The 288,358-nt window shown below is 45.1% G+C and overlaps 5 protein-coding genes, 1 long non-coding RNA gene and 1 pseudogene across 9 annotated transcripts; 5 read left to right on the forward strand and 2 right to left on the reverse strand.

Annotated features, from left to right (window-relative positions):
• The first annotated feature begins 7,388 nt into the window (after nucleotides 1-7,388).
• LOC121144580 (lipocalin Can f 6.0101-like) lies at nucleotides 7,389-10,483 on the forward strand. The gene is made up of 6 exons (XM_040962866.1): nucleotides 7,389-7,508; nucleotides 8,116-8,252; nucleotides 9,000-9,073; nucleotides 9,724-9,834; nucleotides 10,171-10,272; nucleotides 10,452-10,483. The coding sequence occupies exons 1-6, from the start codon at nucleotides 7,434-7,436 to the stop codon at nucleotides 10,481-10,483; spliced, it is 531 nt and encodes a 176-aa protein (XP_040818800.1). The 5' UTR covers nucleotides 7,389-7,433.
• On the forward strand, nucleotides 10,463-11,848 carry LOC121144808. Its single transcript, XR_005881912.1, has 2 exons — nucleotides 10,463-10,497; nucleotides 11,595-11,848. It is a non-coding gene; the product is annotated as an uncharacterized LOC121144808 (long non-coding RNA).
• A 23,567-nt stretch (nucleotides 11,849-35,415) lies between these two features.
• Nucleotides 35,416-45,396, forward strand: SLC46A2 (solute carrier family 46 member 2). The gene is made up of 4 exons (XM_040962923.1): nucleotides 35,416-36,908; nucleotides 38,760-38,843; nucleotides 39,205-39,361; nucleotides 44,495-45,396. The coding sequence occupies exons 1-4, from the start codon at nucleotides 35,792-35,794 to the stop codon at nucleotides 44,550-44,552; spliced, it is 1,416 nt and encodes a 471-aa protein (XP_040818857.1). The 5' UTR covers nucleotides 35,416-35,791; the 3' UTR covers nucleotides 44,553-45,396.
• A 2,956-nt stretch (nucleotides 45,397-48,352) lies between these two features.
• On the reverse strand, nucleotides 48,353-152,009 carry SNX30 (sorting nexin family member 30). 3 transcript variants are annotated; one of them, XM_040963485.1, is made up of 9 exons: nucleotides 151,806-152,009; nucleotides 110,083-110,274; nucleotides 101,212-101,322; nucleotides 87,664-87,822; nucleotides 82,537-82,732; nucleotides 79,946-80,145; nucleotides 67,917-68,003; nucleotides 55,839-55,991; nucleotides 48,353-54,369 (listed from the first exon to the last, which is right to left on the reverse strand). In XM_040963485.1, exons 1-9 carry the CDS (start codon nucleotides 151,959-151,961, stop codon nucleotides 54,310-54,312), a joined length of 1,314 nt encoding a protein of 437 aa, XP_040819419.1. In that variant the 5' UTR covers nucleotides 151,962-152,009; the 3' UTR covers nucleotides 48,353-54,309. The 3 variants fall into 3 exon arrangements, with proteins under 3 accessions (XP_040819419.1, XP_040819420.1, XP_040819421.1); XM_040963486.1 differs by lacking the exon at nucleotides 151,806-152,009 and adding an exon at nucleotides 141,025-141,479; XM_040963487.1 differs by lacking the exon at nucleotides 151,806-152,009 and adding an exon at nucleotides 124,988-125,547.
• On the forward strand, nucleotides 85,248-85,560 carry LOC121172514 (annotated as a pseudogene).
• A 17,578-nt stretch (nucleotides 152,010-169,587) lies between the features above and the next one.
• LOC121144753 (INTS3 and NABP interacting protein) lies at nucleotides 169,588-184,453 on the forward strand. Its single transcript, XM_040963242.1, has 5 exons — nucleotides 169,588-169,682; nucleotides 170,911-170,992; nucleotides 180,555-180,657; nucleotides 183,017-183,107; nucleotides 183,447-184,453. Exons 2-5 carry the CDS (start codon nucleotides 170,968-170,970, stop codon nucleotides 183,540-183,542), a joined length of 315 nt encoding a protein of 104 aa, XP_040819176.1. The 5' UTR covers nucleotides 169,588-169,682; nucleotides 170,911-170,967; the 3' UTR covers nucleotides 183,543-184,453.
• A 20,717-nt stretch (nucleotides 184,454-205,170) lies between these two features.
• Nucleotides 205,171-277,130, reverse strand: KIAA1958 (KIAA1958 ortholog). Of its 2 annotated transcripts, XM_040963100.1 has the most exons (4): nucleotides 275,940-277,130; nucleotides 237,270-237,353; nucleotides 218,159-218,331; nucleotides 205,171-206,478 (listed from the first exon to the last, which is right to left on the reverse strand). In XM_040963100.1, the coding sequence occupies exons 1-4, from the start codon at nucleotides 277,108-277,110 to the stop codon at nucleotides 205,672-205,674; spliced, it is 2,235 nt and encodes a 744-aa protein (XP_040819034.1). In that variant the 5' UTR covers nucleotides 277,111-277,130; the 3' UTR covers nucleotides 205,171-205,671. The 2 variants fall into 2 exon arrangements, with proteins under 2 accessions (XP_040819034.1, XP_040819035.1); XM_040963101.1 differs by lacking the exon at nucleotides 237,270-237,353.
• Nucleotides 277,131-288,358: the final 11,228 nt, after the last annotated feature.

Genomic DNA, 288,358 nt, shown 5'->3' on the forward strand with positions numbered 1-288,358 from the left:
ACGATGCACCTTGCAGTGTTGTGCATTGTCTCTGTGGCCATGAGACGTGGGGCTCATGGAGGTGAATGACTGACTCCCTTGGCCATGCATCCTCTGCCACCTCCCAGGATTCTCCCTTCCCCAGTCCCCATTCATCCACACTCTCAGATCTCTGGGAGTGTGTCTTGATCTGTGATTTGCCCCATTTCTTGTGGCCTCATAAGCTCTGGGTTCATACATACCCCAAGATTATAGGACATGGTTGTGTGAAATCTGCCTCTGGTTTCATTGCCCTCTTTTAGCTCTTTTGTGGTGAATTTCTGTCTAGGGCACCCCATTGGACAGTGGTTTGTGACCTTCCTGCTCTACCTCCAATATAGCACTCTGTTAATGCACCTGTGAGTGTATAGACCATGGTCAAGTATTTCGTGGCCTTACATCCATGTGGTAGAGCTGGAGGAAATCCAGTGCGGCCTAGGCCTCCTATTTTGGTCCTTGGCCCATCCACATGTTACGTGCCAAGTTGTGAACCCTGGAGACAGGGATTGTGGGGGTGAATTGAGAGGTGCCTTGGTCACCTAGCCCAGACCCTTGGTTAGACCTGCAAGAACTGATCCTCCTCAATGGAATAGGAGCAGTGGATGGCATGCCCTGATGCACATTCCATTGGGACCTGCAGAGAATTTTTAAATCTTTTTTTGTTTGTTTGTTTTTGTTTTTTTTCAGTGGCAGTGAGGACAGGGGAGAAAGAGACAGAGAGAGAAAAGAATCTTCCATATCCTCCATAATTTCTCCCCAAATGCCTGCAATAGCAGGACTGGGCCAGGATGAAGCCAAGATCCCAGAACCAACCTTGAGGGCCCATGTAACTGGCAGTGACCCATGCCACTGGACCATCACCACTGCATCCCAGGGAGCGCATTAGCAGGAAGCAGGAACACAACACACAGCCAGGACTCAAACACAGGCCCTCTCCTAGGTGACACACGAGTCAAGCCGCGGCATGACCTCTGACTTATGCCTGTCCCAGGCAGCCCTTTACTCCCAATTCTATTTACTGTGATTATTTGTTCTGTGTTTCTCCCAAATAACCATATTCGTCACACTAAACCCCTGAGAATGCCCTGAAGATGGGCATTCAGTCATATGACTGTGTGAGGCCCAAGTTACTTTTAAGCAGTCAGGTTACTGTTCTTTAAATATCCTGAGTGATTTAAGCCTTGGTGCAAGAAAGATAAATGTCAAATAAACTCCCAGAGGAAATATTAAACCGGGACATCCCAAAGCACTCTCCTTGGCTTAGAGGGTTTGCCATTTGATGTTCTGATCCAGAAGAAACTTCATTGGAAAAAATCTCTCTGTGCCTGGAAATGGACCACAGGGAACCAGCTGTTGTGCTTACAAGTTAACATTTCAGAAACTTTGTCCCATTAGTTTCTAAAAGCTCATGAGTTCTGAGAAGCATAGACAAACCTTGGTTGATCACCTGGAGGACAGTAACATGCAGGTCCCCGGGAATGGCCAGAGATCAGACAGACACAGCAGCTCCCGGCTGACGGGTTCCACACTTCGAATGTCACTCGAACTTCACTCACATATGTTCCTCTTACCTCTGAGTTAGTCATGCACACAGCTTTCCTCCTTTCTCTATGGATAAGCCTGTCTCTGGGCCCTTCTCCTTGCTGCTCCCTTTGGCTCAAAAATTTGTCTCTCAACAGCACAGGGCTCACACAGCCTGAGTGTCACCTTGCAGAGCCCTGAGTCTACACTGGTGCACTCTCTCTCTCCCTGCCCTTTCTATCTGTTCCTGATTGAAGCCTGACCCCTAACCAGTGAAAGCACCATGAAGCCAAGGGCATCAGTGGTCGCCAGAGAGATGGAAGGTGGAAGCTCAGGAGGCAGCCATGCGTAACCCAAACTAATTCCTGTTTACATAGGCTCCCTCAGGAGGCAGGCCTGCGGCTCACTTCAAACAATCATATATTACGGCTGCCATGACACAGGCACAACCACCGTCTCACTTCCCCATGCCAAGAGCTCCACCCACTAGCTCCCTCCCAACAAGGCCAAGAGAAGGCAGGCTCCAGAGGCCTGGCCCAGAGCCTTCTCTGGGATTTTCAACTAAGCCCGTATGCAAGAACCTTGCAGTGACTTGCGTGTCTCCTGGTTACATGTCTTTGATATGCATTTATTGATTTGAAAGCTGGACAGGAAGATACACACAACAGAGAGTGCCCACACTCCACATACCCACTACAGCCCAAGTGTGCCAGGATGCAGCTGGGACACAAGAACCCAACCTGGGCCTCCCACCTACGTGGCAGCAACCCAAGGGCTTGAATCATCCCCTGTTGCCTCTGAGGGTACATGGCAGCAAAAACCTGGAATTGCCCATGAAGCCATGACTCAAAGCCCTCCTAGCCAGTATGGGCACCCCAGGCAGTGTAGCCTAACCACTGTGGCAAATCCCCAAGGACCCACGTATTCCCTCCTTACGTGGAGAAAATCTGTCAGGGAGTGAGGGTTTGATGAAGGAATCCCAGTCTATACAAAATTGTACCACAAAATTGAATGATTCAAAATAAAAATGGCACAAATAAATACCTTAATCACAGATTGTAGTGAAGATTAAATTTGTTGATAATAATTAAGACATTAGCTGTGTCTGACACCTTTTTCTATGCATTCTTTGCCATTATTCTTGCAACATGCCTCTTGATTCCATTAGCTGATAATCAAATTCAGTTTTGACATCTGCCTTTCGACTTTAATTTGGTTCACTAAAGCATATTTGCCTGCGTAATCCTTGGCATATTTTTGTGTGAGGGTAGTGCTGACCTCATGAAATACACAGGGATGCTTTCTACCTGAAAAGTCTTGAATGAGCTCTTCTTTTAAGACTGCAACTCCAATGACAATTTACCCACAAACCATTTCACTCCTTGGTGTCTCCTGGAGGACAGCTCAGCCGAGTTCAGAACTCCAGAAGAGTGTGTGGAGTAGGCGTAAAGAGAAAAGGAACAGACCACTACAATTTCAGGAGCATAATGGATAATGCATGAACGCTGTCCCCTTAATTATACAGAAGCAGTCACAAACTCTGGCACAAACTTTTTATGTCATGGACAAGTGGGTGTTTCCAAGGATACTTCTGCTGTTTGTTGCACCACAAGGCAGATCGTTATCCATCCAGACCCTGCGATCACGAAGTTCTTCAATAGACAGCATATATCAATCAGAAACACATTCCTACTACCACCCTGATTCTACAATTTAACCTTATATCAGTTAAGGGAGGATAGCAATCAAAGTAGAGATCTAAAGATCAAGGAAAGAAAACCCTAAACATAGATTCCCACTCCACCCAGGGACTAAACACCCTAGATTAGCATGTTTTCCAACGTTAGTGTAAACATTCTTGAGCTCTTGGAGCCATATGGTCAATGGGGGCGGCTAATTCAGTATGAATTGTTCTAAGGCCCCAGTTACCAAGAGGTTATCAACTTCCAAGCTCACATTGGTTGTAAAAATCAACTCACAGAATACAGAATTCTCAGCAGGGTAGTCCAGTTTCCATGCAAAGGGGAGGGAGGTGGAGCTATAGCAGCAGAAAGCTCCTGGTGCCTTGCCTACAGCGGAGCTGCTCTCCTCACACCTTCCTGTTCTCTGCACACATTGCACAGATCCCAACAATACCCTGGAGTCCTACCTCTCCAGCGCTGGGATTTCTGTGTTGTGTTGTGTTGCATTGTCTACCAAACAATGATTGCACAAGTTGGACTTGCTGTTGGACTTTAGGTTTCCAACACTCCAAGTGGGAGATTCCCACAACCTTCACCTGGCTCCAAGCTGTAATGCACTGGGTTGAGGTTAGGGAAGTGGGCAGTGGCTGGCATCTCCACCCAGGAATCTAGAACTATAAGCCCAAGCTATGGGTCCAGACAGGGCTTTGGGTCACTTAGGAGGGCATGTTCATTATTTCCCACATCTCTGCTTCTCCCCTTCTTTGCTTCCTTTCTCCAAATTTCCTCTCTTTCATCCTACTTTACTCATTTCCTTCCTCCCTCTTCTTATCCTCTATTTCTGTTTCTTTTCAAACTGCTCTCTTCTGATCACTTCATCCCTTGCAGAGACCGAGGAAGCAGCTGAATCCCTATCAGGGCAGCCTAGGCATGCTGGCTCCTGCAAGGGGTGGCAGTTTCCAGGATGCAGGGAAAAATGTCCAACTCAAAGGCTGCCTCCCCCAAGTGCTACCCCTTGCTTCCACAGAAGTAAGCCTTACTCCCTGGAGAACCCACTTCCCTTTCTACTAGGTCACAAGAAGTACAGAGGCCTTTGGAGCTTGTTTCTGTCCTGATCCCACTTCATAAATTTGCACTACTTAGGTTAAACTCTGCTCTTCCAGGAGGAAAGCTTCCTGCAATCAAGTGGTAGTCAAATTATACTTCTTTCTTCTTCTTTTTTTTAATTCCTATTCTACACTGAGACTGTCTCCTCTGCTTTTCAACACATTCTTTGGTTCATTTTTGTCTTATTTCAAACCCAATCCTACATTGCCCAGAGAATGTGGAGGCCACAGTCACCATATGATTTGTTCTATAACACACCAAGTACCAACTACAGACAACACGTGGGCAAGCTTATCACAATGATAGCTAAACTTGGTCAAATCATTATTCTTTTTAAGTCCAGTAGCACCAACTCCTAAAGCAAATTTCTGTACCACAGACTAACTTACTCCACAATCAATTGTTGTCCGTTTCTACCTCTCTCACAATGTACATTAAGTTTATTCCTTGTAGATATTGGCTAAGTGGACATTCATGAACTGAATCTTTGTTCCACGTACACATGATGTTAATGTCAAGCTTTGTTTAATCCTCCATCTCCCATCTGTCTACCTCTTCCACACCTCTCAAAACAAAACACAATATTTCACCTGACGGTAATCTTTTTCACTCTTCTATAAATTATGACAGTGGTTTCAGATTACTCACCCATAGTTCCATCCACAAATACATAAATATAATCCTGGAATAATGTTCAAAGGAATTCTATTATAAATCAAAGCATCAATCCTGATTGACAGATTATTAGTTCAGCTTTGGTTTCATACTGGTTTCTTTCATCAAGCCCCTGGGTATATTGAGTCATGCCTCTTGTATATTTTGGAGGCCTTGACTGGCTATCCCATTGTTGACAGACATCAGCAAATGGTTAAGCCAATTACCAAAATGTACTCGATTAGAAATGAACATGAATATCCAGAATGAGGAACAGTCAGCTCAATTCATAGTAGAGAGCATCATCTAAACTCGGGCTTCTGGTCAGAGACTTCAGGCCTATGCTGTCCCTTTACTTCCATGACCTAACAATAGATATTAGACATGCCTCTCCAAAGAGAGCAGACCTATTCCTACAAATATTTTCTGTAAAATTTCTTCTAACAATCCCTGCTAAAAGAGAACATGAAAACAGAAACAAAAAGTTTCAATATGGTGCCTGATGAACACAGAGTTAGTGTTGACAGTAGGATGTCATAAGTAGTAGCTGAGTCTCCCATCAGCATGACAACCTGGAAAGAGTGGGGTTCCCTGGGAGGTTCACAGGCTTCTACCTGTTCTGAGACAGGATCAGTGGAGAAAATAACTTCAAGGCGCCCAGCCTTCTGCACCAGATATCAAGCTCAGTTCTTCCATCTCAAAGCCAGCAAAACACACAGATGCCTCTGAGGGGAAAGTAATATGGGCTCCAAAATAACAGTGACTGGATCTCAGGTGAGCAGGAACTGGGGAGTGTCCACCAAAGGTGTGGCATGGCTGTGTAAGGGGGCCACAGTTCCTAGGCTTAGTGCCTTATGCACAACCCCTCCCATGACACCAGCTTCTTTCTGGCTTGGGGTGGGAGACACTAGGAGAAGGTGTTTAACACAAGGCAAGTGTTGACTGAAGTTTTGAACAGCCCTGCTGGAAACACCAGACCCTGACTCTCCACATGGCTCTCACTCAGAGGGCTCTTCACACACACACACTCCACACCTCTGCACCCTCCCTCACTCTCAAGGCCTTCCCAAGTCCTACCACATCCAGTAGCAGGCTGTGATCCCACCAGGTCCACATATGCCTGACACTTATGCTCATCAGTCCATTGAATCCCTACTGCAGCCTCCTCGGCAGACATAACTGTCTTCAGGAAGAGAAAATGGAGAGGAATCCTCTAGGAAGGTAAAATATGTTCTCAAAGATTCAAACTGATAGGAGCAGGAATGGAGCAGGCCTGCAGGACTCCAAAGCCTGTGCCCTTAAGCACATTCTACACAGTCATCATCTCTCATCACTCCCTTTACCATGGTCGGGGTTTAGCACCAGTAAGTTGGGCCATTGCATGTGCCTATCAACTTCAACTGTTACTGATATGTCACACATTTTGTGCCTAACAACTTCAACTGTCACTGAGTATATCACACATTTCTCCAAATTCACCACAGGTTGTAGGAAGGAAGAGTAGCATTGAAAATTTATTTATGTGACAGTCAGTTAAGTATTGGTTTGTGTATCTGCGATGAACACACATTAAGAGAGAGAAAAAGAAACTTCCATTCACTGATTCACTCCCACATTGCCACCTTGGCCTAGAGTTTCATCATTGTTTGCCATGCAGGTATAGAAGCCCTGGTTTTCCCAGACCATTGACAAAATGCTGGAGCAGAAGAGGAGCAGCCAGGGCTTGAAACACAGTCCCTACAGGATACCAGTGTCACAGGTAGTAACTGCTTTATCCACTGTGACAAACGCCAGACTCAGGGCTCATATCTTGCATTGATGGGCTCTTGTGTACCATGACAGAGAATTATGCTGTGTGATCAATACTTTCACATTCAAGTGGGGACAAAGAAGGCCATGGGGACTGAGTTCAGTGAGTAAGAAAAAGAGATGAAAATGTACTGAGCAGCTTTGTTCAACCCCTTTCAGTGCTTTGTGATGGTTACTTTGCCTTGAGTATTTGTTGGGTTGGGGACTTGGAAACCCTGGGTAGTTTGCCCAGCGCCACTCCCACAAATAGTTGGGGGAAGATTGGCATTGTCCACATGCACCATCCTCTCTTTCCATACATAATGAGCTTTGTTATCCCTGCAAGATCCATAGCTGAATGTGTTTCCCAATGGCAGTGCTGTTACCCTTCCACTGTTCTCCTTGAAAACATGTTTGAAGACTTGAAGGTCACTAACTACGTCTTAAGGAGTTGGGATGGCCAGGTCTCAAATGGGCAGGAAGAATCCCAGGCAACACACCAGAGCAGGAAAGGCCATTTCCTGGAGGGGAGGGGCGAAGATGAAGCCACATAGACAAATAACCCTGCCACAATGTATAAAAGCATGCAAACTGTAAAGCAAAGACAGTGTAGGAAGAGACTGTCCTGGCACGACAGAAGAAGCAATACTGATTCCTCCCAAGATGAAGATGCTGTGGCTGTGTGTGGCATTGGCTCTGATCGGTGCCCAAAAGGGAGCAGCTGCTGATGTATCCGAGGTAAGTGCAGCAATTTCTGACTGTGATGGGTGGTGTGGAGGATTCCCATTTTTATCTGTTTCCCGAAGGGACAGATGGACCCACAGGGAGCTCTACCTATTGGTTTACTCCTCCAATTGCCACATTGGCTCATGCCTGGAACCCAAATTCAATTTAGGACTTCCACATGGCTCACAGGGACATAACCATACAAGATATCAACCTGTTGCTTCCCAGTGTGCACAATAGCATGAAGTTAAAATTGGGAACTTTTCTGGGTCTTAATATAGGCTGTAGGCATCCCAGCCCATATCTCAACTGTAGTGCCAAACAGCCACTCCTGCACTGGAGGACGCTGAAGTCAGGTAGGTTCCACTGGAGGACCTGAGGGTCCTTAACATATGAAACAAAAAAGATGTGTAGCTATTGTACCACATTCAAAAACTGTGTTTGGTGATCTCCATTCCCATGGGTGAGACACACCACAGAGGTGGTGTCCATTGACCACAATTCTAATTCCATCAATACATCACCATTATGAGCCGTAGCCCAGGTTAAAGTGCAGAAATGTCCATGTGGCAAACCCTCTGCTGCTCTCTTACCTAATCCTTTTCCTTCTTCACTGTAGGTTTCTGGGAAATGGTATTCTGTTCTGATAGCCTCCGACCACAGGGAAATAATAGAAGAAAATGGAAGCATGAGGCTATTTGTGAATCTCATCGACGTCTTGAAAAATTCTTCTCTGTCCTTTGTATTTCATGCAATGTGAGTGAGGCCTTTTTGAATATGGAACGAGAGTGGAAACCTGGTATCACTGACGCATAAGCCAATGTGCACATGCTGCTATGTGTGAACACACACACTGAGTCTGCACCCAAAGTCTGAGGATTTGGCACTGATCCAGGACTTTGTGGCCTCAAGACTTTTCAAGTTTCAGAGGGCAGAGTTTGTGACAGAAATTAATGTACCAAAGTGGAAAGAGAAGGTGGCAGAGGGACATCAGTCATAAATAGTGTGATGATATTATATAGCATCATGATACGGCATCAGCAGCCTCACTGTTAATTCATCACCTACAGCTTGCATGACCAAAAAACATTCCTGTCTTTCTATATCCATTTTCCCTTGGGAAATGAGATGGGGTCAGGTCTTTATCTGAATTTTGTTTTTGTTTTCTGTATTTTGTTTTTGTGAGGACCTCACCTGGTAGCACTTGAAAAGCACTTATTTTAGAAAGGAGCATGTGGTGAACACTCAGTCTGCTCTCCTGACTACTAGGGATCTTACAATAGTAACAACAGTGGTGAGTGGTGATAATAGCAATGATGAACTGGTTGTGTGAGCTCTTCCCCAAGTATCAGATCAAAGGCAATCCTGTCAGTAAAAGCTCTTTGATCACTGTGCCAAAAATATTCACAAGTAGAATAAGAAACTGGAGTGGGAAGGAGGGCAGAAGGTGAGGGACTCAGTCTTGTTATTATCCCTTGGTCATCCATTTACACTCTTTTCCAGTGAAAACGGACAATGTGCTGAAGTAGTCCTTGTGTGTGATCCAACAGAGAAGGAAGGAGTATATTCTGTTGAGTGTAAGTATACCCCAAAAGGCTTCCTCAATTCTGCTTTTGACTACAAGGTGTGTCTTACCAAGTCCCTGATACTTCATAGCATTTGTCAATGATGATTTAGGTCCCATCATGGGAACATTTAAGAGTCAACATCCTAGTGTCTTCACTGTGGGAGAGAATTACAGGTCCAAGCAAATGCTTGGCACACAACACTGTCAGATGAGAAAGAAGGTGACATGATCTCATATGCTGCTTGCCATGCAAGTGAAGTCTCAGAATAACAGCAAAGGGGCAGGACAGCTCCTTTTTCCTATGCCTTTCTGAGTAGGGCTGGTGCTCACTACCGTGACAACCTTCTCAGGATGCGGCCCCAGTGTGTGATGTCAGTGAGAATTAGGAGGAGGTCAGAGGCACATCCTGGAGAGCTGCTGAGGGAGGTGGGCAGGTCTCAGAGAAGACCAGGGTGAGCGGCTGCTATGGCTGCTTGTTTGTACCACTGGAGGCCAACCTAGCAGCATCCCTTTCCATAGACACCACCTCTTGTAGTCCAGGGAGGTGCATTACTAACCGACTTCCTCCTTGATTTTGTGATGTATAAGAGACCAGGCAAAGGATGTCAATGGCCTCCTTCTTGGTCAAACAAGTTCTGAGTCTTGTTCTTCTGCCCACAGATGATGGACACAATGTCTTTCACATCATTGACATGGTCTCTGATGAGTATGTCATATTCCATCTCAAGAATGAAAACAACGGAGAAAGCACCCAAGTGATGGAACTCTATGGTAGGGTCTTTTCACACCAGCTCCCATCTTGGAGGGGGGAGGGCTGGCAGGGTGGAAGGAAGAAATCCTGCACTCAAGTTTATCTCATCCCCTGACATTCTCCTCACTGTGAACACCAATGCTCATCCTGGTTAACCTGCAGGTGGGGGAATTCTGAAGTCTGGCATTGAGCCCCAAACATGTCCTGCTGGTGTCATATACCTCCCACCACCTGACTTCAACCTGAGCCCCACATGGTGCCATTTCTTTTCCCCTCCATTGGGGGACCCTTCTCTCCTCATTCACTTCCACAACTCAGCATACAAGACCCAGCCATGACTCTCACTCTTCTTACAGGCCGAAGACCTGATGTGAGCTCAGAAATCAGGAAAAAGTTTGTGAGACTGTGTCAAAAACATGGAATCGTGAAGAAAAACATACTGGACCTAACCAAGACTGGTAAGTTCAGTCTTCTCTTTCTCTTACAAATGATCATGGAACAGAGGAGAAATCCACGGAAATGGAGTTAGTTCACCCATAGCCAGTCCCCTTGTTCCTAGGCTGGTGAGTCAGCTGCTTCCTTCCTGGCTCATGAACTGGGGTTTGGTGCCTTAACATGTTCTGTTCCTCCTCTGCAGATCGCTGCCTCCAAGCCCGAGACCAGGCATAGGCCTAAGCCCTCAGGTTGGTGAGCTCTGAGAGGAGCTGGAGAGAAGGGGTGGGTCAACACCTTGTGGGAAGATCTGGGCTTTGTCCTCAGATTATTGGGAAGGAAACGTGGGGTGTCAGGTGGGGAAATGGGAAATTGTGGGAAGAGGTTTATATTTGGAGTTAGAGATCCTGGGCTCAGAATCCCAGTTTCATATGGGTTAGGGGATGTGTTGGCCAGGCACATGAACCCATTTGTCCTGGCGCTGCCAAGACACACAATGGCGAGGCTTTGGAGTGCATCTCTCTAGCTAAAGCAGGCTCAGTTTTAAGCTGATCACTTACCATGGTCTGTGAGCTACATGAGAAACATCAGGATGGTCCTGGGCAGGAAACAGCTTCCCTGGCCCTAGCAGCAATGAAGAGGAGATAGTGATGCTGAAATTACAGACTCACTGTGTGGCAGCCTGGCAAGGGGACAGAGGCACAGGCCTGAGAACCTCTCAGAAATATGGTTTGGGATGGAAAGCCTAGTGGGGCGGAGGGTGGTGTGAGGATGAGATGCCTGTCTGTGTCAAGGGGCCATGTTCCCACCCAGGAGGTCAGCTCGACCTCCAAGCTCGGCTACAGTGGCTCTCACGCTGCTGCTCTCCAATCTGGGAACAGCCCTGTCTGACCTCCCCTTTGGCCTCCAACTTGGAAAACAGACTTCCGGTTTCCCCATCTGTTTCCTGCCTCAGGTCAGTCACAGGGCTTCATTCAGGTGAAATCGGTATTCCCCTGCAGGACTTGCATAAAGCTGTCACTTACCTAAGGTAGCCGGCCTGTGTTAAGCTCCTCAACTTCCCACAAACTTCTAGAACATATCTTTGGCTGGAGTTAACAGAACCCACTGTGGGATTTCTTTCTCTCTGGGGCTCTTTTTCTAAAAAAAAAAAAAAGTCAGTTTGGAAAATTTCAGAAGGCCTCAGTCAGGAGAGGGGAATCATTTACTCAGCACTCTTCAGCCCCCTATTTTCCTGAAAACAAGCTAAGTTAGAACATTCACAGGAGACACAGCTCTCCACCTTTCCACCCAGAAGACACTTATTAAATGTTTGTGTCCTCTTTCCCCTCTGTGTATTATGCACCAGGTAACTGCCTGCTCGCCTCAGCACCTGCCTCTCTGTATCCTGGCCATCACATCCCTCCAGGTCAAGTTCTAGGGCCTGATTCCTGTCCCTACTGCTGCATGTGAAGATGGTCTCCACACATCCTCAGGATTGTCCCTAATTGCCAGCACTCCCTCTGTAATCAAAAGTCCTTGGGGATTTCTGACTCTCTCTGTCATACCCTAAGGAATGTGAGCATGATCTCCCTCTACACTCACAATAAACGATGCACCTTGCAGTGTTGTGCGTTGTCTCTGTGGCCATGAGGCTGTGGGGCTCATGGAGGTGAATGACTGACTCCCTTGGCCATGCATCCTCTGCCACCTCCCAGGATTCTCCCTTCCCCAGTCCCCATTCATCCACACTCTCAGATCTCTGGGAGTGTGTCTTGATCTGTGATTTGCCCCATTTCTTGTGGCCTCATAAGCTCTGGGTTCATACATACCCCAAGATTATAGGACATGGTTGTGTGAAATCTGCCTCTGGTTTCATTGCCCTCTTTTAGCTCTTTTGTGGTGAATTTCTGTCTAGGGCACCCCATTGGACAGTGGTTTGTGACCTTCCTGCTCTACCTCCAATATAGCACTCTGTTAATGCACCTGTGAGTGTATAGACCATGGTCAAGTATTTCGTGGCCTTACATCCATGTGGTAGAGCTGGAGGAAATCCAGTGCGGCCTAGGCCTCCTATTTTGGTCCTTGGCCCATCCACATGTTACGTGCCAAGTTGTGAACCCTGGAGACAGGGATTGTGGGGGTGAATTGAGAGGTGCCTTGGTCACCTAGCCCAGACCCTTGGTTAGACCTGCAAGAACTGATCCTCCTCAATGGAATAGGAGCAGTGGATGGCATGCCCTGATGCACATTCCATTGGGACCTGCAGAGAATTTTTAAATCTTTTTTTGTTTGTTTGTTTTTGTTTTTTTTCAGTGGCAGTGAGGACAGGGGAGAAAGAGACAGAGAGAGAAAAGAATCTTCCATATCCTCCATAATTTCTCCCCAAATGCCTGCAATAGCAGGACTAGGCCAGGATGAAGCCAAGAGCCCAGAACCAACCTTGAGGGCCCATGTAACTGGCAGTGACCCATGCCACTGGACCATCACCACTGCATCCCAAGGAGCGCATTAGCAGGAAGCAGGAACACAACACACAGCCAGGACTCAAACACAGGCCCTCTCCTAGGTGACACACGAGTCAAGCCACGGCATGACCTCTGACTTATGCCTGTCCCAGGCAGCCCTTTACTCCCAATTCTATTTACTGTGATTACGTGGTCTGTGTTTCCCCCAAATAACCATATTCGTCACACTAAACCCCTGAGAATGCCCTGAAGATGGGCATTCAGTCATATGACTGTGTGAGGTCCAAGTTACTTTTAAGCAGTCAGGTTACTGTTCTTTAAATATCCTGAGTGATTTAAGCCTTGTTGCAAGAAAGATAAATGTCAAATAAACTCCCAGAGGAAATATTAAACCGGGACATCCCAAAGCACTCTCCTTGGCTTAGAGGGTTTGCCATTTGATGTTCTGATCCAGAGGAAACGTCACTGGAAAAAATCTCTCTGTGCCTGGAAATGGACCACAGGGAACCAGCTGTTGTGCTTACAAGTTAACATTTCAGAAACGTTGTTACACTGGTTTCTAAAAGCTCATGAGTTCTGAGAAGCATAGACAAACCTTGGTTGATCACCTGGAGGACAGTAACATGCAGGTCCCCGGGAATGGCCAGAGATCAGACAGACACAGCAGCTCCCGGCTGACGGGTTCCACACTTCGAATGTCACTCAATCTTCACTCCCATATGTTCCTCTTACCCCTGAGTTAGTCATGCACACAGCTTTCCTCCTTTCTCTATGGATAAGCCTGTCTCTGGGCCCTTCTCCTTGCTGCTCCCTTTGGCTCAAAAATTTGTCTCTCAACAGCACAGGGCTCACACAGCCTGAGTGTCACCTTGCAGAGCCCTGAGTCTACACTGGTGCACTCTCTCTCTCCCTGCCCTTTCTATCTGTTCCTGATTGAAGCCTGACCCCTAACCAGTGAAAGCACCATGAAGCCAAGGGCATCAGTGGTCGCCAGAGAGAAGGAAGGTGGAAGCTCAGGAGGCAGCCATGCGACCTGTCTCAAGCAGTTCCTGTCCACACACAGGGTCCCACAGCAGCTAAGCCTGGAGCTCCTGTTCACACTGATCCTACATTGCTGCCATGACACAATGCAGCTTCTGCTTCACTTGCTGCTACAACAGCTGTGGGAGATTTTCCCTGGATCTCTGCCTTCTTAGTCTATATGGGAGGTTACAGGCACATGGCACCCCGGGTCCTTGGGGCAACTCCATGACAATGGGCATGGCTAGTTACTGGTTACACAGGCATGCACAGTGGCCTCCCCCAAGTCTCTCTTCTCTGTCCTAGAACAAACAGTACTGGGACTTCCTTAATAAGCAACTCTGAGAAATTAAATGTGACTCACAGGCTACCTGCCAACCACAAGTGGTGAATGTGAACTGAGGCATAGCTTTATCAATGCTTGTTGTATATGACCTGTGACTTGATTGGACAGTCCAGAGAGATAGACATACCTTCTAGCCAATTACAGTGTCATTGTTGGGTGCGAGGACTGTCAGGAAACACCCTTCTGCCTTCTGCTTTCTTAGTCTAAGTGAGTTTGTGCTTGCATTACAATAAACAGACATGCTCGATTAGACTGTGTCAGTGGTTTTTGCAGCTTAAGAACACCATTGCTTGACCTCTTCTGTGGTTTGTGGAGTTTGCTCACAGGAAAAGCCCCAGAGACAAAGCTCTGGCAGCTGCCTCTCTTCCTGGAAAGGCCAGGCAAAAGCAGACTCCAGAGGCCTGGCCCAGAGCTCTCTCTGGGATTTGTTACCTCTGTCCTTATGCAAGAGCCTTGCAGTGACCAGGAATCTCCTTGGTTGCATGTTATTGTTGATTTAACTTTATTGATTTGAAAGCTGGACAGGAAGATACACACAACAGAGAGTGCCCACACTCCACATACCCACTACAGCCCGAGTGTGCCAGGATGCAGCTGGGACACAAGAACCCAACCTGGGCCTCCCACCCACGTGGCAGCAACCCAAGGGCTTGAATCATCCCCTGTTGCCTCTGAGGGTGCATGGCAGCAAACACCTGGAATTGCCCATGAAGCCGTGACTCAAAGCCCTGCTAGCCAGTATGGGCACCCCAGGCAGTGTAGCCTAACCTCTGTGGCAAATCCCCAAGGACCCACGTATTCCCTCCTTACGTGGAGAAAATCTGTCAGGGAGTGAGGGTTTGATGAAGGAATCCCAGTCTATACAAAATTGTACCACAAAATTGAATGATTCAAAATAAAAATGTAACAAATAAATACCTTAATCACAGATTGTAGTGAAGATTAAATTTGTTGATAATAATTAAGACATTAGCTGTGTCTGACACCTTTTTCTATGCATTCTTTGCCATTATTCTTTCAACATGCCTCTTGATTCCATTAGCTGATAATCAAATTCAGTTTTGACATCTGCCTTTCGACTTTAATTTGGTTCACTAAAGCATATTTGCCTGCGTAATCCTTGGCATATTTTTGTGTGAGGGTAGTGCTGACCTCATGAAATACACAGGGATGCTTTCTACCTGAAAAGTCTTGAATGAGCTCTTCTTTCAAGACTGCAACTCCAATGACAGAGAATTTACCCACAAACCACTTCTCTCCTTGGTGTCTCCTGGTGTCCGACCTCTCCAGCACTGGGATTTCTGTGTTGTGTTGTCTACCAAACAATGGTTGCAGAAGTCGGAGTTGACCTTCAGATGTTAAGTTTTGAGACAGGTAGATTCTTAAAATCCCCACGTGGCTCCAAGCTGCAAGGCGCAGAAGTGAGGTTGGCGAGCAGGCGCTGACCGGCACCTCCATCCTGAACCTTAAGACTTCAACCGAGGCTCTGAGCCCCCCCAACCAGGCTTTGAGCCACTTGCAGGACATCTCTCTGACCCCATGCCTCTTCTCTTCCCTGCACTCTCCCCTCCCACTTTCCTCTTTCCTTCCTCCCTCTTCTTTTCCTCATTTTCCCGTTCTTTCCAGACTGGCCCCTTCAGATCCACCTTGGCCCAGTAGGGGAGACCCACGGGAACGCGACAGACTAAGCTTGCATGGTCCTGTAACCAGATGGCTATGTCCCTGGGGTGCATGGAGCCCTTTGCAGCTCTCCCAGGAGGCCGGAGGGGAATGTCTCCCTCTGGTGGCCAGCTGTGCACATTGCAGACTTCGCCTGTCGCCCGACTGGGCATTGGCCAAGAGCAGGGCGTCCGTTCTCCCAAGACTCTTGGAAAAGGCTTATGGCTCACGCTGGATGCTCTGCAGACCTGAGAGGCCTCTGCTGTGCAAGCGTGGAGAGGAAAGCAGCCTACAGGAACTGTCGGGGACGCTAGAGGATGAGGTTACATGCCACCCTGCTAACCCAGACCTCTCATTTGCACGGCCTGCAGGAGTTACTGTGAGTCATAATTTTATTCTTTAAAGTCTAATCTTACCATGATTATCTTAACTTCTATTTCTTGGGGCCAGCGTGGTGGAGCAGAGAATTGGGCAGCAGCTGGTAACACACATGTCTGAATGCTGGCTTGTTCTGCTCTCCATCCATCTCTCTGCTAACATGTCTGGAAAGGCAGCAGAAGATGGTCCAAGTCCTTGGGGCTGCTGAATTCACGTGGGAGACCTGGAAGTAGCTTCTGGCTCCACCAGCCCAGCTCTGCCCATTGCAGCCGTTTGGGGAGTACATAGCAAATGGAGGATCTCTCTCTTTCTGTCTCTCTCTCTCTGTGTCTCTCTGTTATTCTGCCTTTCAAATAATCCTTATTCTGCCTTTCAAATAATCCTTTTTGAAAAAAATGTAAAAGTCTGAAAGTATGACTTCTTAAATTTAAAGTTTTGAATTTTCCACATTTGACAAAGTCTTAGAAAGTTTCAAAACATTACACGTAAGGCATGAAATTGACACTCTCCCAAACATTAAATTTAAGTTCTTATCACATCTAAGGGCAATCAGTGTGCAGCAGATTTGAAAAGGAGAAAAAAAGTGTAGAGATGTGCTAGGGAGTTCATCAAAATTTTTTCTGAAATTTAGAAAGATTTATTCACTTGAAAGACAGAGATGCTGATGGGGGGGGGAGCGGGGGAGAAGAAGAGGCACAGAAAGAAAGAGAAATCTTCCATCAGCTGATTCACTTCCCAAATGGATGAAATAGCCACGCTGGTCCAGGTTGAAGCCAGAAAGCTGGAGCTTCAGCTGGGTCTTCCCTGTGGCAGCCCAAGCACTGAGCCGTCTTCTACTACTTTCCCAGGCACATTTAGCCGGGAGCCGGATCAGAAGTGGAGCAGCTGGGACTCAAACCATGCCCACCCGGGGTGCCAGTTGAGAAAGTGGCTTACCACACTATGCTACAATAATGCCAACCCGCAAGACTAGCTATCATTGTGGAGAAGCAGCGTGGTAGAGCAGTTCGGTGTGTGGACTCAGGAGCCAGGCTGCTTGGCCTAAACGCTGCTTCACCTGCTGCCCCACGAGGCCAGCCTGTGTTTCTGAGCTCTGCGATGTTGAAATCGTATTCTCATGCTGTGGTATTTCTAAGTCATTGTGTACCAATGTGCTCGTTCTTAGTGAGCACTCCTTTTTGTGTGATTTTGTGGGGGTGATTTTGTCTTTTGGTAAGGAGGTCTCTAACGTTGTAACAGCTTCAGGCCAAAGAAGGCTTGGACCTGAACGTGATGTTGGAGCAGCGGCTCAGCTCCCTGCGCCTCTTGTGTGCAGGGATCTGTGGGGTGCAACAGCCATGAAGCCGCAAAACCCAGCGGAGGCTCACGCACCCAAGTACTGAATGATGAGGGGCGTGAGAGCCGCCTGCCTGCAGAAGTGGTGACGGCTCGAGGCACTGGCTCCTGCCACGCACAGGGGAGAGGACGGCGTTCTTCTCTGAAGTCAGCCTTGACCCCAGCTGTGGTGGACATCTGGGGAGTGAGCCAGCCGATGGACCCTTTCGCTCTCTCTCCCTCCCTCTCCATCTGTCTCTCCTGCTCTTACTCTCACTCTGCATTTCAAATACACTACACTTTTAAGGTATACTAATTGCTTTAAGAGGAGTTCTCACTATATAATTATATTATGCATTAATTCATTTTAACAGCTAAATTCATATGTCCCTGGCCGTCATTTGCCAAGTACAAGAATCCCTCAGCCTGGTGCTATAGCCCAATGGCTAAAGTCCTCGCCTTGCACGTGCCAGGATCCCTTGTGGGAGCCGGTTCATATCCCAACTGCTCTACTTCCCTTCCAGCTCCCTGCCTGTGGCCTGGGAAAGCAGTTGAGGATGGCCCAAAGCCTTGGGACCCTGCACCCACGTGGGAGACCCCGAAGAGGCTCCTGGCTCCTGGCTTTGGCTTTGGATCGGCTCAGCTCTGACCATTGCTGCCACTTTGGGAGTGAATCAACAGATGGAAGATCTTTCTGTCTCTCTCTCTCTCTCTGTAAATCTACATTTCCAATTAAAATAAATAAAAATCTAAAAAACAAAAAAGAATCCCTAGAGGTCTGGATTGGGCATCAGTAAATGAGAATGATGAGCAACTTTGGGATAGAAATGCTGAGTTGGGGCAGCTGTTCTCTTGCTCTTCATGTGTTAAAAGCAAAAGCCCTTCAACTGAATGTATCTGTTACGATCTAAAGCAAAAAGTAGTTCTCTTCAAATATGTGCTTGTAACATAAGTCCTGCTATTTAACAGAATTCATGATGAATAATACATTGGGTGAGGCTGAGATTTTGCCCGTTTTGTTTATGGACAACCACCAGACCCATCAAAATGCTGAGAGGTGTGTACGCCAGGCCCTATGGTAAGCATATACAAAGGTTAACACACGCTGACATTCTGCCTTGAAGAACATTCAAGTGAATCTGAATGAAGTGAATTCTCTTTGGGCACTGTCCACGTTGGAAATAGACGAGACTCGGGGGTTACTTCCGGCTGTTCATTCTGAGCTCACAGGCCAGCTGGTCTGAGACCTCAGAGGCCCCGGGGGTGGCTGCTGGCCAAGGGCGAGGGGGTCAAAATGCCGTACAAGGAGGAAGAAGGCAGTAAATCTGACCCCCTCCTTTGTCCGCATGTCCTGTCCCCATCAAGAGCCCGTTCTCTCCCAAAACACAGCAGGGCGTACTCTCTGTCCCAGCACAGTCCGGATTCTGACATTAGGACACGCGATTTAGACCATTAGTCAATAGTTATTGGACTGTTGATCCTTGCAAAAATTACAACTTCTCCTCGGGTAAGGTCATCATGGGCAAACCATCCCTCTCTCTAGAAGAAATCCCTGCAAGCAGTTTCTGGCCTTGCTCGGCAGTGAGTGGAGGTAAACAGAGCATGGAGGAAGGAAAACATTCATACTTGGCCCATGATGCCAACAGACAAGCTTGTGATTGCAATGCTGGGGAGATGTGGGGCCCCTGGAAGTTTCTTCCCACTGACATTTCCATGCTGGCAGCTGTGTTCCATCCTGCCTGTCCCCAGCCAACATCTTCCTGAGCCACATCCCAGAAGCTGCCTTGGCAGGCGACCCTCTGAGGCGCGATCCCTGTTCGCCCAGAGCCTTGCCTTGGCTGAGTGTGCCTGTTTTCCGGATGCAGACTCTGTCCCATGACTACTTTGGTTCCACTGGTTAGGAACCAATGCCAGTCCCTCTGGGTGCCCCTCAGAGAGAAGGCGTGTTCAGAGCTGTCAGATGGACGCCCTCTGCTCGCTAGGTGGCGCTAAGGCTTTTTTGTTTTTTCAAATTCACCATGGTTGGGCAGCTGGCCACAGCCTTTCAGTAAGCACATTGCCGTCTCAGCCCAGTAAGCCTTTATTACAAAGCCCCTAGAGTTAGAGACTGGAACCCTGAAGGTGAGGCTTTGAGCCTGCATTGCCCCCACTTAAAACACCTTCAGTGGAAGAAGTACAAGTCTCATGTGAACAGCTCCTCCAGCTGTGCAGTTATTTGTTCCTGCTTTCATCCAAGGAACAATGACTGAACATTCAGTGTCTGGCTCTGTGCTCCACACCGAGGATTCGGATGAAAAATCAAAGCGAAAGACATGATCTCCGTAGCCAGGGACCTCCCGGGCACTCATTAAAGCTTCCTACACATGCCATTCACTTCTAACAGTGGAAAAGCAGAGGCACGTCCTGTTCTGAGAACATCTATAAGACCTTGAACAGGAAGTTCAAGCGTGCCTTCCCTCGGAATGAGATGGCTGGGTTCACAGCTGAGCACAGGCGCACACTAGGAAAAATGGAAGCGCAGGATCGTGAGCACACACACGACATGTGCTGAGACCCTCAGAGGAGTTCCCGGACACAAATGGTGGAGACTGGTTTGCTAAGCATGGTGAATCAAGGGCAACATTGTATAAGCCTGGACAGTAGACCTGAAGCTTAATATAAATTCTGGTCTTTATTCTCAGAATAATTGGAAGTCATCAAAAGATTATAAAAGAAAGATGACAGAAACCTATCAGTGCTTTGAGAAGATGCCTTTAGTGGCAGAGAGGCCAATGCCTTTGAGATATGAGAAACAAGTTGGGAGATGGCTATAGTAGAAGCAGAGAGATAAGTAGTTCTGGCCCACAAGAAAAGTCTGTTTCAACAAGACAGGTCTCCAAGTGACCTGCAGCCTGCCCCCAGCTCTTAGGCCCCTCCTCTTCCACCTGTAAAACGGGAGCCTTTCAGCAGGTCCTCAGACAGCCTTGGCATCGATTCCCCTCCGTGACTCTTCATATCCTCTGTTCTTCAACCCCTGGAAACCGACATTCTACTCTCATTTCATTTTTTGTGAAAGTGGAAGCAGCAGAGAGGGAGGAAGAAAGAGAGAGAGAGAGAGAGAGAGAGAGAGAGAGAGAGAGAGAGAGAGAGAGATCTTCTTGGCAATCGGTTTGTTGGTCAAGTGCACACAATAGCAGGGGCACCAGCCAGGTCAAAACCAGGATCCCAGACCTCCACTGGGGTCTCCCACATGGATGGCAGGGACTCAAGCACCGAAGATTTCCTGTGCTGCCTCTCAAGTTCACTAACAGAAAGCTGGATGGGAGGGTGGGGGTTGGACTGCACCTCAAGCACTTTGATGTGGGGCGCAGGCCTCCCAAGTGGCAGCCAAACTCATTGTACCACAACATCCACCCACCATTCTAGTCTTTAGTTCCGTGAACTCAATTATTTCCCTCACTTCCATATTAATGTCTTTTTTCATTGACCAGGAAGTGGCAAGTGGCTTCAGAAAACATTTTATAAGTCTAGCTAGGTATACATTAATTTCTTCACAAATACATATTGAATACCTCTATATGCCACAAGGCTAGGTACTAGAGACTCAAAGGTAAGTCACACATACAGGGTCCTGCCTTCATGGAAATTTCTGGTGAGGAAGATCATTGGTGATGTAACCATCACACAAATGGGGACATAATTATAAACCCTAGCATGAGTTATTATTACAAAGAAACTGCTTCCAGAGCCATTCTAATGTTTTAATGACAAACAAAAACTAAAATGATTCTTCCATCACAGATTGTTAGTGAAAGGCGTGCGACCTTGCAGGTGGAATTGCTTAGAAGAGCTGCTGGTTCCGAAGGGAGCTAGGTTCAAGCTTTGGGGAATCCTCAGCGTGTTTCCCACAGTGTCCGCACAGGGTCACCTTCCCCCAGCAGCGTCCACACACCATTTGGGATTGTCTTTCTTTCAGCTCCAGCCTCCGTAGGTGTGTGAGAGTGGATTTATGAGTTGACTTGTGTTTCTCTGGTGGCTAATGGTGTTGGGAAGCTTTTCATGTGCAGATCGGTTGTTCTCTGAAGAAATGAAAGAACTTGTGTGCTCTGGATCCAAGACCCTGATCAGACATTGCACACTGGTTCTTCATTTCCAACTTCTTGTTCATATCCTTTGTAACACAAAGCATTCCGATGAAGTCAAAAGGGATTGGTGAATTTTTTCTCTTTCAGATTTTTTTTAATTTGAAAGTTACAGAGACAAAGGAAGAGACAGAGAAAAAGTGAGAGATCCTCCACCTGCTACTTCACGCCTCAGATGGCCATAATGTTCAGGGTTGGGCCAAGCCAAAGCCAGGAGCCAGGAGCCAGAAGCTTCTTCTGGGTCTCCCATATGGGTGGTAGGGGCCCAAACCCTTAGACCATCCTTCGCTGCTTTTCCTTGGCTGCCAGGAGGGAGCTGGATCAGAAGTGGAGCAAGTAGAACTCAAACCAGTACCCACGAGGGATACCAGCATCACACGCAGCAGCTTCACTGGCTATACTACAGCACCAGTCCCTCTACCAGTCAGTTCTGAGCAGAAGTGCTAGACTTACCACATTCTGGGCTAAGCATTTAACCTCCAGTGTGGAAATATCCTGTGCTTTCTTTAAATGGTGACCAGAATACTTGAAATGGTGGTGATCCCATCAGCTTAGGTCCCCAAGTGATTATCGAAGGCCGAGCACTTCCTGACAATCCACAGTACAAACACAGCTGAGAGCAAAATACTCTTGGTTATCTTAAGTGACCGAGATTTGAGGGTCAGGCATAATCTGGCATATCTTGATAGCACATCTGTTCTCTGTTGCTTGTCAAATATTACGAAATAAAAAGTAAAACACATGAAGAAATGAATCAAAATTTGAGTGCAAGTTTAAAAGTCTGTCTTCGGAGGACAGCATTGTGGTACTCTTAGGCCATTGTGAATGACAACATCCCTGGGCACCTGTTGGAGTCCAAGCTGCTCCACTTCGGATTCAGCTCCCTGCCAATGTGCCTGGGAAGGCGGCAAAAGATGGCAGCCCAAGTGCTCAGGATTGTGGGAGATCCTGGAAGTTCCAGGCATTTGGCCTCAGCCTGGCCTAGCCTTGGCCATTGTGTTCATTTGGGAAGTGAACTGGCAGATGTAAGATATCTTTCCTCTCTCTCTCTAATTCTTTCAAATAAAGTAATCAAATTAAAAATGAATTAATAGGGCCTGGCATGATAGCCTTGTGGCTAAAATCCTAGCCTTGAATGCGCCAGTTTGCCATTTGGTTTGTATCCCAGCTTCTCTACTTCCCATCCATCTCCCTGCTTCCGGCCTAGAAAAGCAATGAAGGATGACCCAAAACCTTGGAACCCTGCACCCACATGGAAGACTTCAAACAGTATCCTGGCTCCTGGCTTTGGATCAGCTCAGCTCTGGCTGTTGCGGCCACTTGGGGAGTGAATTAGTGGACTGAGAATCTTTTCCTCTGTCTCTCCTTCTTTCTGTACATATGACTTTGCAAGAAAAATAACTTTTAAAAAATGAATAAATAAAATTTTAGTTCTGAAGTGGGGGTTACTTAATATTTCTTCTGCATTCATTTGCAAATTTAAAATAGTCATTTCATGTTATGGATAAATGATTATGATGTATTTGATGGAAAAAAATTTAAGATTTATTTTTATATGAAAAGCAGAGTTACAGAGAGAAGAGAGACAGAGAGAGAGCTGGTCTACTCCCTAAATGGCCACAATGACCAAAACTAAGGCAGTCTGAAACCAGGAGCTTCTTTCAGGGGTCCCATGTGGGTGCAGGTGTCCAAGCACATGGGCCATTCTCTGCTGCTTTCCCAAGTACGTTAACAAGAAACTGGATAAGCAGTGAAACAGCAAGGACTCAAACTGGCACCCATATGAGATGCCAGCGCTGAAGGGAGTGGCTTAGCCACAGTACTGGCCCTGGACATGGCTCTTCATGTAAAAACCAAGTGATAAAATGTTTATAACTTACAGTTATTTCTCCTTATTGGAATGGATCTTTAAATTTTTTTTCTTCAGTGTTGATTTTTTACATTTGTTTTATAAAATATTTATTTTGTTTAAAAGATATTTCTACCTTAGAAATGGCACTTGTATGCTTATTATTAGAAAAACATCTAGCATGAACAATGTCTTCCATTCTTTTATCTTGCCATCCAGCCATTAGACATATCATGAAAAGAATCGTTACTCCAGGGAACGCATCAGTTAAAAGACTGCTTGGATGCCAGCATCCCATGTTAGGGCACCTGGTTTGAGTCCCAGTTCCTCAACTTCCAAGTCCAGTTGTTATTAATGTGCACCCCAGGAGGCAGCCAAGAACAGTTGTGAGTTCCTGTGGCATAGGAGAGACCTGAGACCCTGGATTCAACCGCCCAGTCCTTGTTGCAGGATTTACGGAGTGAATCAGCACATGTCAGATGTCTATTCTATGTGCCTTTCAGGTAAAATGACAATCAATACACTTCGTTTTTTTTTTTTTTCAAAATATTTATTACTGCAAATCAGTGAAATATATTTTATATTAATACATTTTTTAAGCAGTGAGACAAAATGAAAACAACATCAGATGCACTGAGTATCAACATAGTAGACTGCATTAATCTCATGCCTTTTAATTTTTGGATTTGGGAATTAAATGCAAATTTGTGCCCAGTGAATCACAATAAACATTCCCAACATAAGGTGGCTTCTGCTGGGCAAAAGCGTGCGCTGCCTCCCCTGCTTTCAAACTGGTGAATGCAGAGAAAATAAAAAGAAGTAAAAGCACTCATAAGAATAACCCCTGTGAGGGCTGCCACTGAGCTCTGTTTGCACCTGCAAGGGCAGCAGAAGCTGGTCCCAATCACTTGGACCTCTACCATCCAGGTAGGAGACCTAAGTGGAGTTCTGTGCGTCTAGCTTTGGCCTGGTCCAGCCCCAGCCATTGCAGCCATTTGGGGAATAAAATAGTAATGGAAGATGGGAGTGTGTGTGTTCTCCCTCTATTTATGTCACTCTACCTTTCAAATAAATAAATGAGTCTTTAACAACAAAAACAAGAAGAATAACCCCTTGGAATCCAAGGCAAACAGTTCAGACAGAATCATCAGTGAACCATGGAGCAGAGACATGCCACAACACACCGTGGTAGAAAAGGAGAACGGGACGTGATGTGGAATGAGTTTCAGCCCTGATAAATGTGACCTTGACCGCACTCTTCAGAAAAGTAACCTGATTCTCTGAAGGGAAAGTGGACGTGCGTGCTCCTTGGCCCTCGGGCGCTCCAGTGAGTTAGGCCATAGCCACATGTGGAGGATGGCGGGGGGCTGTTTCATCCCTCCTCACTCAGCTGAGCCTTTTCACACGGTGTGTGTCTCCTGGACATTCTCAGCCCATGAAAGAAGAAAAGTACCTTTGTATTTAACTTCAGCTAGCTCATCACAGAGACATTGTCAGCTCTATGCTGCCCACATCTCTCCAGAATCTTTCCCCCCCCCCCCTTGGATTCACAAAGCAAACTTTGACTAATGAAATGATAGTACTGACAAGCAGACTGAGTCAAGATGACGTGTCTAAAACTATTTTGAATATTAAGCCTTGGGAATTCTGCCTCTGCCTTTCTTCCTCCTCCCTTTTTGGCCTTTGTTGCTCTCTGAATTGCATAGTCCCATTTCTTTCTTTTTATAACAGGCTCCTTTTTTTTGTTTGTTTGTTTTCACTGTCATCTTTAATCAGAAAACCTTTTGAGGAAGTATTTTTGGGGAAACAAATTTATTTATCATAAATCAGTTTAATAAACAAGATATACAAGGTAACTTGATACCAAACGAATCCTGGCTTTCAAAGGATTTGATGCCAATGTATTTAACATCACAGATTTTTGGGGCTATTTCCTCTCTACACATAGTGTTTGTACTTTTCTCCCTTCAATGTATATTTTTATTGAGTGACCAACATGTTAGAAAATGCAAGTTCTTATCCACATCCTGTAACTACTTCCTTGACATCTCAATTTTAGTATATACGCAACCAGCTGCTATAAACCTTTTTTTTTTGCTTCCCAAGCTAACATGCTTTTTGAGTTTAACCTAAATCAGAATGGCACAGAACAGTGGAAGCATCAACATTGCCATCCATCATGTATATAACAGCTGAGTACAAACTTAACATCAAACTTTCTAGACTGTTGCATCTTGTTTGGCATTAACAGTCATAAATTGATAAAGTTTTCTGGGGGAAGGAAATTCAGCCACAATTTAAACTTTGCAGTATATAGTGATTAAGCATGGTTTTACAGAACTTTGCATTTTAACAATTGAAGTTTTAGGCAGGTGAGCAGGGAAATCCCCAACAACCCATTGAGTGAGGAGGAATTTAATTCTACATCCTACCTAGTAAAGTCCAGGAGAAGCAAATAGGGAGCCTGACCAGTAAGTACAGGCTGAGAGATTGTAGGCTAATTTGCCTTTTCCCTGGCGTTCCAGACTTTCTATATGGATATCTATGTCTCTTTCTATCTGAAGAGCCAAATGGGAAGCCTGATCAGTAAGGTACAAGCTGAGTGATTATCAACTAGCTGACCTTTATTAGTCTCTATCTATCTAACTAATTTTGGGGCTCACAAGCAACCCTGATGGTCGGTGTAAGAGAGGCCTGGGAACTAGATTAAGACCACAGAAAGCTCCTCTCCTGAGTCCAGAAGGAAACTTACAATCCTTTAATCTCTGAGTACCACCCGGGGCTCCTGGCTGTAGTTCCGATGTCACCAGACCCTATGAGAGGGTTTGGGGCTGCTACCATCCCGTGTGGGAAATCCAATAGGAAATGACTGACCTCAGAGTTCTCAGCCTTCAAGGGCATTCACATTCCCTGTGATCTAGATAGTCGGGATACGGTTCTCCGGTTCTCGGTGTCCAATACTGACAATCCTCGACAAAGTATCCATCGCTTCTGTGGCGAAAGTACTTGGGAGGCCTCCGGGGGTCTCCGGGACTAGGATAGAGAGCTCTTCCTATCCTCCTGTTCCACCCTGAGATCCCCTCCTGCTCTGTACACACAACCTCCTTTAAGAGGGTGTCAGGGTTGTTCTTGGATCCCATCACACATTTCTATGGCTTTTCTAATGTCTAAGGCCTTTAAGACTTTGTTATCTGTAAATAATAAGTTACACTTAAAGTCTTCTCAAACATTCTAAGAAGATGGAGAATTTCTCTGCACTCCTGGCCTATAGTGGAACAAGAGGAATATTAAACAAATTTAGTTTTTCAGTTCTTAGAGGCAGTTCCACTGGGGTTCCATCTTCTCCAGGGGCAGCGTTGTATTCAAGGGAGTTGCTGCACTTCCGAGGTTAGATGAACCATAGGGAAATATAACAGACTTTTTTAAAGATTAGATTTCATTTTGTAAAAAAACTGAGGGGATGGTGTAGAGATTTCCCATGTGCCCCACATACCCAAAAGGCTTCCCTCAGGCTCCCCCAAGCCCAGTAGAATGGAACACTGGCAGTCAAAGAACCTACATGACCACCTAGTCACACAATGCCCATATTTTAATTCAGGATTCACTCCTGATGTTGCCTATTATGTGAGTCTGGGCAAATTAATCATGGCCTGGTCATCAGCACAGGGCATGCCAAGTGGCTTTGCAACCCCGAGAGTCCTCAACGTTCCTATTACATGGTTGAGGGAAAGGACTCAAAGTGTTATTTTCACTTCTCTCTCTTTTTTTCTTCTAAACACAGCACAGAATTTCACTAATCACAAGTTGGGTAAGGAGGGTGGCTCAGAGCCTCACTCTCTAAATAAAGGAACTTGGGGTCTCGGTCAACTGCCACAAGGAGGGCATCTTAGGGAACCCCTCAGTGCAGTGGCAGCCAGTTTGGCTCTTCTGGAAATTCCCAGCTGATTGCTTCTCAAGGAGCTGTTATCTCCACTGCTTAGGAAAGTCGCCAATTTCTGCGGTCATATTCCCAAGTTTCAAAAGTTTTTGACTCACAGTCAAAACCATGAGATCATTCATATCTCCTTGAACGTCAGTACATACGTAAAAGAGAAAATGAAAGATATCAATGAAATGAAAAGCCATGATGGCAAGAACCTGACATCGGAGCCTGTGTTGTAGCATGGGTGGATAAAGCTGCCACCAACCACACCAGCATTCCACATAGGCATGGGTTTGAGTCCCACCTGCTCCACTTGTTATCTAGCTCTCTGCTATTGTGCCTGGGCAAAGAAGATGAGGATGATTCAAGTTCTTGAGCTCCTGCCCCAATGTGGGAGCTCCAGATGAAATTCCTGGCTCCTGGCTCCTGGCTCCTGGCTCCTGGCTTCCACCTAGCACAGCACCGACCCTTACAGCCACCTGGCTAATGAACCAGCAGCTGGAAGATCTCTCTTTGTCTGTCTCTCCCTCTTCATAACTCTTTCAAAATAAATCAGTTTTAAAAAATCTTACAATGGGCCCGGCGCGGTGGCACAGTGGTTAAAGGTCCTCGCCTTGCACGCCCGGGATCCCATATGGGCGCCGGTTCTAATCCCGGCAGCCCTGCTTCCCTTCCAGCTCCCTGCCTGTGGCCTGGGAAAGCAGTCGAGGACAGCCCAAAGCTTTGGGAACCTGCACCCGCGTGGGAGACCCGGAAGAGGCTCCTGGCTTCGGATCGGCATAGTATCGGCGCTCACTTGGGGAGTGAATCATCGGACGGAAGATCTTCCTCTCTGTCTCTCCTCTCTGTATATCCGCCTTTCCAATGAAAAAATAATAAAAATAAATCTTTAAAAAAAATTTAAAAAAAAAATAAAAAATCTTACAATGGCTGATATGTCAACTTATTTAAGCAATGTTAGAACAAGATGAGGTAGAAGTGAAGTTTCTACTTCAACCATGTGATAAGTCAATGTACTGATGACGTATCAAAAATGCCAAGGGTGACTTTGTGTAACTGACTGAGAAGCAGTAGTTTCTCTACCTGAACTTGATGAATCAAAAGCTTTCAGCAATAAATGTCATTAAAAGATTGATTCATGATGATAACATTCAGGAAGCAACTTTCTGCTTCAAACTGCTAAAGAAGTAAAAACAAAAATCTACTTAACATATCATTTGCCTATTTGGAAACAAAGGGTCAGTCTTAAGGGAACTGCATTGGCGGTTGTACTGAAGGAACAATGTCAGTGTTTGAGTCCATGACAGGCTCCACTGCTCTTGTACAAATCAGACAAAAAAAAAAAAAAATCCTGAAGCTGGCACATGTGCTTCCCTGCCTCCTCAATAGAGAAGCTGGTGTCAAAACTTTTGGAAATGAAAACTGGAGGAACCAGTGCTGTAGCGCATTGAGTTAAGGAACCACTCATGGTGCTGGCATGCCACATAAGCACCAGTTTGAGTCCCCCCTGCTGGAACCCACCTCCCTACTAATGTGCCTGGGAAGGCAACAGAGGATTGCCCAAGTGCTAGGACCCACACCATGTAAGAGATCCAGACGAAACTCCTGGTCCCTAGCTCTGGTCTAGCCCAGCCCTGATCATTTCAACCATTTTGAGAGTGAATGAGTAAACAGATCTCTCTCTCTCTCAGTCTCAGTCTCTCTCACACACACACACTCTCCTTTTCAAATAAATAGATTAAAAACTTCTGGAGATGAAAATGTTTAAGTTTTGAAAGATGCCATAAAATGTTAGTTAATCCTAACAATTCATTTGAAAATTTTTAAAACACTGAAATGAAAGCAAAGACTGCACAACTGAGATAAACAACAACAACAAAAAACTAGTCTTTTATGTATTGTAGATCGAACATCTTAGATAGTAGAAATTTTGGTAATAGAATTACATCTATTTGAATTACCCTTTTTTTTAAAAAAAGAAAGAAATTGGAAAACAAGAAAAATGAAAGTTTCCTCTACCTCATTACAGGTTTAATTAGGGTGATTTCCTCTGTGGGTTGGGGAACTACGCTAAAAAAGCTATTCCAAAACAGGGTGGAACAAGCAGTGCCACAAAAGGTATTCTCCACTCAAACTGTGTACTGACATTCTTACTAGATTCTAATATCTGTGCCTTACTAATAACTCCGAGGTAGCACAAGCTACACTGACTGTACTTTTTATGCAGGAAGTTATTTCAAAGTATCCCATAGAATCAAAAGATTGAGACATGCTGTATTGTCAGACATGAGAGGCTAGGCAAGGGCAGGGGAGTTTTAAAAGATGAAGAAAAGTTCTGAGCTAGTGAATTTTTGGCAAAGGAAGGAGAGAATATTGGAGACGCAGCGTAGGACTGCTATGTGTTTTTCAGGGCTCATTTGGGATGGGAGCTTATAAATGTGCAGCGGGTCGTCTGCCTTCCCGTGAGTCTTCCCACAGCACTCTGATGACTTCGATTTTAGCAGGTCAATGTGTTCGGCAATAGAGGCAGAGAGTAGGATTTGTGGGAAGGAATGCAATTAATATGATATGCCACGGGGTTAGGAAATAAACAAAGAAAGAACAAAGCTAGTGGTCTGGAAAATTCCTGGTAAAATCAAAGAATCACTTAAGAGAAGAAAAGCTTGAGTAAGCCACGTAGAAGAAGATTCTGCAGTCAGAAACGGGGGTGTATGGATTCATGACATCAGAGGCAGCACAGCCACCACTGATGGTCACATGTAGGACCCAGGCAAGTTTGTGGTGCAGGAAGACTGAAGAATGCTGGAGATGAGAAGCTCTGGGTTTCACCCCATCAGTCTCTTGCATTTGTGAATATTAAAATACTCAAATCAAGATGGCGTTGCACAAAACAAACAACGTAGCTTTTGTTATTAAAAAGTCAAGTGTTGGGGGCCGGCGCGATAGCATAGTGGTTAAAGTCATCCCATTTGGTCATCAGTTCTAATCCTGGTGGCCCTGCTTCCCATCCAGCTCCCTGCTTGTGGCCTGGGAAAGCAGTTGAGGACAGTCCAAAGCCTTGGGTTCCTGCACCCATGTGGGAGACCTGGAAGAAGTTCCTGGCTCCTGCCTTCGGATTGGCTCAGCTCTGGCCATTAAAGTCACTTGGGAAGTGAACCATTGGACAGAAGATCTTCCTCTGTCTCTCCTCCTCTCTGTATATCTGCCTTTCCAATAAAAATAAATAAATCTTTTTTAAAAATTCAGTTTGATCAAAGTGATGGCCCACGATGGTATATCCATCATTGAATCAGTCCCTTCAGGATCTGTCTTGCCCCAATAAGCTTCTCCTGTCTTTAAAAAAAAAAAAAAATCAAGTGTTACGGCCCTGCAAGGTAAGCAACTGCTTTTATCGCCAGCATCCCCTGTGGAAGTCCGTCTGAGTCGCTCACTTCCAAGTCAAATCCCTGCTAGTGATCCTAGAAAGGCAGTGGTGATGGTGCCAGTGCTTGGCTGATGCTCTGTGTGTGCATGTGGTTCTTGACTCCTGACTTTGGCCTAGTCCCGACCTGATTGCTGCAGCCGTCCATTTGGGAGAATGACCAAGAAGGTCGTTCTCGCTCTCTCTCTCTCTCTCTCTCTCTCTCTCGTTCTCTTAGTCTTCCTCATCCTTCTTTCTCCCCTCCTCCCCCCATTCCTCTTTCTCTAGGTGTCTCTCAAATGAATGTGTTGTTTTTTTTTAAGATGTATTTATTTTTATTGGAAAGGCAATACAGACAAAAGGAGAGACAGAAAGATCCTCCGTCTACTGGCTCACTCCCCAAGAAAGCGCAATGGTCAGAGCTATGCCGATCCTAAGCCAGGAGTCCGGAGTCTCCTCTAGATTCCCCACGTGGGTGCAGGGTCCCAAGGCTTTGGACCATCCTCAACTGCTTTCCCAGGCCACATGCAGGGAGCTGGATGGGAAATGGAGCAGACTAGAACCAGTGCCCACATGGGATTCCAGTGCATGCAAAGTGACAACCTCAGCCACTAGGCTACAGTGCCAGGCCCCATGAACATGCTTTTTAATTTAAGGGATAATTTAGCTCCCGGCACAGTTGGGTCCTTGAGTTTTTTTATTTATCAGGATTTGGACTCACCATTTTTCAGCTCTGCCATCCCCATGTTGGTTTCAATTTCAGGCAAGCTCTTTTTGAATGATAGAAAATGGTTGCTGGAGGGCCCAGTGCAATAGCTTAGAGGCTAAAGTCCTCACTTTGCATGTACCAGACTCCCATACGGGCACATGTTCATGCCCTGGCTGCTGCAGTCCCCTTTTGGCCTCAGAGGATGGTCTGAGGCCTCAGGACCCTGTAATCTCATGGGGGATTCAGAGGAGGCTCCTAACACCTGGCTTCAGATCAGTTCAGCTTTGGCCATTGTGGTCACTTGAGGGATGAGCCAGCTGATGGAGGATCTTTCTGTAGTTCTGGCTTTCCAATAAAAATAAATAGATAGATGATAGATGATAGATAGATAGATAGATAGATAGATAGATAGATAGATAGATAAAAATAGTTGTTGGCAATGCCTTTTATACTCATTGAGCTGACGTGCTGGGGTAAAAAAGTGTCTCTTGCCCTACTATATAAGCCAGAGAGTCCTGGGCCTCATTCTCACTGGTTCGCATTTCTACCTCTGGACCAGTCACTGCGGTCATGGGCATACCACACTGGGACTGGACAGATCTGAGCCTCACATCCACTTCGGTCATGTTTAAGGCTATGGTCAAAACCTTCTGGAAGCTGAACTGAGTGGAGCAGAAGGGCATCCTCCTTAGAGGTTCACCAGAGGGGAAAGGGAGTGTTATTATCAGAAGGATTAACAGCATAATTAGAGACGCCTTTATTCTTCCTCAGCTCTGAGCAGCTTGTTCAGGCTGAGAGCAGAGCCAGGGCCAGAGAGGAAGCCCACTAAGCAGGACTGCTGGAAGCGGAGTCCTCTCTGGCTTGGTGTCAGGGACTTCATGCGTGACCCAGAACTGGAAGTGACTTTGGAGAACTCTTCAGATCCTTAGAGACAAAGGGGTTTGCATGCCTCATGGGCTTGATACACAATAAATGTGTGTAATTGGAGGGAGGGAGGACCAGCCAATTGGTAGACAGACAAACTCACAAACAGGTGAATGGAGGTATAGATGAATGGATAGTGAATGGTAGACAAATGAAGCACAAAAACAAAGCAAAAAGCTTAGAATAAACTTACAGCACAAGATGAAAAACAGTCAACATCCAGAAACCTAAAAAAAATAAAGTGCCTCTTATACTCAACCACCTCAGAAATCACCACTATGAAAAACCGCTTAGATCCTAAAGTCACATGAATCTAAGCACATGGTTTCCAGTGATCTTAGACAAGGTATTTAGCCACACCCTGAGATAGGGCACCCCCCCGGGGGGAATGGGCAATGCAACAATTTCCCAAGATGTGACATGGGTGGTATTTTTTGGATGAATCTTAATGCGATGGTCCTCATTTCCACAGCACACAGAGATGGAAGCCATTTCCCAAACTCCACTTCCCGGACATACTCCTACTCACAGGAAGATAGATGGGCAAACAGGCAGATAGAACTACTGGATTTTACTCCTCACTCAACATTTCCCTTCTTCTAAAGTCCCTTCTCTAACCCCAAGGGTGGCTCTCTCGGCCCTTCCCATCGACTGTCCCCAGTCTCGCTTCCTCCCACACTTGTGTTCCTCTTCCTCTCTCCTCTCTCCTGTTGACTCATGCCCCAAGGTTCCTTCCTCCCTCTGGACCCTTCCACGGCGAAAGGCAGACCTGAAGGACATTCACCTTCCAGTATTATCTAAAGGTGTTTTCCACACCAGGTGTGCTCCTTTCCAAAAGTTAATTTAGAGTCCATCTCTCCAAAACCCAAAAGCATTCCTCACTTCACTGTGAGGTGGGAGGGATAGAATGTCAACAAGGAAGTCATCTACTCACCTTGTCCCTCTCCATTTTTGCAACACATGATTAATCAACAATAATTACATCATACCCTGTTGCCTCTGCTCCTCTCCATGTGCCTCGTGTGGGTTAGGAACACACAATCTCAGATAAAATTCCTGGCTAAGTGTATCTTCTGGAAAGCCGTAGACTTTGCAAGTCTGGCTGGATGCCAAATGCCAACTCCTCCTCCAGCACCATCACACACACACACAACATACTGATTGTGTGATCTTGCACAAATTATTTAACTCTTCTCTGGTCTCAGCTGCATACTCTCAAATGATGTGAAAGATCAGTTCAGAGATTTCTTGAGAAAATTCAACTAATTCACGTAAAGTGTTTAGGTCAAAAAAAAGGACTCTGTCGTTGCTAGCTGCTGCTGGTTTTCACTCCTCCCCCCTTTTTAAGTTCTTTCTCCTAGAATAATATGATTGTTTCAATTTGAAAGCAAGACATTTTAGCTTTTGTGCTCTAAAGAGATCGGTCTTGAATTAGAGATCAGATCCTGTATCACACTGACAGGGTCAAATTTCAACCTGCTAGGGCTATGGCCAGGATCACAGAGGATGGGCCGTCACTCAGTGGGGACCATCCTTCCGCCAAACAGAGGTGAGGTGAGTGTGGGTGAGGACACAGTGAGAACATAATCTAACCTGGAGTAGCCTAAACTGGGAAGAAACACTGACTCTGGGTCAAGTTCATTTCCAGATCAGAGGATTCTGAGACTCTGGAGAGTCACAAGGCTAATTAGCATCCCGATGTCTCTGTTTTCACTAGGTATGTCCTAGATCTGATGTGGATTTCTTAGGATTCCCTCAAATTTCACAAACGGACGGGAAGAAGTGACACAACACAACCCCTCCCAGGGTAGCCCTCAAGAGCAGAGACACCCTGAACGAGCAGTCGAAGGAGCCATCTGGTGCAAGTCGCTTTCTCAGTCACAGTTCCTAGTGAATGCCACCGTCCCCATCTCCACAACCCGCTCAATCCCCGGAGCCTCTGGCGCCTTGCAGGAAGAGACTGGCTGGACTGCTTGCAGCAACCTCTAGAAAAATAAGATGAGGAATGGAGTGGGAGCGCTAGGAAGGGGTTGAGTGAAACCAGTACCTCCCAAAGTGGCCAAGGGGAGGGGGAGGGAATCGAGCTGCAGGACCAGATCCGCAGGGCAAGTGACACTGAGGGAGAGCAGGGGCAAGTTTCTCTGCTGAAGGCTGTTGTCAGGTTGTCAGGTCCAGAGCCAAGTGGATAGAGAGTTTTTGGAGTGGCCTACTTCAAAGCTACCCAAAGGACAGTGTCTACACAAAGCCACATAGCATCCAGCCCCTGCTCCATCTGGGATTACGTGATCCACTTGGCTTTTCAATTGTCTGTGCCGACATGACTCTGCCTTTTGAGACTGTGGGTCCCTACTGGTCTATGCTGATGTGACTGTGTTGGGTGTTGAGGGTGCCAGGACAGGAAGAGAAGCTGTGTGGTTTGAGGCTCTTTCCTCAAGGGTGGATGATGAGTTTTGACCCCTGCCCTTGGGCCCCATGCTCCTGCTCCACTTTGCAGAAGTGTGTGCTTACAGGAGGAAGCAACCCCATCTGGGAGCAGAAGCCCAGGGGAGACTGTGAGATGGGTGAGGGGGGGAAGTGGGACAGCCACCTCAAAGAAGCAAAAAGGGTCCCGGGGACCTGTAAGAGTCCAATCTCAACCCCCAAGGGACAGCTAGAGCTAAGAGGACGGCCCCTCTTTCACTGGATCTTGGACATTGAGGCACGAGTCTCCGCAGGCTGGGGTTCACCAAAGCAGGTGCACCGAGCACAACTTTTTCCGTGAGGTCTTTAACTTCAAGCAGGGTCCTAGCCTTGCTGCTTGCGTTGACTCGTTTGTTTTGTTTTTGTTTGTTTACTTCTCTCAGTGTCTGCACCTCTCACCAGCTCCTGGTGTTCTGTGAGGTGTTGGAATCCCACAGATTCCACCCGCCCCCCCAACACACACACAGATTTCCCAACCCAGCACTCTCCAGGTGAATCCTGCTGGCATTCAGTGCCTAGTCCAGATCTGCCTCCCAGCTTCAGCGGAATTTTAAAACGTGGCCCGGGTCGTCCCAGACAAGCCCCAGCAACAGTGGGAAATTCGACCTTGGTCAAGCGGCCGCGATTGCCGGCACCCCGTAACGCGGCTGTCAGGGACGCAGAGCCAAGACGCCGCGGTGCGCTCCGGGGACTCAGCCGCCCCCAAAATCTCCAGCTAAACTCCGCTGGCCGGCGGGGGAGGAGCGGGGGCGGTGCAAGGTGCCGGCTTTTATGGCCTGAGGAGGAGTGGCCCGGGACTGGGAGGTCACTCGACAGCTGCACTGACTGTTAGCACAAGCGCTCCGAACCCGGGGCTCTGCTATCCAGCGCTCTGCGGCGGGCACCGGTCCCCGCGCACACTGGTGCTCCAGGCGTGAGTCCTGGCTAGTCGTGGCAGCGCCTGTCTCCTTGTCGGCTGAAGCCAGTAAGCCCTGCAACTCCCTTCAGGTAAGCCACATGCGTCCCGAGGTAACCTGCCCGTGCAGGGGCCTCCAGGCGAGGACCTGGATCGAGCCCGTGGTGGCCTCGACCCAGGTGGCCGCCTCCCTCTACGACGCGGGGCTCCTCCTTGTGGTGAAGACCTCCTTCGGGGGCGGCGGTGAGGCCAACCACAGCTCCGATGCGACGCCGCGGAGTGCCCAGGAGGACAGCCAGCAGACGGCCATCTCCAACTTCTTCATCATTTACAACCTGGTGGTGGGCCTGACGCCCCTGCTGTCCGCCTACGCCCTGGGCTGGCTCAGCGACCATCTACACCGCAAGATCTCCATCTGCGTGTCGCTGCTGGGCTTCCTGCTCTCCCGCCTCGGGCTGCTGCTCAAGGTGCTGCTGGACTGGCCCGTGGAGGTGCTGTATGGGGCAGCGGCACTCGGTGGACTGTGCGGCGGCTTCTCGGCCTTTTGGTCCGGGGTCATGGCTCTGGGCTCCCTGGGCTCATCCGAGGGCCGCCGCTCGTTGCGCCTCATCGTCATTGACTTGGTCCTGGGCCTGGCCGGGTTCGGTGGCAGCATGGCCTCAGGACATCTCTTCAAGCAGATAACTGGGCACACCGGCCAGGGCCTGGTGCTGACTGCCTGCAGTGTGAGCTGTGCCATGTTTGCCCTATTCTACAGCCTTTTCGTGCTCAAGGTCCCTGAGCCGGCGGCCAAGTCCAGCAAGCAGCTCTCCACCGTGGATACCGTGTGTGGGACGGTGGGCACCTACCGCACCCTCGACCCAAACCAGGTGGACAGGCAGAACGTGGCAGGGCAGCCTCCATCCCCCAAGAAAGCAAAGTCTCAGAAAACCATTATAGCCCTGCTGTTTGTGGGGGCCATCGTGTACGACCTGGCCGTGGCCGGAACTGTGGATGTGATACCCCTCTTCGTTTTGAGGGCTCCTCTGAGCTGGAACCAAGTGCAAGTGGGCTATGGCATGGCTGCGGGCTATACCATCTTCATCACCAGCTTCCTGGGCGTCCTGGTCTTCTCCCGCTGCTTCCGGGACACCACAATGATCATCATTGGGATGGTCTCCTTTGGGTCCGGAGCCCTCCTCTTGGCGTTTGTAAAACAGACTTACATGTTCTACATTGGTGAGTTTGGTGTTTCCTGCGTGAGGGGGAGGGGACGGGGATGAGGTGGTCCTCTGTGGCATGCTGTCAGCAGGGATGCTGTGGCCTGGGTGTTCCAGCTCAGTATCGCAGGATTGAACTTGCTACATGCAAAGGAGTCGGGAGTGTGCGCACTTGAGTGCAACTGCGTTGTACATGTGCATCCTCTGTTGCTGACTGAAAGCTTACCACGGTGGTGCTCATGGTTCAAGGGCACAGGGGTGGGTGGGGAACCTTTTTTCTGCTCAAGGCCATGAGGACATTTGGAACATCATCTGTAGTCCAAAGTTATTAGCTGATAAATCTGCCTGTTACAGATAGAATTTCCAGTAGCATGTGCAATTTGCCTTGGCTGCGCCAGACCAGCTGCCCTGCAGGCTTCACACGGCCAACCCTGCAGAGTTCAAGGAGGCATGTTCTGTGGAGCAAGGAGAGGATGTTTTAGGAAGGGCTTTAAGATTTGTTTGTTTGTTTATTTATTTATTTTATTGGAAAGTCAGACATACAGAGCGGAGGAAAGACAGAGAGGGAGATCTTCGATCCCCTGATTCATTCCCCAAGTGGCTACAAGGACTGGAGCTGAGCCAATCCGAAGCCAGGAGCCCAAATCCTCTTCCAGGTCTCCCACACAGGTGTAGGGTCCCAAGGCTTTGGGCCATCCTTGATTCTTTTTCTATGCCACAAGCAGAGAGTGGATAGGAAGTGGGGCCACCAGGATTAGAACTGGAGTCCATATGGGATCCCAGCGCGTGCAAGGCTAGGACCCAGCTGCTAGGCTACCATGCTAGGCCCTAGGAAGGGCTCTAATAGAGAAGGTGGGGGTTGAGAGATAAACATGAATAATCTAGCAAAAGATCTCCTAATGAAAATCAAGTGGATCCAAACAAGTGCTTTTTCAATGATGCATTAACAGTCTCCATAAATACCTTCCAGAACCCATGTAATAAACCATCCCCAAGAGGCAGGATGAAGCACCCACCTATGGATTCAGGTCACGCAACTGCCGGCAGAGTGCTCTAGATTCCTGCTGCAGAAGTTTCTCCAATGAGGGAGATTGTCTAGGTGGTCTAAATCCACTCTGACCAGCACGGGCACCGCTTGCCACCTATGTGGCTCTGAATCATGGAAATGCAGCCAGCTCGACGAAAGCACAGATTTTTTTTTTTTTTAATTTTACTTAACAGCCATACAAGATGATTGGCTAACATCAAAAACAACCTGAGGTGGTTAACAGAAACTATTTCTTGACCCAGTTCCATTAAGTATCTCGGAAACACCTATGAAAGTGGCAAGATAACCTCTGGTCAGTTCCCAAGCAACCGATGCAGATGCTATAGTGCCCCGTTCTCCTTCCCTTCCTATCTCTCTCTCTCTCTCTCTCTCTCTCTCTCTCTCTCTCTGTTTCTCAAATACACATACACACACACACACACAACCTGCATCTAGCTAGTCAATAGGGCTTGAGGGGTGTATGGCTGCTGCATTCATGAGAACCCTTCCAGAAGCAAATTGCCAAAGCTCTGGGACTCCCAGACAGAGCCATTCTCTCCAGTAAAGCATGTTATGTCACTCTACTGTCACCAGCTCCACATTCCTAAACTAACCCACTTAACTGTCAGTAAGAAACTCTTCACCTTCTGTCACCTTGCCAAGTGTGCCCTGCCACCTAGCAGGCTGGTGTGCACATGAGCATTCCATCAAAGCTGACAGCAGCGAATCAGAGAGAGGGAGAGCTGCAGAGGAGTTGCTGGCTCCTGGGATTGAGAGTTTGACATGTTCTCTTTGCTCAAGGCTGGGTTGCAGCGTGGTGGGTTCTCGTGTACTCTTTTACAGCTCGAGCCATCATGATGTTCGCACTCATCCCCATCACCACCATCCGTTCAGCCATGTCCAAACTCATAAAGGGCTCCTCTTACGGTGAGTGAAGACCATCTCGCTGGGTCCCCTTCCCTGGGCTGTTTCAGAGCTGCTCTATCCAAGACATGGAGCTGCAGAAGGCATTCCAGAAGGTTCCAGAAGCATCTCAAACACAGCAGAAACATGCTGGTTTCCAGACAAGGCAGAAGGAATTCAAAACAGGAGGGTGGGGAAGACTGAGAAAGTCCCTCAGTGGAAAGACACAGCTATGTGTAGACCCAAGAGAGGCAGGGTTCCTGGACTGAAAAAGAGTTCTCAGAGGAGCAGGGGGTTCCCCTGGGAGCGCCCCCAGAATCTGAAATGGTGGGGAACAAGGAAGGAAAAATAGCACGCCTCTTGGTAACCTGTGTCCCTTCCATAGGAAAGGTGTTCGTCATGCTGCAGCTGTCCCTGGCTCTGACCGGGGTGGTCACATCCACCATGTACAACAAGATCTACCAGCTCACCATGGACAAGTTCGTGGGCACCTGCTTCGCTCTCTCTTCCTTTCTGTCCTTCATGGCCATTGTCCCAATTGGGTAAGAATGGGGGCAGTGACTGCTGCTTACATGGGACCCCATGCTCAGGTCAAGGAACTGGGGACATCCCCAGCTCATTTGCATAGATAGATGCATTGGTGGCATTTGCGCAGTATGTGCTAAGGAGATTGTCTCTGAAAGAAAAAGTCCTTCTGTTTTTCCCCAAAGTAATCTTCTGGTAATCTGAAAATCTCTTCAAATCACAAGGAAGGAGTTGGAGAACCCCAACTAGCTGGCTCCCTTCCTGGCAGCTTTGTAATGACAATGTTATTCACAGAAACTTCACACACTTGCTTATCAGAGACTGCAATCAGAGCCTCTTCAGAACCGTTCTGCCCTTTTTTGTTGAGCTGCCTTCAGGGTAAGCGTATCTTGCCTCTTTTCCAATACCATCTCTCATTTATGGAAACTGAGCAGGGAACAGCTGTAACTTCAGCTAGCCCACCCAATAGCAATACTGTGCAGGGCACACATGCAAGCCATGCTTGTGATTTTGAATATTCTAGTAGCCACATTTTGAAAGGATAAATGTGACATGGGAATTAATTTTGACTACCTAGTTGATACCCACAATATACCATTTCAACATGGAAGCCACATACAATATTAGTGGAGGAGGCAAATTTATTTATATTTTAAGATGAAGCCTTTGGATTCTGCATGTACTGGAGCTTACATTGCCTCTTGGAATGGACTGGTCATATTTTAAGTGTCCAAGAGCCCACTGGCTCCAATGATTCCCATGTTGGAGAGTACAGCTTGACTCTGGTAAGAATCTTCCATCACTTCCCTAAAATGAGGTTCTGTAAGGGTATCCATGCACCTGTGCAAAATACATCCACAATGAAGTCCCAAACATTATAGATCTGCACTTTAAAGGAACCACTTGGGTGGCGAAGGAACATTGTAGATTTCAGTAATGGAAGTGGAATAGGCAGCAGGATGGACAATCATTGAAGGCAAGTTGGAAGGACACAGACCAACCCTTTCGGGATTCTCAAGTCACTTCGTGCTAACAGAGATTCCTGCCTGCAAAGAAGGCTGAGGCTCCCAGGATGGGAGCCATCCACCGCTAGGGTGCTTTGCTTTACTTCACAGTTGAGAAAAATAAGATAATGAGGATCAAACTGCCAAGAGGATTTGTACAGGCAGCTGGCATGACCGGCTTGCTTGTTCTCAGGGGAGGGCTGAACCAGGTCTGGGCAGCTCTTCGGTCTCTGCATGCCTTCCTGTTTCCACGTGAGTCATGGCTGAGTGGGTTGGACTTCCTTAGTCAGAGCTAGCATGTGATACAAACTTCTCCAGGGCTCCAGCTCTCTAGCCAATGGAGGCAAGAGTTCGCAGCTTTGCCCACTGGACGATCATCTGGCCTATTTTCTTAATAACTAGTTCCATAATCTCCAACCCTCTCAAAAAAAAAAAAAAAGCAGAAAAGAAAACAAGTCCTACTTGTTAATGTGTCACCAAGACAGACAATTTAAAGCAATGAGCAGACTCACTCATTAGTTCCTTTCTGCGGGAATATCTGCTTCATCTGTGTGTAAGAGGGACGCTTTGTTAACAGACAGGGACACATGAGGCAGGCAGACTGCTCTGGACATCATTGATGCAATGTGAACGTGCGTTTGAACTCAATCATGCATTCTGTGCGTGGAATCAGCCAAATGGAGTCTTCAAGGAAGAGAGGGTATCTTAAAACAAGCGAGCAAATAACTCATGGTGACGCTGTGCTTGTGTAGATGAGGCATTTGTGTAATTGCTAACTGTTTCCTTCTGTGCCAAACGTTTAGCAATGGGGAGACACATTCAAATGAAGCCTGCTTCTCTGTACACTGGGGACAAATTTTTAAATTTCTGCGGCAGGGACCCCACCCCACCCCCATACCGGAGAGTTGGGGGCAGGCATTTTTTAAACCTCTGCAGGTGATTTGAATGTCTGACCAAGACTGGCAATCTCTACATAAGAAAAAAAAGGGTGGTGTCTATTAGTTTTACTTTCTATCAAGTCATTACATAAATGAGAGCTTGATGATTTATTATGGCTAAAAGAGGCCCAGGCTGTACCCTGTGACAGGAGAGCTTTCTAACCACAGAAAGAAAAGCAACAGTCTAAGGTTGAAAAGAAACACGGAGGAAGGCAGTGTGCCTCAGAGGAGGACTGGGCATGCAGAGGATTGGGTTGGTCACAGTCTGCATTTTTCTCCTTGATGATAGAAGTTTCTTGGCTAGAGCTGCCAACAGCCTGGATGCAAACAGACATAAAAAACAGAAAGACATCTTTCTTCAGACACAGAGAGATCTCCCATCCACTGGTTGACTTCCTACACAGCTACAATAGCTGTGGAAAGGGCAGGCTGAAACTCTAGAGTCCAGAACTCAAATGGGGATCTCCTAGCTGGTGACAGAGACCCAAGTACTTGAACCACCACCTGATGCTTCTCAAGATGAAAATCAGTAGGAAACTGAAATTGGACATGGAGCTGGCACTCGAACCCAGACACTCCAATATGGGATGCAGGCATCCCATGTGGCATCGCTGTGCCAAAGGTCTGCCCTGTCATGTGATTTTCCTAACACAGCATTCTCCTGGTTTTTTCCTTGCTTCTCTCATTGCATCTTTCCCCCTAAGCCTCCAAGTGTATGAATTCTTTGAGGCTCTGTTCTGGGCTATCTCCTCATCTTACATTTTCTGTGCAATGTCAAGTACTCAAATTTTGGATGCCCTCCCTTAGTGATGCCACTCCAGTCTTTTCCTCCTCATCTAATGGCACCTTAGAGTCACCAAGGGCCCCCTCTTCCTCATCTCTCCTCATCTCTGATCCATCAGTTCACATTGACTCACCACCCTACCTGCCCCTGCCAAGCCTAAAATTCAGCCCCCTCCTTTTCTTTTTGAATTTCCACCATCACCAGTCTGACTCCCAAGGCCCTGAATCATGCATCAGGCCTCTGAACCATCCTCCCACTTCCTCTTTTATTCCCCTTTCATCTTTCTCCACCAAGTGACCACGGCAGTCCCCAAAAGTATAAATTAGATCATGTCGTCTGTGCTCTGGGCTTCCATAGCTCTGGGAGTAAAACCCAAATGACTTTACCATTGGTCATCAGATCCTGCACTGTGAGGCCTTGTCAACTTCTCCATTCTCTTATCTCTGCATGACCCTGGCCCCTTGGGCATCATCCATATGCTCCTCCTCTCCTGCTCTTCCCCTTCTTTATCTTCACCTCTTTTTTCAGTCCAGCTAGTTTGAATCCTAACTGAAACACCATTTTTCTCAGCATTTTCCTAACACGTCTCCACCCAAATTATCTTCCTCCCTTATGTGCTCCCAGAACCTCCTGCATGTTTCCTTACAGCTGGTGACTGGTGGTCATTCAGTACGGCCTGTTTAACATACCTGCCCACTAGGCTGGCTCCCTAAGTACAGAAGTCATGGGTCTTTGGCAAACTGCGTATCCAGCAAAGAGCCTAGTGCCTAAGTGGTCAAGATATATTTGCTTCATGAATGAATGCTCTGTCACTAGGGCGTGGTTCCTGCCAGCCTAGGCTGCTGGCCAGCCAGCCATCTCCCAAAGCTGAAGATGGGTACCTCGTCATGTGGCTGTACTGAGATGTCCATTATGAGAGTCAGCTATGCAGACAGGGCTACAAGATAATTTCCTGCAGGGTTTTCTCCAAGTCTTTCTTCTCTATTTGTCAGCCTTGTTAATACAGTGAATTTTTAAATTTTGCTTCTTTATTATTTTATGATACAGTTCCATAGGCCCTGGGCTATCCCTTATCACTTCTCCAAGTACCCTCCCTCTCCCCCATTATTACTATATCATTACTATAATATAGTTCCCCTATATTATTTCTATAGAATAGTTCTTCATAAACAATCATATGTCCATCATTGTGAGCATAAACAATGGCAGAGAGACCAGCATGCTATTGTCAAGATATATTTAACAGTTTCACTAGGAATCCATCTTTGATCTGGAAGTACAGATGCATACTGCACTGTATCCTCACATCTGGATATGATAGTCTCCATTACACAGTTAATACAATGAATTTTGTTTGAAGCTTATTTAGTGCTGCTCCCTGTAAGATCTTAGGGCTTATGGAAGCTGGTGAATAATTATATTGGAAAAATTCTATAAATCTTTCCTTTGGAAGGCTGGGAAGCACAGAGCATCCACCAATGCAGGTGTAGTGTGTCTATCCAGAAGAGCTGTGCTCTCACTCAGAACATGAGGATCCAGGAGCTGAAAGCAGAAAACTGAGGTTCGAAGTGGCTAGGAACACTCCAAAGGTCACACAAACCCAAGACAAATTCAGAGCTCCTAATTGCTATGCATCCATTTATCTGCCAATATTTTCTTTAAGATTTATTTTATTTTTTACCGGAAAGGCAGATTTACAGAGGGAAAAAGAGACAGAAAAAGATCTTCATTCTGCTGGTTCACTCCACAAGTGGCTGCAACAACCGGAGCTGAGCTGATCCAAAGCCAGGAGCCAGGAGCTTCTTCCGGGTCCCCTACACAGATGCAGGATCCCAAAGTTTTGGGCCATGCTCCACTGCTTTCCCAGGCAACAAGCAGGGAGCTATAGCAGCGGTGCAGCCAGGACATGAACCAGCGCCCAAATGGGATCCTGGTGTTTGCAAAGCAAGGATTTAGCCACTAAGCTATCATGCCAGGCCCTATCTGCCACTACTTTAAAACAATGTAATCATGGTTTGTGGGAGAACTAAAAGAACTATGGAAAAAGGGAAAGATGAGGCAGCTCATTCTAATTGGGATAAGCAAAAGTTATAATCTTGACCTTGAATACACAAGTAAAACCATCATCAGGCAGGAGTGAGATGGAGTGAGATTCTAGGAAAGAAAAAACACACTGATGCAAGGGGGTTATATATATTTCTTTTTCTTTTCTTTTCTTTTTCTTTTTTTGAAATGGGGTAGGGGGCAAGTTGATTATCCCGGGATTGGAACACACTTGCAAGGAGCAGCCACCCTAAAGATGACTCCTCAGTCATTAGAGGCAGGGTGGGCCAGAGGCAGCCTTGAAATCAGTGGGGGGGAGAAGGCATGCCCTTTACCCATCCCAGGTGTTCTCACATAACTCTTTCTTGTGTGTTCTTACAGCATCGTGGCCTATAAACAAACCCAGTGGTTACAATATGGAGACATCCAGGAGAAATGAACATGGTAACCCGTGGGAGCCAAAAACACCAGCAATGACTAGATCCCCTCAAAGGTGAAGGAAATGGGGAACTGGTGGCCAAAGCACCACTGTCCAAGAAACCCAAGTTCCAGCTGGAGTTTGCCTCAGAATCCAAGGTCCCTCCTTGGTGGGTGGGAAAAGCATTTTCCTGGTGACAGAACCTTCTCAGCTTTCAGATGTCTCTATTAGGCAAGAGGTTGGGTCCCACACACAGCAGAGTCAAAGTTTACCAGGGCAGTAGGCAGGCTGCACACACAGCCATCACTGGCACCATCAAACTTCTGCCTCCAGCTGCAGCCAACCAGCCCCTTCCTCTCCTTTCATGGGTTGTCCTGAGGGCTCCAAGGTGTGGCTAACAGGGATGGCTGCCTGGGTCCTGTGCCAGAAGTCCTGTGGGAGGTTTCAAACAAAAGCATGCATTCTCAACTGCCTAAGGGAGCAAAAGGAAGGAATGTTTTTGGAAGAGTTACCAACAGTTCTGTATGAACAACAGAATCTTAAAACCTTAGGGGAAATTTTAGCTTTCTATCCTGAGACCTGGTTGGTTACCTGTGTACACTCAGGAAAGTCATAGAGCTCACACCCTTGGCTTCTAGTTAAATGCTGCTGCTATGGTTGCTGTTAGGAAGAAAACAACTGGGGACTTTTTTTCACAGAATATTTAACTGAATACTTAGTAAGACTTGCTGTGGTCAGGGAGGGTGGGTATCAAGGGAGAGCAGATACACTAAGAGCCATTTGAATTTGCACTTACATTTAGGGTCTATTGAACTCAGATTGGTAAAAGCAGGCTCACTTCCCAATAAAACCAATATTCAATGTGTGTGTGTGTGTGTGCAGTTAAGATGTCTGTGTTGCATATCAGGGTTTCTGACTTCAAAATCCCAGCTCTGGCTCCGCACTTTAGCTTCCTGCTAATGCAGACCTTGGGAGGCAGTGGTGATGGTTTGAGTAATTGTGCCAGCTAAATGAGAGTCCTGGACTGAGTTCCTGGCTCTTAGGTTTGGCCTGACTCTCTCTCTCTCTCTCTAATAAATACTTCTTTACAAGCATGAGTGTGGCAATTGTCCTTTCCCAGGTCAGATTCTCTCTATAACTGTAGACATGGCGTTAGACATGGGTAAAACAGAAGTTGGAGAATGCATTTGAATCTTGGGCATCTGGGGTCCGAGAATTATCTGTAATCCTATATCAAGGAGTAAAGAAAACTTTATGGTACACCTCTAAGAGAACTTCAAAAAGCTCAGGGGGAAGTAGAGTTAAAAGATAAATTTTAGGGCTTGTTACAGTAGCCTAGTGGCTAAAGTTCTTGCCTTGCATGTCCTGGGATCCGATGTGGTCACCGGTTCATGTCCCAGCTGCTCTACTTCCCATCCAGCTCCCTGCTTGTGGCCTGGGAAAACAGTGGAGGATGGCCCAAAGCCTTGGGACCCTGCCCACATATGGGAGACACAGAGAAGCCCCTGGCTATGGATTGGCTCAGCTCCAGCCATTGCGGCCACTTGGGGAGTGAACCAACGGATGGAAGATCTTTCTGTCTCTCTTTATCTCTGTAAAATTTGACCTTCCAATAAATAAATAGATAAATCTTTTTAAAAAGTTAAATTTTAGTGCAATAAAAATTGTAATCTATGCATAACCTTCTCATAACATGCATTTCCCATGAACTATTTGGAGTAGATGCCAGCATTCCAATTCAACTCTGCTCCACTTCCTAGTCAGGCCCTGCTAATGTCCTAGGAAAAGCAGAAAGCAGTCCAAGTGTTTGGGCCCCAGATAATCACATGGGAGACCCATATGAAGCTCTTAGCTTCAGACTGGCCCAACCCTGGCTGTTGTGGCCATCTGGGAAATGAATCAGCAAATGGAAATCTCTTTCAAATACACACACACACATACACATATTTAAGCAAATGGATATGGGGAAAGATTTGGGAGCTAGCAATCAACAGGAATTGGTGGTGGGTGAAAAGAATGAGGCAAGATAACTCAGATCTGGAGTTCAGGAAAATGGAAGGAAGGAGCCCTTCACTGAGGAAGGCAGCATAAGCTGTGAGGGAATGCTGGGAAAGGCAGTTCTAGGCCAAACACCCACCAACACACTCATTCCCTTGGACTCCTGGCCTTCCACTTCAGTTCCCTTCCCATTTCACAATCTGAACGAAGTTAATCATTGCCTTTTCCACGTCTACTCTTGAAGAGCTTGTTCTTGACACATAAAGAAACTTCCTTCTTTCTTCCAAATTGGCCCTGCTTATGGTTGTAACCTGAGTAGGGTTCTCCAAGTCCTACTATTGGCTCCTTTTCAACTCTTCCAGTCATCAGAGGGGCAAGCCTTTTGTGCTGTTCCCAGGTAACCCAGTACTCCTTGAATGAGCAGCCAGGTAGGAATTTGTTAGAAATGCAACCTGCAGGGCCTGCCTAAATGAAATTCCGGAGTTGGAGCCCAACAGTTGGTGTTTACATAGGTCCTCAAGTTTAGGAACCACCATTCTATCCTATGGGGCCTGACTTGTTCTCCCTAAGAGCCTAAGTCCTCCTGAAACCCTGAGGCCCTTTTATTGGTTCTCCTTTCAAGGACTATGGTTGACATCCTGGACTCAGGCCTTTTCCAAAAGATCAATTGACATCCCCACTAGATGTCTACAAATAACGTGAACCAAACCCACCTGCTTCCACCTCATTGCTTGCAGCTATTATCACTCTTACCTTACTGTGCTAACGGGTTGGTTAATGACATCACCTCCAGCTCCAAGCTCAAATCTGCTCACCATTTCTAAGCCATTCCCCTCACCACAGAAATCTCAACTTCAGCACCCCAGGTCCATCTCCCTCTGTGCAGCACCTTTTTCCCATGGCTTCTGGAACCTATTCCTACCTACTTTACAGGTCTTCAGTCTGCCCACAATCCTCCAACATCCTACCCTATTCCCATCACATTCCTTAAAAGGAAACAGGGTGAAGTCAGCATATCCTGCTGACAATAAACAAAACACTTCCACTCAGATCACCCCTGAAGAATTGCTATCTTTAGTACGTAAGTTGACCATATTTCAACAATAGGAAAAGGCTTTTTTCCCCCCATCAGGACCGCCAGAAAGTACCTGCCAGACACACAGGTACTTCGTATCTACCACTGTTAGGGCCACTGCAATCCCAGTCACATGGCTAACAAGTAGAAATGCTGAGGTTTGGCCCTAAATTTTATTTAGGGCCATTTTGTTGCCTCATTTATAGTCTTGGATTAAATGTTTGCTCTCAGAAAGCCAAGCCCAGCTCTGTAGTAAGCCCATTTCCAATTAAATGCCATTAGTGGGTAAACTTAACTTAACCACATGGCCTTGCATTTTCCACACTCTGACACTCTAATGAACCACTAACATTTCTTCTCTGCTTCTAAATTCTTCAAAAGTGGCATTGCCACCAAAAAAAAAAAAAGTCAGGAAGTGATTTGTCTTGACCCAGAAATGGATGTATTTTACAATGTCTCTGATTTGATCACAGGGTGTCAGCCTGCCAGCCAATCATAATGGTTAAGTTGCTGGGAAGGAGTTTCTTCATCTCTTTCCCCATTGATGCCAAGCTGCAATACACAAGAGAGGTTAACTCAAAGACGGGTCTATAAACAGACAAGCTGAAACAGTCCAATATTAAATTTTCCTGTTGCTATAGATATCCTGACTCTTGCAGGCAAGCTGTTATCCATCCAGGGAACGTAGGAAAAAAGACACAGAGGCTGCACACGTTTGTCAAAGGACAAATGAGAACAGGAATCAAAGTAAAGAAAGCATCTTTGATAGGTTTATTGGTCCATAACTTTAAATTAATTGAGGTAAAGAAATGTTTTTAAGTTTACAGGCTAATAGTTTATCAAGCAATACAAATTTTTTTTGTTTACCTCCAAATGTAATACTAATCCTGCAGTAAACAAGAAACAGCATCTTTTACACACAGATATGTGAAATAAAAAAACTGGACCAAAACTTCTGCCAGCATCCACAATCCAAGAGAAACCACACTGTGTCTGTTTTACAAACTCTCGCATCCACAACTGCAATAGGGACATTCTTTTTAAAGTCCTGCTCGTTTCATGTAAAAACAAACAAACAAAAACTTCTAGAAAGAACTGGAGAGAAATTACTTTCTCATCAACACGCATTCTCTGAAGCACTTTTGTCTTTCACAGCTTTGTTTTGGCTTTCACGGCGGTGGGGAGAGGTCACACACACGGGACTTTCTCAATACCTTGGAAGGTGATTCCTTTGTAGTCTTTAAGTGAAAAGAATTTTTAAAATGGACACCATCCATAATGTGGACGGGTCCTAAGCGAAAGTCTTTTTAAATATCTTCTTAAACAGTTAAAATCCAAGTTAGAAAGGTTGCTGGCAGTTTATTTTGTGGGAACGTAACAGATGAACATTGTCTCTCAGTGCATTCCCAATTCAGAGATGCAGGGAGCAGGTGCACAGAAATACAAGGAATAGGGCTCTGTCAGATCTATAAGCCCAGAATCTCAGGGGTGTCTGGGTGAATGCTGCTAAATGCTAAGAGCTGCTGGTTTATTATCTGATGAAGGCCCAGGCAAGGCTTTTTTGGACCTCATTTCCTCTCTCTCCATTTCCATGGTGAGGAAGGAGCAATTTCCCTCTCCTCCTTACAGTATCATTTTTGAGAAGTTGCTCTGGACAGTGAGCAAGCCTGTCTAACAGGGCCATGGACAGGTGTTACCTGCTCCCAGCCAGCCCACAGATAACCCAGACTTACCTGGCTTTCAGGAGAGGTGCCTAAGCAATAGTCTTGAGCAGTGGTTTTAACAGTAGAAGCGCTTCTAAAATGGACTCAATTAGGCGAGTCAACATACTACATTTTTGGCATTTCAGCTGTGGAGAATGTCCATCCAAAACACGCTGCACTGAGGTCCCCACAGTACCTTCAAAAGCTGTTCTGTAGAATCAGAGTAAACCCCGGACACTTGTAATCTACAGAGACCTTGGGACCTGCATCATGTAGCAATGGCGAGATCATGCCCTCTACAATCAGAAATATGCCAAAAGGCACAAAATTAATCTTTCAGACAAGGTGTAAAAAAAGGTTTTATGGTCCCTGTGTTTCTGTATGTTATCAAAAGCATCATTTGGCAATAGCAGTGTTGAGTTTTCTCTTCCCAAAAGGCAACCCTCATCATTTCCGGGAGACTGAGGACCGAAGATATTTTTAAGCTAAATGACCTATGAGTTTTCTAAAACTCCTCCTACCCAGAATTTTAAAAACACAAGTTGAAGAATAAGGCATATTATTAGGTGTTGACAAATTCTCATCAAGAGTAGTTAGGCTTTTAACAGTCTGTGGAATTTCTTTTTGTTACAAAATTCTGGGTTTGTTTATTTTTCAAGTAAGTAATATACACCATGTTTCTATATGACACAAATATCTTACTGGTTTTGTTATTTTTTTTTCAAAGCAGTTATTTACAAACCATCTACAGAAGTTAAAAACTACCTGGGTAACATATGTTTTCTGCCACATAGAAAGAGTTAGACAGATATACCGATGATGCACTACAAAAATAAGAAACAACAGTCCACCCTGGTCATTGTTCCCTCCACTTTTCTCACTTTGACAGCCCCGCACATGCTCTAACATGTACAACTAGAGGGAAACCGGGCATCCTTAAAACAAAGCACTGACACCTGATGGGCTAGGTACATGAACAACTGGGATCCTGTGTTAAAAAAAAAAAAAAAGATGAGAACACAACAAGAGCAACACCCCCCCAGCCCAAGATCTAAGTCTGGCCCAGAACGGTGACCGTCCTTTACTGCAGTGTGTAAGTGCCACTGCTTCCGATGAGGGACATGAGAGGGTGTGTCCAGCCCACCCAATGCCATCTGGCTGACTGCTGAAGGCAAGAAGGCAATCCCCAATTCTCAACACATCCTTGTAAAACCGAAACAGTCACAACAATGCTACTCCAGCCATATGATTAGCTTGCTCAAGTCCTACAAGCCCTTAGAGGACGAGGCATTTGGAAGGCAGGGTGGGGCTGGCTGTGTCCCGAGTGCACAACAAGCAGTCCTTTTTCTTCAGGGGGAGATTCCCCTGTAGGGTGGCCGCCAAACCCCTAGCCAGAAAGAAGCCAGTTCCAACCCTGCCTGACATGGAAAGAGCCGAGGCCAACAGAGCCCCAGATATCATTCTGCACCTTGCTCTCCCTGCCTTGGCTGGCTCAGCACAGAACGCAGGGGAGTGCCTCTTCTGCCCTCCCTTGACTGGTGTTGAAACAGGACCGGGTGCTCATGCTTCCAGTTGTATCAATAGCAGGACCATGTTGCACATGCTCATGGACTTCTGGGGCCACTATCCTGAGAGAACCCCCACTGCAGACTGCCATGTGGCCCCATGCTTCCTTCTGGTTACTCCATCATGAAGGGCAGCCTCAAAGAAGTGAGCAGATGTGCATACATGAAGAAAACATCCTCCATACTGCCTCACTCTGGATGAGGCCAAAGGGCGGCACAAGAACATGTTTCATCTTATAGTCACCAGGGTCCCTGGCATCATGCTGGGTTTCTGTGATGTGAGCTGAGGGAAGGTGTCTAGAATTCAGCAAATGGCAAGGTAAAGTCACCTCGACCATCCCACTTTCCCCAGGAATCATTAATTCTTTATGAAGAGTGAAGCGCAACCTGCTGGATGCTGCTCTCGCCTCATTTCAGAGCAGCGGTTCCTTGCTTTGAGCAGAATAGCTCAGAATCTTTCAACAGGTCCACCATATTGACAAAGAAGAGTTATGCCTATACCTACTGCAAGCCACATGTGCTCTCCCCCACATCATATGTAAAACATCTGGTTTTCTTCTCTCCCTTCACCTGGAATTTTTAATCTTGGAGAACAACTTTCACTTTCCAGCCCTACCCCATCTCCACCCTCTGCTGTCCCTCATCGATGCTAGGAGACAGCTTTCCATGTCACTGCCGACAGGGGTTCAAGCCTCAGACCTGTCTATGTCAGCCTGGTGGGGTCCTTGAGAGAAGGTCACATGGGAAATAAATAAAAGAAGCTGGTGGCCTCAGGACTGTGACTATGTGGAGCCAAGAGGCACAGGTGAGGGAAACCTCTGCGAGGCAGTTTTTGGCTCAGAGGTCCATGAGTTCAGCTGCTCCTGAGAAATCTCCTGTGTGCTTGATCAAGACCAAGAGGCAAATGTTGGGGGTTTCTGGGATGGGAATGGTAGGAGGGCCCTGTTCTCTACCTACTGTTCCCGTTCTCCTGGAGCAGCCTCCTCACCTCATCAGACACCACGCTGACAACAGGCAAAGGAGTCCCTGTTGTGGATGGACCATGTCCACAAAGCAAGTCTACAATTCTGAGGGGTTTCCTGGTCCCACCACTAAGAGCATGCCTGCAGGACAAAACACTTGCCTTGTCCCACCTCTTTCTGGAGCCTCAAAGCACAGAAAGATCACCTGGCGACCAGACAGCAGCAGCAGCAAGACCAATTCCCAAGGAGGCTGACTGTTGAGAGCCAGTCTTCTGCCTCTCCTTATGGGAGGCAATGAATACATGTGTGTGACTCTCCCCAGCCATTCCCTTAGCCCAGGAAGGTCTGCCTCTGTCCCGACTAAGCAGCACACATGGTTGTTTCTGGGCTTCAGTGACTAGCAGGTGTCAGAATTTGAAATCCTTGACACTCTTTCTAAGCAGTCATGACACTGGACTAGCATCTTTAAAGCACATATTCTACAACGTAAAGCTTCACGTGTTCCACAGAAAAGCAGTCATTGCTGGGCCATTCTGGCATCTTCCACCAAGTACCAATAAAGGGCTGTCAACTCATTCCCCAGTACATACCCCAGTTCTATCAGCATGTGATCAGGCTGGACCTAGACAGCCAGACCCACACCAACACGATGGTTTAGAGGTAGAATGAGATGTTAAATCACCACTCAGGCGTGGAGGGATTGTTCTTCACCTTCCACTTCAGCAAATCATTTCTAATAGTACCAGACTGGAAATTCACATCAAAGGATTTTTAGCATGGCACGGGTGGGGTGTAATAGTACCGGCAAGTATCAATGGGTATAAAAATTATCACTGGAACGTTGACTTTGTCAAACATGGCAAACAGTTCCCTGCTGTCCAAGACGGGCCCTGACAACATCACAGCTGCAGCTGACGTAAGGTCAACTCTATAGCTGGAAGTGGGATGAAGCAATTTCACCATGCTGCGTTGATGGGTATCTGCAGGTTAACTTGTCTATGAAGTGGTGCCTTACCTCAGCTGTTTCATTAAAAACAACTAACCACTACCATTTGTTGGAGACTCAGGTTGATAGTTCTACAGGGATGAAACTCAGATGGAAGAACACAAATGGACACATGTAGCCTCATATCAGTAGAGGGGGAAAGACTGAGTTGGCAGATAGCTCTTGTTTGATGGTCTTGTGTTGATTCTGAAAAGAGTAAACTTGGCAATTGAGACGGAGACTTTCAACACAGCTAGCAGTCCTTGGGAATTCAGCTACAAACCACAGAGAGTTAAAAGCTTAGCTAGAAGCAAAAAGTTTACCAACATTTTTATCTGTGAGGCTCATCTAGACACTGATGTTCCCTCCTCAGTTGGAAATGTTAAGGGTTAAAGCACTTGACATAGGACATTCGCAGGGAGTTTACAGATTTCAACACTTGATGCGCCAACTCCCTCATCAAAAGGTTGCCTCAACACATTCAGTGGACATGGTAGGAAATAAGCCGGGCATTTCTGGTGAGGTAAAAGGCAAATTGCACAAAGCAGACATGGAGGTGAGGCTTGTTATCTTCCCACTGATGTCAACAGGGGAGGGGCTACTGTGACTTCATGACAACAGACGTTCCCTAACAGGTGCATTCCCTGTTCTGTTGACAACTGACAAACATAAGGAAAAACAAAACAAAAACGATGAAGACCTTCCTGGAGAAAATGCACCATTTTCTTTTTCACTTTATACACAATGAAGAGTTGCTCATCTATGGCATTGTGGTGTCAGAATCAAGCTACCACAGCATTCACCTGAGCTTCCCGAGGCACCACACAGGACAAGGACACTGGCTTGCTTGCTCAAGCATGGCTGCAGGTGGACACACTGATGCCGACAGTCCTGTGTCAAGCAGAAGGAACCAAACAGCTGGCACTGAGCACTCGGTACAGGCAGGCAGCAGATCACACTCAACAGCTACAGGCCACAGGATGTTTCAGGACTCGCCACAGAGGTGTCAACACCCGTTTCTATGCTGAGGCCAGTCGAGGTCAACTTCAGGGCCGCTACGTGTGAACAGAAAGCAACAGCTTCCTCATGTTCATGCCTCCGTCCAGTCCTGGAAAAGCAGGGCCCAGACTGTCCCCCTTAGTGGGCCACTCGGCTGTCCCCAAATGGGACATCGTCATGAGATATGGGACTCCCCGTCGCAGGCCATGGCGTCCCTCGGTTCCAGGTCTCTGTAGTGTTCTGTCTCCTTGGTTCCTTCACAGCATGGAGGTATGCTGCTTCTGCTGAGATGTGTGGTGGTCTTAGACCCCACCAGGGAATAAATACAAATTGAAAACAACTGTGGGGTTGGGGGGGGTGGGGAGAAGAACACAAGGGAGAGAGGTTTCTGTGGTTGCTTGCCGACGCCGCCTCTCTGGCACTGTGGGGACATTCCAGCCTGGGGTGCCGCGTCCTGTGTGGGTAGCTGAGTCTCTGTCCCCACAAGGTGCTCACTTGGCCTCCTGCTTCTCCTGCAGCAGTGGAATGATCGACTCCCACGCCATGAGGCACTGAAACAACAACATAAGCACACAGAATCAGCACTGTGTGCAAGGTCTCGGGGTCAAATGCCTGGCTCCTGCCTGCCATTTCCACTGTCAATCCTGTTTGCTCACTTGGACCAATAGCACCTGTGGGTCCCACCCCTGCTTATGGCTTGGGAAACCATGGAGGATGGTCCAAGTCCTTGGAACCCCGCACCCGCATGGGAGGCCTGGAGGAAGCTCCTGGTCCTGGCTTTGTATCGGCTCAGCTCTAACTGTTGCAGCATTTGGGGAGTGAATCAGAGGATGGAGGATCTTTTCCACTCTGTCTCCTTCTCTCTGTACATCTGCTTTTTCAATAAAAGTAAGTAAACCTTAAAAAAAAATTGTTCCAGGACACACTGCCATGAAGGGCCAAGACCTTGGAATCCTCTGGCACCATCCTTGTATGAGCACCAGCTTGGCAGAAATGATTCTCCTCAGAGCAACGAGAGGAGGGTGGGAGGCCTTGCTCAGAAAGAGCTGAGGTGGGGCAGGGGCAGGGGAACTTTGTGCAAGGCATTCTGGGAAGCATTCTAAGAAGCAGAAAGGGACAGCCAGGAAACAGGAGCCAGAACTGACATCCTAGCTGCTGTATCAAGCATCTGTCCCTAAAACTGTTTTTCATTCAACTGCTTTGCTTTATTTTAGGTATTTAAGACAGCATTATTATTACTTTTTTCCTTTGGTTTCTTTGTTCTTAATTTTTTTTTCTTTTCTTTCTTTTCCAGGACCAGCATTATTTTAAAGTCCATTTTACAAAGACAGTCTCTTTGATGAGGAGCCTATAGGCTTTACTGACTTAGCCCAGTGGAAGAGAAGAACCCACAACACGCAGAACCACAGCAGCATGAAGCAGCCTGAAAGCACTTGTGAGCTGGCCGCATCTGTGCCTTCCAGACTTCGCAGAAGCAAAGCAGCAGCCGTAGCTAGCACGGGTAGGGTGAGAAAGAAAATGCAGTGAGCACAGCGGGCCAGTCATATGTCCGGGAGCCGAGATGAAGCAGGCAAAGCAAGGAGCTGAGACCAGGATTCCTGTTTCTAGGTTCTGGTAAGCCCTTAATGAAGACTCTATTAGAAACAGCAGTCCTGGGGTCAGTGTTTGGCATGGCAGGTTAAGCCAATGCCTGCGATGCTGGCATCCCATATAGATGCTAGTTCAAGTCCTGGCTGCTCCACTTTCAACTACTTCCCTGCTACTGTATATGGAAAAACAGTGGAAGATGGCCCAAGTACTCGGGTTCCTACGCCCACCTGGGGGACCTGGATGGCCTCCCAGGTTTGTGGCTTTGGCCTGGGCCAGTTTGAGCCATTGGAGGTACTTGGGAAGTGAACCAGCAGATGGATGATCTCTGTTTATGTCTTTCTCTCTAACTCTGTCTTTCAAATAAATAGATCTTAAGAACAAACAAATTAAAAAAAAAAACAGCTGCACTCTTGCCAGGCATATTCATTACCTTCTCATAATATTGGATGTTCTTGTCAGCCATCCCCATGAGCAGCTGCCGGAAGTCCTGCCTCTTGTTGTTCTGCCACCTCTCCATGTCGGCCTTCAGGTCAGCATTGAAGCACTCCATCCGGTCCTGACACTTCTCCACATCAGCTGGTACCTGGAAGAGGGAGTCACATGGGAGCGCTGCATGCAGGTAACTAGAATCTCCTGCCTCCAGTGTCTCTGTTTGCAGGTTTTCCTGGGTCAGGTGGACCATCCTATCATGTGGATAGCCTGAAGAGCTTTCCTTTATAAATCAGACTTTAACTGCAGTGAGATTGGATCAGCTTTCTCCTCTGATCCCTACCTTACGAGTAAAACAGAGATGTGACTATGCTCCTCTAGGCAGCAGCTAACCAAAACGCACAGTTGGACAGGTCTGAGAAATAATGATGAAATGTATTTGTGTATCAAAAGAAATCTGGTGTATAAAGAAGAAAAATGCAGCAGGCTATTTCAGGTTTTTCTGAAAGAGGTCTGGAAGACATTCACTCAAAGGTGAAAACACTTCAATTTCACAGCTTGCACTTGGCTTCAGTGAGTCCTCCATCCTGCACAGCTAAGGAGGCTTTTTGTGGCCACAGGAATTCCCAATGCAGAAAGTCACTCAAGTGCTCCTCTTGGCCCCTGTCAGGGAGCAGAGGGGATCCACAAGGCCAAATCTGGGACAAACATCCTGGAGCCAAACACTTTGCAACAGCAGGCGAGACCTTGCATGTTCCTAGTGTGTGACCATGAACCCAAACGTCTCCAAGCAGCATGGGTCAATCCTTTGCAACCAGGGAAACTTGCACACTCTGGCCTTATGGCCAAGGCACTGACTAGAAGGACAGCAACGCAGTAAGGCCAGACCTGAGGCTCCCGAGCATCCTCAGGGCACCTATCTGCCACAGGAGACAGCAGAGCAACACATGAGAATGGGAAGTGGCTCAGCCTAGGCACCGGGGTACACATGTGCCTGACATGAAGCACTAAATTTGGGTAAGACAAGGTGAAGTTGGTGACAAAGACAGCCTCAGAGATCCTGAGCAACTAAGAGAACCTTTGAGATAAGCATCTGGTACCACAGTTAAGACATCCCTGGGATTTCTGCATCTCACCGGGGAGGGCCTGGGTTTCAAATCCCAGTGCTGTTTCTGATTCCTGCTAATGTGTACTCCAGAAGGCAGCAGATGATAATTCAACTAACTGGGTCCCTGCTATTCACATGGAAGACTCAGGCTCCCCACTGGCTGGTGTGGCCACTGGGAGACTGGACTGACAGATGCAACAGCTTTTTATGTACATCAAATAAAGTGAAAATAAATACATATATTGTAAATAAAATAAAGAAAAGGAGAAAAGGAGAGACCAAGAGACTGTCCATCCACTGTTTCACTCTTCTGATGGCCCAACAGCCTTTGCTGAGCTGATCTGAAGTCAGAATCAAGAGCTTGCTCTGAGCCTCCCATCTGGGGGCAGGGTCCCAAGAACTTGGGTCATTCTCCACTGCTTTCCCAGGCCAAAAGCAGGCAGCTGGATGAGAAGTGGAGCAGCCAGGACATGAACCAGTGCCCATATGGGATGCTAGTACTTGCAGATGGAGGTCTAGCTAGTTGGGTCACTCTGTTCCAACTAAGGGAACTTGTGAGAAGAGATGGGATGACTCCTCAAAGCAGTTAAGCTTCTGGGAGGAAAACCAAGCTAACCTCTCCCCTCGACGTGAGGCCTCGAACTACTTTTGCCTTTCACTGCTGATTCACCAACTGCTTTCCCCTCATTCCTTCTCTGGCCTCTGCTCATGTCAGCATCTGGGGGAAAGTGGCCAGCTAGCCACTTCCTGTTTGCATAACAAGGCCTCTGCTGCACACAGGAAAGCCAGGGTCTGGAAAAAAAACCTCACTGGTACAGGGAGGAGAGGCAGATGGTGTCTCTTATTCCAAGGATTCCTTATCAAGGAAGGAGTCTGGGGTTCCTCCTCTGGAGACAAGCCTTTCAGTTGACCCACAGAAACTCAGAGTCAAAACCACAGCTCTGAGCTACATGCCTGACTTCCTGAGCCCAAAACACAACAGATTCTGAGCCCGGCTCTGGGAGTTCTCAGATCTTGACAAGCAAATCTCATCTGCAGGTGCCCATGGTCCAATTGGGACCTGGATATGGAGTCGTAAGATGTCTTGGTGTTGTCCCTCCACCCTGAGGCCTGTGCTTCTCACACTGAGGAGTGGGCAAGGATAGCTGAGCCTGGGGAAGGACAGGATCCGGAGAAAAGAGTACAGAGACCACCATGATGGCAGCAGTATGACAGGTGACGGAAGAGAGGGCCCCCTACAGCCACAGCACATGATAACAACCTAAGGGAGAAGACGCTGGGTCCATGGGGGCAGCAGCTCACAGACCAGGGCACAGGTCCCCAGGGGCTATTCAGGACACTCCAGCTGGTGAAGACTGGGGCAGGAGTAGAGGATGAGAAGCCTAGAACTGTCCTGAAATCTAGGGTTTCTTTTTTTTTTTTTAAGATTTATTTTTTATTATTTTTTCATTGGAAAGGTGGATATACAGAGAGGAGAGACAGAGAGGAAGATCTTCCATCCGATGATTCACTCCCCAAGTGAGCGCAATGGTCAATGCTATGCCGATCCGAAGCCAGGAGCCTCTTCCGGGTCTCCCACGCGGGTGCAGGGTCCCAAAGCCTTGGGCCGTCCTCGACTGCTTTCCCGGGCCACAGGCAGGGAGCTGAAAGGGAAGTGGGGCTGCCAGGATAGAACCAGCGCCCATATGGGATCCCGGGCGTGCAAGGCAAGGACCTTAACCACTGCACCACTGCACTGGGCCCGAAATCTAGGGTTTCTAAACAACGTTTACTTCTTGCCCCTCCTTTATTTAAAAAAAAAAAAAAAACACGCCTTGTGCTGCCTCTAGCTGCAGCAGACACTGCAATATCACAAATCTGCAATGCTATGTACTCCACGTGTGACAGAGAGCCACTCCAGGCCTCAGCCGTTTCAGGATAACACTATTGTCCACACTGTAACACTGCTATCAGGTATAAGACACTTAGGGCCTGGCATATACACAAACACTTCAAAAAGTTCATAAAAATAAGAGCTTGGAAATTTGGTGAAGGGGTGGGAGTATGGCCCAGCAGGTGGGACGTCCATCAGAGCATCAGCTCTAGTCCCTGACCTGCTCCCCATTCCGGCTTCTGGCTAATGAGCACCTTGCAGGTGGAGCAGTAAGTGATGGCTCAAGCAGTTGAGTTCTGCCACCTATGCAGGCAGGTGACCTGAGTTTTGGGTTCTCGGCTTCCCTCTGGCCCCCCGACTATCACAGGCACTGGAGGAGGAAACCAGAATTTGGGAAGCTTCTGTTACTCTGTCTCTGCCTTTCAAATGTATTTTGAAAAGAAAAGTTAGGCACAAAACCTTCTAAAATTCAGGCAGACAAGGCAAATTTCATAGAAATGTATACTGTGAAGAAATTGCATGAATTTCAAGCTTTTAAAAACAAAACAAACCTATCATTTAATTTCATTGTCCACAATTTTTTTTTTGCTCAATGTTCATTAGCTCAGTATTGTAAATGGCTGTTCACGAAATAATCATCGATCATTTTTACAGCCTCTCAAGAATATTCTGTCGACCTATACCTCAACAACAATAGCAAAACTTTTCTTTTAAAGATATTAATTTGAAAGGCAGAATTGCAGAGAGAGGGGGAGAGATACAAAGAGAGAGAAAGCGAACATTTACTGGTCTACTCCTCAAATGGCTACACTGGCTAGGATAGAGCCCAGCCCAAACCAGGAGCCTCCAGGTCTCCCACATGGAGAACAGGGGCTCAAGCATTTAGGTCATCCTCAGTCATCTTCCCAGGTGCAACAATAGACTAGTACCAAAAGCACAGCACCCAAGACTTGAATTGGTATTCATATGGGATGCTGGCATTCCGGCAGCAGCTTAACCTACTGGACCATAGTATCAGCCTCTAAAAATGACTTTCAGTTTCAAAATATCAAGTATTATATGCATATCATTAAATACTTTCAAATTTTATGCCTCTTTGGCCCTTGCTACTCCACCTCAAGATCTTGCCAATTACACAAACTATGTGTTGGTATGAGATTGCACTGGGCACCCTAGGACCAGGAGGGTAGCCTTAACACCAGAAGGGAGAGGATAGAAAACCTGTAATGAGGACAGAACTGACATCTCTGGCGATCAACTCCCCATGAGAAAGAAGACACAGAAAGACAGGAAGCATGTTTCTAATGTGGCAGACGAGGGTAGCAACCAAACAACCAAGGGCTCCAAAGGCCAGGACCACAGACCCCGCAGAGCAGGTGGCCACAGCCGTGGAAACAGATGTTTCTCCAAAGCTGACTCACAAATGAGCAACAAGGACATGAAAAGATGCTCAGCCTCTCTGATCATTACGGAACTGCAGATCAACACAATGCTGAGATGCTCCCTCACACCCACTAAGATGGTCATTGGCAGAAAGCCAGGAGGTACACGTTGGAGAGAGTGGGAAAAATGGAGCCCTTGTGCACTGCTGGTGGAAATGAAGAATGGCACAGCTGCAGCAGACACTGCCGAGTGGTTAAGACATTGCTTGGGAAACTCGCATCCCACACCAGAATGCCTGGGTTTTAGTTCCGGCTCTTCCCTCAATCTCAGCTTCCTGCTAATGTGTACCCAGAGGAGCAGCAGATGGTGGTTTAAGTACTCAGGTCCCTGTCCCCTACATGGGAGACCCGATTCCAGCTGTTGTAGGGGACTGAACCAGCAGATAGGAGAGTTCTCCATCTCTGTCCCTTTTCAATATAATAAATAAATAATGGTACAGCTTCTGCAGAAAACAAAAATGCAGGTTCCTCCAGAACCTAAAAATGGAAACACCCTACCATCCTGCAGGATTTCATGTTCAAGGCAGCCTTATTCACAGCAGCCAAAAAAGGAAGAAATCTTAACACCTGCCTCTGGAAAAATGTACAAGCCATTCTGGGTTCTACACTCAGCCTGAAAAAGTAAGGCGGTTCTGACATGCACTACAGCCTGGAGGAGCCTTGAGGAAAGGAACCCGTTATAAAGGGGCAAGCCCACTTACACGACGTGCGTACAGTGGTCAGATTCACAGAAACAGAAAGCAGATGGGTGGCTGTGTGGGCGGGGGCAGGAGGGGCTGGGCAGTGCTTTTGGTAAGGACCAACTTTCGGTGGTACAAGATGTACAATGCCAGAGGCTGGCACAGCAAGTGCTCCGTTACACATACCTTCCCAGCATCTTTAAAGGCTCTAAGCTACAGGGGGACAACAAAGGAAGCTGGAAGGACAGGGCCTGAGGGTGGGACCAGTGGAGTAGCCTGCATGTACAGGGCTAATGAAGGACTCCACGACCTGGGAGTCACTAAGACAATGTATACAGGGGGAAGAGACGAATGATCTGAGACTACCATGCTCGGAGGGGTGTTCAAAGGGAGTGGGGCTTGAGGAGAAGAGGAAGAGCTGGGGTGAGCCAAGGAGGGCCAGGCTGGGTTGGGGAGGCCCCCTGGCAGTTGGCCCACCAGGCTGGTGTCTCCCTCTGCTGCTGCTGCTGCTGCGATAGCCTCTTTGTAACAATCTATTCACAGACCAGCAGGAACTTACATTCCTTCCCTTCTTGCTTTCCCTTCTGTGAATGAGACACTGTGAGAGTTGTGTTTCCGATGTCTGAAGGATGCCCAGTAGGCAGTGTCTGCTGCTAAATGAGTGCGTGCCCCTTAACACAAGGTACTAGCAAGAAAAAGCCAACAGGTCTGAGCTCCAAAGGTAGAAAAAAACAAACTTATAGCAGGGAACAAAACTGCACTTTTTTGTTTGGTTCTTCTGAGTACATTCTGCTCAGAAGACGAATGTCAGGGTGATGGGAAAGAGTCTGGTCGCTTTGGTTTGTGCACTTTTGTGTGCCGCAGAGCAGGTTGGTCACCTCCATTCATTTAATGTCCCTTTAACAACGTGCTACTGGGGCAGCATTGTGGTGCAGTTGGTTAGGCTGTCATCTAGGATCCCCACATCCCATTACAGAATGCCAGTCTGAGTCCAGTACCTCTACTTGTGATCCAGCTTCTCCCTGATGCATCCTGAGCAGCAGGTGACGGCTCGAGTGCTGCCACTCACAGAGGAGATGCAGATGGAGGTCCAGCAGCCTAGCTTTGGCCTGTCACCTGCCATGGCTGTTCTGAGAATCTGGGCAGCGAACGAGTGGAGCATACTCTCCTCTCTCTCTCTATCTCTCTCTCTCACTCTGCCTTTCAAGCTAATGAAAACAAATAAAACATAGAATTGTATCACTGAGCTCTTTCCAAGTGCCAGGCACTTCCAGGTCCTAGGATGCAGATTCTAAATTGGTTTCCTGGAGCTGGGTGAAGGAGTCACATTATCTGCTCCCATGATGGAGAGGCTGGTAAGAACCACCCCCCCCAAGACAACACCAGGCAGGCATATTCCTTAGACTTGGGGAGGGCTTCTTGACCAGCAATGTGGGGATAACAACAACATCACCCCACTCATCCCCAGGCCCTGGGGAAGCCAAAGCCCCCGGGCCTGGTCACCTGTGGCTTCAAGCTACCAGAGTGTCACACACACTAAAAGTACTCATGTGAGCTGTGAGGCTGAGAGAGTTTGCAAAAATACTGAGATGGGGAAAACTAAAAAAGAGGCCACTAGAGCTGCCAACCAAAACATCACTTTTACTACCCTAAAAGGATGCTTTTTAAAAATATATAAACAGGGACCAGAACAGTGGCTCAACAGACTAATCTTATACCTGCAAGCGCCAGTTTGTGTCCCAGCTGCTCTAATATCTGTCCAGCTATGTGCATGTGGCCTGGGAAAGCAGTGGAGGATGGCCCAAGTCCTTGGGACCCTGCACCCACATGGGGACTTAGAAGTACCTCCTGATTCCTGGTCTTAGATTAGCTCAGCTCCGGTTATTGCAGCTACTGGGGAAGTGAATCAATGGATGGAAGATCTCTCTATCTGTGTCTCTCCTTTTCTATAAATCAGCCTTTCCAATAAAAAATAAATTTTAAAGAAAATAAATAAACTTCTGAGAATGGCAGTGAGGAGGGTGGGAGAAGCGTGTCTGTTAGGTGAGTCTAGAGCAAGTGTACCGAGGACAGAAAAGCCATGAGCTCAAGCCCACAGGGGACTGGAGAGCCCAGGGCAGATGCACAGCTCTGAGTTCCTCACGACTTAGGTTAATGCACTGCTGCCAGCAGAGGGGCTCTCCCACAGGGGAGCAGACTACTGGGAGCCCATGGGGTTGGAGGGAACGGGCAGCTGGGCTTAGAAACTGTGCACTTCTCTGAGCCCTGGTTCCTCATCTGGAAAGTGGTAAGCACTGCATGGACAGACTCTATTGTAGGAATGAAAGAGGATGAAGGAGTGGCCATGGTTCTGCACTTCCTGCTCTGGGAGTGGCTGGCCTTGTGGCCGGGCGGAGAGACCCAGAAACACCAGGCGGCTGCCTACACTCACCATGAGCAGTGACCTGTTGAGAAATCTGTCTGCGGGGGCTCACAGTAACAAACCTCCAGACCTCCACTGTAGAGCCAGACTTCTTGCTAGCCAGCCCATCTTTCCCACTCCAGGATGCTCAACCATTCTGCCAGCTCTTGGCTCTGGGAGCTTTGCAAAGTCCCTACACCCTTTAAGAACATTGCTTTCTGTTTCCATTCACTTCCAGGCAATAGCCGAAGCCTCTACTCACTGGCCCGCCCTGCAGTATGCATGCTGCCCTCTCCATGATACAGCTCCCCTCCCCAGAAGACAGCTCCCTTCCACGTCCACATCACCCATTCATGCCCAGCACCACACCCAGGACAAGACTGCCTGTGAGTCAGGCCCCAAAATTAATCCCTTGCCTTTTTTTTTTTTAATTTTTTAAAACCTTCTTGAAGTTTTAAAATTCTGAGTTAATTCAGAATTTAAAAGGTGCTGTCTCCTAGCATCCTTTACTTCTTTTCTGAATGGGTGATCAAGGTATACAGAAAGGCAGGCCAGTTCCTTGCTCAGTGCTACAATCTGTCCAACCTCAGAACTAAAAATGGGAAATGGGGACGAGCCAAGAACCACAAACCACAGCTCTGAGAATAAACCACCCCTGTATCTGTGGCGCATTTGCAAGACTGAAACCCAAACGGAAGTACACATTCCAGAGCACCAGTGTCTCCCCCAAGCCTGGCAGGCCCCGTCACCACCCTCGTCCAGCATCAGGAGTCCTGTGGTTCACTTCTTTTTCCGAGGCCTTGTCCTTGTCCATACGATGGCCACCCTGATTTGTCAATTGCAGTTAGGGTCATGGACACCCTGCTACCTCCTTCCTCCTGTGAGATAGAAAGGACTAGATGCTTATACACCACAGCGTGTTTTACAGAAAACAACTTTCCTTCCTCACTTCTCCAGGACAATGTTCTTTTGTTTTTTTGTTGTTGTTTTTAAAAATTTCCCCTCAAAAACCAGGTAAGCTCGCAACTGTGCCAGGTCTGTTGACACGTAAAGGCCTGGAGCCCTCTCCTGCCCTACAATCCTGCCCAGACCTGTGGGACACCCCCATCCCCACGCCCTCGGCCCGTTGGCACCTGTGGAAAATTGGTAGGGCTTGGGGAGAGCTGGGCTCCACCCTACCCTACTTCCTGATACTCTGGCACCTGCCTCTCCACCTGCAGCTCGAGGACTGTGAACTCAAAGTTGTGTGGTACTGAGTACAGCAAGGCCACCTGCCAAGGACAGGTGTGTGGCACGGGTGGTGAGGGGGAGCACCAGGATGCAAGGAGACATGTCAAACAGTGCAGCCATAAGAAAAGCAAGAAACACATGAGGAGCAACAAACTCAGAAAATCAAAGTTCTCCACTGGTATTCCCATGGGGTTTTGCAGAATAAGCTAGTCTTGTGGGATGGCAGAGGCCCTGTCACTGCAACATCCAGCACTACTTCAGATGCAACACCTGGACACTTTGCAGTGTCACATGCAGGGGACACTGAGATGCACAGAGGTTCCTGAGGCAAACCAGCCTAAGCTGGGGGACAGAGCCAGTGCTGTCCACTTCGAAACTCGGTGCTCTTCCTCCCCACAAGCCCCCAATCCCTGCAAACCACCAGTCTACTCCTTCCTACCACCCTCCTCCTTCTCTCCCTCCTTCCATCCTTCCTTCCAGTTTCATTTATTTGAAAGGAAGAGTTACAAAGGAAGAGAAAGAGATACACACAGAGGCAAATCTTCTATCTACTGGTTCACTCCCCAGATGACTGCAATGGCTAGAGCTGGGTCAGTCTGAAGTCAGGAGTTTCTTCCATGCCTCCCACATGAGTGTATGGTTAGTACTTATGCCAGATTCCACTGCCTTTCCAGGCTAATCAGCAGGAAGCTGGATCAGAAGTGGAGCTGCTGGGACTTGAACCAATGCCCACATAGGATGCCGGCACCCCACTGTACTAGCCCTTCTATTTTTGTAAGCTCAGTCCACTATTGTCCACATATAAGTGAGAGTATACAGTGTTTGTAAAGTGAATTTTATCTTATCTTGGGGACTAAGATGCTAGAAGGAAAATGAAAAGATAAATAAAATGAAACTTTAAAAACCCAAAACATGGAACCAGCATTTGTGGCACAGTGAATAAAGCAACTGCCTGCAACACCAGCATCCCATATGGATGCCAGTTCCCATCCCAGCTGTTCCACTTCCAAAACAGCTCCTGCTAATGGTCAGAGAAAATCAGTGGGCCACTGCACACAATGCTGGATGAAACTCCTGGCTTTGGCTTGCTTCAGCTCCGGCTACTGCAGCCATCCAAGGGGTGAGCCATCAGACACATCTCTCTTTTCTCTCTCTCTCTCCAACTCTGACTTTCAAAATAAACTAAAGTAATGATGACACTGTATGTGTGTCATCCCTTTAAATGAGATGGAGAAAAGAAGTCAGCAGATGGCACACATTGCACAGTGTTGCAGGGCCACCTAAGAAACTGACCAACGGAACAGGCAGCCAGAAACCTAGGGAAGCTGTGCACAGAGCTGCACTGCTATCACAGCCCTGTCCTCGGCACACAGGATGGCCAAAGAGGCCACCAGGCTGAGGCCAGAAAACTCAGGGCAAGGTCACCACAGCACCGGCTGGGGCAGCATAAACAGCTCTGGTCCTTATCATCTGACTTTCCATCTTTCCATAGATGTGCAGCCCTCACATGCTGGTGCAGGTCTCTATGGCAACAAGTAGATCAACATAACACACAGATCTCACTAGACCTGCTATGTGGGGCACATCTGATGTGGATACATTTGGCATCAAAGCAGTCAGGCAATTTATGGAGCTGCTGGGAGCCTGATTTCTTGGGCTGTGACCCTGGGAAAGAACAAGGCCTTCCCTCTGGGCCACTAATGACCGCAGTGGCAAAGCACTTCGTAAAGTCAAGAGTGCCATTTCTCAGTCTTGGATTTCAAAGTCTCCCAGCTGGTTCCTTTCCAAGTAGAACTTCTCAGCAAGGTGGCAGTGGCAAGAATGAAGGCAGAGGACAAAACAGAACAAAAACAAAGAAGGGGTCTGGGGTCATGCAGTGATTCTTCAAAAAAAGTGTCCCCATTGCCACTTCATTTTTAAAGCCAAATACACTTCCCAATTGCAAACCCTCCCCTGCTCCTCCCTCCCCCCCAAAAAAGAAGCAGAGTAACATAAAAGTAAGGCACAAGATTCAAAAGTCAGGCTGCGGGGTGATCCCAGCTCCATGGCTGGCTGGCTGTGGGCTCCTGGGTTTTGTTTGCTCAGTTCCTAAATCACATGGCTGCTGTGCAAAGGGAATGAGATTATAAACACCCAGGAACACACACATGCAAGAATACTTAAAACAGTACACAGGAAAATGGAATAACAAGGTAAGTTTAGGGGCAAGTGCCTGGCCTATTAGTTGAAATGCTAATGAAGATGCCTGTGTCACCCCCGGAGTGTCTGGGTCTAATTCCTGTCACCGGCTCCTAACTCCAGCTTCCTGCCAGTGTAGGGTTCTTGTGACCCACCCCTGGAGGACCCAGACTGCATTTCTGGCTTCCATCCTCAATCAGACGGGCTCCATCTTGACTGTTGTAGACATCTGGGGAGTGAACTAACAGATGGCAGCTCTCTTTACATCTCTGCCTTTCAAATTTGAGAGAAAAAGACAGAAGGATTTGTTTGTACAAAATCTGAAATCTACGTACAGGCTCTCATAATCCATACCAGCCATGAACTTTTGGGCATACTCTCATGTCTCTGTATACAAATAGAGGACTTGGCACAAAGAAAGTACTTGGGCACTTGTACCCAGTATTCCTGTTCTAAACCTGACTGGAAGGGACAGAAAATGATAAATGGTGTGATCCAAACGACAGAGGTATTTTACAACTGTGGCCTTCCATCTAGACTCAGAACACTGGAGCCAGAAGGAACCCCTCTCTGCCCACAAGCCAGCTTGGTGCTCCTCACACTCTGGGGTCAAGGCTTACCTACTGTTGGTAAGCAACCCGCCCCCAGTCCAACCGAGCTGTGGTCCTACTGTGCATAGCCCATCTGCAGCATGGGCCTCGTGTCGCTCTCCAATCTAATGTGACAACATGTCATCCAGAGTGCTCAGCTAGGCATGCCAGACTGGTCCTGGGGTAATGTCAGGTTGCTCTGAAATTTCCAAAAGCTTTCTCTCGGCTTCTCTGCTTTGCTTATCACAGATGGGCAACAGTGCATGGACCAGTCCATGAACCATAGCTTGTGAGCACTGATCTGGACTGTGCTCCCTGCAACACCACTTTATGGAACAAAGAACTGCCAGAGAATGACAGAAAGCTGGAAGCTTCTTTTCTTAAAGTTCTCAGGAAACTCAACCCAGACTATACATTTGGGATTCTCAGAAAGCAGACACGGAAGGGAGAAAAATGCAGATGGTAACACCAACACAGACCAACCAGCACAGACCACTCTGAGCAGGAGGGATCTGGGAAGAGATTGGTGGGGCACCCACAGGGAGGTCATGCCCCCTCACTGAGCTGCTTCCCTGACCTTGGGACGGTCTTCCTTTCTCAGTGCCACAGCTTCCAATTTGGCTTCATATTCTGCTTGAACTTGGTCCCTTTTCTTCAGTACGCTCTGTGGAGACAGAGAGGAGAAGCATGTAAATTGGGGTCTTGGAAAGGTCCCTGCTCCCCCTCCCCAAGCTGTTCACATCTCTACACACACAAACACACACACACAGATGGACATGCCCCAGCCCCAGCCTCCAAGCAATCTGGGATTGAACTGCAGTGTGACATGTGACATTGGTTCTGGAAGAAGCAAGGGAGAGGAGAGGAGAGGAGAACCTTTCCTGTGCTTTCTGCCAAGGGTCAGTGGGGACACACTGGAGACTGGCAGTCCCAGTCTGGGGAAATCCCAGGCCTCAGCGTGGGCAGACAGCTGGGATCTATGGAAATGAGGAACTGGGCAGGTTCCAACACAGGACGTTCTCTGAACTCTCAGTGGGAAAATCTAAGTCATGAGAGTTTTTATTAGACACTTATTTTGATGGGCAAAAACAATATCTATATTATGCAAAAACACATTTTGAAACATGTATATGTTATGCAATTGCTAAAGTTAGCTAATGCCCATATGTACTATCTCACACATTGTTGTGTGTGGTGAAAACACTTAAAATCCATCCTCTCGGTGAGTTTCAAGAAACCCATACACAGCTACCAACCACGCTCAGCTCACAGTACAAGATTTATGAGAGAGTGCTTGACTCTTTAATTCACTGAGTTGATTCCCGGGGGACTCATTTTGCCAAAAGAGCAGCCTGTACAAGCCCTGAATTCCTAGAACCATGCAGGGAGACTGCCCCAGTGGGCAGGATATGGGTCCTAAGTCAGGATATGGGTCCTAAGAGAGTCAGTCCTGGACTGGAGACCACCATGAGGCAAGTCAGATGCACAGGGTGCAGAACTTAAGGAGCCACTGACTTTTAGGTCCTTGTAAGTAGAAGGCCAGACCCTGAGAGTGAGTGCTTCCTTAAATCTGTGCCCTGGGCTCACTTCTCTGGGTTTAGCTCTGCCACTAAGACCCCATCAAGCTCACAATAGACATTCTAGAAAAGCAGCACCTGTTTTGTCACAAAGGATTTCCTCTTTCTCTTTTAGTAGAACCACGAATGGCAAACCAAAAACAATACAGATTTTCTTGCCCCTAACTCTGAAGTTGCAAACTGCTATGAAAGTTTCTAATGATGAACTTTCCCAGAGGAACCTTCCAGCCAAGCACCAGGTGAGGGCTGGACGGAATCTCTCCCTGGTGAGGTGCGGGGCTTCCTGTGGCCTGGACAGGATGATAGGGGTCATGAGCAATGGAACAGTCGAGAGCCCAGAGGCCAGCCTTCTTACCAAATAGCCCCGGGAATTCCAAGTGTTTTACCCTGAACACCAAACCCAAAAGAGCTGGAGTTTTTCATTATGTGCCACTTACCCTTCTCCTAAGTGCTTTAAGGTTCCCCTGCCCACACTCATTGGTCTCTGGTGGGAACACTCGCAGTGCTGTTTCATGGGAGCTACTGCAAGAATGGGGACTTCCTGCAGTCTGCCCTAATCCGACAGTCAGCAGCCCCTGTGCCAACCGGGCACCTGAAAGTGGACTAGTGTGATTAAGGAGCGGGGTTTTCTTTTTTGTTTAATGCTACTGACTTGAATGTCAATAATCAATAGATGGCTTGGGGCTACCATACTAGACATAAATACATAAAGTAAAAAGATTTTAAAAATCAGGGATCCTTTCTGGATTCCACAAAGGCCAGAAAACAATCAACACCCACTGAGTTTGGCACCAGCAGAAGTCAAGGTCACAGTCTCCACCTAGTACAGACAGACATCAGGCTGCGCCAGGAGCCGGGGAAATTCATGTGTGGTATGTGGTCCTGTCTTCCCCCGCTGCCTTGTGGCTTCCTGGAAGAAACACACACACCCAGAGTAGTGCTTCCAGCAGAGAGAGTGAGCTGGAGACGATGATGTGTACTTGTGAGCACACATGGCAGAATCCCCTAACCAAAGCAAGAAGGGCTCTTAGGATGGCATCTTGTTGGAATACAACCAGCACACAGCAGTGCTTCCTGTCCCTGGCTCTGCTTGCCGCATCACTTTGTTGAGGTTGCCACAGCTCTTGGGGGTGGGGAGGAGACATCCACACCAACCCTACATAGCTCAAACCCCCTGCAGAAGGGAGTCCCCAGGATCTGGCTGGGTCCCCTCACTCCATTCAGCCCAAGCCAGGCCAGAAAGGCAGGACCACCTTCCTCAGCCACTGCCGTTCCAGTCTCACCTGGAGCAACCAGCACATGGCCCTCTGGTGGATGTGTGTGAGTGGACACTAGCCCTTCTGCATACTGGACAACACAAAAGGCTTGGGGCAACTGAGAAGAGGCAGAAGGGCACTGTCTTGTCATACAGGCACTGGGGAGCTGGCGGACACATCTGAGGGCACACTACTGGCTGACGGCACAGCTGTCACTCACTTGTTCCTTCCTGCTACTGTCACGTCACAGTTTCACAACCTGACCACAATCCCATCTTACCGAAGGCTGCACAGGTGTTGCAGCAGCTTGGCTTGGCATGGCATGGCTGCTAGCCTGACAGGAATGGTCACTAGCTTGGGACGGGCCAGGGGACCGGGTCAGCATCTGCAGACGGGCCCCTCCGCCACTGAGCAGCCAGAGAAGGCAGCCAGCATCTGGGCTCCTCTCAGAACTGCCCAGTGGCCTCTGATGCTAAGAGACAAGGCAAATCAGCGAGAACTGCGTGGAGGCCTGTCCTTCCTCTCAGCGTGTGCCCCCTCCACCCCTCTGTCTGGTCATCCTCACCCTGCTTCCTCCCTGCTGTGTCCCACCTTCACTCACCTACCCAGGTACGGGGGGATGATACAACAGAAAAGCCCCTTTCCCTATGGAGCCTCCATTCTTGAGGGAAAGCCAGCAATAAACAGGAACACACCACATGCAGGGTGACTCTAGGTTTAAAGGAGAGGCACAAAGCAAGGAGAATAGAAGCGCTGCATTTTGGTGGTGGGGGAGAGGGTATGATCGCAGTAAGGGTACCTAGGGAGAGTCTTATACTCAGAAAGTGACTTCAGAAAGATTGATTGGTGATTGATTATTTGAAAGGCAGAATGATAAAGAGAGGGAGACAGGGAGAATGAAAGCTTATATCTGAATGCTTGCTCCCCCACTCCCCAGCCCAAGTTGGGTCAGGCTGAAGTAAGGAGCCAGGGACTCTATCTGGGTCTCCAATGGGGGTGGCAGGGGCCCAAGCACTTGGGTCATCTTCCACTGCTTTTCTAGGTGCATTATCAGAGAGTTGGATCAGAAGTGGAACAACCAGGACTTGAACTGATGCTCATATAGGATGCCAGTGTCATAAATGGCAGCTTAACCCACTGTGCCACAATGCCAGCCCCGCGCCTATATATATATATATTTAAAGTAGAACATTTCCTCAAGACTTCAAATGATCCCAGTAATCTAGAAAGTCATTACACTTCTCTTCTAATGAATATAGGACAAATAATCCAGTTTCTTTTATTTTTAAAAAAGATTTATTTATTTTTATTGCAAAGTGAGAGATATACAGAGAGGAGTAGAGACAGACAGAAAGATCTTCCATCCGATGATTCACTCCCCAAGTGGCAGCAATGGCCGGTGTTGTGCTGATCCGAAGCCAGGAGCCAGGAACTTCTTTCAGGTCTCCCACGTGGGTGCAGAAACCCAAGGCTTTGGGCCGTCCTCGACTGCTTTCCCAGGCCACAAGCAGGAAACTGGACAAAAGTGGAGCTGCCGGGATTAAAACCAACGCCCATATGGGATGCTGGGTATTCAAGGCGAGGACTTTAGCCACTCTGCCACCGTGCTGGGCCCCAGTTTCTTTTATTTTTTAAAAAATATTTTTTTACTATAGTTCTAAAGATTTTTTTTTTTATCTGAAAGGCATAGTTATGAGAGAGATGGACAGATAGATGGAGATAGATCTTCTCCCTTCTGATTCACTCCCCAAACAGTTGCAACAGCCAGGCCTGGGCCAGGCCAAAGCCAGTTGCCTGGAACACCATCCGGGTTTCCCATGTTGGTGGCAGGAGCCCAAGCACTTGGGTCATCTTCCACTGCTTCCCCAGGCCATTAGCAGGGAGCTGTATGAGAAATGGACCCGCTGGGACTCAAATCAGCATTCATTTGGGATGCCAGTGTTGCGAGTAGGGGCTTGACTCACTGTACACATGCTAGCCCCTCAGTTTCTCTTTCTTTTTAAAAAAACATTATTTTTATTTTAAAGACAGAGTTACACAGAGATAAGGAGAAACAGAGATCTTCTATCTCTGGTTCCCTCCCCAAATGACCAAAATAACTAAAACTGGTTCAATCCAAAGTCAAGAGCTTTTTTCACTTCTTCTACATGAGTGCAGGGACTTGGACCATCCTCCACTGCACTCCTTCGCCACGAGCGGGGTGCTGGTTAGGAATGTAGCAATAATGACTTGAGTCGCCATCCATGTGGGATGCCAGCACAAGCAGAGGCTTAGCCTATTATGCCATGGAGTCAGCAGCATGTTTCTTTAATAAATAAACTGTGGTGAAAAACCAAATAATAGGAGAGATTTTAAAATATTAAGAAAATAAATAGGTGTTAGCACAGTGCTAATGATGCTGCTTGCTGTGCCTGTATCCTATAGCAAAGTACCAGGTGTGAGTCCTAGTTCCACTGCCGGCTACAATTTCCAACAAAGGCACACCATTGCAGACAGTCAATGATGACTCAGTACCAGGCTCCTGGCTTTAGCTTGCCCCAGAGCAGGCTGCTAGGAGCAGCTGGGATTGGATCAGATAATTTAAAATATAAATTAAAAAAGTAATAGGACCAGCACTGTAGCACAGTGGTCTAATCCCATACAGGTGCCAGTTCGAATACCAGCTGCTCCACTTCTGATACAGGTCCCTGTGAACAGGCCTGGGAAAGCAGTGGAAGATGGCCCAAGTGCTTGGGCTCCTACACCCCTATGGGAGTCCTGGGAGGTCTGCCCCAGTGCCAGCTGTGTCCCGAGTTAACTCTCTGTCTAGGACACAGGCATCCTACCTGAGCTCCAATTGGGAGTGCTGGCTGTGCCACTTCTGATCCAGCACCTTAATAATGCACGTGCAAAAGCAGCAAAAAAGGGCTCAAATACTTGGGCCCCTGCCTCCCATTTGGGAGAGCAGGATGAAGCCCCAGGCTCCCGGCTTTGGACAGGCCCAGCGCTGGCCACTGCAGCCATTTGGGAGGAATGACTCAATGGATGAAAGCTCTTTGTCTGTCTCTCTCTTTCTCTCTAAAAATGGTATTAACAAGCAGTTTCTAAGAAAATGTGAGAAGCAGCTAGCTGCATAAGACATTGTTTGGATTGTCTGTTTTTACAGATGTGATAATGTGGGGCAATTTTTCTCTTTTGAGGAAAGGTTGCATATTTGAGTGTTATATACTGAGTATTTTTGTATATTATTTGGGGTGGGATTGTCTTTAAAGTAACTCTTGGGGTGGAGTTTGGCAGCAGACAGCAGCAGAAACAGAATGAGAGAGTAAGAGAAAGAACAAGGGGACAGCTGCTGAAGTTGGCTGAAGTGCATGTGGGACGTGTTGGACTTTGAGTCTGACTTTCACTTTGTTTGAATTTTTCTATAATAAAATGGTTGAACAATAAGAATATAATACCTGTCATCCAAAATATTTATAACACACCGATAATAGCCACTAGGAGGTCTATAATTATATCACTCACGAAATATTTATTGCAAGCACTCTTTATCCTCCAGTGACAAAACCTTCCTGGAAACTAGGTCACAGATACAAGCTGTGGTTTGGCGTTCAACATCTCCACTGGATCGGTTCCCAAGAAAACATCCCGATGGTCAGCGTGTATAGAAAAGTTCCCTATCCTTATTGTACCAGCCAAGAGTGCACGCTCACATCCTCCCCTACAGGTTGTCCCCTCGCTCACTGTGTGCAGGGGATGAGGCAGTCCCAACTGGCCCAAAAGATCAGCAGCAACTGAAAAACCTCCTAAAATTCAGGAGATTTTTTCAGCTTAAAATTATTGTGTAAGAAAGATACTAGCTCACACCTGGGAAAAGATTTAAAGCAAGCACAGCACAGCCAAATGCAGAGATGAGCAGAACTGAAGGGTTCGCATGCCAGGGTGCCAGGGGATGACACACGGGAGACCCAGGAGGAGCCTGTGCACAGTGCTAGGTATTCAGGGACAAAGAAAGAAGCTCAAATGAGAATAAAAATAAGATACCCAACAGAGCCTGTGGGCCTTCCAGGAGGAGGGCACCTTCCTTCCAAAATGAGCAACTTGGTCTCAGGGTATCACAATTTCTGATCAAATGATTTTTCACTTCAGGTTGCCCCTTTCACCAGTCCCTTTCACACGCTCATGCTACTGGGAACAAAAGCATCCTGTGAGTTAAATGTGCAGGGTCCCAAGGCTTGGGGCCGTCCGCGACTGCCTTCCCAGGTCACAAGCAGGGAGCTGGATGGGAAGTGGAGCTGCCAGGATTAGAATCCACGCCCATATGAGATCCCAGCGTGGGCAAGGCAAGGACTTTAGCTGCTAGGCCACTGCACCAAGCCCCCTGTTTAGATTTCTAGAAAAAGGCTCTTCTAATTCTTGCATGGAAACAAGGCTGAGAGCGAAACAGCAAATGATGGTGACTTCTAGTCTCAAAACTCAATCATCTTTTACCGAACATGCACAACTTGGTCTAGAGACTGTTGCCTCTGTCCTCCCAGAGTGTAATAGGGTCAGTGACATGGACTGGCAGGAAAGAAAAGAAAGAGGAATCTTGGATTCCTAAACAGACTCCCGACCTGGCCTTCTTTCCAGGAGTGTCTCGCCCTCAGTCCCGTCATTTCTTGGCCTTTCCAGATAATTCTACCATGTAACCCAAGTGGCTTTTCGGTTTCCTTCTCCCACAACAATCACTTCAGACTTTTTTGAGTCATTAAAGTCACTTCTCACCTCTCGACCTGCTTTTCTAGTTCTGTGTGCTGCTATCAGCTCCCCACCTGTCGGTCTTCGTCTTAAGATAAATTCTTCCTGCCGCCATTTTGGTGAGGTTTCATGACAAAGGGGTAAAGTCCCACTCAGTTTTTTCCTTCAGTTTAATTTTTCTATTTTAAAAAATCTTTTTGAAAATGTTATTTTTTTAAAGATTTATTTTTATTATTATTATTTTTTTTTTTTAAAGATTTATTTTTCTTATTTTTACATTGGAAAGGCGGATATACAGAGAGGAGAGACAGAGAGGAAGATTTTCCGTCCGATGGTTCACTCCCCAAGTGAGCGCAACGGGCCGATACTATGCCAGTCCGAAGCCAGGAGCCTCTTCCGGGTCTCCCACGCAGGTGCAGGTTCCCAAAGCTTTGGGCTGTCCTCGACTGCTTTCCCAGGCCACAGGCAGGGAGCTGGAAGGGAAGCGGGGCTGCTGGGATTAGAACCGGCGCCCATATGGGATCCCGGGCGTGCAAGGCGAGGACCCTTAACCACTTGCGCCACCACGCCGGGCCCTATTTTTATTATTTTTTATTGGAAAGGCGGATATACAGAGAGGAGAGAGAGGAAGATCTTCCGTCCGATGATTCACTCCCCAAGCGAGCACAACGGGCCGATACTATGCCAGTCCGAAGCCAGGAGCCTCTTCCGGGTCTCCCACGCAGGTGCAGGTTCCCAAAGCCCTGGGCTGTCCTCGACTGCTTTCCCAGGCCACAGGCAGGGAGCTGGAAGGGAAGCGGGGCTGCCGGGATTAGAACAGGCACCCATATGGGATCCCGGGCGTGCAAGGCGAGGACCCTTAACCACTTGCGCCACCGCGCCGGGCCCTATTTTTATTATTTTTTATTGGAAAGGCGGATATACAGAGAGGAGAGACAGAGAGGAAGATCTTCCGTCCAATGATTCACTCCCCAAGTGAGCGCAACGGGCCGATACTATGCAGATCCGAAGCCAGGAGCCTCTTCCGGGTCTTCCACACGGGTGCAGGGTCCCAAAGCTTTGGGCTGTTCTCAACTGCTTTCCCGGGCCACAGGCAGGGAGCTGGAAGGGAAGCGGGGCTGCCGGGATAGAACCGGCGCCCATATGGGATCCCGGGTGTGCAAGGTGAGGACCTTAACCACTGCGTCACCGCGCCGGGCCCGAAAATGTTATTTTTATTTTAAAGGCAGAATTTACAGAGAAAGAGAGAAAGAGAAAGCCTTCTATCATCTGGTTCAGACCCCAAATGGCCGCAACAGCCAAAGCTGAACTGATCCAAAGCCAGGAGTCAGGAGCTTCTTCCATGTCTCCCATGTGGGCAAAGGGCCCCAAAGTAGTAGCCGTGCTGTAAGTACGGAGCTTGATCAGAAGTGGAGCATCTGGGACATGAGTTGGTATCCATTTGGGATGACAGTGCCCCTGGGTGGGAGATGAGTCTGATGTGCCACTGTGCTGGTCCTACATTTTTCTAACTTTTTAAAACATTTGAGATCATCACATTACAGTTCACATTTTTACCTTCATTGCAAGAAACTAATTCATTAAGGCTACAATTCGAGAGCAGGACGATCCCTTCCGATGACATTCATTTCTAATGACTCAATCTTTCAGGGGGAAAAAAAAAAATCTCTCTTTTTTTTTTTTTTAGTTTTCAAAAAAGGTTCAGGAATAAGCCTGGAGTTGGTCGCCAACAACCAGGAGTCTGACTCATTGGCTCCACCTTCTGGTCTCTGGCAGGAAAAGGCAGGCCAGGTGAGGAAGCCACCTGTGGTTTGGCTGGCTGTGTGAGATGAGTCTCCAGGAATGCTGTGAAGCTATCTCCAACTGGCAGACAAACTTCGGAGCCAAAATTTCTGCACCCGCTTCTCACACCGCTAGTTGTGAGCACTAGGGACCTCCGTGCATGATCAAATCCACTGTTTATCATGCCTTTCTCCTTATAGCTTTTCCTGCAGCTTCTACACCACACCCACCGCCTCCTTCTCGGGCTCCAGGGCCTCAGAGGAGGTAGAGAGGGAGAAGTGCCCACTGTCTGTTTCCTAGACCCCCATTTCACACTCCTCTGTCTGCACACACTGAATGTGCTACCTGCGCAAAATCAGTAGTATTTGTTCAAGTCTTGAGGAAGTTACCCTTTGTGTTTCTTTCCAAACATATGGGAAATGGGTCATGGTCTCAGGAGCCCAATGTCTACAACAATAAGCCCTGCAACTTCCTCTCCCCCACTCCACAAACTGGTAGAATTTCCAAGGTTTGCCACCAAGTCACTCTTGCCTTACTTGGGAGACGTTTGCAAGCTAGGAAGAGCCAGAGCTACTGCCTCATTTCTAATGAGATGTTTGCAAGCTGGGTTGGCCTTGGGGTAGGCTCGAATGCCAGAAACAGCTGTGCAATACTTCCCTGTGCCCTGCCCCAGCCTCCATGGGGACAATCCCATCCTCCTCCCCCGAGCCTGATTAACCCAACGGATTTTTTTTCAGTCTCAGTAAACAAGAAACCCAATACATATACCTCACATGTGGGTGTGAAAACGGAAAACAAGAGCTTCTTTGATGCATCACTTCAATTACTCCCGCAAGTCATGTCTCAAGGTTTTAATAAACAGGCTACAAAAATTCTCCATAAATGATAACTGAAAATTCTGCTTTGAGTACAAATACGTGGTAAGTACTAACACACGTGCTATGTGCAAGAACAAAGCTATCTGCACTAATATATTCTAGATTATACATTGGAGTGTTAAGTCTAGCAAGGTACAGGAGCATCCGATAGAGTGTGTGTCTATAGAAGATACAAATTGAGGGCCACCCCCAGGGTTGCCCCAACTTGTTTCTATTCGCAAAAACAGATACCATTAACTCCCCTAGGAATGTAGAATATTCTGTGTCACATTAAGAAAGTCAGGATGCCTCTACAGCTGGTTCAACCACGGGATTAAACATGTGATGTGCATGGCTTAAGTCTTTAAAAGGACAATTCTGCATAGAAGAATGAGCTGCAAATTTAAAGCCAGGTTTGGTTTTTGGTGTTTGTTCCAGTAAGTAACAACATAAAAGTTGCTCCAGGTGATGATTTTGAATCTCAGCTCTGGCCTGTCATCGTCGCCATCACCAACAGCACCTTCTCTTTACAGAGGAGGAAGTCCAAACCGTTTCCCTGGTCCCTTTGAAAGTCTGCCTTTGAAAGTGCTTTATTAACAGCTCTGTAAAGAATGCAGGACACCGTGACTCATCCCACCAGGAATGGGCTCTGTTTTTCTGTTTTTACTTGGATCAAAACTCTAAAACAATCATACCAAAACTCTAAAATCACAGAGCAAGAAGAAACAGGACAGGCACATAGTAATCTCTGTGTCTTTGTGCATGCTTGAAATTTCTGACAGTGAGGTCTGTTTTAAGTTTTGAAGGGATTGGTTTGTTTTGCTGAGATTCAGACAGTTACACATATATACAGGGAGCTCCCATTTTGTGTTCATTCCCAAAATACCCACAACAGCCTAGCGAGGGTTGGCACTGCAGCCTGGATCCCAGAATGCAATCCAGGTCCCCGCTGTGTTGCCAGGAGTCCACTTCCTTTGGCCCTTCACTGCCTCCCAGAATCTGCAGGAAATTGGAGTCAAGAGACTGAGTCAGGAATCAAATCCAGGTACCCTGCTGAGGGATGCAGGCACCTCAACCACCAGCTTAAATGCCGACCCTCTTTTAAAAATTTTATTACAACTACTCTATTTGTTATTATTTTTAATCCCCTGTTTAAGCTGCACAGTATTTTTACAATTCTCCACTTTTTCTGGCTTTCCATTGTTACAAGCCAATGTTGACTACTAAGTTTCTCTCTAAAGAGCTAAGATCAGTTTCTTCTATGTCCTTCCTAAATGGGAGGAGCCCAGGACTGCCCCAAAGACAGACTGACAGATGACACACAGGTCTCTTTTGGCAAACAGGAAAGAGGCTATTTGGTGGTGGGATGTTTACCAGTGAGCCTCGTCTCTCTTTGCCGGCCAGAAAGACAGACATGTCTCCCCCTAACCAGAGCCAGTCTCCCAGGGGGAGTTGCCCGAGTCTGAGTCCTCCATCCAGTAACCCTAAGGGAGCTGGGGAGGTCTCATGGGGCTACTGAGGCAGATCACCCTGCACCTCACCCTAATTCAGCACATGGAAGTTAAGACCTTTCACCCTCACGGTTCCCCTGTCGCTTCTCACCCATTACTGCTGGACCAAAGCTGTTCTGATGCATCTCCCTTTATATGCCATCACCTCCCTCTTTCTCTAAATGCCTTCACAATCTTAGTACTTTCGCTATAAAATTTAATAGCACTCTGGGTGGGTTCTCTCTCCATTGCTTTCTGCTGGACAGCTAGCACATTTTTCGTCATTTGAAGATGGTGTCTACAGCCTTGGGAGATTTTCTTCCATTTTCCCTGAAATTTTCTCTCCTGTTCTCTCAGTTTCCCCTGCTCCTTCGGGCCGAGGTTCTTCCCAATCACAGGTGGGACTCCTCTGCTGTGTCTCTCATGTTCAATGCTTTTGATTTTTAATTCTACTCTCCAACTACTACTTCTGAGTGTTCCACTTCCCAAGATTTCTCCAATCTCATCTTCCAGTTTAACTCATACTTGAGTAATCATACTTTTACTTCCAATAACTCTAATTACCTTACGCTTCTTTTTTCCATAGCAGCCTGAATTCTCAGAGACCAATGCCAAGAATTTCCTCCACATTACATGGTACTTTAATACATTTATACAGTTTTTGTCTGTTAATGAGAAATTAAAAAAAAAAAAAAAAGAATTTCAAGTTAGGGGAAAATGTTCTTCTTCTAAACTACTTAATTTTTGTTCACATTTTTGGTCCAGCATGTTTTTTTTATATGTGTTCACCTAAGTCCATATGTCTGATTCCATACAACCAAGAAAGAGGGTCACCCCCCGTGCAAATAGGAATTCGTGCATTCCTTTCTGACAACGCCTAGTACATGGAAAACAGCGAGGCGTGCGCTGGGAGGAGCCAGCTTACCTTCATGGAGTCAGAGTACAAGATGTATTCCCTGAGCACGGGCAGGAAGTCCTCAGTCATGTCATCTGTCAGCTCCTCCAAGGCGGTAGAGCAGTTTCCAATGCAGGCCGACACACCCTCCAAGGGCTCGGCCAGCTCACCCTCCAGCACGCTCCACGTGGAGTACACAGGTCCGTATTCCCTCAGCTCCACAAGGTACTCTGAAATGGGGAAGAGAAAACCAGTCAAGATCCGGCCGGGCTGAACGCACGGGGTTTGCTCACTCAGCATCGTCAGCGCAGCCAAGAGCTCCCTGCGCCGAGGCAGGTTTCCACGGCTCTTCATTCACCTGAGCACATTCTCCTTCAACAATTCTTTCTTTTCCTTAATCAGCAAACATTTTTATATATATATATATACAATTTGGTTGGCACTGTGCTCTCCCCTCCCCTTCCCCAAGTTCCCTGCCCTCCTCTCTGTTCTCTCCTCTAGGTCCATAATGTGTGTCTTTCGTGAATTTTTCCAAGTCCATCATGCTTCCACTGGAATGTCTCACAACCATGTGGGAGACCGATATTTCTCTGTGGGTTCATTTTTGTATACTGGGGCCCTAATGTAGGTACAGTGAGGATTAGATCTTCATTATTTAAGGGGCAGTACCAATAACAGTGATAAAGGGGACACTGACCATCTCAGGTGATTATAAACACTCAGCCTCTTATGGATGGAACATGTTCTGTTTCTTATGTACTTTTTAAAGCCTGACTGTGAACACCATAACATTCATCTATCCCAGCCCATGATGGGAACGCCAGGCCATGCGTAGCAGGGACCACAAGACCTTATGGGGAAATGCAAGAGTTCCACCCACTAAACACCTGTAAAAACAACTGCCGGGGGCAGGTGCTATGGTGCAATGAATAAAGCTGCTGAGTGCACCACGAGCATATCATACGGGTACCAGTTTGAGTACTGGCTGCTCCACTTCTGATTCATCTCCATCCTAAAGCACCTGGGAAAGCACCACAATATGCCTCAAGTGCCTGGGCCCCTGCACCCATGAGGGAGACCTGGAAGAACCTCTGGCTCCTGGCTTCCAACAAGCCTAGTTCAGGCTCTTGCTCCCATTTGGGGAGTGAACCAGCAGATGAAAGTACTTTATCTCTCTCTCTTTCTCTCCCTCTCTGTAACTCTGCCTTTAAAAAAAATAAACAAACAACAATAACAATAAAAACGACCACTTGTCTATCTGTACTCTGAAGTAGTACTTTAACAGGCATTGAGGGCTGAGTTTCACATAAATATAGGGGGATAATTTTAAAGTGGGGGAAAAAGGGCCCAGCATAGTAACCTAGCGGCTGAAGTCCTTGCCTTGCATGTGCCAGGATCCCCTATTGGCACCAGTTCTAATCCTGGCAGCCCCACTCCTCATCTTGTTCCCTGTCTGTGGCCTGGGAGGGCAGTGAAGGACGCCCCAGAGCCTTAGGATCTTGTCCTTGCATGAGAGACCCAAGGTGGGCTCCTGGATCCTGCCTTTGGATTGGCTCAGCTCCAGCCAGATGGAAGATTTTCCTCTCTGTCTCTCCTCCTCTCTGTGTGTCTGACTTTCCAGTAAAAAAAAAATAATAATAATAAATGGATCTTTAAAAAAATAATAATAAAGTGGGGAAAAATCAGTCACAATTCAAAAAGACTGGCATTTTAGGAACGTTTTTTTCTATGGAGATGAGTCATAGAATCAGTCCCTCACTCAGTAGCCGTCCCAACTCCATGTGATGGTTAGTGCAGTCAGCACCACAGCTGTCTTTGCAGGTCCCACACTGCTAAAGGTGAGGAAATATACACAGGGGGCAAAAAAAAAAAGTTGGCCTATCATTTATCACCAGAACTCTTGTCATTCCTAAAAAATGTGACTACCATTTATTAACCAATGAATAGCCAGCTACTGTGCCGGCATGATCAATGCCACCGTCCATATTTGTCTGGTCGACACATGTGTAAGGAGACAAAAGACCAGCCATCCTGGGACATGGCAAAGCAAGTGGCCCTAAGAGGGGCAGCATGGAGGTGACAGCAAGAACCAGGCAAGATAAGCACGGGTCGAGCCAGCAGCCCGGCTCCAGTGAGTCTGAAACGAGGCAGGGGGGACTGAGTGAGTCGTTTTCAAGTCTCCAGGCTCACTGGGGTCAGAACCTTGGCAAGCCCAAGTCACCATGCTGCTATTCTCTTGAATCACCTTTCTGCCAGGAGGAAACAGCTCACTTTGCTTTGAAAGTTCTGCTTCCTATGGATGAAGAGCAGCTGAGTCCACAGCTCCACTGCTGAAACTACTTTAACAGCCACAGGAGAGGAAAGGTCTAGAATCTGAGAAGTGGTTGCTTGCCATGAGAAAAGCAAACACAAGGCTGAGCCACAGGTTGCATCACGGCGTGCAAGATGACACTCAAGCTGCAGGCAGCTCCTTCCCTCCTTGCTTGCCTTGGTTTCATGCATGCTGTATGGCCTGCTTCCATCACCCCAGTTTAATTTCTGCAGTGTGACTCAGCTTTGCACACCTGCATGCCTTGTCTGCCACCAGGATCCCAGTGCTTGACCAGGACGGAGGAGCTCACCTATTTCTTCCTTGATGATCCGCTGGGCTATCCGGTCGATGGTTCCCAGTTTGAGAGCAAACGTATCCAAGTACTCGCCGATGGCTGCAAACTCCAGAGGCCGACTCCTCAGCTTGTAGCCCCCAGTGACGTGCTTGACGGACTCGCCCACTCGGGTCAGCAGGGCCATGCCTTGCTTCTTGTAGGCATTCAGGTCCTAAGGATGACCCAGGAATGACTCAAGGCACTCAATCACCCACTGCCCGGATCTGGTCAACCAACTCCTCACAACAGCTCCCATGTGGGCATGGAAACCGCAGAAGACCAGGAAATGAGTTCAAGAACTCAGTGGGAGTCCCACCTGACCCACAGTGTGTGCTGGCCATCATCCTGTTCCTCCTGCAAAGCTGGACTCCGACGCTTCCATTAAGCTCACTCATCTGAGCACAATTTGCCCTTCAAACACAGCAGTGGTTCCAAAATAATTTTTAGAACCTATGATTTTTTTTAAATCTCCTTTTCCCATACATAATATAGTATGTGATCTCCAGGAACAAAATTAAGGAGCCAGGTTTCTGAAATGTGCTCCATTCACATACAGACACATACACAGATCCATGCATCCCAATCTCATTCAATAAGATCCACACAAGCAAAGCAGAACTCAGGGAATGATGACAGCAGCCGGTGGCTGGCAGCTCGTGAAGGACAACTCAGCTGCCACCTGAAACAGCAACCCCCCAGTCAGTGCAGCATTTCAAGTACCAGTTACATTTTATCCAGTTCAGCTCCCTGCTAATGTGCATGCAAAAGCAGCAAAAGATGGCCTGAGTATCTGGGCTCCTGACATCTATGCAGAAAGCCTAGATGGAGTTCCAGGCTTTTGGTTTTGGCCTGGCCCAAGCCCAGTCTTGACCTTGCAGTCACTTGCGGTGTGAACAACCACACAGATGATCTCTTTCTCTGTTACTCTGCCTTTCAATAAAGTAAAATAAATCTTGTTTTTGAGATAATAATGTTTATTATTGTTCATTCACAGCCCTCCCTGAAATCCTTTTTTATTATTATTAATTATATTGCATTATGTGACACAGTTTCATAGGCTCTGGGATTCTCCCAACCCCTCCCCATGCCCTTCTCCCTTTTGAAAAAAGAAAGGAAGACAGAAAGAGAAAGAAGGGGGGGAAGGGGAAGGAAAAAAATTAAAGAAAAAAAACCCTCCAACTATGGTACATGTAAATAACTCTGAATTTCTTCCAGGTTAATCAAAAACAGAAGGTATGTTGAGCCTCCTACCTACCCTCAGGACAGACAGACTGCTCATTCCCAGCTCCTTGGGGGTGAGGGTGGGGACCCAACAGGCAGCTATAGCTTTCCAGGGACTGAGTTCTGATGTGAGAATAAAGCAGAGAATGAGGCATTAGGGGTTACTGTAGCTGCCTCATTGGACACAGGCTCAGGTTTGGGTCACCACCAGCACAGGCAGCAGAGACTCCCTAGTGATGTCACTCCTCCATGCAGTCAAGGCTCTTGATTATGTTCTGGTTCCTACCCAAAGCTAGCCCTGCTCCCACTCCTGGCTGTCTCTTCAGCTTCTAATTCTCTAGCCTGAAAACACATGCAGGGCTCAACCACCTGAAAGGTGACAGCCATGTTCCGATATCCACTCTGTCTCTCGCCTTCCCTTCACAGTCACCCTCCCTCGGAGGACATCCGCAACCTTCCACGTGTCCTTTGTCATTCCCAAAAACATCCTTGGATGCACCAGGCCTTCCTAAGGCCATCGCTGAAGCTCCCGAGTCCTTGTGACTGCTTCTGTAGGTGGGGTGTGCTACGGAGCAGGGCTAGGTTCAGATGGGCACCCTGGGCAGTAGCAGTAGCAGTATTATCTGCTACGTTCAGGGAGAACTTTGGAGGGTGGTCCCAGGGACACCAAGGCAGAGCACACAGATAGAACGAGATCATCAAAACAATATTAGCTGAGAAGGGAGCTGAGGGGTGGGGACAGAGGACAACGGGAGCTGTTATTGGAAGGACAGAGTTCAGGTTTGCAAGAAGAAAAAGTTCTGTAGTGGGGCCACACACGCAACTTGAACATGCTTTAACACCACTGAACAGGACACTCAGAGGCAGTTAAGAAGGCAGATTGTATATCATGTGTATTTTACCATAGTTAGAAATCTAAAACAAGAAAAAAATCTAGCTATTAAGTACATTTAGTTCAGGAACAAAAACTGCAGTAAGGCTAGAATTTGTTCTGCTTCAACTCATCTAATTCATATTAGTCATATTTAATTGGATTTTGATTAAGACACTGAAAGACTTTTATGTTTTTTAAAAATATTTTTCATGCCACTTGGCCCAGAGCTATATAAATCAATCCATCACTCTTTTACACACACACACACCCCTTTCTACTGCTTACTTTCAGAGGGGCAAGGAGACAGAGACATTTAGAAAGAAAGAGCACGCTCTCATTAACTGCTTCACATCCCATATGCCAGGATTGGAAATCCAGCTGCACATCTCCCACGTGAGTGGCGGCACCCCAGCACCTTGAGCCCTCCCTGCGGCTGCCTGGGGTTTGTGTTAGCAGGAAGCTTAAATCGGGACCGCGTCAAGAACGGAACCCAGGCAAGACCTGAACACGGCTGCCCCAGTCAGCCTCTCAGCCAAGAAGCCAAACGCCCACCCACCTACTTCTCCAAGAAAATTCCTCATGCAAATTTAAAATGGGTTTTGTTGAGAAAGGCAAAAATATTTTTGTTCACACATGTCCCTAGTGCCACAGTATGGGAAAAGAGGCAGGCACAGGACCAGCCCAAATCTCTATAGTCTGTTTGAGTTCAAGACAGATCAAACCACTGGAGTCTCTCATCCAGATGCCAACAAGAACCAACACATCACCCTGGGGACAGGACACACTGACAGAGCGATTGGAGAATCCCAAGAAATACATCCCTGGAACCAAATGATCTTTCCTGGCCTTAAGAGAGGAATGAAAGCAGGGACTTGATAGCTTATATTAAAAAAAATTTTTTTTAAACCTACTAATAAGGGGCCAACACAATAGCGTAGCAGTTAAAGTCCTCGCCTTGAATGCACCAGGATCCCAAATGGGCACCGGTTCTAATCCTGGCAGCCCCGATTCCCATCCAGCTCCCTGCCTGTAGCCTGGGAAAGCAGTCAAGGACGGACCAAGGCCTTGGGACCCTGCACCCGTGTGGGAGACCTGGAAGAAGCTCCTGGCTTCGGAATGGCTTAGCTACAGCCGCTGCAGCCGCTTGGGGAGTAAACCATCGGACAGAAGGTATTTCTGTCTCTCCTCCTATCTGCCTTTCCAATAAAAATAAGTAAATCTTTTTTTTTAAAAAGCTACTAATGAGTAACAGGTGGGCACCACCTTATTTATTACATAACAAAAATGTCTCATGACTTTTTTATGTGCACCATAATCTGTCTCATATCCCAGAAATCAGATCATGAATACAGATGACAGAATATTTTTATTCAACATTCCTGATTTTAAGTAAGAGTGCCTTCTGTGGGTAAACAAATATGATTGGGTTTGTTAAAATTTTGGTAGTGATTCCAGTCCAGCAAATGTTTCCCCTAAAGCTATGAGGGGACTTACCGGTAATGTTCAACTTTTTACAAAAATGGTAAACGCCATCGCAAAATTGTTAGAAGCACGTATACATTCAAATGCTGGGAAAATCTTGTCACTATCTCAGACCCCAGCAAGACTCACTTGTGTTTCTGTTTGCACTCTCTTATCTGCTAAAAGCAAGAGCTGAGAAATATGTACTTCCTACTTCAGGCCTTCCCCTGATCTAATCAGGATCTCCCGTATCTGAACTGCTGCCTCTCCCTTCTTCAAAGCCACTTCTGCGGTTTATGCGTGTCAAGGGAAGACTACTTTACACCGCTCACATTTCGCAGGTGATTTTTAAAGTCAAGTGGTTTCAAAGTTAGTCTGACCAGAGTAACAAGTTCAACTTCACTTTTGAATTCTTTGTGACTTTGATCTAAGTCATAATTTGTGATTGTCTATAAACGGCTATTTGGAAACATAAAAATTGGGAAACTATACATTCATGTTTCAGCAACAGCGTTTTTGCCAATTCATTAGAACGACCGACACAGACGAGCTAGACCACAGGCACAACATTTCTAAATGATGTGATCACAAGACCTCATGAACAAAATTGTATATCATGGAGAAGCAAAAAAAGAAAGCACGCAAATTCAACCTGTGTTTGAAAAGGCCTCTAAGAGAAACGGACAAGGAACAGGGTGGAATGTCACCCACAATGCTAAATGCCAAGTGAGGGTTAAAAAAAATCCAAACAAAAGACTGCTCTCTGGAGCCTTTAACGCCTTCCAATGTTCCCTGCAAACTTTCTTTGTAATTGCGAAAAGGCAAATAGGGAAGCATGCAGACTCGAAACCCTTGCCCTCCTGAGACGTGTGTCTGGCTGAACGCGGGAGTATGACACCTGAAGCTAAGTGGCTGGAGACAATGACCACAGGCCTCCTACCCGGTTGTTCTGGCCGGTCCTGCCACAGGTAAGAGTTAGTGAACAGCCACATGACGTGAATGCACAGGAGTTGACAAACTCCTGGCCAATGCTTGGAACACGCTTACCTGACAAGTGAGGGTCAGTCTGATACGGGGCAAAGTGGGAGTTCAGGAGCCACAAAGGCCCAAGTCCAAATCCCAGTGATGCCTCTTGAGTAAGCACCACCCTCCAAACTCCGTTTCCCTCTGTGCAAACCAAGCTGGGCTCTTGCGAATAGCATACTCAGCAAACGCTCTCGAGCGTACCTCCTCTCCCTCCTGGCCCTGCACGGAAGCCGTCACAAGTGCCTCAGGAACCTCTGCGCTTCTGACAAGCGAAATAGTCTCACTTCCTCTGCTCATTGCCAACTGGTTGGCTGTGAAAGAGGAAGCCTGAGGTGGTAGAGGGGGAGTCTCCAGAAACCTACCATGGAAACTGCAAGTGCATCCCAAGACGTGAAGCAATCGCCCACATCTGCTGATCGGGCTGGGTGTGAAGGCGGCTAGGGAGGGGTCGGGCTGGTTTCCGTGACAGAGCTCCTGGGAACGACCATCTAAGAAAGGAATCTGCACGAGCCCATCCTTACCTTCGCTGTCAGGAAGACGTTGAAGTGCTCATTGAAAGAGAGCACGGGGTGATCCGTAATTCTTTTCAGGAATTTATCCAAGGCTTTTCTTCTGGTCTCCACAAACTCCTCCGAGAAGCGATCCACAACGCCTTTCACCACAAACTTCTCAGGAAGTGGCTGTGGAGGCAGGAAGGGAAACACCGAGAGTGATTGATGAGATGGTATGAGGAAAAACGGTCAGGCTGGCGAAGCATCCCATCAGCCATCTGGACAAGAGTAGTGCTCCTTAACTGAACAGACTGTTCGGTAGTAGTTAATACAGATAGTAAGAAAGAAGACATGAACAGACTACAATTACTTTGCCAATTTTATCACACAAGAAATAAAATACTATAGCATACTCCCTGAAACATAGAAAAGGGCATATTTATCCAGGAAATGCAATAGTTCTAGTTGCATGGTTTTATCTAGCTCCACAGCAACTTATCAAATATTTGATTAAAAAGTCTTCCTGGACCCAATGCAACAGCCTAGCAGCTAAAGTCCTCGCCTTGCATGCATCAGGATCCCATTTGGGTGTCAGGTCTAATCCCAACAGCCCCGCTTCCCTTCCAGCTCCCTGCCTGTGGCCCGTGAAAGCAGTCGAGGGTGGCCCAAGGCTTTGGGACCCTGCACCCGCATGGGAGACCCGGAAGAGGCTCCTGGCTTCGGATTGGCATAGTATCGGCCATTGCGCTCACTTGGGGAGTGAATCATCGGACGGAAGATCTTCCTCTCTGCCTCTCCTCTCTGTATATCTGCCTTTCCAATAAAAAAAGTGATAATAAAAAAAAAGAAAAAAAAAAAGAAAAGTGTTGGTGAGGATGCGGGGAAACTGGAACCCTTCTACAGTGCTGGCAGGAATGTGAAACGGTGTAACCATTGTGGAAAACAGCCTGGTAGTTCCTCAATAAGTTAAACATAGAGTTTTCATGACTCAACAATTCCATTTGTATATCTCCTAAAAGTAAGCGTACATCCAAAAACTTCATGTGAGTTATCATCATAGTCCTATTTATAATGGCCAAAAGGTAGACACCAGCCCAATGTCCATCAATGGGTGAACTGGTGAGCAAAACATCACATATCCAGATAATGGAATATCATTTGGCCATCAAAAAAGAATAAAACATTGAAACATTCTACACTGTGGTTAAACTCTGAAAAATGATTACGAGAAGCAGAAGAACCTAAATACAAAAGTAATACATGATCTCACTTATGTGAAATGTTAAGAAGTCAGCAAATCCAGAAAGACAGAAAGTGATGAGTGTTGCAGGGGCTGCAGCGAAGTGGGACAGGGACCTGAGTCACGGGAGTGATGAAAACATGAACCTTAAGAAGCTGCTGACGTACACCATGACTGCTCTTGATGTCACTGAATTGCAGACAGTGAGATAGCCAAAATGACCAACTTTCATGGCTTTTTCCCAAAGGCTCTCTGCTTATTAGTTATTTATTTATTTGAAAGGCAGACTGACAGAGAGATTGAAAGGAGATCTCCCATTTGCTGGCTCATTCCCCAAACAGGACAACAGCCAGGGCCAGCCTGAAGACAGGAGCCAATACTCCACCCAGGCCTCCCTGTGGGTGCAGGATCTCCAGCACCCGAGTCATCACCCACTCCTCCCAGGTGCATCAGCAAGAAGCTGGATCAGAAGCAGAGCAGCCCAAACAAGCCAGCACTCCAACGTTGGATGCTGGCTTCCTAGTGGCAGCGTAGCCACTGTACCACAGTGCCTGGCCCTTAGGATTTTTTGTCTTGTTTTGTTTTACTACAATACAAAAGTGTTATAAATGCCTAAATCATAAAGCAGAGTAGTAATACTAGTACCATATCATTAACCTACCACTAACCTTGACAATCAGACTGCCACTATGGAGAAGGCTTGGGGTCAGCCAATCAGATCCTACCTCTTCCTATCCTCCATGAGGGGACCATGATCTCACATTCTTGGTTCATTGTCCCCTATACTTTATAGAAAACAATGTGTTACTCAGCAAGTTAGTCTTTTCATTTGAACTACATAAAAAACAGACCTATACTTTGCTTTAGTCATTTAACACTAGCTTCTGGGATTTATCCATACAGATGCATGTTAAGCAGCAGGACCTGACCATGCCCACACGAATGGCCTCTCACAGACACCATCACATATGCAGGTATAAATCAAGTCAGAAAACAACCAAGCTGAGGGTCTGGGTTTTCCCATGTCTACCAGAACAATCACATGCATTTCCCTTTGATTTGTTGAGTGGTAAGTTCACACATTTTCGAAGGTTAAATCAATCTAGCAGTTCAAGTTCAGAATGACAGAAATTTTAATACATACATTTAAGTCCACAAACTCCTCAAAACTCATAATATGGCAATAAAGAGATTTTCTTTCTTTTATTTATAAACACCCAGAAACAAAAGACACTAGAAATAAGATATAGCAACAGGCACGAGTGGACTTAACCGACTTTAAGAAGTAGCTACTAGGCCACTCAGAATCGGAGGCTAACAAGCAGTCTACAGATGTAGAACACAAAGCATTTGAAAGATTTAGGAACTGACAACTCCAGCACCCTTAGAAATTTAGAACTTGGGGCAGGAGGGAATGCAACAGCCCTGGTTCCAAAGAACTCTGGAGAGTCAGGACGGTTTAGCTTTCAACAATGCCCCGTACCTGGGTCCATCTCTCACCTGTGCTGCTTCTTCCAAGTGTGGTAATCCTCTGATACCTTGGTTTCCTCATCCATAAAATGCAGGTAATGCAGAACTACCTTCATATTGTTGTTCTAAGAACAAGATGAGCTACTATGCCAGAAACACTTTCACTGATCCCTTCCACAGAGCAAACCCTCTGGGACAGTCTGGGGGATTTTGTTGGGAGTGTTTGCAGCCTCAGGGGACTGCCCCTTTTCAGAAACATCCTGTGTTCGACTGAACGGACACAGTGGCGGGGTACAGAGGAGAGTTGAGACATGAGGTGTGGGGCATTTCCTTACAGCAAACTGAACATCTTCAAAGGCATAATTTCAGAAATGAAAGAAAAGCGGGGAGACACAGGAATAAAATGCCGAAGTCCCCTGGGGGAGAGGGTAACAAGTCCAAGACTGACACGCAGTGGAGCTTACACCAGGACAGAGTATTGGGCAGGCAACTCTGGGTCAGAAGTTAAGGCCACCCAGGCCAGTCATTGAGCCTACTGAACATATCGGAGCAGCTCGCTCAATAGTGTATGGCCATCATTTAGAATAATCTTATTCTGGTCAGGTTCTCTCCATTCCTTTAGGTTGCCATTCTCATACTATAATCTTTCAAGCCAAGCAGTCTCAGCTCTCTGAAGTGGGAACCAGGTGTAAGAACATCACATGGAAATGCCCCAGGCACTCCACTCCTACCAGCATTCAGTAAGTCCCAATGGTCAACATCTCCCTCTCCAAGGCTAACCACTTCATTTGTGGCCTTGACCCAATTACTTCACTATGACACACTTGTCATCACCAACTAATTATACTTCCTCGTCCTCTATCTTCAACACTTGCCCACCTGGTGGTTCTCTCTTTACCTGGGAAAAATAAATTCAACCACTCCTTGACTTTCACTTTTCCTACAATGTCAACTTTTTTTTTTTTAAAGATTTATTTTTATTATTTTTTTATTGGAAAGGCGGATATACAGAGAGGAGAGACAGAGAGGAAGATCTTCCGTCCCATGACTCACTCCCCAAGTGAGCACAACGGCCAATGCTATGCTGATCTGAAGCCAGGAGCCTCTTCCGGGTCTCCCACGCGGGTGCAGGTTCCCAAAGCTTTGGGCCGTCCTCCACTGCTTTCCCAGGCCACAGGCAGGGAGCTGGAAGGGAAGCGGGGCTGCCGGGATTAGAACCGGCGCCCATATGGGATCCCAGGTGTGCAAGGCGAGGACCTTTAACCACTTGCGCCACCGTGCCGGGCCCCAATGTCAACTTTTTTAAAGAGTCACTTATTTCAACTCCTCCTCTCTCCATTGACATTTCAACTCCCAAGTCCAACCACAAAACCAATTCTGGTACTGCTTTCAATGCTGCGTTTCTCTGCTCTATCCCAACCTAGAGAAGAAACTTATTTCTTAAATATGATAATGACTTTCTGGTAACCAAATCCGGTGGTACTTTTAATTTTTTAAAAAATATATTTTCATTTTATTTAAAAGGCAAAAAGAGACAGAGAGACAGAGAAAGGGAAAGAGAGAAAGATCTTCCATCTTCTGGCTCATTCCCCATATGCCTGCAATGCCTGGTCCAAGCCAGGCCAAAAGCCCACCTGAATCTCCCACCGGAGTGGCAGGGACCCAACTACTTTGATCACCATCTTCTCCCCACAGATTTTGCATCCATGGGAAGCTGGATCAGAAGGGGACTTGGGACTCAAAACAGGCACCATTCTATGAGACACCGACACCCCAGGTGGCATCCTAACTGACACAGTACTCACCCTCCAATGGATATTTTCTGCTGTTTTTTCATGAGTCCTATTGAACATACTCTCACTTATTTCCGTTAAGACTTGGGAGCAAGGCCTGATAAACAAATAACCGGATAGGCGTGCCTTGTGCAGCGTCACAAATGACTTCCTGAATCAGTGGTCCATTCTTCACATTTAAAACATTCAAAGGGTGTTTACAGAACTGGGGAACCTGACATTTAAAAGAACCCTGGGGTGAACTCTCGTGCCCAGGATTATTACTCCCAAGCATACATGGATTCAGAAATGTGTTTCTTCCTGTTTTTGAGCTCCCTTAGTGATGCACACCTACTCTCAGCTTTACTGTTACTACACTCCAGGTTGGTTCACGCATGGGAACCTGGCCTGCTGCTGGAATTAAGTGCCATCAGTAGTAGCATGTAAACCAAGAGCCTGACAAGCTGCATGCACATACCAGACACCGAGCGAACACTACTAGGTGTTGCTATGAACTCGAAAACTCCGAGAACAAAAAGCCAAACTGCGAGCAGCCTTCAGGGCAGAGCTTAAACGTATCTGCTAGGTCAAAATCTTTAAAGAAATAATCTGGGATATCACTGCATGCTCACTAGGCTGCTTGTTTTAAAAGTAAAAAATATAAGAAGGGAATCCCACTGCCTATCGCTACCCTGGGAGAAGGGAAGAATCCCATGAAGTCACTGCAAGTTAAGGAATGCCATCTGTATGTCCAAAGTATCCTCCAAAAAATCCTGTTTGTCAACCATTACAATAATCCACTAAACACATGAAGGTTTAATCTTGGCATATTGCTATTTTATAGCATTGGACACTTTGGCAAAGCACTTATGCATATATTATATGCCATAATAATTTGTAACAGTGTTTAATAATCTGTGAAATAAAACTATTCCTTGGGGTAGGCATTGTAAGTGCAACTGCTTTTTGGAAAGCTCACAGCTCATATTCTGTATTTGGGGTGCTAGTTTCAGTTCCAGCTGCTCTCTTTGGAATCCAGTTTCCTGCTAACGCACTCTGGGAGGCGGCAGATCAGCTCAAGCACCTGTGCCCTGGCACCCCCATGGGGGATGTGGATGGAGTCCCAAACCCCTGGCTTCAGCTTGACCCAGCCCTTGCCGTTACAGGTACTTAGGAATGAACCAATGAACAGAAGATTTCTCTCTTTCTCAGACCCTCTGTCACTGTTTTCAAATAAGTAAATAAATCTTTCCTGAAAAGGCATATTTTCTGTGACTGTTACTGGAAAACTGATGTTTCTAAACAGGAAATCCGAACAAAGATCTCAATTGCTGAAGCTGCAATGTCCAAATTTCTCTTTTTTGCATTTGAACTACTGTTTTTACAAACCTCAGCAAATATCATTTAGTGCACACACACATGTGACAGAAATACGTTTTTCCTATTTTTTTCAAATGAATAGAAAACACCGATTCTAGGAAAACAGTGCTAAAAAAAAAAAAAGGAGTATCAAAATTAAAAGTTTTGTCAAAAAATAATCACCAAGCTAGTTTAAGTATTTGAGAGCTCAACCAAATATTTCACTCCTTATTAATTTACCAACTGCAGTTAAAACTAAGCATCTATGTTTGAGATAATATATTTTAAATTTATATCACAAGCAAAGGCTAAATGCTCCAGTGAATAAAGAGTTCAGCGAACAAAAAGTAACATGACTAGGTCAACAAGAAAACAGTCAAGGCCTATAAACAAGAATCAAATAAAAAGATGTTCAAATTCACTCAAATTTTAAAATATTCACACATCATTAAAACTATAGTGGTATATAAGTCTTAACAATTTGTCTGACAAAGATTTAAAACAAAGATGGATACAACACTGAGTAAAATTGATACAGGCATTTTTAATGTTTTTTTATTTCTTTATAAAAGATTTTATTCTCCTACATGTATGGAAGAACATGTGATATCTGTGTTAAGCTTACTTCACTCAACATGAAATCCTCCAGTACAATCAGTCTGATACAAATAACAGAATTTCATTCTTTTTCACAGCTAACTAATCTTCACTTTCTTTATCCACTGATCTGGTGGTGGACATCTTGAGTGATTCCATATTTTGATTACTGTGACTAGTTCCACTATGAACATGGTAGCACAGGTACCATTTTGATACAATGCATTCATGTCTTTAGGGTATTATATTTAACAGTTTAATCAACTAAAGGAACCATAAAAAAATAAATCGGAGTTTTTACAGACTATTTCGTAACAAGTAAAGATGCCACCTGCGATGCCAGCATCCCAAATGGGCACTGGCTGCTCCACTCCTGACCCACCTCCTGTTAATGTGTCTGGGAAAGCAGCAAAAGACAGCCCAAATCCTAGGGCTCCTGCACCCATGTGGGAGACCTAGAAGAAGCTACCAGCTCCTGGCTTTGGCCTGGTCCAGCTCTAGCTGTGACGGTCATCTCGGGAATAAAGTAGTGCATGGAAGATTTCTCTTTTTCTCTGTCTCTCCCTTTCTCTCTGTAACTCTGTCTTTCAAATAAATATATCTTTGGAAAAAAAAAGATGCGTGAAATAGAAAAGTTTTAAATACAAACTATATGGTAAGGTGGGGAGAGAGATGAAGACCTATCTAATCAGATACTGAAACGTGCTGTCGAGTGATGACAGTTCAAATGACAATGGTTAAAGATGTCAATGAACAGAAAGGCTTGGACGCTGCTCAGGAACGCTTGCTTCTAACACCTGCCAAAGACAGATATGTGAATGATGATACCAGTGATGGACTGGTCTGGAGTGGCTCTGAAATAACACATATGCCATCTGAAAAAAGAAAATCTTCACATCAGAGTAAGGTCTAGAATCAAAATTAAAAATGGAGGCATAAACATAATAGAAGAAAATACAGCAATAGGTTCATTGCCACTTAGGTTTAAAGACAGGTGTCAGCAGCAGGTGTGTAGGCCAGCAGTTAAGACACCAGTTCGATTCCCAAGCACCAACCTCCAGTTAACACAGACCCACACAGGCAGCACAGGTAACTCATGTGTTTCCTCCCACCCATGTAGGAGGCCTGTGCTGCAGCCCAGCTCCCAGCTTCAGGCCCGGTGCAAATCCTGCAGTTTATGGCAAATGGGAAAGGAACCAGCAACCGGAGCCTGTTTCCTCTCTCCCCCTCCCTCCCAAATACACAGATAAATTAATGTTCAATGGGGAGAAAGGATTCAAAGCCAGAAATTATAAAGAAAAGATGAATTTGAAGGACAGAAAAAAAATGTCTTCATTATTAATGGAACCAAGTCTAAAACCAATGACATTTCAGGGAAAAAAAAATTATTTCCAATTGAGTTAGCACTAAAGGGAAAACAAAACAGAGAAATCAAGAAGTAATTCATTAAACAAATGTCAATATCCAAAAAGCCATGGGAAGATATTCAGTCCACTAGTATTCAAAGGAATGAAAACTTAATGTCTAAAAATGAACACAAAATGGATTAACTATCTATTTGAAGGAGTAAAAACTATAAAATACTTAGAAGAGAACATAGGTGCAGATACTGAATTGGACAATGGTTTTTACTATGGCTCCAAAAGTACAAGCAACTGGAGAAAACAAAAAACTGGACTTCATCAGGATTCTGAAAATCTGCATACTTCAAAAGATACCATCACGGCCCGCTACCAGCTGAAGTCCTCACCTTGAACGCCAAGATCCCATATGGGCACCAGTTCTAATTCCAGCAGCCCTGTTTCCCATCCAGCTCCCTGCTTGTGGCCTGGGAAAGCAGTTGAGGATGGCCCAAAGCCTTGGGACCCTGCACCTGCATGGGAAACCCAGAAGAGGATCTGGGCTCCTGGCTTTGGATCGGCACAGCACCTGCCGTTGAGGTCACTTGGGGAGTGAATCATCGAATGAAAGATATTTCTGTCTCTCCTCCTCTCTGTATATATCTGACACTGTAATAAAAATAAATTCTATAAAAAATGCCATCAAGAAAGTAGAGAGGCAATCAACCTACTGAATGGGAGAATATTTTTGCAAACCATATAGTTAGTAAGGGCCTTATATCTAGGCACATAAAGAACTATTGTAATTCAATAATTAAAAGACAACTCATTTTTTAACACAGGCAGTAGAGACAGAGTCCCCAATCCACTCCCCAAATACTTGCAGTGGAGAGAGACAGACTGGACCAAAGCCAGGAACAGGTCTTCCTTGAGGGTGACAAGGAGCCCACTGATCTTAGTGATCACCATTGCCTTCCAGGGTCTGCATTAGCAAGAAGCTGGAGTCAGGAGCCCGAGCTGGGTACCAAACCCAGGCCCCCTACAGCGGAATGCAGGCGTCATCTCTGGCATCTTAATTATCAGGCTAAAAGCTCACCCCCACAGATCAATATCTAAATAGTCAAAGGATCTGAATAGACCTGGGGGTCTTCAAAAACCATGAAAAATGGGAACTATGAAAAAGCTATGCATTTGTTTTTCTGCATAAAAATAAACACATTTATCTTGTTCTAACACACATGAAACAGAGCTAGTTTGTGGCATGAAAGATGACACACTAGTGTGAAAATTGTCCTCCCCACCAGAGCAACTTGAACTGATGGCAAAGCTTGGTTGGAAAGATGCTGACCACCCACCCCCCCCAAAATCAGCAGTTTATAAATAACTTGTTTATTGATCAGTTACTTGTTCTAAAAGGGAACAAGATGGAGGCAGGCATTTGGCACAGTGGTTAAGCTGCCACCTTCCATATCAGAGTGCCTGATTCAAGTTTAGGCTCCTCTATTTATTTCTTTTTTATTATTATTATTTTATATTATGACACAGTTCCATAGGCTCCGGGATTTCCCTTAACCCCTCTCTAAGCCCTCCCTCCATACTGATTTCCTCTATATTACTACAGTAGTATAGTTCATAAACAGTTATAATTCCATCATTGCGGGCATGGACCATTCAGAGAGTCCAGCACCTTACTGTCAAGATAAATTTAACAGTTTCATTGGGAGTCCATCTTTGATCTGAAAGTAGAGACGGCAGAATATCCTCACATTTAGATATGATAGTCAAACAGTTACTATATCTCCCCTTAAATGAAAAGCCACAATACAAAGTCAACAACAGGAAGAAAAATGGAAATTGACAACATCATGAAGCTAACTAACATGCTACTGAATGACTAATGTGTTAGAAAACACAAGTTTTTCACCAAATCCTGTAACTACTTCATTGACATCGCAATTTTAGTTTATACATAACTGACTGCTGTAAACCTTAAGATGGTTGTAGGGTACTATTCAGCTGTCTTGTGGTTGGTTTTTTTTTTTCATATTTATATTTAGCAGCTTATAGTATTCAAGTGAGATTTTACAGAATTTCGTGAATTTTAGGATAATCCAAACAGGCTCATAACTCTGATCAGCCATATATTAACGTTTGAAGGCTCCTATATTTCTGACCCAGCTTCCTGTTAACACACACCCTGGGAGGCAGCAGAGAACAGTGCAAGGACTTGGGTCCCTGCCACCCACATGGGAGACATGGACTGAGTTCAAGGTTCCCGGCTTGACCGTTACAGGCATTTGAGGAGTAAAACACCAGATGGATGCTTTCTTTGTCTTATAAATTAAAAAAATACAATCAATAAAAATCAACAATGTTTTTAGAAAATATTAGAAAAAAATAATAGAAAAATATTTTAGAAAGGTGGAGGTGATGCTGACGATGAAGCCTGCAATGAGCAACCTCATTCTTGCCAGGAAACAATGATCTCGTTCTTGTCCTAAGTGAGGATGACGGACAGTTAACAGCAGCAACAGCCAACACCAGGGACATCTCTGATGGTTCAGCTAGCACAGTCCCAACAAAACGAACTCTCTGCTTGGCAGATGCCCCAACGCTGTGCTCAGACCAGCTGCAGACAAGATAGCAGCTGCCGATACAAAGTTTCCGAAAGGAAGTGGGAAGGAGTTCCTGAAGCATCTGGAACAGCCTTACCAGTGTAGCCCCAAAGACCAAGCAAGACCAAAATAAGGGCTACTGGGAGGCCGAGGATATCCCATCAAGGACAAGGGCAGCCAGTCAAGACCAAGACTGACAGGTGTTTCAGGGGATGTTCAAGCAATGTTTCTTTTAAAAAAAAAAAAAAAAAAAGATAAATTTCTGGCCAAACAAGGATGGCTTCTGCTTACTGAGAAAGTGTTTTGACAAAGTCAGCAGTGGAATATCCAGAAAAGCAGCATGGGAGACTCCCTCCCTACCACGACAACTCCTGCTCCTTCCTCCCATCACGTAAGGGCAATGATGCAAGAGCTGCAGTGGGAAATCACGAGACATCCACTTGCAGCCCCAACTGGCCTCCTTCCACTTCTACTTTCAGATCCTAAAACAGAAAATCATTAAAGCGCACCCCATTTTCTTCTGTGAGTTCATGTAAAAACTACTGATGTGGTAAAATTCCTAGGACCCTTAGAGTGGTTTTCAAGATGGATTTAAAAACAGCTGCTATTTTGCCTAGAAAAAGTAAGTTTAATTTGATGGGGTGAATGCTACAAAACAAAGATTACATGTGTCTCTTTGAATTCTATTTTTCCATGAACCATGTGAGGGTCCCTCCTATTTCTCCAAGGAAGACATTCAAACAAGTGTCCAACGGACAAAAGAAAAGACGCTAGACCATGAGATGTGAGTTGACACCACAGTGGGATGCCGCTCCACACCCGCCAGAAGGCTGTCCTCCAGAACACAGATACTAACTGGGATGAACCAAGACTGTGGACACACTGGGATTTCTGCGCGCTGCAGAACGCTGCAGTCACGCTGGGAAGCAGGCAGTGCTTCCAAGCGTGCCACAGAGGGACAGATGACTTGGCAGTGGGACGCCTAGGTGTACGTGTCCAAGAAATATGAGAGCATGTTTTGTACACGGATGTTCACAGCCGCCTGACTCAGAAGAGCCAAGGATTGAGACAAGCAGTGTCTGCCGAGGGTGCCTACGTGGTCAAAATTTCATTCATCCGGGCCCGGTGCGATGGCGCAGTGGTTAAGGTCCTCGCATTGCATGCCTGGGATCCCATATGGGCACTGGTTCTAATTCTGGCAGCCCTGCTTCCCATCCAGCTCCCTGCCTGTGGCCTGGGAAAGCAGTCGAGGTCGGCCCAAAGCTTTGGGAACCTGCACCCGCGTGGGAGACCCGGAAGAGGCTCCTGGCTTCGGACTGGCTCAGCTCTAGCCGTTGTGGCCACCTGGAGAGTGAATCATCGGACACAAGATCTTCCTCTCTGTCTCTCCTCTCTCTGTATATCCGCCCTTCCGATCAAAAGTAAAATAAATCTTAAAAAAAATCTCATCCATCCAAACAGCAGGACGTGACACGGGGCATGAAGCACCGACACATGTTACCAGGTGGAGGGAAGACCTGCCCGTTTACCAGGCCTCCATTTGAACCAAGCTCCCAGGGCAGGGGCTCCTTGCCTGTCCCATAACCCCTGACCTCCCACCTCTGTTTCCCTGTGAGGTCATCCACCAGAGCCAGGAGAAAGAGTCACATGAGGTCATTGATTAAAAACAGAGACACCGCCTAGCAAAGCTGCTATAAAATGATTTCATATGGGAAATGGGGAGTTTGCTTCTGGCTTGACTTTCATATTCAAAGCAGAGATGCTTTCCTGTATTAAATCTGTCTCCAGCAAGGAAAGCATGTGAGCACTGAGAACCTAGAAAGGAATTCTATCTCTGCCTGTGTCTGAAGCACCCTCCTCCCTCCCGCTTCCACCACTTAGGTTCCTCCATGGGCCTTGCACATCCTCTTCCATTCTCTCAGTTGTTGCTTCAGCAACTATGGACCAGGGTCACTACATTTCACCAGCAGGTGTCGCTGTCTGACCTGCCATCAAGTTCTACACGGCACATGCACTACCTGCCAGGAGGGGGCACACAACCACCCTGATACATAGTGAGGGCAATATTTAAAGGGTGATATTTCCCTTGCAATGAACACGGTAAGGAAAGGAAGCGAACTACACAGAGGGGTGGAGGAGGAAACCTGCCAGGTACCACTTATAGTTAGGTGACTAAGGTAACCTTGCTGGGGTGGGGTGGGATGGGGTGGGGTGGGAGGGGATGGGTGGGGTGGGATGGGGTGGGAGGGGATGGGGTGGGTGGTGGGGTGGGGTGGGGTGGGATGGGATGGAATGGAATGGGATAGGGTGGGGTGGGAAGGGATGGGGTGGGATTTTTGTGAGGTGATGTGACGTGATCTGAGTTTTGTGATGTAATGTGATTTCTGTGATGTAATGTAATTTTTGTGATATGATATGAACAACACCTAAGCACTGTGGTTTTCCCCCCTGAACAGATGACCTCAGTCAAACCACTAGGAGATAACAGACACCATCGATGTCTGTATTCTATAAAATCTCTTTGATACATACTCCTCAAAACCACTAAGGTCATCAAAAAAAAACAAAAGAAAAGGTATGTGTGTGGTGTGGGCAGAGACTAGGGTAGACGTGTGGCCTGTGGTGAAGTCACTGCGTGTCAGAGGCCTGGGTTCCACTCTCAGCTCCACTCCTGACACCATCTTCCTGCCAGTGTGCACCCTGGGAGGCAGCAGGTGAGAGTGAAAGGGACCGTGTGCTAGTCTATTAATCCCAGAGTCTGTCACGTGTCAACAGAGCCCAGCTGCTTGCTGCCCGATGCAGCTAGGCAGACCTCAAGCTTGGGGGCTGACGAAGAAGGGGGAAGAGAGCTCCAGGAGGACTCGCTTCGGACTTACTGTCTCTCAAGAGGCACAATAAGAATCAGAGAACTCCCCATCCCATGCAAATGACCATAATAAAAGTAAAAGCTATCTACCCAGCCTCACCCCAAAAACTGACAATTGTGTAGTCAAGCAAACACCAAAACCCCAAAGGTGAGGGACCACTGTGTTTGTTTAAACGTGCGTCCTATACATGTGATGGGCAAACCTGGCATAAAACACGTGGCTGGCTGCATCTGTTATTTCAGGGGCTGGGGTGGGGTGAGCATCTTCGAGGACAGCACGGGCCAAGCAGGCAAAGGGACGGTAACGCTCACTACCTACGGGAATGAGATGCGTGGGCTGGGATTCTTCGAGTTTGCTTCTTAACCAGTCAAAATCCTGGTATCTGCGACGGACGGAATATTCCGGCAGGTCAAACTCCACCCGAGTACTCTGCAAAAAAGAATACGGGAAGAAAAAAAGAAGCAGCATAAGGTTACAGTAGCAGGCGTTGACTGAAGGGAAGGGAAAATCCCTCTCAGAGTAAATAACTGGGCAAGGATGCACTTCCCTCAGCCGGGTGCACCTGCCAGATGGCAGAGTCCCGACACATGTGAGGCAGAGCCTGCCTTCTCTGGGCCCGTGAAGACTCCAAGGCAGGGGAAAGCCAGAGTTCTCCCCGCACCCCTCAGCAAATGGAATCCAGCAATCCAGTTATATAACCACATTTGATTCATTTCCTCCAAGCCCCACTCAGACGTGCTTCTAGCGGAGTAATTCCTCTTCGGATATTGCTGCCGAAGCTGAACCCGTGTCTCCACCTTCCACCAAAAACGCTGACAAACTCTACCAAAGGCAGTGGGGCCATGGACAAACTTGGAGACTGCCTGCGGCCTGTGGAGGGGCAGGTTAGATCAAGGAGAAGCCTTGCACCATCTGCCCTGTCCTGCCACAGCCGTAACCCTGGAACTATGCTGTATTTCAGATGTACAAGAACAACAAAGCTAGAAGGAAACACCAAAAGCCAGTGGGCCACACACATACACAAAAGTGAATCACCTTATCCCCTACCCTGCATTTTCTGTAATGTGGTTACAGCACTTTGATGAAAACCAACGTTAAGATTCTGCTGATTCACATCAAAATTATATTTTTACTCATTAAATTGCTGAAATGAAATCATGTCTCAGATTAACCCATTTTCTCCTGTGAGACAACTGCTGATCAGAAAAAGTTCAATGGACAGTAGCAAAAATATCTTAATAATACATGGACGAGGCTCATTCATCAAAGAAGCAGTCAACAGTTTTGACCTTGTGACAGTTTCAGGAATGGTCAATCAGCCTGGTGTTTACGCTCTGTAGGTCCCACACTGGAGTGCAGGGTTTGATCCCTGACTCCAACAACGTTGCAGCGAGGACCCTGGGAGGCAGGCCCATGCCCACCCCTGCCACGAGATGCCACCAACCCTCAACAAGCCTTGGCTTCTTCCATGAGGATAGTGGTCAAGGTCATTCTTCCAGATGTTCCCCAGCACCCCGCCCCCCAGCAGGCTCCACAGGACACTTGGCAGGTGACTGACTGCGGGCCCAGGAGAGGCCATCTCGCCCGCCTGGTGATGAATGAAGCTTCTCGCTGCAGACAGAGCTGGCAGACAGCTGTGCTTCCTGGCCTTCCGCCACACCTGTCAATTTCCCTTCATTATGTCTCTCACAGCCATTTCACAAAGTATACAGTTCACATGATCATTCTATTTGAACTTGAAATCAGTATTTGGTAGCTACAGAAAGACTTGATAAAACACACCTTTTGTTTTTGTCACAATCAACTTCGTTTTGGGGGGAACTAGCTTCCACCCCTCTTCTATTTATTCAAAGAATGTATTTCTTTTAAAACTTCAGGATACATAAATAAATTTTTAGGACAACAGTCATAGTGTTCTAAATTGAGAAAAAATACAATATAGTTTATATTCTTGCACATTTTTAATGCATATTCATTCATTCACTTCTTCTAAATCATTTTTTAAAAGGTTTATTTATTTTTATTGCAAAGGTGGATATACAGAGAGGAAGATCTTCCATCCGATGACTCACTCCCTAAGCGGCTGCAATGGCTGGATCTGAACCAATCTGAAGCCAGGAGTCAGGAGCTTCCTCCGGGTCTCCCACATAGGAGCAGGCTCCCAAAGCTTTGGGTCGTCCTCGGCTGCATTCCCAGGCCACAAGCAGGGAGCTGGATGGGAAGTGGGGCTGCCAGGATTAGAACCATATGGGATCCCTGCACATTCAAGGTGAGGACATTAACCACTACACTATCGCACCAGGCCCTCTTGATCAATTTTATTGATTAGTATTATTTGAAAAAAAGACAAAGAGGCACACAGAGATTTCCAGCTACTGGTTTACTCCCCAGATGCCCTCAACATCCAGGGCTGGGCCAAGGTGAAGACATGAGTTAGGAACTCTGCCCAGCACCCCGCCCTGTCCCCGTGGGTGGCATAACCCCAACTACCTGAGCCATCTGGGAGCCTGCTGCCTGCCAGGGTGTGCGTTAGTAGGATGCTGCAATCAGAAGCAGAGCTGGAACTCAAACAGGTGCACACTAACAGGTTGTAGGAGTCCCAGGTAGTGGCCCACCCACTGGGTTTACCAGCTGTACCCCCTGCACCTCCTCATTTTCTATATATCTTTAATGCATCTTGAACATCTTTGCCAGTAATTCAAATTTATGACATTATTATTAATATGTTAGATATATATTGGCATATAGCATATTTTCTTATTATTCCAGTGGACAGACCATAGTTAAACCAAATCCCCCAGGTAATTTTTTTAATCCATCAACAATGCAACAGTAAATATAGAGGACTCCTATCTGCTAATACCCTTACAATCAATTCCTAAAGATAAAACTGTTGGGGCCTGGCTAAATCCTCGCCTCTAAGTGCCAGGACTCCATATGGGTGCCAGTTCACATCCCAGTTCCTCCACTTCCCATCCAATTCCCTGCTTATGGTCTGGGAAGTAGAGAACGGCCCAAAGTTGGGACCCTGCACCCACGTGGGAGACCCGGAGGAGACTGCTGTCTCTTTGGATCAGCTCAGCTCTGGCTACTGTGGCCACCTGGGGAGTAAAGCAGCAGATGAAAGATTTTTCTCTCTTTATCTCCTTCTCTCTGTAAATCTGACTTTCCAATAAAAATAAATAAATATTTTTTTAAAAAACCATTGTATTAAAGGGGTGTAAATAGCTTAAATTTACAAGTTGCTCCCAGAAACACAGCAATTTACATAGTCGTGTTAAATATTCTCAAGGAATTAGCTGTCTTTAATCTGAAAAATGCCAAATCACCTCCCTTTTACTTTGTAACTTTTACTAGCTGCTGGGGTTAAACACCCTTCCACGCATTTGTAGGCCATATATTTCCCTTGCATCAAGAGCCTTGTTCAGATCCTGACCCAAGTCCTTTCCTTTGTGAACTCTATTGCTGTTTCCCTAGAATAATTTCCAAGTGGTTTTACACACCTAAAATTTCTTCTTAATTACTTGGTCAAATTTCATCCGTTCTTTCCCCTAACAGTTACTACTACTGCAAGTTTATTAAAGTATCCACCTTGACACTTTTTATGGCTTTCTATCTTTTATCATTCATTCTGTTTGTAGGAAACTAACCACTGGAAAATAACTTTTGAGGATATGTGTGCAACAATCTCCATTACAATATTATTCTAAATGACAGAGCAACTGAAGCAGCCTAAATGTCAGCCATTTAAAAACCATCAAGGAAACGATGGGACATTTATTCCAGGGGAACTGTTCTCTTCAAGCTTTCCTTCTGTTCTAAATTTCATATCATTCTCAAAACAATATTCTTATAGGAACCTACAAAAAATACTCATTTTTTAAAAAGATTTATTTATTAATGAGTTACAGAGAGGGAGTTACAGAGAGGGAGGTGTGGGGGAGGAGGAGTGCGGGGAGGGGGAGGTCTTCCATCTGCTTGTTCACTCCCCAGATAGCTGCAATGGCCAGCACTGGTCCAGGAGGATGCCAGGAGCTTCATCCTGATTTTCTACATGGGTGGCAAGGGCCTGAATACCTGGCTCGTCTTCCACTGCTTTTCTCAGGCCATTGTCAGGCCTTTTCTCAGGATTGTTGTGTTCATTTCTCCAAGGGTCAGAACTGGGCTGCTCCTGGGGCCCAGGAGCTTTTTCTGAGTGCTTCGTGTGCAAGGACCCAAGCTGTGGGCTGGATCAGAGATAGAGCAGCAGGACTTGAATCAGCATATAGGATGCCACTGCTACAGGCACATTAACCTGCTATGTCACTGTACTGGCCCCAGAAAATTCTTGGTTTACATTAGTTCTCAGCCCTAGCTCACTTTAATTTAGACAAAGCGAGGTCTTCACTTTATCCTGCTATAGCCATCAAGAATATGAACTAGAACTTGGGAATGAAAGCTTCAACGGAATGAAGCAGGCAGCTGGACAGCCCCGACCTCTGTCCCTAACTGCTGTCAGACCTCAGCAGGTGCCTGGACCAGATGATGAGATTCTGTGGCCTGTGGGCCCTCTGCCATCCCTGCACACGTCTACCTTCCCCATCACCCAACTTGCAGAGGAAGGTTCTGAACGCACAGCCGGAATATTAACCTGCGGCCAACAGTCAAACAGGGAGAGAAGACTGACCCGGCCTGGAATCACAAGCGCAAGGGCCGGAAAGACATGAAATTTGGTTCTGCCACAAGTTCAAGCTAGCTAGGTGAATGATGGGACTGGAACCTGAAAAGAACTAACTGAGACATTTCAGATAACCCCAGGAGAAGGGAGAGAAACAAGAACGCAGCGGGGGAAAGGCAGGAAAGGGAGGGAAGAGCAGACAGTGAGGACAATTTAGCAAGTAGCAGCCAGAGCACTGGCCCACAAAACTGTCACCCAACACCCTGCAGGACTTGTGTGGGAGCACGTCCCAGAAGAGGGGTGGCAGCAAAGTGCAGGGCAAAGGGATCAAGCAAGACTTGGAAAACATCAAGGTGAGGGAGCAAGCCGTGCCAGCCACTCACCTTGCCAGCTGGCTGTTCACAGTGCCAGTTCCAGAAAAACAGGTTTTTCATTTAACAGACAACAGGGTTAATATTAATTTAAAAAAAAAAGTTCAGCCCAAAAAGAAAAAGTGAAATAATTCCTGGAAAAACGTATATCAGCCTAGGACCCTAAGGAAATAATACATAGGTAAGCAGCTAGACCAATGCCTGGGAAAGTGTAGGCACCCAGGGGTGGTAATACCAGGGACAGACTGTGTGCGTTCACATGGCAGGTGCACAGACAAGCCTTCACATGTAAGCCAGGTGCACACAAGACAGAGCAGTAGTGCTGAAAAACTATGGTGCCTGCACTATAGCAGAGCAGGTTAAGCCACTGCCTGTAGTGTCAACAGCCCATATGGGTGCCAGTTTGAGTTTTAGCTGCTCCATTTCAGATTCCACTCCCTGTTAACACACCTGGAAAAGCAACAGAGGCTGGCCCAAGGCCCTGGGCCCTTGTACCCAGCTGGGTGACATGGAAGAGGCCCCTGGCTTCAACCTAATTTACTTTGGGAAGTAAACCATCAATGGAAAATCTCTCCCTCTCCCAGCCCCTTCTCTTTAATGCTGTCCTTAAAATAAATTAATCAGTTAAAAAGAAAAAGAAAGAAAATGAGAAGCTACACCCACACAAATATACAAATGTCTGCAAAAAAAAACTGCAAATGCAAAAGTCAGAGAACAGGGGCTGGCACAGCATGTTAATCCTCTGCCCGGGACACCAGCATCCAATAACGAGGGTAGTTCAAGTCCCAGTTACTTCACTTCCAATCCAGCTTTTTGCTTATAGACTGGGAAAACAGCAAGACATGGCTCAGCTCCTTGGACTCTGGCATCCACACGAGTGGCCAGGAAGAAGCTCCAGGTTGCTGGCTTCTCACTGACCCAGATCTGACTGTTGCGGTCATTTGGGAAGGGAACCAGTACATGGAAGAGCTCCTTCTCTCTATCTCTTCTTCTCTCTGTAATTCTGCCTTTCAAATAAAAGCAAACAAAACAATTAATACCAAAATCTAAATTATATATATTCTAACTGTGTGTGTGTATGTGTGTGCATGCACACTTGAAAAGATTGAGAGAACTGAGGATAAATGATAACAATGGCTGCTTGTAGCAAGAAGAGTTTGGTGAGAAGGGCTAAGGAAGACAGCTCAGAAATCTGCTCTATATTTGGGATTTAATGTTATTGGTTTTATAGCAACATATTTCCATTACCTGTATTATTGTGTTTTACAGCCAGCTTAGAATTTTATGATTTGCTTAATTTGAAAGACAGGGCCCAGCACCATGGCTCAGTGGCTAAATGATCTTGCATGCACCAGGATCCCATTTGGGCACTGGTTCATGTCTCAGCTGCTCCACTTCCCATCCAACTCCCTGTTGTGGCCTTGTGGCCTGGGAAAGCAGTAGAGGATGAGACTTAGGACTCAGCACCCATATGGGAGATCTGGAAAAAGCTCCTGGTTCCTGGCTTTGGATTGACTTAGTTCTGGCTATTGCAGCCAATTAGGGTTAGGGTTACCACCAGATGGAAAAATCTTTCTCTCTGTACCGTCTTCTCTGTGTTAATCTGCCTTTCCAATAAAAATGAATGGAAAGAAGGAAGAGAGGGAAGGAGGGAGGGAGGAAGGAAGGAAAGATATAAGGAAGGAAGGAAGGAAGGAAGCCAGGAACTCAATGTAGGTCCCCCATGTTGGTGGCATGCATTCACCTACTCAAGTAAGAACCTGCTGCCTCCCAGGAAGTGCATCGGCAGAAGCTCAAATGAGAAGCAGAGCCAATGATCAAACTCACACATTCTAATGTGGGATGCAAGTGTCCAAAGTAGTGTCTTAAGCACTAGGCAAAACTGCTGCCCCCACATGTGTATACTTTCCAAAATATAACATGTTCAACCAAGAAATGATGAAGAAAAGAATATTTGAGTGCATTTTACTCTTTACTTCCCAAAGATTTTTTTAAATGTTTATTTCCACCTACTTAAAAAGGCAGATCAACAGAGAGAGGAGAGTAAGAGACCCTCCATGTGCAGGTTCACTCCAAATGCCCACACCAGCCAAAGCTGCATCAGACTGATTCAGGAGTCTGGAACTCCACCTGGGCTCCCACATGAGCAGCAGGAGCCCAAGCACTTAAACCATCTTCTGCTGCCACCCAGGGTGGATTACCCGGAAGTTGGATCAGAAGCAGAGCAGCCAGACTCAACATTGGCACTCTGATATGGCATGGGAACATCCCAACCAATGGCATAATACACTGTGCCACAACACCTGCCCCTTCAATTTACATGAAAACAGAGCATCTAAATGAGAACTTCAATGAGAGCATAACCTACTGAACTTTCATGATTAAAAAAAAAAAAACTCTTTGCTTAAAAATGAAAACAAGAAAAGGATCTCTTAACATCATCCACTGAAGGCACCTTAACCTGCTAAAACTGCTGGAATCATCTGGAATTCCCCAAGGTTTGTAGTGGGAGAATTTCCCAGAGACAGAATGGTTTCATGACTAAAGGGCTTATTAAAATTCAGAAACATGAGCACTGAGCTTTCCCTGTACTGATACTGAGCATCTAGCCCAGAGACACATTTGTTCCCCAGATACTATCCAAAGTGTCTGCCAACAGCTTTGGTTGTCACCACCAGGGCTTGGAGTGGTAAGACCGGCACGGGGTGGGTAAAAGCCAGACGCTGCTCAGCATCCCAGACAACCCACAGCCAAGGGTTATTCAGTCCAAAATATCAATACTGCCAAGGTCAAGAAATCCTGCTCCAAGCCCACGATTTTAGTACTACTTGAAACAGTCAACCTGTAATTTGCAAATAAGGGGCAGGTGCTCGTTAGGATGCCCACAACCCACATCGCGACGGATTCAACACCCAGCTTCCAATTCCAGCTTTCTGATGATGCCCAGCGGGGGAGGGGGAAATGGCTCAAGTTTTTGGGCTCATGCCACTGACGCAGGAGATCTGGACAGAGTTCCTGGCTCCTGACTCTAGCCCAGCTGGCAGATGCCCACTATGGGCATTTGGGGAATAAAACAGTAGATGAGAGCTTGCTATTCTGTTTCTACTTTTTAAAAAAAAACATATATTTATTTGGGCCCAGCACAGTGGTCTAGAGGCTAAGGTCCTCACTTTACATGCGCCAGGATCCCATACGGGCACTGGTTCTAATCCTGGCAGCCCCACTTCCCATCCAGCTCCCTGCTTGTGACCTGGGAAAGCAGTTGAGGATGGACCAAGGTTTTGGGACCCTGCACCCACGAGGGAGACCCAGAAGAGAATCTGGGCTCCTTGCTTCGGATCAGCGCAGCACCGACCACTGCGGTCACTTGGGGAGTGAATCATCAGACAGAGGATCTTCTTCTCTGTCTCTCCTCCTCCACGTATATCTGACATTGTAATAAAAATAAATAAATCTTTTTTTTAAAAAAATCTATTTATTTGAAAAGCTGATTTATCGAGAGAGAAGAGACAGAGATGTATCTTCTAAACAAAGGTTCACTCCCCAAATGTCCACAAAGATTGGGACTGGGCCAGACCAGCACCAGGAGCCAGGAGTCTCATTCTGGTTCTCCCATGTGAACGGCATGGGCCTGAGAGCCTTATCCATCTCCTGCTGTTTTTCCAAGTATATTAGCAGGAACTGGATTGGAAGATGAGCAGCCCCGACTCAAATCAGCATCCATGTGGATGTCAACACATGGACATCCACCTGCTGTACATCTGCTTACCCCTCTATATGCTTCTGATCCAGCTCCCTGGTAATGTACCTGTGAAAGCAATAGAAGATGGTTCAAGTAGTGACTGGATCCCTGCCATTAACGTGGAAGACCTGGAAGAAGTTTCAGACTCCTGGATTAGGCCTGGCCTGGCCTCTGCTCTGGCAGCCATTTGGAGAGTGAAGCAGTAGATGGAAGGTCAAACTCACTCTTTCCCTCTCTCTATCACTCTGTCTTTCAAATAAATAAATTTTAAAAAAAACACATGTAATTCTTTTAATTTGAATGTTTCTACTTTCTATTAAGGTTGAAGAAGGGGAGGAAGAAACAATGGCAGAAGGCTTAGACACAGGAGCCCAAATACCCACAAACCATTCAGCACGTCAAGTCAAGGAGGGACCTACTTTGGTGGTGATCCTATACGTGATGTAGGTCTCCATCGTGCAGACATGCTTCTTGGGGTCATCGACCGTGACAAAGAGGTCTCTGGTCTCGCCGTCCATGTCATCATCCAGCTGAAGTCTGTTGAGCAGGGAAGATGAAGATGCCGGGCTGGAAGTGCCTGCTGGAGTCCCACCGTTGGGCAAAATGAGATCCTAAAAGAAGAAACAAGTCACCTTACAAACTCAATGGGAACACACAGTGGGAGAACATCAGCAAAAGCAGCTGGTGGAGGCAAACTAAGAAACACTCCCAAAAAACCAGAGTAACTTTCAGAACAGTCAGGCCTCTCCAGGTATTTTACAACTAAGAGAAACAAATGACATCCACATTCAAGACCAAGTTCAGAAGCCCATTCATCTCCCAGGAGGTGCTGCAGACACCGACCCAATGAGAGGTTGCAAGAACAAAGACCCTCACAGTCCCTTCTTCCTCAGATTGCTGCAGAGAAAGAACCAGGCAGAGGCGGGGTAGAGGGCACACCCTATATTTCATCTTAAGACCATTGCCCAGGCACAGGGAAACATGAAAGAGGCCTGAGCTTTTCTAAAAGACTTCACATATATTAAAACTCAACCAAACTGACCCAAGAGGACAGCTAAAACATCCGTGCAAGCTGAAGGGAGTGTTTGAGGTATAGAAAAAGGTTACCAGGGACCTCCACAGAACAAGATACTGTGTATGTATGTCAACAAGAGTGGGCACCTGTAAGGGAATGAACAGTGAGGCCCAAAAGCTCTACCAGGTCTAACCTTACACATGCATATGCAATCTGCCACCACTACCACTGCACATGACAGCAAGGTCTGGGGACTGGCACGGCAGAAGTTTGTCAGGTTCATCTGACTAGGTAGCTACATTTTCTAGTAATCACAAGGGCCAGAGCAGGGGGCTGGAAGGATTTGGCAGCCACTGCTGCATGTGAGAACCAGGACTGGGAGTGGGCTTAGCTAAGTCTCAGTATTCTGGATGATCAAGTAGAGGTTCACGGGGTCACCCACAAATGCGCTTGAGAACCAGGACTGGGGCAGGCCAGGTTAGATGACTGTACCTGGCCCACTGGCACTCACAGGAACCAGGGTTGGGATTCTGGAAAGGCCTACCCGACCATGCTGATATACCTACAGACAGGGCAGGTGGCCATCCAAACCATGCTGCAGCAGCCACCAAGAAACACAAGCACTGGAGCAAGGGGTAGACCAGTATGCCAGATATGGTGACCTGGTTGGGAGGGGATCCCCTGAATCACATACGCATCTTAGTTCAACAGGATCCCCAATCTTCTGTTATTGGAAAATCACATATACAGAAGAGGAGAGACAAGAAAGATCTTCTGTCCCTTGGTTTACTCCCCAAGTAGCTGTAACAACTGGAACTAAGCTGATCCAAAGCTAGGAGCCAGCAGCTTCTTCTGGGTTTCCCACATGGGTACAGTGTACCAAGGCTTTACATCATCCTCTTCTGCTTTCCCAGGCCACAAGCTGGCAGCTGGATGGGAAATGGGGCCACTAGGACACGAACTGGCACCCATACGAGATCCCAGCACATGCAAGGCGAGGACTTTAGCCACTAGGCTACCATGCCGGACCCCAGGGTCCCCAATCTTAAAAAACATCCCACGGATGTGTGGTTCAACTGTGTGGTATATATATGTTGTGGACCAGGCTACCCGTTGCTGGCTCAGAGAAAGGATGAATACACCCAGATGAACACAAAAGACAAGGCAGCCAGATCTTCCAATCCAATGGAAGACTTCAAGTCCCTCTTCAATGGATGGAAAGAAAAGCCAAGCAGATAGAAGGAGAGATACAGAGAAAAACCTTTCACCCATTGGTTCACTCCCCAATCGGCCAAGCTGAGTTGATCTGAAGCCAGGAACTTCTTCCAGCTCTCCCACATGGGTGCAGGAACCTAAGGACTTAGGCCATCTTCCATTGCTTTCCCAGGCCATAAGCAGAGAGCACCCACGTGGGAGACCCAGAAGAGGCTCCTGGCTTCGGATTGGCATAGTATCGGCCATTGCGCTCACTTGGGGAGTGAATCATCGGACGGAAGATCTTCCTCTCTGTATATCCGCCTTTCCAATAAAAAAAAAAAAATAAAAATAAATCTTAAAAAAAAAGGTTCATGGGGGAATGGAAATAAAGATAAGCTTATTTCAGTGCAACTTTTTTTAATTTAAAAGAAAAAAACAGAGTTCTCAACAAAAGGAGTGCCTATTTGTGTAAGGAAACTTGGGGTGTCTACTATCCAATTGCATTACAGTGTAAAGAGAAACAGATGTAGGGAGCTTTGAGTCTTGGTGAATTGAACATTGATATTAAAGAGTGATTGGGAAGATAATGGAAGCTTTATGGTTGGTTTTACAAAAGCTTCATCTGTAAGAAACACATACTGAGATGCTTATGGATGAAACGATGCCTGTCATTTACTTTAAAACAATTAAGGATAGGTAGGTGGGACATAGCCAACACAAACTGCCCAAGACCTGGCTGACTGCTGAAGGTGATGCTAGAAGGTTCGTTATACAATCTTTTCCTGTTTGGTATACAATTAAAATATTTCATGATAAAAAAAAAAAAAAGAGGACAGGGCCAGACATTCAGAATCCTCATGAGCAAGAAGGTTTGACTAGTGAACTTGAACTCTTCAGGCCAAGCTTACTTTGTGCTCCCACTTTAAAATAAAAAGTTAATAGAAAGCAGAGAAAATGAAAAACTGAATATAGAAAAAGCAAAATTCACTTTAAAAATTAATTCTTCTTCTGAAAGACAAATTACAGCATTTTGGTTCAGTGGGTTAAGTTGCTGATTGTACATCAGAGTAATACTGGTGGTTTGTGTCTGGACACTTCTGTTTCTGCCCCAACTTGTTGCTGACACACCCTGGGACACAGCAGCTCCTGCCACGTGGGAGACCTGTATGGAGTTCCAGGCTTCTGGCTTCAGCCCTTCAACCCAGCCCAGACTCACCTGCTGCAGATATTTGTGGGTGAGCAAGCAGATGGAAAAGATCTCCATCTCTCCATGTCTCTCTCTGTCTCCCTCTTATTTCCCTTTCTGTCTGCTTTTCAAGTAGATGAAAACAAGAAGAAAAAAAAAAAAAAAAAAGAAAAAAAAAAACACCCAAAAAATGAATTAAACTAAAATCTCAGCAGCTCAAGAAAGAGGAAAAAGACTCAGAGTAACTATAAGTTTTGACTATGACTACAAACAAGGCTATCCTATGAACAAAGTACACATCAGAAACCAACGTGAGCTAGAGTGCTTTCTAGGAAAACAAACAAACAAAATATGTGACCAAAGGGAGGTTCATTAGAGGCCAGGAGCCTGAACAGATAAATAAGCACAGAGCTGTAATCCTAGAACATCCACTGAAAGGCGGGCCAAGCCCCAACGGTTTCTCTGCTGAACTCGAAGCAATCTTCAAGGCACTAACTCCTTCTTCAAATATTCCAAGACACATAATTTAAAATATGGAGAACCCTTTCAGGTCATTTTATGAATGTTACATCTGCAATATCAGAAAAGGAGAGCAGAGGTGAGTGTGAGCATCCTTAGTAGGGTAACAGTGAGTGGGAGATTAATGCAAAAGAGAAGGTGCCAGATTCAAGTCAAATGTATTTCAGGAAAAGCACAAATGGCCTAACACTAGGAAACACGACAATGCACTTTATTACATTATCTGATTGTGTGTAAATGACTGAAATCACACCCCTAACTATCAAAATGCTTGCTGTTATCATTCATCCATAAGTAACAGCCATTCTAGAAAAATCTGTAAGAGGGAAGTTTCTGACACATATGTGTTAAGGAGCGCCCATCAGCAGGCTTCCACATGGGCCTGCAGAGTGTTACTCAAGGCGGCAGACACCAGATGCAAGAGGCCACAAGGTCTATGATTTCACTCAGACGAAATGTCAAAACAGGCAACTCCTTAGGGGAAAAGGCTGACTTTGGATTGCCAGGAGCTGAAAGAACTGGGGAGGGGGATATGGGGGTGGGTGGGGGGCTGGCTTAATGAGGAGAGCAGTTGGTTTTAGGAGGAGTATCATTCAACTGTACACAATGGAGGGCAGATTTCGTGGGAGGTGAATCACAACTCAATAGACTAAAACGCTGGAGGAGTATCTGCCATGTTTGGAAACAAGTTTCTGATGTCACAGACTGACCATTATTCAGAGCCATTCCAGAAATTGTAACACACAAGGAGGTACAGAAGACCACTTGAAAATCTGCCTAGGAGCCACCACAATGCTTCATGGCAATAGGTCAAGCTTTCACCAAAAGCATCTTGAACATATTCAGGAGAAAAGTGTCTTTAGAGCATTTTTTTTTTAAAGATTTTTTTGTTGTTGCTGTCATTTTAAATCCAGATGTAGAGAGAAGGAGAGACAGAGAGGAAGATGTTCTGTCTGCTGATTCACTCCCCAAGTGACCGCAATGGTGTGAAGCCAGGAGCCAGGAGCTTCCTCTGTGTCTCCCAAGGCTTTAGGTTGTCCTCCACTGCTTTCCCAGGCCACAAGCAGCAAGCTGGATGGGAAGTGAGACCATTGGGATTAGAACTGGCACCCATATGGGATCCCACATCGTCTGCAAGGTAAGAACTTTCGCCACTAGGCTACGCACCAGGTCCTCTTTAAAACATTTTAAGATAACAAATGTGAACTGATGTACTTACTAAGATTTGGGGGAAAAGTTGGGCACAGGTTTGTGGCAGTTTGAATTATCCTTCACACTCATTATTTTTTAAAGATTGGTTTTACTTGAAAGTCAGAATTCATTTTACTTGAAAATCAGAGTGACAGAGAGGGAGAGATAGAGAAATCTTCTATCCACTGGTTCACTCCCCAAATGGCCGCAATGGCCAGAGCTGGGCTTGCCCAAAGCCAGGATCTGAAAGCTTCTTCCGGGTCTTCCAGGTGGGTGCAGGAGCCCCTGGCCTTGAGTCATCCTCCACTGCTTTCCCAGGTCATGAGCAGAGATGCCTGCACCAGAGGCAGAGGCCTAGCCTGACACATCACCTTGCCTCTTCCTTCATAATCATTAACTCCCATCCTCCAGGAGGCTCACAAGTTCTCACCACTGCCAAAGGTCATCACACAGCAGGGGCACATCCCCAACCCTCTGTCTCTGAGCAAGGCCACATGACCTACAAGCATGCCAGGGTCGGGGCTGAACGCTGCTGGGCCCACTACATGTTTCCACCAGCTCCCTTGTTCTCTGTCCTCTCACGGCCCAGACAGAGGAGTACTCCTCAGGAATGGGAAGATCTAGAAGCAGCCCTAGAGGCTGACTCATAACCACCACCAGGGACTAACCTGACCGAGCAATTACTACTTGTTGCAAACCTTGGAATTCTTGGAGAGGTTTATTACCATAAAGTCTGATGACTAGTACATATCATTATAGACATTTCTGTATCATTTTGAACAGCTTCAGTAGGAAAGAGTGATATAAACAGGATGGAATTTTAAGATGCACAGCTTTATTTTTCTTCCCCTGAAGAATTACTCTTAAATGCATCTTCTCTTGTATGGCCTGAGCTCTGGCACACTGCTAGCTTGCTAATAGGAACCTCAACTCCTCATCAACCCTCAACCCCAGATTCCCAGCTCACATGTTCTAACCAAAGCCTCCAGGGTTGGCTTGCACAAACTTCTCAGCAGTTCTTGGTCCCCAGGCCAGCCTCTTCGCAGAACAGTTTCAGACTTTCCTACCTTGACATGTGGAAAAGACTCTAGACCTGGGCTCAGACACCATCTGTTTCAAAGCTGTTTTACAGGCTAATAAAGTTGTTTTGAAATAAATGTCAGGACCCAACACAACAGCCTAGCAGCTATAGTCGTCTCCTTGCATAAACCGGGATCCCATATGGGTGCCAGTTCTAATCCTGGCGGCCCCACTTCCCATCCAGCTCCCAGCTTGTGGCCTGGGCAAGCAGCTGAGGACAGCCCAAAGCCTTGGGACCCTGCTCCCGAGTGGGAGACCCAGAAGAGGCTCCTAGCTCTTGGCTCCTGGCTTCAGACTGGCACAGCACCGACTGTTGCGGTCACTTGGGGAATGAATCATCAGAAGGAAAATCTTCCTCTCTCTCTCTCCTCCTCTCTGTATTTCTGACTTTCCAATAAAAATAAATCTTTGGGGAGGGGGAAGAAAGAAATAATGTCTCTCCAGCTTTTCCAACAGAAAACCTGCACTTCAAGTAAAATCCACCTACTGGCCCAGGAAGGTGGGAATCGGGTCTGCAGCAATGGGGGCAGCAGGACACTACCAGGTGAATCTCCCACTAGGAAACCCCATCTGTACTTCAGGCCCCCAGAAAGGACTCCTAGGAGGCAGCTGGGACTCAGGCCTGGAGAACTCACCACTCTGACTTGTGGTGAGCCCCAGAGCTGACCCCACTCCACAAGGATAGGCTGAGCATCCCTGTCTGAATGCATAGGACAGGAACATTTCAGATTTTGGACCGGGAGACAAAATCCATACTTTTCACAGCCGTCTACACAGAGAGCTCTAAATTAAGGGCAGAGAAGATAAACTCAATGCTTTAAGCTCATACGCAGACAGTTCCTGTGCAAGCTACCCTACATATTATGTATCCTTTAATCCTTAAAATAACCTGGAAAGGACAATTTTATGATTCCTGTTTTGCTACTAAGTGAACAGGTGAGGGACCAAGAAGTCAGAAGATGGGTCCCCAATGACAGGCCCCAGACTGCAGAGCAGAATCTTCCAGTCTCCACCATCTGCCTCTCGAGTCATAGAACTCATTAAACAGGTATATCGCCACCAGCAGCAGCAGCAGCACCAGTCACCTTTGCTCTTACAGCATCTCAAAAAGTGCCTAGCAATGAGCAATCGCACCTATGTGTTTCTTTAAACAATGCAATCCCTGAGCCATTAGTGTCAGAGTAATAAATCAAGCCCCCTCTTCTCCCATAGCCAGCTCTAGAGAACAAGCAACATAAAGGGGAGAAACCATTAGCCAGCAGCTCCACTGGCCATCAGCAATCCCAAGGTACTCCAGAGAGCTTAAATAAGACCCCTCCACAGCAGCTGCGCCCACAAAGCATGGCATATCCAGCTTGAATACCCTGAGGGTAACAGGTCTACAGACTAGGACTCACTCTGTTGCTCCCTAAATTGATGGAACTGATATGAGTTTTAATTCATGATGACTACGGAACAGCGAAGACAGAATAGGTTACTCAATAAGTGCCGGTAGAAAATGTGCTTAATTACTTAAAGAACAATTAAATTAATGCCATCTCTAAGGCACAATGCAAAAGCAGAACTCTGGTCAACTGAAGAACTGAATGCAAGATGGAAAAACAGTAAGAGGACCAATTGATGGTTTATGTTAGGGATGGGTAAACTTCTTTTGTTAAGGAGCAGAGTAAATATTTTGAACTTTGCAGGCCACACCTTCACCACTGTAGCAGCCCCAGCCAGCCACTGGGAGGCAAAGGCAGCCACCCACAGCGGGTGGACTCACTAAGGCTTGCATTGGAACTCCATTCATTTTCACGTGGCTCAATACAAAATGCTTTTAACTATTTTCCCCCAATTATTTAAAAGTATAAAAAGCACTTTCAATACACAGTGGTGAGGAGTTAGGGATGGAAAGCCACCGCAGTAAGAGGCTTGCAGGAGGGAGCCTGCCAGAGAGCCCTTCCGTGCTCAGATGGCAGTGGTGTAGGTGACACACACAGTCACCAGGCTACCACTGGAGATAACAGAGCAAAGTGCATCTGGGACCTCCTTCTTCTGCACACTCTTTATAACCTCCTGTGAATCTATAATTACTTCAAAATAAGTAGTTTGTCATTTTTTTTTGAAATGTCAAAAAAAAAAAAGAAGTTCCTACCTTGCTGGCTATCTAAAAATACACCACTGCCAGATTTGGCCTATTGACTTAATTTGCTGATTTCTGAAAATTTAGATGAAGAGTACTCAAAATCTTGCTGTTGGGAAAGGCTTCCTAAACCCCAGGTCAGAAGCAGAACTCCTCAAAGAAAAGATGAACACATTTAATACTTGTCTTCTCTATGTCCAGGAGAGACAATCAGTTACAGGGAAAGACAAACAGAAAACAAAGAAAGATTTAAGCATATGATGACAATACACCGTTTACTTTAACACAGTGAGAGTACTGAGAACTGAGTTTAAAAAGATGGGACCCAGTACAAAACAGAACAGATTATGTTTATAGAGCTAATAAACAATCATTGTTCAGTGTCAATATGAATCAAAATATTACAAGTAGTAAGCAAAAAAAGTGACAACAAAACCAGGAAAAGTCTCTCCCATCAAATTGGCAAAGATGAAAAAGATTGTCTGCCTGTAAAACCACTTGGGACCACATCTAAAATGCCTTTGTCAAAGCTCTGCTCAGAGCAGGAACAGCAAAGAAGAGACAATGTGGGCTGTATCACAACACGGCAGTGGGGGACTCGGTAGCTACTTCAACTACCTAAGCTCACAGGAAAACGTCATCAGAACTCAGGGCTCCCTTCTCCAAACATCAGCCACATCTAAGTGTCATCAGCACGCATGCCACAGGCAGAATGTTCCCGCATCCATCTGTTCCAGGCTCTTTCCTCTGTCCACTGTGACTAATGGCAGAGGCAGCAGTTGCGTGGAGGGAATTTTGTTACTGAGACGTTCAAGTCCCAGGAGAGTGTCTGGTCCTCCCAGTTACCCAAGGGAGACACCACAAGCAGCAGGTGACCAAATGCTGCGTGTGGTTCCATGCACGGTGGTGCCACTGGATCAGCGGCAGAGCCCCCATGGAGCAGGAAGCAAGCCCAATCTTCCTGGGTTTGGGTTCCAGGGAATCGGCTTCCAAAAGCACGAGCAAAAGGGATGGGAGCATCCTCGGCTTGCCAGCAACAAACCTACCAGTCAGGCTTTCATCTCCTTGGGCTGTGCCAAGCAGGGGTCGTGACCCTCTTCCTCTCTTTCATAAACTGTTACAGAATATATATGACACAGAACTGACCCCTTAACCATGTCACAGAGTACGGTTCCCCTATATTCAGTCACGTTGTTGTGGGTGTGACCTCCAAAACGCTGTTCACGCCCTTCGTGGGTAACCAAGGGACTTTCTGACTGTAAGTGGGTTTGTTCCTCACCCCACTTCCGCCTGCACACACTCAGGCACACATTGATGCACTCAGAGACACACGTGCAGATCCATGAAACTTGCAGAGGGGACCCAAGAACAACCTAGGAAACAGCAAGGACCTCCCCAAGAAGGCAGACAGACACAAGGGATGCCCAGAGCTGCAGACCAGAAACTGGGGGTGCTGGGCCCCAGGAGGTCCAACCGCTGTCTTGGGCCAGGATCCTCCTCTTTAGATACATGTCTCGAAGATAAGCATGTGTCCCTAAAAGCTTTCAGGGAGGACAAGGGATAACCCTGCCCTGCATCCTCACCAGCCCAGGTTCCAGGTTCCCGCTTAGAGCTCCTGTTTCCTTGTCGGTAAACAGTGGTCCCACAGTGGCTGTGTAGCCAAGTGGTTAAGACATCCATTAAGATGCCCAAGTTCCACGTCCAGGTGCCTGAGCCTTAGCCTAATACTCAACCCTGGTTCACATACACCCTGGGAGGCAGCAGTGATGGCTCAAGAAGTCGGATTTCTGCCACCCGACATGAAAGGCCTGTAGGGCGTTTCCTGCTCCTGGCTTTGGCCACAGCTACTGAGGACGTTTGGGGAGAGTAAGCTAGCAGAAGGAAGTGTTCTATTTACCCATCTGTCTATCTCTAATTCTGTGCCTCTCAAATAAAGAAAACCTCTTTTAAATAATCAATCACAATGCTTGCCTTCTACAGGGACAAGACAGAGAAACTGTGGAAGACTCAGTGAGGCATGGCCAAGCTTCTGCAGTTCCAGCCTCCTCCCTCAGCTGCCCCTGCCCTTCAACACTGAATACAGCCCTCCCCTAGGGGCTCACCCGAGCCACAGCCTGGAAGGCCGAAACACAGGAACAAAAGGAGATGCCAGGGGTGCCCAATGAAGAGCGCCTAAGAAAGTGACTAAAGTGACAAGCTTGCTCTCCCCACTCCACCACTCTCTCACACGGCCCACCCAGCACCCTAAAGGAGACATCCAGGGTCCTCTGTGGACACAAAGCCAGACGAGAGCTGTCACAGGGCAGGCTGACCCCAGGACCTGAAGGGTTAAACCACTTGTTCTACCTCCCCTCTCTGGGCCGGCAGTACCTGGCCAATTCTCAGGCCTCTGTCCCCCAGCAACTCCCTAAAGTGCCATAAGCACTCGACCCATCCAATGCTTTACATGGACATTTCCTTTCCCCAGATGCCTTCTGCCACCTTATTCATCCAACTAATACCCATCTGAGCTTCAAAACTTGGTTCCAAGTGGCTGGCACTGTGACACAGCAGTGCAGTGAGTAAAGTTGCCACTTGTGATGCCGACATGCTATATGGGTGCTGGTTCAAGTCCCAAATGCCATACTTTCAAAATCCAGCTCCCTATTAATCCATCTGGAGAAACAGTGGAACATAGTCCAAGTGCTTGGGTATCCACACCTATATATCTAGGAGAAAGAAACAGTGAATAAAGCAGAATAAATGGCTATAATGGCTGTGACTGAGCTGGGCAGTGCCATTTAAGGAGTGCCATTTAAGGAGTGAACCAGCAGATATAAAGATGTCTCTGTGTCACTGTTTCTTTCTCTCTCTCAGTCTCTTTCTCCATCCCTCTTTTTCCCACCTCCCTCATGTGTGTGTAACTCTGTCTTTCAAATAAAATAACTCCTTAAAAAAAAAAATAAAACTTGGCTCCAAAAAGATCCTCTCAAAGATTTTTTCTCAGCCCACTTCCCCCTTGCCAGCCAGCACTTGTCCAGTCTGGGTCTGACAGCTCCCCCTGCCCCTACACCCTATCTCTCCCTAACACTGACCTACACTGTCACTGTCTGCTCATCCCCTGCCCTAACCCCTACCCTGCCCTAGCTGCTGACCCCACACTCGCCCCCTGCCCTGGCCGCTGCCCCTGTACCCGCCCCCACCCTGGCTGCTGCCTCTGCCCCTGCCCTTGCCCCAACTCCTACCCCTGTCCTGGCTGCTGCCCCTGCACCTGCCCCCACCCTGACTGCTGCCCCTGCCCCGACCCCTGCCCAGTCCTGGCCACTGCCCCAACCCCAGCCATGGCCCTTGCCCCTGCCCTGGCCCCAGAAGGTGTGGAAAGCAAGGTCCTGGTTTCTAGGATCCCATCTTCAGCATAGGGTTTGCATCACTTTGTATTTTCTGAAGAACAGGCATGACTGTACCTCCCCTTCCACATGCTCACCCACTACTTTCCCATTAGAAGATGCAGTCTACACCACAGCCTGAGGAATCCAAGTAGGTCCTCTGACTGCTACAACCAAAGGCAGCCTGCAGAAGTAAGTGATACTGGAGCAACTCTAGGCATGGTCCTTTCAGTGGCTCAGAAATTTCCATTTCCTACCTACAAGAGTGTTCATATATAAAATGCATCTGTTTGTTTGTTTTGAGAGGCAGAGAGACAATGGCTCACACCCTGCAAAGCCCACAATTCCCAGGGATGGGCCTGGCCAACGCCCAGGGCTAGAACTCAATCTGGATCGTCCACATGTTTAGCAGGGACCCGGCCATGAGCGGTCACCCACTGCCTCCCAGGGAACAGGAAGCTGGAATCAAGAGCAGATCTGGGACTCAAATTCAGGCACTCCCAAGTGGATTCTCAATCACTCCACCAAGTGCCTGCCCCAAAACGCTCCTTCTTGGGACACACCCCCCCAGAAACTCATCCACAGGCTTTGAGCTGTCCAAGCCCCAGGACAATGTCACATGCAGGCCCTGCAGTCAACTGCCAACTGCAAGTCAGTCACTGGGTGCCTAGTCTGAGGAGGGAGCTGTGGGCTGACCACAGTCCCAGCAGACAACTGAACAACACCAGCAAAAACCACACACCGGAGGCCTGTCAGCCTCATCACCACAGGAGGCTCACCACATAGTCCATGTCTAACCTATTCTATTTTAGGAGTGTTCTGGTAAGCGGTAGAGCCTAAGCAGAACAACATCTACCTGGTAAATGGGGTGAATGATAAAAGAACAATCAAAGTAGCTATGATATGGTACAGGGCACAAAACAAATAGTTAAGATAAATAGTTGCTACTATTGTCAAAAGCATGCAGGAAGCACTGACTTGACCCAGCAGTGACAATGCCAGTTAACACATTTGGTTGCCATATTATAATATCTGGGTTTGGGGGCCAGCATGGTGGATCAACAGGTTAATCCTCTACCTGCAATTGTTACCATTCCACATGGATACTGGTTCATGTTCCAGTTGCTCCACTTCCCATCCAGCTCCCTGTTTATGGCCTGGGAAAGCAGTACAGGATGGTCCAAGTCCTCGGGACCCATGTGTGGGAGACCCAGAGGAGGCTGTTGGCTCCTGGCTTTGAATCAGCTTAGCTCTAGCTGTTTTGACCATTTGGGGAGTGAACCAGTGGATGGAAGATCTTTCTCTCTCTCTCTTCTCCCTGTAAATCTGTCTTTCCAATAAAAAATACATGAATAAATAATCTGCCCTTCAAATAATAATAAATAAATCTTTTTAAAATATGCATCTGGGTTTGAATACTGGCTCCACTCCTGATTCCAGCCTACCCTGGAAGACAACAGGTGATAGTTCAAACAGGTGGGTCTCTACCATTGACATGGAAGACCAAGACTGAGTTTGGTGTTATTTCTTAAGATTTCTTCTTTTTATTGGAAAGACAGGTATGTAGAGAGAAGGAGATACAGAGAGAAAGATTTTCCATCCACTGGTTCACTCCCCAAGTGGCCACAACAACTGGAGCTAATCAATCCGAAGCCAGGAGCCAGGCAGAAGTTTCTATGGAGTCTCCCATGCAGGTGCAGGGTCCCAAGGCTTTGGGCCATCTTTTACTGCTATCCCAGGTCACATGCAGGGAGCTAGAGAGGACTTAGAGCAGCTGGGATATAAACCAGTGCCCATATGGGATACTGGTAGAGGATGCAAGGAGAGGATTTAACCACTAGGCCCGCAAGACTATTTGAAACTAGGCCAGTATACAGATGGCTGATAGCATCAGGGCCTACTCTTCCACAATCTCTCAGCCTCCTTCCTTTAGCCTGAGGTTTCCCTGCCTTTGCTTTTTCTAAAATTAACTCACCAAATACTAAATCAATGGAGTAGTAGAACTGGTTGCACAGGGTGCTGGAGTGTAGGACTTAGGAAGTCACTTATCTCCTCATACAGATAACATCTGGATGTTCAGTCTTGTCTTGTATAGTTCTCCAGGAACCCCAACCCCTGAGCAAGAGGTGACTGCCCTTTCATTGACTGGAGCCCACTCTGCCATCATCAAAATTCCCAGAAGAATGTGACACTTCTGACCAGTCAAAGCATGATTACGGGGCCCGGGGCTTTGGTACAGACACCAGCATCCCTTGTCTAAGTCTGCTTCTCACCCAGCTTCCCACTGATATGCCTGGGAAGGCAGCAGAAGATGGCCTAAATCCTTGGACCTCTGACATCCCCTGGCCCAGCCATCACAGCCATCTAAGGAATAGATGGCAAAATCTGTTTCCATCTCTCCCTCTGTATTATCTTTCAAATACATAAACTGTTATTGTTTTGTTGTTGTAAGAAGAAGAAAAGGATCACACACATTAAATATAAAGCAGGGATCAGCACAAACCTGATCTGCACCACTCAACCTCACTCGAACCTTTACCCATCAGCCTTCAAAGAGCCTGCAAATTAAGCCATAATGGCATAGGTCTTGGCTTCATACTTTGCAATAAACAGCTTCTTCCACAATCCCAGTGTCAGGAACTGGGAAGCTGTGTATCAGACAAGTGGGCTCAGCTCCCAAATTCCAGCCTGTGTCACAGACAACTGAGAAGCAAAACAGTGGGTCAGGAGTGTTTCTCTCTCTTGCTCATGTTCTCTCTCTCTCTCTCTCTGCCTCTCAAATCCTCTTTTTTTTTTTTTTTTAATTATATGGGAGAACTATTGGCTTAAAAAATCATTACATTCCTTTGGGCCCGGCGCGGTGGCGCAAGTGGTTAAGGTCCTCACCTAGCACGCCCGGGATCCCATATGGGCGCCGGTTCTAATCCCAGCAGCCCCACTTCCCTTCCAGCTCCCTGCCTGTGGCCCGGGAAAGCAGTCGAGGACGGCCCAAAGCTTTGGGACCCTGCAACCTGCGTGGGAGACCCGGAAGAGGCTCCTGGCTTCAGATTGGCATAGTATCGGCCGTTGCGCTCACTTGGGGAGTGAATCATCGGACGGAAGATCTTCCTCTCCGTCTCTCCTCTCTGTATATCCGCCTTTCCAATGAAAAAATGATAAAAATAAATCTTTAAAAAAAAAAAAAAAAAAGTCATTACATTCCTGCTAGTGAGAAGCAACGAGATGTACTAAATCCACAGTGGGGCTGGGCCAAGCTCTGTGGTTACCTCTCAGATCACTTCAAATTCCAAGTAAATAACAAAAAAGTAAAAGGGATCTGGTAAAGGCTCATGCAAACATAATGCATGGATTTCAAACTTTCTCTGCACTAAAGTAAATGTATCTTTTAACTCCATTTTCCCATACCTTGTTCAAGTTCCACCATATAATAATAAGAACCAACCCATCAAAAGACCAGAGCACAGGGATGAGTGCCACAGGAGTCACTAGGAAAGTTTAAGGAACTCCTGTCAGAGACACAGCAGAAAAGATCAAATTCACAGGAGGGGGAAAAAAAAAAAACTGCCTTTAGCTGAAGTTAAAAACTCCAAACTCAACAGGCCATGGTGGGAAATGCTAGAAATGGAAAGAGATGGGATTTTCTTACCCAGAGTATGGGGAAGAATTCCAGATCCCAAAAGACCACAGCAGCTGAGACCAAATGCTGGGCTGGGGAAGGACAGCAGAGTGATCATAGGACCATGGATTGCTGAGTTGCTGGAGCAACTTGAAGGACAAAAAGAGGAAGTGTATTCTGGGAACACATGTGAAATTCTCTATCTACAGGGTAACTCTTCCTGCTTCCTCAATTGAGGAGGGTTCATCTGGCCTATTGTCCTGTTACTGCCACACACCCAGGCAGAAAGCCCCGAGGAACACGTCCATCCTCATCCCTCCCCCAACTCCGACCCAGGTCACAGCAGCTGGGGCAAAGGTCAACTGCAGAGTCCTGGTGCAGACAAGAAAAGAATAAGGTGAACCACCTGGTTGGGGTCATGTAGTACGCACCTGCTAGGGTGCTACATCCACATGTAGCATGCTAAAAACTAAGGAAGAGGAAAGTTCCGTTCAAGAAACACTTGTGCTTAATAGTGAACTGATATTTCTGTGAAGTTTGTGGCAATGGTTTAAGCAAAATATTCACGGACCTGGCACAATAGCCTAGTGGCTAAAGTTCTTGCCTTGAAAGCGCCAGAATCCCATATGGGTGCCGGTTCTAATCACAGCAGCCCTGCTTCCCATCCAGCTCCCTGCTTGTGGCCTGGGAAAGAGTTGAGGATGACCCAAAGCCTCAGGACCCTGCACCTGCATGGAAGACCTAGAAGAGGTTCCTGGCTCCTGGCTTAAGATCAGTGCAGCTCCGGCCACTACAGCCACTTAGGGAGTGAATTGGTGGACGGAAGCTCTTTCTTCTCTGTCTCTCCTCCTCTCTGTATATATTTGACTTTCCAATAAAAATAAAAATAAATTTTAAAATATATATATATTCACTAAGAGCCAGCACAGTAGCATAGCCAGTAAAAAAAAAACCTCCCCCTGCAATACTGGCATCCAATATGGGTACAAGTCCCACCTACTCCACTTCAGTTCAGCTCCCTGCTAACACACCTAGGGAAGTAGCGCCAGACTACCCAAGTGCTCTGGCCCCTGTCCCCATAAAGGAGACCTAGATGACGCTCCACACTCCTGGCTTAGGTCTAGCCCAGTCTGTGGCTGTTGCGGCATTTGAGTGAACCAGCAGGTGGAAGATATGGAAGACCTCTTTCTTTCCTTCTCTCTCTCCCCCTCTGCCTCTCTGCAACTCCAGCTTTTAAATAAATAATCTCTTGAAAAAAACATAAGAAGAAAAAGTATTCACTTAAAAATGCATGAGATATATAGATTTTTTAAAGATTTCTTTATTTTTATTGGAAAGTCAGATTTACAGAGAAAGGATAGACAAAAAGAAAGATCTTCCATCCGCTAGTTCACTCCCTAAGTAGTCTCAATGGCCAGAGCTGAGCTGATCTGAGGCCAAGAGCCAGGAGCTTCTTCTGGGTCTCCCATGCAGGTGCAGGTCCTAAGGCTTTGGGCCGTCCTTGACTGCTTTCCCAGGCCACAAGCAGGGAGCTGGATGGGAAGTGAAGCAGCCAGAACATCAATCCATATGGGTTCCCAACACATGCAAGGCAAGCACTTTAGCCTACCGTGCTAAGCCCAAGATATCAATTTTTTAAATAGCCATAGGCATGAATTCAAATGCAGGATGATATCCAAAAAATCCTCAAAGTGGAGGTAAGAGCAAGCTTAAAATTCTTTCTTTTTCTGGAGAAAGTTGCACATACTAATCTGCCTACAGTAGAAAAATCTTAATTAGAAACATTAGTCAAACAGAAACAGGAAATGCAACTTGGAGTAAAATAAAACTGAATTAAGCAAATCTGATTAACCAAACTAAAGTCACCAAGTGGAGAGAAGACATAGAAAAGCGTAACCCAAAGAAAACAGATATCCAAAATAACCAAACAAAATATTAGCAAGCTGAACCCAAGACCAAGTAGGATTTATCCAAAGGACAAATATACATAGGTCAGTATTAGGAAATCAATTCATTATATTAAAAAGAATTCATGCATAAAAGTAAAATTATCAAATCTACAGATGCTAATAAGTCATTTTTATTAAATCTAGTCCATCTATTCCAGATTTTAAAAATAATAACCTATGACTTGAAAAAAAATTTTTAATTTGTTAAACCAACAGAGGCCAGCACTATGGCACAGCTGGTAAAGCTGCCTACCACTTGTATTGCTGGCATCACTTAAGGGCACCAATTCAAGTACCGGCAGCTCCATGTCTGATCCAGTTATCTGCTATTGTGCCCTGGGAAAGCAGCAGAAAAGGGCCGAAGTGCTTGGGCCCCTGCACCCACATGGGAGACCTAGAAGAAGCTCCTGGCTTCTGGCTTTGAACTAGCCCTCAGCTCTGCCTGTTGCAGCCATGTGGGGAGTAAACCAGAAGATGGAGGTTCTCTTTGTCTCTCTGTATTTTCCTCTCCATTATTCTGCCTTTCAAATATATCTTTATAAAAAAAATGAATAGCAACTCTTATATCTAACAACAAAACACTGAACACATTCCCTTTAACAAAGATCAAGATAAGTATGTCCTCAGAATTTTATTTAAAAATTCTCATTGGCTAGGCCATTGTAATAAAAAACAGCATTAAGAGTTACAAAACACTGGAGCCAGAATTTTTGATGCAGCAGGTTGCACTGCTGACTGTAACAACATCCCACATGAGCACAGGTGTCTGGGAAAACAGAGGAAAATGGTCCAATTATTGGGACCCCTGCCATCCAAATAGAAGACCCAGACAGAAGTTCAGGCTCCTAGCTCCAGCCTGGCCATTACAGTCATTTGGGGTACAAATCAGCAGTTGGGAGATCTCTGTCTCACTGTGACTCTGCCTGTCAAACAAATTTTTTAACAGTTGCCAAATATATGACCCCTTACATATTCTAAATAGACAGTAAATTAAAAAGCACAAAGTGGTGGGAGTTCCGCAAGATAAAAGTAAAAAACCCACATTTCCTACACATTGATAGTAAGCAGTAAGCAGCTGAAAGGAGTAATAATTTTGCTTTTAGACTTTTATCTTCTAATCTGAGGATAAAACAGGAAACACAAGAACCTGCAAAGCCTTGACATGCAATGGGCTGCCAAGGATCCAACCAGAAGCACCTAGTACGCTACACGGCCCTGCATAAATATTTGATGAAGAAATGAATGAAATATGAACTTCCTGATCAAGTCTAGCTCCTCTTATCTATTTCCTTTGGGAGTGAATACGTGCCAGTTGAAATGAGCTTTTCTTCTCAAGGCATACAGCTCATATATCAGGAAAATTCCTGTTCCTCCTTTCAGCCCCCACCATCATCACCATCATCAGCATCATACGGAACAAGCAAGGGTAATTCAGTCTTATTGAAACATGATGAAAATCAAACAAAGGAGAGGAGATGAAAAATGTCTACCATAATCAGATCACAGTAACAATCCTATTAATGGCAAGGTAAATAGAACTGTGAGCCTTTACTGCGAGCTGTTTACTTAAGGCTGTCTATACATTGGCCCTGAGGTCGATGAATCTTAGCATTGAGTTGGGGGTTTTCTTCCCGATAACTCACATGCCCTTTGTGCAGAACTGGGTCTGTTTCCTTGTTCCTCTTTGCATTCTGCTTTATAATTCTTCAGTGTCTACAACCTGCTATTCTAGAAGAGCGTTCCTCTTTTCTTCCATGTTTTAATTGCTCAATGTTTAAGGCACCCCACACACCATAAGGTACACTCACTGCTACCATCAGTATCTGCCAGAAACAGGCAAAGAATCCGCCTTAGACTCATCCAAAATATGGCTTTCCTGTGGCATCAGAGCAGCTTTTGGACCCTGTAATACACAGCCTCATGAATATTATTCTGAAAAATCTTATGAGCCCATTTTTTTGAAGGGATAACAGTTTCAATGGGGGAAAATGACTCGCCAGTCAGTAAGTGTACACACCGACCAGTCGTGACTGGAGGCTTTAGGATTCCTACCAAGCTATGACTGCCTCCCGCCGACACCCAGGGCCTCAAGCAGCCTCTCCAATGTAAGGATTCTCCACTGCTTCACAGCGAATGTGTTCTGGCTGTGGAACCAGAGTGAGCAGACAGCCCGCACACCTGTGGCCGCTGCCAACAGTGCAGCTCACAGCTAACAGGCTCTCCTTACCCATTCACTGCAACACCATGAACCTCCAGCGAGATTCCCAAAGGTGTCCACAGCAAGCCTTTCTGCAGCAACTTCGTGACAATCCAAACACAAAGAAACAGAAAACAGAGTGGGTTGGGTTGGGTTTGGTTTTGTTTTTTGCTTTCAATTACAGCACAGGCATGACAAGGTCAACACCTGAGAACACATTCATCCACGTGATGCCAACTCTGGTTTACATGGGAAACACAAACATTGCTTCTACACCTGGGAAGCTGGAACACATTGCAGTGTGTCTGTCATCTAAGCATCCTTTCCACTCTCACTCAGCATTGTGTACTGCAGAGTCTAAGGCAATCAGAATAACTGAAGGAAAAACACAGAAACACAGAGGCCACCTTGTTCTTACAGTGGAAGGCTGGACGTGGAGATGGGGGCACTTCGCTCAGACCATATGCTTGGAAACATGCAGAGGTTTTTTTGATCTCGAAAGGTCCTATAGATGAAAAGTGTCCACTCTGGAACAGTATACAGGGATACTCAAGAATAACTCAAATATAGTGTCATGTCCTCCCTCCATGGGGAGGAGAATCTGGCCACAGCAGGACAGCCAAGACAACTCGACAGTATTGCCTTACAGTGGGACGTTGGTTTAATCACCAACATCACCTCCTCCCCCTCAAAACCACTTCTTCTATTTCCCCTTGCAGGAAGGCTGGGCAGAAGCATAGTGAGGGCTGGGTGATCCCTTACTGAAACAGGACTGCTATGAGGGAAGATGGAGAGGCTGACGTGGAGGGCTCAGTGCCTGTCCTCATCCATCTGGCTAGGCCAATGTTTCACATAAAGGGTAGGAGGGAAAAAAGCAGGAAAGGATGGCCCAACCAAATCTGGGCAACTGAGAGGACACAAGGTTCTGCCTGCCCCACAACACCGGCCAGAAAAGAAAACAATCTCTCCACTCAGGAGAGAGAGATGGGTCGTGAAATCCAGTGGAGAGAGAGAAGAATACACTTGCCATGGCTCAACTACCACTCACTTTTGATCAGAATGGATTAATCAACTTCCAGAAGGTTGTCGTCTCTTCCCTCCCATTGGTTACAGGTTAGCCTTATCTCACTTGTGTTTGTAGCTATTAAGCCTGGGTTTCAGGGCAAGGAACAATGTACATGCCCCTCTCACAAGATCCTGAGAGTGTCTTTTTGGGGGGTGGTAGGGAAGCACTAGTGACATTTTTCCTTTTTAATCAATATCAACCATTGTTGACCAAGTTAGGAGGGCAGAGAGAAGAGTCTTCATGCCTGATGCAGTCAGACAGCCTCAGCAGGGGAGCATCTCCACTCTCAAAGAGACAGAGAACGGCCCTGCCAGGAGGTAAAGCCGGTCCTTCTAAGCCTGGCACACAGAGGCACAGATGCGTGCACACACACACATAACAGAAAATACTATCTGCTTTTTCTCCTCATAAGACATTTTGCCAATTTTGCATATCCGTATGACGTCCAAGAACTTCATGAAACAGAATATTTTTATCTTCTAATTCTATTTCTCTAACAGTTTTCTGTGGAGTTCTTGTATGTTTAGGGCTGATTTTTTTTTTTTTTAATTACAAGTGTACTTCAAAAAGTTTGTGGAAATGGGACTTTAAGGTAAATTTATTTTAGTGCCAAGAAAAATTTGAAATTAGTGTATAGTTTTCTTCATAATATGAGTTTGTTGAAGGCCCATTATATTGCATTTCAGAAACGATCATGGCTGGAATACGCAGTGTCCCAGCAGCTGGGACATCTATATCAGGTACCAAGGCTCCTTCCTGTCACCCACTTAGGAGACTTGCTCCTGATGCTTGGCTTTAGCGTGGCCCGACCCCAGCTGCCACTGCTGCCATCTGGTCAGTAAACCAGCAGATGGATATCTCTCTCCATTTTGTGTGTGCATGTGTGTTTGTACATGCATGCCACCCTGTTTTCCATAGAAGAAAAAAATTGCCATCACTTCCAATTTATAACCACTTCCTAAGTCTTTTGCCACTAAAAGCAATAGGATGTATTTCATTATTGAGTCAACAAATATCTGTGCTCCATCCCCATCCTAGGTTTCGTTCATGCCCTGAAATCCCATCCAAGCATACAAGATGGAGCCGCAGCCTTTGAGGAGCTTAGCAGAGGAGATCCATGCTAAACAAACATGCTGGGGTCTAAGTGCCATTTAGCAAAATATACAGGGTTGGAGCTCGCACTGTGGCATGGGCATCCCATATGGGTACCAGTTCGCGTCCCAGCCACTCCACTACGATCCAGCTATCTGCTTATGGTCTGGGAAAGCAGCAGAGGATGGCCCAAATCCTGCACCTATGAGATTCTGCATCCATGTGGCAGACCCAGAAGAGGTTCCTGGCATTCAGCTTCAGATCAGCATAGTTCTAACTGTGGCAATTTGGGAAATTAACCAGAAGATGGAAGACATGTCTCTTTGTCTCTCTCTGTAAAATATGCCTTTCAAAATAAACAAAATCAGGCCCGGCATAATAGTGTAGCAGTTAAGGTCCTCATCTTGGGCACGCTGGGATCTCACATGGGCACCGGTTCTGATCCCGGTGGCCCCACTTCCCATTCAGCTCCCTGCTTGTGGCCTGGGAAAGAAGTCAAAGACACCCCAAGGCTCTGGAACCCTGCACCTGTGAAAGAGACCTGGAAGAAGCTCCAGGCTTCTGATTGGCTGAGCAACAGCTATTTTGGCCACTTGGGGAGTAAACCATTGGATGGTTCTCTCCTCCTCTCTGTATATCTGCCTTTCCAATAAAAATAAAATAAATCTTAAAAAAATAAACAAAATCTTCAAATATATTTATGTACGGGATAAACATGAAAACCAGGCACAGAGAGGCTATTACTGACAAAGTAAAACTTAGGTGAGCTGAAATTTTTGTACCCCTGCACAATAATGCTCTCTTCTACTCCCAGCTTACACCTACCTTCCCAGGATGCATCATCATGATGCTGTCACAAAGTAACAAGGTGTGTACTACAGCCCATCCCATTTGTGCATCCACAGAAAGGGGTAGCAGGTGGGCAAAGGGTCTCTTTCCACCAGAGCCCACTCTCTGGCACACCACTCTTGGTTTCCTCCTTGTCCGCCACAGACCACACTGAGAGGTATCACGCTCAGTTCCTGCTCACAGATAACCCTCTAGCCCACCCACAATGGGTATTTCCCATGTGTCAAGTGGCCCACACCTGTGTGCGAAGGTACATTTATTCCCTCACTCTTGAACTTGGTATTTTTCATCTCCCTGAAAGGCAGCAACTTAAATTGGGAATTAAAATATTCATTCACCACAAGTTTAAGCATGGGGTGAGGGTTGCAAAAATCCATATGATCAAATGGCCCAAAATAAACAAATGACCAAGCCCTGATGCTGCATGAGGAAAGAACATCCCAAGTAGAGGGAAGAGCAAACGCAAAAGTCCTGAGGCAAAGCAGGAAGCAAGCAGAGGGCTGAGAACCACCTAGGAGGCCACAGTGGACTGGAAGAGGGCTGTGGGAGAACCAAAATGCCTCTGGTTTTTTTTTAAATTAATGAATTAGCTTATACATTCATTTGAAACACTGAGAGAAACAAAGAGGTTCCGTCCACTGGTTTTACTCCCCAAGTGCCTGCACAGCCAGGGCTGGGCCAGCTGAAAGCCAGAAACTAGGAAACCAATCCAGGGTCTCCCAATCACTTGTCACTCAGGGTACACTAGCAGGAAACTAGAATCAGGAGCAGAGGTGGATGTCAAACCCAGGCACTCCCATATGGAGTGATTTTTTTTTTAAAGATTTATTTTTATTATTTTTTTTTTATTGGAAAGGCGGATATACAGAGAGGAGAGACAGAGAGGAAGATCTTCCGTCCGATGATTCACTCCCCAAGTGAGCACAACAGCCGATACTATGCCGATCTGAAGCCAGGAGCCTCTTCCGGGTCTCCCACGCGGGTGCAGGTTCCCAAAGCTTTGGGCGGTCCTCCACTGCTTTCCCAGGCCACAGGCAGGGAGCTGGAAGGGAAGCGGGGCTGCTGGGATTAGAACCGGCGCCCATCTGGGATCCCGGGCGTGCAAGGCGAGGACTTTAACCACTTGCGCCACCGCGCCGGGCCCTGGAATGATTTTTATAAGCCAGGGGTGGGGAACATTTGGCCCACAGGCCACGCAAGCTCTGCAAAATCATTGAGTCTGGCCCTGCCAAAGCAATCACACTTTGTACTCAAAACGCAGCCAGTCCACACCAGGCTAACTGTTAAGCTGATACTTTGTATGGCATATGAGTGGCATCATACATGTACAAATGGCCCCTGGCAGAAGGCAAAGACCTTTTGGGACTTCTGTTTCTAGGAACTATTTGGGTTGCTGATAACCAACCAAAGCTGGAAAGGGTGGAAACTGCAAGACTGGTCAGAAGGGTGCAACAATCAACCATTCACGGAAGAGATGACCAAGTTCAGCAGCAGCAACCGGACAGAAGGCAAGAAATGGTCAGATTCTGGATATACTGCCAAGGCTTTGCTGATGGAGGGGGCATGTGGGGCAAGAAAGAGAACAGCAAAGGATAATTCAAACTGGGGCAGAAATTTGTGTGGGTTTTGAGGGGTTTGTTTGTTTGCTTGCTTTTGTTTTTTGGGGTTTTTTTTTTTTTTTTTTTGCTTGAACTGGGAAAATGGAATCACCAGTTTCCAAGACAGGTGAACCTGAAAGGCAGAGGGGTTTTCTCGTCTCCGGGACAGGTGAGTAGGTCGATGGGCTTCTGTTGGAGGAGCCTGTGGCAGACGCAGGTCTATGCATCAGGAAGGCCATGGGACACTGGGTCTGCAATCAGGGGAGGTTGTTGGCTTGTGGCACAGACAGCATTTACCACTATGAAGCTGGAGGATACTGTTCCACAGAGGCGTGGGGGGGATGAGCAGGGGCCAGCGGGGAACACAGAGCGGGAGCAGTCGGGAAGGTGCACAAGAATTCACACGCGTGTGGTGTTCCAAAATCCAAGAGAAGGCTCAGCTCCTCCTGTCTGTGCTGGGGTGGGGGGGCAGGGTGAGACACGGGCCACACCAAGGGGACACTGATGCTCTGGCCACGCCCTCAGGTGGCCCACGGGGAAGAGGTGTACCTGCAGGGATGGGCGCCTCTGACAACTGTACTCTTCCAGAAGTGGTCATTTCCCTGCCAGGTGACACTGCAGTGAAGGAGAACCGTGCCAGGTGCCCAGCCCATAATGCAGGGACATTTGTGGTCATGCGCTTCTGCAGTCCAAGGGTCAGAAGACACGAGGCACTTTAATGCACAAGACTTTAGTGATGGTAACTCGCAGTGGAGAGTCTTAGGTTTATCCACAGGATAGACACAAACAGAAAAGGAAACAGTTATCAAAAGAAACCAGTCATTTTGACATGTACTGCCAAACTCCTCCAAAGGCGTTTATGCCATCAGTCACATACATTACTGCCTGGGCAGGCAGTATGAGAAAAGCTGAGGGCATGCTTGTCTGCTGGTGAATTCTCCCTGGTATGCCAGAGAATTCTCCTAAGGTAACTGCATCTCAGCCTTGGCTGTTCATTAGAATTATCTGGAGAATTGTTTTTTAATAGGAGCCCCTGGGCCATCCAAATAAATGCAGATATTTTTAAGGTGAGGATCTTAGAAGTCCACAGATGATACAACTGCTTATTTCAGATTGATGACCTCATCTTTGACACTGACTGTCTTCTTAACGTGCATACAAATCACTTAAGCACCATATGAAAAATGCAGATTCTATGCCTGGCATGGTCACCTAGTAGCAGTTAAAGTCCTCACCTTGAACACACTAGCATCCCATATGGGCACCGGTTCTAATCCCAGCAGCCCCGCTTCCCATCCAGCTCCCTGCTTGTGGCCTGGAAAAGCAGCAGAGGACAGCCCAAAGCCTTAAAACCCTGTACCTGCGTGGGAGACCTGGAAGAAGCTGCCTGGCTCCTGGCTTCGGACTGGCTCAGCTCCGGCCGTTGTGGCCACTTGGGGAGTGAATCATCAAACAGAAGACCTTGCTCTCTGTCTCTCCTCCTCTCTATACGTCTTTCAACCAATCAATCAATAAATACATAAATAAACAAATAAATAAATAAATATAAATCTTTCCCCCCAAAATGCAGATGCTGACTTTGTGGGTCCAGAACAAGGCCTGAGATTCTGCATTTCCAACACGGTCCGAGGTGATGGCCAGGCCACTGATCCGTGGACCACATTAAAACACAAAGAAGGCAGCTGGAAACACCAAGAGACAAACCTGGCAGGCACAAGCAATCAAGACCTCATGTGACATGCCAGGCAGCTCACAAGGAAATCCTTTGGCAAAGACATAAATTCTAGAAGGAGGCCAGAAGGGAAAATAGGTGTCTGATCACAGCAGGGTAACGACTTGGAAGATTACTGTATAAGCAGTGGGGAGCCACAGCAGGTCTCCACAGAGGGGAATGACACAGACACAGGGCACTACTTAGGCAGGTGGATTCTGCTGACCAAGTGCAGAATTTAGATAAGGGAGCAGGCATTTGGTCCAACAGTGAAGACACCCAAGAGCCTGGATTGGTGACCCAGATCTGGCTCAATTCAACTGTCCACCAGTATAGACCCTGGAAAGCAGTGGTAAGGGCTCAAGTGACTGGGTTCCTGTCACCCATATGGGAGACCTGGATGACCCTCTTTCTGACTCCCTGGCCCAGCCAGTCATTGTGGGGATCTGGGCAGCAAACCAGCAGATGAAAGCTTACTGTCTCTGTCTCCTGGTTTCTTTCTTTTCTCTCTCTGCCTCTCAAATCAATATTAAAATTTAAATTGGCTCAATCTGGTTGACTTCGTTTGATTGAATTTTAAATTTCTAGGGTTTTTTTATTTGTTTTTGAAGAATAGGGCCCGGCATGGTACCCTTTTGGCTAAAGTCCATGCCTTGCACACGCTGGATCTCATACTGGCATTTTCATGTCCCAGCTACTCTACTTCCATCCAGCTCCCTGCCTGTGGCATGGGAAAGCAGTGGAGGACAACTCAAAGCCTTGGGACCCTGTACCTGCGTGGGAGACCCAGAAGAAGCTCCAGGCTCCTGGCTTCGGATTGGCTCAGCTCCAGCCATTGCAGCCGCTTGGGGAGTGAGTCATTGGGCAGAAGATCTTCCTCTCTGTCTCTCCTCCTCTCTCTATATCTGACTTTCCAATAAAAATAAATAAATCCTTAATAAAACAAAGAAAAGATGGATTGGACCTAGCATGGGGATAGTAGTGGAAGGAGGGAGCTGGGTCTGATTGACAATGACCATGGAAACAGAGAGTTGAAGCAACAGTGATGTTCACACAGGGAGACGATACTTTGGAGGTGTCTCAGTCCATTTTTGTTGCTACAACAAAATACATAACTCTAGATGCTTCATACAGTGAAGAGGTATATGTGGCCCGTGATTCTGAATGCTGGAGGATCCAAACAGCACACTGCCAACATGATGGTGAGAGCACCCTGGCAGTGCCACAGCCTGGCAGACACACAATGGGGTTAGCAACATGGAGAAGGGCCCCAGTGCACGGAATAACCTGCTCCTGCCAGGGATCCTTGGCTCCTCAAGCGAAACCAAAACCAATCTCTCTGAGACCCCACCCCCTGCACTGCCACACTGAGGTCTAAGCCTCCCACACACATCCTCTGGGGGGCAGACCGCACCCAAGCCACAGCAAGCAGAGAGGGGAAGAGAAGCCAACTCTAGCCACAGAGCATTTTTAAAAACAATTATTTTACTTATCTGAAAGACAGAGTAAGTGAGACAAGGAGAGAGACAGATCGAGAAAAAGCTCTTCCACCTCCTGGCTCTCCCCCAAATGGCCGCAATGACTGTGTTATGGGGTGCAGCCAGTGATAGCCAGCACCCCTTGACAGTCGGCAAATGAAATGTGGCTGAGTTCTAACAGCAATGGAATGATAATTCCATCCTCAACCACTCCCCCACATCCTAATTTAGCCAGGATATTTGATGCAGATAAGTCCAATTAGTCTAAGTGTTTTTAGCTACAAGCCCAGTTCCTGCTCCTGCCCACCCCCAAGGAGCACTAATCAACTCCTTAACCCACAACACTTAGGTACTCGCTCCTGCCCACCTGTGACTGACCTATCAACTGAGAGGGGACGGTATTGCATTGTCATGTAACCACTCCCCTCAGAAGCCCCTTTAAAAGGCCCATGAAGCGGAGGCTCTCGCTCTCTTTCTGGCCAGGTGCTTCCATTACTCTGGCACCTCAACTCTTGGCTTTACCCAGGACAGGTAATCCCCTAAGCATGGTCCCTGTGTACTGCTTAGATGGGACAATGAATATAATAATGTTGTTTCTGGTTTGTGTGCTGTCAGGAGTTCCAGGAGAGGTGAGGCCTAGCAGTAGTGGAATGTGGGCAGAGAAGCCAGGGACAGTTGAATGTCTGCAGCTTTGTAAGTGTGTCCAGGTTATTCATTGCATATCTCTTAGGGTAACTTATATTGTTGGGGAAGCTGGGACATAGGTGTCTTCAGCTTAATGGATGGACTTAAGGATAATGACCATTTGTTCCTTTTGGAATTATATTTGGTTGGATTATGATTGGTTGGATTGCTGTATAGACTTGTGATTTGCTATTATGCTCTATTATCACTAAGCTTGGTTAATAAAGACTCCTTAATAAACCTTAGACATGTCTGTGTGATCTCGCTCACACCCCTCAACAGGCTACAGGTGGATCAGTCTGAAATCAGCAGCCAGGATCTTCTTCCAAGTCTCCCACGTGAGTGCAGGGGCCCAGGCACTTGTGCCACCGTCTGCTGCTTTCCCAGGGCACATTAGCAGAGAGCTGGATTAGAAGTGGAGCAGCAGGGACTCGAACCAAAACTCATATGGGACACTGCTACGCCACACCACCACCCCACACATAGCAAGAATCATAGTGAAGTATGCGGAAAGGTGATTTTGCAGCTAAAGAACTTGGGAGCCCTGAGGGTGCTGGAAGATCTGTCCAGAGATGCCTCCGAGTAACCCAGGGCAGGTAGGGGCATGGCTGCATGGGCCCAGAGGTCAAAGGGGAGAGCCCAGAGACACCAAGGCAGGTCAGGGAGGACGGAGAAGGCAAAGAATGCATTCAGTCACTGCTTGTTAAGCGCCTACTGTGTTCAAGGCACGGGCCTGAGGATATAGGAGTGAAGAGATCTGAAAGGAATCACAGCAAGGAAGAACACAATGGAGGGAAGCCAGCTCATGGTGCCAGTTAGGGAACACCAACCCTGCCTGAGCCAGAGTTCTGGAGGCCTATGCTGTAACCCAATCTCTGTTGACCCTGCTCTGATACATCACCTTCCTGGCTGGGCCGGGGCTTGCTCAACTGCAAAACTTGAGCCTGGGAATGGAGGGGCTTCACTGGCTCAGCAGTACTGCAGGCCTGGCCTTCTCTAACAGATCAGCTCCTGGTCCCTCTGAGCAGTGATGGGGGGTGCTGGGGAGGAAGGGTGGGTACACCCAGGGCAGTGGGGGCATGTGCTAAGGCAAGAGGAGACAGATGGTGAGGCAGCGGGGGACAGCACACTGAGAGCACTCATGCAAGCAGCCTGGCAGGGATGGTAGGGTGAGCAGGCGGGGGCGGAGAGCCTTAGAAAACTCCTCTAACAAGGGGAGACTGGCACCATGGGGAAGGGGAAATGGGCAAAGCTAGAAAGCAAAATGACGGGAGAGACGCAGCACAGTCAATGCCGGCCTGAAGTCCGTAATATATTGAGACACTGCCCATCCAGTGATAGTGTAGCTAGTAAAGTGTGGCCTGGAAGGACAACCAGACTCAAATTCAAATGCCTCCCTCCTCTCCAAATCTGTACACAGCCTTGAACAAGTGACTTCTTGCATCCCCACTCTCCTACCCTCTGCTGTCAAAGAATATGACTGGATCCGTATCATGAGAGTGCACGTGAACTGAAGCTCCTAACCAAGGCAACTGCTCCCACAAGTGTTCCAAAGGAGAGCAAACTCACTACTAGCATCTCTTGAAGAAGGTCAGGTAACTGAGGGAATGACAAGGCTGAGAGATAAGTACAAAGCAAGAGTGGAGACTACAATTTTGGAAGGTAAAAGCAGGAGTCTGCACACCAAACCAGCTCTCTGCTAATGTACCTGGAAAGCAGTGGCGGATGGCCCAAGGCTTTGGGCCCCTATATGCACTGTGGGAGGCCACAAAGAAGCTCCTGGCTTCAGCCTGCCTTAGCCCCAGCCATTGCAGCCTTTTGGGGAATGAACTAGTAAATGGAAGGTCTCTCACTCTTTCTCTGTTACCCTGCATTTCAAATATATAAATCTTAAAAAAACATACCTGATTGGCTTTCCAATTGCTCTGGCTAAGGCCCCTGGATTTGCCGCTGCCCACCTTGCCAGCCAAGTCACTCACCAACCCCCTTGCAGGTCATGTACACATCTTCTGATACTGGCAAGCTTTGGCACCTGCTCATTCTCCACCCAAGTTATTCTTTCTTCCCCTGTCCACTTATAAAGCAACTATTTCTTCACTCTCCATTTTAAATATCCCCTCTTTGGACAAGCAACCAACATCCTAATCAGGCCACAGCCCACTTGAGTGCCAGTACATACCTTTTAGGATAACTGCAGCAGATACTGTCAGCTCCCCAGCTTTACACCCCCCTTACTCTGACCACTTCAGTGCCCATCAACCCCATTCCCCCTGCAGGCTTCTCCTGGCTGCTGAACCTGCTTTCTCACACGGGGCAGATGAGATGGCAAATGCTTAGGAATAAAAACCCCAATACCACCCAGATAGCCCTCAGCCAGCAAAAAGAGAGCTCTGTCTAAAGACTTCAGCTCTCTCCCCGGGTCAGGGATCATCAACTCCCAGGGTGCTCTGTATAAGGTGCGGCTCCAGCCATGACTAGGGAAACTGACTTGGTGCTGTACCCGACTGATCACCTTCCCTTCCCTATCTCATTTCTTTACTCCTCTAGTGTTGTCTCCACCTCTCAAACTACTGGGGCGAGGGGGACAGGGGCACTTGATATAGCAGCTAAGTTGTCACATGAGACACTAGCATCCCGTATTAGTGTGGCTGGGTGTCCGCGTAATGCATACCCTTAGTGGTTGCAGGTGACCATCCAAGTGCAAGACTCCAGGCATCTGGTGAGTAAACTAGTGAGTGGGAGGTCTCTCTATCTGTGCCTCTCAAAATAAATTGACCAACACATTCAATAAAAAATCATTGGCCGTGAAGTGCCTTCTCCGAGTCTGTTTCTAAGTCAACACCGTCAGCTAGCATTGTCTCAGTATGTGCTTGTCCATACACTTTTCTAAACTCACTCTGAAGTTTCAGAACACCTCGAAAGACAATCTAGAATTTAGATGTGTAGGACAGACAGAAGCTCAAGGCCACAGAGCTCATAAATATGAGAATACTTTAATCAGTTCATGGTAAATAAGACAAAAAGACGAATTAATTTGGTACAAACAATTTCAGGGAGAGAGAGAGTACACTTCCGTCCACTGCTTCACTCCCTAGAAAGTCCACAATGACTAAGCTGGGCCAAAGCTAGGAGCTCAATCCAAGACTCCCATGTGGATGTCAGGAACTGAAGCCAGCACTGGCCTCCCAGAGTGTCTGGATTGAAAGCACAGCCAGCATGCGAATCCAGGAAGCAGGCATCCCAACCAGCAGCTTAGCTGCTAGGCCACATGCCCTGGGAGACCTTTTTTCTTTCTTCTAATCTTTCTCTACACCATCAGCACATAGCATAGAGCCAGGAATGAATGACAAATGTTCAAGACACTGGCATTGAAAAGTACCTGCACTATCTGAAACACCTTTTCCCAACGCCCCTCCTGTTCATCCCCACAAAGGAAAACTCACAGAGTACAGGAATTCCTGATCCCTGCATGAAGAATTCCATACAGCAAGGCAGCCATGAAGATGGTGCATGACCCCTCCCATTATCAGTCGAATTGGGGTCCACAGCCAGGCCATCAGCTGATTGAGGTGTTTATGTTTCTCATAAACACCCGCCTTCTTCCCAGTATCTTCCACCAACGTTCAGTCCCCAGGTGGCTGTGGCCTCATACCCTCCTGAATTCTGACTTCAGCGACTGCACCTTCCACCCACATCTCAGCTACAAGCCCTGGGGACCGCCCAGAGCTTCCGGGAGGCATCCTGTGTTTGAGCCTTGAAGTTGTATAGGTTTCCAATAGCAGCCTTCAGACAACCTCCATCCTGAACTCCTGACCTAAACCCACATCCCGTCTACACCTCACTGGCACACATGCTCCCCAGGTCACCTTCTCCCTCCTCAAGAGGCGTGTGAATCTCTTGAACTAGAAATTCAGTCATCCCCACCAGGCCCAGTCCCGTCATCTTGAATTTTCCCCACTCTTTCTTCTTGCCAGCAACAACACCAATGTAAGCCAGGATAACCTGACCTCTCTCACTGCCAGTCTCCCCATCCCAAACTCTGATCACAGCACCTGTTCCCCTACTCGAAAACCCTCCCCTGGGCTGGCTACTGCTGCAAGAATCCACGTTAACCTACATGTGACAGCACTCAGTGGTCTTCAGTCCCACCTGCCTGCCCACCTCCAGCTCGAGACTCTCAAAACCCACTCCCCATGCATGGCACAGGGAGAAGTCTTACCTACCTTAGAAACTTAGTTCAAGCACCATCCTCAGCTGTGGTGCTTTTCCCATCCCGAACCTGAATGAAGACTCTGCAAGCCCTAAAGGACCTAGGGAAAACACAACCTCTGCCACCAACTGATTTGCAGACCAACACCCCCGATAGGAATTAAATATCCCATTCTCTCTCGCACGCTCTCTCTCTCTCTCTCTCTCTCTCTCTCTCTCTCTCTCCCCCGCCCCACCTACCCACCCCCAAATGCCTATGACAGGTAAGACTGGGACAAATCCAGGAGTCAGAAACTGAATGCAGGTCTCCTACATGGCTCAACTTCTTGAGCCACTGTCTGATACCCCCTGAAGTGCATGCACATTAGCAGGCACCTGGAGTCGGCAACCGAGCCAGAACTTTTCCTACACACTGCAATATGGGGTGCAGACAACTCCAGAGGCACCTGCCCACTAAGCCAAGTGCTTTCCATCCACTTCATATTTTAAGGCCAATGTACCAGCTTTTCATTTGTTTCAGGTGACAACCCTACTTGAAAACAGTGTTAAAAAAAAAAAAAAAAAAAACAGGATCTTATTAACTCCTACAACCAGAAAGCCATGCTATACTGGCCTCAGGATCAGCTGGCTCCAGAAATCAAAGATCCTGTCCTTTTTTCATTCCCAGTTCTACTTTGCTCTCTGGCTTCATTCGTTTCTTTGTTTACTTTTCTTTTTAATTTCAGAAAGCAAACTCTCAGCTGCTGGTTCACTCTCCAAATGCCCATAATAGCCAGAAGTGGGCTGGACAATAACAGAGCCACATATTCAATGCGGGTCTCCCCTACACGTGGCTGGGACCCAAGTACCTGAGCCAGCACCGCTGCCTCCCAGGGTTTGCACCAACAGATAGCGGAGTCAGGAGCTGGAGGCAGGTATCAAACGCCGGTACTCCAACACGGGCCTCAGATATCTTAACCACCAGGACAGACACTGATCCTTCGGCCTTTATTCTTAAGCAGGTACTCTCCACATGGCAGGAAACACAACTGAAAAGCTAATGGTATGCATCTAGTAAATCTGAGGAAAGCCTGACTGGCCACTCAGGAGACCCATGTCCACCAACGAGAATACCTGAGCCCAGTGGGAGATACTGATGACACCAGAAGGCAGGATGAAGGGGGGAGGCAGCATAAAGGGGGGAGGCAGAATGAGATGGGAAGGCAGGACTATTTCTCTCTCAAGCTTTTCTTCTTCAGAGCAGGGGACTGTAGAGAGTTTGCAGAAAATGGAACAAAGGACCCAGCACTATGGCTCAATTGTTTGTTTTTGTTTTTGTTTTGCTTCTTTATAATATTTATTTATTTTTTTAATGTGACACAGTTTTATAGGTACTGGGATTCCCACCAGGCTCAATTGTTAAATCCTCTCTTTGAATATGCTGGGATCCCATATGGGCACCGGTTCATATCCTGGCTGCTCCACTTGCCATCCAGCTTCCTGCCTGTGGCCTGGGAAAGCAGTAGAGGATGGCCCAAAGCCGTGGGACCCTGTTCCCTTGTGGGAGACCTGGAAGAAACTGCTGGGTCCTGGCATTGGGTCAGTTCAGCTCCAGCCATTGAGGCATTTGGGAAGTGAATCGGCAAACAGAGAATCTTTATCTTCTCTCTGTAAATTTGCCTTTCCAATAAAAATAAAATAAATTTTTTAAAAGATTTTTTATTATTTTTTATTGGAAAGGCGGATATACAGAGAGGAAGATCTTCCGTCCGATGATTCACTCCCCAAGCGAGCACAACGGGCCGATACTATGCCGATCCGAAGCCAGGAGCCTCTTCCAGGTCTCCCACGCGGGTGCAGGGTCCCAAAGCTTTGGGCCGTCCTCGACTGCTTTCCCGGGCCACAGGCAGGGAGCTGGAAGGGAAGCGGGGCTGCCGGGATTAGAACCGGCATCCACATGGGATCCCGGGCGTGCAAGGCGAGGACCTTAACCACTGTGCCACCACGCCGGGCCCAAAATAAAATAAATTTTAAAAAAAGAAAGAAAACGTAGGTTTCTTTTGGTAAAAGTATTGTTGAAATCCACACAGTTTTTCCCATGATATGCATTTTCCATAACCTTTTTGAAGACTCCCGACCCATGCAGTTTCTTCACACCAAAATAAACATCTTCTCACTCCATTTTCTACAACCACATCTCAGTCACCTCACAGTGTCCCAGGCCACAGTGGATTCCTGTTCCTGGCTCCTCAGTGGCCCTAGCCCTAAGCAGTTATATGCCACAGTCCGAGTTCCCCTGCAGTCTTGGATTCTGCTAACATCTCCTCTTCCCACTGACCCTCCAAGCCCTAAGGAGACACTTCATGCTGCTCCAGCTACTGCCGGTGACCTGACCATCCCAGCAACCTCTCTCACTTTTCATCACCCATGTGCGAAATTCCGTAGGTGAAATACCTTCAGTGATTTTCATTTCCTGATCATACCAGAACTGACAGAGAAACAAGATCAAGAAGAGGCATAAATGCAGAAAGAAAAAAAAAAGAAAAAAGAAAATTTTTTAAAAATGCAGAACGAAAATGTGGAGAGCTCAACAGCAAGGAACAAGAACCACTATGCCACCCAGACCAGTGTCACCAGCGCCCCTTGGAATGGGAACTCACTGGGTCTTCCTCAGTTCCGTGATGGAGGGACATCCCGAGTCCCTTTTTACAGACGAGAAGGCTGAGGCTCAGGGGTTAAACGAGCTGCCATGACTGAGACTGTGAGAGGTAGAGGTGAGATCAAATCCCAATGACCCGGTTCCAATCAAGGGCAAGTGCTTCAAATAGGAGAATACTCAACAGGATCAAGTGTTTCCTACCAGCGCACCGGGTGAGGTAAGGATCATGAAGATAGGCATTGGCTGTCGTAATAAGGAAGTCACAGGGGACTTTGAACAGCTTTTGTAGAAAGCAGAATATAGCAGGCAGGGGATTAAGCTAGAGGCTAGGGAAGGAAGGGGCAGAAAACCTTCGTTTCATGTCTGGCTGCTCCACCTCTGGTCTAAGGCACCTGGGAGAAGCAGCAAAAATGGCCCAGGTGTTTGGGCCCCTACACACATGGGAGACTCAGATGAAACTCCTAGCTTCAGTCTGACCCAGTCTCAGCCACTGCAGCCATTTAGGGAGTGAACCAGCAGATGGAAGTTCTCTGTCCCCCTTTAACTCTGCCTTTCAAATAAGCAAATACATCTAAAAAAAAAAAAGAAGAAGAAGAAAGAAAGAAAGAAAGAAAGAAAGAAAGAAAGAAAGAAAGAAAGAAAGAAAGAAAGAAAGAAAGAAAGAAAGAAAGAAAGAAAGAAAGAAAGAAAGAGAGAGAGGGAGAAAGGTAAAGGAAAGAAGAAAGAAAGAAAGGCTCACATCATTTTGCAACTTGATGAAAGGAAAAAGTTCTTTCCTGTGACTTCATCTTCTCCGTGGTACAGCAGAGCAGGCGGGCACAGTAGAGGGTGGAAGACATAAGGGGCAGGGCACAGGTTCACACCAGCGGGATGCTGACTGGGAGGTCACGGTGGGAAGAGCGGGTGCTCAGCTCCACCACGGCCCCCATCAAACTGTGAATTCACTTTGGCAACAGCAATCACAGTGCATCCCACACCCTGGGCATCAGAGGAAGACGTGAACAAGCAATATGATCTAGGCTGGGTGGAAGAGAAGGGCAGAGGGGCTGAGGGAAGGACAGACAGGAGCAGTCCACGAGATGGAAGAGGAAAAGCAGAGGGCCAGGGCAGTTACCAGTTATCACTGACCACTCCCTGCAGCCCGGAGGTGAGGCAAGAAGGTATCTCTAGAGAACAGGGAACTCTTGTGCATGGCTCGTGGGCCTGCAGGGGGGATATACTGCCACTACAGAAAACATATGGAGGCTTCTAAAGAAATTAAAAACTAGACCTATTATCAGACCAAGCAATCCCACTTGCAGGCACATGCCCAAAAGAAATGAAATCACTACCTTATAACCCAATCTGTACTCCTGAGTTCACAGTGGCAGTATTCACAACTGCCAAGTTATGGAAATGACCAAGGTGTCCCTCAACAGATGAGAGGATAAGGAAGCAACGACATCTGTGGATGCATAAGTAATGGAGTATTATTCACTCCTTAAAAAAGATAATTGTGGGGTCCACCATGGTAGCCTAGCAACTAAAGTCCTTGCCTTGAACGCATCAGGACCCCACGTGGGAAATGGTTCTAATCCCAACAGCCCCACTTCCCATCCAGCTCCCTGCCTTTGGCCTGGGAAAGCAATCGAGGACAACCCAAAGCCTTTGGATCTTCCTGTGTGGGAGACCCAGAAGAGACTCTGGGCTCCTGGCTTCAGATTGGCACAGCTCCAAACACTGTGGCCACTTGGGGAGTGAGTCAATGGATGGAAGATCTTTCTCTCTGTCTCTCTTCCTCTATGTATATCTGATAAATAAATAAATCTTAAAAAAAAAATAAAAAGAACATCTTGCCATTTGCCACCAGGTAGGTGAGATGGGAGGAACCAGAATGCTAAGTGAAATAAGCTAAGCAAACAGAAAAAGGAAATTTCACATGATCCCATATATATCTAGAATCTTAAGAAAAAAAAATACAAATATGTGTATAGGCAGGAGGAAATGTGGAGCTGTATCAGAGGATACAAAGCAGCAGGTAATTAGGACAAACAAGTCTAAATGTCTAACATACAACACTAGGATAACATTCTTCTGTATATGAAATCCAAGCTAATGAATAAACTATAGCTGCTTTTGCCACCAAATGCCAAAGAAAGGCAACTAGAGGATGCAAACGCTAATTTGCTTCACCATAGTAACCACTGTACTCTCTATAGGTTCCCCAAACATTTTGGGGCATAACTTAAATACACACAACAAAATTTGTTTTAAAAGGAGGTGGTATCTAATGGCATTACCTCAGAGCTAGAGTGGTTCTAGGTATGACCATGCAAAGGTGTGGCCATGGGTGTCTGCCCTTAAAAAAAAAAAAAAAGGAAACAGGTAAAGGTGACTGCAGAGAAGAAGGTTGAGACCAATAATAGTTTCAGAGATTTGAACATATCAGCCACGCAGATGATCAGGACGTGACCTTGACTGGAAATGACAGTAAGCTGGGGCCTGCAGATCTTCGTGAAAGAGAGAAGCAGTGAGGCTAGAAAATAACAGGGCAGAAAAGGCTGGTGCCGGTCTAGAGAGACCAATCCCTTACGCCCCAGGCACAGAGGCACTTCCCAAAATGCTAGCAACACTCTGTCTCAATCTGGGAGCTAGGAACCTGAGTTCGGTCACTACAGTAGTCTTCATACAACACAGATATTTTATTCTCCAAAATAAAGACATATTTTTATATGGTTCATGTAGATACTTCAGAAGAAAGAAAGACGAAAGCAAGCAAGCAAGCTCACTCTTGTTCCATTCCAAAGCTGAGTGAGCACCTGATTTAGGTCTGAGCAAATGGAGTCACAAAGACAAGGTGAGGCACCTGACCTGGTTTAGACTAAGGCGACAGCAGCCCAGAGCTTGCATGGCAATTGTGGGGACAGAGGTGTTCTCTTTCTGCTGACACTGTGAAGCTTGTCCATGGAACACATCCCTTCGCTGGCTTGAGAATAAAGCTGGCACAGAGGAGAGCAGAGTTCAGCAGTAGCAAGCAACAAACTCAAGACATCATCTCAATCCCTGGCTCCAGACATTCCTGAAGTTAAAAAGACCTGGACCTTTTCTGCAACATGGGCCTATCCTGGTTTTGTTCTTTTTCTCTCTAGCCAGTCTGCACTCAGTTTGTGTCCTCTTAACTAAAAAGAACACTCATTAATTCAGTTGACTCATCAAACAAGGAATTCGCAATTCAACAGCCCCTTTGCTAGCTCTTTAATATGAAAGTCAATATTGCCCACTTCCTGTTCAAGACCCTCTAATACCCTCCTGCCCCAAGGCACATACAGGCTAAATTCCTCAAATGGCTGAACCAGGGCCAGCACAACCTGCTCCCTGCTATCTTCCTCCCCTCGCTCTGGGACTCTCCCATGCTCCAGCAAGCCCAGCCCAAGTGACCTCAGCAGACCTCGGTCATCGTGCCCTTATTTCAGCTATTCTCTCTTCAACAATCTTCTGCAGACGCCCACCTGCTTGCTAATCCCTGCATTCCTTCAAATCTGCTCAAGTCCCATATTCAGTAAGGTCCACCCAACTCTCCCCACGGCCTCTTCTTTTTCTTTCTTCCCTAGCATTTATTACACCAAGCCACGGATTTGCCAAACTGTGCACCATGAGGGCGGGGGTGCAGTCTTTGGCTGGCTTATTCACCCCCATTTCCAAGACAGTGCCTGGCTCCCTCAAATATCTGAATGAAAAGAATGACATGAGTCGCAAAGGAGGCAGACAGCACAGGAGGATCCTGCCTCCCACCACCCGATCCTTATAGAAATGGAAGCTGGTTTTGGCACAGCAGTACAGACACAACTTGGAATGCTCACATGCCATCTTGGGGTGCCTGGGTTAAAGTCCTGGCTACCCTACTTCTGATCCAGGTCCCTGATGATGTGTCTGGAGATAAGCTGCCTGTGGCTCCAGCACTTGCAACCCCATCACCCTTGTGGGAGACCACACTGAGTTCCAGATTGCTGGCTCCAGTCCTGGCTGTTGTGGCCATTTAGGCAATCAGCAGATGGAAGACAGGGGTCTCACTTTCACCCTGCCTCTTTCGCTCTCCCTGCTCCACCTCCCTCAAATAAAATGAGAAAGGAAGAAAAAAGAAAGAAAGAAGGCAGGAATGAAAAGGAAGGAAGAAAAAAGAAAGGGAGAATGGAAGGAGTTAAGAAAAAGGAAAAAGAACACCTCCATTCAAAGATTTCAAGGGGAGGGGCCAGCACAGCAGCACAGCAAACTAATCCTCCACAAATGGCACCAGCATCTCCCATATGGGGGCCGATTCAAGTCCCTCCACTCCATTTCTGATCTAACTCCCTGCTGATGGCCTAGCAAGGCAGTGGCAGATGGTTCAAGTGCTTAGGCCCCTGCACTTACATGACCTGGGAAACGCTCCTAGCCCCCAGCTTTGGACTAGTCCAGCTCTGGTTGTTGCAGCTTTGCTGAGTGAACCAATGGATGGAGGATCTGTCTCTCTCCCCCTTTGTTAACTCAGTTTCAAACAAAATAAACGAATCTGTTTTTTAAAAATTCCTTACCATTAAAAAAGAAGTTTTTCAGGGAAGTCTAGGTAACTGATAAGGGTAGGAAGTTGACTGCAGACTTGAGTGAAGAGCTTGCAGATGTGGGAAGAGATGGTAACCACAGAAGGGCACCTGTGAGGGCTTAGGTGTTGAGTATTGGGAGGCACCCAGAAACCGGAGGCTGAGTCATGAGAAGTAGCTCAGGACATTTCACAGATAAAAGTTAAAAAAAAAAAAAAAAAAAACCAGGAGACAGAGAAGCGATTTATTTACATTGTAGGTGGAGAGGAAAGATATAATGATAGACAGCTTGGCTAGTTTACCTAGCATCAAAGTAGTAGTCCTGGCAACACCTGGGAGATAAAGAACATTCCTCCCCCTCACACCATGGTCTGGATGGTCTGAGAAGCTGGCCACCGGCAAGGCCATCCCACTGGGTCTTTCTCCCCCAACCCGAGCCCCACAGAAGGCATCCAGGAGTGTCAACCAGACAGATCCCTAAGACCACACTGTTCCTGGCACCAACAATGGCCACAGGAAGCAATGCCCCTGCACAACAACTACGCCCCATGAGCAACCTGTGGAATCTCCACTCCCCTTGCCTAGAACCAACCCTGAGGCCCTGCCGTCCAAGGTCACCACCCAGGGTCCAAACAAGAAGGGGCTTCTCTGCAAAGGCAGATGGTGTCTTCCCCACCTGCCCTCCTCGGACCCCGAGCTACCAAGGAAAGAGAAATCCAGGCCTACAGAGAGAGGGATTCCTCCCACCACGGTGAGTCACCTCTGATACTCGCTAACTTCTCTGCACACATTGCTGCAGAGTTACAAGAAGGCACGTGGATGCCAAAACTCAAGGAAAATGTTACTCCCAGTCTGAGGCAAGGATCACCACGTTTGGCCTCCAAGGGAAAGTGGCTGACTATAAATCAGGCCCCTGAGACCTGCATCTGCAAGACACTCCCCACAGCTATTAGGAGACTTATTAAATATTCAATAATTAATTACAGTGCCTGCCAGCGCATCTCTCACAGCACCCTTCCTGTAAAGGAAATCATCAGGATTCAGCTGAGGATCTGACTTCCTACTGAATCAACCAGATCTTGGCAGTGTGTAGCACTTGTCGCTACACCCTTCCGGGTAAGATGCCCATTCTCCTGAGTGGGCTATCACCCGGGAACAAATCATTCAGCAACTATTTCAAATAGCAAACTGTGGTGGCAGCCTCCATGACGGCCCCAATGACATCACCCCCAGCATTCATGCCCTCTCCCCACTGGGTACCAGCGCTGACCTATGCAACCAACAGGACACAGCAAGAGGTAGCTCACCTGCAAGACTGGGTTATACAAGACTGGCTGGAGTCCTGAGCCCTCTCAGATCCCTTTGGGGGAAATCGGTTGCCAAGAAGAACAGCCCTGTGGACAGTAAGGCCTGCCAAGAGGCACTGGTGAGCCTGGGGGAGACCCTCCTCCGAGGCCCCCTTCAGATGATTGCAACTTCATCCAAGACCTGAGTCAGAACAACCTGGGGAACCTGTTCTAGGGTTTCCAGCCCCTCAGACACTATTTCCGTTGCTAAGCTGAAGGGTGACTGGTTATACAGCAATGGATAAGCAATTCACTACCCCCAACAGAGCAGCAGATTTCGCTCCAGTTCTTGCTGAGACCAATTTCTCTGTCCATAAGAAAACAACAAATCATTCAAGCCACTCAACAATTACTCTTCGATCTTCAAATAAGAACAAGGTATTTCCAAGCAATATAAGTCTTCAGATGGGAGCCTTTAATAACCACAGAGAGACGGTCTTTGAGCTTCTCAAGCCATTGGTTCATTTGCTTTTGAAGTTTTCTTTTTCCCAATTCTTGACCAACCCCTTCCCCACCCCACACTCCATGCTTTCTCAAACCCTCTGGGGGCAGGCACCTCCAGTCCCATTCACTCCAAGTTACCCTGGGGATGTAGGGTCAGGAGATCAGACTCTTGATCCTAAGAATACCCACAAGCAGGACTTCACGTGGGCTCTTGCTAGGAGGAGGCAATCCTGCTCACAAGTGCTGAGGACTAATCTAATTTCGGCAATCAATGACTAAGTAGCAACTGGAAGCTTCAGCACTATCTCTGTTCAAAGGCGAGTGGGGGGCAGGGGACCGCGGGATGCTGCCCCTTGCCCCTCAAAGCAGCAGCACAGCTGCGGGTTGACACCATCAGGGGACTTCCTCTGCAAAAAGAAGGTCAAAGGGCGAACTTTCTCTCCCTCAAGCACAAAACCTGGCCCTGCCAAACCTAAAGTGTGCGGTAGGCGGAGGCTGTCGGAGGCCAAGGGAGCCCCTGATGGAAAACCACAGCACGCCTGGCCAGCCGGGTCTGGGTCAGGTGACCGCTGGGGCAAACAGCAAACTAAACAAAGATCACTCCCCCACATGACCCACCGGAGCAGAGTGGAAGCACCCGCAGACAGCCCTGGGCGCCCACTCCCCTTCCCCCGACCCCCACCACCAAGGACAGCGCGGTTTCCAAGAACTGGAGGCGCCACAAGTTCCTCCTCAGCTCGACCTCCAGTGTGCAAGGCGGGACCCCTCCCCAGCAGCTGTCACCGGCACTCGCGCCCCGTTCACTGCCAGGGCAGCCTCCCTCCGGCTGCTCCCCTGGAGACTGCGACCCCGCGGCGGCGACAGAGAAGAGACGCTCTACCCCAGCGCTCCGGGGACGAGCGCCCGCTAGGCTCCCGGGAAGGGGCGTCAGGGCGGGTGCGACCCCGTGCCCATGGTGGCTGTGGATTCATCCTCTCCCCTCGCCCCGAGATGAAATGAACCTGGCAGTCCCCAGCCGCGCGCGCCCCCACCTTGTCACCGAAGCTGCGGGCCATCAGCAGGTCCGGACTGGGCGTGCTGTCGCCACCCATGGCCTCCTCGCTGCTGGAGCCGGCCAGCGGGTGCTGCACGTCTCGCAGGGACTGGGGCCCCGTGGACGGCAGGGCCTTGGGGGGCCCGCCCGCCATGGCGAGCACCGCTCGGGACTTGGCGGCAGCCGCTTCCTCCAGCCGTCCGCCGCCGCCGGCTCCCCCGCGCGCTCCGGGCCGAGGCCCCGCTCAGCCTCCGCTCGGCTGGAGGCCCTGCACAGCCAGGGCTGGGCGCCCCCCGCCGCCGCCGCCGCTCCCCTCTGCCCGCGCCGGGCTGCGCTGCCGCGCGCCGCGCGCCCCCTACCCCGCGCCCGCCGCGGCTCCGCCGGCACCTGGGCCCCGCGCCCGGCCCGCACCGCCACGCCGCCCACCCGCCCGCGGCCCCGCCCCCGGCGCCCAGGCCGCCCGACAGGAGGCGGGGCAGGGCAGGCGCGTGGCTCCGCCCCCGCGTCCGGCCGGCAGGAAGTGCGCCTCGGGCCGGCTGCGGCGGCCTCTGGGGCCTCCAGCCTCGCCTCGCCTCTGGGGAGATCGGCCCCCGGAGTGGGGCAAGTGTTTTACGAAAATCCGCGGGTGGGAATCCGGGTCTAGTCACCCGCGACAACCGTGTTTGGGGAACGCCTAAGTCACGGTGTGTGGCCCTGCCCCAAGCACAGGAAGAATCCCCAATAGAAGGGATCACGACCCACCGTGTGGTGGGCATGGCTGATGGGTCACGATGCCCAGAGGGGTTGGAGAGGACCGGGTGGGAATTCGGGGAGGCCGTGTGTCTGCCCATTCATGCGGGTGCCCCCAAGTCACCTTGCTTCCTGCCTAGGAGACAGAGCTGCGGCTGATTTATGACTCTCCCACTCGGGAAGGCTGCAATTATGTTTCAGGCACTTGAGCTTCCTTTCCAGGCCTTTGAGCTGCTTCATCAACCGCCTGCTGGCCTGCTGGAGGTTGCCTTTTGGGGAGCAGTAGGTTCACCTCCTTTTTCCACCTCTCCTGTCTCCAGCTTCTCTTTCCAAGGCTAAGGGTCACCTGTCCCTTGGACAAGCGGAGGCTAGGGTGGTTCTCTGGGAGACTGTACATTGTTCCCAAGCTCCTTAGGTTTGACCAGATGTACTTCGCCTGCCAGTGGTGACAGATCCTGCAGCCGGGACTCCCTGAAGTCTCCACGGCACTGCTTTCCCTGAAAACAGGTGGGGCAGTCCTCCGACAAGTGGCACTGGCCTTTCTATAGCCACCCTGGGGTCTTCAAAGACCCCCATGTATTTCCTTTGGTCTAACTCAGAGTTGGACCTGTAGTGTTCAAGCTGTCACCATTCATGTCTCCCACCAGGGGTCTGCCTTGGTTGTGGAAAGAAGACACTAGGATTATTAAATGCTGCATCTGCCTCCCAGGAATGCCAGCATCTGGTCTTCTTGGAGCTGAGTGAAAACTGTCAATGCTTCTTAGATTACAGGGCAATTTACAGTTGTACTACTGCAGACCCTGTTATCTGTCCTCCTGGATTAGCATTAAAATACAGCACAGAGGCAAGCATTCAACCTAGTACTGAAGACACTGCTAGGGATGCCTGGGAATGCTTGTATCCTGTATTGTGTGTCCATGTCACAGGAATGCCTAGGTTCCAGTCCTAACTTCCTGCACCACAGGAGGCAGCAGGCGATGGTTTAAGTGCTGGGTCCCTGTCACCCAGTGGGGAGACCCAAGTGAAGTTTTATCTGCAGCCTTTGTGCCTATTTGGGGAGTAAACCACCGGATGAAAGATCTCTTTCTTGCACACTCTCCGTCATTCTACCTTTCAAATAAGATATTTTTAAAAATTTGTTTTTACTGGAAAGATAGATTTACAGAGGGAAGGAGGAACAAAGATCTTCCATGTCCTGCCTCATTCCCCAAATGGCTACAACAGCCTGAGCAGAGCCAATCTGAAGCCAGAAGCCAAGAGCTTGTTCCAGATTTCTCAGACAGATGCAGAGTCCCAGGGCTTTGGACTATCCTCTCTTGCTTTCTTAGAGCATAAGCAGGGAGCTGGCAGCTGGGACTCAAACCAGTGACCGTATGGGATGTTAGCACTTGGACGTGGAAGATGAGCCAATTGAGACATGTTCCCAGGTCCTCAAATAAAACGAATCTTAATGGGAAGGAAAAGAAAAAAAAGACTGCATACACCTTTCTCTTGAAGACGGAGGAAGAAAAACAAAAACAAAAACAAAAGAAGGAAGGAGACCCACATTTGAACTCCCACTTAGTCACTGCAGTCACTACAAGCACCCACAAGCAAGTTAACTTCCAGCAAACCTGGAGAACAGATAGTGACACCTCCTTGTGAGGTGGCGGCGGGAGTGAAAACACCAGTGCCGGCGTTGTGTTCCTAGCAGAATGCGCCTGTGCAATCAGTGCTTGCTAACTGTTCATCTCTTCCCTGGAAGAGTCCTCCACCATTCTTAGGAAATAATAAGCATGGAGGTTTTCGTGATTATATATGCTCCACTCTGGACTATTCGCTGCCTTTGGGTCCCCTTGGCACTACCATTTTATGCTCTCGCTGCAGAATGAAAAGCAACCCTGAAATTTTATTTTCCAGTTTTCTTTTTGGTCAGTGGCATCTGACCACCATGACCAAAACTAAAAGAAAGTAAACTTCCATGGAAAGTATTTTGGTAGAAAGTTTCCGCCGTTCAAATTTAGCCCAGGCTTGCCTGTTCATCTTCACCATTTCCTGTTGGAACCCAGTGTTCCTTGTGGTGGGAAAGAGCGAAACAATCTAAATGTTCCTGGTCACGTGACCAGGCTGCTACTAAACAGCAGGGCGGTGGTGAGGAAGACATACAGGGGCAGAGGGCTGTGGTGCTTACTGGAACTCACGGAGAGAAGCTTGGGTTTCTGGGGTTGAGCTCTGAGTTCTTAGATGCAGGTGGAGGGGACGGGAACTCCCTTAAGCCGTCCCAATCAGAGAATGCAGCCCAGAACCTTCCCATCTGCCGAGACCATTAAGTGCTTGGGCTAGTACCTTTCCGGAAACAAGGCTTTGGGCTCCAGAATCCAGCAAGTTTGTGCAATTAGAACCCTTTACACCTCTCTGGCAAGCCCATCAGGGTTATATCTGAGCAGCCAGGGCCTCAGAAACAAATCAGTCTCCGCGAAGCCTTCACTCATCTGGCCCCTGGCACTGAGTGTGCCCGGGCCTTCTTCATGTTTGTGTTAGCTGCTTATCCTCTGCTGGTTTTCTAATACAATCGTGGCTTTATTCTATATGGCATCCCCAACCCTGCCCCGACATAACACCACCATTTCTGAAGCTGAGCGCTGATGGGGACAAAGGAGGTTTTCAAGCAGGGTTTGGAGTGACAGACAGCAGGCCACAAAGGGATGTCACAAACAAGGAGGGGCAACAAGAGGGCACCATCCCCAACACAGAGGAAATTGTGTGAACACTTCGATTCAGCGATGACGTCTCAGGAAAGCAGTAAGGTCCACTTGAGGCTAGGATGTGAGGAGTTTTACAAATAAAAAAAATTGGAACTTGATCCAGAACCAGCAAAGGCCTTGGGGGCTGAATACTGGGATGATTTTTGCCCTTCCCCCCACCGTCTGAAATCTGCTGGCCCCACAAAGTGTGGAAACCCTTGTGCAATGAAGCCAGGAGTGCTAGGAATCTCATACCTTGGGGTGCCTAGCACCACCTACCTATGAGCTGGTTAAAATGCAGGTTTCATACATTCTGCCTCTGGGGTAGGGTCTGGAGTATTTTTACTATTTTACCTAACTTTAAGCTAAAGTTAATTTGAATATTTTTTTTAAAAAGCTCTGAAATGCTGTTGCTGGTGTGTAGGCTCCACCCATTTCTCTAAAATCAGAAACTGACATTCCAGACATCTTTTTTTTAAAAAAAATTTTATTTGTTTTTATTGGAAAGGCAGATATACAGAAGAGGAGGAGAGACGGAGAAGAAGATCTTCCGTCCGTCTGATGATTCATTCTCCAAGTGACCACAACGGCTGGTGCTGCGCTGATCCAAAACCAGGAGCCTGGAACTTCCTCTAGGTCTCCCACACGGGTGCAGGAACCCAAAGCTTTGGGCCGTCCTCGTCTGCTTTCCCAGGCCACAAGCAGGGAACTGGATGGGAAGTGGAGCTGCTGGGATTAGAACTGGCACCCATATGGGATCCCGTCGCGTTCAAAGCGAGGACTTTAGCTGCTAGGCCACAGCGCCAGGCCCCCAGACATCCTTTTGTAAATACTTTTTGTAAGAGCTTACTTTGGAGAAAGCTTGTGTTTGTCAAACACCTGCTTAAAAGGCAATTTTCTACAGAAATAAAATCCTATAAGGATTTCTGCTTCTAAACGTTCTCAGTTGTTTTAATGGAGCACAAAAACTTAGGAGGTGCTTAGGATTTAGGAGAGCACAGATGACCAAAACTATATGTTGACAGATTCATTTTGTAACTGGCTGTAAGTGGATCATAGCGGAGTGGCCCCCCAGAACTCCTGCAGGCTCCTAGTAGACTGCAGGGCCACAACAATGGAAGGCTGCCTGCCAAGGGGCTCTGCTCACAGGCAACTATGCTGCATGCAGGGGAGGGGAGGATGTGTGGCCCTTGGCAATGTCTGCCCATAAGATAAGAGATTGCTTAGGGAAGACACTGGCTGCCAGATTCCAGAAACCGTGGCACTGGGTGTTACCAGTGATTCTGCGAACAGACTGGAAAACCTAGCTGCTAGCTGTGTGTTGCCATGATGGTGTTTGGTTCTGTCACTAACAAAACTCCTTAAAAGGCATCTACAAGGGCCCAGTGTGGTAGCCTAGCAACTAAAGTCCTCCGCCTTGCACATACTGGGATCCCATATGGGTGTCAGTTCTAATCCCAGCAGTCCCGCTTCCCATCCAGCTCCCTGCTTGTGGACTAGGAAAGCAGCAGAGGACGGCCCAAAGCCTTGGGACCCTGCACCCACGTGGGAGACCCAGAAGAGGCTCCTGGCTTCAGATTGGCTCAGCTCCAGCCGTTGTGGCCACTTGGGGAGTGGATAGAAGATCTCCCTCTCTGTCTCTCCTCCTCTCTGTATGTCTAACTTTGCAATACAAATAAATCTTTTTTTTTTTTAAAGGCATCTACAAGATGAACACTTCCTCATATACCATATGACCCCAAAGTTCCACTCCTAGGACCAAGTAAATACATAGATATATTAACCAAATGCATCCCAGAACTCTCCACAGCAGTGTGTTTGTAATAACTACAGCTAGAAACAACGAACATGACCATCAACAGCAGGAGACGCAGTGAGTAGCAGATATTCATCCCATGGAATATTATATAATATGAGAATGGGAGTGCATGATTCTCACAGTGAATTAAAAACCTAATGGATGATTTCATTTACCTAGAGTTCAGAAGCAGGCAGAATTCATGTGCTAGGGTGTGGCATGATGGCTCGATGGCTAAACCCTCACCTTGTAGGCACTGGGATCCCATATGGGTGCTGGTTTGTGTTCCAGCTTCTCCATTTCCCATCTAGCTCCCTGCTTATGGCCTGGGAAAGCAAAGAAAGCCCAAGGCGCTTGGGACGCTGTGCCTGTGTGGGACACCTGAAGAAGCTCCTGGTTCCTGGTTCCCAGCTTAGGATCAGTTTCAGCTCCTGGTAATATTGCCACCTGGGGAATGAACCAGCAAATGAAAGATCCTTTTGCCTCTCCTTCTCTCCATAATTCTGATCTTCCTTTCCACATAAAATCAATATTGTTGTAAAATTAATGCACTAGGAGTTAGAGTACTCCAAGCCTGATAATATCCTGATTTTTTAAATTTTTTTAAATTTTTTTAAAGATTTATCATTTTTTTTTTTTATTGGAAAGGCGGATATACAGAGAGGAGAGACAGAGAGGAAGCTCTTCCATCCAATGATTCACTCCCCAAGTGAGCGCAACGGCCCATGCTATGCCAATCTGAAGCCAGGAGCCTCTTCCGGGTCTCCCACGCGGGTGCAGGGTCCCATAGCTTTGGGCCGTCCTCCACTGCCTTCCCAGGCCACAGGCAGGGAGCTGGAAGGGAAGCGGGGCCGCCGGGATAGAACCGGCGCCCACATGGGATCCCGGGCGTGCTAGGCAAGGACCTTAACCACTGTGCCACCACGCTGGGCCCAATATCCTGATTTTTAATCTAAGGACTGATTCTTTGTAAAAATTCATCAAGTAGCATATTTGTGACATAAGCACCATTGCATTCGACTTTAATTTAAAAAGCCTTTCAGTTTAAAATAGGTCATCTATAATGCTCACTTCATAATAAGGAAGCAGAAGCCCAGAAATAGTTGCCTCAGGTCAGTTAAATTATACAGTCCTCTGCTCAGATGCACAGTAAAGCACGCTGGAACTGAGGAACACGTGTTTAGGGAAGGTCAGAAGATGAATGAACAGGAGAGAGAGAGAGAGTCGGCCACTCTGAGTTGCCTACCACACAGTCATCTGACCCTTCTTTGTTGCTGTCTCCTTCCTCTCCCTTCCTTTTTTTTTTTTTTAAAGATTTATTTATTTTTATTGGAAAGTCAGACAAACAGAGAGGAGGAGAGACAGAGAGGACGATCTTCTGTCCAATGATTCACTCCCCAAGTGGCCACAACAGCTTGGAGCTAAGCCAATCCGAAGCCAGGAGCCAGGAGCTTTTTCCGGGTCTCCCACACAGATACAGGTCCCAAGGCTTTGAGTTGTCCTCCACTGCTTTCCCAGGCCACAAGCAGGGAGCTGGATGGGAAGTGGGGCTGCTGGGATTAGAACCGAAGTCCACATGGGATCCCAGTGTGTGCAAGGTGAGGACTTTAGCTGCTAGGCCATTGCATCGGGCCCTCCTTTTTTTTAAAATTTTCTTATTTTTGATGATGATTACATGGTTGATCAGGATGGAAAGGATAAAGGGTCAGGAAAAAGTGGGTGAAATCGTTGCTTCTTCCTAATCATCTGTTTCTTTTTCTTGTTTTGGGGGTAAGGGGAGAAATAAAGGAGGAAGCCACACCCAGCCTCCCACATGTCTCAGTACCCAGGGATGGGGAACAGCCACCTGATACCAACCCAGAGTCCCGATGTGGTGCATGTTCCAAGGGTTGTGCCCAAGTGGTTTGGATAGTTCTGAAATGCTGTCGATTTTGTCAATCCAAGGGCAAGGCAGTCCTTCCAGTGTCCATCAGCTGACATAGCCGACCTCAAGTCCCCATTCACCCAGAGCTTTGCTGTCATCCTTTGGCTACAGTAGTTGTCTAATCTGTCCAGCTCTCCTTCCTCTGCTATGGTACCCAATGAGCTGCCATATTCTCCATTTACATCAGGGTCTGCATCTATTGCTCTGCCTTTTTCACTCATAGGTGGGCCCAAGGACCTGAGCCAGGAGATCCAAGCCCCGCTGGATATCCTACCCCCAGGGTTCATGATCCCAGCATCCACTGACCCCAGGCTGGCATGGCTTGCCTCACCTTAGCATCTACGATGACATTGCACAGCCTGGCAGCAGTCTAGCCTGCCTGCCAACTCCAGCTCCTGCTGGTGGGTGCTACAGCCTAGCCCAGTACTGTCAAATCCCTGTCCCAGCCCTGTTGTGAACTGGATGGTGTTGTGGTCCAACCTGCACCCCCTGCACCCTGTCCTTGCACTCAGATATGACAGTGGATGTTAAGAACTGGCCCAGCCTGGTCCATTCCCAGACCTGACCCTCATGTATGCCAACCTGGCATGGTGTGGGTTGCTCCTTGCCTTGGTTCTTGTGCTCACCTGTCTCTCTCCCTTTCAAATACAGCCATGAGTAGACCAATGCCTGCAGCTACCACCTGCAGTGGTCATCCTGTGGCTATGAGAAACACATTGCCCTGAATACTAAGTAGACAAATGGAAAGAAGTTGTCTTTATGGCATCATTACATAACTGCATCTTAAGTAAAACATAACCAAATATCCCTATGGTCTCAGGCTTCTTAATGGGGGATCCCTATACCTTGCAGTTGAATTCATCCTTACACATCCAGAAGGCAAGGAACACAATCAAGCAGGAAAGATTCTAAGAGAGCTCACCTCACCCTTATATGTTCACAATGTTCACAACAGAAGCACCACGCTTCTGGAGCACACATTCTCCAAAGGGGCAATAGCGCCCCCAAGTGGATGACTATTGATCAGATACTACCACCATTGGTATCCCTTAGCTTAGACCAATTCAACAAAATCATATTCCTTTGGATTTACTTTTTCTTTTTTGCTAGGGAGAATTTAAGCCTAATTAAGTATTCCCCCTAAGAGGCAGTGATAATGAAACAAGGTGAAAGACACCACTCTATAAAGATGCAGAAAATGCCATGAATAGCTGACATAGTCCACTTTAGAGTCTTGATTTGCCCACATACTTGTCCAGGAGAGCTGTCCAATTTGTTCTGCCCTTCATGGTACTAGATGTCCTCTGCAGGCCTCAATGAACATGCCCATGAACATCTGGGCATGTTGTCCATTGCACAGGCCACAGTAACTGTGGAGACCCAATTCTGAGACACACACGCCACAGCCAGACAATAGACCAAAACCCATGATTTTCACCATGGTTGGAGTTCTGAGTCCAGTGATCTAGTCGGGGAAGTCCCAAAAGAAACCTGGCCAGATGTGACCCCAACCTGGTTTCTATGTGTACCAGCCAGTGTGGGGTCCAGCTCAATCCATCTCCCACATCAGCCTACTCACACATTGGTGCTTGCAGTCATCTGGTGAGTCCTGTCCCCAGTCCCATCTCATGTCTGAATCAATGGATACTGCGTCCCAGCCTAACTCTGCCCACCACACACTCATGTACATCAGCAGGAACTATAGCCTATTCAGAGGGACCCCAAATAACTGACACCAGGCCCACCCTGGCCCTGGATCATGTACATGCCAGTATGTGCAGCAGACTGGTCCAGTCTGTCCTGAATCCCATTTAGCTCTCATATACATCAACAGGTGTTGAAACCTAGTTCAACCCAACAGACCCCATTATCTAGCCCACACTCATACTGGTGAGTGCTACCACCTACCACCTGTCTAGCCAGGCTTGCACCCAGCCCTGGTTCTCATGGTCACAGTGGGATTTGCAACCCATCAGAGAGGTGCACACAGTGTCCCTACTGGGCCCACTCCCAGTCCCAGAGCTTGTACTTTCCAGATGGTTCTATGGTCCATCTGACAAGATTTGCCCCCAGTCTCAGCACTTGCCAACTAATGCTGTGGCAAAGCCCAACCAGCCTGTACTTACTCTGGCTCATATATGCACCAGTGGATATAGTAGCTTAGCCCAGCTTGACTCTTCCCCCAACCCATTTCACATGTAGGCCAATGGGCATTATAGTCCTGCCCAGCCTGATCTGCCCCCAGCCCCAGCTCTCATGCTCACCAGCAGAGGCAGTGGCCCAGCAGGGGAGCCCCCACAGCTTGAGTCTTACTTGGGTTGGTGGGAGCTGCAGTACAGACTGGCATGGCTCACTTCACCTCCTCATCCACCAGCAGGTGCTGCAGTCTGGCTTGGTGTGGCTTGCTTCCAGTTACAGCTCATGCTGGCAGGTGCTACAGCCTAGCCCAGCCCTCAGTCCCAGTCCTAATGTGAATTGGCTGGGGTTGCGGTCCAACAAGCTTGTCTTGCACCCCATCCTCATTCTCACATCTGCCTGTGGGTGTTATGAACTGCCTCAGCCTGGCCTACCCAGAGATCTGACCCACACATTTCCAGCAGCTATAGTTAACTGGCTTGGTCTGGGCTGCTCCCAGCTTTGATTCTTGTGCTCACCTGCAGGGACTGCATACTGATGGAGTTCCAGAAGCTCCTCTATCATGTCATTTACCAGTGGCCGATCTCATGCACACTGTGGGTCCTCGGCCCAGCCTGACTTGGCCTATCTCCTGTCCTGAGCAAGAACAGTGGCCTTGCTCAATCAGCCCACACCCATTCCAGTTCTTACTGTCGGTTATTTCAGAATAGCCACACCTGGTCCACCCCCAGACCCAGCTCTCATGTGGTTCACTGTGTGCCTCTTGCACATGCCAGTGTGCCATGGTTTGATTTTGCCCTGCCTGGTATACCCCAACAGAGCCAATCCACATATCTGTCAACAAGTGAAGCAGCCCTGCCTGGCCTGGCCCAAAATTAGCTCTGACTCATATGCTCACCAGCAGGAGCCATGGCCCACCAGAGGTATTCCCCAAGATTCCCCATCCTCAACTGTGTTTCCAGACCACAAGCAGAGAGCTGAATGGGAAGCAGGGCTGTCTGGATTAGAACTGGCGAGATGAGATGCTGACATGTGCAAGGCAAGAACTTTAGGCACTAGGCTACCACGCTGGGCCCAATACTAATAATTTAAGCAAATTTCTAGCTTCACCTTAACCACTAGGTTCTGTATAGGCCTGTGCTTCTGACTCTTGTCTACCCATTATCTCCCTCTTGCTCAGAATCCCCGGGACTGTTGAGACACATGTGCATGGCCAGTACCTTCTGAGTATCAGAACTGACAGAGTCATGTCACTGTTTCCTTGAAAAAATAGAACTGATATAATAGTATGCTTGTGCAGCTACTCTCCCATCTAGAAGCTCCTGGTTTTCTTAGAATGTCCTTGATATTTGCTAATGTTAGCACTGATGGATCCAGCACATGTGGAAGAGAAGCTACACAGCATCCTCTCCTTCCAGCTGAGACACAGCAGCTCAAGTGAAGAATGGAAGGAGTAGCTTGCACCCGCAGCTCTAGGTGATGCCAACATGATGAAGCTGGGCAGAACTGAGTAAACCATGGAACCAAGATCAGAAAAGCTGAACAGGAGTCTAAATTGGTCACTAAAGCAAGGGGATGGTGACAATGGCAAAAGCCAGACATGGAAACTCAAGAGCCAGGTTTCAAGAACTAAGAGTGGCAAGTACAGAAAGCAAACCTTCTGGTGGATCCTAAGCAGCATCTAGATGGGTGTTAGAACCATGGGCCAATAGGCTGGCTGGGATGGGATGCCCATCATGGCCAGCACAGCCAGAGTCAACTATTCCATAGCCTTCTCTGAGCAGTCTGTACCAGGGAAATGTCTTCTCAAAATGTCCTTCTGAGCACCCACACAGTCCATTCAAATTAAGAGATTATAGAGATAGAAATTCTGTCTCCTAAGGCAAGATGCTTTCTTGGCATAGATATGCTCCTATAGAAGGGTGTGACAGCAATAATAACCTTCTTATTCTCTAAGCCTCATTTTAGGATGGTTTTACAATTTCCAGAAATGTTGCAAAGATAGCACAGAAATCCTGCAGACTCATCACCCCATGCCTCCTACTGTTAGCATCTTGTCATGATGGTACATTTGTCACAACTAAGCTGCCAACACTGGTATGTTGCTACCAACTAAACTGTAGGCTTCATTTGTTCTTTCTCTGCTGCAGAATCCCATCTAGGAGATCATATTACATTTGGGGGTCAGGTCCTATTTTGCTGCCTCTGTTCTGTGCCAGTTTCATAGTATCTTTTAAAAAGATTTATTCATTTTCATTGTAAAGTCAGACATACAGAGAAGATCTTCCATCCGCTGATTCACTCCCCAAGTGACCACAACAGCTAAAGCTGAGCCAATCTGAAGCCAGGAGTCAGGAGCCTCTTCCAGGTCTCCAACACCGGTGCAGGGTCCCAAGACTTTGGGCCATCCTTGACTACTTTCCCAGGCCACAAGCAGGGAGCTGGATGGGAAGCAGAGCAGCTGGGACTCTGACTGGTGACTATATGGGAAGCTGCAGGCAACAGTTTAGCTTACTATTGCACAATGCCAGCTCCTGAACTGATCTTTTAATTATATTTTCCATGAATGTTTTGAAGTACTCATACATACACCTGAATGTCTATATACACAAATATGCATATGTTATATATGCATATACTGTGTGTTTTATTTTTAATTTTAATTTTTATTGGAAATGCAGGTCTACAGAAAGAAAAGACAGAAAAGTCTTTTAGCCACTGGCTTTCACCACAATGGCTGGAGCCAAGCTGATCTAAAGGCAGGAACCAGGAGTTTCTTCCGGGTCTCCCACGTGTGTGCAGGGTCCCAAGGACTTGGGCCATCCTTGCTGCTTTCCCTGGCCCTTAGCAGAGAGCAGGATGGAAAGTGGAGCAGCCGGGACATGACCAGCGGCCATATGGGATGCTGGAGCTTGGAGGTGGAGAATTAGCCAGTTGAGCTAACATTCTGGCCCCATGATGTATGTTTATTAGTCTAGCCTGTCAGAGTTTTTATGAAAATTTTGAGCAGTGTAATGTATCTATGGGGATTCAGTGTAGTAAAATATCAAAGACTTGTACTGAGCAATGAAAGCTACATTCAGGCAAGTGATGACCTCAGAGAATGAGGGAGATGACAGAAAAAGGTGGTCCAGGAACATTCAAATGTGTTAGAAATGTTTCCCTTTTTGGGTAGGCAGTATGTTCAAGGATTTCTATCATATTATTAACCATGTGTTTTGATAAGACTAAGACATTTCATTATAATGCAACCCAAACTTAAAACATTAATACTGTCCCAGCATTTGTTTCACAGATCAACTCACTAGTGTGCTGAGCCCTAGTAGCTGTAACAAATTACCATAAACTTGGTGTCTTAAAACAATCAAAGCTTATCCTTTCCCAGTGCTGGAAGCCAGAAGTTCAAAATCACTTTCACTGGGACAAACGCAAGGTGTCTCGAGGGCCCCGCCCTCTGGACACTTAGTTTTTCCTGCTCCTGAGAAGTGTCTATGCTCCTTGGCTCGTGGTTACATCACTCCAGTCCCAGCCTCTGTGGTCACACTCAATCTCCTCTCCCACGTCGAATTTCCCTTTACCTCTGTCTTATGAAGACACTTGGGATTTCATTTAAGACACACCTGGATAATCCAGGCTACTCCCTCCACCTCAGGACCCTTAATTGAATCACATCTGCAAACACTGCTTGTTCATATTGGGTAACATTTACGGTTTCACAGCAACAGGACCTCAAGACAAGACAAACACCTTTCCCCTTACTCACAACAGGTACACAGTCCTGTTCTAAGGCTGACATTGTAAATAAAAGTACTGATTAACTATTACGGCAGTTGGAGAATGCTTATGTCAGGGATTTGGGGCTCACAGCAAAAGACTGATATTTTGCTATTCATGAATTTAAACTTAAGAGCCCTCACAGAAAAATTGTTACATTTAAAAAGGCACTGCAAAAAGGAAAATTCCTTAGACCAATTATGTTAAACAGTTTGTTAGAGTAAAACAAAACAGAATGGTTCACAAATCAGGCAGCTTCCAGAACCATAGCAGACCTAGAACTCCCACCCACAATGTGCTCAGCCGGCAGTTAGAGGAAAACAGATGGGAGACAGAGATCAATTTAATTGACAGTAACCTAGTCAATCAACTCACTGGTTACTGCCTAACTAGTTAGTTGCTAATATCCAAATCAGATAACAGGCTACAGGGTGCTGTGCCACCAGCTAAAGCAAAGTTAACTATTGTTTGGGTTTGGTAGGGCCAAAGCAGCCCAATCCATGAGCTTCTACAAAATCTCATTTGACAGATCAGTAACACTAAATATACCGGAGGCATCAGTGCACTGCAATGTGGAGTTTTTTGTTCGTTTACTCTAAAAATTGTTGTTGAAACTGAATCCCTAAATGCAACAGAATTGGGAAGCAGAGTTTATTGGACCCTCATGAGTCAATTAACACTGCTAGAAAATGGACTGGAAGGAAGGGGACAGTAGGCATCCCAAATTAGGGGTGCTGATTGGAGTGCCAGCTGTCCACATCTGATCCAGTTTCTAGCTGATGGGCCTGAGAGTGAATGAAAATGCCAAGGGCTTCTGCTACCCATGTGGGAGAGTAGGATGGATTTCCTAGCTCCTGGCTTTGGCCTGGCCCAGGCTCAGCCATTGCAGCCACCGACGAGGGATCTGGTAGATGGAAGCTCTCTCTTTCTCCTTCCCTGTCACTCTGGCTTTCAAATAAATCTCTCTCTTTTTTTTTTTTTAAGATTTATTCATTTATTGGAAAGTCAGATATACAGAGAGGAGGAGAGACAGAGAGGAAGATCTTCCATCCGATGATTCACTCCCCAAGTGAGCTCAACGGCTGATGCTATGCCGATCTGAAGCCAGGATCCAGGAACTTCCTCCAGGTCTCCCACACGGGTGCAGGGTCCCAAAGCCTTGGGCCGTCCTCGTCTGCTTTCCCAGGCCACAAGCTGGATGGGAAGTTGAGCTGCTGGGATTAGAACTGGCGCCCATATGGGATCCTGGCGTGTTCAAGGCAAGGACTTTAGCGGCTAGGCCACACCGCTGGGCCCTCAAATAAATCTTAAAAGGGGCAAGGGGCAGGGCAGGGGAGACTCCTACGGTGGGCTCTGTTTCTCCTATGAAGGAACAGGGTTCCCCCACTTTTGTCCTTTTGCCACTTGAAGACACAGTAAGAAGGTCTCCCCCACACCAGATACCAGTACTTTCCTCTTGGGCTTTTATGCCCCCAGAGGCAGGCAGGAAAAAAAATCAATTTTTATTATTTACAAATGACTCAATCTTGGGTATTCTGTTACCACAGCACAGATTAGATTAAGACACCATGAGAAGTCACCGAACATCATTTGACTAAAGGGTTAGATCAGCTTACAAAGCAGTGGAAAAGCACAGGTGGGACTCTGGGCAGTACACACAAATGCATCTTACTGACAAGGACAAATCATCTGCCTGCATTTCCAGGGCATGGCATAGCACACATAATTAAATATTCATTAAACACAGCAATAAAAGGGCACACTTTAAGTGGGTTTTAGTTAAAGATCACGCAGCAGGTGCACCTGTCTAGCACTCTGCTAGGCACTTTGAGGATACTAAAATGTGCTAGTGGTAATGAGCATTTAGCCTAGCTCCTGTTTGGTTTTCCTTCCTTCTCACCCTGCCTCCCTCACATCCTCTTGTGTCACTTTTTTTTTTTTTAAAAGATCTATTTGTTTTATTGGAAAGGCAAATTTGTAGAAAGAGACAGAAAGATCTTCCATCTGCTGGTTCACTCCCCAAGTAGCCTCAACAACTAGAGCTGAGCTGAGCCAAAGCCAGGAGCCTCCACTGGGTCTCCCACATGGTTGCAGGGTCCCCAGGCTTTGGGCTGTCCTCCATTGCTTTCCCAGGTCACAAGCAGGGAGCTGAAAGGGAGGTGGAGCAGCCGGGACACAAATGGGCACCCATATGGGATCCTGGGGAGTGCAAGACAAGGACTTTAGCCACTAGGCTACTGCAACAGTCCTTTGTGTCACTTCTTATGCCATGACAGGAGCAATCCTACAGCAAAAACCTTCACCGTGAGGAGCTGCTGTCTCCTGCTATTAGCTGTGAGTTTATAAGCAGATCCTCCCTCCTAATCAAGCTTCTAAGTGTCTATAGTCCCAGTCAGTATCTTTACTGTGACCCTAGCCAGACCCTAAGCCAGAACCACTCACCTATGCTGCCTGGATTCCTGCCCCTAAGCCAGTAGAAGGTAATAACTAATTATTGTTTTAACCTCCCATGTCCAGGTAATTTGTCATTTAGCACTGGATAACTGACATAATCATTGTCTCCAACCTCTACATATTTGATGTGTGAGTTTAAAGGTTGTCTAGGCCATTGCATTCCCACTAATATTTTATCATAAAATACCAAGAAGTTAGGTGGATTCAGTTAGAAACAGGGGACTGTATTCAACTGTTCACTTGGATATTGGTGGTCTGCAACCACAGTGGTTATAGGGGGAGGCGATGCATGCTGTTTCCTGACTTGTCCTTATCTGTTAACAGAGCCATGGCGCAGTAACCCGCGCTCCTTTAGTCCTGGAGTTCCTCCTGCTGTGGATGTAAGATCCATGCTTTTACCATTTGACCTAATGAGAAAGGACCAAGATACCCAAACACAGATGTTCACAAACATATTGTTTCTAATAACACTGATAGCTGACATTCATTGAATGGCTTACTATGTGGCAAGTTCTAGTCTCATGATAGGCACTTAGTCACTTATTTGTACTCCCATTGTATAGTTTACAGAACTGAGGCACTAAAAGGATAAACCAGGGATTACAATCACTTAGTGGCAAAGCTTAGATGTGAACTAACCCATTGTCAGCCACTATGTTAAAAGTATCATAAAAAATAAATCTTACCAAAAAGTCTCGTGATGTGCAAGTTTCAAAAACTCACAAGAAGACAGAGCATTCTAAGGGTTAATACCCACCAAGGAAAACAAATGGAGTAGCAGCAAGGTAAATATTATCTTCTTTCTGATTATGTTCCCCTAACTCTGGGAGGAACTTTGTAAAATGTTTGTAAATTCAGAAATTTTTTTTCTGGGGGTAGAACTCACTTCACACTCCCCTTTCTTGAATAAACTGTCCAGAACGCCCATCTGGGACTTAGACCCAAGTTCTCTGTACCCTACTCTATACTGTCCAGCTCGGTAATAAAGCAAAACTATCCTCCCACGGTTCCATTAGCTACATACATTTCCACCCTCCTCCTAGTCCCACCAAGGCCTCTGCAGTGACGAGAGGTCTTCCTCGCCTCCCAGCCAGTGCTCCTACATGAGCAGGTCACACTTGGATAGGAGTCAGCAAAAGCCCAGCTCAGGAGCATAGCGACCCTTCCAGGGGCAAGCAAGGTGTGAGGCGCAAACACCTGGCCTTGGCACCTGGCAACAATTGTGCCTTTGGATCTCAGCTCTCTACTGGGCACAGGGCAAGGCGCTCCACACGCCAAGTCCTGCCTAGACACCAGGGAATTGACAGGATCCAAGCTGGGGCACAGCAAGGCCCTGGTATGCAGAAAACCGTCAATCGCTGCTGAACGTGGAATGAACAAATGCTCGCTGCTGAAATGCTCATTTCAGTCACAGATCTACTCACAATAAAATTGTGCCACACAAACATCAGGCCAGGATGCGTAACAGCGACCTCAGCATAGGTGAGCCCATCAATGTCAGGTTTCCTTTTAAAGTAAACGGGTAGGGGCAGGTGTTCAGTCCCTGCTTGGAATGCCTACAGCCGAGACGGGAGTGCCTGGGGCCACGTCTTGGCTCGGCTTCCAATTCCAGCCTCCTGTTTCCGCACATCCCAGGGAGTACTTGGGTCCCTACTTCGCAGAGATGGTCACCCACTTCCCCTACTCTGTCCCGGCTCAGCCCTCGATGTTGTGGGCATTTGGGGTGCGAAGGACCGATGACTTCCCTCTCTCTCTCTCGGCTTTTCAAATAAATGAAAATAAATAAATAAAATAAATATAAGGTAACTGAAACTTTGGTGTGTTGGAACCCAGCGTCAGGTGACACCCCTAGTGGTGTCTTGGAGTTTTTATTAACTTACAGCACCTCCTCTTTTAAAGCGTGGGCTATTCCACACAAGTGAAAGCTTCTACATCTTCCGTGCTGTTTGTGGGTTTAATTAGAAAACGCGTCACGCGGATGGCTTTTCTCTGTTCAGGAAGGAGCTCGAGCTGAGGAGAAGCCAACGCCGGTGCTAGGGACCCACTTGCCTGGTAGCTCCGCCCCCAACAGTACGGACTACATCTCCCACCGGCCTCTTCGGGTGCGCTCGTCAGGCGGGGGAGTTCCGTCCGCCCCAAGGCGGCCATTCACTCGCCTGTCGCAGTGACGGCGATCCGTGAGGTTCCAGAAGGGAGGCGGGACTTCCGCTCCGCCGGGCGCTCGTCAGGCAGGAGGCGGAAGCGTGGCGGAGGCGGTAAGCTTGTAGTGCTCCGGGAGGCGACATTGGTCTGGAGTGGTCGCGCCCCCTTGGCCGCGCGGCTGCCCTCGCGTGCCGGGTGAGTGGGATGGATCCCCGACGCCGGCCGCGAGTGGAGGCGTGCGGCTCCGCCAGCTGCTGGACAGCGCCTCCCCGCTGACCTTGCCCCCGACCAAGCTTCCGTCCCTTTTCTTGGTCTTGCCCGGCCTGCCCACCGGGTCCTTGGGCGGGGACCCTTGAGATGCTCAGGTTCAGCCCGGCTCCTTGCGCGGAGGGCTCTGTCGTCCTGAGTTCCTGATGGGCAGCTTTCCCCGGCTCGGGCATGGGTCGCCGCGTGGTTCTCCACTCGCGAGGCGCCGGGCTCGCCTTGGAGAGGGCGCGTTTGTCAAGCTGGTTTGCAGGGGTTGCTTGAGTAGGACTCTGTAATTCCCACTGTGTTGTGGTGCGCCCCCCCCCGCACCTTCTTCTTGGGATCCATGTAGGATTTCATGCAAAAAAGCAGGATATTGGTCACCCCAGCTGCCCTGAGTGGTTTGTGACCCTGGACAGAGGCACCCCGTCTCTGCAATGGTGGTAGAAAAAAGGGACCGATTGCCCGCGTTTTACTGGACAGTGGAGGGTAGGTACTGGAGACATGTGAGGCTGGCGATGTTTTAAATGGATAGCGAGGTGCCTAGAGGAGAGATTTTTTTTTTTTTTTCTTCTAGCACTGAGCTCATATGGACGCCTGTCAATTGGCCTGCTGGTATATATGTTAAAGACCGAATACTGTTGAATGTTGGCATTGATACCACGGAGAGTAAACCATTCATGTTCCTGTTCATCAAAGGCTGAAAGCCTGTAGAGATTTTTGGATTTACGTATTGAAAGGCAGCATTAGAGTGTGTGAGCTTCCATTCTCTGATTCACCCCCGACATGGCCAAGGTTGGACCAGGCTGAGGCCAGGAGCCGAGCTCCATCCACCTCTCCAGTATCGGTGGTAGGGGCTCAGGTGCCAGGGCCGTCTTCTGCTGCTTTGCTAGGTGTGTCAGGGAGCTGGGTTAGCAGTGGCAGCAGCTCAGATCTGAACCAGCCTGGCTTTGCAGGTAGTGGCTTGACTTGCTATGCCACCGCATTGTCTCCGGAGTATTGATTTCTAATTTAAGCCTGTGCTTTTCCAAATGAGACTTTCTGGAGAGATTAACTGCATAAAGAAGCCACAACTAGATCAGCTGTTGTTCCTGACAACTTTTCGTTGTGGTGAGAGCATGGTATTATACATCGGTATATATGTGCATGTATATACAGATATGCATTTGTTTTGCAGGTGATTGTGAAGTGGTGAGTAATTGCCACTGAATGTAATTGGGACAGCAGATCCAAGATGGCAGCAAACCCTTCAGGACAAGGTAATTAATGCATGCTGAAATTTCTGTTATTACTGGAGATTTTTTTCCTTATAGTAATGTATTTGAAGAAGAGAATAATTCTCACAGAGCAGTTTAGAATACCCACAATTGAAAAATGATCAGGACTGTGATATAGGTAACCCAGGGTCAGGAGCACCTGGATTACCTTTAACTCATTGGAGTGCCCGGGTTCGAGTCCTGTTTCCACTTTTGATTCCAGCTTGCTGCTCATGCACATGCTGAGAGAGCAGTGATGGCTTGAATCCTTGAAGCTTGCCACCGATGTTCCGGACTCCACGGTTTGACTTGTTACACCACAACACCAGCTCTTTCTCCTGTTCTTGCTTGCTTCTTATTTTTCTTCACAGCATCTTTCTTATCATATGTGTAATATGTTCCTTTTCTCTGGCTGCTTTTAGGATTTTTTCTTTGTGTTTCAGCATTTTGTCTCTGTTATTATTATTATTATCATTATTATTATTTATTGTTGTTGTTATATATTGTCATTTATTGAGTTGCAGTGGCCCAAGGACTTGAGCCATCCTATACTGCTTTCTTAGGCTGTTAGCAGGGAGCTGGATAGGAAGTGGATCCGCAGGGACTCAAATCACCGCCCACAGGGGATTCTGGTGTTGCCAGTAGAGACTTGACCCACTTGCTACCACACCAGCCCCAGGTTATGTAATGCTCTGACTTCATGTCTGCCAATGGTTTTTGCCATCTCCAATTTGCTGCTAAGTCAATTCAGTGGATATTTTGTTTGATTCATTGTACTGTTTTAGCTCTAGAACTTCTACTTGGTTATTTTCAGTAGTTCCTATATTTCTAGCTAAAATGCCCCTTTTCTTTACTATGGATCTATGGTCCTTAACTCCTTCACTGGTGAGTGCGTTGTCGGCATTACTCTTCTGGAATTGGTTTTTGTTGACTGTTCTTTGGTCGCTTGTGGGTTATGGGTCATGTTTTTCCTTTTCTTCCTCTGTTTTTTTTTTTTAAGATGTTATTTATTTTTATTGGAAAGTCAGATATACAGAGAGGAGATGAGACAGAGGAAGTTATTCCATCTGCTGATTCACTTCCCAAGTGACTGCAACAGTCAGAGCTGAGTCAGTCTGAAGCCAGGAGCCAGGAGCTTCCTCTGGGTCTCCCAGGGGGGTGCAGGTTCCCAAGGCTTTGGGCTGTCCTCAACTGCCTTCCCAGGCCACAAGCAGGGAGCTGGATGAAAAGTGGGGCTGCCAGGATTAGAACAAGCGCCTATATGGGATTCCAGCATGTGCAAGGTGAGGACTTTAGCCACTAGACTACCGCTCTGGGCCCATGACTTGTTCTTAAATGTGGACATTGTGACATTGATTGTAGACTCTGGATTTTGTTGTGTTCTGCTGAGATGTGGTGTTTGTTCCAGAAGACAGCTTGGGCTAAACTCGAGTTCCGTGGCTTCTCTTGTGTTGGGCAGCAACTGAAAGCTTGCTTAATTTTTTCAGTCTCAGCTGCTGTGTTATTGCCGGGGCCCTTGGGTCTCTGCTGCATGTGTGAAGTTTGGCAGTGAGAGAGAAATTGGGGTGGATTTCACTTGCACAGATAATATAACCTTTATTCCTGCTGGCTTTTCTTTTCATTTCTCTTCTTGAATTTTTGGTTGCTCTGCCAGTGCTGAGTCCTATATTTGAAGCCTCAGACTTGTTAAAGAGAGGCTAGAGCTGTTTCTGGGCTGTGGAGTTCATCAGGAAGAAGGGCGCAGGTGTCAAATCCTGTCAGTTATCATTTCTGCCTTGTTGCTGTTAGTTCAGTCTCCAGTGCCTTTAAAGAAGTAATTTTAATATTTTACTGAGATTTGAGACATATTCTACTAGTACCAGGTTTGTGCTGGTCCTGTTCTAGTTTGTAAATTCTACTTAGAACAAAGTAAAGGTTTCTCAGGTATGAAGGAAGTGTAGGACAGGTTGGACATGTCTAACTAAAAACCCTGAAATATAAAATGCTCTGAAATCCAGGACTTTCTGAGTGCCACTATGGTGCCACAAGTGGAAAATTGCATATCAGGCTTCATGCTGGAGGTGGCAATCAAAATTTAGCCATGTTAAAAATATTGAGTGAATTTATCCAAAGGCTGTTGTATAAGGTTCACGTGAAGCATGTGCATTCTGTATGTAGACCTGAGCCCGTCCCCAGGATATCTCGTTTTATATATGCAGATGTTCCAAAACTTGAAAAAGGCCAAAGTCTGCCACACTGAGTCTCAAGCTTCGGATAAAGAACACTCACCCCATGTTGTGACAGGCCGGCTCCTCCTGACAGCTTTGCCAGCTGACACCGCGTCGTGCGCCTGTCGGATAACCAGCTATGCTTTGTGTGCTCTGTGTATTCATCACAGTCAGCATTTCTTGTGCCCTTTGACCTCTTTTCACCATTAAGTCATAAGGACTCAGATTGAAAAGGCTCTAGCTGGTTTGGACTTGTGGTGGTGCGTGTGAAGCTGCCGCCTACAAAGCTGGCATCCCCTGTGGGTGCCAGTTCAGCTCCTGGCTGCTCCTCTTGTGATCCAGCTCCCTGCCGGTGGTGTTGTGGCAAGGGCTCCTGCCCCCAGCGTGGGAGCTGCACGTGGAGCTCCTGGCTTCAGCATGGCTCAGCCCTGGATGTGGCGGCCATCACATGGAAGATTTCTCTCTATTTATGCAAATACATAATCTTTGTCTTAAAAAGGAAAAAAATTGAATAGGAGTCAACGTAAAAACTGAGGAAGGAATGAAGTCTATTTTGGAGAGAAGACAGGCTGCTAAAAAACACACAATGTGGTCCAAATGCAAGCAATTTTTTTGTTTCTCTGTTCTATTAACACAAATAATCAAGATTTACTGTTGATGGTTACTGTTTTTTTTCAGCATTTATCGTAAAAACATAAACATTTTGGCATTGTCTTTCATTCATCCTTAGTTACACCCACTATGACAGATCCCAAGTCTAAATAGAAAACAATTTAGATTGGTCCTGTGGCTTTCATGGTTCTTTCCTCAGTGGTTTTGTGGATATCATAGAGTTGTTGCTGTTAGGGACCAGCAGAGGGCGTCTGTGTCATGCTCTGCAGACTACTGGATTCTTAGTGACAATTTTTTCCATTTCTTATTCAGATCGATCCTATTTTGCTGTGTTAGATTATTTCTGAATAGCATTCATGTGTACCAGTATGGCATTTCAGTGTCAGATGCTTTAATTATCTTAAAATAGCTGGGGAAAAAAACCTTTCAAAACCAGTCATGATCTGTGTACTGTGATTTGTTAACGTTTCTGGTGCTAGAGCCTAGAATCCCATTGTGTTCATGAGCCCTCTCTCAGATGCAGTCCTGTCCTGCAGTGGTAGTCATCAGGACTGCTAATTTCACGGAGGTCACAGAACCTCATATTCTTGATAGCATCCAGTGTAACTGGAACATTTGGTAGGGTCTTAATATTTGATTGATAAGCAGTAACATTTTGAGAATTTTAATACATGGACACAGACAAACTGGGATTTGGCCAGGATACTATTTGTGTGTCTCACTGTGTTGGAAGCATTCTTTATTGCTCAATATGGCAGCTGGATTGTTCCCATTTGACTTTAGAAAGACCAGTGAGGTACATGAGTAATGAACTTGAATTGTCTTCAGTTGTTTTGTATTTATGTGAAACTGCTGATAGTGGTAACTGAAAGACTTGCAGATAGGTCATGGGCAATGTTAGTTTGGGGCCGCTCTGGATGCTCCCAGCTGTGTAGGAATGGCTGGGCACAGCGGCTGGGGGTTTCTGATTGACTTTTACACATCTTAACCTGAACCACTTGTGAGCCACAGGAAAGAGGACTTACACGACAGACTCAGCTAGGCTTTGCTCCCCCTCCTTTAAGCTTCATTAGATTTATTGTACTGATTCTTAGAAACCACCTTTTTTTTATTTAAAGATTTATTTATTTTTATTGGAAAGTCAGATATACAGAGAGGAGGAGAGACAGAGAGGAAGATCTTCCGTCCATCCGATGATTCATTCCCCAAGTGAGCGCAACAGCCGATGTATGCCGATCCGAAGCCAGGATCCAGGAACTTCCTCCAGGTATTCCACATGGGTGCAGGGTCCCAAAGCCTTGGGCCGTCCTCGACTGCTTTCCCAGGCCACAAGCAGGGAGCTGGATGGGAAGCGGGGCCGCTGGGATTAGAACTGGCATCCATGTGGGATCCCAGGGCGTTCAAGGCAAGGACTTTAGCCACTAGGCCACGCCGCTGGGCCCTAGACACGACCTTTTAAATTGTTTGTGTTTCTTTTTAAAGATGAGACTGTGGATAGAAAGGCAAAATTTGGAACAAGCTTTTAAAAGCTACATTGCTTTGTTTTTCATTTTTAAAATATTGATAAAACAGAATGGCAGGTTCTCTGTTTCATTTTATTTGAAGGGGTGAATGGAAACAGAAACAAAGAGGTTCACTCCCTGAATGCCCACAACATCCAGGGTAGGGGCAGGCCAAAAGCCAAGAGCCTGGCACTCAGCTTGAGTCTCCTGTGTGGATGGCAGAGACCCAAGTGCTTGACTGTCACCTGCTGCCTGCCAGGGTGTGCTTAGCAGGAAGCTGGGTTGGAAGTGGAGCAGGCAGGACTCAACCCAGGCACTGAGCTAGGACATGGAGGCAATTCAAGAGGCAACTGGATGGTGCCAAATATGCTCTCTCCGATTTCTTTATTATTATTATTATTATTTCATTTTAACTGCCAAGGCAAAGAAAATAAATTAGATTTCTGATGCTAGGGTGAACCTAAACCCAGGTTGAAACTAGGTCAAGGTAAAATCTGATATAAAGTAACTCAAGATCTGTTGTTTGTTAGGAAAGAGATCTATTCAGACTAGTCCGGGAGGTGTTTACTGTGAGGTCTGCATGCTAAGCAATTGTACCCAGAGGCCTATAAATTGGTGGCTGGTACTGGCATTCGAACTTGATTCAGCTTACTGGGAACCAGCATGCTTTCTAAAATTTTGGTTCCTTTTTAATGAAAAATCTGTTCCACATGATTTGATGATAAGGAAGAAGGACCTTTTCCTGGATATTTAAGGGCTCAAGTTATTAATGATAGTCCAATTTAACTCAAATCTTTTAAAATTTTTTTTTTACCATTTTTATTCATTATACGGTTCCATTCACCAGCACTATTACATGGACATACATCTTTTGATATGAAGCATCCTCTTGTAGGAATGCCTCTTCCCACCCTTGTTTTGATTACTCGGCAAAACACGGTAAAATGAGCAATGGGGTAGAATACATGTGATCAAAGTTCAACATATCTTGGAATATTTTTATAGCATGTGAAAATTTTCTTCTGTTAAAGCCACGTGGGGACAGGCTTTTGGCTTAGCAGTCAAGATGCCCTTGGATGTCCACAACCCATGTCCAAGTGCCTGGGTGTGAGTCCCAGTTTTGGCATGCTGCTAATATAGCAGTGATGACTTAAATGATTGGATGCCTGCTGGCCGTGTGGGAGAGTCAGATTGAGCTCCTTTTCCCTGGCTTCGGCTTAGCTGATGTCAGCATTTGAGGAGTGAACCAGCGAATGGGAGTGTTTCTCACAAGTGAAATAAGTAAATGAATAGTTAGTTTTCAAAGCCATACAAATAATTTCCAGTCAATATCCAAACATATGAGCTTTCTATCTTAAAATCATTTGTTTTCATTTATAGCAGACTCTTTAGTCTATGCATTTTTAGTACTTCTGGAAATTAGTCTGGAAATTCACAGTGCTAATTTTAAATAGTTTTTAAAATTCTTATAGAATGGGTTTTTGTGTCATTTATTTTCTAATCCTCCCATGCCAGCTCACTTCAATGTCTTTGGGGAAAAAAAAAAAGGATTTTATTTAAGTTTATAAATGTTAAAGGGAGTTGAAAAGCTCAGTTGTGTTTGTACAAATTTCAGTGGACATTATCCATCAGATTAAGGCATTCTCCAATGTTGGCTGCAATTCCTACAACTTCTGCATTTGGAAATTAAAATTACTGTGGGAGGACAGTTGATTGGATGTACAAAACAGAGAGATACTTCCAGGCAAGGGTGTGGAAACAATTGATGGGTTCCATAGACAACTTATGGGAACTCACATAATCTCAAGTCAGCTCCCTGTGGTTGATATGTAAATTCCTCAAACCCTCCTTCCTTATTCTGTGTGACCCTCAGTCTATAAAAGCCTAATGCTACCAGTAGACCTCAGCTGTTAACTGTTGTCAGTAATCCATGTGTGATTATTGGCTCTGTGCACCAAATCCATTGCTGCCAGACAGCAAACAATTGGCGCCCGAACAGGGACTTGAAAGCAGGTAGAAAGTGCAGTGGAGACCCCCATAGAAAGGTAAGAGGGAATAATGGGCCAAAATCAACATAGAGCGCACTGTTTTATCTTGTACAGAACTTTTTAGTGAAAAGTGGAGCAAAGATAACTAGGCAGCAGTTGCATTCTTATTTAGAGGTTATTTGTGAATATAATCCTTGGTCCCCAGATGAAGGGACACTAGAAACTGAATTTAAGAATTTTAACCAGAAAAAAATGGTGAAAAGGCCCAAAGAATAGAAGATATTCATACTAGTTTTAGGATTACATGGGCTTTAATTAAATCCACTATTATGATTTTAGAAGAGAAACCTGCGAAAGACTCCTCTAAGAGGAGACACCACTGAAATGTGGCTAAAAAGAAAATACCTCATAGTGCAGATGAGGAGGATGGAAAAGGGGAATGTGTGAGAGACTCCCCTAATAGGAGATTCCACCGTAATGTGACTGAGAAAGAAATGCCTTATACTACTGATGAGGAAGATGAAAAAGCAGAATGTGTGAGAGACCATCCTAACAGGAGATGCCATCCTACTGCAGCTGAAAGAGAAAGGGCTTATGCTACAGATGAGGAAGACAGAAAAGGACAACTCAGGGAAGAGTTCCCTAATGGGAGATGCCAACTGTAATGCAGCTGGAAAAGAAATTAAAGCTTCCCAGGTTAAAATAACAAAATTGCAGGACTTCTCAGAATCTTCTAGTGAGGAAAATGAGGATGGGATAAAAGAACATTTAAGTACCAGCCCATGCCATGTCACCCTTAGACCTGGCCAAGGACATGCCCTAGTATTTGCTATTTCCTGGAGACCTCATGAGATATGATTGCTTTTCCCAGTTACACTGAGCCAAGAAAATAATCAGCCTGCATGTGAGAATCTAGACTTTAACACCATCACAGCTTTTAAGAAAGCTTGTGCGTTCTATAGACCCACTTCTTCATGTGGGTGGGAATATTTAAATGGCTGGAGTCAGCCATTTAGATTGGATTCCCTATGATTTTGAAGTAATAACAAAAACAGGGCTTTCTCCTCAATGTTTACAATGGAAAATGTGGAGGAGTGATATGGCTAAGGAAAGCTTGCGATCCCTAGGACCAGCAGGTCGACAACTCCCCAGGGAGGGGAAAGTGACTTATGATATGTTTGGAGATGGGCATTGGAGTACTACAAAGCACAAGTACAACTACCTCAAGCTGGGTTCACCCATATATGGGATACAGTGCTATGGGCCTGGGAGAAATTGAAACTGGATTTGAATTTGCAGACAGTTATACAGAAGTCATCCAGGGGGCTTATGGTTTATGCTGACTGTATAGGACACTTCACTGACTCCATAGAAAAGTAAGTCCTAGGTGATAGTACTAGAAAACTGTTACCCGGGCACCTAGCCTTTGATACTGCCAATGAAGAGTGTCAGGCTGTTGTTGTCCAGTAAGAGACAGAAGATCTGAAAGCCTGTCTCAACAAAGGCCCATTCAAACATTGTGCTCCCTTAGCAGCGCTTGAAACCTTTCCTAGTCAAAAATGCTAAATGCTTTAATTGTGGAAGCCAGGTCACCTTCATAAGCAGTGTTGAGCATCTTATTTAACTCAAAAACATGGTGCTAATGGGCCTGGCGCGGTGGAGCAGTGGTTAAGGTCCTCGCCTTGCACGCCAGGGATCCCATATGGGCGCCGGTTCTAATCCCGGCAGCCCCACTTCCCATCCAGCTCCCCGCTTGTGGCCTGGGAAAGCAGTCGAGGACGGCCCAATGAATCATCGGACAGAGGATCTTCCTCTCTGTCTCTCCTCTCTGTATATCCGCCTTTCCAATAAAAATAATAAAATAAATCTTAAAAAGACACATGATGCTAATACTGCAAACAATAATTCCCCTGGAATATGCCTTAAATGTCATTGAAGCTGATATTGGGAAAAAGAGTGTAAATCTAAATTTGATCGTGATGACTGATGCCTGTGGCCGGGAAACTGATGGTGGGGCATCAGAGGTTTACAAAACACCAATATCCTTAATACCTGTTGTTGTCTTAAAGCCTCATATGTGCTACTCACCCTTCAGGTGTAAATCCTGGAGGACAAAATTCTAATCAATTATGGCAAATGGATGCTATTCATATATCACTTTCTCCTTAACCAGTGTGCTAATTTTTTTTATTTCCTTTTTTTATTATTGTTATCATTATCTGATACAGTTCCATAGGCTCTGGAATTTCCCTTCCTCCCTCTCCAAGTATCCTCCCTTCCCCACTGAGTTCCCTGTATTATTACTATAGTATAGTTCTTCACAAACAGTCATACATCCATCATTGTAGGCATGGCATGGACAGTGGCAGGGAGTCCAGCATACTATTGTCAAGATAGAGTAAACAATTTCATTGGGAGTCCATCTTTGGTCTGGAAGTAGAGATGCATAATAGATTGTATTCTTAAATCTGGATACGATAGTCTCCATTACACAGTTACTGTACATCCCCTTGAATGAAAAGCCACAATACAAAATCAACAACAGGAAGAAAAAAGAAATTAACAACACCATGAGGTTAAATAACATGCTACTGAATGACTAATATGTCACTGAAGAAATGAAAATCAATAATCTTCTTGAAGAAAATGATGCTGCTGTGTGATCTATGGGTCAGTGAAGAATTTAATGAGAGTTTTGAAGAGATGAAACTAAAAACAAAGAAATCAAATTCCTTGAGATACAGTTTCCTCTGATCTTTATTGGTGAGATGTCTTCTGTAGGCAACAAATAGATGGGTTTTGTTTTTTAATCCAGCCTATTCATCTATGACGTTTGATTGATGAGTTTAAGCCATTTACATTCAGGGTTAATATGAATGGGTGGTAATTTGGTCCTGTCGTTTAGCAATGGGTTATTCATTGATTTAGGCTTCTATTGTATTTTATTGGGATGTTCTTCACATGTGCCTTTAGTTTTGGTGGGCGTTATTCCTTTTCTCTTTCAAGAGAACATCTTTAAGTATCCTTTGTAGAGCAGGTTTGAAAGCATGATACCTTAGTGCTTAGAATTCTTTATAGTTTGCAATAGGCATCATTGTATTATATTCTGGAAAATAACCATTTGGGAAAGGGGTGGATAGTGAGTCTAATATGTTGCAGAACAGGAATTTTGTTTTCTGCATCTTCTACAGCCTCGTCTTTATACATGATCTACGATCTTTATTTCTCTTTTTTTCTTTCTTCATCTTTTTTTCAGGTTTTCAAAACAAAAACAGAGTTGCGATCTTAGCAGAGCTGGACAAGGAGAAAAGAAAATTGCTTATGCAGAACCAGTCTTCAACAAACCATCCTGGAGCTGGGTATTGAATCCTAATTGTGGTGCTAATATGAATCATAGTTTTTAAGAGAATAGAGGAAAATATTTACGTTACTTTGTTAAGCATACATATCTTAATAATTTTTTTCATGGTTGGTGAGAGAAAAGATTTATTAGACTAATTCAAAATGGTTGGCAGTGGTTTCTTAAACGCTGCCATATATGTGTTGTGTTTTGTTTCTGTAAGGAAAGCTACACTTTATGTGTTCTAATTCTTAATTGGGACAGGCCCTGTAACAAAAGCAATTAATAAGGATTTTAAAATAAATTTATGAATGCTTGCTATGCATTTCATGTATCACTTAGAAACCTCAATGAAGAATACGTCAGAATGATGGAAAATGCTATAACACTTATAGAGAGCGTCTTCTGCAAAGAACAGTACTGAGTGGAGAAATGCAAGCCAAGGAGCGTGCTTTGGGGAGGTGATCTGTGGGAGGAAAGTGACGGAAGTGGGTTTGTTTGCACAGTCCTCTGCCATGCCGGCCGGGCTGATAGGAGGCTGGTGTTGTCGCCAGGAACAGAGGATTTATATCCTGTCTTGTCGAGGATGGAGACAGTTTTCTCCTGTTTGCTGCTATTTAATTGCTTTTAGTTAAAAAATAATTTTTATGTCAAGGATATTTTGTGTTAACATACGCTGGCTTTTGAAGACTTTTAAAAATCAGACTGTTACAGTAGTTAAATTTAAAATATTCTAATCATAATATATAATTTTCTGTACAACCCTCTTTGGAAAAATGAATCTTATGTAAGATTTTTGTAACAGATTATTACCAGTGATCTATGTTGTAAGCGCTCTACAAAGTAGGTCAGATTCAAGTGGCTTAATGATCTGTATTATTTTCAGTATCTGCCGTATTCAGTATTTTCCCTCATATCTATTTTGTCAATCAGCTGCCACCCTCCTAACTTCTCTTTTTCTCACTCTCGTTTCTGTTGTCAACTGTTTCTCTCTTGTTGACTTCTCAACCCACTGCAGTCTGACTTGCAGCTCCCCTTCTCCCTCCGTCAAACTCTGTCCTTGCCTGGGCGCCGCAGAGCAGCCCATTAAATTGCCACTCCGACGCCTGTGTCCCATAGTAAAGTCCCTGACATGGCACCTCCATGTACAGACCAGCTCCCTACTAGTGCACTCCAGAGAGGCAACAGGCCATGTCCTAAGTACTCGGGTCTCTGACTCGAAATCTCAAGTTTTCACCCAATTTGGAAACCCAGATGGACAGCCCCAACTGTTGTGGGAGTAAGCCAGTAGACAGAGGATATCTCCACCCCCTCTCTGCGCTTGTTGTTCTACCTTTCAAATAAATAATCAACTTGTAGAAAGAGAATATTTTCGTGCCTGTATCATTTAGAATCTCCTGGCAGCCAGATCTGGCAGAGCAAAGTCCTTTCCTTACCACACTTTGTCATTTTTCTTTTTCTTTTTTAAAGATTTATTTGTTTGTTTATTATTGGAAAGTCAGATTCACAGAGAAGAGAGGAGAGACAAAAACAAAAGATCCTCCATCTGATGGTTCACTCCCCAAGCAGCTGCAACTGCCATAGCCAAGCTGTTCAGAAGCCAGGAGCTCCTTGCTTGTGGCCTGCGAAGGCAGTACAGGACAGCCCAGGGCCTAGGGACCCTGCACCCACATGGGAAACCCGGAAAAATAAATGAATCTTTGAAAAAAAAAATGTAGTTAGTGGGAGAAAGACTTAACTCTACATGGTCTTTTTATCCTTGTAAAGGATATATAATGAAAAGTGTGATTTGGAGAGAAGGACGACTCCTCAGGAGGGTCATGGCACAGTCTGGTGACTAGTTGATGACACATTGTGTACTTGAAAATCGCTGAGAGAATACATCTTTAATGTTCTCACAGCAGACGAATGGTAAGCACGTGAAATGATGGCTATATTTATAAGCTTATCATTTCACAGTGAATACAAGTGTCACAACATCACACTGTACACTAACCACATACGGTGGAAAGAATAAGCGTGTCAGGCTCAGCATGGTAGCTAAGCGGCCAAGGTCCTCGTCTTGCACGCGCCGGGATCCCATATGGCTGCCACTTCATGTCCCAGTGGCTCTGCTTCCCACCCGGCTCCCTGCCTGTGGCCTGGGAAAGCAGTGGAGGACGGCCCAAAGCCTTGGGAGCCTGCACCATCATGGGAGACCCAGAGAGGCTCTTGGCTTTGGATTGGTTGCTGTGGCCACTTGGGAGAGTGAATCAGCAGACGGAAGATATTCCTCTGTCTCTCCTTCTCTCTGTATATCTGACTTTGCAATACAAAATTTTAAAAAATGAGTAAGCGTGTCTGCCTCAGGCAACTGATTGACTTCCACTGCCTTTTAGTATTGCACTCTCGAGGCCGGCTCTGAACAAGGACTTCCGGGATCACGCCGAGCAGCAGCACATTGCCGCCCAGCAGAAGGCAGCGTTGCAGGTGAGCCTGCGGTCGCTGACATTCTGTCTCAAGCTGTTCCACGGTTTAGAAGCCAGCACAGTTATATTGTGTTGCAGTGGAATTTCAGTGGTACATAAAGCTGTACCACACATAATTACAATGGTTTGCTGATATTCAGTATGGCCAAAGGGTTTGAAGGACCAAATCAGCAATAATTGAGAGTGATCTGTATGATGCTGACCTGGTCATGGTTGAGTTGGGGCTGGGCCTGCAAAGGGATGGTTTGAGAACCAAGAGTTTGGGATAAGTGCTTTAGCTACTTTGTTTGAAAACTTATGATCCTCATAGCTTAATTGCCTTTTTTTTACTCTTTCTCAGCATGCTCATGCACATTCATCCGGCTACTTCATAACTCAAGACTCCGCGTTTGGCAATCTGATTCTTCCTGTCTTACCCCGCCTTGACCCAGAGTGAAGAGACGGTGATGGCAGCGACTGACGGTAAATGCCAAAGCTCCTCTCAGTGCTGTTCAAACTGGAACTTTCAGAATTCTGGTGAACTTTTTTTTTTTTTTCTCGCCTCTTTGAAAGAAATGAACATGTACATGAAGACAGAAGGAAGGGCAGTGCAGATGAGAGCTTGGGATGACCCATCCGAGGCCTGGACTGTGCTGCCTAGGTCTGTAACTTTTTTTGTAACATCATTTGATTTTGATCTGTAAACCCCACCAAACTGTAGGTTACCTAAAATCACTCCCAGCCTCCCACAAGTTTGTCTGAATGTGTCATATCCGCCACAGCAGACGGTCAGGCACCACTCAACTTGCTTAACTTCACACGGGTACCTTCCAAAACTTCACACGCAGTAGGCTTATTTAATTTATTTAAGTTCCATTCATCTTTGGTGTATAAGATTGATGTCATTGCACCGTTTCAGCTGATAGGCACATGTGTATCATCTTGAAATGCTTTGTATAATCATAACTACTTCCTCTCTTCTCAATTTTGAAAGGAAAATCAAGATAAGACTAAATTACCAGTCTTAAACATCTTTTGTAAATATATGCCATTGTCAGCAATGTGACTAAATGCTGTCAGATATAACAAATGTGACTCTAACATTTATACACGATTGAGTGGTACTACATAAGTGACACAACTGCATAGTTATGTCCATTTTTGGTCCAATTAAAAAGTTACTATGCATGTTTATCCTTTTTCATTTACTTTAATTAGGAACGAATTAAGCTTATCAGTATGACCCTTCTTGAACAGATCTAAGGTGCCTACTTAAATATGCAGTCCTAAAAAACAAAGGACAGTCCTTACTCCCCTGCTCTGGTGTTACAGAATTAGAATCTGATTGAAAATAAAGACTGAAAACTATGGGTGAGAGTCTGTATAACATAAACACTTCATAACATCTTTATACATCACGGATTGTAGATCCCTGACACTTGGAGGTCATTTAACTAAAACCTACATTCCTCCTTTTAGTAGGACTGAAATTGTGCTTTATACTGTATCGCAGACACAGAATTTTATCTAGCTTTTTATAATTGACTGATGTTGGTTGGATCCCTGTCTTGTCTTGTGCTAGGAGAAAATGTAAACTTCTGAATTCAGGCTTTCGTAGAGTTTCTCTTCCTCGCCCTCGTTCCCTGGATTTCTTTGTGGACCACACAGGCCCATCCCACCCAGACCTAGTGTAGCGGAAGTGGACAGTTCTAAAACTGGTCATACTGTGCAGCGTCTCTGGGGAATGTGAGCTGATTTCCTTTGTTGAGTAGGTTGGTAACCGCCCTTCCTCACAGTCACCTGGCAGTGGGTGGAGCCCGCCAAGAGAGTCCCGAGGACCGTTGGCTGATCTCCCAGCTGCTCTGTGGGCCTCCTCCTTGCAACAGAAGTTCACTGAGTTTCCATCTGTGTGATTCACATCGTGGCATCCTGGGTCTAAGCCTGTTTATTGCTGTTGGGGGCCATAACACATCTATGGCAGTGTGCGGTCCTGAAGCCCCTATCTACTGTGTGATTTGTGCAATGAGGTCAAGAGATCTCTTTTCCAGTGCTCTATTTTCTAGTCTTAGCGTATTAAGTTCATCTTACCTGAATCAGCAAGGCTTGGTTCAGCAGCACCCTCCCACTCATGTTCTGAGTTCAGTTCAATTCCATGTGTATTTATTTATACCAACTCTTAAAGCTCTGCTTTTAGGGGACAAGAAGCTAAGTGAGACGTCCTCTCAGGGTGGTCTCAGGGCAATGAGGAAGCGACTCAGGTACCTGCAGGTGGAATACAGGGCAGAAGGGAGCCGCGCCCACGAGGCCTGCTGGAGCGTGTCGCTGGCCAGAGTGCCTCACTGGCTGGAAAGGCTCCCCGAGACCTGGTTGAACCTGCAAGGCAGAGGTCAAGCCTGCCAGCTCAACACAGAGAGGGCAGTGGCTAGATGAGAGGCCGGGGGAAGCAAAGAGGGGTGGAAGTATCAGTGTCGCTTCCCACAGCTAGTGGGTGACTGTGCAGTCACTTAGCCTTGCCTTTTGCCTGTGAGGAGCCGCACACAGTCATGGGGGGCTGATGGCTGACTGTGAGGAGGCCGCACACAGTCATGGGGGGCTGATGGCTGACTGTGAGGAGGCCACACACAGTAATGGTGGGCTAATGGGTGACTGTGAGGCCGCACACAGTAATGGGGGGCTGATGGCTGACTGAGGAGGCCACAGGCAGTAATGGGGGGCTAATGGGTGACTGTGAGGGGGCCGCACACAATAATGGTGGGCTAATGGGTGACTGTGAGGAGGCCACACGCAGTAATGGGGGGCTGATGGCTGACTGAGGAGGCCGCAGGCAGTAATGGGGGGCTAATGGCTGACTGTGAGGCCTCACACAGTAATGGGGCTTATTTCCTGGTGCCTGTCCCTGTGTGTGTGTGTGGATTTCACCTACCAGGTTATTGTTCCTTCTACTGTGTGAGGTCTTAAAGAGTGAAGATTTTTGTTTCCCTCTTTTGTTTGCTGATGCATTCTTACAGTAGTTCTTTTTGCATATAGTATGTGTTAATACTCAGCTGTTTGAAAGAATGAAGGAAAAATATACATGACCTAGGTTGTGATGTATAGTTTTTTTTTTTAAGTTTTTTGTTTGTTTTTACTGTAAGTTATGGCCAAAAGTTTTTAAAGCCACTGTTAAGTAATACTTGTCACAGTGCTTGATATGATCTTGGAATAAAAACTGAAATGACAGTAATTTAAAGGCAGTTTCCTCACGAATAAGCCATGAGTGGTCTCATTCAGTTGTGTCAGTGCTTTGCTTCACACTGGCAGTAGAAACAGCGTTTCTGTGAGATTATCCGGGTTGCTCACTGAGGCACGAGATTTGGCACACGGGGTTACACCAAGACTTGAAGATCAATAGAATGTGAATTCATTAGCACAGCTTGGCCCCACTCCTGAGGCCGTATCCGCAAGCACCATCTCACTGCGCTAACGTGAGGCGGTATTTCCCTGGTGCTGCTCCCCTCTGTGAACACGGTGATCGGCATGCAGTAAGCACCCACCGTGCTTTGATGAGCATGGGGTGCAAGGGGAAGGGGAACAGAACCCTGTCACTGTTCCTCAAGACTCCAGCCATCTAGAGGGGGAGACAAGAACACAGAAAACAGTGAGCGCAGGCCACAGCGCACGTGCAGGGAACCAGGCCCTGAGCCCGAACACACCAGTGAAGGTCACGGCAGAGAACAGGCATCTCAAGTTGACTCTCCAGGTGAGAGGGTTCAGCAGCAAGGACAGGAGAGCAACAGTCTGAACAACCGCCTGACCAAAGGTTAGGGGAGAGAGCAGGTCGTAGCTGCCACTGTGGAGCCACCAGAAGCCCAATTTGGCTACAGCTCAGATGGACTTGAATGGGTTGATAATAAGAAGTGAGGCTAGGGCCCAGCGCCGTGGCGCAGTGGTTAAGGTCCTCGCCTTGCACCCCCGGGATTCCATATGGGCGCCGATTCTATCCCGGCAGCCCCGCTTCCCTTCCAGCTCCCTGCTTGTGGCCTGGGAAAGCAGTCGAGGACAGCCCAAAAGCTTTGGGACCCTGCACCTGCGTGGGAGACCCAGAAGAGGCTCCTGGCTTCGGACCGGCATAGTATTGGCCGTTGCGCTCACTTGGGGAGTGAATCATCGGACGGAAGATCTTCCTCTCTGTCTCTCCTCTCTGTATATCTGCCTTTCCAATAAAAAAATAATAATAAAAATAAATCTTAAAAAAAAAAAAAAAAGAAGTGAGGCTAAAGGGCTGCGTTTCTGTCGGACAGTCTTAAGCTCCAAGGTGAGCAAAGCTTCCGTAGATCAGCATGGAGCTGGAAGCCTTGGCCACTGTGGGAGAACCCATTCAGTCTTCACCAGCACTCTGGAGGGGAATTTCTGCAGGACCGGAAGACTCTAAACTTCCGTGAGAATTCAGAGGCAGCCGTGTTTGCTTACATCCACCTCTCGGCTGCCGTCCACTTTACCTCTGCTGGCTTTCCCACTTCGTTTTTGGACCCAACCTCCACATTGATCTTCACTTACTTGCCTCCCCTCTCCAGCTTCCTTAGTTTTCTACCCCTACCAGCCTTGTGAGATGGAAGCAGCAAAGCATCCTCACACAGCATTCATTTTTGCCCATGAGGCAGGGAGGGGATATGCTCAGAACCTACACAGCAATCATTCTAACTTGTTCTTCCTAGTGAACCAAAGGGAAAAATTTTTTTTTTTTTTTGCATTTTTTTTTGGAAGGGCAGAAATATAGAGAGGAGACACAGAACAATCTTCTGTCCACTTGTTCACTCCCCAAGTGGCCACAACAGCCAGAGCTGAGCCAATCTGAAGCCAAGAGCCAGGAGCTTCCTCTGGTCCCCAACGTGGGTATAGGGTCCCAAAGCTTTTGGCTATAATCTGCTGTTTTCCCAGGCCGAAAGCAGGGAGCTAGACGGGAGATGGGGCTGAGGGCTGGCTGGGTTGGGCTAGGCTTTAGCACCTGCCAACATGAGTTGGAACTGGGGGCAGACCAGGCTGACTTGGGCTATGGCACCCACTGGCAAATGCCAAGGTGAGGTGGGCCATGCCAGACTGGGCTGTAGCACATTTGAGACCTGGTTGGAGGTACAAGCATGGTAGGGGGCAGCATGGGCTCCCGTGCTAGGCCACTGTCCCCTCTGGTGAGCATGAGAATTGGGATTGGTGCAGATTAGGGCAGGCTGGGTTAATCATCCATATCCTCTGGCGCATGCATACATCAAAGTTAAGTGCAGATTGGTTTGGCTTTGTCACAGCATCAGATGTCAAGTACTAGGACTGGGAGCAAACCCTATCAAACTAGCTGCCAAACCATCTGGAAAGTGCGAGATCCAGGACTGGGAATAAGCTGAGTAGGTACACTGAGGGCACCTCTCTGATGGGCTGCCACTACTACTGGTGACCATGAGAACCAGGGCTGGGGCTGGGCCTGGCTAGATAGGTGGTTGCACCCAGCAGCATGAGTGAGAGCTGGATAATAAGGCCGCTTTGGTTGACTAGGCTCCAAATGCCCATTGACGTGTACAAAAGCTGAATGGGATTCAGGACAGACTGGACCAGTCTGTTGCACATACTGGCCTACACAGAAACCAGGGCTGGAGCAGGCCTGGCAGAGGATTTTGGGGGGTCACTCCAAATAGGCTGCAGTTCCCACTGATGTTCATGAGGGCAGAGTGTGTGGTGGGCAGAGTTGGGCTGGGCCACAGCAGCCACTGGTTTGTGTAAGAGATGGGGCTGGTGACAGAACTGACCCAGCAACTGCAACAACCAGTATGTGTGTAGGCTGATATGGGTGATGGACTGACTCAGACCCCGTACTGGCAAGCACACATGAGAATTAGGCCTGGGATGACCTCAGACGAGGTTTCTTTGGGGATCTCCTAGCTGAACCACTGGACTCAGAACTCCAAACATGGTGAGAATTGTAGGATCTGTGGTCTAACTGGAGCACATGTGTCAGAACCGGGCCTCTTCTGTGGCTGAAGATTATGCAATGGATGGCATGCCCAGGTGCACATGGGGATATGGCAGTCCACTGGGGACTCCAGGGATGTCTAGTACCACAGCAGAGAATGGAGGGCAGAATGAATTGGATAGCTCTCCCAGCCAAGTATTGAAAGCAAGTGTCTGGGTTAGTGGCGACTCTGAGGCGGACTGTGTCAGCCAGTGGATGTTGGAGGGATTTCCTCATCCTTGGACCAGCAAGATCGGTAGCATTTCAGAACTATCAAAACCACTTGAGCAGAACTCTTGGAGCATGTGCCACATCGGGGACCCTGAGATGACACGGGGTGGCTGTTCCTTATCCCCAGGCACTGATGTGATTGGGATGCTGGGAGCAGCTTCTGCCCTTCTCTTCCCTCTTCCTTCAAATACAGGAAGAAGAAAAGGAAAATTTGGAAACAATGGCCTTATCCACTTTTCCTATCCTCAACCCTTCCCACCATAATCAGTGGTCCACATAGGCATATATCCTTCTTAAGTAAATAAACATTATTTTAAAAAATGAATTCTGACACTCTGTGAGTGCCATGCTGTGCGGAAAGGGAAGTTAATCATGAGGATATCACGTGGAGCACTGAGATGCCAGGGATGTGAGGAAAGGCTTTTTTTTTTTTTAATGAGCATTTTCATTCCCCTTTAGGAGGCCTTGTACACTTTTTTTTAAAGATTTATTTTATTTTTATTGGAAAGGCGGATATACAGAGAGGAGAGACAGAGAGGAAGATCTTCCGTCCGATGATTCACTCCCCAAGTGAGCGCAACGGCTGATGCTATGCCGATCCAAAGCCAGGAGCCTCTTCTGGGTCTCCCATGCGGGTGCAGGGTCCCAAAGCTTTGGACTGCTTTCCCAGGCCACAGGCAGGGAGCTGGATGGGAAGCGGGGCTGCTGGTTTAGAACCGGCGCCCATATGGGATCCCGGGTGTGCAAGGTGAGGACCTTAACCACTGTGCCACCGTGCCAGACCCAAGGCTTTTTTTTTTTTAAGATGAATTAATTTTTATTGGAAAGGTGAATGTAGAGAGTAGAGGCAGAGGAAGATCTTCCATCTGCTGGCTCACTCCCCAAGTGGCCACAGTAGCCGGAGGTAAGCTAATCAGAAGCCAGGAGCCAAGGCCCTATTTTAGAACTCCCACAGGGGTGCCGGCTCTTGGACTACCCTCTGTTGCTTTAGCAGGCCATAAGCAGGGAGTGGATGGGAAGTGGAGCAGCAGGGACAGGAACCAGTGTCCATATGGGATACCAGTGTTTGAAGGTGGAGAATTTACCTGTTGAGCCATGGCACTGGCCCCAAAGAGAAGCCTCTCTGGGCCTTCCTACCCAACCCAGCTCCCAGCCCGCAGCCAAATAGAGCCAAATGGGTGACCCCAACTGATGCCACGTGGAGGAGTACTGCCCTGTGGGTCCATTTTGCAGGATTATAAGAAATAGTCCTTTCTTAGACCTCTTTAAGTTTGGGGGGGCAGTTTCATTATGTGGCAAAAGATAACTGAACATCCTTCATTTCTGAGCTCCCAGATCTTTCCTTACATTTTTTTTTTCATTTTTATTGGAAATGCAGATTTACAGAGAAGATCTTCAATCTGCTGGTTCACTCCTTAAGTAGCCACAGCAGCTGGAGTTGGACCAATGTAAAGTCGTGAGCCAGGAGCTTCTGGGTCTCCCTCGTGGGTGCAGGGTCCCAAGGCTTTGGCCCATTCTCCACAGCTTTCCCAGGCCACAAGCAGGGAGCTGGATGGGAAGTGGAAAAGCTAGGGACACAAACCAGCGCCCATTTGGGGGATCCTGGTGTGTTGCAAGGCAAGGATTCAGCCACCAGGCTGTTGAGCCAAATGCCAGATTTAGTGTCAACATTCCAGTTGGTAGTCCATTAGGCATTCGAACTTACTGTCCACAATCCAGCTTGTGATGTCTTAGCCTCTCAGGGTAGCCTTCCACCAGCACTGCCAGCTCAGTTCATGGCCATGTGCACTGCCACACGGAGGAGTCATTCTAGACTGTTCTGTATCTCACATTCCTCTTTTCATTGCATCAGCTCTGGCATCAATACACTCCAAATCTTGTGCAGTTCTGACGCTGCTAGCATCTCGTCCCAAGACACCATTGTCATTTGCATAGATGACTGCAAGAGCCTCAAACTTAGGCTCTGCCTGTGTTTCCCCCTACCCTCCTTGCTACTCCAGAGTTGAGAATATTCAGCACAACAGTCAGAATGTTCTTTTAAAAATAGGCTAGGCAGGCCTGGCTCAGTGGCCCAGTGGCTAAAATCCTCGCCTTGAGCACGTTGGGATCCCATATGGGCACCGGTTCTAATCCCGGCAGCCCCGCTTCCCATCCAGCTCTCTGCTTGTGGCCTGGAAAAACAGTCGAGGATGGCCCAAAGCCTTGGGACCCTGTGCCCATGTGGGAGACCAGGAAGAGGTTCCTGGCTCCTGGCTTCAGGTTGGCGCAGCACCAGCCATCATCGCGCTCACTTGGGGAGTGAATAATCAGACAGAAGATCTTCCCTTTCTCTCTCCCTCTCTCTGTATATCTGACTTTGCGATAAAAATAAATCTTAAATAATAAGCTAGGCATTGGGGCCAGCACAGTGGCTCATTAGGCTACTCTTACCCCTGCAAATGCCAGCATCCCATAGAGGTGTTAGTGTTGTGGTTGTTTCAGTTCCCCTCTAGCTCCCCGATATGGCCTGGGAAAGCAGCAGAAGGTGGCTCAAGTCTTTGGGACTATGCATCCACATGGGAGATGAGGAAGAAGCTCCTGGCTTTAGATTGGCTCAGCTTTGGTCACTGTGGCCATTTGGAGAGCGAACCAGCAAATGGAAGATTTTTCGGTCTCTCCTTTCTATAAATTTGCCTTTCCAATACAAATAAATAAATCTTGGGTCCAGTGCAATAGCCTAGTGGCTAAATTATCACGTTGCATCCTCCAAGATCCAATATAGGTGTCAGTTCATCTTCCAGCTGCTCCACTTCCCATGTAGCTCCCTGATTAGCAGCTGGGAAAGCAGTTCAGCATGGTCCAAAACCTTGGGGCCCTGCATCCTCATGGGAGACCTGGAAGAAGCTCCTGGCTTCAGATCAGCTCAGCTCCGAACATTGTGGCTACTTGGAGAGTGAACCAGTGGATGGGAGATCTTTCTCTGTATCTCTTCTCTAAATTTGCCTTTCCAATAAAAATAAATAAATAAATCTTTTTGAGAATGCAGAATGAATAAATCTTTAAAAAGACACACACACATACACACAACTGACAACAAGCTAGGCCCTGCAGATGGAAAATCTCCCATTGGAGGTTTGTGACTTGTCAGGCCTGACGCAAGGCCTGACGCAAGGCCGGGAATTGGATGAAACTGTTGTCAATCTTAACCACCCGTGGCAGAGCCAGCCGAGGGACAGGGCACCCCTGGCGGAGAAGGCAGTCACCGCAAAGACCAGGGCACAGTGATGCGGAGCTGTCACGATCACCAGGAGACCTTCTCCAAGTGACAGAACGACCAAGCTGCTTCCCCTAACTGGGCTTTCTGGATGTGACTTTGCATTTGAGCAGTTGTATATTTAGGGTTTTTGCAAGTAACATGGTATCTGGAATTACACAAGTAGTGGGCAACAGGCACTCTACAGACAGTGACTAAGTACCTGGCGTTGTTCTAAGCATCTTGTCAGGATGCCCACTGAGTGTTTTTCAAGTGTACCTCCGATCTGAAGGGCAGGGTGGCAGAGAGGAAGATGGTGCTAGAGAGCTTCCATGCTCAAGTTACTCCTGAAATGTCCGCCACAACCAGAGCTAGGAGGGCAGAGGCCGGCGGCCTGGAGCTCCGTCCATGTCTCCCCTGGGAGGGGCAGAGACCCAAGTACCTGTCCTGTACTTGACCCAAGCCATGCTCTGCTGCCTCCAAGGCAGATAAGCAGGAAGTTGGATCAGAAGCAGAGATGGGACTTGGTCCAGGCACCCTGATACGGAATATGGGGTTTGAGACGCTGACTTGACCTGCTGTGCCACAGCACCTGCTTCTCGTATCATCACGCTCAGCATTCCAGGGAAGTGGGTAACATGATTCCTTCATGTTGAAGATGAAGAAATTGCTGCCCAGAGACTGTGAGTTCGAACAGTTCACCCAAGATCACACACAGCTAGTTAAGGGGCAGAGCTGGAGTTTGAATCTTGAGTAGTTTGGTTCCAGGATCCCTGCTTTGTTTTATTTTCAAAGGTATGTGTTTTTTGCTTTAATATAAATTTAAGTTAAAATGCATCAATTTAAGAAAACTGGAAACAAATAATAGAACAAGTAGAGTCAGCTCTCACACAAATTGTGCCGGTGGGATTCAAATGACCGGCCCTTGGGCGACTGCGCTTGGGCTAACAGAGGAAGTGTCTGGCAGGGAGCTGTGGGGAGCTGCGCGTGCTCTCCATGTCCTGAGAACGCAGGACAAAAGCACACATCCTTGACCTGCGTCCAGGGAGAGCAGATCACGTCCTTTCGATTCAGAGGCATCATCCAAGGGACAGACAACAACAAAAGTACAAGTATAGCATTAACTAAGGGCCATCATCAATGTGTTTGTTTCTGGTGGATGTTCGATTCTTGAATAACATCCTTAGAAACTCACCGGGTTCTTTAAATTCGGCCAGACTTTTAAATTTTATGATGATACTTAACTGCATTAGCAATGTGCTACATTACTTCCTTGATTGCATCTGGAACATTTAAACAGCTGAGTACATTGTAAATACTCCAGTAGGAATTTTCATTTCCCATCCTTATTTCTTTGGGATCCCATGAGAAATACAAGAATCTTGTTTATTGCAGAAATACATCTTGTTTAATGTCTCCCAGGGCTGTCTGTGGTGTCTTCCCAGCACACATGGTAGTGAATTGCTCCTCAGCAGAGGAAGGAATAAACAGGGGGGTCAAAAGGAAATGGACCAGGGAAGATGGGTGGGATATCGCCCTCTCTGAAATCCTCCGGACCACACTGCCACACAGACTCCCTTGGGCACTGGGAGATGACGTTGTGACATGTGAATGATAGCCACGTGCTCCAGGCACCCAGGACCCTAAGCACACATCTTTGCTGGGCGCCATCTGGGATTTCATTGTTTCAAGTAGCAAAGATCTGAAGAGTGTTGACCTTGATGGTCAGGCCGAGCGCATGCTACCCCAGGCTCTTGGATCTCCTGGCTTAGTCAATCATCACAGTCCTCACACCTGACCAGATCCCATCACAATCTTTGTGTCTCAACTGTTGGTCCCCTGCAGCTGCTGGAGTCATCGGCAAGTTTCCCACGGATCCTCCTGCACTGGAGGGAGGGAGGGAACGCCATGTGTCCCCAGGTAGAGGGCAGGTAGGAATGAAGTCATGTTGATAACATACCTGGCTCCTGCTGTTAATTGTACAACCTCGCGTGCTTGCCTGAGCATCTCCTTGGAATCTTAAATGTGAGTCCCCTGCCTCTGCTTATCTTCCTTTCAGGTTGAAGATTCTGGGATTCTACAAGTCTGGTGAGGAGGGTTCTGGAGTCTCTACTAAGAGATTAAAAAAAAAATCCCTCCTTATGGGCCTCACGTGGTAGCCTAGCGACTGAAGTCCTCCTCTTGCAAGTGCTGGGATCCCATACTGGTGCTGGTTCTAATCCTGGCAGCCCTGCTTCCTATGAGCTCCCTGCCCATGGCCTGGGAAAGCAGTCAAGGACGGCCCAAAGCCTTGGGACCCTGCACCCATGTGGGAGACCCAGAAGAAGCTCTTGGCTCCTGGCTTTGGATCTGCTCAGCTCCGGCTGTTGCAATCACTTGGGGAGTGAATCAGTGAAGGGAAGATCTTCCTCTCTCTCTCTCTCCTCCTCTCTGTATATCTGACTTTGCGATTAAAATAAAGTAAGTCTTCAAAAATATTCTTCCTTACGGAAAATGGTAAAAACAAAACAACAACAACAACAAAAAACAGACAAGAGTGGAGAAGCACATGTGATGTACCCTGAGCCTATCATTTTGCTTTAGCAATCTTCGATCATCAGTGCTGCCATACACTGCCACCTGCTGGATTACTTTGGAGCACATCCTGTTCAGATTCTATATCAAAAAGCCAACTCTGTTTTAAAAGAGAGATCTGGGTTTCTATGTATAAAATGTTACACATATTACACATTTTCCTGGGAAATGTCCAGAGCCTGTAGCAGTTTTCAAATGAAAGTTTAGAGGCTGATGTTGAGGTGCATTAGGCTAAGCTGCTGTTTGCAATCCGGGCATCCCATTCTGGAGAGCTGCTTCAATTTCCTGCTGCTTTGCTTCCTGTCCAGCAGAAGGCGGCCCTGCCACCTGGGACTCTGCTATCCGTGCAGGAGACCCGCCTGGGGTTCTGGGCTCCTGCCTTTGGCACAGCCCTGGCCATTATCACCAGCTGGACAGTAAACAAATAGAAGGCTTCTCGCCTCACTTTCCCCACCCTGTCAGTTTGCCTTTCAAATAAGCAAATGATATCTAGATACATGTGTAGATATAGAGAATTTAACAGAAATGAAAGTTCTAAACAATTATTGTTGGATGGGTAGGCCTTCAGCCTTATGGTTAAGGCTCTGCATAGGATGTCACACCCCACGTTCACATGCCATGCCTGAGTGCCTGGAGTCCTGGCTCCTGCTACGGAGACCCAGGCAGGCAGCAGCGATGACTCAAGTTGAGTCTGCCAACCGTGTGGTAGACCTGGACTGTGCCCTGAGCTCCACTGTGGGAGTCTGGGAAGAGAACCAGTGGGTGGGAATCCTCTCTGCTTCTCAAATAAATGAAAGTAACTTTAAATTAGAGTAAGGAGAAGTAAGCCTGTTTGTCTGAGAAACGGTAATTCTCAATGAAATGTCCTTTCTCCACTGCCACTGTTATACTCCACTGGAAACATTTCTTTTTTCCAGAAACTTCTTTCTTAGAAATGATTTTAGCTGTTGGGCAAACTGAGCAGTGAGTTTCTACTTGCTAAGTTTTGAGGATTAAAAGCAGTCTCCCAAAGTCACAAACAAAAATCTCCAGAGAAGAGAAGCACAGACAGTGACCGTGAGAGCCGCGCCCGGTGAGGCAGTTCCCCAGCAGAGCAGCCGCAGGAGCCAGGCGGCAGCACCAGTTCACCCGCACCGGGACCCCAAAGCATGGAGTCTGAGTACGAGTCAGACATCCGGTACTGTTAAAGACAAAGACAAACATTACTTTCATGAACATGAAACTCAATTTTTTTTTAAATAAAGGAAACCATATATACTGATGATTACACTAAACTTATTTTAAGAAAACAGACAAAATATACATTAAATTATTTTATTTTTCAAAAACCTGGGTTATAGAGTCAAGTCGCATGTACAGAAACCAAATCAATGACAACTTAAAAAAAAAAATAAGGAGCTTGTGAACTGTTTACAGACTCCACTGGACTACCAACTAGAGGGCCGGGGTGGCTGGACCAGGAAGCCCACCCATCGCTGACACTTGACAACACAAAACAGATGCCACCTTGCTTTCCCATGCGCACACTCCCATGCGCATGCGTGTGTGCACAGATGTCCTCATGACTGGGGAGAAAGCAGCAACATCACTCATGTGACCAGCACTTTCTGCATCAACCGGACTGTCTCCATTGTTAAGAAATGACAGTAACATCCTCCAAGCAGAACCAAAATAGTATATATTCAGAAAAAGGAGGACACGAGGCGCACAGTCTTGTCGTTAATCGGGAAATGCAGCCACATAGAAAATGTTTCCATCAAAACACTGCCTTTTTTTTTTTTCTTTTAAGATTTATGTATTCTTATGAGAAAGGCAGATAAATAAAGATGTTTCATCTGCTGGTTCACTCCCCCAATGTCCACCACGGCCAGAGCTGAGCCACTCTGAAGCCAGGAGCCTCTTCCTTGTCTTCCACGGTGAGCGAGCAGGGTCCCAAGGACTTGGACCATCCTCTTCTGCCTTCTCAGGTCACAACCAGGGGGCTAGATCAGAAGTGGAGCTGGGACATGAATCAGCGCCCATGTGGGTTGCTGGCATTTGAAAGTGGAGGATTAACCTGTTGAGTCGCAGTGCCAGCCCCTGCCTTTCTCTTTAAGGTCGTTCAGTTGAACAGATTTTTTGTCGGTCACATCTAAGCAGGATTCTGGCAAGGTCATGCCCTCTGAATCTCCCCAGAAGGGAATTTCTCCTTTTTCAGGGAAGGAGGCTGCTGTGTTTCAGAATAAGGAACGAAGCAAACCCAAAGAAACCCAGTAGCAATTCCTTCACTGAACTGAAAGCAAGCATGCTGGTGCTGCTTAAGATTGAGCTTTTAAACTGGAAGACATCAGGGCACTGGCCAGGGACAACGAGTGCCCAGGCCAGGGTGCTCACCAGGCCTGCCCGCGCATTCTCACAGCCTTCCGGTGCAAGCAAAGAAGTTGCAGGCACCCGGCCTTTGGTACATGCCAAGGTAGATCCCAGAAATCATGCACTGTTTTTTCTTCGTTCTGCTTCTAGTCCCTTAATATCTGAGTTTTGCCAGAGTCTCAGAATTCACAGCAAACGGAAGTCCCTCACCCCCCCGGCCTGCCTCTTGTGTTGAAATGGGAGTTTTCCTTCTTGTATTCTAAACTGAGGTTTTTTTTTTTTTTTGAGCATTTTTCAAAACAGACATACTTTCTGGAATTTTCTGCTTTTGTACCCACTCTTAATTTTGCATCTGAGGAGCAAATGAGAAGTAGTCAACAGACCCCTAGGGAGGCCATCAGAACCCAGAACCCTGAGCCCTTACCTCACCCGGAAGCAAGAGACACTCAGAATAGAGCATTAGGTGGTAATAAGAACAATCAAGAGCAATGCACGTTTTAAAGTATGCACCTGGAACTTTATACTATAATTATAGTACATTGTTTCAGTAGTAAAAATTAAGAAGTAGGATGCTATGGAGCGGCAGCGACTTTTCAGTACATCTTGTATTAATGTAAGGCTGTGGGCTCCTTTTTCTGTGGGCTTCTAGCCATTTTGTCTATTTTTTTTTCTACTGAGTGGATACTGTTCTAATATTTAGTGCTCAAGAGTCCCTTAAAGTTATGATATAAAGCAAATATTGATTTAAACCAATCTAGGTGGACTGCAGTACAATTTATAAGACTAGTATATAGCTATTGTGATTCTGGATATGCTAGCTCTTTCCATAAATTCCCAAAGTCATGGGAGTGGGTTTTTAGCCTAGTAAGATTCCGGCATCCCGCACTTACATATCTGTATTTGAGTCCCAACTCCAGCTCCTGACTCCAGCTCCTTGCCAATTGTGATTCTATGAGACAGCAGCAATGGGCTCAAGTCATTGGATTCCCAGTACTCTTACGTGAGACCTAGGCCGCATTCATAGCTCTTTGCTTCAACCCTGGCACCAGCCAGCCCATTGCGAACATCTGGGCAGTGAACCAGCACAGGAGAGCTCTTATGTGTGTGTCTCTGACACAAACACACACACTCCAAAATCAACTTTCCTCTCAAAATTCCCTAATGTTTCCTAGCATTTGAGGATACAGAAGCTGGACGGCAGAGTGCTCCTTGCTTTTCATAATATCAACATGTCACCTCTTGACTGCATTCCTCAAGGCCCTTCATGCTGCGCTGGTGAACAGGCCGTCGGGTGCCTCGCCAGACTCTCCTCCCTCTGCCATTGGCGTGTGGTGTCTTTTCATAGTATAGTTTTTCTCAATATAGTCTTTGCAACAGGAACAAATGTGGGTAATGTCAGTTACTGTTCTGTTTCCCAAATCCAACCTCTCCCCCCGCCCCATTATTTCATTTATTTCCTCTGAAAAATGCATTGGGAACAAAACTCCAAGTTTGTCCTTCATGTAACCGAGTTAAGTACTGATATTCTTTTCTTCTTCCAATGTGGATTTTAATCTGCTATTGTGTTTTTAAGCTCCCTTGAAATCCTTCTATCTTCTTTTCAGTTTCATTCTGTTGCCTTGTCTCAATCTACTCTCACTTTACTAGGTTCTTATTTATACATAGAAGCAACTCTATCCTTCCAACAGTGATAAAGAAAACGCTAAAGTTTCTTTTAGATCACTTTCATTTTCAAGAGTGTTCTGGCAACTGTTCATTTCCTTGGTTCAGCCATAGCTTTTTAAAAGTTACTTTGTTTGGGAGGCAGACATTCACACACACACACACACACACACACACACACACACACACACACACATTTTCCCTTTGCTGGTCCAGTCACATACCCATATCAGCTGGGGTTGAGAAAGGCAGAAACCAGGAGCCAGAAAATCAATGCAGGTCTCCCAGGTGGCTGGTACGGACCCAGCTATTTGAGGCATCACCACTTTCTCCCTGGGCGTGCGTTAGCAGGAAGCTGGAGATGGAAGCTGAAGAACAGGAATTTGAAACCAGACACTCTCAGATGGAATACGGGCATCTCAGGCAATATCTTTCCTGCTCTGCCAAACACCCGCGCCAGTCATATTTTTAAATACCTCATCTTCCTTCTCCCTGCCCCTCATCTATATTTGTCCTCAAATGTGTCCCCTTCTTCCTGGATCCTGCCATTTGAGTGTCTGTCGAATTCCTTTTAGAGTCAAACCCAGGTTCATGGTGAGGTTGTGTATTTTCAAGTCCAACTTGCAATTTACCACTTCTCTGCTGCAAAAAGCTCCATTCTTTCTTACTGTCTGGTTTTCTGAACCAATATCAGACACGAAAAATCCTGTTATTTGGAGGTTCTGCTATTCAACTACGTATTTGTTTCTGCCCCCACATTCTCAGAAGGCTGCAGGTGTCTCAGCCCCTCTCTGCCTTCTGCTCAGGGTTAGCCCTGGGGTCTGCAGCCTTGTGCTGAATGAAGAAGCACTGGGGTCACCATCTTTGATTGAGGACCTGCCAATTATTTCTCTGGTTCAGAAGTGGACCTCAAGCAAGGAGAGTGACTAGGTAAGGAAGGAGTAAAGGACTAGTGAGCTTTCATGCTTTACAATTTCACAGGGTCTCTGTTTCATGAAGCAACATCAGGGACTGAGCTACAACCTCTGCCTCAGACATCACGTGAGCAGCTTAAAAATCCTGGAGCAGAGATCTGGCCTTCTGCCGGGTCTCCCGTGTAGATGGCAGTGGTCCAGGCACTTGGGTTATTCTCTACGGTCATTTCCAGGCCAGTAGTAGGGAGCTGGATAGGAAGTGGAGCACAAACCAGCACGGGATGCCTGTCACAGGTGGCAGCTTTCCCACTATGCCAAAGCACTGTTCCTGTAATTTTCTAGTCTTGTAAGTACTGTTTTTTGTCCAACTACAGATGAGCCCTTTAACATATCAGGGCTTGATCTCAGAGTGGCTAATAACCTACTACTGTTAAGTCTCAAAACAGAACATAAGTATGTCCTGATAACGGAAAGATCAGAAAACAAGTGACTAAATATATTTTGCTAGGAGAGTGCTGTAATGTTAAGATTAAAAAAAATCATCTGACACCAAAATTACAATACAAAAGTAAAAATCTGAGCATGTAACTGTGACACAGACTGGGACCTCCTTTACATTCTAAGCAACGATGCCATGTCAAAGCAGGTGATTTGTTTTAGGATAAACTGCCATAACCACCCGCCCTGGCCTGGGGGGTCCACAGCATCATTCTCATCAGGCAGAAAATGTAACCATTCACACAAAAAATAACCACCACCAAGCTTTCTAGAAATTATTAAATTATGCCACATTAATCAATCAATTAGTAAAAGAGTTTACTTGAGGTATAAGACAGTATGGAATATTTTCCAAACTGTTTAATCTTTAAAAAGTTCAGTGGACCCGTGTGGGGCCGAAGAGGTGCGTTTCCTAACGGACTGAGCACTGGATTTGGAGTCAGATCATCTGCATTCAAAATTAAGTTCTCCAAAGCTCTGGGGGACTTTGTTCAGCTTAATTAACTTCTGTGAGCCAAAGTTTCTCAATAACTAAAATGATGATGATTAGATATACTTTTTGCAGAGAGCTGTTATGGAAACTAAATGAATAGGAGGCAGCTGAACCTTCTAGATACTTTAAACAGTTCAGTAGATATAACAATAAAGTTAAATTAAAATTAATAAATTATACTGACCAGGAAGTATTTAGGAGCCCATTCTCATCTTAATAATGGGTGTGTATGTATGTGACTTATTTAATCAGCATGAATAGTAGTGAGATCAGTATGCACGCACATACTATTCAATGATTTTATTTGGTCTTAAGTATTTCCTGAAATAGTCAATTTTGATATAAACTACATTCAATAAAGAATAAAGCACCTTGGTTGAACTTAACTATTTGAGCCTCATCAACAACTAAACATGGAGAACTCTATATTTCTTGAACTGTGAAGAACTCTTAAGTTTACAAAATAGTAATAATAATAATGATTATAAAGGGGAAACTTTGCCTGCAGGACTAATGGCTTCCGTTGAAGGAGTTTTGGCAAGTCCTGTGGGGTCAGACCCAAGTCTGAAGTGGGGCTTCCAGAAATGCTTATTTCTGAGACCCCCTGGCCTGGGAAGGGGTACAGCCATAGGCCCCCACCAATCCTTCCCACAGCTTCATGACTCACTGTCAGGGGAAAACACAACACGCAGGTGCTGTGCTGACTGTCTAACTACTGAATTCTTTTACTGAAGAGCATGAAAAACTCACCACACCTGACCACAGCGTGTGTTCTGCCCAGAGCTGTTGACAGCTTCTAAATATGCAGGGGCTTAAGCTAGAGGAAATCAGTGCTGCTGTGGAGAGAAGCGAGGGAATGCTTGCTGAGATCTTCACTGTCTGCTTTTCTAGAAGCCTAAAAGTTTCTAGTTCAGAATCTTGTAGGCATCTGCTTTTCATCAAAGCAGCCCGATGATCTTTGTTGGATAAGGCCAGTGGTTAAACATCCCATGTACCTTCTTTGAGGAGTACTGGTGTGGCCAAAGCTAGTCTAAACTGAAAAATAAAAACAAAAAAAAAAAACCTCACCATTTGTCTAGAGATAGCACAATAATTCAAGAAGTTGCAGAAGTTGAACATTCAAATGAAGTAGCTGTGTTCAGAAAGGAGACGTGCCGCTGGAGGGAGCAGCAGTGTGTAGGTGGTCTGACCCTGAGGAGTCGGGACTTTCCTGTCTTGGCTTTATCTCTTGGGAGACGGCAGAAGTGTGAAATGTGACACGGCTCATTTAGGGATGATCCATTTTATTGAACCACATTTTGGGTTCAATGACCAGCAAGTAGGGAAGAAGCTCCAGGTCTAGTTATCTTTTGACCTGCTCAAGAGGCTTCCATTTCACATGACCATGACTTGGTCCCAATTCTCATAGGACTGGATTCATATACATGCCTACAGAAGGATATACTGTACCTTGATGCTGTTAATAAGGTTGAATTCAACTTAAAAAAAAACCCACAGTAAGAGAATTTCTACATTTCTTCAAACACAAACACCAGTGATCACCCAGGGCAGACTAATGCAGCATGAAAACCGGGAAAGGTAGGCAAGGCCATGTCACCAGGGTGACCTGCTCTCACAGCTTATATAAGTACTTCCATAATATTCCTGTATTACAAACACACTAAACAATGGGAAAACTGTCTCAGTAAGCTCCGGAGGCTTCTCTATTCTCCCTTCACATATTTTTGCTTATATCTGAGGTACCAGGGCTTGCTAGCAACCGGAGGTAGGAAACAAGGCATAAATGCATATACTTGGTCAGTACCAGGTTTGGTTTCCCCATGTTTAAGGATGTAAGGGGGCAGAAAGAATATCCCTAATGGGATCAATGAATGATATGATGTAGATTAGCTGAATATTATTACCCAAAGTGATGACCAAAATGGTGAACACTGGTTGCGTGTTTACGGTGTACTCTGTATTGTGCTAAACTCTTTACATTTGACTGGCTCAAGCCCCACAAGTAGGCACCCCATCATCTCTGTCAGAGAGAGGGCTGCAAGATTCTGGGGGCAGGACCAAGAGAGTGGGTTCACTGTGAAGCACAGCAGGAGGTGCTGAAGGTAAGAGCCCAACCCTCAAATGCCAAATTCTCCCCCATCACCCCTGGCACCACCAGTTCAGACACAGAACCTCGAGGCTCTGTTCATGTGTGAACTCATGTATTCTTGCTATGCATTCTCACTTTCCAAAGGTTAAATGGAGAAAATGCTCTTAACCTCTCCCTGTCCTTTTTGTGGCATTCTTTCTTCTGCTCTATCAAAAGCAGAAAATCATGGAGTCCAAGGAGGGTGTTGGGTAGAGCTGACCGGTGAGATGAACACTGCCCTAGCTCAGCACTGGGTAGAACCAACTTCTCCGGCCCCCTTACTGTCCTCAGGGTGCACCCCCAGCCAGGCACACAAGTAGAAGCACTTTAGCAGGTTTATCACGCTTTGCCCTGTGCCAGTCGTGTGTGTATACACGCATGGCTGTGTATACACACATCAACAATACATCCTGGAGGAAGCACCCACTGCAAGAGGTGGCAGGTGGTAGCGCTAGAGGAATGCGTCTTCCTTTTCTCTCCGATGGCCTGGGGAGGCGGGGAAAGCTGCGGGCACATGTTCTCTGACGGCATCTCACATCACTGAACATGCACCATCCTGGCTTCTCATTAAGATCACACACTTCAGAACTTGGGGTTTACAAAGCCTCACATGGGGGACACATGGCTATTCAGTCCATGAAAAGCTCTTGCTGAACAAATGACAGCCTCTGGGTCAGTTCTTGTAACTTTAGGCAATGTTGAAACCTGTGATCCCAGTGGCAATTTCTTGGCTCTTCTTAAAATTAAAGTGGAGATTTGTCTTCATTAGTCTGCAGCCTCTGTCCAAGAGCCCACATAGGTTATATTTCAGTTTAAGAGCAGATTGACAAGAAAACGACCACCACCTCTCCGCACACAAGACAGCCTTTGGGTGTTCAGCACACGCAAGGCAACTGGACCTAATGCTTTGTATTTCTTCCTAACCCAAACTCTAAAACCACTACAACAGGAAGCCACACACAACAGCTTGTGATGTAAGCCATAACACTGATCACACAATATTACCAGTTATTCATACACAGAGACATACCAAAAATTAATGTCTATTCGGGGAAGACCAACTAGTACGCAAAATCACAAACATGAAGGAACCGACAAAGGAACATTATAGCATAAGGCAGCATTGGTTGAATTTTTCCCCCTCTGGTTAAAGAAAGTACTACATATCTCAATGACCAGTGGATGACTAACAAAAATAACGAAAATAAATAGCAAAATAATGTTTTGATAAAGAAATAAGGCTGAGTTTAAGACTCCTCCAAGATTAATCTGTTTGGGGATTTTAATTTGAGATTAGAAAGCATTCATTCGTACAGAATGGTATAAAGTTGTAGCAGTCTCCTCAAAAACAAAATAAAGATCCCCAGAAACTACTATCACAGTTCATCAGCACTCTTTGGGCTCCGTTTTTACTTTTTTGTTGCATTCAGAGGAGTTACTGGAAAGTTCTGTTGGTGTTTAACCCACCCGCAGTTAGGTTGGACTTCACCTGAGTGAGAGGCGTTCAGACTGCAAAGATAACCTGGTGTGAACACTGCCAGCACGCCCCTTCTTCCCGCTCACCTGGCAGGTCGCCTAAAGCAGGTGCCAAGCTCTGGTGCCAACCTAAAATGACATGGATCATGACTGAAAAAGTCATACCCGGACAAAACCATTTTAACTACCTTTAATCAGGACTTTTTTTTTTTTTTTTGGCTTGTTTGTTTGGGTCTTCTTAGTTATGTCTGAAAATGGCCATTTTAATTGTTCTATGGATCCAGTGCTGTATGCTGACAGAGCCACTTGTGGGATGCAAAGAATGAATAGAAAATTCTGATAACAAAAAGAGATATTCAAAGGAACGGAGCTCTTGCGTGGTACTGAGGGAAAACAAAACAAAAACAAAACATAGGCACTTCCGCTTCAGGAGGTTTTTCACATTTTTGATCACAGGCGGCTTTTCCAAGCCCTGTTCCACTACAGACAACGCGCTCCCGGCCCCAATCATCCGGGTTCCTGGCAACCTTGCCCAAACAAATACGCTTTTGAGGCCTTCGTCTTGTTCCAGAACAATCGTCCTGACCCAGCCGCCTGCTCAGGCTGCTGCACGGAGCTCCAGGCTTCTTCCAGACGCGCCACCAATCAAAGGTGAAGAAGGAACGGGTGATGCCATTTCTCCTGGAAACAGAAGTGAGCAGTGCCCACTGCCGTTGGCTTCCTGGTCGGGTCGTCAGCCAAGCATACAGTCTTCAGCACATTCTAAAGCTACGAGGCTACTGGGATTTTGAAGTATGTGTGTGTTTGTCCGTCTTAACGACTACTTAAACAGTATCTCCTCTTACTTTTCTTTCTTTTTTTTTTTTTTTTGAGAAAACCTGTGCTAAAAAGGCACTCTGAGAAAAGTAACATAAAGTTGACCCACATTTAGATAAAAACTTCAGAATTACTCCAGACCCTACTCGGAGGCCCATGAGCACTCCACCGCCCTGCACAAGGGTGACGCGGCCCCGGGGAAGGTGGCAGGGCCCAGGGCTGGCCCCAGGGAGGCCTCACTGGCAGCAGCTGTGGGAACCCAGTCTCCTGGAGACCTGAGTGAAGGAGACGAAGGTAAAATTCTCACAGTTTTCCAGCTTGACCTTCTTGGCCAGGTTTGGGACAATTCCCCGAAGAGACCTCAGTCCCATCCTCTGCTCCTCGTACCACACGCTGCCCATGTCGCTGGCCTCCTTCCGGGCGGTCAGGTAGAAAGGGGACTTGGCCTCCATCTGGGTGGGCGGCCGGTGGATGTACATGTACTTGTAGAGGAGGCAGTACGGGCACTGTTTGTGTCCCCTGGAGTGCTCGTGGTAGATTTTCCCGTGGCACACCCTCGTGGAGCTGCTCCGGCTCTCGCGCTTCACACTGTCCGTGCGGGCAAAGTAGGGCTGGTTCTGGGGGTCTTTGAGCAGCTCGATGTCGCCATACATCAGATCCGCGTGCTCCTGCAGCGTCCGCATGTTCAGGTATTGGCTGTTGTACTTGACCACAGTGGACAGCAGAGTGATGGGGCTGTCATCCCCCAGACACCCGGCCTGCCACATCTCCTCCTCATCAGAAAGGGAGAAGTAGACGATATTGCGAGAACGGGCACCGGACATGCCTGCCTTGCTCAGCACCCACAGCTTCTCCTTGAGCTTCTTGGTGGAAGAACTGAAGGTGCTGCTGGTGATGGAGAAGCCCACGCCTGCGTTCTTGAGGATGCGGTCGAGGCCCCGGCGGATGGCATGCAGCGACGTGGCCAGGAAGTCCGAGCCGTCGCTCTTCTTGACGGTGACATAGAAGTTCTCCAGCAGCTCGTTCAGCTTCACTGCCGGGATCTCGAAGGAGACAAACATGAAGTTACACACTGGGTGACAGCCACACGCCAACCCTTCCTTCCTTCTAATCCTACTAGGGGCCAATAGTGTACAGGACATTTTGTGGCCCCTGGAGGGTTGACCCCCTTAGCATGATCTGGTGGAAAGATGAGCACCACTGAAACTGGAAGATCTAGGCTCCATACTTGGCTCCACCTAACAATCTCTTTCCTCTTCAATGTTTCAATCTGTAAAAGATGATCCAATAGTCAAAACACACACACACACACACACACACACACACACACCCCTATTCAAGAGTACTTCACAAAATCAGTGAAAAGGTTGCTAAAATATCAGTATGTCTTAGTGCAAAAAAATTCTGAAATCCAGGCATTTTTGCATGTAGTGCTTAAGACATTGCTTGGGATACCCACACAGGATTCCACGTATGAAGACCTGTGTTCAAGATCCAGCTCTGGGCCAGTGTGATGGCTCAACTGGCTCATCCTCTGCCTTGCAGTGCCAGCATCCCTTATGGGCACTGGTTCATGTCCCAGCTGTTCCACTTCCCATTTACCACCCTGCTGGTGGCCTGGGAAATCACAAGAGGATGGCCCAAGGCCTTGGGATACTGCACACATGTTGGAGACCCAGGAGCAGCTCCTGGCACCCAGCTTCATATCAGCTCAACTCTGGCCATTGTGGCTACTTGGGGAGTGAATCCATGGATGGAAGGCCTCTTTCTGTCTCTCTGTGTAAAAATCTGCTTTTCTAATAAAAATAAATCTTTTAAAAAAACTCTAACAAGTAAACCACATATAAAATCAGTATGGTGAATTATTAAAAACACAAATGAACTAAAAGATAAAAACTGATCTTTAAAAATGAAAACCATGCAATCTTTGAAAAAACTTATAAAACTAACAAACTTCCAGGAGATCTCATAGAAACAAGGAAGCATACATGTAAACAATATCAGGAGTAAGAAAATAATTACAGAAAAGAGACAAGAGCGAAGGTTAGATAAAGAGTATGATAAACTTTATGCATGGTAATTTGAAAATCTAGGTGAAAATTGTCTAGCAAAATATGATTTATCAAAGTTGGCTCAATAGAAAGTAAAGGACCTAAATCTCTCCAAGCAGAAGCAAAGAGTGATATGTTTGCCAAATGTGTATATTTCATGCCTAAAAATATAGCATTATGGAATCAATTCAACTTGTCTTTGGCACTTTAAGTTTTAGGACATAGAAAAAAAAAAGATTTTTGCTTTTTTAAAACAATCTGAATTTTACCAATACTATGCCAAGAAACAAAGTATACGAACGTGGATGTAAACTTTCCTAAATAAAATACAGGCAATTTCCGTTCTGCACATTCCTTGTTAAAGTGTGTATACATTGGTACAGTACACAGTGAGGACATGCACAAGTTCAAGTTAATAATGGAATTCTGCAAAGCAAACATTGCCTGTTTCATCAAATCAAATTTAGACTTTTAGTGCAGCAACATTTCATCACAATAAGCAGGGATTATAGCAGAGTGAGGATGAGCTCACCTTGGATGTTGTAATATAACTAATATTTATTTATCAAGGAGAAAACATAAACTTAACAGAAACTGAAAGCTTAAAAACGTGATATTCATTTCACGTTTAAAAAAATTTAAATTAATTATAGATTGGAAGCAAAAACATCTTATTGTGATGAAGAGTATTTATAATCAAGAACAATTTACCAGGATGAACATATTAGGTTTCTTTCTTAAGAGGTCAGGGAGCAGAGGAGCCTGCTGAACGTCATTATGATTACATAACACGGTTCTGGGTCTTCCAGCCACTAAGACAGGGAGAAGAAGTAAGTGTCCACACGTACGTATAGGAAAGGAAATGGAGTATAATTGGTTTCTGACAATCCGACTGAGAAACACCAACATGCTTAACTGAAAAGCTGTCAGACTAGGGTGCTGTCTACAAAATACAAAAAGGAACAGCTTCCTTACATGAGGATACTTCCAAAAGTTCATGGAAAATGAAACTAAACGATGAGGTTTGGGTGCAAAAAATAATTGAAATTCATAGTTTTTTCATAATATGCATGCATTTTACATTAACTTCTTGAAGAATTCTCATTTATGCACAAATTCTGAAAATTCTCCCACCAAGTAAACTTATCTTTAAATTCCATGTTCACAACGTTTTAAAATTACTTTCGTATATCAGCAAGAACCAGCCAAACAGCTTCCCACTGATCACTATATTCAATCTCAGCTGGCTTTGCATTTTTTATGTTGTCACCTTTAGCTCGCTACTTATAGGTATTAACTTCTGTTTATACTAATTAGGATACTTTTGATTGCAAGAGGAAGAACTAGTTTAAACAAGTGTTAAGCAAAAAGCATTATCAGAATTGGTGGACTCCGTGGCCATTAGACCTCTCTCAATCTCCTGTCTCTCTGTGCAGACTGATTTTACACAGCTGTAAATGCAGCCAGCTAGGACACCCCAGAACTTCAGGTATTAGCAGGAACTAATTCATCGTCATTAAGACAAAAAATCACCACGCAAGGCATGGTGGCCTAGTGGATGAAGTCCTCACCTTGCACATACCAAGATCCTGTATGGGCGTTGCTTCTAATCCTGGCAGCCCTGCTTCCCACCCAGCTCCCTGCCCATGGCCTGGGAAAGCAGTCCAGGACAGTTCAAAGTCTTGGGACCCTGCACCCGCATGGGAGACCTGGAGGGGGTTCCTGGCTTTGGATTGGCACAGCACCGGCTGTTGCGGTCACTTGGGGAGTGAATCAACAGAAGGAAGATCTTCCTCTCTGTCTCTCCTACTCTCTGTACATCTGACTTTGCGATAGAAAGAAAATAAATCTTTAAAAAAAAAATCGGAAAGGAAGGTTCTAATGGGCTCACTTCAACCCAAGCAACTCTAATACTAGTGTGGTGGCATCCGCAACAGCCTTATGCAGGTCCTAGGTGAGGAGTGGTTCCTGTATGAGGGATGTCGAGCAGAAAATCTTACATTTTACCTTAGTGTTCTGAATAAAAACCTCTAGGTAAAACAAAATCTCTAATAACTGCCTGTCATTCTTGATCTGAACTCCAAACTGTCAACTGTATGCAAGTTTTCACAAACACTCCTTGTTGATGTGTGCTACTCTGTCAATCAGAAGTAGAATCTATTTTTCTCTTCCCTTGAATCTAGGCTGGCCATGTGACTTGTTTGGCTGTAGAAATGACAAGATATGAACTGCAAACCTAGGTTTTACTTAGGTTCTTAGTGTTCTGAGCACATGATGTTGTCTTGTGTGGAGGACCGAGACCGTGGGAAAATGTGGACAAACTGTCTCCCATCTAACTTTCAGAGGACTGCACCCACACGGGGTCACACAGCCTTTCATCTGAGCTCAGCGCAAGATGCTAACCCATTAAACTATGAGCAAGGAACATGACATCTGCTTTAAGCCAATACGTTTTTGTGTCATGCAACAGTAGATAACCGATAAACACCTTATGTCCCCAGCCTGGTGTTCTGGTTTTTGTACTATTGTCAAGCCTCACTGACTTTCCCAGCAATCACAAGACCATTTTGTTCTTCTGCGTCCTCACACAGGTTTGTCCTGTGTCTGGAATGCTTTATCTTCTAAAACCTTCTCTATCTGGAAAATTTCAACTGTTCTTCCAGAGCTAGCTCACTTTTGGCTTTCTGTATGAAGATGATTCCAACGTTTCTAGGCAAAGATAATCTCTCATTTGGGATCCTTCAGCTTTAACTTAAAAAAAGACAGTTCTTTCTGTGTACAACAGCCTCTTATCTATTGTAATGCCTGTTTCTGAAAGGCTACTGAAGGCAGAAGACCGGGAGGTATCTTCTCACAAGGCCAGCCAAGAACTGCTGGATCCTGTACGTGGGGACAGAGTATACAGGACTGGATAGCTGAGAGATTGTTAGCACCTGGGAAGCAGGTATTATTATCTAAGTTGTGGAAGATCTGGAGAAATGAGGCCCTTTTCTTGAATTCCTGCATGAAAATGTTCAAGTCTCCAGTAACAGCCAACAGTGATTTCACAGAGTACGGAAGACAATACTTTTTGACCTAGAAAAGCTCGGAGGCTGGAGAGAGAAACCAGGATGGGAGGGCTGCGGTCAGAACAGGTGAAATCGAAGTTACTGATCCTAGGATAGCAGTGATTACTCTGAACAGTTATTGAGGAGCAGTCACCTTTTTAGTTGTTCACTTGCATTTTTAAAACAGTGGTAAAACATATATAAAATAAAATTTATCACATTAATAACAATGAATGTAAATTCAGTGCAATTAACTGCACTCACAATGTTACGATCATCACCACTACCCTTTCCAGAACTTTTTTCTAATTCTAAACAGAAAGTGTACACCCACTGAGTAACTTCACATTTCCCCTTCACTCTAGGCCCTGGTAACCTCTACATTTCTGTCTCAATGTGTTTTCCAATTCCAGGGACTTCACATAAACAGAATCATATATAGCTGGACTTTTCTGTCTAACTTATAAGTCCCTTTGTTTCACTCCCAAGGTTCATTCATACTGTGGCATTTCTCAGTGCTACATTGCTTTTTATAGGTAATGGGTTCAATCTGCTGGTATTTTGCTGAAGAATCTGTGTGTATATTCATGATATGTATTGGTCTGCAGTTCTCTTAGAGCATCTTTTGTTTTGATGTCAGAGTAAAACTGGCCTCATAGAATGAATTAGAAAGTGTTCCCTTATTTTTCTTAAAAATATTTTAAAAGATTTATTTATTTTTTTTAAAGATTTATTTTTATTATTTTTTCATTGGAAAGGTGGATATACAGAGAAGAGAGACAGAGAGGAAGATCTTCCGTCCGATGATTCACTCCCCAAGTGAGCCGCAACGGGCCGATACTATGCCGATCCGAAGCCAGGAGCCTCTTCTGGGTCTCCCACGCAGGTGCAGGGTCCCAAAGCCTTGGGCTGTCCTCGACTGCTTTCCCGGGCCACAGGCAGGGAGCTGGAAGCGAAGCGGGGCTGCTGGGATAGAACCGGCGCCCATATGGGATCCCAAGAGTGCAAGGCAAGGACCTTAACCACTTGCGCCACCGTGCCGGGCCCGATTCATTTTATTTTTATTGGAAAGTCAGATATACAGAGAGGAGGACAGAGAGGGAGGAAGATCTTCTATCCACTGATTCATTCCCAAGCAGCCACAATGGCTGGAGCTAGCTGACCCAATGCCAGGAGCCTGGAGCCTCTTCCCATGCAGGTGAAGGGTCCGAAGGCTTTGGGCCGTCCTTGACTGCTTTCCAAGAGCACAAGCAGGGAGCTGGATGGCAAGTGGAGCAGCCAGGATATGAATCGGCACCAATATGGGATCCCAGCACGTGCAAGGCAAGGAATTTAGCCACAGTTACTGGGCTAAATTTAGCCACAGTTGCTGGGCCCCTCTTAAAATTTTTTTAACAACTGATATTCATTGGGCCTGGCATGGTGGTCTATGGCTAAAGTCCTTGCCTTGAAAGCGCCAGAATCGCACAGTCTCTGGTTCTAATCCCGGCTGCTCCACTTCCCATCCAGCTCCCTGCCCATGGCCTGGGAAAGCAGTCAAGGACGGGCCAAAGCCTTGGGACCCTGCACCCATGTGGGAGACCTGGAGGAAGTTCCTGGCTCCTGGCTTCGGACTGGCACAGCACTGGCCGTTGCGGTCACTTGGGGAGCGAATCACCAGATGGAAGAGCTTCCTCTCTGTCTCTCCTCTTTGTATATCTGACTTTGTAATAAAAATAAATAAAGCTTTAAAAAAATTTATATTCATCAGTGATATCAACAAAACTTGTGTTTTTGTCTGTTTTGTATGGGTAACTTTGTTATTGCAAATTCATTCCCTTTACTTGTTAGAAGTCTATTACATTGCTAAAATTTCTTTTTGAACCTTTTCGGCAGTTTGTGTTTTTGTAAAAATTTGTTCATTTTATCTAAGTTACCAAAATTTTTGGCTTACAGTTGCTAACAGTAGCCACTTATAATGGGTTTTATTTTTGGTGAGGTTAGTAGCAATACTACCTCTCTTAGTCCTGGTTTTAGTAATCTGAATCTTGTCTATCCTTTAATTACAGCCTCTCATAAATGCCATGCTGTCCTTGCTATCTGTGCCACTGGTTCACTTCCCAAATGGTAGCAATAGTCAGAGCTGAGCAGTTCTGAAGCTGGAGCCTAGAGCTTCTTCCCGGCCCCCCAGGTGGGTGCAGAGGCCCAAGGCTCTTTGGATTGAATACTTCTTATAATTTCATTTAATTCTACATTAGGGTAGGCAGCTCTGTGTCTGTTTTATATATTTAGTGTTGCTTTTAGGATTAGTAAAGACAGGGGCTGGCACAGGTGGACAGTAGGCTAATCCTCTACCTGTGGCACTGGCATCCCATAGAAGTGCTGGTTCATGTCCCAGCTGCTCCACTCCCATCCTGCTCTCTGCCTGTGGCCTGGAAAAGCATCAGAAGATGGCTCAAGTACTTGGCCTCATGCACCTATGTGAGAGAGGGCCAGAGGAAGTTCCTGGCTCCTGACTGGCTGAGCTGGCCCTCTAGGGAGTGAACCAGCAGACCTAAGCCCTTCCCCTCTGTGCCTTCCAATAAAAATAAAATAAATTTTAAAGGATTAATAAATATAGATTTAACTTATCACAGTCTGCCTTCAAATACTATCTAACTTTTAATATATTATTGGAAACTTAAAATATTACATTTTCTCTTTTTCTTTTACAATATTACACTATCATTTTTCTACCTATCCTTTGTATTATTGTTATGTTTTTTCTCTTCCACAGATAACCAAAAAATCTTAAAATATATTTACAGATTTTGTTTTAAGCAGTTAATTATCTTTAAGAGAAATTAAAATGAGAAAAATGTCTCTTTGTACCACTTCAAATATTTTCCATTCCTTTGCGAAGCACAAGTTTCTATTTGGCATAATTTTGCTTACACTCTCTGTAACATTTATTGTTGTGTAGTTTTTTTTCAGTGATTAATTCTGTCCCATTTGTCTTGTCTGAAATGGTCTTTATTTTGCCTTCACTTTTATTTCCTCTGAGTATAAAATTCTAGATTGGCAGTTATATTTTCAGCCAGCTCATTAAAGATGTTATTTCATTGTCTTATGACTTTCACAGTATCTAATGAGAAGTTCTTTAATATTTTATTCTCCTTTTGTATATTATTATTGTTTTATTTCAAAAGCGAATTATCTTTTAAAGAAAATTAAAGTAACACACACACTCTCTCTCAGGGTTTAAGAATAGGCATTGATTGGCATAGTGTTTAAGATGCCTTGGGATACCGACATCCTACGCTTGAGAACCTGGGTTGGAATCCTGGCTCAAGCTTAATTCTAGCTTTCTGCTAATGTGCACCCTGGGAACCAGCAGGTGGTGACATTAGTACCTGGATCTCCATCATCCGTGTTTCATCTCTTGTTGACTACTTGTGTGCATTACCCAAACTCTGACACCTCATCCACCCTTTGACTTCAATATCACCTCTGTTTTGTTCTTTTTAAAAGATTTATTTTATTTTTATTGCAAAGTCAGATATACAGAGAGGAGGAGAGACAGAGAGGAAGATCTTCCATCTGTTGATTCACTCCCCAAGTGGCTACAACAGCTAGAGCTGCGCCAATCTGAAGCCAGGAGCCAGGAACTTCCTCCAGGTCTCCCACATGGGTGCAGGGTTCCAAGGCTTTGGGCCATCCTCGACTGCTTTCCCAGGCCATGGGCAGGGAGCTGGATGGGAAGTGGGGCTGCTGGGATTAGAACTAGTGCCATATGGGATCCCAGCATGGTCAAGGCAAGGCCTTTAGTTGCTAGACCACTGCGCCGGGCATGACCTCTATTTTCAAGACCTCTAACTCTGTAGTTTGAGCTTTAACTTCTCCATCCCATCTTTAACATCCCACGTTTGCAAGGCTGACACTGTGGTGCAGCTGGTTAGGCCATGGTTTGGGACTCCTGCAGCCCATGGTGGAGTACTGGTTTGAATCTTGGCTAATCTACGTCTCATTCAGCTTCATGCTAATCTACCTTGGCGGAACCAAGTTCTTGCTCAAGTTGTTGGGCCCCTGCCACTCTTGTGGGAAATCCAGATAGAATTCTAGGACTCTATCCCTGGCCTGATCCAGCCCTGGCTATTGTGGGCATTTGGAGGCAGTGTGAACCACGACAGGAGACATCTCTCTCTCCATCACTCTGCCTTTTAGGTAGATAAAAACAAAAAGACAGGAGCCAGCACTCTGGCATAGTGGGTTAAGTCACTGTCTGCAGTGCCGGCATCCCATAAGGGCACAGTTGGAGTCGCAGTTGCTCCACTTCCAATCTAGCTCCCTGCTAACAAGTAGTGGTGGAAGGCCGAAGAGTTTGAGTACCTAAACTCATGTGGGAGACCTGCAAGAAACTCTTAATCGTTTCAGTCTGGCCCAGCCTGGCTATTGTGGCCATTCTGGAAGTAAATCAGCAGACAGAAGACTTTTCTTTCTTTCACCCTCTCATACCTCTGCATTTTGGATAAATAAAAAAAAAAAAACATTTTGTGAATATAAAGAAAACAGACTTGGTGAACTTCCTCATTCTCCTGTTCCCTTAAATGTTCCTTGATCTCTCCTCTCTCTTGATTGGTGTTTGCAAAATACTTTATATTCACAAGTTTAATTCACCACTAATTATAATGTTCAACAAGTAAAAATTAGTTAGACCACACTAAAACCAGAGTAAAACCAATAATCATGGGCCTGGCGTGATAGCCTAATGACTAAATCCTTGCTTTGCAACTGCTGGGATCCCATATGGGTGCCAGTTTATGTCCCCGCTGCTCTACTTCCATTCTAGCTTCCTGGTTATGGTCTGGAAAAGCAGCTGAGGACAGCCCAAAGCCTAGGGACCCTGCAGCCATGTAGAAGGCCCAAAAGAAGCTCCTGGTTCCTGGCTTCAGATTGGCTCAGCTCTGGCCATTGTGTTCACTTGGGAGTGAGCATGTGGATGGAAGATTTTTCTTTTTTTCTCCTTCTCTCTGTAAATCTGACTTTCCAATAAAAATAATTTAAAAAAATCTTTCCCAAAGTAATCATTTCATTCCTACACATTTTTTTGGTATTATGCATTAGCTGCTGCACATTAGAGAATATATTTGTCTATTGAGACTGGCTTATTTCACTAAGCACAATGGTTTCCAGTTGTATCCATTTTGTTGCAAAAGACAGAACTTCATTCTTTTTATAGCTGGGTAGTATTCCATAATATGTATGTATTATGTATGTGTGTGTATATATATATGTATATATATATACACATACATCAATCAAATTTTCTTTATGCAGGCATCATTTGTTGGACATCTTGGTTGATTCCATATCTTAGCTAATGTGAATTGAGCTGCAATAAACATGAGGGGGGGTTACAAATAACTCTCTCATATGCTGACTTCATTTCATTTCAGTAAATTTCCAGGAGTGGAATGGCTGGTTAATATGGTAGATTTTTTTTTTCAATTTCTGAGGAATCTCCATACGGTCTTCCATAATGGTTTTACTAATTTACAAGGTAAACTAGTCAACATGGGTAACATGCTCCATGTCTTCACCAGCATTTATTGTTTTCTGACGTTTGGATGACTGCCATTCCAACTCGGGTGAGGAAAATCCTTATTGTGTTTTTTATTGGTATTTCCCTGATGGTGAGTGATTTTGAACATTTTTTCTTGTATCTGTTCATCATTTATATCTCGTTCTTTGAAAAGTGCCTGTTCATGTTCTTTGCCCATTTCTTAACTGGATTTGTTGTTTTTGTTGCTATTAAGTTTATTGAGCTCTTTATAGATTCTGGATATTAATCCTTTATCACTGCATAATTTGCAAATATTTTCTCCCATTCTGTTGTTGCCTCTTCACTTTGTTGAGACCTGGAACCAGTATGCCCACTTTCACTGTTGCTATTCAATATAGTGATGAAAATTTTAGCCACAGATATTAGGCGTGAAAAAGAAACCAAAGGGATACAATCTAGAATGGAGGAGTCAAGTTATTCTTGTTTGCTGATGAAATGATTCTGTATACAGAGGACTGAAAATACTCCACTAAGAAACTACTGGAATTCATAGAGTTTGGCAAAATTGCAGGTTATAAAATTAACACATAAAAATCAATAGCCTTTGTATACAAAGACAATGCGTAGCTGATAAAGACATTGTAATTCACAATAGCTATTAAAAAATCTTAAACATCTTGGAATAAATTTAACCAAGGATATCAAAGATATCCACAATGAAAATTATAAAACATTAAGGAAAGAAATAAAAGAAGACAAAAAACAATGAAAAAAATCTAACAGGTTCATGGATTGGAAGAATTAATATGAAAATGTCCATACTACTGAAAGTAATTTACAGATTCAATGTGATCCCAATAAAAACAAAATAGCTAAGTCATTTTTCTTAGATCTTGGAAAAAAACAATGCTAAAATCTCATATGGAAACACAGAAGACCCAGTTAGCTAAAGCAATCTTAAAAAAATAAGTAAATTAAACCCAGAGTAATCATAATACCACACTTTAAAATCAACAGCCTGGTATGGCACAAAGCAGTCATGTAGATCAGAAATTAATTTATGCATCTATCGCCAACTAATCTTCGACAAATTATCTGAAATCAATCCCTAGAGAAAGGACAGTCTGTTTAACAAACGGTGTTGGGAAAATTGTACCTATGTGTGCAGAAGTATGAAACAATACATTTACCTTATATCTCATACATAAGGCCCAACTTTAAATGGATCAAGAATTTAAATCCATCACCTCATACCATCAAATTACTAGAGGAAATGATTGGGGAAACATTGTATAACATTGGTGTAGGCAATAACTTATTGGAAAAATCTGCAAAAGCACAAGCAATCAAATAAAAAGATAGACAAATGGGATTACACCAAGTTAAGAAGCTTCTGCACTGCAAACAAACTTTTTATTAAAATCCCACATTCCCAACCACTCATTGTACATGTCCACCTGGAATCTGATTTAGATTCAATATACCCAAATCAAAACATAATATCTTTCTCTTCTGTTTCCACATGTCCAAGATTTGTCCTATTAAAATAACTCAAATATTTCAAGTTAGAGGGAATCTTAAGAGTTCACTTTCCAGGAGGGAAATGGAAGGACTAAGCATGCTAAATAAAAACAAGAGACTTGTCTTTCACCTGTGTTACAAGGCTTTTAACCAGCTACATGAGCATCATCAAAACCTGCTTTGACAGCCTAGTGACCCAGTGACATACAGAAAGCTTGTGTCATAGGCAAGTGAGACTTTCTGCCCAAACCGCACTTTTCTTCAGGTCACTCAGCTTAGAAGACTCTCCAACTAATTCTACTGGCATCCTGCTGCTCTCCCCAAAATATGGCCCAAATATCAGTTTTCTCTTGAATTTGTCCATCTGAATTTTCAGGTGCTTCTGATCTACAAACTAACAAAACATCTACTCAATTCTGCTCTTTACTAGGAATATCATTCTTTCTAGTTTATACTCTTTGGAAGTTTTTCCAGTAGCAGCAAGCTACTGTGTTGGGTTCCTCTCAGTGCTTAACACAGTGCCTGGCACTTGAAAGCTCAGAGAAGCTTGATAAAAGAAGAAGCAAACGCATGAGCACCTTACCTTGGTGATGTCCGTGTGGTCTTTGAGCCCGTTGGTCATACACCAGTATCGCCACACATTGAGGGCGTACCGCGTGGCTTTGGTGGTATTGGGGCTTACTGCACTGGTACACAGATCATTCAAGTCATCATTAATATTAAATACAGGAAATTTGTTCAGCTTAGTAGAATAAGCTAGAAATAAAAACAATAAAAACATTAAAATAATGTGCCATTGTCTTCTTCAGACAATTACATCTTGGGATCATGTTAAGTAACTGAGAATTCCTGAAATTTAATGCATTTAAAATGGAATTTCTACCAAGTAATACATACATTAGAATACATGAAGTTGTAGCATGGAATCAATGCTGCGACTTTCCTTTAATCATCACTGTTTGCCATAAATATTAACTGATGTAGTAGTACAGACATTCCAAACATAAGAGGGGGAAATGAATGCTGAAAAGCAGAAAATGTTCTATCCAAATGTCTCACTGGAAAGAAAATTCAGCATTTCTTGCTAAGAACAACAAGATATATGGGAGGAAAGAAGCAGGGAGAAAATTAATCTTCCACCGCCTGCCCAGAGCTGCCACTTCTTGGCAATATACAAGCACAATGCTGTTGTGTGCTATCATGAGCATTCTTAAATGAAGCAACATTAGCCTTTTCTTTAATTTTTCATACATTAATAAAGAAAAATATGAAAGCCCTGACCCTATAACCCACCCAATCACTTGGAGCTAATTGGAAGATTCAGGGGGAAAAAAGGAAGACTCCAGAAGGGCTCACAATTTCTCAGAGAGGAATCATATTTTAAATTGCCCAGATGACTTCAGATGAAAACCAGACTGCCTCAGTGTATCCAATTTACATGCTAGTTGCCAAAGAGATAAGCAAGTCCTCAAACCTTAGCTGGTCTTTCTTACTACTCTATGATCTGCTAAAATCAAGTAATTCTATGATTACTTCATAAAACATGACCAGCACGCACTTTACCCAGTGGTTCTCACCCTCTCTGTAGTGTTTCTGTATTCAAACAAGGCACTCAACGGCTAGGCCTCCAAGAAGTCAAATGAAAATGTAATGCAACTGTCACGGTGAGCTACGAATGAATCTCCATTCACCAAAAAACCCACCTCCTCTTTCATTGCTCCTGCTTTGGAATAACTGTATAGCAAACTGCCAGTCTCCTGTTGTCCCTAGTATCCACACAGTCAGAACAGCCACCCACACCACACCTTCCCCAAACAGTGCGAGAAATCTGCCCACGGGCTTTCTGCCAATCAAAGTACAATCATTTTCAAACCCCAGTTCACTCCATACTCTTCCCCACACTAATCCAACTTCCTTATTCTCTCCTTCATTGTCTTGTAGGAGTGTGACCTAATGGTGTGTGGAAGATTTTTCAGTCAGTTGGCGGGCTCCGTGAGACTGCATCTTCCCCTTTTAAATCTTGATCCTCCAAGAATGGATGAACGCATAGTGCACTGGAGTGAATGTGTTATCGCAAGGGAGCCCCAAACAATGCTGGCAACACTGAATCCTCTCACTATCCTCCACAAACATAAATAACTCCTTTATTTGACTTGCTTGATAGCAATGAAAGGATTCTAAAAACTTATCACATCTAGCACTAGTTGTCTACTATATATCAAGAGATTTTACATAAATTATCTGTAATGTGTTAGCAATTTCATGTCCACCTACATTTGAGGAACCTGTTAACTTCATAGCTTCATTCATTTCACAGAAATAGTACCTTATCTGCCAAGCACTGGCTGATCAAGTCATGGGGTTAATAAGTCATGGGTAGTGCTAGATATTAGACCGGGTATAGATGTCACTATACTCTAGTCACTTCAGTGAAGATATTACAGGGAATATTCTTATTAAATAACACAATTTAGGAGTGAGCATTCAGTCTAGCACTTCAGATGCTAATTAAGACACCTGTAGGCTACATCGGAGTCCTTGGTTTTGGTGCAGAACTCTGCTTCCTGACACTAGCTTCCTGCCAAGACAGACTCTGCGAAGCAGCAACAGTGGGTTCTTGCCAGACTTGAACTGAGTTCTCCGCTCTAGCTTCAGCAAACAGACTGGCCCCAGCTGTCACAGACACAGGGAACTCAGACCATGGCTGGCAGTTCCTATCTGTTGGCTACCTTTCTCTCTGTGCTTCTCAAAATAAATACATCTTTTCAGAGAATATAGTTTATACATTAGCTCCTTGTGCTGATGAAAAATATCTCTGTCCCATATAAATGTATTCAGATTATTCAGTAAGAACAACTAAATCTGATTTATTTAAATGACAACTACACTTTTAGATAGGATGTTTAAATGGAATTATTACATTAAACAATTACCTGCTCTTAAATAATTTCATTTTTACTCAATTTTTAACAAAAGGCAGAGACACTGTGTGTTGAAAATTAAAACCAAAACTCTACCACGTAGTGAAACAAGGATGCTCATATGTCTATATAACGGGGAAGAAATCAAGTGTAAATGATCAAATGGAGTATGTTCCTTTTATGACTGTGATGATTAAATATCTCATAAACTACTTTTAGAGTTCAGAGGTAGAAGAAGTTATAGTGATATGAAGCTGAGCAAATTTTAGGAGACAGTATCAATGGAAGAACATGCAAAAATAACTTACAACTTACAACTGAAAAAGGGTGGGGCCCGCCAGACTACTAAAGAAGGGCTTGACATTTTTTCTTTCACTAGTCGACAGGACAAACTCTTTGCTCAAAGTCAGGACTAGCTGGGCATACAGAGCGAACACACTACAAGGTTGAGGTTGTAGGATCGCAGGAATGACTCCACTCTCCACACAGACAGCACAGGAGCTGGGGAGTGCAGCCATATTAAGCTATGGAAGGCCACACCCTGGATCAGAGAGGACACAGGCAATTCTTGCAGCCCCACTGCGGGCATGGGGAGGATGCAAAGAAACTAAGAACAAAACTGCCTGCCTTGATCTCTGTTGGAAAGCCTTCCCAGCTTCCTGGCTCATACACCAGGAAACAAATCCTACTGGTGGGCTAGTCATCAGCCAACAGAATGCATCTGCCCAGCCCTGTGCTCAATCACTAGGGGTGGAGCTGAGCTCCTCCCAGATGAAGCAGCGGGAGCCAATAACATGTCTGGAAATCACTATCAGCTACCAGTAATGATCGAGCTAGACTCCAAGTTTTAAAAGGTGAGCACACAAACACACATCACCTGGCACTGGAGACAACCAACAACATGAAAGTCGCTAAACAACTGATTCCGCACTCCCTTTTGGTACCCCTAAATATAGTTAATTCAAAAAAACAAGAACAACAAAAATCAAACCACAAATGTATCAGCAGAGAGATCTGAGAAGGTAATACATTCTTAAAATAAACACAGCCTCCTTCAAGTAAAAATAAACAAGGAAAAACAAGACTGGTTCTAGAGATGAAACATTTATGTATCATAATACATATAAATATGTAAGTACTTTTCATACTGAATAATATCTTCTTTATAGCAAGAGAAAAACAACTGTGTATCAGAAAATATTTCAACTGAATTTTGACAGCACAACATGTCAAAGTTCTGATTAGTAATTGCAGTGCCTCCAGAGGCTCCGGCTTCCAAGTAAACCAAATAAATCTTTAAAAGAAATGTTCAGGATCAACTGTATCAAGAAATTATAAAAAGAGCAAATATATTTTAAAATCTAGAAGGAGACAACACCATGATGAAAAAAAAAATCAATGAAATAATGAGCAACTTAAAATTCCAAAAGATGAATTTGAATAGACTGAATTATTACACTAGGGAGAAAAGGTTACAACAGATCTTACAGATAATAAAGACAATAGGAACAATTTGATACCAATAAATTTGAAAATTTGGATAAAGGAGACAAATACCTAGCAAAGCCACATCTCACCAAAACAGGAAATAGAATTTTTGAATAGGTTTATATCCCTTAAGGAAACGGAATCCACAAAAACCTCAAAAAAAAAAAAAAAAAGCCCACTGAATTCAGATGGATTTTACTAGTAAATTATTCCAAAATTTAGAGAATAAATAATGTCAAACTTACAAAATTCTACAAGTGAATAGAAAAAGGGGCAACATAACTATTCTACAAAAATCCAGAAACAAAAAACAAAGGAAGATTGCAGGCTAATTCAGCTTATTAACAGACACAAGTCCCTTAACACTGTATGAGAAAATGTATTCTTACTTTACAGAAACAATTCCAAATGGGTCACAACCTAAATGTGAACGGCAAGACGGCAGAGATTCTAGAAATAAACAGAAGAGATAAGCTACATGGTCTTGGGATAACCACATTAAACAAAAAAAAATCTATTTTAATTGGATAGTTTTAACAGATTTATGAAAAAAAAAAAAAAAGGAACAAGAGAGACAGATCCTCCATCTGCTGGTTCTCTCCCCAAATGGCTGCAACGGTCAGAGCTGAGCTGATCCAGAGCTGAGCTGGTTTATGTTTTAGCTGTTACACTTCCCATTCAGCTCCCCAACTGTGGCCTGGGAAAGCAGCAGAGTGTGGCCCAAAGCCTTGGGACCCTGCACCCGTGTGGGAGACCTGGAAGAAACTCCTGGCTCCTGGCTTCGGGTTGGCTCAGCTCTGGTAGTTGTGGCTATTTGGGGAGTGAAACAGTGGATGGAAAAATCTGTCTCTGCTCTCTGTACTTCTATCTTTCCAATAAAAATAGATAAATTTTCAAAAATTCAACATTTGCTTTTAGGATTGTCTTTTGATATGATACATCAACACTGAGTAATTTATGCACCTGAGGGTATTTCCAAAAGTTAGCAGAAATTGAGTTACAAATTTATTTGGGTAAAATTGAAATACAAACATGTTTCTTTTCCCTGAAAAAAAAATTTTTTTAGAAAGATTCATTCCCCAGATGTAAGCAAGTACCTAGCTTAGTTACATTGTATCTAGGCAGGTGTTAAACTGCTGGGAGAAAAGCAGCCAAAAGCTGGCAGGCATTGTGGGCCTGCTTAATGCCAATTCCGTGTTCAATTGCTATACCAGGATGCCAGCATGGCTGCCTAATTTTTTAAGGTACTGGGGGGAAGGGTGGAGTTCCTGCTGTGCCACCATGGGTGCATGCCAGCTACAGCCATCCTTCCACCATCACCACTGCCATGGGCACATGGAAGGGCTATGTATTATCAGGGGCTGGGAGACTGGGGATAAACTGGTGTGGGGACTGTTGAGGACTTCTTTGGCATTTATAAAATGATTCCTGGAGGCGTCCAAGGACCAGGTCACTACATCAGGAGGTAATCAAGGGAGCTGAGATAGGCTTGGAGATCAGAAGGGGGGAATCTTAGAGGGCCTCCCTGGATCAGATCAAAACACCCAGCCATGTGCACAAGAGCCATGGCTTGGGTGGAAAGGGCCAGGCTAGGTCACAGCACCTGTTGGCACTTGTAAGAGCTGAGTTTGGGGACCTGGCGTTGTAGCCTAGTAGCTAAAGTTCTTGCCTTGCATGCACCGGGATCCCATGTGGGCAGTGGTTCTAGTATTGGCCGCCCCACTTCCCATCCAGCTCCCTGTTGTGGCCTGGGAAAGCAGTGGAGGATGGCCCAAAGCCTCAAGACCCTGCACCCATGTGGGAGACCTGGATGAGGCTCCTGGCTCCTGGCTTCAGATTGGCGCAGCTCTGGGCATTGTGGCAACTTGGGGAATGAATTAACAGAAAATTTTCTTCTTTGTCTCTCCTCCTCTTTGTATATTTGATTTTCCAATAAAAATCAATCTTAGGGCCCGGCACGATGGCACAGTGGTTAAGGTCCTCGCCTTGCACGCCCAGGATCCCATATGGGCGCCAGTTCTAATCCCAGCAGCCCCACTTCCCATCCAGCTCCCTGCCTGTGGCCCGGGAAAGCAGTCGAGGACGGCCCAGAGCTTTGGGACCCTGCACCTGCGTGGGAGACCTGGAAGAGGCTCCTGGCTTCGGATTGGCATAGCATCAGCCTTTGAGCTCACTTGGGGAGTGAATCATCGAACGGAAGATCTTTCTGTCTCTCCTCTCTCTGTATATCTGCCTTTCCAATAAAAATAAAAATAAATCTTTTTAAAAAATCAATCTTGAAACAAAACAAAAAAACAGAGCTAAGTTTCAGGCCGGGCTTGGTAGGGGTTCTCTGGGGTTGCCCCAGCTAGATGCAGCATCTGATTTTGGGTGTGGTGGCTGGAGGCAGGCCACATCAGCCTGGACTGGCATGTGAGAGAACCAGCACTGGAATCAGGTCTTGTGGCCCTTGCTAGGATGCAGCACCTGCTGGCACATCTAAGTATTGGGTTTGGGTGTGAGCCTGGTAGATCTTTGGGAATATTCCTGCTAGGGTACAGCACCTGCCAGTTCACATGACAGCCAGGGCTGGGGATGGAACTGAGCAGACAGCTGCACCCACCTGCACAGCCCCAACCCTTCACTAGCTGGCACAACATGAGAGCAAGGTATATAAATCTCTCAGATGAAGTTTCTTAGGGTCTCCCCAACTAGGTTGCTGTGTTTGATCCCCAACATTAGGGAAAATCACATAGACATGTGATCCTATTCTGGTACAAATGTAGGACTGGGCTACCTTAGTTGCTGGCCCTCATGCAAGAATGGAAAGCACACCCAGATGAACAGAAAAGATGAGACAGCCAGTTCACCCAAGCCAAGAGAAGACTCTGAGTACTTCATCAAAAGACGGAAAAGACAGGTTGAACAATATCCAGGCCAGGCTCTACAACAGGCATCGTCTGAATCTGTGGGTACACTGACAGATGAGGACAGCAAACAGGTCTTAGGCACAACTTCAAACGTCTGGCAAAGCAGAGCCAATGGCCTGTAAGAACCACCAAGACCACTTAGGTTACAGACACCCTTGAAACATTCTTCCCCACTATGCAACCTCAAAGGACTGATTCTGTCCAGGTGCTGATGCAGTGTGACAGCAAGGAGCCATACACTTTCTCACCTCCGTTTCCCCCTCCTGTGCATACAGGAAGGAAAACGGAAGCATTCATCCCACCCACTTTTCCCCACAACTCTCCCAATCCTAATAGAAATTCAAGGCCCATGTTAATCTGTAATTCCCTTACCTTTGTAATAAATATTAAAAATTAAAAAAAAATAATTTACTCATTTATGTATGACAGAGCATCTTCCATCTTCCAGATTACTCCCCAAACGCCAGGGTCTGAGACCAAGAGCCAGAAACTACATTACAGTCTCTCATGTTTGTGGCACAGACTCAACTACAGTGATTAAATCATGCTGTTATTTTTGATATTGACATCATTACTTAATTTATTGGATTTCTATTACTTACTGAAGTTTTAGACTGTATCAACCCATATAAAAATTATATTCAAATATAGCCATCCCAGGTGCATTAGTGGGAAACTAGGTCAGTAGCAGAGCAGCCAGGACTCAAACAGCTACTTTGATATGGGATGGTGGCATTGCAAGTGGAGGCTTAACGTGATGTACCACAATGCTAGTCCCACAGTGAACTTCTGGAAGACCCCTTGCATTAGCCATTTTAATTGCATGAGGGAGATGATTAGAAATAAATTTTTAAAAATTTTAAAAAGGATTTATTTTTATTGGACAGTCAGGTATTGAAGACGGCCCAAGGCCTTGGGACCCTGCGCCCATGTGGGACACCTGGGGGAGCTCCTGGCTCTTGGCTTTGGATCAACGCAGATCTGGCTGTTGTGGTCACTTGGGGGGTGAATTATCGGATGGAAGATTATACCTCTGTCTCTCCTCTCTGTATATCTGACCTTGCAATGAAAATAAATAAATCTTAAAAAAAAAGTAAGTGGAGTGGTCAGGACTTGAACCAACCACCATAAAGGATGCTAGCATTGTAGGTAAAAGCTTAACCTGCTATATCATAATGCCAATCCTGTATACTTGTCATATTTGATTGTATTATTTGCATACACACTGAAGGTGTGTTCCTTGCCTACTAACATACTACAATACCAAAATAAAAATATAACTTTATAATTGTAATATAATTTAAAATATTGCCATTCTATTTGTAATATTCAGCTATGAGCAGAGTCAATGAATTATTTCAGACATGAAAAAAGCTTCAACATTTCTGTAACATAACTGTCTATGAATGAGAATATCATACTTTCAGATGCTTATTACAGTTTTCCTTATTCAGTAAGTAATGACACAACAAAAATATCTGAAACTAACTAACTTAGTCATAATTATTCTGAGTAGCTGTTATAATCTGTTCAAAGAAAACTCAAATGTGATAAATGTAATGAAAGACACAGGAGAATTTAAAAAGATTGGCCTAAAAATAAACAAGTGTATAACCTGACGCGGATTTAGCTTCATGTAACTTTGTATCTATTTAAGAAGCACCTGGCAAGGATACAAAGACAGGTCAGATAGTGAGTTCCTTGGTTGCAAGGGGCCTTTCTGCTCTAAGAGAACTGTCAAGATAACTTGACAATTGGATAGAAGCTTTCCTATAGGTCTTCAGCTGCCCTCTAGCTGCGTCCTTGCAGTCAAGGGTAACTGTGTTCCCTCCCCAGCCTTTCCTCTCTTCAGTGGTCATACACTGGAAGGGAAACAAAAGTTTTTCCAAACTGGAGCAAGTTTTTAAAATTGTTGTACCTACAAAACTCAACCAGTGTTGCAGAAAACAATTTATTAAACAAAGATCAGCCCTCATACTCAAGTATAAAGTACTGTGACCAAAGCATGCTCTCATTAGAGACACCAACAACATTCACTGCTTATTTGACTGGACTGCTTTTATTTCCATACGTTTTAGTCTGTACCAACACATATTGAAAACAACAGAAAAGTACACTACAATAGAGGCTAACATTATACAAACAATGGGATAGACTTCTGAGACATAAACTAGAACTTTATTTAAAGCACAAGTACACACATATGAAGGAAAAAACGGTTCATAAAGATGAAAACAGCTTAGTGTAGAAGATCAGTGAGCAGCAAATAAAACTGAAACCAACAGCACATATTACCAACATCACTTGGCAGAGGACTAACCAACCAAAGGCTCAGAGGTCCACATTTGAATATATTAACAGAAATTCCCCTCCATTTAAATTCATCTCTCTCTTTCACAAATTACAGCAGCTTAAAAAACAGTCTTAAAAAACACAATTTGAGTGAAAAAGGCAGGTCTTTTTTTTTTTCACATAAATCAGTTAAAAGCCAAGAGTCCACAAATGATTAACAAAAATGCCAATTTATTTATCCATTAAAGAAAGTAACTGCATCTTCAAAGAATTGTACAGTAACAATTTCTCTTCATAAAATTTTTTCTAAGTATTAATTGTGGTTATATTTCTAAACAGATGCCTGGTCTTGTAGTGGCTAAATGTGTAAATGTATCTTTTTGTACCCAATTAACTTCTAAGTGATTAGGATAAAAGGAACTTTGAAAATATTCTTCGTAAGAAAAGATGGAAGACCTTACTGGAGTTGAATACACCTTTCACTCTACTAAACCACCGAAGTTCTTTCTTTTAGCAGGTTCATGAGTCACATAGCCATGGTGATTCTACTGAACTGAAAATGCTCCCATTCATTCTCTTACCAGTTTGTAGGCCTATAGAGTTACAGTTAACACTTTCATATAACACTCCACTGATTAGAAACCTACATCTGTATGCAGTTACATGTAGACATCTGTATCGGATTAAGATAAACATCCTCGGCATAAAGGCCTCAGAACAAAGTTGACAGAAGTCCCCAAAAGAGCAGGATTTTAAAAAACGTGCCTGTTGTTACTAGAAATTGAAATCATCAGGATACATGCCTTGGTCTTTGGTATAAGAGGAATCATGCGTATAAAGGCTCCGTCTGGAAACTCCCAATGTAGAAACACATTTGTGTGACTCTCGAGGGCAATGGACAAAAGTCGAATTTCTTCAGACCATGCATAATTGAATTCCTTTTTATTGCTTTATCATCTTACTGAGGAGCGAATGGTTAAAGCATATTTTGTAGAAAAGGCTCCCAGTTAAAATCTGCCTTTCATTTTCTTTAGAGCAAAGAAATGGCAGAGGCCTGAATGAATTAAGTTTAATGTTCTCAGAATTAATCGGTAATTTCCGCAGCAATGTGTTCAAATACAGCACTGGCTGTCACTACGTTTCTGACAGTCACACAAAGAGCTTCTATATAATTCAGGAGATGATCCCTTTATTAAAAGGATTTTGTAATTATAGACCGATTGAACTGGCAGAAGGGACTGTGATATATGAAGTGAGGAGGTTCGGCATGTTGCTGTGAGGAAGGCAAACCACCTTCTTAAGATTTTTATGACAATTTATCCTTCATTTTAAGAGTGTACATAAAAGTATAACAGTATTTCCCCCTGATGATGTTTAATAAAATAGAGCAGAGTTAATCCACTTAAACATGTTCTTTCTGCTTCCAGAATTTGTTTGGAATTGCTGAGGCAAGTTGGGAGACACAAGTAGCAGATACCTGATGGTGGGCATGGCAGAACCCAGCAGTCAAATGGCATCTGCCTGGGTTCATTAGGTCCCAGCAAATGCTAAGAAGGAAAGCAGCTGACATTTGGGATGCTTCAATGATCCTTTTTCAATAATATGAAATTACTAAATATTCTTATTCAATGCAACCCAAACAATGGGCCATGAGTAACCACCAAAAACACTGCATGCATCACAGTCCTCTGTTTCCCGGTTCAGCTAAAACATCCAGATCAACAGAAGTTGTGCTGCCCCACTGTCTCTCCACTGGGTTTCTGTAAAGTATTCAAGTATCAGGAGAAAGACTTTTTTCTTTAAATTCTCGAGGAGGGAGCACTGGAGAAGTTCAGAATTCTTTCCCTACTTTCAGATACTGTGCTGATACAGCAGAGTTGGGGAGAAGAAAACCTGACCCAGCCTAGAATGACGTATAGCAAGATATTCAAGTTCGGCACCATTTGACAACTACAGTATTTCTCTCTGTAGAGGCCGTTAAGTGCTGGCTCAACATCCTAAACAAAGAAGTACATACTCTCTCAAGTCACACACACAAATGCTGACTGGCACAGATTTTCAGTTTAACTCTAACAAGTAAAAGCAGCAATGGTTAACAATTCCACAGAAACACCACAAGCACACATACGAAAGAGCACCTTGAACAACATGCAAAATCTCAACAATGACATCACTGAAGATGACACAATGCATAGAACTTGTAATGGTTTTTTGGCAAAATTTTCTTTTGTAACAAATGCTTTATAAAACAGAAGTTCTTTTGTTATAAATGCTATTTAAAAAGTTGTAATATCATGGATATAGATAGAAAAGTTCAGTTATTCTGAGTAGATTAATATTAAACATGATCTGCTACTTCATCCAGTATAAATAACTATAAATTAATTTCTAGTGGAAGTATACTAAGGTTTGATTTATAAAATGTAAGAATTACAGAAAATAAACTGGCATAAAAATCATTAAAATTCAGTATGCACAATTACCATTAGGAGTCTATATTGCTGATAACTTCTTAATTCTACTTATACAAATAAATTATACCCAATACCCAAGCATTTTCATAGCTAATACTGAAAGGAATGCACAATGGTAAAAATGCTAGCTCCAGTGTAATACCAGGACAAACATTAGAAATCTAGCAAAAATCAACACATCAGAAAACCACCACAATTACATAGTACCTTTTTCAGTGTCCTAGAACTTGATCTTTTTTCAACTATGATTTGGCAAATATCACTTGCGAAATAAAAATTTGTGAATTTGCTTGGATTATTTTTCAGAAGAGGAAAGGTAATAGGAGAAAGATAAATGTGTTCTATTTCTGTATCCTCCTGATGTAAGACTTTTTCATTACTTCCCATTCTTCCTAAACAAATGCCCCTCAGAAATACCCCACTTACATTTATAGAAATTTGATCTTCCTGAGAATACATCCCAAATCTTCAAACAGTATTTTTAGTCCATGAACTGCATTCAAAACCCAATAATACAGATATTAAGTAGCTGGATATCCAAGTGAATATCAAATTTAACAAAATGTTACCTTTCAGTCAATAATCTGAAACTACAACTAATATAGTTAAAAATTACAATGTTTCCTCTCCATAATCAAAAAGTAAAGGAAAATAATTACACTTAGAGATTAACCTATTAAGCTTCAAAATAAGTTACTGGAAGTCAAGATACAGCCCCCTACACAACTAAAAGTGAACTTCACACTCCAATCTCTTATTTGGAAACTGCAGTGTTGTCATGTGCTGCCTAACAGCAATTTGCGGGATAAAAAACAATTAAAACTTGGAAAACAAGAAGATATTTTTTTCTTAGTGAAAAAGTTTTTCCTCTTTAAGCATATCTACCAATAGGAAGTCACGTGCCTTGGTTGCAGCTGTGGCTCCCATCTAAACACGGCACAAGCACCAGGCAACTCCCTCCCCTCTCTGGGTCTGTTTCCTGGTCTGCCCAGAGAGGGATGCTTCCACTCTCGCTTTGCAGCCAGAGCCCTCCCACCCTGGAGGATGGTGCTTCAAAGCAGGAAGATGTTTGCTCTGGGATGTTTTCTGTGCTGTTTCCATCTTCTTAACCCGCCCCCTGCACGAGGACATGATGACCTCTGTTCTTCACTGCACTAACAACCGCTGGACCAGATCATCTCTACGGGCCTCTCGAGGCCTACACCATGACTATAATTCAACAGACAGCTGTTTTACATTAATACTGCCCTGATTCATATTCTGATCAAATTAGGTCTCTGGCCTAATTACTACTCTGTCTAATTCAACAGTTAGGGTTTACATAAGAATTCAATTGAAATGTATTAAAAATTATCTTTTAAAAAAATAATGCAATCTTCAGTACTTAGTCAGGTCTTGTGCTTGGCTCCAGCAGGCTCAGCTGAACAATTCATATGGTTGAAACACGAGAAATCCTGTTTCCCTTTTATTTGACAAAAGTGAAGGCAGAGCTGTTGGCTGTTTTCCACCAGCATTCCCTCCTCCCTGCTGACTTATCCCAAGGAATACACCGATCACTAGGAGGACAACACCTGTAATGTATTTCCTTATCCCAGTTCTCTTCAGTGGCAGCGATCTCCAAAACTACCCGACCTTCCTCACTCTGTCTCATATTGTCTCAGTCAGACACAAGTATTGAAGAAACATGCTGAATGGTATGCATTAAGGGAAAAACAAAACAATTGAGCATGTCCTCACCAGCATCTCTCTGCAGCCTGTCAGATGACATGTATAGACACATCTTTCACAAAGGATTGTTAAGAAAATTTTATTAGACTAATTCTTTTTAACGTGAATATTTCTAAGGGGAAAAAAATCCTACTGCAAAAAATTTGCATCCACTCCTCTCAAAATCCTTACTCTTGAAAATTTATTTCCTCTATTTCATGAGAAATTTTATTTATAGATGCTTAGTGTTAGAAATTTATTTTGGCTACAGCAAAAAGGATAAAAAATACCCAAGTCAAAAGGTTAATTAAAATCAGGAATGTTTTTCTCATTCAAAACTGTGAGAATAGTCAAACTAGGGAAAAAACAAAAACAAACAACAAAAAAAACCCAACACCTGTACAGTTTCACAGGCTATTTAGAACAGAAAGGGGCAGTGTTAACAGAATTCAGATCTGCACCTAGTGTCAGATACTGATGCTGTTTTTTTTTTTTAAAGGTTTTACTATTTTATCTTTGTGAAGCATGTTTACATTTAATGGTAACTATTATCTTATTATTTTTTAAATTTTTATTTTCATTTACTTGAAAGGCAGATGCACACACAGAGAAAGATAGAGAGACTAAGAATTTTCCATCTACTGGTGAAGTCCCCAAATGCCATGTGAACTGGCTGGGGCTAGGCCGGGAAACCAGAAGCTGGCAGCTCATTCCCCAGCAGGTAGCAGAATCCCATAACTGCGCATTATCTGCTGCCTCTCAGGGTGTGCAGGGAGCTGGAATCAGAAGTGGAGGTGGGACTCAAACCCAGACACAGCACCATGGCATGCAGGTGTCCCATACTGTTATCTTAACTGCTGTTCCAAGTGTCCACCCCACTGGTGTTCCTCTGTGTTAAGGGTGACATGCATAACGCATCTGTCTTTGCTGGATTTCATTGATCACCAGAGAGACACTATGTATGTAACAGGGCTACTGTGAGCACTGAGAGAAGCATTTAGTCCAACAGCACATTGTAAGAAGGTAATGAATGAGTCACTGACGGCAGATGCATGCTCTCTTATGCAGATGCACAGCTATGTGAACACGGTGGATAAATGCTTCGAGAACAAACACTATTTTATGGATCTCTGTACCCCTCCCAGTGTCTAGACCTTAGCTGCTCAATAAATATTTGCTGTGGGACTATAAATTTTCTTCACCATGAAGTCACTGATTTCATGCCATTTGGGACATAGAAACATTAATGCTATGAGAGATTCAGCTAACAATGACCTCATTGAAAAACCAGAGACCTAATCTACACTAGAAGGTTACCAGACTATTCTTTTGTAGATTAGGCAGCGATTTACCACAGGGAAAATTTAACCTTGAGAAAATCAATTATCAAACTGATGGTTTAAGAGTCATATTCAGACCGTGCCTAATGACCAAGGTAACAATTGGAATTATAAAAGGTCCTAGCTAAATCTCTCAAATTTCTCCAACATCTTCAAATATCCAAGTTTTAAAAACAATCCTGCTGCTGGGGTATTAACAGATACACATATGAAATTGGAGGAATGAGTAGATTATGCAGTTAGGGGAAGGCTCTGGACGCAGTGGTTAAGAAGTCCCATTGGAAGTGCCTATGTTAAATACCCAGTTCCAGTTCCTAACGCTTGCTTCCTGCTCTCGTGGATCCTGGGGATCAGCAAGGATGGCTCAAGAAACCAGAGTCCTAGCACTCACACGTGAGAAGCCTGGATTGAACTTCTAGCTCACAGCTTCAGCCACAGTCGGGGCTCATTTACAGGTATCTGGGGAATGATTTGGCAGATGAAAGCTCTGGATCACCCTGCCTCTCCAAATGCAGTGATGTCAATCCAAATGCTGACGCATGAGTTTACTGGCTTTGTTGCAGACAGTGCAATCTTTGCAGAGTCCTGTGAGGGCCACCATGAAATTTATGTGGCATCACCTTGCTCTAACAGTGTCAACACTGTCAACGGTTCTACCTGTTTCTGTATGATCATGTGACTTCCTTGTGAGCTATGTGACCGCCATGTGAAAGGCAGTGCATTCTGTGTGGGGTACACCTGCTGGACTGCAGAATTTCTGCACACACACACACACACACACACTTGTGCCACCCACCTCTGCCACATGACTGTTTTGGTTGAAATTCTAAACAGTAAAAATAGCATCTGGCTGTGACAAGCCCTCTGTATTGTCTAGATAAAAAACAAAAAATATAGAGGTAGAGAGCGACTTCGCACAATCTCAGTTAACCCAAGGAGATACTGTGATCTGCCTATGTTTCTGCCACTAGTCTTCAGAAAAAATATTCTGAATCTCAATGTTATAATGTTCCTGTTTACTTGGCTTGAGTTACCAAAGTAAAAAATAATAATCATTCACATCTCAATGTAATTGTGTTTCTCTAAAGTGAAAATGTAGTACAGTTAAGCAGGAGAGATATTCACTTCATTGCCTCAATAAACACAACACAAACTGTAAGACTGCAGTTCTGCTTTCTAAGTTACACCCACTGTCCTCGCAGCTCGAGGCAAACTCACTTTATCAGACACCTAAAGAGCTTAGAAATGATGCCAATTAAAAACCAAAATGCATAATCACATTTCAAGTATCTTACAGAAACTCTTCTAACAGAAGTAACCCACACAAAACCCAGATTATTTTGTTCAAAACACTTTCTTTCAAGTAGGCTGTCTTGTGTACTTAGGGACCAGTTACAGAGTAAAAAGAGGATGGTTTTGTGAAGAGAACTGGGAGAAAGGCTCAGTGGTTTAAAATGAATGGCGCAGGGGGACAGAAGAGGACAAAGGACACGGTGTGCTACCACGAATGGCAGCGCCACACTCCTTTCAGCTAGGTCCCCACCTCTGGCTCCAGCCACTGCAACCTAATCAGGAGTTGGTACCCAAAAGAGTAAACGCAAAGGCTGCTGGAGGGAGAGAACAGACGACCGATTCCTTGGCTATCATCTAACTGACCTTTCTTCACATCATCATAGAATGTTGATAATTCCCTTTTCAGTTGTTAGGAGGAATGATGAAGACAATGTCTATAGAAATAAATGTGTATGTATTAAAACACATCTGATGAAATCCTTGCCAGAATGCTCACAGTAGTTATCTTTGGCTGGCACAATTGTAAATACACTGTATTTTCTGCTTTTTTAAAAAATGAGTAACTGTATGTGATGCATGAATGTAATGCATGCAGCTCACTCAGCACAGTGCTGGCTTAAAAACGGCAGCTACCCTCATTAATATCACAAACAGAATATGGCAATCTACCCTCTGCTCTTTCCTCTGATTTCTGGGTGCATAAATGAATACTCCCCTGTGGAGGAAAAGTCATGAAAAAATTAAGTTGGTCCTACCACCCAAAGTCCACAGTAGCCTTCCCACTCCTAGGTCAAAAGAAAGGCCAAGGTTAGGGGAACAGGTGTTTATGTGCTTAGTGTTGAAAGGATCTGCCTAGCCAAAGGCAAGCTCAGCTGTCACCAGTCAGGCCAATCAGAATGAAATCAACCCTGACTGCATATCTTCCCAGCTAATGCGAATTACGAGATGGCTTTGAAAAGCAAATGCCTCCAAACAGAATGCCCAGATTCGATAAGTCTAGTAAGATTGGGAGCTTACAGTGTGAGCGATTAGACAGGATGGAAACCTAGGTCAGCTCTTGAGATTCTAGTGTGCAAATGTGTCTTATTTTAAAAGTAGCTTAACTAACAATCTACCACAGGTTTCAAGACTTGAAAACACAGATCTTGGGAATAACATCACAAGTGTTTAACTAAAATTATTACAATTGCAGGATAACACAGAGAAACACATTTATATCCTATAGAAGAAACAGACATTTTCAACAAAGCTTGAATTCTGCTAAAGGTGATAATAAAATACTATTATCTAAAATGAGTACCAGTATTCCCTTGATCACAACCAGAGTCAAGCAACCCCCTGGGGAGGAGAGATGGAAGGTAATTATTTAAGTAAGTAATCTAGGGGGTTTGTGTTTTGAGCAGGATGCAATTTTTGTTGTTTTGACTAAAGCTTCATGATGCTTTCCCATTCTCTGTTTTCTGTTTATGTTTGATATGCATGCTGATGTTTGGGAACATTTTCAAAGCTTTAGTAGTTTTAAATTTCTGGTTATCTGATAATCAAACTTCATTTGCACTCAGTTCTTAGGGACACAAAACATTCTCCCAAGGTTCCAGCATAATAAACATGAGCTACCTAACAGGTTTTTTTTTTTTTGCCACTATATTAGATTTTGCATATTATTTGAAAATTATATATCTTCCAAAAAGAATGGCCCCTTCATTCCTTCTCTTTCTCTTCCCCTCTTCTCCTCTCACCCCCAAAGAAAAGATGTCAGAGAAACATCTAGATTCTTACACACTGTCAAAACTGAAAGACAGGACCCAAAATCCTAATTATGTTTCAGAAAGACTATGCTGATAATCTGATGTCAAACTGACTTTCATGTTTGGGATCTGACTGAATACAGTTCTACATGAGCGACGGAGTTAAAAAAAAAAAGCCATTTATCAAAAAGACTCAAAACATGAGGCACGGGATGAGAAGAAAAGCAGAAGCTGAGAACACGAGTCCAGGGTGACTCAGTCTCCCTTCCGATAGTTGTTAAACGGAATCCCCCCTCCACTGTGTGCTGCCTGAGGACCACTGTGGTTCTGTAGTCACTAGTCATGGCTGCCCACAAGTACGGTGTGTCTGAAGTCTAGAAATACCATGTCAGTAATAGTAAACTATCTCCATTGCCTTATCTGTAAAAAGAAAAATATATTAGATAGTTAGATCTGTATAAAGTGAATGAACACTGAGCGCAGAGGAAAGGGAAGGACAAGTGGTGTACAGTCACAGTTCCTCTGGACAGAGTCACCAAAGTCCTGCTCCAGCCACCCGATCAGGTGGTGTCTGAGGAGGAGTCATAGGAGGCCGAGAGGACGAAGTTGCCGCTGTTGGAGCGCCCAGCCACCGACTGGGCAGCCTGCTGGCTCAGGTTATTACAGATCAGCACCAGCTGGTTGCTCTGGGCCTCGGACAGGGTGCTGCAGCTCTGATACACGCTGAAGTTGGTCTTGCGGCCAGGGATGTTGCCCTTCTCACACATGGTCTTCACCATCTTGGCCAGCTTATTCTTGCCGAGGGCCTGGCAGTTGTACCAGTGTAGAGCCGCCAAATTCACAACTGGCTTGATGGACAGGTAGAAAGGGGCATCCTCGTAGCGCATAGCAGGGGGCCGCCGCTGAGCGTACTCCTTATAGTCCTGCACTGGGCAGGTCTGTGGGGCGTGCTGCGTGGCGTACACACGGGAGTCTGTGCCCCCTCTTTTGGTTTTGGCGTTCAGGTCTCCGGCGTCCTGACCCATCCACTCCAGGTACTCCAGCCCGGTTTCTGTCACCCGGAGGCGAATATCGCCCCATTTCAAGGTGGATCCATGGAAGCCCGTGCAGTGGCCAAAGGCCTTGGTGTTGTTGAGCCAGACGAGGTTGAGCAGGCCCTCTGGATTGTACCGGCTGAGCAGTCCCCGCTTGCGCAGGATGAGCTCGTCTGCAAAGGTGAGCTTCATGGACTTGTGTGGCTTATTCCCTTTCCCTTTGCAGCGGAGTTCGATCTGCTTTTGCTTCAGGGCCTCCTGGGACCGCTTGAATTCCTTGTCCCTGGTGATGCTGTAGCCATATCTGTGCTCTTTCAGGTACCGCTCAAGCCCACACTGGTAATTGGCCAAGCTGTTGGGTTCGTACTCAGACCCATCCTTCTGCCTGGCGTCCACAAAGAAAGAGGCAAGATAGGCATCCAGCTCCTTGCAAGGGATGACATAGATCTCTCTGGTCTCCGAAGGATACTTGGAGATGAGGAACTCGCGGAAATTGCGGAGCGCGGTCTGCGTGCTCCGGATGGTTTTCTCGTTCTGCTCCCTGCTGAGCTCCGCTGCTCTTTCATCCTGGTCTGCAACAAATTGGGGAGGGGAGGGATAGAGAGGGTGTTGATGAGTTCACACAATGCACTTGCTACTCTGAAATAAAGTTTCCTTTTTATTATGAAAAGGGAAAGGAGGAAATCCATTCTTAGAGAGGTCACTGAGAAATGGTATTTGCATGCCTGCCCTCTTGTACTAGCCCACTTGAGTTTCACAAACGATGCACTAGAAAAGGCTGTGGCCCATTACAATCAAAATGAGCTTCTTCTAGAACTGGCACGCAGTTTGGGCGTGTGAGGTCTGTGGAAGGGGCGAGACTGGAGATGGTTTTCTTTGTAGGAAAAGGGTAGAATTCGTTTGTGAAGCCAGAGGCCATACTGGTTCCACCTTACCAAACTGAACGAAAATAACTGTATCCATATCAGTTGCCTTAATACATCACAAGTAATTGGCACTGGAAAATAAAAAACAAACAAAGACTTTCTGCAGCAACTTACTGCTCTTCTGCAGTGGCTCAGGGCAACCTCTCCTACAAGCGATCTGCACCTAAGGGTGGGGCAGTCTGTGGTCACTTTGGTACTTTGCAGGGTAACAAGGATACAGCTGCACTACTACAAAGACAGAACAACAAAGCACAGAATAAGCTTCTATGGCCAGAGGCAAGAAAGAGGGTACGTCTCCTGCATACATGGCTTTATTTTATTGATTTACTGTTGAAACTCTGCCACCAAGGATTTGGAAAGTGCCCTGTGTCCATGGTTTATCCATGGATTAAGAAAGGCTGTTCCAGAGTACAGTTCATCATGCTGTGCTTCAGAATCACCCAGGAAGCTCCATCACAATGCAGGTTACGAGGCAGCAGGCCGAGGTTCTGCATTCCACCTGCACCTCCACGATCGCGATGAGGTTTTAGGCAACACACGCTTGGAGAAACAAGGCTGAAGTGTCTGCCCTGCTCTGTTTCACCCAACTTTCCAAACAACGATTAAGTTCAGTAACAATATTTAAAGGTTTTGATTTCAGTAACGTGCAATTTAAATGCAGGATCTTAATATTAATCGCAAACACATACTGTCAAAAGTCACCACTATGATAACAGGGATGGTCGGGGTGAAATTTAAAAAGGGGCGAAAACCCTGTTAAGATGAAAGTATACAACTGAAACAATTAGGCTATCCTACTGACTGCTGGGGTTATTTGAACACAACACAAACATGTCCATTTCTTATTCTAAAGGATATGCTGAAAGCTTTTATTTATCCAGATTATCTATGAAAACATTAATCTAGAAGGTTTCTCAGTGGAAGTTTCTATATCACCTAATAATAAAATTGCTAATAAACAGTTGTACTCACAAGACATATTTTTTTTTGCATTTTGTAAGATTGTTATTTTAAAATAACAAGTATAAGGTATAACTGCCAGAATCCACATTAACTTTAGAAAATGAAATTAACTGAAATTCACTAACTAGCTATTTTCTTTGATAGGCACGTCTTTGAGAGATCATACTTCTGAAACAAACATACCAAAATATATTTATGCTTCAACAAGCTTAGCTTTTGGTTGTTCCAGCTGAAATTGTTTGTCAACAATAAAAATGTGTATCTTTTCATCAAAATGCAGAAGCCAAAGATTGAACGTAACTTTGTACCAGTTGGTCTCTGTTTGCAAGAGAAGCAAAAAGGGCCAGCACACGTTTGTTTTGGCTACTGGCTCAAGTGCCTATCACAGTGGTCTTCAAAGACTTTCTAAGGAATAGATGCAGACCAGGTTGGCAAGGCAGGCGAGGGGGGTGTTGGATGGACTTCCAGGGGCTCAACCGGCAGGTGGAACCTTTTCTACTAGTTGGTGTCTGACACGCAGAGTTCATGCACACAATACCATCCCAAATCTGCCATGGCACATGCTCTGGGGCAGAAAAGACAGGAACCAAACAAAAAATTGTCAGTCGATGATTAAGCCCACAGCATTTCTGTCCTTCTCTATCTCATAAAGAATCTAAAATAGGTGAAATATGCCAATGGAAAAAGGGGTGGAATGGGGGTGGGTGGCATTGTGGTGTAGCACGTTAAGACACTGTTTTTCGACTTCAGCATCACACATGGACACTGATTTGAGTCCTGGCTACTTCACTTCCGATCCAGCTCCTTGCTTGTAAAAGCGGTGGCAGATGGTCCAAGTTCTTGCGCTCCTGTCATCCATCCATTTAGGAGACTCAGAAGCAGCTTCAGCCTAGCTCAGTCTCAGCTCTTGTGGCTATGGGAGGAGTGAACCGCAGATGGAAGATTCTGTGTGTGTGTGTCCACCTCTGTAACTCTGGCTTTCAAATGAATCTTTTTATAGATTATAAAAAGAAACATGCTTTGAGACCTGAATTGGAGTGTTCTGAATTCAGGGCATCTGAAGGCGTTATAGATGAAGGAAGTTGATTCTTGTAATTAGACCAAGATATTCTATGGGATTAGCAAAGTGTTCAAGATAAACTGGAAGCTTCAAATTTTATCAATTTTATCAAAATCAAACTGTGTGCTTTTAAAATTCACGAGGTGCTTAACAATTGTTACCAAATTACATCATGAAATACTCAAGCTATAATCACCCTACTTTTATCTCATTTTTTTTTTTTATTGAAAAGGCAGATACACAGAGAGAAGGAGAAACAGAGAGAAAGATCTTCCATCCACTGGTTCACTCCCCAAGTGGCCGCAATGGCTGGAGCTGAGCCATTCTGAAGCCAGGAGCTTCTTCCAGGTCTTCCACATGGGTGCAGGGTCCCAAGGCTTTTGGCCATACTCTACTGCTTTCCCAGGCCACAAACAGGAAGCTGGATGAGGAGTGGAGCAGCTGGGACATGAACTGGCATCCATAAGGGGTCCCAGTGGATGCAAAGCAAGGGTTTAGCCACTAGGGTATTGTGCTGTGTCTAATCACCCCATATTGTTAAAATATTTTCTACCTCATTTTTAAACAAAAATAACTGAATCTGTGGATGAAAAATATGTTATCAATTTTAAAAAGTAAGTTAGTGGTACATAGCTAGCTGCATTTCCCCCAAGAGTTTTCTCAAGGGATAGGTTAAAAAAAAAAAAAAGTTCGACCCTGTTGGACTTCATTAAGCTGCTATAGTCCTCCTAAGTGAACCTGGTAGAGAGGGCTTCCACAGCACAGAAGGGCCCGGAGAGCTGCCCTGGATGTCCTAACTTGGGACAGTTCCCTGGGGAAGCAGCCAGCTCTCCTATTTCTGCATCTCCTCTACATTTTGTTACCCACTCACACCCCTCCAACCCATCCTCCATCCACCCTTGCTTCCAAGTTTATTTCTCCTTTCTACTTGGCTGTGACCTTGGTGACCAAAGAGTGATTTCATCTGCAGGAAGACAAAAAAGTATCACTGTCACATCCTTTCCTCACAGCTTGGAATGCACCACTAGAGGAAATTAGATTGGCAAAGACAACCTCGTTCATTTTATGAGAATAAGGCAGAAGGAAACAGTTACATTTTCCAGCTAACATCAAAATCAAACAAGACCAGAGGTTGCTAATGCAGAACTGTTACATTACCTTGGATTTATCTCTGTTTTTTAGAAATTGTTTAGAGTCATTCCTGTTAAAAAAAACATTTTATTAGAACACAACTACATACGCTAGGGTAGGCATTAAGTGCATGTGACTGCTACAAATTGAAAACAACAGTGAATGAGAAAAAGAAAAAGACCAGCCCCCCAGAGGCATTTCTCACGTCCCCACCAAGAAAGCTCTTCTTCCGATTTGTAAACACGTGGGTGGAAATGCAGATGGTGAACTCTGATCTCTGGCCGCTTTTCTTCAACATTATGCTTGTGAGCTCATATTGCAGATTTGCTGGATGTTTATCTTCATTGCAGGAACATATTTTTCCATTCTATTAGTTCTTACTTTATTTAGGGCTGATCCCAATACAACTTCCATGAACATCTAGTGCCTTTTTTGGTGATCACAGGTATTCGTTTCTACTGCGTAAATATTTGGAAAGAGAATTTGCTGGGGCATACGAAATCATGCGATAAGCCCTAAACAGAAAACCACCAACCAGTGTTGCAAAGTTGTTGTCCAGTTTACTCCCTCCATGCCCAAGGCTCACCATGGTCCAAATCTTCAACAGTACTAATGCCAGCTACGTTTATCTTAGCTATTTGAGTAGGTATGTAGTGGTATCGTATTTTAATTTCAATGTCTTTGATGATAAACGATGGATACCTTTGTGTTTATTAGCTAACTGGATATTATTTTATGAAATGCTTATTTTGCCCATTTTTCTATTAAGTGATCTACTCCTTTCTTACTGTTTGTAGAAGGTCTCTTAACATGTGCTGGATATGACTCTGCCACACATGCGTATTTCAAAAATCTTCTCCCCGTCTGTGGCTTGTCTTTCCACTTTCTTAGTGGTGCTTTTTAGTGAACAAGGGTTCTTCATATTAGTCCATTTCATTAATCGTAGTCTTTCATGGTTTACATTTTTGTGTTCTTTGTAAGCAATTTGGCTTGTTCCAAGGTCATGCTGATCTTCTATTTCTTTCAAAGCTTTAACTGTTTTACTTTGCACATTTCAACTGGTGTGCACATAAAATGTTCTGACACAGAAATTAAGATGAGTTTTTCCAATATGGACAATGATCCATTTACTTTAAAATTTTTTTTAATTATTATATTTTTGACAATCTTTACATAGTTAATTGGGGTAAAAAGGCTCAAGGGCTATAGGAAAGTGGGTAAGACTATTATTTCCATATTGTTTCCTTCATGTTTAAGATCCATTTACTTTTAAATAACAAAATTAGAATAGACAATACAAGCATTAATATATAATATCTAAAAACTACAGATAGTTAGACAGTAAAAAAAAGCCTCCTATCTCTTTGTTACCAAGCTTCCTCTGCATGGCAACCAATGATATCAACTGACTGGGCATACTTTCTGGAATTCTCTACATACATATTTACTATTTCAATTCATGATGGGGGAGGAGTATACTACAAACCTAGCCATACATTCTACTTTATAACCATTAACAATGCAGTAAAAGATGGCTGCATTTTATCACATGTACAGTTGCTGCAATCTTTCCAACAGCTGCATTATATTTAATCTGAATATTTAATATAATAAATGTATCCATCGCCTAATTCTCTATAGACAGACATTCACATTATTTCCATTCTGTTGCTATTAAAACCGATGCAATGCCTGTCATTTAAGCATTTCCCATGCATCAGCATTATATATTATATATTATATGTATACAATGGTTTTCCCAAAGAGGAACTACTATGTAACTAGTGTCCTACACATTACACAATTTATATGCCCAGATGAAGTATAAAAGAGAGTTCAACAATACCTTCCCAGATACATTATCAAATTTCTTAATCATTGCTTATTTAAGTGGTGAACTATATTACAGTTTTATTTTGCATTTCTTTTATAAGTGATATTTAGCATCTTTTATTAAATACACTATCATTTCAAACAGGCATCATGAAAAATTAATAACATCCTTATTTTATCATTCCAAGCCATCTGGCAAATTTTTCAACTTTTGCATTGATAAATAAACTTCAGAATCAACTGCAGTAGTTTAAAAAAAAACAAACTTCTATTTATAATTGCACTGATAAAATAAGTGCAAACTAAATTTAGGGGAAATGGACATAATTATAGCATGAAATACTCCTCTGTAAAAAGAATTAGTACTATCCTAATTTTATTATTAATTTACTATTATTTACATATTTTGTAACTCTAAACAGTATTTTGATTTCCTTTTTTTTAAAAAAAAAGAAATTTCAAAAAGTTTCTATAACATTTATTCGTGTTTTCTGCAGCTGTGGTTCTTGCTCTCAATTTTTCACTTCCTATTATTTCCTGCTTTTTACATAATGCTACCAATTGGCTCTAACCCACACACTCACTTAAGATCTCCAGTTGATAACCTTGGGTTTTCTCAAGTATTCCAAGTATGTAACTTTATTATCTGCAAAAATGACTTTACTATTTCCTTTCAATTTCTATGACTTGCAAGGTCACTAACTTCCTATGTGCTTCGAAACAAGTTACTTCTACAACCATGTTAAATAACAGTGATGCTGGAGCCAGTGTTGTTACACAGAGGGTTAAACCACTACCTGCAGTACTGACATCCCATATGGGCACTGCTTTGAGTTCCAGTTGTTCTACTTCCCATCCAATACCCTGCTAATGCATTTGGGAGAGCAGTGCAAGATGGCCCAAGTGCTTGGGCCCCTGCAGTCATGCGGGAGACCCAGAAGGACCTGGCTCCTGGCTTTAGCCTGACCCAAGCCTGGCTGTTGTGGCCATTTGGGGAGTGAACTGTCAGATGGAAGACGACTCTCTCAGATTCTCCCTGTCTATCAACTCTTTCCAAAAAAATCATTTTTTAAAAGACTCCAGTTGTTGTATATAGAACCCCCCATCCTAATTCAAGGAAAATTCGTAAATAAATAAGTAAATAAATAAATAACAGTGATGGGTTGTGACATATTACTAATACCAAGAAAGTGTCCTAGTATCTTATTTTAAATAATTCTGGGATCAAGTAACATACATACACTGATATACTTAAGACATGTTAAAGAGTGATATTTCTATTCATATTTAAATAAGTGACTTCTTAAGAGCAAGCACTCATGGGAAAGTACAGAAAGATGTACCAAGTGCTTGGGTCCCTGCCTCCCAGATGAAGTTTCAGGTTGCAGGAATCAGCCTGGTTTACCCTTGGACTTTGCAGTCATTTGGGGAATGAAGCAGCAGATGGAAGATCTGTGTGTGTGTGTGTGTACAACTTTGCCTTTTAAATACATACAGAAAAAAATTTTAAAGAACCTATATTAAATTGTATCAAATTGATCTGAAAATGGCTCTACCACATGACCCAGGCATCCCACTTTTGGGAATTTATCCAGACAAAATGAAATCAGCATATGACAGAGTTATCTATGCCCACATGATTTTAGCAGCTCAATTCACAATAGCGAAGCAATGGAATCAACCCAGATGCCCCATGGAATACTGTTCAGCCATAAAAAGAATGAAATGTTTTCAGCAACTAGAAACCATTTTACTTAGTGAAATAAGTCCCCAAAATACAGATATCACATTTTACTAGTTATCTGTAATAACTAATATACAGAGTATACAAAATATAATCTGTAGATGCCAAGAGTGACATGCTGGGATTTGATTATTGTGTATGGCCTTGGTATTCTCAAGGAGTAGTAGGGTTTTTTGTTGTGGTTCATTGTTATTTTCTACTTGCAAAACATTTATCAAATTGTTTTCAGGGGGGTTAGCTTTGTGTGTAGTGGGTAATGCGACTGCGTACAATGTAAGTGTCTCATACAGGCACTTGTTGATGTCCCATTTGCTCTATTTCTGCTTCAGCTTCTTAATGCCTGGGAAGAGCAGCAGCAGGTGGCTTAAATGCTCAGGTCCCTGTCACACATGTGGGAGACCTGGATGAAGTTCTTGGCTCCTGACTTCACACTGGCTCAGTCTTGGTCTTTGTAACATCCTGGGTAATGAACCACTGAGTAGAAGACAATTCCTTCTGTCTCTCCCTCTCTCTCTGTAACTTTCAAATAAATACTTTTTCAAAGACAGTTTTCAGGAGATATCATACGTTTTCTCTATCACAAGTCTGTTACAAATCCCACTTAATGCACCACTGAATTCTGCATGATGACACTTCACTTAGTGTATTAGCACTTGTTAGCAAAGTTTGTCTGCAATTTTCCCTTTTTATGCTATTTTTATTACATGTTGCTATCACAATTATTCTGGTTTCATACAAAAAATTTGATAACATGAGCTATACTTCAACTTTTAGAATTTACCATAGGACAACTGGGCCTGGTGCTGTGTGTTTGTGACCTTAGTTTTACTGAAAACATTTAACATTATTTCAGGGTATTCTAAAATATTATTCCTATTTTCCACTTTGGATAATTTACTAAGATGTTTTACCAGCATTCCAACATAATAAAAGGCAGCAGCATTGCACACAACATCTATTTTCTTCATATTTCTCCTAGCCTCTGTACACAGCAGTTTCAATTTTTACATCTCTTTCTACTTATACAACTTAATCTTAAAAATTATTTTCGCAGGCACCAGCATGGTGGCTCAATGGCTAAATACTCATCTTCCATACTGGCTCATGTTCCGATCGCTCCACTTCCCATCCAACTCCCTGCTTGTGGTCTGTGAAAGCAGTAGAGGACGGCCCAAAGCCTTGGGACCCTGTACTTGTGTGTGAGAGACCTGGAAACAGCTCCTGGTTCCTGGCTTCAGATTGGCTGAGCTCTGGCCGTTGCAGCCATTTTGGGAGTGAACAAATGGATACAAGGTTTTTTCTTTCTGTCTGTCCTTCTCTGTGTAAATCTGATCTGCCTTTCCAATAAAAAAAAATAAATCTGTTAAAAATTTTTGTAGTCAATTCTTACTTTTACTATAATTTACAATTGTCAGAGGTTTATCACATCTTTGGAAACTAAACTAGTATTACTGGATGCTCTTCATGTTGTTAGTTATCTCAATGCAGAGTTGCGAAGACTTCCAATAGTATGCCCTATAGCTCTGTCATTTTTCAGTGTGCTGTTTTCAGAACTGCATGTATATCTGGTAATGATAATACCTGCACAGCATATTGTTGGGTTCTTTGTCATCCAATTTCAGATTCTCCATTCCAATGATCTTATCTCATTTACATTTATTATTGCATTTAAACTCAGCTCTTGTGATCACGATGTATGGCAAGCTCTATTTTTTTTCATGATGCCTCAGAGCTCCATCCCCAGAAGAACAACAGCCAGGGGCTGAAGGGTGATCATATATTTTAGAAATCTTTTAAGAGTAAAGAAACTTTATCCACCTTGAGTTTGTAAATTTTTCTAGTGTTAGCCTTGTTGCGAGAACTTTACAATGTATCACAAATTCTGCTTTTTCAGATATACTAATATCCCACCAGAAACAATAACAAATTTTAATGTTTACATTTCCCTTAAACAGCTAATCATTTCTCATATTTGTGTAATTGTTACTTTTTTGAGGATTTATTTTTATTTGAAAATTTTACAGATTTTATATAGAGAAAAGAGACAGAGAGGGTGGTTCTTCTAGCCACTGGTTCACTCCCCAAATGATCCCAATAGCCATAGCTGTTCTAGGCAGTGAGGAATAGACACTGGAATAACATTTCTCATGGCTCCTATCAAGCTGTGCACACAAGCAATCAACCTGCACACTCAGACCTCAGGATCTGTCCCCATGAACCTGCTCCTCCACTTGTCTGCAGCTCCCCAACCTTCCCTGTGTGGAAACCTGACATCTGAGCACCACCCTTGACACTTGCTCTCCTCCACATCTAATCAACAGAATCCTGCTGAACCATTTCATTCATTCATTCACTCATTCATTCATATCAAATAACTTGTCGGTAATTAAGCAAAACTGTTCCATCCAGTGTGGGGAAAAAACACAAATAGGTAAATCTTACACAAGCAATCACAGCTGCTATGATATATGAGAGAATAAGTGACTCACATGTAAAGGCAGATATTGTGGGAAGGTTTCTTTAACAAAATCCTTTGGATAAGACCCAATGATTAGAAGCCAGTCATGCAAGAGTGAAAGAGCAGAGAGAGCAGCACAAGGGAAGTTGCTGCACTGAAAACCAAATTGGAGAAGCTGAAAGAGAACCATTGTGGACTTACTGTGTTGTAATTTATGGCAAGAGTGGTGCAAGGAGTGGTCTGAGAGCCCAACAGAGCCAGATCCCACAGGCCCTGGATCACCTTGGGCCTAGTCGCCCTGGATCCTGAGAAAACCATCTAGTCAAAGAACCACTGTTGTTAAGTGCACAGTCACAGGTGTAATGTGCTACTGTGCTGTAAACCTAGTTCTCTCCTCCCCTGTAAGAGAATCATCAGCGAACCCTGTCTTGTGTAAGTGAGGCCCTTGCTTCTTTGTCTAGGAATGGAGGCAAGTGGCTGAATTCAAACCGGGATGCCCTGATGCAAAGTACTCCCAAACAGTGAATTGTTCCATCACTTGAACTCAGTGGAAGTAGGAGGTCAGAGCCAGTGAGAACTAGAGAACACCCAAGCCAATTACCACCCACCTTCTCTTCACCTTCAACCCCCAAACAGTGAAGGAAAGGTCTCATGAGTTCCTATAACTTGTTAGTGAGCAATCTGAACTAATCTTATCTTAAAGCACTGGAGACACCAGATGGTAAATGGATTACCAATGTCAATAAACTAATTACTGTCTGTTATTTATTTCATTGCACCCCACACTTCTTTGTTAAGTTGTACCCTTGCCCAGGAGAAAAGACTGTTTAGAAACAGGCCTACTCTTGGCCTGGGTTGCCCGGCCTGGGTCCATGAGCCCATCTATGGGAACTGGTTCTCCTCGGTGTAAAGGGTGCAGTTCTGGATGGCAGGCTATGGCGCATATAGAGGACATGGTAGCCCACTGGGGCTGGCTGAGGACATCTGGTACCACAGCAGAGAATGCAGAACAAAACATATGGACAACTACCCCAGCTAAATTATGACAGCAAATATTGGGTGAATGGAGACTACAGTGGACTATGTCAGCCAACAGACTCTGGAAGGGATTCCTCATCCACAGATCAGCGAGATGGACAGCATTTCAGAACTACTGTCTCCACCTGGGCAGAACCCTCAGAGTACACACCACATTGTGACCCCAGGTTGATATCAGGTGGGTTTTCCCCATCCTGGGGTACAGGAATGGTTGGGAGGCTGGGTATGGCCTATCCCCTTATCTGCCTCCCCAGCCCCCCCCCCCCCGGAAATGGGAAGAAGAAATAGAAAGTTTAGAAACAATGATCACACCCACATTTCCCTAACCCTGCATCCTTCCCACCCTGACCAACTATGCAAATATCATGTAAAACAATCTAAAACAAGAGTTAAAAAAAAAAGACATGGCTTGCTTTATTCACAGATACAGTTCAGTGCATGCCTTTTAAGTCAACTGCTTTCTTATATCTGTCATCTGTAAGTTTAAGTAAACACTGAACATTCTGGTGCACCAGAGTTATCCAATTAATCTACAAAAATAGGTCCAAATCCATAGATTCTCCACCCTGAGTACAACATGAGAGGGAAGTTTTTTGGATATGGTTTTCAGAAATGTGTAAGTGCCTGGTCTTCTCCTAGGCCTTCCTGTTGTGTTAACCCCCTTCTAAAAGCATGCTGTGCCCTGCAGAGTGACCATCTCCGCAGTCCTGGCTCTCATTGCATGACTTACACAGAGGGTAGGTACGTTCTCTAAGCAGATGGTGCATGAACCTTGGTCCTCTGAATGAATCATCACTTCCCTGTTTGCCTGTACTGTTCAGTTCCGGAGAGCCCTAATATTTACCATTTAAACTTATCCTAAGCTATGCAAAAGGAGAAGCTATGCCACAAAATGTGGTGCAGTGAAATGAGCCTTCAGTTGATGTAGCCAACGGACTGAGAGGTTTAGGTTGTACTGACTTCTAAGAGGATGAGTCCCAGAGAGCCTCAGCATCAGCCTGATGAAGTTTGTATGCAGACAGCTTTTCTGTACTTATTTACATAGTCTCCATGCTCCATTAATTCAATTATTTCCTCCCTTGTTAGGAGATGGCATGCAAAAACACATAATTAGAGCAGTATCTTGTGTTCTCATTTAATTTGAGATTTATGTTAGATTTAAATTCAGATCCATTTGCTTTTATTGCTGCAGTCTCCAATTTAAAGTAAAATACAAACAAACTTAGCTACCACATCCGTTTGTGATTTTATTAAAGTAATACATCTGAAGCAATTGGAAAAATTTCTTGAGGTTTAATTCTCTTTTATTATTTTCACTTAAAAACATTTATTTCATTTTTCACTTGATAGAGAAAAGAAATGATATTCTCTTTGCAAACTAGTGAATGATAAGTCTGTGAGCTTATTAAATAAGGAAATATTTTAAATTTGAAAAGTAGAAAATTTCATCAACAGATTTATATTTATGAAGCTGCAGTTGGATTTAATATTTAATTCATATTTTGGAGTATCCATTGTGCCCCAGCATTTCCTCAAGACCTGCTGATGTAGCCAAAGTTCAAATCAAACACCTAATGATTATGGAGATTACATCATAGCTAGAGAGATGATTTACACGCATAGAAGCCATCAGAAAGACCGTCCACATCACCATGCAATTGGGCACTGAAATATTCTGCATAGGCTCTAGGCCCTTCAGGAATTCAGAGAGAGAGAGAGAGAGAGAAAGAATTCAAAAGAGTTTGCGTTTTGTTGGTACTCTAGTCTATGCAAGAACGTGGTTCCAGTTGGTTTTAAAGATGGAAACCACTCGGTTAAGCAGAACAGGAGGGTGGAATGTCCCAGGAGGAAATGAAATGAGCAAAATAAAAAAGATGGGAAGGGATCTGCCATGAGGACTGCAAAACGCTAACTCTAGTTTTGGGATTAGGGCAGGGCAGAAAGCTAGGCTGGTGGGATAGTCACATGGAGAGTCTCATGATTATTATAGGAAGAGAATGAGCATGCTAAGTGCAGAAACTTTCCAAACACCAAGTATCTGACAAAGCTGCTCTAATAAATAAATCTTAAAAAAAAAAAATACCCATTTCTCTCTTGACAGTCTACATTCTCATTTACTGTTAATTTTTTCCACACATCTATGACTACCTGACACACTAAATATTTATTTACTTTGAATCTGTCTCCCCTCAGTAGACTGTGAGCTCCATGACACCTGGCAATTCATGCCTTTATTTCTGGGTCTGGAAACGCACGTGAGAGGTAGAAGCATTCAATAAATACTCGTTGATTGGTTTAACACCCACACTGAAAAGGTTACTGAAAAATCTCTTGTGTGCTAACCACACAGAGCACTTCAGACCAAGCACACTGACTGCATTTAGAAAGCATTAAAAACCAGAGTCATGGTACTGGATTCACAATGAGTTTCATATAGTAACTTTTAGGACTCTACAGAGCCAATTAGGGTCAGTTCAGGTGGTGTGCAAACTTTTCTTTGTTCTATTTCATTAGGAAATCAGCACCCAGCACCTACCACGCAAACTGCATGGTACCAAGACACTGCCAAGATGGGTAGGGGACGGGGGATAACACTTAAACAAAAGTCAAACCGGAGTGAATACATCCTTAAAATCATTTCCAATTTAAACCTAACTCCCCCTCTAAAAAAAGAAAAATCTACCCCTTAAACAAAGATTATACTATATTATTTTCTACTAGGTACTAAGCTCTTTTGTAAATGTAATCATTTACAAAAAAATCAGGTTTTCATGATTCTCTGTGTTTGAAGAAAACAGTTTCAGTATCTAAAAAAATATAATCCCGGCTTGGTGATCTTAGTACAGGTCGTGTTTGAATTTATTTCTGAATTATTACAAAAATCTTGTGAATATTCATGTTTCAGTTCTGAAACGCACCAATGAATTGTATTTATTTTATAAGTTGAAAATAAATTGTGACCACCTTATAACTCCATAAAATGTATTTAAAAATCAGCAGAGGTTGAGGTTAAGACTTCCATATTCCATAATGGAGAACCCGGGTTCAAGTTCCAGCTCCACTTCCTGACTCGAGCTTCCTGCTAATGCAGACCTGGCAGACAGCAGTGATAGCTCAAGCAGGCGGGACTCCTGCAACTCAGTGGGATTGAGTTCCTGGCTCTGGGCCCTGGCCCCGCCCTGTCCCCGCCCTGGCCCTACCCCGGCCCCGCCTCAGCCCCGCCCTGGCCCTGCCCCGGCCCCGCCCCGCCCGGCCCCAGCAGCAGTCAATGCTAATATCTGGAGGGTGAATGTCCCTGAGAGTTGACTTGCCCATCTGTCTGTTTCTTTCACCTTCAAATAAATATGTAACATTTTTTAAAATCAGTGTCTTCTTTCTCCTTTAAGCACCCCAACTCATGGCACATTTTTATGCTTTCACACACTATCTTCTAGGATTGTTAAGATCACTAACTGAAGCCAGATTTGTATACTTTTATAGCTATTTGTCCAGCAACTTAGTTTTATGCTTGGTAAATTGTTTCCGAGAGTGACAGTACAACACACACCCACTCATAAGTACTAAAATGCAAAATAGTAGTTCCTCTTAGTCTAGTACTTTTTTGATAATATTGTTCGCTGAAACAGCAATCACTTACAGACACATTAGTCACCTGCTCATTCCTCATGGATGCAGGCTATGTGAGTAGAACCTTTTAGGAATTATCTCCTTTTTAAAAAGTTAGAAAATAGAAACACAGTACACAAATATACTAATACTTATGAAACCAACAAAGAGACCCCAAACCATAGGAAAAAATGCTTTCTTCACTTAAAAAAAAGATTTATTTATTTTTATTGGAAAAGTAGACTTATAGAGAGGAGAGATAGAGAAGGATGTTTTATCTGCAGGTTCACTCCCCAAGTGGCCACCACTTGGAGCTGAGCTCATCTCAAGGTAGGAGATTTTTTCAGGTCTCCCATGCGGGTGCAAGGTCACAAGGCTTTTCTTTTCTTTTTTTAAAATTTATTTTATTGGAAAGGCGGATATACAGATAGGAGAGAGAGAGGGGAAGATCTTCCACCTGATGATTCACTCCCCAAGCAGCTGCAATGGTTGGAGCTGAGCCAATCCGAAGCCAGGAGTCTCCTCGGGGTCTCCCACGTGGATGCAGGGTCCCAAAAGCTTTGGGCCGTCCTGCTTTCCCAGGCCACAGGCAGAGCGCTGCATGGGAAGCAGGTCCACCGTGATTAGAACCGGCGCCCATACGGGATCCCAGAGCCTTCAAGGCAAGGCCTTAACCGCTATGCTATCATGCCGGGGCCAAGGCTTTGCTTTTCAAGGCCACAAACAGGGAGCTGGATGGGAAGTAGAACAGTCAGGACATGAACCAGTGCCCATATGGGATCCTGGCACATACAAGGCAAGGACTTCAGCCATATCAGGGGCCCACTTTTTTTTTAACCTGTACCAACTGTAGTCTCTACCCAGGCATTAAATCAGGCCAATGACTTACATACATTACAAGGTAGGCACAAGACATTACATGGGAAAGAACAGGCACTGACCTTACAGATCTTTACAACCCTGGAAGAATTTGTGGCCACCAGGGCTCAGGGGCTACATTTTTGCTAAGTTTCTACATGATCCTAATATGAAGCATATTTGAGTGTCTGAGTCTGCATTTTGAGAAGCAGTGCCTTACCACTCCCTTCCCCCAGAAGATGACCACTCTTCCTTCAAATAAGGCTCAGCTCAAGCTCTGCCTCAATCATACCACCTGCCACTCTAACAGAATGGCAGGTTCTAAAAACTTTTAATTTCCCAAGAAAAACAATTAGCTAAATATATAATGTTTAAGTGAATTGTTCAATGAAAAAATTTACAAAAAATATGTTTATTTATTTGAGAGATAGAAGGAAAGAAAGAGAACTTCCATCCTTTTGTTCAGTCCCCAGATGGCCACAATAGCCAGGACTGGGCCAAGCCATAGCCAGGGGTTTCTTCTATGCCTCTCGTGTGGGTGTGCAGCAGCCTAGCCATTTGGGCCATCTTCCACTGCTTAACCAGGCCATTAGGAGAGAGCTGGATGAGAAAGTGGAGTATCTGGAACATAAAAGGGTGCCCACATAAGATACTGGCATTGCAAGCTATGGTTTTATCCACTACACCACAATGCCAGCCCAAAACATTCCATTAAAAATCATACTTGGGGTCTGGCACAATAACCTAGTGGCAAAAGTCCTCACCTTGCATGCGTCGAGATCCCATATGGGCACAGCTGCTCCAGTTCCCATGCAGTTCGTTGCCGATGGCCTGGTAAAGCAATTATGGACAGCCCAAAGCCTTGAGACCCTGCACCCATGTGGGAGACCTGAAAGAAGGCCCTGGCTTCAGATTGCCCCTTGTATATCTGTTGTGGCCACTTGGGGGATGAACTAGCAGATGGAAGATCTTGCTCTCTTTTTCTCTCCTTTTCTCTGTAAATCTGATTTTCCAATAAAAAAAAAAATATATATATATATATACCAGCTCTGCTGCTTAATCAAGTGCATGAAGCTGTGCAAGCTTTTATATGCAGGTCCTGGCATTTCCAATTGTTAATTGGGTATAACTGAAACTATCTCCTAAAAGTTGTATGAGTTATCTGGTTGAACCAATTAAACAGACATTGTTTAGGATATGTGTCCCAATCCACTGAATCAGCCTCCCACCTCATCTGACTACCTCCTCTATTGATGCTGTACTTGGTTGTGAATATGTGATGAGGTTCTAAGCTAGAGTCTGTAAAGGCCATTAGTGTTAAGATATTCATAGATAAATTATCATCTTGTCATGAACATATGGGAGCAACTGGCGTTAAAGTCTGCATTTATAATAGTTCTTAAGAGACTTTAAATTCATAAGACTAAAAATCCAAGGGTAAGCATTGTGATGTAGTGGGCTAAGCCACTGTCTTCAGTGCCAGCATCCGATAAGGATACTTATCCATGTCCCAGCTGCTCCACTTCCAATCCAGCTTCCTGCAAATGCCTCAGAAAAAGCAATGGAGGATGACCCATATGTTTGGGCCCCTGCCATTCATGTGGGATGAAATTCCTGGCTCCTGGCTCTGGCCTAGCTTAGCCCTGGCTGTTAAAGCCATTTGGTGGGGTGAGACCAGCAGATAGAAAAGCAATGCAACCCTTTTTAAAATAAATAAATATTACAAAAAATAGAACTAAGAATCCCATGATTTGATATGCTTATTGTCAATATAAGAGATAAGAATTTCAAATAGGACTAAACAAGGGTACAATCATGAAATTTTCTAAAAGTGCTTTTTTTAATTGAAGAAAACAGGGGTGGAGTTTGGTCTGATGGTAACATGTCAATTCAGATGCCTGCCTTCTACACCACAGCTTGTGCCCCTGGATGGAGCTTCCCACTAATACAGATCATGGGAGGCAGCAGGGATCACTCAAGTGACTGAGGTCCCACCCCCCAGTGAAGACCTGAAGTGTGTTCCCAGTTCCAGGCTTCAACCTCTGACCAGACCAGCCCTTGCTGGTAAGTAAATCAGCAGATTGAAGCTGGTTCAGTATCTCCTCCCCTCTGCCCAAATCCTATCTCTCTCATTTATCTCTGTCTCTCTGGAACATTGTGTGTGTGTGTGTGTGTGTGTGTGTGTGTGTGTGTGTGTGTGTGTGTGTGTACACTTTTTTAAAAGAAGAAAAATTATGTTATTCCTTTCTCCACCAAGAGCCATAGCAGCCGTAGTAGTGCAAAGAGCCACCTCACGAGCCCCGAGGACACCCCCTGTGGGCTATCCACCTGTGCCTGGAAGGTGGATTCAGACAGGCTACTCATACACAGGAGATGGAACATCAGGAGAAACCTAAAGAGACACCAAAAATGCAAAAGAGACCAGTCGACAGGTGTGAATAGAAACAAGACAAAGCTCTTCAAATATCAAATAACTCCAAGTCACAGAAAAAGAAATTAAGCATTCAGCACCACAGCAAAGGCAAAGAACAGAATAGGAGAATAAATATTGTACCGTATTAATCACAATAAGGAGCACTTTTGTCTTGGCCAAAATATATTCTTAAATCAACTTTAGAGTGTGGCTGCATCTGCAGGCTTAGCAGCACGAAGCCCACATGACTGTAATTAATGTAATAAATCATGTTGTGGACTTTTCTACAGAATCCGACAGCACCCGTTGATATATTGCTTATTAGAAACTGTAGAAATTTCTCCCCCACTTTTTTTTATTAGAGTGCCACACACTGAATTGAGAGTACCTGCTGATGTGTCTGAAATATCCGCTGCTGCTTTAGCACATAAAACATATGGTGGGCTGCTGCCATTAGACTTTGACATACAAGGCATCATACATAATTTTCAAACAGACCCTTGCTTTTTAGCTCTCGCTTTCTCTGACTTCAGCCAGTCATACAAGTTCACTGCAGTTGTGGCATTTACCTTCTCCATGGTCTTGGCGCACACATGAGCCTCTTCTTTCCAGTGAATTTTTTGATGACTTCATTGGGACATCACAAGAATATTTTAAAAACAGGCATCATTACATCCATCTATATATACTCATTGTTTTCAATCTCTGATTCTTTAGAAAACGCTATTGAACATCACATTATTTTTTAAAGGTAAAAATGGGTCCTCACAGAGTTCAGGAATTCAGTCATGACTGCATTTCACCTCGGCTGGCTGACATACCTATAAATTTGCTGTGCATAAATACCTTCTAATTAAAAAAAAATTGCAGTTTAGATAATAAATGGGTTAAAGGGTAGCTTCACATCAAGAAAATGTTGTTTTATGTGTCTTCCCTAATTAAAAAATAATTGCATTTGTCTTACCACAGAAGTAACACATGATATAGAATTTTTTTTTGCCCCAAAATACAAAAGGTAAAGACAAAGAAAGCAAATGGTCTATAAAGCTATCATCTAACGACAGCCACTGGGTACATGTGGGTACATATCTAATTTAGAATTTTAACTAGAAATAATATTCTTCAATGACCAAGTCCATTCTGTCACTGCTATACCCTCTGGCTTTCTTTTTTATCTTATTTTTCTTTGAAATGCTCTTTTGTCTTCTTTCCAAAAGAAAAACTACCACTAAGACAGTAATGCCTGTGCAAGCCACTATGTAATTTCTTTTGATCATCTAAAATTGGAGATTATAAGATGAATAAGGCTTTGACATTGGGTTTATTATCTAGGTGCGACGCAGAAATTCCAGCCTAGCCTCAGTGAGGGCCCTCTGTGTTCATTCTTGCCCCGATTCATACTGTCCTGCATTCAGCAGTCTGTGAGGGCTTTCTAAATGCCATGTCTGCCCGTGTCACTTCCACGAACTCAGAATGCCCTGAACTGAAAGTTCAACCCACAGCAGCTCCCACCAGGCTCTGGTCTGATTCACACTCCCATCTGAAATCAAGCTGCTCAGAGTGGCTCAGTTCAAGTTTTCGAATGTGCTCCTATCTCAGTATCTCAAAGAATTTGCACCAGCTGATGACCCCTCTGATAGGAATACATTTTTGGTTTTTCTTTCCCAATTTCTCATGGTTCATTTAAAGGTCAAAGGTTACTTCCTGAGGGATCTACCAACATCCTTTCTTACTCTCTCTCCTATTTCCTAACATATCATCTCCTAACAATTTGTAAGTATGTATTTTGTGTTATTATTTGATATGTATAATACAAGCTCTAAGAGAAGCTTACATTGGAATGTGAACTCCAGGAGGGTAGGGACTTACATCCTGCTTCATTCACAGGTCAGAAGTAGTAGGTACTCATCAGTATTTGTTAAGTGAATCCATTTGATTATCAGAAAACATACACTTCAACTATGCAAGACTTACCAAACTGACAGACTTCTTATTACCAAAAACAAAAAGCAACAAGTGATATGAAGAAAAGGGATACCTTGCACACTGTTGGTAGGAATATAAATCAGATCAGCCATGCGGAAAACAGTGAGGAGGTCCCTTACAACACTGAAGATAGAACCACCATGTGACGCAGCAAGTGCACTGTCGTTCATACATCCACGGGACATGAAATCGCCCTACTGAAGAGACAGAGGCCTGCATGCCCATATTTACTGCAGCACAATTCACAACAACCAAGCAATGGAAACAACCAATAAATCATGGCACACATGCACAACACAATACTATTCAGTCACAGAAACTGACAAAATCTTGCCTTTTGCAGCAATATGAATGGAACTGAAGGTCAGAACATTAAGTAAAATAAGCCAAGCTTAGAGAGACAAGTACCATATGATCTCATTCACTTGTGGAATAAAAAAAAACACAACAAAAAAACTTTATCTCACCAAAGTTAAGGGTATAATGTTGTTACCAGAAACTGGGAACAGTAGGAATGAGAGATAATGGCTGATTAATAAGCACTGGGCTATTGTCAGAAGCAAAAAGTTCTGATCCTTCTATTGCATAGTAAGGTAAATATAGACTTTAAAAAGGCTAGAATGGGTTTGAATTTTTTCAACATAAAGAAATGCTGAGAAGACAGGTATATTTAACCTGATTACACAATGCATGCAATTTATAAAACCATCAAATAAAAGTGGGAGCAGGAATTTGGCACAGTGGTAAATATGTTGCCTAGAATGCCTGTACCCCTTAGAGAGTACCAAGATTCAAGTCCTGGCTCTGCTTCTAAGTTGAGTTTTCTGCTACCGCACACACTGGGAGGCAGTAGTGATGACTCAAATACTCAGTTATCTACAAGCTCCTGGGAGACCTGGACTGAAGCTCCTGGTTTGTGCCTTAAGATGGGCCAGGCCTGACTGCTGTGGGAATCTGTAGAGTGAACCAGAGGAAGCAAGGTCTCTGCTTTTCAAATAAAAATAAATAAATAAATAAATAAATAAATGTTGAAAAAAATGATACAAAGTTAAAAAGGAGAGAGAGAGAGAGGGAGAGAAAAATGCAAAGTAATCTCCTTTTCCTTTCCAGAAATTTTAGTACTGGCTTTGATATTCACCAACACTTAGCACCTCAAGTTGGCAGGCATTATTTTAAGCACACTTGTCCATGTCTTCTCCAACTGTTAAAACATTTTGATTTTTGACTCCTCTTGGAGACTAGATTTTGAAATATAATAGAAGTTCCAGGGTCTGGTGTGGTGGCCTAGTGGCTCAAGTCCTTGCCTTGAACGCACCAGGATCCCATATGGGTGCCGGTTCTAATCCCGGCAGCTCCACTTCCCATCCAGCTCCCTGCTTGGGGCCTAGGAAAGCAGCAGAGGACGACCCAAAACCTTGGGACCCTGCACCCGAGTGGGAGACCCCGAAGGAAATTCCTGGCTCCTGGCTTTGGATCAGCACAGAATCGGCCACTACATTCACTTGGGGAGTAAATCATCAGACAGAAGATCTTCCTCTCTGTCTCTCCTCTTCCTCCTCTCTCTCTCTCTCTCTCTCTCTCTAACTTTCCAATAAAAATAAAAGAAACCTTAAAAACAAACAGAAAAGGAGTTCCCAGCAAGATTTAGGTTTTGGACAGCTAAAGCAAGCTGAGTGAATGTTGGTACAGATCCTAAAACTGTACTTCCAGGTCAAATAGGAGGCTGAGAAGGGCCCAGGAGACATCACCAGGCAAGGCAGCCTGGTGGGTAAGGGCAGGAACTTGGAAGCCAGAGTGGGGCAGAAACCCAGGTCTCCATTCTCCTACCTCCGCAGGCTCCGGGAACTTCACCATTTTTATGAACTTAGCTTCTTCATCTGTAATTATAACCCCAACTTCACAGAGTTGGGAGAATTGAGTTAGCATAAGTAATCAGTAAGATAATTAGCACTTTAGAAATATTCTATTTCTTTTTTGGCTGTTTTTGCTATTTTGCATGAAGTAATAAAAGAGAGATGACAGCACGTAACCCTGTGTACAAAAGAGGAATCCTGAAGTTAAAGCAGAATCTCTCTTTGTTAACAGTTCATCAGTATAGCAGTCAGGACTCAGTATTTGGAAAGAGATTTTCATGAGTTGCCTAAAATCATGACTTTAATAGCTGAGAACAGAATATAACACATGAAACAACATCTGATGAACTTAAGAGATGAAATGCTGTATACCCACAGAAATAGTTACCACAAACTTTTGATTAGAAACAATTTTTCCCTTAAATTTACATTCAGTTTATATGACTGTATTTCTTAATCAGTAAGAATCAGAATATGAAGGCATGTTTTATTGAAATGCATAATAAACTCAGAAACAAAAGAGAGTTATTAATCAACCTGAAACAAAAGATGTATGGCACATCAAGCAAAAGGAAAACAGATAACACATAAAAATGTAAATGCACAAAATTCTAATAAATTACCTCTTTCTCTTCTGAGTTCGGCTATAAATATTCATTAAATCCCACCTAAGAAGTAATAACCTAATGGATAGGAGGATGCTAATTTCTCTAAGTGGGTCACTGAAGAATAACAAAACATATTGAGAATTTCATTATATAAAATAAAAATTAAAGTATTTTCTACACGGATTAGCATTCTGTTATCCATTTATAAGCAGAGGCAAAACAAGAAAACAAAGATTTTTCTCTAATGAGACTGCTTTCCATAATATAGAACAATGTAGTAACATTTACAACAGTATACAATGTGTTAAAAACTTATGATCCACCTATAATATAAATCCTAATATACCCCTTAGGTTAAAAATATTCTGTCGAGTCTAATTTTAAAAGAAATATTTGTATTCCTAAGTCAGACCTGAAAGTCAAATCACAAAATGCATCCCTTAGCATGATTAGAATTCTTCATCCTGCTCAATGAAGTTCAGGATGAAATTAGTGTTATTTCTTTTAATTCTCAGCACTTTATTTTCTTGGTTAAAGGGCTCTAGCAATTTGATTGTACAGGTCTGTGTCAAAATGCTTTCAATCGGCAGTTCTAAAGCGTGTATTTCCACTATGTGTATGCCCTGTCAGCATACTAAAGATGAGGAAAACTTCATGTCTTTATTTGCTTGAAATAAAAAATAGGAAGTCTAGTGTTTCCTTCTGGCAGCACATGGATCATGTGTGACCACACCAGAGACTTTGGAGCCATACCACTCACTAACACAGCTCATCATCTCAGTGGGCTGTCTTGTTTTGGTATGCATCTGTTTCTACCATTATTATTATCGTAAGTATGTGTGCTTTCACAGGGAAACGAATAAAACATTCTATCAGTTATTTTGTGATACAGAAAGGAGGTCAATGAATGGGTTTACTTATGCATAGGAGGCAGAGTTAGAAGCAAGAAGACTAACAATATTTACCGGTCACCGCTGACTTGAGTAAACAACTACAGATGCCCCCAATGTTTGAAAACGCTTACATTAAAATATGCCAGAAAAGTGTGGGGAAAAAAAAAGTTCCAGATGGCTAACCATCAGAGAAATGCAAATTAAAAAAAAACAGTTAAGATAGCACTCCATGCCCGCTAAGATGCTACAATCAGATTGGAACACTTACTGACATAACTGTGGACAAACTGGATCCACACACATGGCTGAAGAGAAGGCAAAATGGCACAACTGCTTCAGAAAACAATTTGGCAATTCCTCAAAAAGTTAAGTATAGAATTACCATGTGTTCTAGTTCACTGCTAAGTAGATAATAAAGAGAAATGCAAGCACTGGGATCCCATATGGGTGCCGGTTCTAATCCCGGCTGCTCCACTTCCCATTCAGCTCCCTGCTTGTGGCCTGGGAAAGCAGTGGAGGACAGCCCAAAGCCTTGGGACCCTGCACCCTCGTCAGAGATGCAGAAGAGGCTCCTGGCTCCTGGCTTTGGATTGGCTCAACTCTGGCCATTGTGGCTGCTTAGGGAGTCAATCAGCAGATAGAAGATCTTCCTCTCTGTCTCTCCTCTCTGTATATATGACTGTCCAACAAAAATAAATATTAAAAAGAAGAAATTTCCAAAGTTTTGGTACTATTTACTCAAACTATTTCTCTTTTACTAAAGTGTCATATTATTGTCATATTTTCCCATTGGGCCAACACCTGTCCCTCCCTTATTTCACAGATGATTTAAAGGAGAATCAGGAAAGTTGAGTAATTTGTCCCCATGTCACACAGGTAGAAAGTGTTAGAGCAACGCAGTCTGGTTCTTAGGTTCAAGTGTGTAATTACTGTATCATACTGCTTCTTAAGAACAACAGGTGGTCTAACACAACAGCTGCATTCGGAAAACCTCTAGTTTACAAATGCTGAGTTTCAAAATAATGCCTCAGTAAGAAATAACAGGGATCGAGTTTTAGGTATACACTAATGAATTTTTCCATACATGAACTCAAATATTAAAGCTATATTATTGCTTTAAGTATCAGCTATAAAAGTCGAAACATAACCAAGAACCTAGCATTCAACGCATTGTCTTTGATCAGCAGTTACGGCCCTTCCGTTCCTTTCCCCAGCAGCAGTAACACAGCAAAGCTCGTACATATTGCCCATCATCTTCAAAATTCCAACACACAAAGCTCAAGGGCAGTGAGGGCAACAGCAAGGCGCATTACAACTAACAGTGATCTGCATTACCACATCAGTTTCCTGAATCAATCACATTATACAAATACTTAAATTATAAAAATTTTTCAAGAGAACATGCCTGAATTTTCTTTTTCATGAGCATCAAGCATAGCTACAGAATTCAAAATATCAACATGATGTTATCTACTGCCTCTACCCTCAGACAAGCCAGAACCTAAATAATCATTCAATGGGGACTTTAACACAGCCTTGCAGCATGGACAGCTGCTAGCACATTTGAAAAACTAAGACATGGTGATTAAACTGTAGCCTGGAACCTTGTTCTCAAGTTTGTTAAGTGAATAAAATCACTCAGGGACTTCCTGACAGCAAAGATATTTAAACAACTGTGTTTAGTGAACGCTGAAAATCTGTGTTTTTTATGAAGCTCTCAGTTAACATCAATGATCAGGGTGTCACACATGCAGTATTAAGGCATCAGACCAACCATACAGGGATGTGTCCAAATTAGAGCCCACCATCCTTTGGAGCCTTGGAGGCTGTGGGCCTTGCAACACAATGGGTGAGAAATGAGGGAAAAATAGAGATAACAGAAGCTGCTTGACACAGCTCTTAAGTCACCACTTGAGATGCCAGCATCCCATCCTGGAAGACTTTGGGTTCAAGTCTGGCTCTGCTCTCAACTCCAGCTTCCTGCTAATGTGCACCCCAAGAGGCAGCAGTGATGGCTTAAGAAGTTGTGTGCCTGCCCTTCATATGGGAAATCCAGATTAAGTTTCAGGTCTTGATTTCAGCCCCCTGCCTGGGGCTGTTCAGGCAATTTTAAGTGAAGCAGTGATAGGATCCCACTGCCTCTTTCTCAACTCCCTCTCAAGTAAGTAAACAAATACAAAAACTAGAGCCACATGCACAGGACTGACAGCAGATGTGTAACAGCTGTACCAGTGAAGTCCCTCCCTAACCTCCTTACCATTCCACTCTGACCCCTTCCCATGGAAAGTAATCAGAACAGACCTTGTTAAGGGAATGAAAGCCATCACATGGAAGATGCAAGGTCTTTAACAAGTGTGCTGATGCCTGAGATTTGCTGACCACTCAACAGCTCTCCATCTACTCTCTCTAATGAAAGTCCTGCCAATCAATACACTGCACTCTACTTTTCATTCAAGGAAAAGGCCTTGCTTGGGGGAGGGGGAGAAATGTGTCTATTCACAGAATTACAGAAGAAATCCACAACAAAATTCTGCTCAACATCTTTAAATTTGTATTTACTTATTTGAGAGAGAGAGAGAGTTAGAGAGACAGAAAGTCATCTGCTGGTTCACTCCTCAAGTTTTCTTAGCAGCCACAGATGGGCCAGGTCAAAGGCAGAAGCAAGGGGTTCAAATTGGGTAGAAGGGACCCCACTATTTGAACCATCACCTGCTGCCCCGCAAGGCATATTAGCAAGAAGCTGGAATGAAGACTAGGGCCAGGACTTGAACTCCAATAGAAGACGTGGATATCCTGTCCCATATTCTTAAATATAAACAAACAAATAGACTGGCAACTGGCAGGATTAGAGAAGAATGAGGAAAAGGAAGAAAACAGAAAGAAAAGATAAGGAGAGAACATAAAGGCTTTTCATTTAAGGGGATGTATAATAACTGTGTAATGGAGACCATCATATCCAGTGGCATGTTGTTTAACTTTATGGCATTGTAAATATTTTTTTCTTTTTTCCTGTTGATTTTGTTTTGTGGCTTTTCACTTGGGGGGATTTACAGTGACTGTGTAGTGATGACTGACATGTCCAGATGTGAGGATATGGTGCAGTATGCATGTCTTCATCTGGACTAAGGATGGACTCCCAGTGAAACTGTTGGATGGGTCTTGACAATGGAATGCTGGATTCTCTGCCATTGTCCATGCCCACAGTGATGGACTTATGACTGTTTATGAGGAACTATACAGTTGTAATGACTTGGGCGAACTCGGTGTGTGTGGGTGGATTTGGGGAGGGCACAGAACCTATGGAACTATATTATAAAGTGACAATAATAAAAAACTGAAAAAAAAACCCACAAAAAGGACTTAACCATAAGATACCCACAAAAGAGAATAAAATATGTGAGGAAGAGTCTCAGCAGTAAAGCCAGAAAAATGGGAACAAGGGATGTAACATCTGCCTCCTTTGGTAAAAGATGTATATTTCATTTCGCCTTCATTATTTTTAGTTCTTTTATTGGCAACTTGTATACTTTAATCATCACTTGTGTATTTTAATAACCTAACAGTCAGATACTGGAAGTTATCGAAACAAGGAGTTAAATCTTCCTCTCTTATAACAAATCATCTAGGGAAAATCTCACAAGTTGATGATTCAAGCAACAGAAGTATCTGCCATTTGTTCAGAATTTTGTTAGAACTGAAAATAGAAAATTGCGTTTGAACGACTGCGATTAAAGGGTGACGAGATAAGGTGAGAGACCATTAGTGCTCAGCAAAATTATTTGTATTGATTGTCATGTACACGTATTGCCTTAATAAAGATAAAATTTTTAAAGGCAGAAAGCAATTGGTTTTGTTGAAGTAAGCAATCTTACAGATTTTAAGGCAGCACTGATGTATACCCTAACGCTCAATAAAGCAACCAAGGTGCATTAATCATTAAATCAGATTTAGTTGACTGTAAATCCAATCAATGTTCTCACCTCAAATAAAGAACAAAACTGCCTGGTAGCCACAGAAGCACCATCTTTCATTTTTTGCCTTGCTCTATAAATACTTCTTCTTGTTATAATATACTCCTCAGGGAACACAAACCTCCCACTTACATAAGCGAGATCTAGGTTGAAAGAGAAATTATCACTGGGCCTAAGATGAAGTGGGTCAGCTGCACTCTGGCCCTCTCTACTGAGACCCACAGTGAGCAGGTGGCTCCATCCGTGAGGACAGAAAGTGGGCAGTTGCTTCTCCAAGGAAAACACATTTGAACGCATAGTATAAGGGCTCATGTTTCAGTAACCTGCAACTGCCTCAGATGACCTGAGTCACCCATTACTTCATCTTCTCAGATCCCAAAAATAGAAACCACTTCTAGGAAACTAAGACCCATGTCATCCTCAGTTCTGAATTGGTCCTTGGCTTCTCAGTAACCTTAGTCAAATCCAAATTCATGCAAACTAAAGTGTATTCTTACATTTACCAGTGCATTACACTGGAATATGCATATCTGGAAGTCTCAATCAAATGTTGGTGAAGTTTAAAGATGAGGGTATTTAAAAATGGTCATGGAAAAGTGTTATTAAAACCTAAATTTACTTCCTGGGTGTTGTTCTGGACAGTGGCATCCCCTGTCAGAGGACATGAGCTCAAACCAGCTCCGGATCCAGCTTCCTGCTAGTGTGCACCCTGGCAGGCAGCGGAGGATGGTTTAAGGACTTGGATCCCTGCCATTATGTGCGAGACCAGGATGGAATTCTCAAGCCCTGGCTTCAACTTGACCCAGCCCCAGCTGGTGGGGGCATCTGGACAGTGAGCAGTGAACTAGTGGACAGAATACTGCTCTCCCTTCTCCTTCCAGCCACTCTTTCAAATAAATTAAAATAAATTAAGTAATTAAAAAAAAAGATAATTATTTTGGCTCAAAAAGTTTTGAATGTATGCAACTTTTCTTACTACCACCTCTTACAAACTTTGGGAAGATCCATTCTGTAACTTAATAACAGAGTTTCTATCTCATTTGAATAATGTGAAAATGCTCTTATATAATCAAATAAAAAAGGGAATTTTTTTGTGTAACACAAAGACAAATGATACTTTAAAACAATGTGTAGGGACCTGGTGTGTTAGCCTAGTGGCTAAAGTCCTCACCTTGTATGTACCAGGATTCCATGTGGGCCCCGCTTCCCATCCAGCTTCCTGCTTGTGGCCTGGGAAAGCAGCTGAGGACGGCCCAAAGCTTTGGGACCCTGCACCAGGATAGAAACTTGGAAAGGGCTCCTGGCTCCAGATTGGTGCAGCTCCAACCCTGGTGGCCACTTGGGGAGTGAATCAACGGAAGATTTTCCTTAGTCTTTCCTCCTCTCTGTATACCTGACTTTCCAATAAAAATAAGTTAAAAAATAATAAATCTTAAAAAAAAGATGTGCAGGCATTCACCAAAAATGGCTCCTAAAACACACAAATTTATACAAAACTGCATTTGTACAACAGAGAGCCATGAGCCTGATTTTCTACTTTTGCCTTTCAGAAAGCTAGTAAATAATCATATTTCATACTCTTAAAACTCACTAGTTAGTTGTCTGCAAAAATAAGCAATATTATAATTTTAATACTAGGTTCCTTATTGCCAATTAAATAAAATGTTTCTAAGAAATTATATAAATGTGGAATGAAAGGCCTGTAGTCCCTGAGCTTTTAACTTCCAGCTAAGAAAGATGTGCTATAGATTTAACAAAGTGGCTTAATTGTTCACTTAGCCATTGTTAGTCATTTCTCTAGAAACATGTTCTCTAAAGGCAATCTACTTAGTTTCATGAAGTCACACTTTCAACAGAATTTCAGATCAGAATCTTTGAGGTTTTTTGTTTTTGTTTTGTTTTGAACTGGGGGTGTTCTGAGAAGGTAGGAGTCAGAGGTCTCTCCCCTTACACCATAGGTGGCATAAGAATTTCAACCACATGGTTACTTTCTTATTGTACCTTCTTGGCACCCAATCTGACCTTTGCACTTTGCAGGTTTCTGACGGTGAATTATTGAATGACTGGAGGAGTGAAAGGTCATGGCAAGCTTCAAAACTTTTTAAAGATTTAACATATTTTTATTTGAATAAAGGCAGAGTCAGAGAGAAAACAAAGGGGGGGGGGGAGAATCTTTCATCCTCTGGTTCACTCCCCGTATGGCCACAATGGCTGGAGGTGGGCTGATCCAAAGCCAGGAACCAGGAACTTATTCCAGGTCTCCCACATGGGTGCAGGTTCCCAAAGATTTGAATCATCCTCTGCTACCTTCCCAGGCTGCAAGTAGAAAGCTGGATCGAAAATACAGCAGCCAGGACACAAATGATACCTCAACGGGATGCCAGTGCTGCAGGTGGAGGCTCAGCATTCTACACCACAATGCTATTCCGCCCCACCCCCGTTACTCCCCTCCTGCCCCTCCCCCTCTTTTTTACAGATTTATTACAATCTTCAAAATTCCCAATGCTGCTTTATTCTATACACAAAGAACTGGAATTTGGCTGTGGATTTTTGTGCCCTGAAGATCTTCTGGTATTACCTTAGACAAGAATGTGATTTTGGACAAGGGAATATGCAGGTGGCAAGACACTTCAAAAGGCCTAACACTACGAGGGCATCAAGCTCTATACTTGAACTCCTGAAACATCAACATCTGCTTCCTTTTCTCCAGCACTCTCATCGCTGCCATCTGTGCGCAGTTACTGACACCTCTCTAGGATTGACAGCAACTCATACTAAACAGCTCATATCCCAGCTTCTACTTCCAAAGCTATCAGTGGGATCTTCTAGGCTAATGAGCTGTGTCTCTGCTCCCCAAGATATCAGAGACATCACAGACACAGCCTTTCACAAAAGGCTCCAGCCTGTTTCAGCAAACTCTCCTGCTTCTTTTGAAACCTACCCTCAAGCTACACTCAACTGCTCACTTCCTTACACATTTGTACATGCAGTTCTGTCTGCCTGAAATGGCCTTTCCTGGGTTCCCCAGCGCTGAGGCAACTGTGCCACCACACTTAATGCATCTTTTATATGCTTGAAAATGTTGGTTTAGCTGCCTCATTCTTTAAACAATGTTGTCTAGGGGCCAGGGAAATGAGCATTCATCTTTATAATCCCCAGTCCAGCCCATGCTTGTCATATAGTTGATCCTGAAAACCAAGTGTGATACGTGGAAACACGGATGACTTGTTCAGAAGACTGGTTAAGCAAACAACACCACCAACAACAAAAACAAGACAAGACATGGCTCTTTACTCCTGATACAATCTATCAAACTCTGGGTCTTCTGAAAAATGATGTTCCACTTTCAATAATAAGAGTATCATTAGAAGACTCATGAATACCCACAGCTTTATTTATGCTGCATGATCTATATTTAAAAATAATAACCTTTAAACCATACAGAAAAACAGAACAATGTGCCTACAGTCATCAGGCTTCACATGGATGTTGATATTACCATCTGTATAATCTATCCTATACGGAAGGCACAGTAGCACTTCCATTTTATGCATGAGAAAGCTAAGCTACTTGTCAAAGTCATCTAGAAAAGGACGGACATGTCTGGGGTTCCACTTGAGGCACTCAATTTACACTTTGAGACTCTCCAAGCCTGCTAAAACTTTGGGTCAGGTCTCAGGGCAAGACCTGTGAGACCATGCTCCCTGGGCCACCATCCCACTGCTTTATGTATTGCCAATCACACAATAACGTTTCCAAGTGGGCAACATAGGAATTGCCATCACTTACTAACTGCTTTGAGATCATCATCAGGGAAGGTCTTGCAGATTCTTACCCAGAGAGCAGTCAGGGAACCTACAGAATCCCAAGACACTTCTGTAAACCTCGGTGACTCTTTCTTTTTGGGAGATACAATCTCCTGGATCTCCCCCGGGAGGTCGTTTCCCTTTTCCTCATCTTTCCATGTTCACTTGTTCACTTTGAAAAAAAAAAAGTTCTCTCTCTGCAACTGACTCCCAGATTTTCATTTCTATACTAAGTGAGGCAAAAACCCATTGAGCTTTGCTGGTAGCAGTCTCTTCTTAATATAAACCCATGTTCTCACAGCTCAGATTTATGAAGTGTCAACATTCTGTCATATTTGTCACAAAATTTTTAGGGGAAATGTTCCAAATACACTTTGTTTCCGGTGTATCTATTCCTATCTGTCATGTCCAACTTCCTGAAATGCATATGTTTAACATACAAAACACAGGACTAGTCATGTTTTTAACTATGATATTTTAATAATATTGTAGTGTAAAGTAATATTAGACAACTTTCAAATATTTACACGTTACCAATACATATAGACATGGCTGACTCGTTAACTCCACTGATAAATACAACTTCTTTTTTCTTTTCTCTATCGACAGTAACTGAGATTTTTCACTTAGTATAGTTATAATTAGTAATTTTTGCCTTTCTGATAGGAGCGAAATAGCACTTCATTGTTTTAACTTGCACTTCCCTGGGTACGGCATAGACACCAGCAAATCCTTAGCTAAGAACACTGTGACCTTGCTGAAACACAAACTTGAAAAGCAAGTTTCCGGCCTCTCCTAAGGGGAAACACAGATGCATAAGGAGAGATTTTCTGAAACAGGAAGAGGGCTCAAAACCCTTGTGTGACTAAATGCAACAAAAATGTGACCCGTAACGTGGATCCTCAACACCTAGATGGCTGCTTCTCGAACTACAACGTGCTTGAAGTCTCCTGGAGATCATTCAGGTTCAGATTGTGTGGGTCTGGACACTAAACACCATAAACGAGCTTCCCGGTGATGCTGGTCCACTGACTGCATTTTAACAGATGGAGGACTAAAACAGAGAAAAACTCACAAAACTCACAATCTACTTCATTAAAGAAGTAGGCATTTAGTATCGTAGATAAGACACTGTAAGAGACACCTGCAGGACTACAAGCTCCGCCTTCAGCTTCAACTTCTTGCTAATGCTAATGTGCATCCTGACAGACAGCAGGTGACAGCTCAAGTCCTCAGGCCTGAGATCCCGGTGGGAGACTTGGATTGGGTTCTGGGCTTCCGGCTTTAGCTCAAGTCAGCCCCAGCTACTATGGGCATTTGGGGAATGAATAGCGGATGCAAGATTTCTGTGTCTCTACCTTTCAAATAACATGAAAAACAAACTAACATGTTTAAATAAAGAGTACTGAGAAACAGTAGTATTGATAACGATGATAATGAAAATAAAAATACTAGTAAAGGTGCAATTAAAATTATTTATTTCATGTTTATCCCAGGCTAGGTAGTCTCTTTAGTGCTTTATGTGTGTTTCTGCATCTGATCCTCACAATAACTGCAAGACAGACTCATCATTATTATATAAAAAAGGAACAGTCTCAGAACAGTGGAATGCATCGCTAAGGTCAGGAAGCCAAGCAGCAGGCAGGGCCAGGAGTCACCTCAGATGCATTTGGGTTTTTTTGCTTGTTTAAGACTTATTAAGACTTATTTTTATTTAAAAGGCAGATTGTAGAGAGAAGGAGACAGAGAAAAGAAGGTCTTCCATCTGCTGGTTGATGCCCCGCATGCCTGACCCAAAGCTGGGAGCCTGGAGCTTCTTCTTGATCTCCCATGTGGGTACAGGGGCCCAAAGAGCTGGACCATCCTCTGCTGCTTTCCCAGGCCATTGGCAGAGAGGGAGCTGGATCGAAGTGGAGCAGCTGGGGCATAAACTGACACCTATGTGCAATGCTGGCACCACAGGGCAGAGAATTAGCATGCTGTGCCACATCAGGCCCAGATGTTGTTCACTCTTACATGGCAGGCTCTTTTTTTTTTTAAGATTTATTTTATTTGAAAGATAGAGTTAAGCAACCACAGAATGAGAAATATCACCTCCACTAGTTCACTCCTCAAGTGGAAAAATTGGCTAGAGCTGGGCCTGACCAAAACCAGGAGCTTCATCTGGGTCTCCCATGTGGTTACAGGGACTCAACCTGCACCTAACTGTTGCTTTCCCAGGTTCATAAGCAGGGAGCTCAATAGATTACAGCTACTAGGCTACAAACCAGCTGCAGTGCTGGCCACCAGGCTCTGCTATCTTACTGCTCAGAACTGCAAGCCAAATAATCCTCAGAAGAACACCTCTTAGTGATAAGCAGCAAATGATGACCAAAAAAACAAGCAAACAAAGAATAAAATGTTTTCTTTGTCTCCCTGGTCTTTCAAAAATGTTTGTCTTTAGTCCTTTAGCAGGAAGCTATGACAAAAGCTCTAGCTGGAAAAACAAACTATAGTCTAGATTATTCTTCCTCTTCTTTTTTATTTTGCTGAAAGATTTATTTTTATTTTAAAAGCAGATTTAAAGAGAAAAGGAGGGCCAGAGAGAGATCTTCCATCTGCTGTTTTTCCAATACCAAATTGCCACAACAGTCTGAGTTGAACCAATCAGAAGCCAGGAGCTTCCTTGGGTTCCCTGCATGAATGCAGGGTCCCAATGACTTGGAACTATCCTCCATTGCTTTACCAGGTCATAAACAAGGAACTGGATGGGAAGTGGAGCAGCCGGGACATGAACCAGTGCCTATGTGGGATGCCGGCACTCGCAGCCAGAAGATTAGCCTAGTGAGTCACAACAGCAAACCTTTTATATTTTTACTCAAAATTAGAGTTACAGAGAGGAGGGGAGATAGAAAGACACAGAGAGAGAGAAAGAAACACTTTCCATACACTCTTCAAATGGCCACAATTATCCAGAGGTGGACTGGCCCTTATCCCGAAGTCATGAGTACCTCTGGGTCTCCCACATGGATGCAGGGTCCCAAGGACTTGAGCCATCCTCTACTGATTTTACAGACCATACACATGGAGCTGGATCAGGAAGGGAGCAGCCAGGATATGAACAGGCACCCATATGGAATGCTGGCACAACAGTAAGAAGCTTAGTCTATTTTACAGCAGCACCTGCCCCATCTGGAAGGAGCATTCGTTTTATGCAATTGGGAAATACGTGTGTACACACAGATACACATATACAAGAATGTAAATAAGCACATACATTTATACAAATTTCTATTCCTGATATTAGAAAACTATTCCAGCATATCTCTGAATTCCAAACAACAATTCTATTTGCCTACATAAGAAAACTAAATGTTCAGAAGAAAACTGAAAATAATATGTATATAAGCAGTTTACAGGCAACCTGACTTGGCAGCCCCTCACAAGAATAGTGTTTAGAATATTCTTGGGAAAATATCTGCACCCCACCCCACTGAGCTACGTAGCTGGTAGAGGGTTGATGTCAATAAGGTTCAAGGGCAGCAGTTCAGTGGCCCCCGAGGGGTTCAGGGTTCGTGCAAGGGCTGCTCTACAGCTTCCTTCTTCTACTAGACATGAAAATCAGCAGCACAATCATCTCACGTCCACAGTCGAGCAGGTTAGGCTCTTACAGAGAGGGAGCCGCCGTGACGAATGGTGAACAGTAAATAACACACTGTCGGAAGCCAGGATGAAAGCCTGCTTCGAGATCTGCTTTGAACTAAGGCAATTCACTCTCTCTTTTAACTTATTTCAACTCAGATTCTGACAAGAGTAACTATTATTTATAGTGTCAATACAGACCAAGAAACTGGATGTTAATATGTAATTTTTAAAAGCTCAATGAACTCAATTTTGAGTAATTTTTCAAAAAGCATGTTAAATGATTGAGACTACACCACTTTTCCTCTGAAGGTGTTTTGTATAAAATATAATCAAACATTAAAAATTAGAAGAGAAAATATAACATAATCAATAACCACTAAAAACTAGAAATAGATGAAATTGTGAAGATGTGGTATTTGAATCAATTCAATAACAAAAGGGAATTATTTGGTAAATAGTGTGAGACTCCACCCCAAACACATACTCTAATTGTAAAGTTAAAAGCTGGAAAAGGAAGAACTAAAAGAAAAACAATTATAAGGTAATAGTAACAATAATAAATTATAATTTGCTTCTTAATAAGCAAAACGCAAGTACAGGAAAGAGGACAAACAGATGCTGAAAGAACAGCTTTCAGAAAAACAAAATACACAGCTCAAAAATGTCACCAGCATTGTTAAAAAACAGTGGTAAACTGGGAAATGTATTCCCCAATATGCATGATACATGTTGAGTTACATATAAAAACATATTTGGACATACTAAAAGATAAAGATAGGTATTATCAAAAGAGGTATAAATATTCTAAACCTGATAAGCAAAAATTGATTTCTTGTTACCATAACATTTCTGGGAATAGAGCTGATTAATAAAAAAGATTCATGTGAAAAATCATAAATGAAGCTTTTCTCTCTCTCTCTCTCTATACACCACACATGTATTAGGTATATGACTATAGTTATTTACATATACCTATAAAAATCCAACTCATGATGCAATGGACTTAATTTCGTTATGACAAATGCCTCATATTTAACACGAAAACTTAAGAAAATAACGGAATCTAAGCTACTGGCAGACAGTCAATAATTCTTCTAATAACGTAAGTCCTCTTTACTCCTTGCTTGCTAAGATTTGGATTGAGAAGAATGGTAGGGTTGACATGAAAATTAACGATCGTATCCACACCTTGATTAACATTTTATGACTTTATCAGTTCAGTTCTGAACAGAAATAAGGATGATTTTCCACTGGGAGAATTTAAATGGCTTCAGGAATACTAAACAAAATGAAACAATTTTTCTTTGTTTCTGGCAGACTCAACAGTCACTTGTCAAATTAATCATTTTAAAAATAGTACTTGAAGATAGGCAGTATTTCTTCAATGATGTGATAGCAATCCAAGCTTCCGCTGTGTCTGTGTCTAACAGCCTCCTCTCGTCTTCAGCTCGCTCATTCTAAACCCACTTTCTGCTCCGTCTCATGTGCTTTCCTAAGTGACTGAGTAAGGGCTGTCTGTACATAAGTCCTATATGGGTGCACAGGTTAGTTTTTCACTATTTAACTTTGTGTTTGGGATGAAGACTGGTTTGTTATAAATAAATATGCAAACATAAAAAATCAATATTCAGAAAACAGATTCGAGGTTAAATAGTCTTTCTCTGATGCTAACAGTAGAGTAACATAATATCCTTCCAGAGGCCAATGGATCAAAACACTTGGATCATTCTTTGAGAAATTCCCACTACCAATTCTTCACACTGCTCTCTTTGAGAGCTCAAGTCCAAGCCAAATCAATTTTCCTTGTAAGTGTGAAGCCCAAGTTTGTGACTGTATATGCTATGTGCTATTCTTGGAAATACCTGCTTTTTATAGTTGTCAAGATGTACAATGTTAATGAGGGAAGAAGAAAACCTAAAAGAGCACAACATACACAATAAGAAATGGATTATTTCCTCTTAAAAAAGCCTCAGTTTCTTTTCCAAAATAACTACATAGCAAGATATTCACATGTGGTTTAGTAAGGAGCCTCAGCACCTCTTTTAGTGTTGTACTAGGCAGATTTTGGGAAATCTTACATCCTGTGTTACAGGGTAAGTAGCAGAAGGATGTGTGCAAATGGTCTTATTAAACTGTTTGATATACTGGATCACTCTGCAAAGTACATTTCTGAACTCCATCCTCAAATGTAAATTAAATAAAAATACAGAAAACATCACCAGGTTAGGTCTGCTAATTTACATGGAAAAAGAGGAGTTGGAAGAGAAACAAATAAATAAGCCAGATTCACAACTAGTCAAATAAAAAGGTACTTTCCCAACCTAATAAAGACAGCATTCTGCCAAAGACCACAGTGTTATTCAGTGGTAGAAGCAAAACAGAAAAACAAATGTGTTTATTTTTCATAGAAAGAAAAAGACAACCTACGAAATTAAAGAAAATACTTGCAGATCACATATCTGATAAGGGACTTACATGTCCAATGCATAAAGAACTATTACAACTCACCAATAAAAAAGCAGTTGTTTTTCTAAAAAATGAGCCAAGGATTTAAATGTGTATTTCTCAAAAGAGATACAAATGGCCAATAAGCACATGACACAAAGCTCAGTATCACCAGTCATCAGAGTCACAATGACCCTGCCTCACACAACTAACAGGACAGCTATCCTACTTGTCAACTTGGAAAACAAATGCTGGAGGTAATGTGAAGAGACAGGAGGCTTCAGACACTGCCTCTGAGATTCTAAGACAGTGCAGCTGCTTTGCAAAATAGTTTGGCAGCTCCACACAAACTTTCAACACACAGAGTCACCTATTTTTAAAAAAATACACACTAGCAATTCCATTTCTAGGTAGCTGCCTAAGCAAGAAGAAAATCCATGCTTACACAAAAATATTTAGACAAATGTTCATATCAGAATTATTCTTAATAGACAGAACATGGAAACAATCCAAATGTCTATCAATTGATGAAAGCAAGAATAACATACAGTATATTCATGCAGTAAAATATTTGGCAATACAAAGGGAAAAAGTGCACTAATCATGAAAACATGATGCTAGCTACAAGAAGACGGTAACAAAGAGGCACATGTTATGATTCAATTAGTATGAAACATAGAGAATAGGCAAATCCGTGGAGGCAGAGAGTAAATTAGTGGTCGCCAGGACTGTAGCAGGGCAAGAATGACTGTTAATGAGCACGGGTTCCTTTCTAGGGTGATCAAAATGTTCTGAAATCAGGTAACAGTGACAACTGAACAATTCTAAATATACATAAAGCCACTGAATCATACACTATAAAATAATAAACATTATGATATAAGAAGTCATTCTCTAAAAATGAACAAACTGAAACACACATTTTCTACTCAAGATAGGAATACTTTTCAGTATATACTTTATTAAACTATGCTACAAAATCATAAATGAAAGATTACTTCTGGGGAATCTAGATTTTAGTTGACATTAAAATTAGAAAACCTTTTGGTAAAGCAATTTATTTCTAAGATTTTTCAAAGAAAGGACACATGTGCTTCAGGCTTCTAGGAAGCTTTTCTAAAATACTTATTTTTGAGAAGGAATGAAGAGAAATGAAAATGTGTAGAGAGCAGATTTCAGTATTCCATGGGTATCCATCCAGTTCTGGCCTGGCAGATCTGAATCATGAACCCAGAGACATGAGACTCAAATAACCCATGTTAACTAAATACTCAGTGTCAGAATGCGAGCATCACAGGGAGAAGCCTTGTGTAATTATCTCACTCTCCTCTCAATCCATTCCAGTTAGGCTCACATGACAAAGGGGCAAGTTATCTGACTCTTCAGTTTTGACCAAAAAAGTCCAACGCGGTTTTTAGGAATATTTGTTTCCTTTCTAAAAATTTGTTTTAAGCCACATGCCAACCTTAATGACCAGTGACGCAAATTGTTTCGGACAAAATAAATGGTAATAGAAAAGCATTAGGTTTATTATTATCAAATGCCTCAGTCAACACAATTTTGACCTCAAACAGCAAATAAATATCTTCAGCTTGACAGAAAAAAAAAGCCTTTAAAAAGCTTTGAAGAATAACTTCATTATCAACATATGTGGCTTAGGATCAGACGGCAAATTTATACCTAGCTGTACAGCATCAACAGCCCAATCCTGTAGTTGTCCTCTTGGCCCTAAGACCTGACAGCTGGATGACTGCCTCACCATATCCAATGAATTCCCTTCATCATATTGCCTAGATATAATCTACTTTATCATTTTTATCTTTTTGAGAAAAATAAAGGACTGAATTCTAGTAAATTGAGACAACAGTGTTAGAAGTGCTGACGGCGCAGAATTCTCTGACGTATGCGGATGAGGGACTTGGTGTCACCTCATGCACCATACCTGGTATGCACTGTGCTGTGGCCTCAGTGGTTATGGTTGGTGCGACCTGGGGCTGCTGTTGGCTGGAGCTCACTTCTGGCTCTGTGTTGACTGAAGGAGAAAGGGCCACCTCACAGGAAGAGACCTGGCTGGGCAGATGGGGCAGGAACTCTTCCGAAGCAATTTGTTCATCTTGTCCAGGAAGTTGCAGGGCAGACAAAGGGATGCTGATCTGCTTGTTAGGATGGGATGTGCTCACAGGCATCTGCATGGCTACCTGCTGACTGGTGCCATGTGCACCAGGGGGTCCTCTGTTTGGTGAAGCCAGAGACACCCTCGCAGTCTTCTGGACGATTGGTCTGGAGATCACAGAGGGGGATGCAGACATACCATGTGGGTCCAGCTCCGTGCTGATGGCAGATGTGACATGAGAAACAAGCTTAGCAGACCCAACACAGGATGGACCAGCATGAGCCTGAGTCTTGGGTTTTGCCATCTGTGTCAATGACAGAGCTGGTCCATCTACTCCTCCAGTCAGCTCTGCATTTGCCACAATGTAATAGTCTTCTGGAATTTCTTGTTTGATTTTCTTGATGATGACATCATTGCTGCATTCATCCATCATCTGCGCTTGAGAGCTTGAATGGAGGGAAGATGGCACCACTCCAGGCCTTTTGCGTGTAATGCTTTGAGGCCTTTGGGTTTGGGGTTCAAAGTCACTGTCCTCATCAGTAACAGAAGACTCACAAACCATGTCAAAGAGGGTGTTTTCATCCTCATATTCTTCAACGGCCTCATCCAGTTCAGAAGGCTCACTGCAGTAAGAGAAGTCGCAGGAGTCTCTGGTTCGGTTACAGTCTAGCTTTGCTTTTACTGGTCTCCCAGGGTACCTTTCCACAGGGCTAGTCTGTGTCTCAGAAGGCACCCCGATTATACTGGGACTATCAGAGTTAAAACTTCTATTATCCTGGAAACACACTCTCTCTTGGGACCCAGCTCTGCAAGTAGCTGTTAGGGGCCAGTGGTAAGCATGGCCAGCACTACAGCCCCACATTGCCGTCAGGTTCCCATGGGAACCTTCAGAAAGCAGGTGTTTCAGGTTTGGAATGAGGCTGCAAATGGTCCCATGGCTGTGGGCCCAGCTGACCAATTTGGACAGATTCTCAGATGAGGTATGAAGACAATCCTCCATGTTAAAAGATCAGCGGTGTCTTTCCTAAAGAGAGATAATCAAAATAAGAAGCCATTATTACCCAAGATATCTGCATCTCAGTTACTCTCATTTCTTCCTACTATAATCACTTGGCATAAAATTTAAAAAAAGAAATATACTACAAATATACTTAAGGTTTGGCATTTAGCACAGTGGTTGAGATGCCACCTAGGATGCTCTCATCCCATACTGGAGTTCCTGGTTCGAATCCCAGATCCACTTCCAAATTGTGCTATCCTGTTGGTGCACACCCTGGGAGCCAGAAGTAGTGGGGTCCCTGCCACATACGTGGGAGATCCAGACAGAATTCCCAGCTCCCAAGCAGTTGAGGAGTAAAACAGTAGATGGCAAAGCTCCTCAAACTCTCTCTGCCTTTCAAAGAGAAGTAAACAAATTAAAAAAAAAAACTGTATTAGTTAATATCATTACATATGGACAAGGAAGAGAAAAGCAGCAGAGAAAAAAACTCAAAACAGTTGATGACCTTTTGTTGGTATCCTTCATTGTTATTGTAACACCTGCACATGAAAAAAAGCAAAGAAAAAAAAGCAATGAAAGAGTGTATTTTTCAAGGTACATTTAACTTCCACAGTCATAGACAGCTTCAATCACTTAGCTTTAAAAGGTGTGAAGTGTGCCACCACTTGTATTAACCAAGAGGATGCACATCCAATGTCACTCTTTGTCTTCAAAAACTGCACTGACAGAGGCAGAGACAACCAAGGACGCTTGGCTCCATTCTAGTGTGACTATCAAAGAAGGGAAGACAAACTTCTGCTGGACATCAGAACACAAGGAAACCTGAACTCTATGGAGGAACTGAGGGACTACATTTAGGGAATGGGGAAAGAACAGAATGGCAGGAAACCTGTGGGAGGGACAGGCCAAAATCCATGCTGAAACCACTCTTAGGATCAGGCTTCCCACCTCCTGACCATCTGAAATCCTGTCTTTCATGCCACAATAGGAGGTAAAAGGTCAATACAGTATATTCATCTCTCTGAGATGCACATAAACCCAAGGATAACCAACAACCAAACAGGATGAATCGTTTTTCATGATTCATTAGGTGTCAAAAAGAACTACTTGTAAAGCAGGTTTTTGGTCTGGTGGTTAGGCTGCCAGCGCCTAGCTCAGGCTCTTGGTTCCAGCTTCCTGCTAAAGCAGATCCTGGGAGGCAGTTCAAATGCAGACCTGGATTGAGCTCCAGCTCCTGTCTTTGGTCCCCCTCACCCCCACCACTACAGTTCAGCCGTTGTGGGCATCTAGACAACGAATCAGCACATGGAAGCATTCTTGCCATGTCTCTCTCGCTCTTTTTCTGTTTTGCAAATACGTGCATACATACACATGCACATAAACATCACTTGTTGTGAGTCTGTGACTGCATGAGAATGAGAACAACTCAACGCACTGCAAAAGGGTAAGGCATCAGCTTGTGAGCAGAAAGGTTACCACTTCTGCCAGGAGAAAATCCTGGAGGGAATGAGGGTGAGAGGCTCAGCGATCTTTGTATGTGGCTTAGTTGGCCCCAATTAGCTGAAGTGGCAGGTGTTGCACTGAAGGCGGCCTTGGCACTGAGTAACCAAGGTAGCCAGAATGCCAGGTGGCTATGCCAAACTGCACATCTGAGCCTTATTTCTCACTCTGCCTCCATGGCTCTTCATTCATCAGTGGGGATAGAAAATTCAAGCCATTTAACAAATTACCGTGGTCTTTGTGATGTGGCATTCTGCATTCCCCTATTCCCACTGATTCTCACACACCTCATTCTCTGGCTTGAGTTGAGGTGCAGCCCCTTCAGATGGATCCTGGAGCTAGCTCTTAGTGCAGCCCTTCCAGACTCCTTGCTACCTCCAAGGTTTCTTTGGGTTCCCTCACCCGCGCAGTTGTTGTCTCTTGAGGAATCTGCCTGTGCAGCTTTGGCTTCAGTGATTTTCTTTTCTTTTCTTTTTTTAAGATTTATTTTATTTTTATTGGAAAGGTGGATAAACAGAGAGGAAGATCCTCTGTCCGATGATTCACTCCCCAAGTGAGCGCAACGGCCAATGCTATGCTGATCTGAAGCCAGGAGACTCTTCCGGGTTTCCCACACGGGTGCAGGGTCCCAAAGCTTTGGGCCGTCCTCGACTGCTTTCCCGGGCCACAGGCAGGGAGCTGGATGGGAAGTGGAGCTGGCGGGAATAGAACCTGCACCCACAAGGGATCCCGGGCATGCAAGGCGAGGACCTTAACCACTGCGCCACCGCGCCGGGCCCATTCAGTGATTTTCTTATCTGTCTCCTAGACGTGACTTGAGGGTGAGCACTATGATTTCACTGTTCATTCAACAATGAGAAACTGTGTCAAAATACACAAATTAACAAGACAAGGTCCTGCCCTTGAAGCATTACATAGTTTGTTGTCTAGCAAAGAGTTGGTTTCAAGTAAATAATGGGGGGTGGGGAACCCACCACCAATACCATAAACATTAACAAACCAAACATGTAAGATCTTCAAATAAGCAATAGGCACTGTGGCATAGCGAGCCAAGTTACCTCCTGCAACTGCCAGTATCCCATGGGTGCTGGTTGGAGTCCCAGCTGCTCCACTTCCTATCTAGTTCCCTGCTAATATGCCTGGGAAAGTAATGTAAGATTTCCCAAGTGTTTGGGCCCCATGTGAGACCAGGAAGAAGCTCCTGCTTCTGTCCGATCCAGCCACAGCCACTGTAGCCAATTCAGGAGTGGACCAGTGGATGCAGTCATTTTTCTTGTAATCACTCAAGGAATCATAGTGTCTTTGTCTCTAGTGGTATAACTGAAACACAGGTGTATACATGCAGCCAGCGACCGTGTGCAGAGTTCATACACAGAGAACAGATCACTAGTGTGGCCGTTGAGAACCTGTAACTCAAGGTCAGAAATTACACATGTGGCCTCACACAAGTCACTCATTACCTCTAAGTCTAGAGTGACAGGACATGTCAACATGATCTTACAGCTCCTTCCTACTCCAGTAACTGGGGACTGACTTTACGGTCCTTCCACACAACTTTAGTTGTAGTAGAAATGTGACTTAAGAGAAAAAGGGGTGTGTAAGTGTTGAGCTTTTCAACACGGCTATTCAATTGGGGTGACAGAGAGCTCTGTCTACTCTTACTCGTTAGAGGGAGTCATGGCAATTGAGACTAACTAGTCCGAGGACACAGCTGTGGACAAGACACATAAAACCAAGTCACTAGTGGGTTCTTTTGAGAAAGGCCTCTATTCAAAACAAAGACTAGTCTCGTTTTTTTAACTTGGTGTCCTTTCACTTTCTTCCTGGGGGCGGGGCAGGAAACATGACTGGAGGGGAATGACAACCTAACAGTAAGAGTGACCCAAATGAGCTTGGGTCCTGATGACAACATGGAAATCCCAACTCCCTCTTCTGCACCCTTGCTACCTGCAGGTGAGAGCCAAGATCCTGGGCTTGTGGAAGCCCGATGGTGACGACCGCTGTTAACACACAGGTGAACTCAATTACTGTGATGCCCACAAAATCATATGCCTAATCCCTGCTTTTGATGCTGTTCAGCAGAATCCTTCATCTCTCTACAACATTTCCAGCCTAATTGTTACTGAAACTGAACACTAAAACTAAATTCTTGGGGGTGTCTTTAATTCTATGCCAAAATGTTTGTTTTGCCTGTTTTCATTTTGATCATAACAGATAATATAACACAGTATATTAGTAACCATCTGAATAATCATCATCTTAGCTTGCCCATGTTAATTTCTGCACCATTTTACCTGAACTGGCATAATCACCTAAGTGGCATTATATCTGTTGGGACACCTAATCACGCCATATTATTTTTAATAGATAAAAATATGTAAAACTTTTGTACCAAGTATTTTCAAACAAACATTACTATGACTTGACAACATTAAAATAGTATAACATGATGATAGAGGAAGAAACCACACAGTGAGCATGACACAGTAATGAGAAAAAGTGTTGAAATAAGTGATTCCTGTTAACAGAAGATAACATTCATTATGGCATAATAGTTAAACAAAGATGTTGCAACAATTCAAATACATAGAATATGCCAGAATCAAAGCACAACCTTGTAAATGCAGTTGAAACTCAAGACAACCTGCTGTCCAGGTGAGAATCCCATACAATGGTGAAATAGTACCTTTGCTAAAGGCCCCACATGCAGCAAATACTGTAATTAAAAAAACGTGAAAGGCAAGTGGATAAAAGCATATATTTTATTAAACCTTATCCACTTAATTCCGTAAGAATCACAACCTTTGAGAATCAACAGAAAGTAATTAAGTTGCTTCTACTACATACTAAAATTCATAGGCTCTTAAACTTTTTTGAGTACCATAAAATGAAAATATTTTTCCAGTGCTATTTTTAATACATTTCAACCCAGCCACTAAAGTTCATAACAGTTATGAGAACATAATTAGCTGACATACATTGCAATCAAATGGGTTGCGTCGAACTGACAAGGAATGGTCTCAATATGCTTCAGTGTTTTTAAGTTTAATACAAAATGGATTCAACAATAAGTTAAAGTATGCCTGAAGTGTTAAGAAGAAACTGTTCTGACATCTGCTGATTCTCTTTGGCAATCTAATGATAAGTTCTACGGTGAAAAATAATGCTTTCTTGACATTTCCAAAAAGGTTGGCAGCCTCTCAGAGATCCTCTCTGATCTCTTCCCTTGGTTGCTATGACTCTGTCCTCTTTCACCTTGCTATTCTGTTTACTTTGCTGGGACTAAAAACCCATTATTTTGAACTTTAAAACCACAATCTGAGGCAGTGTTTACATGCACTGTTTCAGACCCTGGACACCTTTGTCTCATGCTGGAATGCCTGGCTTGCATTCTGCTCCCGATTCCAGTTGCTAGGAATGTGCACAGGGGATGATGCAAATGTCCGGGTCCTGCTCATCCATGGCGGAGATGCAGACTGAGCTTCTAGCCCCTGGTTTCCGCATGAGTCAGCTCAATTGTTGCAGGTATTTTGAAAAGTCACTCAGGGATTGAAAGATCTGAATCTCTCTTCCCGCCCCTTCTACCTTCTAGCTTTCAAATAATTCTTTTTAAATCATTAAGCTATACTTTCTTGGTGTTTTCTTTCCATTTCACAGCTTCACTAGACAATGCTCTCCTCCATCCCTGCAGATATGGTTGTTAGATACCCTGACAATGAACAATCAACCAAATTAACAATTCAGTAAACAGCATTACCAGCTCCTCAACTGCTTGATTCCAACATGCCTTTCCCATCTCTGTGCAGAAGAGCCTACAGGGAGGGCTGGCTCAGTCCCCAAAACCCAGGTCAGTCATTAAGCTTTTGATATGTATTACTGCTACACTCTGAAAGCTAGAGAAGATGATGTATCTAGAGATGCATTTTCTCTATGCACAACGGATTTACCTTAATTAGCACTTTAAATGTGGCACGAGTAAGCAATTATTAAGCAATAATTGGGTCTGAAGTGTTACATAATATATGAATTAACACCTACATCTTCACTGGCCTTCAGTAAGTAAGGACAGGCTTTTCTTGTGGGTGATATTTACTCATTTTGAAGCTACTAAGTAGATCACTTCAACAGCCAGTCACTCTGTCAAGACTCTCACTTTGAGATGATGAGTACTCAAACTGGCATAACTACTCCAGATGAGAGAATGAGTAATAACGTTGAGATTGCTAGTTACTTTTATTTATAAAATGAAATGTTTTAGTAACTCTGGAATAGGTCTCCAGACATCAAAATGACTTAATTTTCTGAATACTGACATTAGGACTAAAATTCTGCCAATTTAAGCCATAACACTTTCTTTTTTTTTTAAAGATTTATTTTATTTTTATTGAAAGGCGGATATACAGAGAGGAGAGACAGAGAGGAAGATCTGTCTGATGATTCACTCCCCAAGTGAGCCGCAACGGCTGGAGCTGAGCCAATCTGAAGCCAGGAGCCTCTTCCGGGTCTCCCATGTGGGTGCAGGGTCCCAAAGCTCTGGGCCATCCTCGACTGCTTTCCCGAGCCACAGGCAGGGAGCTGGATGAGAAGTGGGGCTGCCGGGATTAGAACCAGCGCCCACATGGGATCCTGGGCATGCAAGGTGAGGACCTTAACCACTGCGCCATCGCACCGGGCCCCATAACACTTTTTTTAAAAAAAATTTATTTTTATTATTTCTTTATTGGAAAGGCGGATATACAGAGAGGAGAGGCAGAGAGGAAGATCTTCCGTCCAATGATCCACTCCCCAAGTGAGCCCAACAGCCGATGCTATGCTGATCCCAAGCCAGGAGCCTCTTCTGGGTCTCCCACACGGGTGCAGGGTCCCAAAGCTTCCCGGGCCACAGGCAGGTAGCTGGAAGGGAAGCGGGGCTGCCGGGATAGAACTGGCGCCCATATGGGATCCCGGGCGTGCAAGGCGAGGACCTTAACCACTGTGCCACCAAGCCGGACCCATAACACTTTTTTAAAGAGTTATTTTATTTACTTAAAAGGCAGAGTTACATAGAGAAGGAGTAGGGTAAGGGGGAGAGACAGGAAGATCTTACATTCGTTGGTACACTCTGAATAGCTACAACAGCCAGCTCTGGGTCAGAACAAAGCCAGGAGACGAAGATGCTTCTGAGTGTCTGATGTGAGTGAAGAGGGCCAAGCAGTTGGGCTGACATATGCTGCTTTCCCAGGCACATTAACAGGAAGCCAGATTGAAATGAAGCATCTAGTACTCAAACCAGCACCCATATGGGATACCGGTGCAGCAGGTGGTGATTTAACCCACTAGGCCACAGCGCTGATCCCCAAAGCATCAAGTTTTTAAAAGAATTCAACCAAAGTCCACTATGCGGATGGCAGGAACCAAAACACTTGAGTTACCATCTGCTACCTCCCTGGGTCTACATTAGCAGGAAGCTGAAACCAGAACCCAAAAGTTAATGGGTTCCCTAACTGTTAGGCTAATAACGTGCTAAGCTAACCATTCTCCTATGTTAATGATGTATTTATAATAATTTCTGTGCAACAGTTGACCACTAAAGTTCACTGTTTCATAAGGATATAAGGATTAGCAATTGGCTCTTGTAAGGATCCTACCTGACAAGGCTGGCTTACATAGGCTGGCAGTCTGTTTCTCTAGTGACATTAACTCAGACCTGTGAACATTAAGGATGGATTCCTTTAGACATGGTGTAAACCAAGTCAGGTTCACGACAGTGGAACAGTCAAGGCTTAAGCTAAAGACTCTCATTCCACCGCCAGTCTGCAAACCTTTTGAGCATTTGAAGTTTGACAACTTCCAGTGTATAATGCAGAGATTTCTGTGATGAATCATTATCCATTTTGGGTCCCAAACAGGTGAATGAGCTACATTCCCCATTAGGCTACTGAACAAAATACTCAATACTTACACACACACACACATACACACACACACGGAGACCTTGCTATTACATGCTCATTATCCATGATCCCACATGCATGAGACGGTTTGGAAAAGCAAGAGCTGTCATGAACAAATATTCACTAATGAGTTGACCAGATCCCATCCAAACTTCCCCATAAATGCTGGCATCTACTTCTGGGCATTCATTTAAGTCAGTCTCCAATTTTTAGATGCTGCAAATATCACATCTCATAAAAGCCCAGGCTAAACCCAACACTCCAATGCTGAATATGAACAAGTGCCTGAAAAATGCTTAGAGAACCACTTCAGTTGCGTGCAAAGTCCTTTAACAAATAGATGTGTGGCGATTAGGCCAGATAGAGATGTGCATGTAAGGGTGACACAATGGGTATTTTACAAAAGAAGGGATAAACTCCAAGAACTAAGAGAAGTCCTTACAAAGACTGAAGAAACCAAAGCATATCTAAAATCATCCCACACTGAGGGGAATATAACTGTTACAAAATACTGAATTATATTCCCATATTTTGTCAGAAAAACCCTGTCCAATCCCTTTCCCCCAGAAACAGAAAGAAGAAAATGTGGAGAAAATGGTCTCACCCACTATCCCCTAATTCTTGACCCTTCCCACTCCAATGAACTATGTTACACATCATCAAAAATTAGCTATTAAAAAAAAAAAAAAAGGAAAGCCCTGTCCAGAAAGTGAGCATTCATGGTATCTTTTACTCCAATAAGGATGAACACAGATTTTCAATCATATACATTTTATTAAACATATTATCTCTAAGAAAAATAATCTTTATAAGATTTATTTATTTTTATTGGAAAGGAAGATTTTTACAGAGAAGAGACAGAGAAAAGGATCTTCCATCTGCTGATCGTTCCCCAAGTGGCCACAATGACCGGAGTTAGCTTATCTGAAGCCAAGAGTTAGAAGCTTATTCTAGGTCTCCCAAGTGGGTGCAGGGTCCCAAGGCTTTGGGCCGTCCTCTATTGCTTTCCCAGTCCACAAGCAGGGAGCTGGATGGGAAGTGCAGCTCCCAGGACACAAACCGGTGCCCACATGGGATGCTGGCACTTGAAGGGGGAGGATTTTAGCCACTGAACCATCATTGTAGCAAGCCCAGAAAATTTCTTCATAATATTTACTTTTTTCAAGTTAAAGCATGTGCAGAATTAACATAAAAAAGAAAATCCTGATACATGCTACACAATGGATGAAATTTAAGGGCATTATACTGAAGTTCAAGGACATTATGCTAAGTGAAATAAATCACATACAAAATAGCAAATTTGTATGATTCTTACATAAGACACCTGGAATAGCTCAATTAAACAGACTGAAATTAGAATAGTGCTCACCTGGACTAGGGAAGTGAGGAATGGGGAGCTATTGTTTAATAGACACTTGAATTTTCAGTTTGGGGATAATGAAATGGACAGTGGCAGTATTAGCACCAACAATTTGAATGTACCAAATGCTACTGAACTATATACACTTAAAAACTGTAAGGCAGGTAGGTGTGTGTGTGTGTGTGTTTGTGTGTGTGTGTATGTTTGTGTGTGTACACACTGGGACTACCACAACAAAATAACCTGAGTGTCTTCAACAACAGAAAATTACATTCTGGATGAAGAGGGCTTAGATCAAGCTGCTGACATGGCTGAGTTTGACCAGAATCCCTCGTCTTAATTCATAAACTGTCTGCCTCCCCTAGTGTTTTCAAAGGGTCTTTCCTTTAGGAATGCACTTCTGTCCGAATCTCCTTGTCTTACAAGGACACTATTCATACTGAAAAAGAGCCCTTGTGAAAGCTTCATGTTATCTTAACAACTTCTTTTAAGACTTTATCTGCAAATAGTCATATTCTGAAGTACCAGAGTTAGAACTTTCACATGTGACTCGGGGAGCAAGTAGGAGATAAAAAAGTCACCATCCAGTCCACAACAACGCTACAAAATAGTTCTTTGGTGGGGGGAGTTTAACAAACTCAATTCATTGTGGCCACTTAGAAAGTGAACCAGTGGATGAGGGTGGCTCAGGCTCACTCACATGTGTGTGTGCGCACTCTCTCTCTATATATGTGTGTATAACTCTTTCAAATAAATCAATATTTTTTAAATACAGTAAAGAAAAGGTGAATATTGAGAAAACCTTCTTTCATAAACATTGGACCTGAAAAAAAAAAAAGCAGCAGAAATGCTACAAGATAGAAGTCTATTCTCCCATTCATCTCCATGAATAGAACAGCATGCAAGCAACAGTCCGAGTCCTGAAGTGTTACGGAGGCACAGTGCAAAGAAAGAGAGCCTTTTCCAGTCACAGGTATTTTTCTGCTGTCTAAATAATGACAAATGTCAAGCAGAAAATGACCCTATCACTTCATATAAAATGAAATACAATTTAACAGTACAGCATATAATAAAAGCTTCAGTGTGACTTGTCTGGAGCTTGTCCTTTTCTAATCTTCAACTTTTTCTCCATTCTCTAGTTTAATTTTGATTTCACAGAAAATACATAACTGAGCTCATGCCAAACGCAATGACTAACATGTGCAATGTAAAGGGGACTAGATGAACAGACACTGGATAGTGGTTAAGGCACCTGTTTAGATGTTTACGTCAGAGCACTGAGGTCTGGCTTTTGACTCCAACTTGCAGCTAATCCACACTGGGGGAGGCAGTAGTGATTCAAGCAACTGGACTGCTGCCACCTGCATAAGCCAACCCCCACTCGGGGAGGCAGTGGTGACGCTCAAGTAATTAGATTCCTGCCACCCATGTAAGCAAGTCAGCTTTCCCAGCCCCCCACTTTAGCTTGGCCTACACCTAGCCATCAGGGACATTTGGGGAGTAACCCATCAGATGGGCACACTTTCCCTCTGTTCATTTGTCTCTCAAATGAATGAATAAAATAAAATGAAAATATTACAGGAATAGAAGTATCTGTATAATGTTAAGACATCTCAATGATAGCTGGCCATTTAAACTTTTTCAAAGGATGTGCTTTGATGTGTGTTTTTGTTTACTGCTACTGTTCTTGATGTTGTTAAGTGACAGGGTTCAGAAATTTGGTCACTTGCTGACAGGAAGACCTCAGCAGAGAACTGTGCAATCTGCCAGGACTTCAGAATGCTCAGGGTGGCTTCGGGCCACGAAGAATGCTTGATCTATGAGATTCAGGGCCGCAAACTGTCTGAAGTTTCCTGAACTAGCAACACCAAGACGAAATGAGAAGGCGAGTGACTTCCCAATTTCTCACTGTTAAATTCTTTCCACTTTGCAGATGATCACTAGCCCAAACTCCTCAGTCCCAAGTCCCAAAACATAACTAAAACCACAGATTATCGTAATTCCATCAAAATTTTTAATGCATTGAATTATCTTTAAGTAAAAAGAAAGAGCTGCATCATAGGCATATCCCACATAGATTTCTAATATGATATAAACAGCACCCACTTTTCAGTTCCGCTGTAAACCTTAGAGTTTTGGTAAACTGGGGCTGGAGTGGTAGCACAGCAGTCTAAACTTCCACCCTATGGTGCCAGCATACCATATGAATGACAGTTGTGTCCCATTTCCAATCCAGCTCCCTGCTAATGTGCTTGGGAAAGCAGCAGAAGATGGCTGAAGTGCTTGGGCTTCTGCCATGCACAGAAACTCGGATGGAGTTCCAGGCTCCTAGTTTTGGCCACAGAGTTCATTGTGGCCATTTGCAGAGTAAAGCAGCAGATGGAAGATCTCTGTCTCCCAGAGCCCCATCCCTTCCGCTTAGTAACTAGGCCTTTTGAATAAAATAAAACAATCT

Source organism: Ochotona curzoniae, unplaced genomic scaffold (assembly GCF_017591425.1).
Source record: "Ochotona curzoniae isolate NIBS_2020 unplaced genomic scaffold, NIBS_Ocur_1.0 scaffold_3208, whole genome shotgun sequence".
NCBI classification, from domain to species: domain Eukaryota; kingdom Metazoa; phylum Chordata; class Mammalia; order Lagomorpha; family Ochotonidae; genus Ochotona; species Ochotona curzoniae.

Excerpts from the sequence above, each read along its gene's own strand:
- KIAA1958 (XM_040963100.1), bottom strand. The coding sequence starts at position 277,110 with ATGGAGGATTGTCTTCATACCTCATCTGAGAATCTGTCCAAATTGGTC. Across the intron at positions 237,354-275,939 it reads CACAGCACAGTGCATACCAG|ACCAGGATGAAAGAGCAGCG; the intron begins GTATGGTGCATG and ends AATTTGTTGCAG. Across the intron at positions 218,332-237,269 it reads GACCGCGCTCCGCAATTTCC|CTTATTCTACTAAGCTGAAC; the intron begins GCGAGTTCCTCA and ends TTTTATTTCTAG.
- LOC121144580 (XM_040962866.1), top strand. The coding sequence starts at position 7,434 with ATGAAGATGCTGTGGCTGTGTGTGGCATTGGCTCTGATCGGTGCCCAA. Across the intron at positions 9,074-9,723 it reads AGGAGTATATTCTGTTGAGT|ATGATGGACACAATGTCTTT; the intron begins GTAAGTATACCC and ends TTCTGCCCACAG. Across the intron at positions 9,835-10,170 it reads CCAAGTGATGGAACTCTATG|GCCGAAGACCTGATGTGAGC; the intron begins GTAGGGTCTTTT and ends CTCTTCTTACAG.
- LOC121144753 (XM_040963242.1), top strand. The coding sequence starts at position 170,968 with ATGGCAGCAAACCCTTCAGGACAAG. Across the intron at positions 170,993-180,554 it reads AGCAAACCCTTCAGGACAAG|GTTTTCAAAACAAAAACAGA; the intron begins GTAATTAATGCA and ends TCTTTTTTTCAG. Across the intron at positions 183,108-183,446 it reads AGCAGAAGGCAGCGTTGCAG|CATGCTCATGCACATTCATC; the intron begins GTGAGCCTGCGG and ends ACTCTTTCTCAG.
- SLC46A2 (XM_040962923.1), top strand. The coding sequence starts at position 35,792 with ATGCGTCCCGAGGTAACCTGCCCGTGCAGGGGCCTCCAGGCGAGGACC. Across the intron at positions 36,909-38,759 it reads GACTTACATGTTCTACATTG|CTCGAGCCATCATGATGTTC; the intron begins GTGAGTTTGGTG and ends ACTCTTTTACAG. Across the intron at positions 39,362-44,494 it reads ATGGCCATTGTCCCAATTGG|CATCGTGGCCTATAAACAAA; the intron begins GTAAGAATGGGG and ends GTGTTCTTACAG.
- SNX30 (XM_040963485.1), bottom strand. The coding sequence starts at position 151,961 with ATGGCGGGCGGGCCCCCCAAGGCCCTGCCGTCCACGGGGCCCCAGTCC. Across the intron at positions 110,275-151,805 it reads CCCGCAGCTTCGGTGACAAG|GATCTCATTTTGCCCAACGG; the intron begins GTGGGGGCGCGC and ends TTCTTCTTTTAG. Across the intron at positions 82,733-87,663 it reads ACGTCTTCCTGACAGCGAAG|GACCTGAATGCCTACAAGAA; the intron begins GTAAGGATGGGC and ends GGTCATCCTTAG.